The sequence below is a fragment of the Pseudophryne corroboree genome, chromosome 4 (assembly GCF_028390025.1).
Source record: "Pseudophryne corroboree isolate aPseCor3 chromosome 4, aPseCor3.hap2, whole genome shotgun sequence".
NCBI lineage: Eukaryota > Metazoa > Chordata > Amphibia > Anura > Myobatrachidae > Pseudophryne > Pseudophryne corroboree.
Window position 1 is genome coordinate 95,134,097 of NC_086447.1, and position 288,358 is coordinate 95,422,454.

The window sequence follows — 288,358 nt, forward strand, 5'->3', positions numbered from 1 at the left end:
ACCAACCTGGTATCTCTATCACTGTTGAGAACTCTGCAATCATACCTACCCCTCGCTGCCTAGGTGTCATACTTCACTCTGAACTGTCCTTTGTTCCCCACATTCAATCTGTCTCAAGATCATGTTACATACATCTAAGAAACATATCCAAAATACGACCATACCTTACACAAGACACTGCTAAAACTCTAATCCATGCTCTCATTATCTCCCACATTGATTATTGTAATAGTCTCCTGACCGGTCTTCCCACACGTAGGCTCTCACCGCTACAATCCATTTTGAATGCAGCTGCGAGGCTAATCTTCCTTGCTAGACATTTATAGTCTGCAGATCTGCTCTGTCAGTCTCTACATTGGTTACCAGTATTCTACCGTATTAAATATAAAATACTTTTACTGACATACAAGGCTATTAACCAAACTGCACCAACATACATCTCTTCACTCATCTCAATATATCTCCCTACCCGACCTCTCCGCTCTGCACAAGATCTACGTGTCTCTTCCACGCGCATTACTTGTTCACACTCAAAATTACAGGACTTTATCTGGGCTTCACCCACTCTGTTGCATGCCCTCCCACGCACAATAAGACTCACCTCTAGTCTCCAAACCTTTAAACGTTCCCTGAAAACTCACCACTTCAGACAAGCCTATCAAATTCCAGACCCACCCACATAACCTTCAGTGCTTCCCTATCTAATTACATCCTCTCTGTACAGTACACATAACAACACATATCTTGTCTTACTTTACTCTCACACCCTCCTGACACTTGGCCAACATTGCTGGGTGATCATATCATACAACCCATTAAGAAGCTAGCAATCTGGTGGACCATCATGCAATAGGTAGCATTAATCCTTGTGTATCAATGCTTATTTCCCTATAGATTGTAAGCTTGCTAGCAGGGCCTTCCTACCTCTATGTCTGTCTGTTTTCACCCGGTTTTGTTCCATTACTGTTCCCCAGTTTTGTTCTATTACTGTTGTACTAATTGTAAAGCGCAACGGAACATGCTGCACTATATAAGAAACTGTTAATAAATAATAATAAATTATATACTATAACATATATAATATATTATATAATGTAATGTGGGAAGAGGCATCATAGCTTGGGTTTTCACTGGTATCAATCTTTTCGTGCCACTTCCCCACAAGGCATGTGCCTTATGTCCCTACTGGAAAAATAAAGGGGGTGTGGAGTCAATTCTTTCTCTGGCACGGGGCACCAAAATCAGAATCCGAATACTTGCGTATACTAGGAATTTGTCTTCGGTTTGCTAAACAACAGCCAAGTAGGTAACAGATAAGCAGGTGGAGGGGGGAGGGGGGGGGGCAAGTAAAGTCAGACAGAGAGGTATACCGTAGGGACTTCAGTGAGTTATATGTACGTCTAGTCAGTCAATGTTCAGGAGTTCAGCAGGCGGACCGCTTGGGGAAAGAAACATTTGAGGCTTCTGGTGGACCCAGCGGGGATGGCCCTGTAACGCCTGCCTGAAGGAAGCAAGTTAAACATGCTGTGGCCGGGGTGTAGCTGGTCCTTTACTATCTTCGTTGCCCGCTTTTTAAATTCAATAATTTTTATAAAAAATTTCAATTATGCATATATAAAATATACAAAAAAAAAAAAACAATTACACATTAGAACTCAAACAATAAACAGATATTACAAGAGCTTTGTGTGTGGGTACAGTTTGTCGTACAACGAATGAATGAGCAAAGTGTTAGGTCAGAGCCGGTAAAGTATCACATAATAATGTATCACTGTCTCTCCCTACAATTAGTATGTGTCTTATAGAGATACAACGTATGCAGGTTAGCAAGCATCGGAAAGAAGGATAAATATATACAGGATGTTCAATCAATCAAGTAAGCACATGTGTGGTCGGCCGCAGGCTGTCAGCTATTCCCAAAAACAAACAAACAATCAAATCGATATACACACCATTTCCCTGTCAGGAGTCATAAGAGGATGTGTTAAGTCAAAGATCAGTCCCGGCGACTTGTTGAGTACGGAGACTCAAGCCACCTACCCCAAATATCATAATATTTATTTTGCGCTTTCCTAGCCAGGTATACAAACTTCGCATGTGTTGCGTGTCATTGAAAAGTGCCTTCCAAGACTGCAATACTAGGGCCTCACTGGCAAGCCAGAGTCTGGCAATACACACCTTGGCCAACCCACACATATTAATAATATAACGTCTACTAGAGGCGTCCAGAGTCTCCTCCTCCACAGCCGACAGGACACATACCGCATGAGTAAAAACAGACGATGGAAGGCCCGTTAACACCAGAGTATCAATAACACCAGTCCAGAATGCCACTACAAGAGGACATAACCAGAGTAAGTGCCACAAATCGGCATCTAAGGAGCCACGTTTAGGGCACTTCGTGGAATGGGTACCCCCAAAATGAACCATTCTCACCGGCTTAATATACTCTCGGTGAAGTACAAACAATTGATTTTGTTGGTATCTGATGCTAGTGGTAGAGGAGCAGGGGGAACCTAAGGCACACGTCCAGATCTCATCCGTGAGAGGACCTATATCTGCCTACCATTTAGTTCTAAGAGTGGAAAGCGGGTCCGAGTGATGGGACTGGCGTATAGCCATATAAATACCAGATATTAAATGCCCATTTCCACGAAATTTGCAACAAAGACATGACTAGGGAGTCAGTAATCAGCGGTGGGGAGTCAGAAAACTGAGCATTAATCACATGTCTCAATTGCAAAAAATGATAAAAATAAGAGGAGGGCATACAGTAGTCTTGCTGGAGTTGTTGAAACGTTTTTAGTATGTCCCCAGTATATAGCTGCCCCAGAGAAGTTATACCCCACCTCCCCCATACGTCTTTGGTTTGTAAAGAGGACAATTCTGTGAAACCAAAGGTATTATCCAAAGGAGTATCCTGGTCCACACCCTGACCCCATATAGAATGGAGTGCACCGATATCCAAATAAGTATAGCCTGTTTTATCAAGGGGACCTTAGACATTTTGATCTGTCCACACAGAAGCATTTGAAGGTGGGCAACTCCCGGGAACTCCTGCATTATCAGTTGTGAGTGTAGAGCAAGAGGGTCGGAAACATTAACCCAGTCCCAGATGTGCGCCAGCTGAGCTGCATAATAATGAAATCTAAAAACAGGAAGGACCAAACCACCTGACAATTTGGGCCTAGATTAAAGTATCAAGTTTCAATCGCGCCCTCTTGTTAGCCCATATCAATTTGTTTAAATATTTTTAAATTAATGTACACAGAAGATTGCTGGAGAACATAGAGGAGCTTGGGCTGAAATACCATTTTAACCAGGTTGACTCTGCCTGTGACAGTCAGGGGCAGTTTCCCCCAGACCTTAGTTTTAGAGTGAAGATAGGCTATCTGCGGTACAATATTAAGAGTCACATAAGTAGTAGAGTTGTTCGACACCCACACTCCCAAGTATTTAAAAGAAACCACCCACTTAAATGGAAGAGGGAGTAAAGGAAACTCCGGGGGTTCCCCTTGAGCGGTGTGATGCAGGATTTATCCCAATTTATTTTAAGTCCAGAGTAGCTTCCAAAAGTATTTATCATATCCAGGAGCCTGGGCATAGAGGTGGCATAGTCATCCACAAATAATAAGTCGTCCGCATATAGTGCTATTCTATCCTCCCTATCACCCACCCTGATTCCTAAGATGTCATGGCTGGCTCGTATCAGGCAGGCCAATGGCTCAATAGCAATGGCAAATAGAGTGGGAGACAAGGGGCATCCCTGTCTCACTCCCCGAAACAACGGTAAGGGCCGTGAAACATAACCATTCACCGAAACTCTAGCCATGGGCAAAGAATACAACAACTTAACGTATTTTATGAAATTTGGGCTGATGCCAAATCTGCTCATAGTTTCCCAGAGAAAAGCCCACTCCACTGAATCAAAGGCCTTAGCGGCATCTAATGGGACTATAACAGAGGAGTCAGACTCCTCCCCGGGAACCTGAAAGTGGGTGAACAGACGTCTTAGGTTAATAGAAGTGGATTTGCTCGGCATAAAGCCCGTTTGGTCAGGGTGAATAATCTGTGTTATAACCCGAATCAGTCTATTCGCTAGAATCTTGGCCAGCAATTTGATATCGGTGGGTAAAATAGAGATTGGACAGTAGGACTCAACAAATCTAGGGTCTTTGTCTGGTTTAGGGATAACAATAATTAAAGCCTCTGCCATCGAGGGAGGGAGCGTATTCTGTTCAAAAATAGAATTGAATAAGTGGAGTAGATGGGTTACAAAGAAAGCCAGGTGTTTCTTGTATAATTCCGACGGGATACCGCCCATACCCGAAGCTTTACCACCAGGAGATGCTTTAATCGCAGCCTCAGTCCCGTCTGATGCTAAAGGAGCTTCAAGAAAATCACGGGCATCAGCAGACAAACATGGCAGTTGAATATCATGCAGGGTAGTACGGACGGTGTAATGGGTAGCATTACTGCCTCACAGCACTGAGGTCATGGGTTTGATTCCCACCATGGCCCCCTGTGTGGAGTTTGTATATTCTCCCCGTAATTGCGTGGGGTTCCTCCAGGTACTCTGGTTTCCTCCCACAATCCAAAAATATACTGGTAGGTTAATTGGCTCCCAACAAAATAAACCCTAGCAGTGGCAAACGCAGGATTTCTAGATGGGGGTTTCCAAATGCAATCCATAATCTCCCCACTTTGAGGAGCAAGTGCAGGAGTCTGGGGGCGCGATAGAAGAACCTAGTAATGACCCTGAACATTGGTACTTTTTATACACCGGATACAGTATTAATATTTAACGCTATAGATTGTCTATAGTATAGGCTGTATCAAACATATTTAAACAATAAAAATAAGATAAGTGGTCAGGAAAAGGTTAAACATACCATACTAAATAAATAAACAAACAAACAAACAAACATAATACAACCAGTAGTAGACAGAAGTGCACTTTCTAAGCACACATTCTCCCACCTCATGGAAAGTCTTCTATCTCTTCTTCCTGGCGGCTACCTTCATATTATATACCATTGCTATTGTTGTTATAATTTGAGCCACTTACCAAGAGGTGGGGGGTTTCCAGGCAACCAGAAACCCCCCCTGCGTTTGCCTATGGGTCCAGTTAGGGACCAGTCATATTTTTCAGGTGGATTAAAACCAGATGCAAACGTTTTCATGACCACAGATATCAGTGCTATTGACCTGCAGTCGTTCAGGTTTGTGATAGAGGGTTTCTTGGGGACCGGGGACGATAGTGGACCTTTTGAGGCAGGAAGGGACTTTCTGTAGCTCCAGCAATTTGTTGAAGATCTTGGTGAATAATATGGGGGTGACCTGACCTGCACATGCTCTCAGGGCAGATGGTGACACTCCGTCAGGACCCAGAGTTTTCTTGGGTTTGGCCCTTTTGAACAGTGCCTCCACCTCTTCTTGGGCGACTTGCAGTGCCTAGAGTTGGCCATCGGTGTTCGGGGTATCGTAGAGGTGATTGTTTGAGTTGCAGGGGATTGTTTTTGCGAACCTGTAATAAAAGTGGTTCAGCTCATCTGCTAGGTCTTGGTGCATGGTGGTGGACTTCAATGTTTTCTTGTAGTTGGTTATGGATTGCTTTCCTTTCCATACAGATATGGGGTCACTGGTGGAGAGATCGTTTGTCAGCTTGTCAGAGAACTGCTTTTTTGCTAGCCTGATTTCTTTAGTCAGAGAGTTCCTAGTTTGGTTGTATAGTGCTGCTATAGGCCTCCTCTTTGGCCCGACGAAGTTGCCTGAGCTGGGCGTTGAACCAGGGCTTGCTGTTGTTGTAAATGCGGTAAGTCTTGGTAGGTACTTTTACAACAACAACAAGCCGTGGTTCAACGCCCAGCTCAAGCAACTGCGTTGGGCCAAAGAAGAGGCCTATAGCAACAGTTCGCAAAAAGTCTAGTTACGGCTCTGTGTGTGATGGCCAGACCACACATGCGCATATCTCACCTGGAGGAAGCCTGGTCCAGGAGATGGAACTGAAGCATTGTATTGTGGGTAATGTCCCAGATGTCGGCCAGCCTCCAGGACATTAGCACTCACCGACACCTTTTAACATTAGAAAAGAGTGATAACAGGCTCTTCACTAATTGTTAAATGGGGCCCACTGTGTCTCCAAAGTCTCTCTATACGCAATAATGTCTGCATACTGACTGTAACTTGTGTATTTTAGAACCACACTAGGAGGTTGTTTTTGCTGCTGCCGTTGCTCTCTTTTGCCATTCGCAATTGCGATTATATGGGCAGAAGCTAACCTGAGCATGGGGACGCCCACTGCTGTCACATAATTTCTATCCAACGGCGTAAACTTGCTGATACATCGGTACCATCGTTGCAAATCAGGTCATGTAGCCGAGTCTGAGTGCCTCCATGTATGTGCAGGCTGAACTACTCACTCAGGAACACAGAGGGCTCTCCGGCAGCAAGTGAGATCGCAACTGCTTATTTATGCATGCCCATAAAACGGTCATGACACGCCTGCGTTTATTTGTTCCCACCTGCAAATGCTGATTTCATGTCACTCACTTTGCGACTCATTCCCCGGTGTGACCATCATTGAAGTTCACTCACTGAGCATGCGCACTGCGGCTCAGACGCATGCGCAGTATGAAAACATCAACCAATGCGTACAATAACCACTTTGTGACAGCACCTGAATGAGCCTCAATTAGCCCTGTTATCCTGAGTAGGTGGTTTTGGTAACGTCACACACGTAGGAACCGGCACAGAGACCATGAGGAATGCAGTGTTCCTAAGAAATGTCTCAATAAAATTGCACCTCAAATGGTCTCACATTACATGAGTCCCAGAAAGAGACATTGGTTCAATATAGTCTCTGACAAAGAATGGTTACACTGTAGCAAAGCAGTAACTCATTTTTTTTTTTGTTACAGCTGAACAAGCAGGGATAAATAAGAGACAGAAATGAACGGGCTGTGATTTTAACTCCTAGAAAAATGTCTCATTTAACAAAACCTATGAGCAGGGCCTTGCTGTCCATCCAGCAGCTGTGGCAAATGCCACAAGGGCCGATGACCAGATGTGCCGGTCCGGCCAGTGCCGCTGAGGGAGGGCCCAGCGGTGTGGATTTGGTTCCGGGCCACCAGCAGATTACAGCTGGCGCACCGGCAGGCAGGCATGTGAGAGACAGTGTCGCCGTCATTTTGAATCTGGTGCTGGCTGCGAGCTAATCAGAGCTGAGGTTGCTGTTGATTGTCTGCCGATCGGCAAGCTCCGATTGGTTCACGGACAGCTCCGATTAGTTCACGGTTGGTTCTATATTGGAGTGGGAGAAGGGACCTTCTGACGTACCTAGGGGAGGAGACACGTCACCAGGGGGAGGAGCTGCGGCCGAACAAGGTACCCGAAAAGTACCCTCGCGGGCTCGCTTCGCTCGCCACGCTTCGGGCACGGTGGCTCGCTCCGCTCCGCTTCGCTCGCCACCTAATTACTAAAGGTAATAGTTGGTGGTGTGGATACTAGACCAACTGTACCGCTGGCGTAGCTCCTCCCCATTGTGTCGTGGCTCCTCCCCCTGACGGAAAAGGTCCCTTAGGCCACTTGGATCTAGCCTCTACCATTAGTTCACGGCCAGTGCCATATTTTGTTACCTGGGGGGCCACCAATGCTCTTTATGTGCACAGGACACCAAAATGTGTACTGTCCCAGCCGCAGGCCGCAGCGTTCCGCTTCCGCGGTGGTGGTGTTGGGGGAACACACACTGCTGCTCACCGCCGCTCTGCATAGCCAAGCAGTGAATAAGCAGCACAGCTTCTATTCACAGAGCAGGGAAATCCTGGTGGAGTCTAGTAGAGTAACGAGAATGGGGGTGTTGTGTAGCTCCGCTCTTATTCCCTGAGGCTCTGCCCCCTTTGCGGGCCGCCCTGGTGTGCCAAGGGTCCTGATCCACTGGCCACCAATGTTGGGAGGTACGTGACAGTAACGCATGCAGAGATGTGCGCTCTTCCCAATGATAGAGTGTCAGAATTACCAGCGAAGAACTGACCTACTCTTATATTTGCTATTTGATACTACCAAAAGTATAGCATAATTATAATGCATTTAGAAAGTGCACAAACTTATTTTAACTTTGATTACATGTTCTTTATGTCCATGCTTAAGCACAGATGACTTAATGAACCTCAGTCACACTGATGTAATAATATGTGCTTCAACATGGATTTCCTTATAACCTGGACTGTTCAGGAGCCTGGAGGACTGAGTTTAGAAAACCAAATCCTGGGATAAGCAATAAGGAGCACAAGCTTTAACAAGATAGATCTCTGGCCATTAAACCACTGAAAGGAAAATACATTTTCCAACCTCTTTTTGTTTATTTTCCCTACACAAACATGGCGCCCGCAGCCTCACTCCCGTCACGTGACGCGACCCCCGCACCATAGAGCTGGCGGCGGCAAGCGAGCGCTCCCTGGCGGCCGTTGTAAGCAGCGACGGTGCCCGCCTGGTGAGCAGCCAGCCCAGCAGCAGAGAAAGGGAAATGGCGGCCGGCGGCGGCTGTGACTGATCCGGAGGGAAGCGCGGAGGGGGAGAAGACAGGGCCGGCGGAGGTGTCAGCTGCTGGGGCCGTGCATGCCGGGCGGCCCGGGACACAGGGCGAGGACAGCAGCAGGGACAGGGGCGGCCGGCAGCCAGGGAGGGAGCGGGGCCTGCGCTGCCCACCGGCCGGCACCCAGATGGTGAAGACCCGGAGGAGCGCCCTGAAGGGCCCGGGCGTCAAATTCATCTCATCCCGCACCCGCTCCGGGCAGAGGCGGCTGGCTGGGAGAGGCCAAGTGGGCAAGGTGAGGGGGGAGGCCGGGCAGGAGGAGCAGCCTTTGTTGTCTCCCTTTCATTGTGCTGGGGTCTTCTGTACATGGACTGACCCATAACCCTGTGTATGTATTATTATTGTTATTATACGTCCGTTTATACAGTGGCCAGTCTGAGATTTTTTAATATATATATATATATATATATATATATATATATATATATATATATATATATATATATATATATAGTGATATACTTCTTATTCAGTGTATATAGAGAGATACACGTGTATGTATGTGTGTGTATGTATATATATGTGTATGTATATGTGCAGCATATTTTGTTGCGCTTTACAGTTAGAACAACAGTGATAAAGCAAAACTGGGCAAAAACAGACACAGAGGTAGGAGGGCCCTGCTCGCTAGCTTACACGCTATTTGGTATAGAGTATAAGGTAATGTTTGTGATTGTTATTGTTGTCATGCTGTGTATTGTATACAGTATGTGTAGCCCCAGCACTACCAGTTGATGTATTTGGGGGGGGGGGGGGGGTTACATAATGTGCAGCCTATGGGTTTTACTATGGAGTGTATGTGTGTATATATCAGGAGGTCTATCATGCATGTGACAGTTTTGACCTTCTTTGTTTCTAATGATGTGTATAGATATAAAACTAGTCCTCGCTATAAGTGCGTGGTCGGTGTGTGTAGTGTGGGTGCAGCAGGTGTTACTGGCCTGTGTGTGTTCTGCATTGTACAGCACAGAAGTTCTGGGCCTGAGTGTGGGAAAGCTGGCGGGTGCCCTCCACCTCTGGTGACAGACCCTGCCCGGCGCCCATCCTGGCATTAACTCTCAGCTATTCCTTGCATGTTAAACCTGACCTTACCCAATGTGAGCCGCCTCTCTCAGGCACGCCTCTGCCAGCTGGCCTAACGTGCTGTTCCTGTCCCATCCCCGCACACCGTCCCACCCTCCCTGTCATTAGTGTAATGAGTGCGTTTATTTGGTGAGCGGTTCCCGGTGTCACTAGGGACCTTCCTTGTAGTAATACTAGAATGTAATTGCCCCCCAGCCTAACATGAGTTACAGCTTGTATGGTATGTCTTCCTGATCTACCTATAACAGCAGATATGGGACAGGGCGGGGGTCACGATTGCTGCAATCCCACATTGTCTTGCTGTGTATTGAGAAACTCCCCCATGAAGCGTGTGACTCGTTGTATTATAGTTATACAATAACTGCTGGGTCAGAGCAATGAGCTGGATGTACAATCCCACTGGCTATCTATCTATCTATCTATCTATCTATCTATCTATCTATCTATCTATCTAGCCCTGGTGCCCTCCTGGGTGGGTGCTATGCCATTATATAGAACATATTATAGTGTTGTCCCCCCCCCCCCCTCTTTGTGCAGTGGCAGATGCATGCAGATAAGTTTTCCTAAGCTGTAAAACTCTGGAAAAGTCTTAATTTAATGACGGTGCTCTCCAGAAAGACATGAGATTAGAGCCTGTTTGGCACAATAAGGTGACGTATCTATGGTGTCTATGCGCCTCTGGATTGTGGTAGTGTTACATGCTGATGTCAGCGCAGGCACACAGCGAGCAAGTTCATCTGGGGGCAGCGAGCCGCTCTCTCTGCCTCCAATGTAAACACGGAGAGCCAGCTGGTGAACTGAGAACGTGCGCTCGCTTCCTGAGGGGCTGAGATTGTTTCTCTCTCTCCAGGTACGTGCAGATTAGACAGTTTATTGGTGATGGGGCCTTGAGCAAATTCAGGGGTTGCTCCATATGGAGCACTGGCTTACATAGGCTAAGTTATTTCACGTGGTGCGCTGTGAGCTGCAGCTTTGCTTATCTGCCTGTGCAGGAGAGATTGACCTAGGCTGCAGTCATGCACAAGGGTCTGGTGTGCTGAGGCTTAAGGTCCATACACATTAGACGATGTCGGCCAGTCGGCGGCCGACTGTACACACTGAGTGATATGACCGCTCGTATCGCTCAGTGACGTCACACCTCTGCCAGCCCTGCATGCAGGTCTTGGACGACAGTCCAGATCCTGCATGCATGCACTGACGACAGCAACGATTGTTGCCGACCTGCAGTGCCGCGCATCGGTCGTCGCTGGCGGCATACACACTTGCTGATAAAATGAGGGACGTCGCTCAGGGAGGGGGAAAATTACGTCGCTCATTTTATCGGCAAGTGTGTATGGGCCTTTAGCCGGTCTTCAGATGTGTCCACGTACACCTATCCTCAGGTCACGCCAAATAGCATTAGATAGTAAGCTCCTCAGTTCAGTGCCTTCCTTACCTATGTTTGTTTTAGCATGCCCTAAGCAAAACAGTGGCAGGGCATGCTGGGATGTGTAGTTCCTCAGCAGCGAGAGTGCAACAGGTTTCTTACTCCTGTGTTAGGAAAGTGTAGGAATGCTCAACCCTACTAATACTGTTACATAAGCTGTGGTGACTTGTTATATGACTAGTTTCCTCCGTCGTAGGAGAAGGGCACAATCTGTGCGGAGTCTCTTTATTGTTGGCACATGCACACCCTGTGCTGCACCCTGATGTGCTCAGTGTAATGTGGATTTTCTGGTTATGTAGATGAGCTGTGCCTCTGCTATCCTCTCCCGGCACTCTCGTCCTGCATTATTGAGCACACAGGGTCCTGAAGTCATAGTTGCAGCTGCAACATCTGGGTTCTTGAGTATGAATGTCAGGACAGTTCCCTGTTAAGTTCCTAAAGCCAGGCCTGGCCAACTTGTGGCACTCCAGCTGTTGTGAAACAGCAAGTCCAAGTAGGAAGTGCTAAAACTCTGGCAGGGCATGCTGGGATGTGTAGTTGCACCACAACTGGAGAGCCACAGGTTGGACAGGCCTGCCCTAAGCTAATATGGATGCTTATTGGTCAGTGTTGTATGATCCTCTCTCCATTTCAGTAAAATATTGTTACTTAGAGGGAAGTTCAGTTGCAGGCAGGGACATCCGCCCAGCTGTATCAGTGCAGCAACAGATGCAGCTTACGGCAGGCCAAACTTGCACACAACTGCTTGCACCCTCATAGGAGAGTGGTCACTTTTGTGCGAATCTGGGATTCACCTAGGCGTCCAAAGAGTGTGAGATGCGGTTTCTGGTGTTTAAACGCTGCGGCAATGGCCGTTTGCATCCTTCGCCATCAATTAAGGCCCCCTACCCCCTATTCTGAAACAGTCAGATGCAAACAGACTGCGTAGCAGAGTCACAGATTTTACTATAAGGCAGAGTACACCCACCCTACCAACAATGGGGTGTTTGATTGTTTATGCTCTAGCGTTATCGTCTGAAGTCCTCTGCAAATCATTAAACGTGCCTGGAAATCTCACCATTCAGGAACTGTATGTGGAGGGACTTTAGCCTACAAGTTCATTTAAGGCCGGTGGCTATTTCCTGCTGCGCTGTGTGTATACTCTGTTTATACACGTGGTATCGCAGCAATATCACCTTGGTTTAGCGATGTGATGGCATCGGATAACTGTGTTCCCAAGTGGTCTGTAGCCTGTGCCCCTGCCCTTAACTCCTCTGTATATCCAGGAATTTGTGGCGATGAACTGTTGCAGAGCTTGTCCTGACCTCATTCCAAAGACGTTTGCAGTTTAATGAGGAAAGCAAATGTTAAAGCGGCAGCACATACGCTGTTGCCGGAAAATTATAACGGATCGGCATTTTATTTGCTGAGCGTTTGGAAGAGGATTTCATGATTGGGGAAAATGCCCTTTATTCTCGGATATACGTCTTCCCGCTTCTAGGAGAGGAAATAAATTGGTTTTCTGTGTTGAACAAAGCACTTGTCTGGGAACCGGAAGATGTGCAGCAGAGTAGTGGAGTACATTAGGATTATTTGGGGCACATATAAAGCAAAACGCACTGACTGCAGGAATTGCCCCTGACAGTGACCGTCGTATGACACTGAGCTTCTATGGATCCGAGTATACCTGTTTCTCCAGGTTCCCAGTCTCTGCTCAGCTGCTGATGAGGACAGACTTATGAGGGCTGAGATCACTCTTATTTATTTTAATTCACTTTCCAAGTTTAGTAAGTGTGAAGCTTTGTGTGTGAATAATATATAATAAAAATGTTTTTGGTGTGATGAGCGGGTGTCTTTAAGGAAGAAAAGCGTTAGAAGGGAACCTAATTTTAAAGCTTGGTACACAGACAGCATGGAAACGATACAATGTTGCTCACGATTTCCCTTAAACTCCCGGACAAACGATATTGTTCGTACGCACTGAGCGATTTTACATATGACCAAACGATGTACACGAGTCATCCGGTACTACCAAACTGTTGGGTATCAGCCTAATTTAAATTTGTTGTTGGTAGCGTACACACTGGACAATTTGCACCTAGTTGTAAGCGGCATTTTGGACATTGAGTTGCATGTACAGATGACCTTTCACCTCTCTAGTGACCTGCCGGAGTGCATACAGCTAGTGATACCTGCATACACACTGGACAATAAAACAAATTTGTCATAACAATGTGTCCTTATGGGCAGATTTGTTTAAAATGTCGTCTAGTGCATAGGTCTGCAAACTCGGTCCTCGTTACCCCACAGTGTGCATGTTTCCTGGTCTCCTCACGGAATCGCAAGTGAAATAATTAGCTCCACCTGTGGACCTTTTTAAAATGTCTGAGTAATGAATACACCTGTGCACCTGCTGGGTTACCTGCAAAACATGCACTGTGTGGGGTAATTAGGACCTAGTTTGCAGACCTATGGTCTAGTGAAGTGGTTCTCAAACTCGGTCCTAATTACCCCACACAGTGCATGTTTTGCAGGTAACCCAGCAGGCGCACAGGTGTAATAATTACTCACAGACACATTTTAAAAGGTCAACAGGTGGAGCTAATTAATTCACTTTTGATTCTGTGAGGAGACCTGCAAAACATGCACTGTGTGGGGTCCTGAGGACAGAGTTTGAGAACCTGTGCTCTAGTGTGTACTCGGCTTTAGGAACAGGTGATAATGTGTTCCCATACAGGTGCCCACAGCAGTGTAATAATCCCTGAGCTGTGGGACTTCATGAAAGAGGTTGTTCCTTTGGAGAGTATGTGGTAAAGGAAGGAAGCCTAAGGTGACCATTTTTATCCGTTGTTATTGGGGACAGTGAACACAGGTTTGGTACATCCCACTGTTTTGTTCTTATTGATAAGTAAGTAATCCAGTAACAAAACGCCATCTGCCAGCGCTGTGACTGTGGGAAGGAGGTGCAGTCTCTTTTTGGGAACACATATAGCTGTCATATTTTGTGTAACCTCCCTAATGAGCAGTGCCCAAGAGCATCCCTGTAATTGACGCTGGTCGCTTTCAGACTTACTGTAAATGTATTTGAAGCGACAGTTTGTAATGAAATAGGCCCCATCTGCACATCCCTCTGAGTTTAGTTGATTGCATGATATGAAGGTTTAGGAACTGGTATGGCATTATGTTGCTCTGTTAATATGCTTATTTGTGGTTCAGTGACATGAGTGTCTGCAGTATTGCTTGCTTGGCTAAGTATCATATTAGGGGGGCATTCAATTCTGCGCACTGTGCTGCGGCAATGTCCGGCTGTGCATGTCGCCGCTTAATATGGTAGTCAAATATTGTTATGTTTTTTGGCCATCTCTATGGGAAGCGATGGATAATTAACTATTAGGGGGCTATTCAATTCACAGGAATTTAGTGACCAGGCTTAATGACTGGTAGGTATTTGGTTAATTTCCTGCAACCAGCCCTGAGGCTGCATTTATTGCTGGTTTCTGCACGCAGACTACTGAGGTGTGAGCAGGCATCCGCGTTAAGTAGTGCTTCGGGCTGGTCGCGCTTCAGTGCATTGCGTCAAGCAATTCGTACGGTATGTGCCACTTTGGGGTCTATTCACAAAGCAGTGATAAGAGTGGAGAACTTGCCCATGGCAACCAATCCGCTTTAAAGGAAGCCTTTATCAAGTACATGCTATAGCTAGAAATTAATTGAATACTGGACACTTCGCCCGGACGTTAAATACGTAGATAAATTAGTACCGCCTCAGTCGTCACTAGGTGCCTTTACCTGGCTATTCCAGAGGCACGTCACTGCCATCAGGCTGGATTTCATTGCCCCCATAGACTGTTGAATTGATGTTTTTAAGATCGAAGGAAGGACGTTCCACCTTCAGGCCGCTTTAATATGTTGTACTGTGTTTGTCTTCCTGCTACATCTACGCAATACTTAGCGGTCTGTGTGTTTCCACAAGTTGCCCTACTGTACGTATGGTCACACATGTCCAGTTTTGTTTGACAGGAAGAAGACTTGTCCTCATGGATTGTCTTGTCCGCATTTACAGACCTGCCTTATAAACGTTTTGGAGTTGGGTTCTTATTGAGCATCGCAGGCGGTTTCTGGCCACTGGCGTACTAGCAGCAGTGCGCACAGCCCGCATCACGGCTGCGCTGATATTAATAATCTTGGTAATTAATCTGCTGGCTCCATTTCATATTCTGACAAGGTGTTTTTCTTCTTGTAATGTGGATCATTACTTTATATACAGATATTAATATAAGAAAATATACAGATATATACAAAAAATATACAGATAAAATATAAAAAATATACAGGTATTAAGGCAAATACAGTTAAAGGTTTATTTGTTCTTTTTATGGATATTTGATTTTATTGAATTTTTATATATATTTTGCCCCATGTGAAATAGCTGATTTGTCCTGTTTAGTAATAAGGTTTAAACACTGCTGCGTGTTCCGTCTGCTGTAATAGAATAACGAAGCCATAAGTTAGTGCAATACAGCTCATACAGTGTCCTCACACAACCTCTCCAGCTGTTGTGTTAATGCCAGTATACCCTCACAGCACGCTGGGACCTGTAGTTTCACTAGTTGCTCCCCCTGTTCTACAAATTAAATTGTTTGGAGGTTCCTTGTAGTTGCAGCTAGAAAACTTCCCCCAAAGGCTCCTGATGGTGGACTTGCTTTATTAGAAAATGAAATGGTTTACTAGAATGCGCTGTTCGCGTGGGTCTTCCGTCCTTCCCTGTCCAGCTGTTGTTGGGAACCTAGCGCAGTCATCTGTCAAACACACTCTGCTGAGCCAAGTACAGGGAAGTAGAAGTTGTGAAAGTGCTTAGTTAGGGATCATGGCGAATGTTCTGTCTCCTTGTTTTACGTTTAGTAGGGAAATGGGAAAGACCAACTCGGCGTCTGCCCCTGAAATTGGCGTAACCAAATAAAAATGACCTTATAAATGTCTTTATTTGTTGTGTGTCTGCAGTAAATGAGACTTATGAACTGTTTCATTCTTGTTGAGATTGACGGAAATTCAGTTTTAATTCTCTACATTGCTAAGCTGGAGTTCTGCAGAATTGTGTAACACTACAGTGAAGTCATACACAAAGGTGTGCATGGAACCTTATAGCAGCAACACCGGTGCAAAAGGAATGTAGTGTCGTAATGCTTATATTATGGTTGACTGTACATTAGCTTAGCCCATCCTACTTCATACAGCCGCATCATGATAGTCACGCAGGAAAGCAGACCTAGAGCACCGTCCACTGGTGTCAGTAGCCTTAGAGCTGTTCTCCCTGGCCCCATGGCATTGGGTATTGCAGCTATAAATGGTTAATTATAGAAGAATAACCATTTTGACGCTGGTGATCAAAAAGTAACTATCGTTTGGTTGCAACAAATTGTCTGCTGGGGCAAGGTGACCATTTGGAAATAAGTTGCAGTTTTTTTTTTCATTTTGTTTAATGTAAAAGATTTTAAACGTTTTCTTTCAGCCGTCTTTTATTCTAGACTTACCTGGTCCAGCTGTCCTGAAGTGACCCACAACCGTATCTGTTAAGAAAAGATAAATAAACCAATGTTTTGTTTGCAGTCTTTCGCATCACTAAAATAGTCCAGCCGGGAGCTGCCGGAACTATTTTCCTATCTTTAACATTGCTCTATACTATAACATGGCGGTTCTCAGGGTTACTTCAGGTCAAACCCGTGGGAACCACTATGAAAAGTGTAATGTTAAAGCTGGGAAAGTAGACTCCTCCTCCACAGTATTCGTGTTCTAAGCAGTCCACTTCTTCTATTTATTTTTAATCGCTATCGTTGTGGACCACTTCAGGACAACTGGATCAGATAAGTATAGAATAAAAGAATGCCGTCTAATAAACGCCGGACTGAGTTGCAAGAGTTTTTTGTTTTGTTTTTTGTTTTTGTTAAATAAACAAAAACAATGTTTGCTTTTGTTGAAATTTCTTTCTAGGTGCTCTGCAGGTCTCAGCTGGCCCCGGTACTTGTGGTTCGCAAAGTGCCAGCTTGCCTTGGCGGACATTTTTTCATCTGGCAATGCTGGGACTTGTAGTCCTCCAAAGACCAAGTATGCGCTTAAAATAAAATAAAATAAATCTTTTCGTTTTTTTTAAAATGTATTTATTAACAGTCTCTTTTATATAGCGCAGCAAATTCCGTAGCGCTTTACAACTGATTTATTAACTTTTTATTTCCTGCAAGGTCCTGAGGATATTGAGAAGATCCTAGATGCTGTTGGCACCAGGGCAGGCTATACCTGGGGAGGGGGGGGGGGGGGTGGATGGTGCATGTGTTTTTGCATTTCCAGCTCTCCAGGGAAAGCCAGCCCTGGTGCCACCTGGCCTGACACTTGATGGTATCTTGGTAGGGGACCCCCATGCTGCTGGTCTCACCTCTATGGTTCCAGGCTAGGGATGGCCGTTAGTGGGCTGTCCATTGATGGCACATAAACCATCTATGGCGAACCATCGATGATTTGCACCACTCATTGGCCACTGCTGATAGGAGCTGGCCAGACCTAGGGCCAATCAAAAATAGGGACAGAGCTTAGTGGGCCACCCCGGGGGGAGAGGGGATTGGGTGAATTTGCTAAGCTCCATGCCCAGAGGGATGAATAACTATTCAGTTCCACTCAGCCGTCGATGGCATAGAACCATCGACATTTGGTAGTAAGCAATCAATGTTTGGCAACTATCAATGGTTTATGTCCATCCCTATTCCAGGCTGGTTATTTTGAAGCCATGTGGTACCCCGCATGGGTTTTCCCTCCTTATTTTGCTCAATAAAAAGTAAGGTGGACCCACCTATGCTTTTTTTAAATTATATTTTCTCATACGTCCTAGAGGATGCTGGGGTCCACTTCAGTACCATGGGGTATAAACGGTTCCGCAGGAGCCATGGGCACTTTAAGACTTTTTCAGAGTGAACTGGCTCCTCCCTCTATGCCCCTCCTCCAGACCTCGGTTTAGAAAATGTGCCCAGGTAGACTGGTAGCACTCTAGTGGAGCTCTACTAAAAGACTTTGTTAGGTTTGTTATTTTCAGGGGAACTGCTAGCAACAGTTTCCCTGCTTCGTGGGACTGGGGGGGGAGAGGGGGGGGGGGGGGGGGGGAAGAAGTAGGAACCAACTTCCTGAATAGTTTCATGGCTCTGCTTCTGCTGACAGGACACCATTAGCTCCCAGTGATCGCGCTGAGCCAAAAATAAAGTGGGTCCCAGGGACCCTTCACTTTTAAAAATTGGGGTCCTACCGGTCTTTTTCTGGGTCCCATTGGAATGAAGGTTCTTATTAATTTTAATCTTGTTTGGACACTACAAAAGTGTTGCAAGATGGGGGGAAGGGGGTGACAGTGCTACTGGGCTGTGTAGCATGCAGGACACCCTGCACCAGAGCTGTAACTAGACATTTTGGTGCCCTTAGGCAGAAAGTGAATTGGTGTTCCACCACTCAGACCAAAAAGCATAGGTAGTGCGCGGCGCAAAATTTTAGGGGTGTGGCTTCATAGGGAAGGGGCGTGACCACATAATAGTGTCAATTCACATTACACCACACAGTAGTGCCGCTTATACACATTGCACCAGGTAGAACCTCCTATGCACACTGCACCAGGTACAGCACGTCATACACTTTGCACCAGGTACAGCACGTCATACACTTTGCACCAGGTACAGCACGTCATACACTTTGCACCAGGTACAGCACGTCATACACTTTGCACCAGGTACAGCACGTCATACACTTTGCTCCAGGTACAGCACAACATACACTTTGCACCAGGTACAGCACGTCATACACTTTGCTCCAAGTAGAGGACTTATACAAATTGCACCAGGTAGACCACGTTATACACATTATGCTAGGTAGAGCACGTTATCATACACATTGCGCCAGGTAGAACATGTTATACACAATGCGCCAGGTAGAACACGTTATACACAATGTGCCCGATACAGCACGTTATTATACACATTGCGCCAGGTAGAACACGTTATACACAATGCGCCCAGTACAGCATGTTATTATACACATTGCGCCAGGTAGAGCACGTTATCATACACATTGCCGCTAGGTAGAGCAAGTTATCATACACATTGTGCCAGGTAGAACACGTTATTATACACATTGCGCCAGGTAGAGCACGTTATTATACACATTGCGCCAGGTAGAGCATGTTATTATACACATTGCGCCAGATAGAGCACGTTATCATACACATTGCGCCAGGTAGAACACATTATACTCAATGTGCCTGGTAGAGCACGTTATTATACACAATTGCGCCCGGTAGAGCACGTTATTATACACATTGCACCAGGTAGAGCACTGAGGCACATTGCAGTAACCACTTATGACTTCCAGTTGCACGAAGGGGCCGTTTGACACATGTGGCTCCGCCCCCAGCAGCGACTCACTGACCATTTTTTCTGACAGCACAGTGCAGTGAGTGCACTGGCACAAGTAGCCAGCCGGTGCCGGTAGTGGCCGCAGCCTGGAGGAGCTCTATGTGAAATCGCAAGCAGAGGCTGTTCTCTGGCAAGAAGGAGCTCCTCCAATCGCGTCCCCTGGCGGGCTGGCCTCTGCTAAATATACCGACAATCAGTTACAACTGTAATAGTAGTGGAGCCCCAGGTGCAATGGGAAAGTCAGTGTCACTGCACAGTTGTACTGATTACTGGTATATTTAGCAGTGGCCAGCCCGCCAGGGGAAGTGATTGGAGGAGCTCCTTCTTGCCAGCCTCTGCTTGCGATTTCACAGATAGCTCCTTCAGGATGCACTGTGCTGTCAGAAAAATGGTGTCAGTGAGTCGCTGCTGGGGGCGGTGCCACATGTGTCAAACAGCCCCTTCGTGCAGTCTGCCTCCTGGCCCTGCATACCGGTCATTTACATCTGCCGCCCGAGGTCAGACCCCCGAACCTTACATCTCCCTGCGTGCCCGGCTCCCGCCGCCCGAGGTCAGACCCTGACACTCTGGGCGGCCTCACATTGCACACACGGAGCTTGCAGCCCCCGGACATCCCGCATCTGCACCAGCTACTCCAGGTGAAGCGGGGCGACGCAGCACTGTCTACTGCTTACCTACAGCGGGAGCTGCGTAGCCCGGGCGGCTCCTGCTGCTTACACTGCCTTCTCAGGGAGCTGGAAGGTTATTGTCGGGTCTCGGTGGGGCGTTGAGCGGGTCCCGGGTAGGGGGGTGGCGGCGGGCAGATCCGGAGCGGTACTCACAGTCGCAGAGGAGGGTGCTGGCGGCAGAGCGGAGCTGGAGCCGGATGAGCGGGGCCAGTCTGTCAGCCCTGCAGCACAGATTCATGTGCTGGCGGGGAGCAGGATTTAAAGCGGGAGATGCTGCAGGCTGTGATTGGATGGAGACTACAGGAGGTGATTGGCTGAGGAAACAGCCAGTCACCTCCTGCGTTCCGCTGACTGGCTTGAGACATGCAAACACATATTCAGATGAGCGCGTCCTGTGGGACCCGCTCATCTTCTAAATGTGAGTCCCGGGCGGCTGTTTCTGGGTAAAATACGCGCCATAGCGCGTTTTTGCGATCACTGGGCCTCCTGAAGGGTACTGAACACTAGCTGCGGCTATGCGCTCACTCCCACAGCACGCCATCACCCCCCTAACGGAGTCAGGAGACTGGTGAGTATTATTACCGGAGATCTGCAAGAGGGACCTCCGGTCATCGTGACGTCTCAAGGTACCGCACAGCGGGTGGCGCTGCGCGAGCGTGCTATCCATTACACAGCGCACAGATGGGTGCAGGGCGCGGGAGGGGGAGCGCCCTGGGCAGCATGAAACCTACTCTTAAACTGGCAAAACGTAGCATATGATGCCGTGGCACAGTCCTACACCCCCGCCAGTATAAAAAAAATTGGTGATGAATTCTGAGGGGAAATGCGTCATTACAGGGGGCGGGCCTTCCTCAGTCAGCCAGCACACTGCTCAGCGCCATTTTCTCCAAGCAAGCTGCAGGGGAAGAAACGCTGGTCCTCCACTCCTGAATAAAGTATCGGGGTGCAAATAAGGGGGGGCAGAGTCTCAATTGGTGCTCAATTAGACTATTTGGCATTATAAAAGGTCTAAAGGTCTCTGTGGACATTTTAATGACACAGGGATTTTGGTCATTGGCGCTGAGTTGTGAGCTGGCAAGTCCCTTTCTGTGTCCTTCTGGCAGATTTTACTGTGGGTCTGTCCCCTATAAGCCCCGGAGTGTCTGTGGTGTGTTTTGTGCATGTGTGACATGTCTGAGGCAGGGAGCTCTTCACCTGAGGGAGCCATTTTAGGGACACAGATTTATAATGTGGTGGCGCTGCCGGCACACCACGAGCCTGCATGGGTGGAAGAATTACGTGATAGTGTGGGTCATATCAGTAAGAGATTGGATAAGTCTGAGTCTCATGCAGAAACCTGGAGAAAATCCGTGGAAGATGTGATTTTTAATAGTTCTGCTTTTTCATCCACAGGGGATCCCTCGGGGTCACATAAAAGGTCATTTGCACAAATAGTACAAACTGATACCGACACGGACTCTGATTCCTGTGTCGACACTACAGATTCCAGGGGAATAGATCCAAAGTTAGCAAAAAACATTCAATACATGATTGTTGCTATAAAGGAGGTGTTAGAAGTTACGGAGGCCCCTCCTTTACCTCAGGAGAAGGCTTATTTTTGTATGGAAAAGATAATTAATGTAACTTTTCCTCCATCTCATGAGCTGAACAGTCTCTTTGAGGGAGTCTGGACAAATTCTGAAAAGAAATTTCAGACTCCCAAAAGAATTCAGGTAGCTTACCCTTTCCCTGCAGAAGACAGGAAAAGGTGGGAGTCACCTCCTGTCTTAGACAGTGCCCTGTCACGGTTAACAAAAAAGGTGTTTCTCCCTGTGCCTGGGACGGCTTCACTTAATGAGCCGGCAGACCGCAAGTTGGAGACTACGTTGAAATCTATTTATGTGGCCAATGGGACATTACTTAGGACTACCATTGCCTGTGCGTGGGTGAGTAGTGCTATTGAAAAGTGGTCAGAAAACTTGTCGTCAGACATTGACACATAGATAGAGACGAGATACTCCTAACGTTAGGTCATATCAAAGACGCTGCTGTGTATATGCTAGAAGCCATGAAAGATATTGGTCTCTTTGGCTCAAGAGCCGCTACCATGGCAATCTCATCACGGAGGGCGTTGTGGATGCGCCAATGGAATGCTGACGCAGATTACAAAAGGAACATGAAGGCTCTCCCGTACAAAGGTGAGGCCTTGTTTGGAGATGGGCTGGATGCTTTAGTTTCTGCAGCTACCGCGGGTAAGTCGACATTTTTGCCTTATGCTCCTGCTCCGGCAAAAAAGACACATCACTCTCAGATGCAGTCCTTTCGGCCCAGTAGATACTAAAAGGGTAAAGGTTCCCCTTTCTTTGCGGGTAGAGGAAGGGGAAAAGGAAAAAAGGCCACAGTGTCTCCGGGATCACAGGAGCAGAAATCAACCCCTGTTCCTGCCAAATCTTCAGCATGACGCTGGGGCTCCCTTGCGGGAGTCCGCTCAGATGGGGGCACGTCTGAAACTCTTCAGTCACTTCTGGGTTCAATCTGGCCTGGACCCATGGGTCATGCAGTTAGTGTCCCAAGGGTACAAACTGGAGTTTCAAGACATTCCCCCTTGCCGATTTCTCAAATCTGCCTTACCAGCTTCTGTCCCGGACAGGGAAGTGGTAGCAGCAGCAATACAAAAATTGTGTCAGGATCAAGTAATTGTCCTGGTTCCCTTGTTACAACAAGAAGGGTTTTATTCAAGCCTATTTGTAGTTCCGAAGCCGGATGGCTCGGTCAGACCGATTCTAAACCTGAGAAGTCTGAATCTCTAACTGCAAAGGTTCAAGTTCAAGATGGAATCTCTGAGGGCAGTAATTTCAAGTCTGGAGGAGGGGGAATTCATGGTGTCAGTGGACATAAAAGATGCCTACTTACTTGTTCCCATTTATCCTCCGCATCAAGCTTATCTGAGATTCGCAGTGCAGGATTGTCATTACCAATTTCAGACGTTGCCGTTCGGACTCTCCATGGCACCGAGGGTGTTCACCAAGGTGATGGCGGAGATGATGGTCCTCCTTCGACGGCAAGGAGTAAATTGCACTCTCCCTGACAGTACTTCAACATCACGGTTGGATCATAAATTTTCCAAAGTCGCAGTTGGAACCGATGACAAGATTGTCCTTTCTAGGGATGATACTGGACACAGAAGTACAGAGGGTATTTCTTCCAGTAGAAAAGGCTCTGGAAATCCAGAGAATGGTTTAAACAAATTCTGAAACCAACAAGAGTGTCGATTCATCAATGCATTCGGTTGTTGGGGAAGATGGTAGCGGCCTACGAGGCCATACAGTTTGGCCGATTCCATGCCAGAGTTTTCCAGTGGGACCTATTGGACAAGTGGTCCGGATCCCATCTACACATGCATCAGAGGATAACCCTGTCATCCAAAGCCAGAATTTCGCTCCTGTGGTGGCTACACAGTTCTCACCTCCTAGAGGGACGCATGTGTTCGGGATTCAAGACTGGATCCTGGTGACCACGGATGCAAGTCTCCGAGGCTGGGGAGCAGTCACGCAAGGGGAAAGCTTCCAAGGAAGATGGTCAAGTCAAGAAACTTGTCTTCACATAAATGTTCTGGAGTTGAGAGCCATTTACAACGGCCTTCTACAAGCGGTGCATCTGCTTCAAGATCAACCCGTACAGATCCAGTCGGACAATGTAACAGCAGTCGCGTACATAAACCGTCAGGGCGGAACGAAAAGCAGAGCGGAAATGGCAGAGGTGTCAAAGATTCTCCTCTGGGCAGAAAGACATGCAAGAGTTCTGTCGGCAATTTTCATTCCGGGAGTGGACAACTGGGAAGCAAACTTCCTCAGCAGACACGATCTCCATCCAGGAGAATGGGGCCTCCACCAAGAAGTTTTCGCAGAGGTGACAGGTCTTTTGGGAGTTCCTCAAGTAGACATGATGGCATCTCGTATCAACAAGAAGCTTCAGAAATATTGTTCTAGGTCAAGACACCCTCAAGCAGTAGCAGTGGACGCACTGGTGACCCAGTGGGTGTTTTGGTCGGTGTATGTCTTCCCTCCACTTCCACGGATACCAAAAGTTCTCAAAATCATAAGAAGAACAGGAGTTCGAGCGATCCTCATTGTCCCAGACTTGCCAAGGAGGTCTTGGTATCCAGAACTTCAAGAGTTGCTCAAAGAAGATCCTCGGCCTCTTCCTCTTCGCGAGGACCTGCTGCAGCAGGGGCCGTTCGTGTATCAAGACTTACCGCGGCTACGTTTGACGGCATGGCTGTTGAGCGCCGGATCCTTGCCCGAAAGGGTATTCCCAAAGAAGTCATTCCCACTCTTATTCAGGCCAGGATAGGAGTAACATCAAAACATTACCACCGTATTTGGAGAAAAAATGTGTCTTGGTGTGAAACCAAGGAGGCTCCAACGGAAGTGTTTCCGTTTGGACGTTTTCTCCATTTTCTCCAGGCGGGTGTGGATGCGGGCCTACGGTTGGGTTCGATCAAGGTCCAGATTTCGGCCTTGTCCGTTTTCTTTCAGAAACAATTGGCCTCCCTTCCGGAAGTTCAGACGTTCGTGAAGGGGGTTCTGAACATCCAACCTCCTTTTGTGCCTCCTACGGCACCGTGGGATCTTAATGTGATGTTGCAGTTCCTTAAATCGGACTGGTTTGAACCTCTCCAAGAGGTCGAGTTAAAGTTTCTCACTTGGAAAGTGGTCATGCTGTTGGCCGTGGCATCCGCAAGGCGGGTGTCTGAGTTAGGGGCCTTGTCTCATAAGAGCCCTTATTTGATCTTTCATGAAGATAGGGCTGAGCTAAGAACTCGTCAGCAGATTCTTCCAAAGGTGGTTTCTTGTTTCCATGTGAACCAACCTATTGTGGTGCCAGTAGCTACTGACACTTCAGCTGTTTCGAAGTCTCTGGATGTGGTCAGAGCTTTGAGAATTTATGTCGAGAGAACAGCTCGGATAAGGAAAACAGAGGCTTTGTTTGTCCTGTATGTTCCCAACAGGATTGGGTGCCCTGCTTCTAAGCAGACAATTGCGCGCTGGATCAGATGTAGTATTCAGCACGCTCATTCCACGGCAGGATTGCCGGAGCCGAATATGGGTGAATGCCCATTCTACTAGAAGGGTGGGCGCCTCTTGGGCGGCTGCCCGGGCGTCTCTGCTTTGCAGCTCTACTGAGCTGCTACTTGGTCAGGGGCAAACACATTTGCAAAGTTTTACAAGTTTGACACCTTGGCCGCTGATGACCTACAGTTTGGTCAATCGGTTCTGCAGGAACATCCGCACTCTCCCGCCCGTACTGGAGCTATGGTATAACCCCATGGTCCTGAAGTGGACCCCAGCATCCTCTAGGACAGGCATGTCCAAACTGTGGCCCTCCAGCTGTTGTGAAACTACACATCCCAGCATGCGCTGACACAGTATTGCTGTCAGAGAATGCTAAAGCTGTGTCGGGGCATGCTGGGATGTGTAGTTTCTCAACAGCTGGAGGGCCGCAGTTTGGACATGCCTGCTCTAGGACGTATGAGAAAACAGGATTTTAATACCTACCGGTAAATCCTTTTCTCCTAGTCCGTAGAGGATGCTGGGCACCCAGCCCAGTGTGTACTTTACCTGCAGTTGTTATTTTGTTGAAAAAGTTTTCAGCACGTTTGCTGTAATGTTCATGCCTGTTGGCATGTGATTTGTTGAATGCCATGATTGTGCGGCATGGTTGAAGTGTGAGCTGGTATGAATCTCACCATTAACTTAAAAGTAAATTCTTTTCTCAAAATGTCTGTCTCCCTGGGCACAGTTCCTATACTGAGGTCTGAGGGAGGGGCATAGAGGGAGGAGCCAGTTCACACTCTGAAAAAGTCTTAAAGTGCCCATGGCTCCTGCGGAACAGTCTATACCCCATGGTACTGAAGTGGAACCCAGCATCCTCTACGGACTAGGAGAAAAGGATTTACCGGTAGGTATTTAAATCCTGTTTTTACTTGCAGAATTGGGCAGACTGTGCCCACCTACATCGGTGAAGAATAAGTTGGTGTGGTATGCAGATTACAAATCACGATTGTTCAGTTGGTCAGACAAGCAGGTCAATTGGTTTGATATGTGGCCAGCTGTACAGGCCCAGTACTGACTAAACAGTAGAAAGCGTTTTGTGATTGCAGAGGAGGTTATGTGGTGCGCCGGATGCTGAGTGTTCTTGCCTTATTTATCAGACCTATGGTTTATATATTAACATTTACTTCTGTATAGTGCTACCATATTGCTTTGCATTTGGATTAAATGTTTTACGATATGGTGGAACACTGCATAAAATTTTAATTTATTAGGTTTTAGTGGGTATTTCTCTAACGTCCTAGTGGATACTGGGATGACAGTACCATGGGGTATAGATTGGGTCCATTGGAGCCTGGCACTTTAAAAAATAATTAGTGTGTGCTGGCTCCTCCCCTCTGTGCCCCGCCACCAGACTCCGTTTAGTAAAATGTGCCCAAGGAGCCGGGTGCATTCTCTGGAGCTTAAGAGAGTTTTCTTAAAAATGTTTATTTAAGTTTTTTTTATTTTTATTTTTTCCCAGGCAGCACTGGTTGTCAACCAGTCTGTCTGCGTCGTGGGACTTAGGGGGGGGGACCGAACCAACTTCCTATAGAGGTAATGGTTCGTATCCCCACTGACAGGACACTAAGCTCCTGAGGCGCTGTTTCACATACCCCCCGGGGTGTGCGCATACCCCGGCAGCATGCCGCCACCCCTAACACATGCTGAAATAAGAAGGTGCTGTGGGTGATTACACCGGGGTCCCGGTTAGCGGGTCCCGGTGACAAATGGCGGCATTAGGACGCAGCGGTCACTGGGCTGCGAGCTGCGGTGCCCACTGCAGACCCCAGACTGGCGCTGACACAAAGGGGTTATCATTTTTTTACACAGATTCTGTATTTTTACAGCCAGTATAATATCTGAGGGACTGCGCGCCATTGAAGGGGCGGGGCTTCCCAGAGAGCGGGGCTAGAGGCTGAAAGGCGCTATTTCCTTCTGCTGCTGCTGACTGCCAGGCTGCATGCTGGAGCCGCTCCTCCACAGGTACCAGGGGTTTTATAGAGAGGGGGGAAGCATATAAACGGAGGTGACCGTGCTGTAAAAAAATAAATATGAGTATACCCAGCGGAGCACTGTTCTGACTGAGGTATTGTGTGCTGGTCCCAATCCTCTCTTTGTCATTCCATTCGGGCTGTCTGGGGTTGTTGTGCTATTTCACTATCTGTGTTGTCACTGCACTGTGTGTATTCACGTAACTCTGTGTTTTCTGCAATAAGAATGTCTGGGAAAAAGACAAGTGTGGAAAAAGACAAGTGTTACATGAGGGACACACAAAGTTTACAGCTTTGGGGGGTTCTCACCAGGGGGTTCTCTCCTGTGTAACCAGTGTTCTCTCCTTTCACAGGGTAGTAGTATGCACCTGAGTGATTGGATTCATTCAAAACCATGATTACTAACATTAATACAGAGTTGTCTACCGCCAGACAGGAAAGACAGACCCTTAAACCGGACTGTTCGTTACGGCCCATCTTGAACCTAAAATCCTTGAACCTGTATCTACGCGTGTTCAAATTCAAGATGGAGTCCCTGAGGGCGGTGGTCTCTGGTCTAGAGGAGGGGTAGTTCCTAGTGTCCCTGGATGTCAAGGATGCTTACCTATATATCCCCATATAGCCTCCTCATCAGGCTTACCTCTGGTTCGCTATACTGGACCACCACTTCCAGTTTCCGGCCTTACCCTTTGGTCACTCCACAGCTCCAAGGGTATTCACAAAAGTCATGGCAGAGATGATGCTGCAATTGCGCAGGATGGGAGTCAACATAGTCCCTTATTTGGACGATCTCCTCCTGATGATAAAGGCGCTGTCCAGGGAACGTCTGCTACACTGCATCGACTTGACTACTCTCCTGCTTGGGAACCATGGATGGATCCTACATTTCCAGAAGTCTCACCTGGAACCGTCGCAAAGAATCCAGTTCCTGGGAATGATGCTGGACACCTTGTCTCAGAAGGTATTCCTTCCCATGGACAAGGCCTTGACTATCCAGGCTATGGTCCGCTCGGTGCTCAGACCCCACAAGATCTCAGTTCATCTTTATATTCGCTTACTGGGCAAGATGGTAGCCTCCTATGAGGCAATCCAATACGGCAGATTTCATGCACGTCCGTTCCAGCTGGATCTGCTGGACAAGTGGTCAAGGTCACACATGCACCAGAGTATAGCTCTGTCGCCAAAAGCACGGTTCTCCCTGTTATGGTGGCTACAAGTCTCTCACCTTGTGGAGGGTCGGAGTTTCCGTACCCAGTCTTGGACTCTGACAACGGATGCCAGCCTCTGGGGTTGGGGTGCTGTGACCCAGGGGACCCAGTTCCAGGGGAAGTGGTCGAGTCAGGAATCTGCACTCCCAATAAATGTCCTGGAACTCAGGGCAATTTACAATGCTCTTCTGCAAGCCTCCTATCTCCATTGGAATCAAGCCATCCAGGTGCATTCAGACAACGCCACGGCAGTGGCATACATAAACCGTCAGGGAGGAACAAGAAGCAGGGCCGCAATGCGAGCGGTGTGAAGGATACTCCTCTGGGCGGAGGCAAACACAAGGGCCATCTCAGCCATATTCATTCCAGACGTGGACAATTGGGAAGCGGACTTCCTCGGCACTCACGACCTCCATCCCTGGGAATGGGGCCTTCACCCTCAAGTGTTTCAACAGCTGGTTCACCGATGGGGCTGTCTGCAGATAGACCTGATGGCTTCTCATCTCAACAAGAAGCTCCATCGTTGCTGTTCCAGAACTAGGGATCTGCAGGCTGCAGCAGTGGACTCTCTGACGGCGCCGTGAACTTACCAGTTTATATACCCGTTTCCTCCAATCCCTCTCATTCCCAGAGTTCTAAAAAGACTGAAAAGGGAAAGCGTTCGGGCAATTCTCATTGCCCCGGATTGGCCTCGAAGGGCATGGTATGCAGACCTCCTGACCATGTCTCTGGAGGAACCCTGGCCTCTGCCGCTTCTCAAGGACCTTCTTCAACAAGGACCATTCGTCTATCCAGACTTACTGTGGCTACGTTTGACGGCTTGGAAGTTGAGAGGGAAATTTTAGCCAGAAAAGGTCTCCCATCCAGGGATATTTCCACTATGGTCCGGGCCCGTTTTGGTGGTGGTGTTTTGACAGGACCACCTTATCTGGAAGAAATATGTTTCGTGGTGTGAGTTTCGACTGGGCCATTTTCTGCTCTTCCTGCAAGCAGGCGTGGATAAGGGCCTACGGTTGGGCTCTATAAAAGTTCATATTTCGTCTCTCTCTATCTTACAGAAATTACTAGCGGTACTGCTGGAAGTACAGACATTCCTGGAGGGTGTTCTTCACATTCAGCCTCCTTTTTTGTCCCCGTCCCCCCACAGCTCTGTGGGAATTCAATCTGGTCTTGACCTTTCTCCAGTCGGACTGGTTTGAACCCTTGCAAAGGGTGGACTTGAAATATCTAACTTGGAAGACCTTCATGTTGCTGGCTTTGTCCTCTGCATGACGTGTGTCAGAATTGGGGGCCTTATCCTGTAAGAGCCCGTATTTGATATTTCATGAGGATATGGCTGAACTCAGGACCTGCCCGCAGTTTTTGCCGAAAGTGGTATCGGCCTTTCACGGAAATCAAAAGGAAAATGGAACACTCTGCGCTCCAGACACTTTATAAACCCAATTGTGCATTCTGTCTCGACAAATTGACTCAATGAGGCTCAATATAAAATAAAATATTTTATAAAAAAAATCAGACAAACACATTTAAAACATACATTAAGTGTTTGGAGCGCAGAGTGTTCCATTTTCCTTTTTTGTTTTACTATTTCTATTGCAGCCTAGCATGCTGTATTCACTCAGCAGCCAATAATACTGTTTGATAAAATAATTTAAAGCGCTGGTACAGTCTGTGACTTAGGTCCCAGACTATTAGTTTTTGTTTCACGTAAATCAGTCAATAGTGGTTCCAGTGTTGGCTGACACATCAGTTGCTCCAAAATCCCTGGACATTGTGAGGGCTTTGAAAATTTACTTCAATAGGACCGCTCGTCACCGGAAATCGGACTCTTTTTGTCCTTTAAAGACGCTACCAAAATTGGTCGTCCTGCTTCTAAGCAGTCAATTGCTCGTTGGCTCAGGTTGACCATTCAACAAGCCTATTCTTCGGCAGCATTGCAGCTACCGAGTTCTATCCAGGCCCACTCCACAAGGTCGGTGGGTTCTTCCTGGGCGGCTCGGCCTTACAGTTGTGCCGCGCAGCTACTTGGTCTGGTTCGAACACGTTTGTTAAGTTCTATAGGTTCGACACCTTGGCCAGAGATGACCTTCAGTTTAGTCAGGCGGTTTTGCAGGGGTCTCGGCACTCTCCCACCCGTTCTGGGAACTTTGGGACTTCCCCATGGTACTAATGTCATCACAGTATCCACTAGGACGTTAGCGAAAATAGGAATTTAATTCCTACCGGTAATTCCTTTTCTCATAGTACGTAGTGGATACTGGGCGCCCGCCTCAGTGCTTCGTGTTCCTGCTTACCTGGTTGTAAGTGTTCTTGGTTGGGTCTGCTGTTGCTGTCCCTGTTCCATGTTTGGGTAGCATTGCTACCCAAATATAGCAGTGCTAACCAGAACGGTTAGCACTGCTATATTTTTTTAATACGGTTGTGTGTTTGGTTCGTTACCTCACCGCTTTCCTTGTATTTCCTTCTCTCATGGTATGTCGGTTTCCTCGGGCACAGTTTTTCTAGACTGAGTCTGGTGGAGGGGCATAGAGGGGAGGAGCCAGCACACACTGATTTCTTAAAGTGCCAGGCTCCAATAGAGCTGAGCTATACCCCATGGTACTAATGTCATCCCAGTATCCACTATGGACTACGAGAAAAGGAATTACCGGTAGGTATTAAATTCCTATATTTTTTTTGGTGTGTGACATCCGTTTGCATGGATCTTATAAACACACCGGACAAAATAATATGGAATGTGGAAAAACAAGTCGTATAAGTTCAACGACCCGGGACGTGAACATACGGGTAGATGGCGACACTAAAACTATTGGATGATCATTATGAATGTCTGAGGTATTGATACAATACAAATTTGGTGAGATATTGGTTTGTTTGTTTTTCAGGTGGAACTGTGTGTCGTACATGTGATGTGACTTAGTGGCAACAGGGACCAATTATTTTTAGTCGAGAGCATGGCCATAGCCTGGATGAGGTGGCGGTGTTTGTTGGTGTGCACTCGAAGATAGTGAGCAGTAGCAACCTACAGTGGAAGAAGCATGGACACCAAGAATCTCAGTGGCGGAATCGTGGCCGAAAGGCTTGGATTGGTTTGCAGAGCACAAGACTGACGTGCCACGTGGCCCTTCAATTCGCCAAATCTGGGACTTTGAGACTGTTTGGCTGAGTCCGGCGTTGTACTGTTGGAGCAGTTCCTGACATGTTTGTAACGAATTGGTGGTTGCTAGGCGCCCTATATGCCTGGGTCCTGATTTGTCATAATAGACTTTCGGCCACGGTTCCTCTGCTGAAATTCTTGGTGTCCATGCTTCTTCCACTCTAGATGGATAGTACTCACTGTCTTCGAGGGCACACCAACAAACGCCGCCACCTCCTCCTCCAGGTTATGGCTATGCTCTTGGCCAAAAACAATGGCTCCCTTTTGCTACTAAGTCACATCACGTGTACAACCCATAGGGGGTCATTCTGACCCGATCGTACGCTGCACTTATTCGCAGCGGTGCGATCAAGTCGGAACTGCGCATGTGCGCATTGCGCACCCGCATCGTTGCTGACGCCGGGAACGAGGAAAGCGGTTGCAGCGGCGACCGCAAGAAGATTGACAGGAGGAAGGCGTGTCGGGGCGTCAACTAACCGTTTTCCGAGGGTGGTCCAGCTAACGCAGGCGTTTTGAGGGCGTATGTCTGACGTCAAATCCGGGACCTGCATCGCTGGATCCGTCGCAAATGGTAAGTAGGTCTAGGGCTGGTTTTGTTTTACGTGAAACTTTTTTAGCATAGCAGGGCTGCACAAGCATTCGCAGCCCTGCTATGCTAAAATACACTCCCCCATAGGCGGTATCAGGTTGATCGCACGAGCAGCAAAATTGCTACGTGCGGTCAACTCGGAATGACCCCCATAGTTCCACCTGAAAAAGAAATATCGCAACAAATTCACATTCACAAAGATCATCCAATAGTTTTAATGTCACCATTTGCGCGCATGTTCATGCACCGCATTGTTGAACTTGTCTTTCCATATTATTTTGTCCAGTGTGTTTGTGGCTTTTTCTATCTCTCCCTGACAATAAAGTTTTAGCATTTGATACTCCAGTTACACAGAATCCTTCCTGGAAATAACTGTCCTCTATCTGACTTGTAATAAGCATATAATCTGTAGCAGTGGCTCCCAAACTGGGTGTCACAGGGAACATCAAATTATTTATGGTCAGTGTGAAAGGCAAATCCAGTGCTGGTGGCTGGCAATCTTAAATATATGGGTAAACTGCAGTGCCACCCTGTCCACCACCATATAACTGAACCCAAGGATGGCAGGGGAGCAAACTTAATTGAATAATTGTTGCCGAATTTCCCAATAAGAAACTTTGGCCTGGGGGTGTCATAAAAACCCCCCAATGCTTATACTCTAGGGTGCATGACTCAGGAAAGTTTTTGGAACTACTCATCTATAGTGATTACTTACAGATGTCCTTGTACATAAAGACTCCATACACCATGCACTGCGAGATGCCTGGTGTGGGTGAGCCAGCAGTTCCCGTGCAACTCTGTTAAACATCAGGGTTTTTTTTTTACGAAAATGCGTCTTAGCGTTTTCCAGGAATACACTGTAACCTAGCATTTCATATGTAGATACAGCCGCAGTTGCACTCAGAATATAGGCATGCCGCATATTCTTTTAGTCAGCAAGGTCTGCTTCTAATTTTCAGTGGAAAAAAAGACGCCTGGTGTTAGTAAACACTTTCACAACTTGGTGCAACAAGAAGGGCTTTTTTGTTTTTGTTTTTTTAATTGTGTATTTTTTATTGTAAATGTTACACGAACAAACAAACGCACAGTCTGGTATGAAGCATATAACACGGTACAAGTTAAACATGTATCACTGTTAACACGAGTATAACTGGTAATTTGGGTATACATCGCAACGTATACATGATCAAAGTTATGGCGTTGCATCAAGCCAATAACCAAGGGAAAGAGGTTGTTAAAGCAGAATACGATTATGTCCAAGAGAAAAACTGTGCATAACATAGAAAATATAGAGCATAAGTGAATAACACGGTCTGGTGAAAATACAGAGTACAAAATGTGTGACAAAACACTGGGCTCCAGTAGCAAATCGCACACAACTCACTCCCTACCCCGCCCCGAAAACCGATATATTCCATGTGTCCCATTTACCATAGTATTGAGGCATCGCACCTCTAGATCTAAACATCAATCTCTCATGCCCAGAGACGTATTTACTAAAGCTCTCCAGTGAGAGATAATAGGCGTTTCAGGTGAAAGCCACTTCCTTGCTATTAATACCTTAGCCATAGTGGTTACACACATAACATATCTGTATAAGACCAATGAGTGTGTTTCTCCGATATCTAACCCAAATATGCACAGTTTAGGGTCCAGCATGGGCAGGGATGGTTCTTTAAGAGTAATATCACCCAAGCTGTGCTCCAAAAGGATAGTACTCTTGAGCAGGACCACAAGAGATGCCAGAAATCTGCCCCCTCCTCACCACACTTTGGACAGCAGGTATCCGAACGAAGGTGTGCCCTATAAAGCATTACTGGAGTGCGATATACTCTGTGCAGTATATAGAAATAAATCTGGTATCTGATGCATGGGGTAGTGTACTTAATGGAGCTCAGCACTTGCGTCCATTGTTCATCAGAAAGTACACTTAAATTATGTCCCACTTAGATTTCAAGGGGTCAAATAAATGTGAATGGACACGCTCATTCAGTGCAGCATATACTGTAGCGATTTGGCCTTTGGAGCTCAGGTTAGTAAGCATTTTTTTGATTGGAGACCTTGAAATCGCCAGAGACGTTTTATCAAACTATGCGTGCGACGCATTGCGCAACTGGAGGTAGCGAAAAAGGCCGAATTAGACCTATCATAATCCTGTCGTATCTGTTTAAAGTACTTACAAATACCGGCATCATACAATTGATTCACCGTTATAATTCCCACCCTCAGCCATAAATTATCTTGAGACAAAGAAAGGAAGTCCTTATATGAAGCATTAAACCACATGGGTATCTCCTCATCAAGGTCATGCCAGTCAAAAAAGGTGTGTGTCGTATGCCACACCAAGAGATCCTGCCGCAGTATAGGAGGAAGACCAGAAATAGCAGAACCAGACAACAGAAATTGAACCGGGGAGAGAGGGGACCCCACCCACTCGGCATAGAACCCGGCTAACGTAGTTCCACCTGTACCCATGGTCCAACTAGAAAGATGGACCAGTTGAGAGGCCAAGTAGTATATATGCATATAGGAAAGACCTAGCACACCATCCAGTTTGGACCTGACCAAAGCTTTCATGGCCACTTTGGGCGCCTTACCACCCCATATAAAGGAGGATATAACACTGTTAATGGTAGAAAATATTTTTTTAGGTATATATACGGGTGAATGTTGCAGTAAATAGAGATACCTGGGTTGAATAGACATTTTGATGAGATTGATACAGCCTATAATGGTAAGCGGTAATTTCTTCCACAAATGAGCTTTCTTTTTAAAGTCATTAGTCACAGCCTCCACATTTAGTGCAACATAATCTTGAGGGTGGGGAGAAATCCAAACTCCAAAATATTTAAATCTCAGAGACCACTGCAACGAACAACCAGGGTCCGGCACAGTGGGGAGAATACCAGATAGAGGATAGATACTGGACTTGTTCCAGTTGATTTGTAGGCCAGAGTATGTCCCGAAAAGATTAATGATCCGTAACACAGAGATTAAGGAGTTCCCAGAGTCCCTAAGGAATAGAAGCATGTCGTCTGCGTACAGTGCAACGACATCTGTGTGGTCCCCAACCCGAATACCCTCAATGTCTGAAGACATAAGCAAGCAACTTGCTAGGGGTTCGATGGCATGGGCAAATAAAGCCGGAGAGAGTGGGCATACCTGCCTCGTACCCCTTTCCAATGGAAAGGGTGTCTACACATGACCATTGACTGAGATACGAGCAGCCGGGGAAGAATATAGCAGCTGGACCCATTGAATAAATTTAGGACTGAATGCGAACTTATGAAGTACTTTCCATAGATATTCCCATTCTACTGAGTCGAAGGCCTTGGCGGCATCCAAGGACACCACCACTGCCCCCGACTCGGATTGGTCATCCCTCTGTAAGTGACGAGAGTCTATGCAGGTTCTATACCGTAGACCTCCCTGGCATAAAACCTGTATGGTCGGTGTGGATAATAGACGTGAATACAGTATTCAAATGGAGGCTAGAACTTTGGCAAAAATATTTGCGTCCATGGAGAGTAATGAAATAGGGCGATAAGAGTCTGGGGAGGTAGGGTCTTTACCCGGCTTAAGAAGTACAATTATAATGGCCTCAGACATTGAGGAGGGCAAAGAACCGTATTCAAAGAGTATTAAATAATTCAACTAGGTATGGGGTATAAAATTCCGTAAACTGCTTGTATAGTTCAATGGGTAGGCCGTCACATGCAGGGGCCTTATTGTTGGGGAACAAAGCTATAGCAGTGTCAAGTTCCTAACCTGTAAAAGGGGAGTTCAAAAAGTCAATGGAGTCTTCAGATAATTGCAGTAACTGAATGTGGGAAAGGTAGTCACTCAGTTGATCTGCAGTATATGACACCCTTGAAGCGTACAAGGAAGAATAGTAGGCAAAAAAAACTTCATTAATGTCAGAGCTGGAGTATTTAAAATCTCCCTGAGAGTCAGATATTTATTGGACAGAGATACTGCCCTTGTCCGCCTTGGAGAGAGAGCCAAGATAGCTACCACCTACCTCAGCCAGTGAGTACAAAGTGTGTCTGGAAAATAACAACCTATGCTTGGACTTATCTAATAAAAACTGTGCCCATTCCTTTCGTGCCAAATCCCAACGTTCTTGTACAGAGGGGGATCTAAGCAGAAGATATTCAGCCTCCAGCTGACAGCAGGTTTGTTCAAGATGGCACTCCTCCCTACTGGAATGTTTAATAGCTGCCACTTTTTTGAAGAGGGAACCACGAATAGAAGCTGTAAACGCGTCATGTTTAATTGTGGTGTTGGCGTAAGAAGCATTGTGGTCTCGGAAATCTCGCCATTCAGCAAGTGTATTAGCCCCATCTCCAATTAACGACAGCCAAAACGGGTTAAGTTTCCAAAATGTAATACCCTGAGGTACCAATTTATCTAATATTAACAAAACGGGCGAGTGATCAGAGATCCCCCTGGGCAAGTAACTAACCTGAACTACCTTAGGGACCAAATCGGGGGATAAAAGAGCCAAATTTATGTGTGAAAAAGGTGTTGAAAGTAGCTGAGTAGCAAGAGTATTGGCTTTCCTGGGGGAACCTAACTCTCCAAACATCAACCAGTCCAAGTTCTGACACTGATTTAGAAATTGGGTTGGTGAAGAAGCGAGATCACCACGGGGGTTTTCTCTCCATCGTCTAAAAATAGGTCCATTACATTATTAAAATCCCCAATACAAATAGTGGGAGTAGAAGGCAACAACGCAATCAAGGACACAGCCTGCGTCAAAACTTCATTATTATAAGGAGGGGGGACATATACCGCGAGAATATTCAAGAGTAGAGTTAACAAAAGCCCTAAGAGAGACAAAGCGGCCATACTAATCTATTTGGCTATGTTCTAATTGGAAGTTTTACCGTTTTTTTTTTTTTTAAATTAACTAACACGAAAACTTCTTCCCTAGCATTTTGTGAGCAAGTAGAATGGAATAACCACCCCACCCATGGTTTTTTTCAAGGCTAACGTCTTACTACCAGTAAAATGAGTCTCTGAGAAACGAACAATATCTGCTTTATACTTTTTTTACTTGCGATAATACCAGCGCTCTCAATTTTGTTACTGAGACCCCGTATGTTCCAGCCGAGTAGGTTGAGCCCTTCAGGCATCGCCAGCATTGGTGGAGACTGAAAAGAGAAACAGGAGAAAAAGAGACAAGAGAAGGGAGCAGAGGAAGAAACACAGTAGCTGGGAGAGACGCAGCATAGTACGTGAACTGGTGTGCAGCCGCACTGCTGGAGAAAAACAATTATTCACCAAGTATTGGCACCAAACCTTCCCCAATAACATTACAAGTACACGTCAAGAACAATGTATAAACAATGCATGACCATACCGTAAGGTAAATTAAAATAAATGAAAACGCAGAACAGAAACTAAACCACCCTGTATATCCATTAAAAACCAAGATATACCTATATCCCAACTATAGCACTCCCGTCACTTAAACTAAAACACCAAAATAGTAAAAGAGGGACTATTTGGAACGAAAAACTCCTAAACGCTATATCCTAGCAAGGACTTCCAGTAAAAAAGAAAAAATTGGTGGTCCCCGGTGAGAAGGCATACTAACAAACCTCCAATTGGGATTCAGAAAAAAACCCCAAAAAACATTTCTCCGTCTCCCCATGGAATGAACCATAGAAACAGAAGAAGAAACCTGTATGAAAATGGTGAGATGTTAAAATGGAGGTCAATGATATCTGCCGGTTTCAACAAGGAGCAAGGGGCCTCGGTTGAGGCTAGATCCAAGTGGCCTAAGGGACCTTTTCCGTCAGGGGGAGGAGCCACGACACAAGGGGGAGGAGCTACGCCAGCGGTACAGTTGGTCTAGTATCCACACCACCAACTATTACCTTTAGTAATTAGGTGGCGAGCGAAGCGAGCCACCGTGCCCGAAGCGTGGCGTGCGAAGCGAGCCCGCGAGGGTACTTTTCGGGTACCTTGTTCGGCCGCAGCTCCTCCCCCTGGTGACGGGTCTCCTCCCCTAGGTACGTCAGAAGGTCCCTTCTCCCACTCCAATATAGAACCAACCAAGGGGCCTCTGCTCCAACCACGCTTCAGCTTCTCTTGGAGAATTGAAGTGCGTAAAACCCTTGTGCACTACACGCAGTCGATCTGGGAACAACATAGAGTATTGGATTTGTCTATCCCTCAGTTTCCTTTTTAATTGTAGAAATTGGGATCTGGATTTTTGTACATCCATTGCAAAGTCTGGAAAAACTGCCACGGAGTGGTTCTCGAACTTCAGCGGACCATGTACTCGTGCTAGGCGAAGAATAGCATCACGATCTTTGTAGTGAAGCATGCGAGCAATGAAAGTGCGTGCCGGAGCACCAAGGGGAGGAGCTTGAAAAGGTTGACTGTGAGCGCGTTCCACAGCAAATTGCGCACTAAAGTCTTCCTTTTTAAAGATGTTTAGGAGCTAATCATCTAGAAATTTTTTGGGGTGTGAACACTCGGCCCTTTCAGGTAGGCCAACAAGTCGTATGTTATTTCTTCGTAAACGACCTTCCATATCTGACAACTTTGTCTCAACAGCAGCCATCTGGGATGATAGATCTGCGACACTGTCTTTGAGTGGGGTGGTGACATCCTCAAGATCAGGCACACGTTTTTCCATTCCTCCCACACTTTTGCAAAGTTTCTGCATGTCATGGCGGATGAGTGAAATATCAGCTTGAACTTGACCGATCTTGTCAGTCAGTGCTGAGAAGTAGTGATAGCTTGTAGGACCTGCTGAGTAGCTTGCATAACATCAGCAACAGAGGGTTCCTCCGAAGCGGTCTGAGGAGAGGGAGGGCATGTCCCCTGGGCAGATGGGGGTGCCGGCAATTGATTATTTCTAGCAAATCTTTCCAAACGTGCTGCTGCACCAGCTGTATTGCCAGTTTACCCCATAACAATACCGTCAGGAACCACAGGACCGACAGGAAGATCAGTATAGAATAATACAGAAGGTATAAGGTGGACCCTACAGCACGCTGTATATGTAGATATAAGACCGCTCCTCCAACAGGGAAAATACCACAAGTAACTGCAGGTCCACACACTGTGGGGTATGTATATTATATCAAGCACTCCAAGTGCTAGCAGATGGCATATAACGCATTGTATTCAATGTGCACATCCAGGCAGTAATAAAGTATGCAGGACAGAGATAGTATGTATAGAAATTAGTCATGCAGTGAAAGTCAATATGAGAGAATAGAAGTCCAAGAGTTGCACATATGGGTACCTCACCTCCGTGTAGCAGCGCTAACTGCAGACAGGTAATTAGGCCGCCAGCGACAGGTCACAATATGCCCCCTTCCAAGGAGAAGCAAAGAGCCACAGTACCTCCAGGTGCCAGAGGAGCCACACAGGGCGGGAGGCACACAGACTGACCGGGCGCACGTGTCCAAAATGGTGCAGGCGGGAGCAGGAGAACAGCGCAGCAGGGCTCCACCAAGGCAGAGTGTGCGGTCAGCGATCTCTGAGACAGGCAGGGCCCCGGACACCACCGTAGCCTAGAGCCATCAGGACACACGAACGGGGAGATACTGCCGCGGACCCACGTGACTGGACGTCCGGAGCGGGAATAGGCCTCACCTGACTGCCGGGTCCAAGACTCCTTCAGCAGGATATTGTACACCAGGCCAGTGTGTCACAAAGTATGCACAGGGGGCACATACAGATCCTTTTTTGATCTGAATGACCCCCCCCCCCCCCCCCCCCCCAATCCTTAAAAGATAAGAGTGCGGAACATAGAAAATTAGCCCTAGATAGATAGATAACCCTTTTGCTCAACCTGTTTAAACTAAATGGTTATAGTGAGGTACTTAGGAGAATTTTTTGTTGGGTATACTGACAACAATACTTAGCTGCAGGACACTGGGAGTGGGGGCAAGGACCGCTTCTTTCATTTTAAAAACGGGGCTAGATAACTAACAAGCTGATTTGGTAACTTCTCCATTTTATCTCTCTCCAAGGCTTGATTCAACTCCCCTTTCAGACCGCTGCTTAGATGGCCACCAGAGGTCTGAGGTAAAACGTTTGGTGGACTGCCCGTGTAGGGATTGTGCCATGAAGCAAGGAGGAGGTTAACAGAAAAGCCCCCCCTCCTCCTGGCAACAGATTTGGATCTTTCTTGTAACTCGGCCATTGGGGCCTCTGGTGCGTGATAACAGGACTGAGGTCGAAAGATTTCCAAGTCCCTGTGGGGTTGCTGAACGGTCTATGACGACAGTGGTCTAGCACCTCCTGTGGGAGACTTGGGCTGCCGGCTCAATGTGCTCTAGTTCTAGATATGAAGTAAAATAATGTCTAATTAACCTGCAGCAGCAAACATTTAATGACTTTGCTCCTTGGGCACTTGAAAAACAACTGATTAGAGTGGCAGTTGGCGGAGTGTAGAGTTGGAGGAATGCAGGCTGACACCCTTCCTGCCACAGCCTATACCCGTCTGTCCCCCATAGGAAGAAAGAAACGAGAATAGGCAGACTTTGCAGTAAGTACAGTGGGCACCCTTTGGTGTAATGTAGGCACTTTTGAAATAATTTAGTAATCAGTCCTTAATAGTTCCATGAACAACATATGTGGTAATCCCCCTCCTCCTTCAGTTTATTTTCTTTGCACCATTGTTTGGATCAGCTATTTAACATAAAAGGTTGTCTGAAATGTGTTTGATCGTAAACAATAGTCTCTGAATTGCAATGTTGGACAAAAGTACTGGTGATTTGCTATTGAGCAGTGCTGTGATGCTCAGCTGTGCATATATGTGCCAATTACGGTATACCCCAACAGCACAAGTTTTCATATCTATGGGGGTGCGAGGCCAAACTGGCAATGTGGATATACACGATGTGCGTTTGATTGAATCATCCCCATGAAGTTGTGAAAGTCTTTAATGATGAAACTGCAAGTGATCATCGATGGTAGTAAACTATGCAATAGAGGACCCCCACCCCCCCCACAGTGCCCCACCCCCAGTTTCTGATTGGTCCATGGGCCAGTGAGAGAGTGAGCAGAAAAGGCAATTGGAGGGGGGGCATCGATGGTTCTCTATTGCATAGATTACTACCATTGATGGTCACTTGCAGTTTCACCATTTATTGTGAGCATGGCCATTCCTAATAATGGCTGCAGGGAAACTTCCTGTATAACAAACACTTCCTGTAAAACATTGATGCAACGTCAGCGATCCACTTACAGCTACAGTACATCCTCCTTTTCTTAACACAAATAACAAGAAACGGTTGTGTGGGCATAACAGTGTGACAGGTGTTGGAAGCTGGGACAGTGTGCGGCAAACATGAACTAAAATTTTGGATTAGGCCTGGAAATATTCCCATTGATGTGTCCGGCCATCCAGATACAGACATGCTTACTAGGATCTGGAGACATCGCTTTGTGCCTCATGTCTCAGTGAGGTCACTTGTTCCTTTGCTTTGTGAAGATGACCGTTCAGTGTGAGAAGAGTCTGTAACATGTTTGTGTTTTATGTTTGTACAGAAAGATACCGGCAGTGATGCTAGTTTGAGTGACAGCCACTTATCACCCCCGGCCAAGCGCGCTTGCAACCATGCTGAGCCTGCTCTTAAAGAGAGCCCGAAGCCTCGTGCCACCAAACAGCGGGAAGGATGGAGCATGGCCACTAGGAGATCCAGGTAACCTTGTGTAACAGAACGCGCTATCTGCCATGTTGCCAGCGACTGGACTTGGTGTCTTGTGTAACAGGGGGAGTCGGCCTTGTTCCTGAGATGACTGGAGGTTAAGAGAATAGTCAGTGTGGTTAGGAGTCGGATAGCAGTAAATGTACCTGTACTGTGGGGTGGGGGTCATGTACATCTTCCACTAGTTGGACACTGACAGCCCCTGGGGGTGTAGAAGAGTCTCCTATTTATTTCTCTTAAAATCCACTAGGGGACACTGGAGTCGAGTTACACCGGGGTTTAGAGGTGTGTTTTTTTTATATAGTTATGAATGTCCTATAATTGCCTGATTTAATCTTCATAATCAGAATTTAATTTTCTTCTTTGGTTTCAAAACAAATAATAAGTTCTGTCCAGATGACCTACAGGGGATCGACCTGTACATATCCAATCACTCCAGGGTTGTTTTGGGGTTGGCACACTTTCCGTTACATTGGGTCAATTTGGTTGGGTCAGATTCTAAAAACAAAACAAAAACAAAAATAGATTTAAACAGAATCCAGGTGGAATGATGGAAATTACTCTGTTTAGACCAAAAACACCTCTAGCTCTGAAGCGATTAAACAAGATTGAAAAGCAAATGTGCAATTTGAAGTTTAAGTAAATTAGTGTTCACTCTAGGAGTGAAAAGGGGCAGGGCGCCGGACTCCGGGGGCACATGTGCGTGCGCGTCCGAAACGGGGGCGTGGCCACGCCTACGTCATTTTAGGGGGCGGTGCGGCCCACAGACGCTACTATAGAGAGCGTCTGTGGCCGGCGACGTCACTGTTGGGGGCGTGCCCAGCACCTCCGTCGGTGCTGGGCTTCCCCCAGCCCTCTCCCAATGTGTGAATGGATGCCGCGCGCATGCGCACGGCATCTATACACGCCGGGAGGGCAGGAAGCGGGCGGCTGTTCTAGCAGGGCGCCGCAAAAGGGGCAGGGCGGGTTTTGCCTGCTAAAAAACGGGCAGGGCGCGGCGCCCTGCTAAAACAGCCTAGAGTGAACACTAGTAAAGCTACCGTATGTTGTGTTATCTGCTCATGAGATATGTGATGGTCATTGTTTGGTATAGGAATAATGCCCTCTAATTATAAGGACATTAGATTTATACAGATATTCACTGCAAATAACATGAATGAATGTTAAAATGTGTAATGCATGTACTTGTAACTGATAAAGGACTTAATTGTCCCTATGCGTGTGTATTATGGTCTTATAAATGAACCAGTTAATACAGATTTCTTTTTCATCCACTAGGGGTCACTGGAGTACTCTTGGGGATATGGACGTCTTCCGCAGGAACAGGGCACTGAATATTTAAATTTAGAACACTCCACCCCTCCATATCCCAGAGTACCTCAGTGTTTTTTTCTGTGCTCAAGTAGCAACAGGCGTGTGTGGCTTAGTCCACAATTATTTTGAATATTTTTATTTTTTTGTTAATATTTTTTCTTTTTTCATACCACATCCCTTTCCCCCTTCCAAAAGGCCAGGTTCAGGGATAGTGGAAGCTGCTACAAGCAGCTGTGGCGTGTCGGTCCTCACTAGAAGAGCACCCTCACAGCCAAAGCAGACATTCTGCAGAAAGGCTGGCCGGTGCTTACAGAGAAGCCCCGTCGGAGCCTCACCACAGGAGTCCAGGTATGTTGGTCGGGGCGGTCGGCTCACGCTGCCGCCCCGCTGTGTGTGGACAAGTTTCTTACAGCATACTGCCTCCTCCCGGCCGCCCGTCGCCGCTGCTCAAAGCCGCTTCGGGGGACCGCGCTCCCGCTGTCTGTTCTCCGGCGCGTCCCCCTACCCGGCTCCCGCTGGACGCCCCACACTACCGCTGCCAGCCCCGCACTATCGCTGGCCCCCCCACACTACCGCTGCCCGCCCTGGCCGCTTGGTTGCCTCTACCCGCGCCCGGCCTTTTTACATGCTCAACGGAGCATACAGGGGGGGTATCACAGCACCGTTATAAGCTGCAAGCAGCTGCACGAGGGGGGGACAAGCAGCAGCAGTATGCTAGGCTGCATGGATAAGATACAAGGTTATATATCAGTTTAAAATATTATGACCTGTACTGTGATTATTCCTGTAAGCATGGCATGGGGGCCATTTTAACCATGCTTCCTGTGTCTTCCTGTTGTGATTCCAGAACGTTCCAGTACTACATCTCTACTCCACCGGAGGCGCAGGGGTGTTAGTGGGAATTTGGGATCACATTTCATAGGACTGGCCACGTGTACTGCACTAGGCCAGATATATATATTACACACACCTTAGTACTATTTTACTGAGTCGTGCAAGTGTCTGTATTTGTATATTGTATTGTCTGTCTCCATAATGAGTAAGGCACCAGCAAGAATTAAAAAGCAGGTTCACTGCAAGGTCTGTAGCAGTGTGTTACCGGATGGATCTACCACATGTACAGTATGTTTTGTGGATTCAGTTACGAATACAATTTCTGCTCCGGTTTTAAAGCCAGGTTCCTCCCCGGACCCTCCATGGGAAAAGCTAGCCAATGTACTGGCTGGGTTGCAATCAGAATTGACCGCCGCTCGACAAGAGCGGGAAGCGGCAAGATCTGAATCTCGGGTGAGACCGCCAGAACTACCGGAGGCGTCTCAGCCTTGCAAAAGGTCCAAATCCAATTTGGGTAGACGGGATAAATTTCATATGTCTTATGATTTACCTGTTTCGGCTATGTTACATTCTGAAGATTCCATGCCAGACCTCACGGCACAAGATGAGGGTGAGGAGGGCGAAGTGGAGTCAGATAGTGATGATTTTAACAGCCCAGGCATTGATAATCTTATGAGAGCGGTGCGTCAGTCTCTGAAGTTTACAGAAACGGAGGAGCCTCTGACAAATGATGAAGTCGTATTTACTAAACTACAGATCTCCAGTGTGTTTTCCTATTTCGGAGTCTGTTAATAAGATGTTAGTAGAAACACGACAGAATCCAGATAAACGGTTTTCTATACCTCGCAGATTTAAGTCTAGTTACCCGTTTCCAGACTCGGTGACATGTACATGGGAGAATCCACCAATGGTTGATTCGTCTGTGTCGAAACTTACAAAGAAATTAACCATACCAGTGCCAACTGCTACTACGCTTAAAGATGTCTGGAACCACGCACAATCGCTTGGCCGTACAGCCTAGTGTATCTGTTTCCACCGTTTCCGCTGCTCCCTCTGTTGCTAAAACGATCAAAAGAGAGTCGGTCACAGTCATACTAGTGGCGCCTCATTGCCTCGGAGAGCTTGGTTCTCGGATCTCCGTGGACTACTCGCAGACGATCCTTGGCCGCTCCCACTACGTCCGGACTAGTTACAACAGGGTCCGTTCCTTTATCCCGATTTAGCGCGGCTGCGTTTGACGGGGTGGCTATTGAGACCGCACTCTTAAGAAGAGAGGGCATTCCAGAATCTGTTATACCAACCATGTTACGAGCTAGGAAGCCGGTTACGGCAGCTCATTATTACAGAATTTGGCGTGCCTATATAGGTTGGTGTGAAGCTCGGAAGTTTCCGTTATCATCTTTCAAGTTATCCCGTCTTTTGTTATTTCTACAGACGGGGTTAGATGGAGGACTGCGTTTATCTACACTAAAGGTGCAGGTATCTGCTTTGTCAATTTACTTTCAAAGGCGATTGGCTCTATTGCCGTCTGTACACACTTTTCTGCAAGGTGTCCTCAGAGTACAGCCTCCATTCATTCCACCTACAGCGCCATGGGACTTGAATCTGGTTTTAGAGATCTTACAGTCTTCATATTTTGAACCCTTACAACAAGTGGATATTAAGTTTCTCACTTGGAAAACATTTTTTCTCCTAGCCTTAGCTTCGGCAAGGCGTGTTTCAGATTTGGGTGCCTTGTCATGCAAGCCACCGTATTTGGTTTTTCATGATGACAGAGCGGAACTTCGGACGAATCCCGCTTTCTTACCAAAGGTAGTGTCATTTTTTCACATCAATTAACCAATAGTAGTTCCTGTGTTAACAGGACAGTCTGGAACTCTGGATGTGGTACTCGCATTACGCGTTTATGTGTCCTGAACATGTACAGTTCATAAGACGGATACGTTGTTTGTTCTCTATGATGCTGCCAAGATGGGTTGGCCAGCTTCTAAGCAGACCATATCCAGATGGATAAAACTGACTATACGTCAGGCTTACAGTGATTGCGCTGAGACGAAAACAAAGTGGGTCCCAGGGACCCCTCACTTTTAAAAATTGGGGTCCTAACTGTCCTTTTGTGGGTCCCATCGGAATGAAGGTTCTTATTAATTATTCAAATATAAAAACACAACAACAAAACAAACTTAGGCGTCTGGCTTTGTGGGGAAGGGGCTTGGCCACAATAGTGGCAATTCACATTACACCACACAGTAGTGCCGCTTATACACATTGCACCAGGTAGAACCTCCTATACACACTGCGCCAGGCAGAGCACATTATACGCATTGCACCAGGTAGAGCACATTATAGACATTGCACCAAGCAGAACCACCTATACACATTGTGCCAGGTAGAGCACGTTATACACATTGTGCCAGACAGAGCACGCTATACACTTTGCGCCAGGCAGAGCACGCTATACACTTTGCGCCAGGCAGAGCACGCTATACACTTTGCGCCAGGCAGAGCACGCTATACACTTTGCGCCAGGCAGAGCACGCTATACACATTGCGCCTGGCAGAGCACGTTATACACATTGCGCCTGGCAGAGCACGTTATACACATTGCGCCAGGCAGAGTACGTTATATACATTGCGCCAGGCAGAGTACATTATATACATTGCGACAGGCAGAGCACGTTATACACTTTGCGACAGACAGAGCACGTTATACACTTTGCGACAGACAGAGCACGTTATACACTTTGCGACAGACAGAGCACGTTATACACTTTGCGACAGACAGAGCACGTTATATACATTGTGCCAGGCAGAGCACGTTATATACATTGCGCCAGGCAGAGCACGTTATATACATTGCACCAGGTAGAACCACCTATACAACCACTGAGCCAGGCAGATCACGTTATACATTTTAAACGGGGAGAAGCTGCGGGCAGCGCGATTGAATGGGGAGAAGCTACCAGTGGTGATTTGATGGCAAGAGAGGCACTGAAACAGTATTATTAGCAGAGACACACTGGTCACTCAGAGACCTCTCTGCTTGTAGTGCGTAAAACGCGATATAGCGCATATTTTGCAATCAGTGACTATGGTGGGAAGAGAGTGAGGTGGGTGTAGGGGGAAGAGAGAGGGGGGCTGTAGGGGGAATAGAGAAACTGACTGAGGGGGGAGACAGAGAAGAAGAGAGACGGACAGAGAGAGAGGTGGGGAGACAGAGAGGGAACGAGACGGACAGAGAGAGAGAGGTGGGGAGACAGAGAGGGAACGAGACGGGCAGAGAGAGAGAGAGGGAACGAAAGAGAGAGAGGGAACGAGGAGACGGACAGAGAGAGAGGGGGAACGAGGAGACGGACGAGAGAGAGAGGGAACGAGGAGACGGACAGAGAGAGCGAGGAGACGGACGGACAGAGAGAGAGCGAGCGAGGAGACGGACAGAGAGAGAGCGAGCGAGGAGACTGACAGAGAGAGAGAGGGGGAACGAGGAGACGGACAGAGAGAGGGGGGGGGAACGAGGAGACGGACAGAGAGAGGGGGGGGAACGAGGAGACGGACAGAGAGAGGGGGGGAACGAGGAGACGGACAGAGAGAGGGGGGGAACGAGGAGACGGACAGAGAGAGGGGGGGGAACGAGGAGACGGACAGAGAGAGGGGGGGAACGAGGAGACGGACAGAGAGAGAGGGGGAACGAGGAGACGGACGAGAGAGAGAGGGAACGAGGAGACGGAGAGAGAGAGAGAGCGAGGAGACGGACAGACAGAGAGAGCGAGAGAGCGAGGAGACGGACAGAGAGAGAGCGAGAGAGGGAACGAGGAGACGGACAGAGAGAGAGAGAGAGAGGGAACGAGGAGACGGACAGAGAGAGAGAGAGAGAGGGAACGAGGAGACGGACAGAGAGAGAGAGAGAGAGAGAGGGAACGAGGAGACGGACAGAGAGAGAGAGAGAGAGGGAACGAGGAGACGGACAGAGAGAGAGAGGGAACGAGGAGACGGACAGAGAGAGAGAGGGAACGAGGAGACGGACAGAGAGAGAGAGGGAACGAGGAGACGGACAGAGAGAGAGAGGGAACGAGGAGACGGACAGAGAGAGAGAGGGAACGAGGAGACGGACAGAGAGAGAGAGGGAACGAGGAGACGGACAGAGAGAGAGAGGGAACGAGGAGACGGACAGAGAGAGAGAGAGGGAACGAGGAGACGGACAGAGAGAGAGAGGGAACGAGGAGACGGACAGAGAGAGAGAGGGAACGAGGAGACGGAGAGAGAGAGAGAGAGCGAGGAGACGGACAGAGAGAGAGCGAGGAGACGGACGGACAGAGAGAGAGAGAGCGAGGAGACGGACAGAGAGAGAGAGAGAGAGAGCGAGGAGACGGACAGAAAGAGAGAGAGAGAGCGAGGAGACGGACAGAAAGAGAGAGAGAGCGAGGAGACGGACAGAAAGAGAGAGAGAGAGCGAGGAGACGGACAGAAAGAGAGAGAGAGAGCGAGGAGACGGACAGAAAGAGAGAGAGAGCGAGGAGACGGACAGAAAGAGAGAGAGAGAGCGAGGAGACGGACAGAAAGAGAGAGAGAGAGCGAGGAGACGGACAGAAAGAGAGAGAGAGAGCGATGAGACGGACAGAAAGAGAGAGAGAGAGCGAGGAGACGGACAGAAAGAGAGAGAGAGCGAGGAGACGGACAGAGAGAGAGAGAGAGAGAGAGAGAGGAGACGGACAGAGAGAGAGAGAGCGAGGAGACGGACAGAGAGAGAGAGGAGACGGACAGAGAGAGAGAGAGAGCGAGGAGACGGACAGAGAGAGAGAGAGAGAGCGAGGAGACGGACAGAGAGAGAGAGAGCGAGGAGACGGACAGAGAGAGAGAGAGCGAGGAGACGGACAGAGAGAGAGAGAGAGAGCGAGGAGGCGGACAGAGAGAGAGAGAGCGAGGAGGCGGACAGAGAGAGAGAGCGAGGAGGCGGACAGAGAGAGAGAGAGAGAGCGGAGACGGACAGAGAGAGAGAGAGGAGACGGACAGAGAGAGCGAGGAGACGGACAGAGAGAGAGAGAGAGAGAGCGAGGAGACGGACAGAGAGAGAGAGAGAGCGAGGAGACGGACAGAAAGAGAGAGAGAGAGAGCGAGGAGACGGACAGAAAGAGAGAGAGAGCGAGGAGACGGACAGAGAGAGAGAGCGAGGAGACGGACAGAGAGAGAGCGAGGAGACGGACAGAGAGAGAGAGCGAGGAGACGGACAGAGAGAGAGAGAGAGCGAGGAGACGGACAGAGAGAGAGAGCGAGGAGACGGACAGAGAGAGAGAGAGAGAGCGAGGAGGCGGACAGAGAGAGAGAGCGAGGAGGCGGACAGAGAGAGAGAGAGCGAGGAGACGGAGAGAGAGAGAGCGAGGAGACAGAGAGAGAGAGAGACACAGAGAGAGAGGGAACGAGGAGACGGACAGAGAGAGAGGGAACGAGGAGACGGACAGAGAGAGAGAGAGGGAGGGAATGAGACACAGAGAGAGAGAGGGAACGAGATGGCCAGAGAGAGAGGGAACGAGAGAGAGAGCGGGAGGGAGAGGGAACGAGACGGACAGAGAGAGAGAGGGAACGAGAGAGAGAGGGGGAGGGAGAGGGAACGAGACGGACAGAGAGAGAGAGAGAACGAGACGGAGAGAGAGAGAGAGAACGAGACGGAGAGAGAGAGAGAGAGAACGAGACGGAGAGAGAGAGAGAACGAGACGGAGAGAGAGAGAACGAGACGGAGAGAGAGAGGGAACGAGACGGACAGAGCGAGAGAGAAAGGGTGGAGATCGAGAGAGGGGATAGATGGAGGCAGAGGAAAGGGAGTGTTTGAGAGAGGGGCTTGTAGTCAGTGGTGTAGTCATTGCTTGAAGTCAGTGGTGTATGGACACGACTGCCAGTGCCTCTGCAAATTCCTCCCACAGACTTTTGGAGCCGGGGACGGTCAGGACAGGGGCATACATCCCAACTGTCCCAATTTTTTGCGGGACAGTCCCGCTGTCCCACCCGTGGCCAGCAGTGTCCCGCGGTGGTGGGGGGGACATTTGGGAGGCTTTTGCACTCGCAGCAGAGCCGAGTGAATAGACGCTGTGCGCATGCGCACACAGCGTCTATTCATGGAGGTACTGGGGGCATGCCAGCAGCTCACTGAGCGCTGGCCATGCCCCCATAGTAACAAGAATGGGGCCGTGGCTCGCGATCGCGGAATTGCCGTGAGGCCACGCCCCTTTATGCAAAGCCACGCCCATTTTTATGTAGACACGCCCCTTTTCGGCGCGGAAGTCCCTTTTGACAATTTTGAAAGTTGGGAGGTATGCAGGGCTGTAATAGAAGTAGGCAAGGGCTGAGAGAGCGGCCCCTGTCCTCCCCTTCCAGCCCGGTGTCTGTCTCAGCAGCAATAGAGTGGAGTTTAGATTAGTAAAATAGGTACGGAGGAGAAGGAGAGCGGACCTTTTACTGGTCGGGAGACAGGACACGAGTGAGTGACTGGCTGTGCAGTGCTGGTCTTAACACACGGGCTCTGGGGCACTGGTGGTGGGCGGGCGAACAGGCGCAGCGCTGTTCGCGGCATTTAATGAGTCCAAGAGACTCGTTGTAGTGCCGTCCCTGAACCAGCCCCCACCGCGGGAACAGACAGCCCCCCTCTCCCCACGCCACTTAAACAGCTTAAAGCAAATATCTACCGTGAGATCGCGGAGCACCCGACTCCCTTCTTCCCGGCCACGGACCACTGGCAGCACTCGGAAGCCAAACCCCCTCCCCAGCCGCGGGTTACCCACTGTCACAGAAGATCGCTGCCACGGAGCTGCGCTGTCATGTCCTGACTTGCAAGGCTCCACCTCCTCTTTTTAAAGCCTGGCGCCTGGCCGCCGCGCCAATCAATCTGCCAGGCTAGGGATTGGCTGCAGCGGAGCGCGTCCCAGAGGACTCACGCATGTTGGAAATGTGAGTCCCTGAACATCAATACCGGGTAAAAAACGCGCTATAGCGCGTTTTTGCGAACACTGGCTTACCTTCATGCTGGGTTACAGCCGCCTACATCAGTAACAGCTCATTCCACACGTTCTGTGGTAACTTCATGGACAGCTGGCCGTGGAGCTTCTACGACGCAGCTTTGCCGTGCGGCTACATGCTCATCAGTGCACACGTTTTGTGCGCTTTTACAAGTTTGATACGTTTGCGGCATCAGCATCTAGCTTTGGCCGCCTAGTGTTACAGGTGCCAAACAGCTCTCCCGCCCACGGTGAAGCTTTGGTACATCCCAAGAGTACTCCAGTGACCCCTAGTGGATGAAAAAGAAAATAGGATTTTGGTGCTTACCAGGTAAATCCTTTTCTTTGAATCCATAGGGGGCACTGGACGCCCACCCAGAGCAGTTTACCTGGTTTGTGGTAATTTCAGAGATCTTATGGTAACATACTCTCACCGACTGGTTCAAATTATCAAGTTCTATCGGTTATGGTGTCAACTGTTTAGATGTCAGTAACGTTATGTGTCAACTTCATTGTTGTCCGTTATGTTATTTGTAATTCTCCATGGTCAACCTCTCTCTAGCTCCTGTTCGGCTCAGTAAAAAACACTGAGGTACTCTGGGATATGGAGGGGTGGAGTGTTCTAAATTTAAATATTCAGTGCCCTGTTCCTGCGGAAGACGTCCATATCCCCAAGAGTACTCCAGTGCCCCCTATGGATTCAAAGAAAAGGATTTACCTGGTAAGTACCAAAATCCTATTTTTAAAGTAAAGAGAACGCCTTCCCTCTACATTGCATTTTGAAGGAAATTACTTGCATGTAAAAGTTGGGAATGGTCTTGAGGGATCCCGAACAGCCGAATAGGCCCTGTTGTCTAGATAAAGTAACATTTTCCATGGTAACCTGACTTTCCACCACATATTATCAATGATTGAAGACAGCCAGAAGTAGACTGCAGTTGTTGCATGCAAAGTCCACAGTGCCCTATCTGAGAAGCATGGTAACGTTGCAGACTTGCCTTTGTTCCTTGTATCTTACATCTTTTGTAGAGGTGCATAGTGAAGACACTATTTTGTTTTAAATTGGTCGTTTTGCACTTGGGTTTATTACACCTATTTCAGTATGTTACTACTCTTTATGGGTACACCGGTTTTACACCATGTTAAAATTGATGGACTACAGTGTCGCCTGTATAGAATACATTCCCATTATAACTTAACCGGATGTGTATCTAGTTTTGAGCCTGACATCTCACAGCATCTGTTATTAAGGTGGATATTACATTCCAACATTACAGACAGCTGGTGCTCCTCCTGCATCAGTGGGGGACAGCGGCTGAGTGACAGCTAATGGTGGCCGCCTTAATATTTAGTTCGTTAATACCATCCATATGACATCTTATTGGTGTACCCTGCCACTTACCCTGGGGTTCAGCATACATGACTCTCTCCTACACCTGGCGTGTTATTGGTGCACAGTGCCGGCAGCAGCGATGAGAGCATGGTAGTGTATGGCACGGCCTGTGCGCTGTGCTCCTCACCTAGGATATACATTATACTACATTATAGACATGGGTGACTGGGCTCTGACTTTCATTCACTTTGTTCTCTGTTTTATAGGTTATTGTCTCAGTCTGGTGCTACATTACCAAACAGCCACAGCAGTTTATGTGAGTATTGTATACTGACTGCTTCTCATCTAGCAGATGCTCCGAAAAAATCTTTGGAATTTGTTTCTAAACATATAGTAGCTATTACGTAGATAAAGATATTATATGATACGTAAAAGAAGAATACACTTGTATATATGATATAATGTGTGACTCTGGAACTTATAAGTTCTACATATTTGAGATAATGTAGTGTGGGGATTCCTACTTACAGCAAACGTTCCATCGGTACATTATTGCAACCTCTGTGGGCCAATCCACTTTTTTGCAGCAGTTGCCATAAACTGCCTTCCCCTCCAGCCGCTTAGTGGACACAGGGGAGTTGCATCCCACTTTGCAGGCTTTTCCCCACACTGCCCTCATGGGCTGGTCTTCGGTTTGCCGGCTGTTGGGATCCCGGCGCACAGTATACCGGCGCCGGAATCCTGACACCCGGCATACAGACACCTTTTCTCCCTCTTGAGGGTCCACGACCCCCCCTGGAGGGAGAAACGTGCGCCACCGATGCCCGCAGCGTGGTGAACTTTTGCGCTCGCCCAGCAATTGGTATGCCGGCGGTCTGGATTCCGGCGCCGGCATACCATACTACACTCTCTTCATGATGTCTCCTCTCTTGCCTCCCTCTTCTTGTAGAGTGCCCAGCCTCCGGAGGGTGGGCTTAATGTTACTCCTTAGTCTTTGCCCCCAACCCCGCCATCACAACCTTTGGTGGTGATTACGCTTCAGTAAATTGAACATTTGCTGGGTTGTTTACTTCAGCTCTTTGTTCACTTGTAGAACATGACTATCCAACTGGTAGACTGCAGGGTGGGTGTGGCACAATATTTCTTTCTGGTGTCCTCCACTTCTCCTTACAGCCAATTTGTTATTTGACCCCTGTGGAGGTTTTTACAAGGGCTAAATCACGTTGAGTTGATGCTTTGTTTAACACACATTGCTACACATATAGGGGCAGATATATTAACCTGGACAGGGCATAAGGAAGTGATAAACCAGTGATGAGTGCAAGGTGATAAAGGCACCAGCCAATCGGCTCCAATATGTAAATTTGCATATTGGAGCTGATTGGCTGGTGCGTTTATCACCTTGCACTTATCAATGGTTTATCACTTCCTTATGCTTTCTTCAGGTTAAAACATCTGCCCCTTAATTAGAAGCAAGTTGTAAAGTAATCTTGTTTGTAGCTAGGGACTTCTGCAGCGAGAGAAGTACTGTCCTTTCCTTTTTAAGTGATACCACGTCTGATGTAGCGGTCCAGAACTAATAATGATGGCGTTTGTTTCACATTAGCTCTTAGAAGCCATCCCTGCCACACAGAGAAGGAAGGTAATGGTGACCATTCCTGCATTAATGGCGGTCGCGAGGTCAGAAGAAGCTGCAGATCAAAGAGTAGCCAATTCGAAAGTTTGAACCAGAGCTTGCTGTTTGATCAGCTCGTGAACAGGTGAGTGACCATGTGACCCTAGTCTGTTGTTCATGAACCAATAAGGACTCGGATGCTCTGGGGAAACGCGAGTACTCATGGGAGCCTTCCATTGATTGGACATACGTGAGCGCTCATGTGACCTCCATCTCTGTTACTGGGATGCAATAATGCTTGCACGATGGCCATCTACTACTTTTAGTCTGGGTGTGCACTGGCCACCTCTGTTATATGGGAAGGGCTTTTCAGGGGCTATAACACATTTTTTTTTAACAGATTGGTTTAGGTTGATGTTCATCGTTTTTAAAAATCAATGCAAAACGACCTTCAGTAAATATACCCCATAGTGTGTGTTCTTCCTTTTGTTGAGGACATTGATTATCAAATATAGCCTAAATCTTCAGGGTAAGTTCCACCTCTGCTTTGTCAGAGTCTGGAGAACATCAGAGTAAAGACTCCATTTACGTATAAAGGTTCTTTTCAGCACACACCTTCACTTATTTCCTATGTAATTACCTTTCGTGTGTGTATTTTACCTCACACTGTGGGGGTTTCTAGGGTGTGGCAGTGATTTAGCGTGGCCGTACTCATCCGGTGTATTTGTGATTAAAAAGGTAGACCATACGTGTGAGGGAGCAAATCATGTGACTCAGTGACCCTGGCGCATGAGTGAGATCATTATCTGACCTGGAAGTGCTTACTTGGTTGAATCTTGGGTTGTCATGTTTCGTCCTGCATGCATGTGACCTCATCGCTCACAGATCTGGTTCTTCTGCTTTTGTGGTGATCTGCAATGTGTGGGTACCATTACATATTGTCACAACGCATCTGCTTTAAATGCCCTCCGATGCGCACTGTTCATGTGTGACGTTACATGACTTGGCTTTTTTTAAAATCTAGATTCCTTTAGAAAAAGACCGCCCAAGTTTCGGGATGCGGTCAATATCCCGCTGAACGGGTTCCCGGCGGTCGAAATACCAACCGCCGCAATCCCGACGTATTCTCCCTCCGTGGGTGTCCACGGCACCCATAGAGGGAGAATAAAATAGTGTGCCGAGCGAAGCGAACCCGCAAGGGGCTGCGCTTCGCTCGCCACCCCTGTTGGGATTCTGTGGTCGGGATTCCGGCGTCGGTATTTCGACCGCCGGGATCACGTCCAGAGGGATTTAGTACTGATCCCCAAGTTTCAGCTAAAGGAATTGAGGAGTATAACAAAAAGTAAAAGTGGAAAAAAGCCCAGTGCGTTAACTATAAGAATACTTCTCTGGATTTAAGAATATCAAGTTACAAAAAGGGATAACATTTTGTCAAAGATAATAACGAAACACAGCAAAGACATATAGTGGTTTTGTCTTGGGCATTGGGAAATAAACTAAAAGTTCTCTCTCTTAGGGGGTACAGGCAGAGGCGTCACTTACGTTGTGGACACCCGTTACGGCGACGGCAGAAAAGGGGCCTGGTTTCCTGTGAAGTGGGCGGGGCTTCGCGTACTGACTCCCGTTTTTTGTCACTTGGTGGTTCGGGAGGTGCGGGCTGCCTCCCGCGGAGTGCTGTTTCTGCAGTGCCGGCTCCTACACAGTGACAGGAGCCGAGAGCTACACACAATGTAACAGTCCAGCACTCTGCTCCTTCATTGAGCAGGCGCCGGCATTTTGGTGTCACCCCTCGGTGGTGTCACCCCTTTGGTGTCACCTGGTTGTGGGTCGCAACTACTTTGTGACGCCACTGGGTACAGGTCAAGTTTTTTTTTTTTAATCATTTTATTTACACCAAGAAAGACTGAAAAAGCCACAATACATGATACAAAAACAGTAGCATAATACAATATGAATTGCAGTCTTCATGGCGTCAGTTTTTCAAATAATTTGTGCATAGTTAAACAGGTAAACAAAATTTCTCCCCAGATGGGGAGCATATACATGGAGAAAACAGGAACGTCAGGGGGTAATGAGAAAGGGGGAGGGGGGGAAACAAGGAGAAAGGGAGAGAAAAGGGACAACAGAGCCGTTCTATGCTACATTAGAAGCAAAACATCTGACATATCCATGGATAGTATATACGCTAAACACTATAAGCATACCTGTGGGTTACGTAACAGTGCAAATCCAAAAGAAATCTGGAAGGGCGGGGCGGCGCCCGGAGGGAGGGCTCGGGTGCAACCCGGTCGGAGGCCAGTCAAGCGGGGTCAAAGGCATGGTTTGGATCTCATAGTGGAGTAGACATCGCGGTGAACCAGGGACCCCAAACGAGCTCAAATTTGTGGGGACAGTCATGCAGGTAATAAGTGATTTTTTCCATATTAGCTACGAACCAGATATAGTTATTCAGGGCTGGTATCGTGGGAGGGGCAGTGGTTTTCCAATTTTTAGCTATTAAAGATTTAGCCGCTACTAATATATGGGAAAATAATTTATTCAGTAGGGGGTCAAGGTCTGGGTGTGGGCGGGCCAGTAGAAACATCCATGGGTCCAATGTGAGCTTAAGCCCGGCTAACGAGTTCAGTATGTCAAGTACTTTTTTCCAGTAGTTAACAATACGCGGGCAGGTCCACCAAATATGGAGGAGAGTACCACGTTGACCGCATCCCCGCCAGCAGACCGGGATTGCAGAGGGGAACATCCGAGATAGTTTGTCTGGGGTATAGTACCACCGATAATACAATTTATAGGATGTCTCCTTGAGTCGGGTAGAAATAGAGCTTTTAGCGATGCCCTCCCGTACCTCTTCCCAACAGGCTTCGTCAGGGGGGGGGAACCAGGTCCCTTTCCCACTCCCGTTCATGGCGGGTCTGCGGTCCAGAGGAGGTCCCAACCAACATGGTATATATTTGCGAGATTAGGCCTCTGCTTATGGGTTTTGCAAGACATAAAGACTCAAAGGGAGTAAGGTCCCGTTGAGCGTCGGCCTGAGGCAGGGAGAGGAGGAAATGACGAAGTTGAAAATATTCAAAGAAGGGAGGGGACAGTGAGGGGAATTTGGATTTAATATCGTCTATTGACATCCAATGGCCGTGTAGGGATAGGTCGTGGGCCACAAGGATCCGGGCATTAAACCAGGATGTGAACTTACGGGGAGGGACCCTAGCGGGAAAATCCGGGTTGTCCCAGAGGGGTGTAAGAGGGGAGTGTGAGGAGGACAAATGATATTTCGCAAGAGATTTGTGCCAGGTAGATAGGTGAAATTTAAGGGGGGGGGAGAAGTGTTTCTGAGTGCCAGCAGGTGTGATTTGCCCAGGCCCCACAGCGAAGCCAGTGAACGGATTCCCATAGAAACTGCAGTAAGATCGACCCAGGCGATACAGCCGCGGGGTGCAAATGAGGCCACCATTTGACTTAAATGGCTAGCCAGATAATAGAATTTGACATCGGGAAATCCTCGACCCCCCTCGGAGCGGGGGAGCCGAAGCACGGTGAAGGCAATCCGTGGGGGTTTGTCGTTCCATACAAACTTCACAAATGAGGCCTGTGCATCTCTGAGGACCTTCTCTGGCACCCTCACAGGTAGAGTTTGGAAGAGATATAGAAGTTGTGGCATAACTGTCATTTTGAGGGCAATAATCCTACCCAGCCAGGATATGATGTGTGTCCTCCATCTTGCCAAATCCGATTTGATCTTGGTCAGTAACCGCGGGAAATTTTCAGAGTAGAGGGAATTATAATGAGAGGTAATATAAATACCTAGGTACTTAATCTTATTGGTCTGCCAACGAAGGTCATAGGAGTACTGCAGGGAGCGTTTGAGGTCTCCAGGTACATGAAGTAACATGGCTTCAGATTTAGTATAATTTATTTTATAGCCTGACAGGGAACCATATTCCTCTATAATCCTATATAGGGCGGAGAGGGAAGACTGCGGCTGAGTGAGAGATAGTAGTACATCGTCGGCGAAGAGCGAGATCTTAGACTCCTGTGAGCCCACCTGTACTCCCCGAACACTACCGGACTTTCTTATCATAGCTGCCAATGGCTCAATGACCATGGCAAACACCAGGGGGGAAAGAGGACACCCCTGTCTAGTCCCATTGGCTAATGGGAAGGAGGGGGACAGTATCCCGTTGGTAAGGACCTTTGCTATTGGAGAGGAGTAGAGGGCAGAGACCCCGGTCAGAAATTCCGCCGATATCCCGAACGCCTGTAGAGTCTGAAATAAGAATGGCCAAGAGATACGGTCGAACGCCTTCTCAGCGTCGAGAAAGAGGATAATAGATGGGGTTTGCCTGCTATTCAACAAATGAATAATGTCAATCGCTTTTCTAGTGTTGTCCCTGGCCTGGCGTCCTGGGATAAATCCCACCTGGTCATAGTGTATCAGGTCAGAGAGCACACCATTAAGGCGGGTAGCCAAGATCTTTGCATATATTTTAATGTCTAGATTCAATAAGGATATCGGGCGATAATTAGCGCAATTTCGTGGATCTCTGCCCTCTTTATGGATGACTATAACTCTGGCCTCCAGCATAGTGCTTGGGAATGGAGTGCCGTGTAGGACTGCGTTAAACAATACCCGGAGATGGGGGACCAACAAGGGGGCAAATTTTTTATAGTAAGAGGCCGAGAAGCCATCAGGGCCTGGGGCTTTAGAAGATTTAAGGTTTCTCAAGACGGCCGTTATTTCTTCCTCTGTGATATCTCTATTCAGCTCCACAGAGTCGGTGTCAGATAGTTGAGGGAGATCGGCTCGGCGTAAGAATTCTGAGATTAACGCGTCAGGGGGGCCGGGATTTGGGGCAGTAGGGTTTAAATTATATAGCTTAGTGTAATAATCCCGGAACACCCTGTTTATACCCCCTGGATCATATGTGACTTCGCCAGATTCGGTGTGTACCGCTAGGATATTATTACGTGATCGTTGTGCTCTAAGACGGGAAGCCAGAATTCTATCGGCTTTGTCGCCTTTCTCGTAGAAGGTCTGGTTAAGCCTCTGAAGAGTCTTTGCCGTACGTTCCGACAGAGAGAGTGATATTGCATTCCTAGCTTCTAACAGGGGCTCTAGATTAGACGGGGTAGGAGAGAGTTTATGTTGGCGCTCAAGGGCTTGGAGTTTAGTAGAGAGGGAAAGGAAGCTAAGCTCCCGGGTTTTTTTAAGCCTAGCTGCCTGGCTAATCAAATGGCCACGTAGGACAGCTTTATGCGCCTCCCACAGAGTGGTTGGGGAAGTCTCCGGGAGATTATTGAGAAGGAAGTAGTCAGCAAGGCAGTCTTTAATCTGGGTGGTAGCTTCCTGGCTGTGTAATATGGAATCGTTTAGACGCCAGGAAACGGGGGGAGGGCGTGGGGCGATGGAGTGGAGGTCGGCAGTGATTGGGCAGTGGTCAGACCAAATCATAGGAAGAATACAGGCAGATTTCAATTTAGAGGATAGATCCCGGCTAAGTAGGATCATGTCAATTCTAGAGTAGGACTTGTGTACAGAGGAAAAGAAGGTGTAGTCTCTGGTCAGTGGTTCAGATAGCCTAAAAGAGTCAAATAGCAAGTGAAGTTTCAGTAGATCTAGCAAAGCAAGAGATGCCAAGGTCGGGCGGGGGCGATTAAGAGACCGAGAAAGAGGAGGGGAGGACCTATCCAGGGAGGCATCCAGCACCTCATTAAAATCTCCGGCAACTATGACCTCTCCTCTACCAAGTCTAGTCAAATGTGCACTCAGCCTCCCGAAGAATTTAGCTTGATTTTGATTTGGGGCGTAGACATTAACTAGGGTACATAGGCTATCATTTAGTTTCCCAACAAGAATAAGCCATCTACCTGATTTATCTGCATGACTGTCCAACAATTCAAACGTAAGGTGGGCAGCTATCAGAGTGGAGACCCCCCTCTTCTTGTGTGTGGCATCACATGCGTGAAACGTAAGGGGGTAAGCTTTGGATTTTAAATCAGGGTGAAGGGATTTCTTAAAGTGGGTTTCCTGTAGGAAGACCAAGTCACCCTTGGCCTGTTTAAGGGAGAGGAATAGCTTGGTGCGTTTGTTAGGGCTGTTCAAACCTTTAACGTTGTGCGAATAAACTTTAAGAGCCATGGCCGACCAGGTTTCGAAACGCTTCATCACCTCCCTCCGGACACCGCAACCCTATAAAAAACCAGAACAAAAACATTGTAAATATATACGATACACGGCAAGTAGTTTTGCATAGACGGACAAAAAAAGGATATGACCACAAAAACAGAGACAGAAACAGGGGGAACAAAACATGGGAAAGACAGGGAAGAGAGGAAGGTTGGAGACCAGAAGAAACGACATCTGGCCAAACGTGCCGGTCAGGGGAAAACCAAAGGGGGTCACTAAGTGACAACGACCGGACTAGGGTATAAGACCCAGTTATGGGGACGCGGCCTGGCCGAGCCGGGTGCATCAGGGGTAGCGGGCACTCATCATGGTGCCCCGAGTCCGGGAACTTACATTTAAGGGGTATATGAGTAAGCAACTGTTCCCAATCCCCACCATCTCCTGGGGTATCTAGTAAAATAACAGTGGCTAACCCAGGTTAAAGCGCCTAGATGGTTGTGCCCTGTGCACGGGGAGCCGGGACGGTGTCGGAACGAAAGCAGAGGGAAATGACAACTTAACAAGATAAACACACGTAGAGGCAGTATAAGATGAAAATAAAACAATATTTAAGCAGGGACGGCCTCAAGTGTTAGGGCCAGCAGAGGCGGATTTCCGTGTTGAGGGCACTCGTGACCAGTCTCGGTTCAGGGAGCGTCTCGGAGTGTCAGTCGCCTCTACAGAAGGAGCCTCGTTCATCCGCTGCAGAGACTCAGACAGGGTTGGAGACGGGGTAATGCCTAGGTTGCGTAAGAGTCCTTTAGCTTCAGCTAGGTCCCTAGCCGAGTGGAGGCGGTTATGGTGCCATACAAGTATGCGAAAGGGGAAACCCCATCTATAGCGAATGCCACTGTCTCGGAGAGCCAAAGTAATGGGTCGGAATTCCTTTCTTTTAAGTAGTGTACTAGGAGCAATGTCCTGAAATATTTGAAGGGAATGTCCCAGGAAATACAGCTTGGGAAGCTTTCTGGCCTCCCTAAGCAAGTCCTCCTTAGCTGAATAATAATGGCAGCAGAGAATAACATCCCTGGGTTGGGCTTGGTCTTGAGAGCGAGGGCGAAGAGCCCTGTGGGCCCTATCCAACAGAAACTGATCCTCCGGAGTTGAGGGCGATAGGTGCACAAACAGTTTCTTGAGGTAGACGGGGAGGGATGACATATCAACGTCCTCGGGGACCCCCCGGATGCGAAGATTATTCTGGCGCGCCCGGTTATCCTGGTCCTCCTGACGTTCCAGGAGTAGGTGCATTTCTTGCTTTAGGTTATGAACATCATCCTCTACCCCCTGTTGGAAAGCTACCACTTCGTCCATTTTAGACTCTTAAGTGGTCCGTCCTGTCACCCAGATCTGTAACGTCAGCTTTAAGAGAGGCAAGAGCCGTATGTACCTCCGCCTGTACCGATTTCCTAGTCTCCTTGATTTCGCGGAAAAGCAGATGGAGATCCTTTCGGGTCAAAGGAGAATGGTCGGAGTCCTCCGAGTCTGAGACGTCGGGTTGTGATGTAGCCCCCTGTCCTGGCGATTTAGTATCTGAGTAAGCAAATTTTTTCAGGCTCTGGGTCACAGCTGCACCCTGTTGCTTTTTATTACCTCTAGTCATGGTGAACATGTGTGCGTATAGAGCGGTAAGAGAGAATCACTGCATCAGTATGTTTGAAAAGTCCCGGTAGTGGGGATAGGACAGCTTCAATATTATGACATAGGCGATCCCAAGACTCAGGGCAGGTTCCAAGGAATCACATTATGAGAGAAAGAGGACCTGACTTGTAACCGAGATCAAATATTAGGGCTGCCAGTAGATAGAGCTCCAGCCTCATATATCATAGGTGAAACAAAGCAAAAAATATTTGTGGCGGAGACCTTTGCAATGTATAAAGAACAGGTCCAAGGGGTCCCCCCTGGACTTATTTACTGCAGTCCTTGGTGAACTGGTCTCCCCTAGTGATCAAGTGGTGGGGGGTAGTGAAAGTGTCTGGGCGAGGGAACTCCGAAAAACACTATCTCCCCGCACAGCTCCAACAGGGTGTATATGTATGTATATGTATGTATGTGTGTATATATATATATATATATATATATATGTGTGTGTGTGTGTGTATATATATATATATATATATATATATATATATATATATATATATATATATATATATGTATATGTGTGTGTGTGTGTATATATATATATATATATATATATATATATATATATATATAATATGTATATATATGTATATGTGTGTATATATATATATATATATATATATATATATGTATGTATGTATATATAATATGTATGTGTATGTATATATATATATATATATATATATATATATATATATATATATATATATATATGTATGTATTTATATTTGGGGCAATATACAGGGTCCAACAGAGAGGGCCTTCCAGCTGCGGTCCAGCCGACACACAGGGTCCCCCAGCCTCACCTCCAGCCGCCGAGGGCTACACCTGCGTCCCGAGTCCTGGAACTAAAATGGCCGCCAGCAGCCAAGTGATCCTCCGCAGGCCGCCGCGAGGGACTCCGCGGGTTCCGAAGGTATGGAGGGCAGGCGGCTCCAGTGCGACAGGGGAGAGCCGCTCCCGACGTCAGTCACTCGGTGGAGGGGCCGGCCTACGGCAGATCACGGCGGTCGTCCCGGCAACCCCAGAGCTCCGTGCAGGCAGCCGCGCCGGGTTTCTCACCTCGCTGGGTGGGCACGGAGCGCCTCCCGGCGTATATGGAGCCCGCTGACGGGATAGCAATGCGGGGAGCATGTCACGGTGAGTCGCGGGCCGTACAGCCAGGTCATGTAGCACTTGTCCGCCACGATCGGGGTCCCCACATAAATCCAGCCCCCGGCTTTCGCCCGACACCTAGGCCCCAACCCGCAAGGAGGCAGGAGGCCTCCCCCGGCTCCGGGACCCGTCACGTCGGATGCAGGGGGAATTACTAGTGCAGACAGAGGCCAAATGGGCCGGGATATAGGCCAGAGAGAGGGCTATATCGTATATTTTCAGCCCAGGTACCAGGAGCTAGTCACAGGCACGTCTTTCTAGCTTGCCTGCCAGGCCACGCCCCTCGGTACAGGTCAAGTTTTGAAGCAGAATAGATGAATTGGATAGTGTCCCATCTCATTGCCACAGAAACCACTGTCTTACTCCACTTATGGTCTATCAATACACATTTCCCCGGATGCTTACTGTCGGTGTGGAATAGAGATCACTGCTATGATTTCTGGACTTGTGAAACCTCTGCAAGAATAAAATTCCTCTGGCAGCGCTTTCCAGCACGCGTATTGTCAGTCTGGCAGTATTAGAGTCTGGTATAATATATGAATGTAGATATCATTTACCTTTGACACATTTTCCCTCCATGTTCTGACTCCTCTTTCTTTAGTATAATGGTAGCCCTTAGAGTTGTTTTGTCAGATTGCGCATGCTTGTTGCTGATCTCTGATCTGGGAATGGATTGCAATGATGTTGCAAGATTACTAGTTTTAGTGTAGTGCCACTGATAGACATTGCACCTGTTTATGTATGTTCCTCTGCTGACGCTGCTCTGCTCTGATTTCAGCACTGCTGAAGCTGTGCTCCAGGAAATGGACAACATAAACATACGGAGGAGCAGTAAGTCCAAGGAGGTGGAGCGGCTGCGTATGTGGACAGACACCGAATTTGTGAGTCTTCAAATAGAACAACTGGACGTAAAAGTGAGGTTCTGCTAGAAAACCAATGTAATGTACTTTGAAGAGGTATCAAAAATGGCAGGGCCCTCCATTTTTCACAGGAGCCGCAGTATTACATAATTAATTAATATAGGAAGGGTGTGTAATGGGTAGCAGGAGAGGTGAAAGCAGACATCTGACCACAATGAGATAAATGTCCCGCTGTTCTCTCTGAGTGCAAACAAAACTACCTTCACCTTCTGCTCCACTACTTAATAACCCCCCTCCCTGCCCTTCCCGCTTCTTCACCTTGTCCTCCACATAAAGCTGGACACACATTGCTGCACAGAGATTGGCTGGGAGATAATACATATAGTTCTTCGCTGCGGTGCGAACTGGTCTGTGCTGCGCGGTGCCTGCAATGCGCACGCGCGTCGTTTCCATCGCTGGGCAGTGACGCCGCCAGCGCAGAAAGTGATCGCAGTGGCGATCGCATGAAGACTAACAGGTGGGAGGCTTTCCGGGGCGGCAACTGACCGTTTTCCAGGAGTGGTGAGGCGAATGCAGGCAGATCCAGGCGTTTGGAGGGTGGATGTCTGACGTCAATCCCGGGACCTTCGTCGCTGGATCCGTCGCACAGAGTAAGTAACTCTTACCCTGGTCTTGTTTTGCAGGAAACTTTTTTTTTTTTTTTTAGCATAGCAGGGCCGCACAAGCGATGGCAGCCCTGCTATGCTAAAATAGACCCCCCTCTCCAACAGGCGGCGTCAAGTTGATCGCACGAGCAGCAAAAAGTTGCTACGTGCGATCAACTCGGATTGAGGGCCTAAGCTGGAGCAGATTGATGTGTAAAGTATTTCCCTCCTGAAACATGCAAGTGAACAAATAATAGTAACAGGTTTTAAATTCCACTAAGCAGACCATATATCTATGTCCCCGATTCCCTGCGCTGCCAACCTGACAGCCGATCAAAGATGGCTGCTGATTGACAAATTAAATCTGCGCCCATTGATCGACAATACGGATTGGGGGAAAAAAATCTCTTACTAAAAATTTCTGACTTGCCGATCCCAATCATTTTTTTTTGGTCTGGATCAGCAAATCGAGGATTTGCAGCATGTTGAATTTCCCCGACCAAGGCATCGACGGAACGGGAATTGCCCCGATTTATGCCTGATGTATGGGCTCCATTACCCAATATTGCCACTTGCCATACAGTATTACAGGCACTTGGGGATATTCCCGTCACCTGTTTGCATCCACTTGTAGTGAAATAGAACACGCAGCATCCAAAAGTGAGATTGTATCGCCCCAGCTGTGCTTTGTGCGGTTTGTTGTGTTTACTCTAGTAAAAGGCTAGTTAATTCAAAGGGGTAAAAATTATGCCAAGATGAGGCCAAGGAAGTTATTTGAAATCACGGCTCTATTACAAAGGGCAGTACAAAGGAACTTCAAGCGCAAACTGAATGAAGATTAACAAGTATTTTTAGTTTCTTTAAAAAATGATTGCTATAATTTGTGAGTTTTTTATGAATTTTTGTGTGGCCACACTAAAGGGACTGTATTGATACAATGGTTACAAAATTGGAGCTAAATACTAATGTATCATCACTAGTAAAGTGTGATATTATCTACAATATTTTGGAAGTACAGATAACTCATTTAGTCTGTATTTTAATGTGATGTTTCTGGTGCCTGACAGACGAGTCAAAGAATTATACGATTTTATATCAATATAATAAGAAATGTAAAAAAAAATGTGTTAATCTTCATTCACTTTGCGCTTGAAGTTCCTTTGTACTACTGTTTCTATTAGGGGTAAGCGATTGCCCCTCCATTCTCTTCTGAGCAGCATTGTGAGTGAGACATTGCACTTTTGAATTGGGGCACTTTCATTGTCCATATTCTGCTCTATTAGAGAGGGACACCAATGTAATAAACTTGAGTTACACAAGCAGATATGCTGCAGTCTAATGTTTAATTAATGCTTGAACCGTTTTCATGGTTTGCAGGAAAACATGGATATGTATTCCCGTGTAAAGAGGCGGAGGAAAAGCCTACGAAGGAATAGCTATCCAATCAAAACTCGGCATGAAGAGTCCTCGGAAGGAGAAGAGGAGGAAGAGGTTTCAGAAGGTCACTGTCATATTATACATTAATGTCAGTCGGGAAACCTTTAGGCATATAGGGGGAAATTCAGTTGTTTTGAGTGTTTAATTTTCCCAATTAAACAGGACTGATTAGGCGCCAGAACAATTGGCACAATTCAATTGTTAATTGTTTGGTCGCACATGCATATTGCGCATGTCGTGCCCAATCAGACAGGGTTTAGCCACGTAAAATGACTAAACCAATTTAAAGTCCTGCTTTTGGCGTCCAAACTACTGTTTCAATGCCCAAATGCCGAGTTTGCACACCTTTTTCCTCGCACCTCAGGAGGCTGCGAGAAAGTGTCTTCTGTGGCTAATGGGCGCCCGAACGGCAAAACAATTGAATTTCTGCAGTTGGGCACCATCTAGTGGCAGCTGTGAAAATAATAATTAAATTCCCCCCATAGTTTGTTGCTGATTTGCAGATCCACATGGAGTTCTGTGTGGGCAGGCTTGGGAACACTAAATGTTCTCTGTTACACTCTAATGGGTGGGGAGTTTTCCCTTTCCCCTTGCACTAGAATGTTAAAGTTCCTGTTCTGGGAGTTAAACCACTTAAGCCAAGGAAACTGCGTCTCGGTACTTGCCGTGGGTAAGGGAACCCTGCTCACAGTTGGGAATCTGTATCTCTACTACAGCTATACAACAGCAAGCAGTGATGCAAGCGCTCTCCTAATTCTATGTCTCTAGCAGTCCTACTAGACTTTCTGCATTGTGTCTAAACCCTCCATGTGGTTTCCACGTAGTGTTACCTGCTGTGCTGTGAAAAGCCCCCACTGACCACCTGGTGTGGGGAAGGGATTGTGTAAGCGTCCAAGGAAGTGGTAATACCATGTTACCACCTTATCTTATACAGTATTGGCCATCACTGTCGCACTACCTCTAGCACCCCGCAGTGGCACCCAATCATGTGCTACCTGTTCTTTACCATGGCCTAATCTTCCGAACGCTGCAGGTAACCTAGATCCCTAACAGGAAGTGATGTAGAATCCTTATGGACATGTGTGCCGTAACTTAAGCTTATGCCCACACTGTTGCGTGGTAAGGGCTGTATTTAAAAAAATATATTTGCTTCACTATTAAGAGTGATAAAGATGAATTGCTTGGGTAGTGATAAATATGAAACGTTCTAACAAAAGTGGCACAATGTGGCGGCTAACGTCCGTGCTGTGATTTGGTGGGTTTTTCTTGAAATCTGTTCCGTTTTAGTACAGATTTATTAGCTGCTACTGTCTGTAATTATTTTCTCCAGCATGCGATGATGATACTGTATAATCCAGCTACCACTCCGAGTAGCGGAGCCCTCTGAGGTTTTTAGGCTACTGAGCAACTCTCTAATGCTGCTTTGTGTCTGCAGAATCCCCGGAAGAAGGAGAAGATGGGGATGAAGAAGCAGAGGTAGAAGGAGAAGAAAATGATCGGCCGTATAACTTAAGGCAAAGGAAAACTGTGGAGAGGTATCAAGCGCCCCCTATTGGTAGGTAATGTATTTCGTACCTAGTGAAATGTAGAAGCTTCAGAGCACTGCCAACATGATGCTTAGGCTGCACAAGTTATAGATACAGGGAAAGCTAGGGTGAATGAATAATCAGCCTGAACTATAAATTAGAGAGTTTGACGTAACCTACAGACCACGGCGGCAGAAAGCAAATGTTCTTTTCTAAATATAAAAGCTGTGGTTTCGTCTGTTAGTGTGTTAGCAGTATCTTAGTGTCATGTGTATGGCTCTGAGCTGCACTCGTATACATGGGTATCATACATTTATTTTTATTTTGAATTGTGTTTTTAGAACCAGCACATCAAAAGAAGAGACAAAGCACTTTGTTTGATACCCACCGATCTCCTGCAAGAAGAAGCCATATCCGGTATGTACACCCTTTCCGCAAAATCACAAACCACGTGTCTGACCTCGCAGTCTTCATAAAATGACATAAGCACAGTTTATATAGGACAAAATCTATATGGCATTGCCGATTCGATCTTGGTGATGAATGGTCATCCTTATATTAAACAGGTTAGATGTCTGACCTTTGAGGCATTGGGGATCATTCCGAGTTGATTGTTCGCTAGCTATTTTTTGCAGCGCTGCGATCAGATAGTCGCCGCCTATGGAGAAGTGTATTTTCGCTTTGCAAGTGTGCGAACGCTTGTGCAGCCGAGCGGTACAAAAAAGTTTTGTGCAGTTTGAGTAGGTCTGAACTTACTCAGCCGCTGCGATCACTTCAGCCTGTCCGGTCCCAGAATTGAAGTCAGACACTCGCCCTACAAACGCTTGGACACACCTGCGTTTTTCCAACCACTCCCTGAAAACGGTCAGTTGACGCCCATAAACACCACCTTCCTGTCAATGTTCTTGCGATCGGCTGTGCGAATGGATTCTTCGTTTAAATCCATCGCCCAGCACCGATCCGCTTTGTACCCGTACGACGCGCCTGTGCATTGCGGTGCATGCGCAGTTTTGCAGAGTTTTGACCGTATCGCAGCGCTGCAATAAATAGCGTGCAATCAGGTCGGAAAGATTCCCATTGAACGTGCCCTTGCATGAAACAATCTCCCTGCACAAGTCTGTACTGAGCTGCACATGACAGTTATGCAATTGCATTAACATTTAGCGGCTCTAGGTGGCAACATATCTGCCAGTCATCATTCTGAAGATCAATTTGTCTACAAATTGCTCTAACCCTTATGAGATGTTTGGTGCTATTTTACTTCTGTGCTTGAGAACCATTACTTATTAAATGCTTGTACTGTAGATTTGCCAAATAAAGAATAGAGGGGCAGATGTATAAACCTGGAGAAGGCATAAGGAAGTGATAAACCAGTGATATGTGCAAGGTGATAAAGGAACCAGCCAATCGGCTCAAATATGTAAATGAACAGTTAGGATCTGATTGGCTGCTTCCTTTATCACCTTGCACATATCACTGGTTTATCACTTCCTTATGCCTTCTCCAGGTTAATACATCTGCCCCAGTATCCCCACAATTTCCTAATTTCACTGCAAGGCTTTGCACGAGACTAGTCTAATAAGCATTTGTGATGACTGTAATTCTGCTCTTTCCTAAAGCTTGCCATTATCTTGTTCTCAGGCTTTACTATTTGTATTGTAGTTAAGGCCACAGAAAGAGCTGGGTTAGATCCTCGGGTTCTTTTCTGGAGAAGTTATCACTGTGGTGGCAGGGGCGTATTAAGAGAGGAGGGCGCCTGTGTGCAGTTTCTATCTGTACCCACTAGGAGGAGACCCTAGCGCTGTGCCAGAATCTAGTGCGCATGCGCTGGCCTCTGTAAAAATGGTGCAGCGGCCATTTTCACTGTGATTTTTCCTACTGCACATTTGCAAAACACCAAGAAACACTGCCCTGGACAAAGAGAGAACACCAAAGTGCCTACTCCTTACCCTTATGCAGCTTCAGATAAGGTGAAAAGCAGAGATGGTGCAAACCTTAGGAGTGCATCTAACAATGTACGGGAAGAATATTTTTTATTTTTTTTTATTTTTTACTGTTTGGAGTTGACGACAAAATGATAAATATACTTTCTCTAATGTCCTAGAGGATGCTGAGACTCCGTAAGGACCATGGGGATAGACGGGCTCCGCAGGAGACATGGGCACTTTAAGAGAGACTTTGGATCTGGGTGTGCACTGGCTCCTCCCTCTATGCCCCTCCTCCAGACCTCAGTTTGATACTGTGCCCAGTGGAGACTGGGTGCATTTCAGGGAGCTCTCCTGAATTTCCTGTAAAGAAAGTATTTTAGTTAGGTTTTTTATGTTCAGGGAGCCTGCTGGCAACAGACTCCCTGCATCGAGGGACTGAGGAGAGAGAAACAGACCCACTTCTCTGAGTTTCAGGGCTCTGTTTCTTAGGCTACTGGACACCATTAGCTCCAGAGGGATCGGTACGCAGGTCTCACCCTCGCCGTCCGTCCCAGAGCCGCGCCGCCGCCCTCCTTGCAGAGCCGGAAGATAGAAGCCGGGTGAGTATGAGAGGAAAAGACTTCAGAGGCGGCAGAAGATAGCTTGATCTTCATAGAGGTAATGCACAGCAGTGAAGCTGTGCGCCCTTGCTCCCATTTACCTCGCACACCTCGGTCACTGTAAGGGTGCAGGGGGGGCGCCCTGGGCAGCAATATAAACCTCTCCTGTGGCAAATGTACATGTATATAAAGAGCCCCCGCCATGTTTTTAAGAATTTTGAGCGGGACAGAAGCCCGCCGCCGAGGGGGCGGGGCTTCTCCCTCAGCACTCACCAGCGCCATTTTTCTCCACAGCACCGCTGAGAGGAAGCTCCCCGGACTCTCCCCTGCTTGATACCACGGTGAAAGAGGGTTTTAAAGTAGAGGGGGGGCACATAATTGGCGCATATACATACTTGAAAAGCGCTACTGGGTAAAACATTCTGTTTTTTTTTCCTGGGTCATATAGCGCTGGGGTGTGTGCTGGCATACTCTCTCTCTCTGTCTCTCCAAAGGGCCTGGTGGGGAACCTGTCTTCAGAAAAGAGCTTCCCTGTGTGAGTATGGTGTCGGTACGCGTGTGTCGACATGTCTGAGGTTGAAGGCTCACCTAAGGAGGAGGGGGGAGTGTATGAATGTAAGGTCTCCGTCGGCAGCGCCGACACCTGACTGGATGGATATGTGGAATGTTTTAAGTGCTAATGTTAATTTATTGCACAAAAGATTAGACAAAGCTGAAGCTAGGGTACAGTCAGGGAGTCAACCCATGTCTGTCCCAATGTCGCCGGGACCTTCGGGGTCTCAGAAGCGCCCACTATCCCAAATAGTTGACACAGATACTGACACGGATTCAGACTCCAGTGTCTACTACGATTATGCAAAATTACAGCCAAAAGTGGCTAAATGTATTCGATATATGATTATTGCAATAAAAGATGTTTTGCATACCACAGAGGAACCCCCTGTCCCTGACACGAGGGTACACGTGTATAAGGGAAAGAAACCTGAGGTCACCTTTCCCTCCTCACATGAGCTGAACGAATTATGCGAAAAAGCGTGGGAAACTCCAGACAAAAAACTGCAGATTCCCAAAAGGATTCTTATAGCGTATCCTTTCCCGCCAAAGGACAGAATACGGTGGGAATCCTCCCCTAGGGTAGACAAGGCTTTGACACGCTTATCAAAAAAGATAGCGCTCCCATCCCAAGATACGGCTACCCTCAAGGATCCTGCTGACCGCAAGCAGGAGGTTACCTTGAAGTCCATTTACACACATTCTGGTACGTTACTCAGACCGGCAATTGCGTCGGCCTGGGTTTGTAGTGCTGTAGCAGCATGGACAGGTTCCTTATCAGTGGATATTGAGACCCTTGATAAGGATACCATTTTAATGACCCTAGGGCATATAAAAGATGCTGTTTTGTATATGAGGGATGCTCAAAGAAACATTAGTTTACTGGGTTCCAGAATAAACGCTATGTCTATTTCTGGTAGGCGAGTCTTATGGACCCGACAATGGTCAGGTGATGCCGACTGAGAGGCATATGGAGTTTTTGCCTTACAAGGGTGAGGAATTGTTTGGAGAGGGCCTCTCTGACCTCGTCTCCACAGCTACGGCAGGTAAATCGAATTTGTTGCCTTATATTCCCTCACAATCTAAGAAAGCGCCTCATTATCAAATGCAGTCTTTTCGTTCAAATAAAAGCAAAAGAGTACGTGGATCGTCCTTTCTTGCCAGAGGTAAGGGCAGAGGGAAAAAGCTGCACAACACAGCTAGTTCCTAGGAACAGAAGTCCTCCCCGGCCTCTGCAAAATCCACCGCATGACGCTGGGGCTCCCCTGAGGGAGTCCGCTCCAGTGGGGGCACGTCTTCGACTTTTCAGCCACATCTGGGTTCACTCACAGGTGGATCCCTGGGCAATAGAAATTGTTTCCCAGGGATACAAGCTGGAATTCGAAGAGGTGCCTCCTCGCCGGTTTTTCAAATCGGCGCTACAGACTTCTCCCCTGGAAAGGGAGATAGTGTTACATGCGATTCACAAATTGTGTCTTCAACAAGTGGTGGTCGAGGTTCCCCTGCTTCAAAGAGGGAAGGGGTACTACTCAACTCTGTTTGTGGTCCCTAAACCGGACTGTTCGTTCAGACCCATTTTGCATTTAAAATCCTTGAACCTTTACTTAAAACGGTTCAAATTCAAAATGGAATCGCTCAGAGCGGTCATCGCCAGCCTGGAAGGGGGGGATTTTATGGTATCTCTGGACATAAAGGATGCATGCCTGCATGTTCACACATATCCTCCTCATCAGGCGTACCTGAGATTTGCGGTACAGGATTGTCATTACCAATTTCAGACGTTGCCGTTTTGGCTTTCCACGGCCCTGAGAATTTTCACCAAGGTAATGGTCGAAATTATGGTGCTCCTGCGCAAGCAGGGTGTCACAATTATCCCGTACTTGGACGATCTCCTCATAAAAGCGAGATCACGGGAGAAGTTGCTGAACAGCGTATCACTTTCACTGAAGGTGTTACAGCGACACGGCTGGATTCTCAATATTCCAAAATCGCAGCTGAATCCTACGACTCGTCTGCCCTTCTTGGGCATGATTCTGGACACAGACCAGAAAAGGGTTTCCGATAGAAAAAGCGCAGGAACTCATGACTCTAGTCAAGAACCTGTTGAAGCCAAAACAAGTGTCAGTACATCATTGCACTCAAGTCCTGGGAAAAATGGTGGCGACGTACGAAGCCATTTTCTTCGGCAGGTTCCATGCAAGGACTTTCCAATGGGACCTATTGGACAAATGGTCCGGGTCACATCTGCAAATGCATCAGCGGATCACCCTGTCCCCCAGGGCCAAGGTATCTCTCCTGTGGTGGCTGCAGAGTGCTCACCTTCTAGAGGGCCGCAGGTTCGGCATTCCGGATTGGATCCTGGTGACCACGGACGCGAGCCTCCGAGGTTGGGGAGCAGTCACACAGGGAAGAAATTTCCAAGGCCTTTGGTCAAGTCAAGAGACTTGTCTTCACATCAACATCCTAGAACTAAGGGCCATATACAACGCCCTACGTCAAGCGGAGACCTTACTTCGCGACCAACCAGTTCTGATCCAATCAGACAACGTCACCGCAGTAGCTCATGTAAACCGCCAGGGCGGCACAAGGAGTAGAGTGGTGATGGCGGAAGCCACCAGAATTCTTCGCTGGGCGGAGAATCATGTAAGTGCACTGTCAGCAGTGTTCATTCCGGGAGTGGACAACTGGGAAGCAGACTTCCTCAGCAGACACGACCTGCATCCGGGAGAGTGGGGACTTCATCAGGAAGTCTTCGCACAGATTGCAAGTCGGTGGGGACTGCCCCAAATAGACATGATGGCGTCCCATCTCAACAAAAAGCTACAAAGGTATTGCGCCAGGTCAAGAGATCCTCGGGCGGTAGCTGTGGACGCCCTAGTGACACCGTGGGTGTTCCGGTCAGTCTATGCATTTCCTCCTCTTCCTCTCATACCCAAGGTGTTGCGAATAATAAGAAAAAGAGGAGTGAGAACAATACTCATTGTTCCGGATTGGCCACGAAGGACCTGGTATCCGGATCTGCAGGAAATGCTCACAGAAGATCCGTGGCCTCTTCCTCTAAGACAGGACCTGTTGCAACAGGGTCCCTGTCTGTTCCAAGACTTACCGCGGCTGCGTTTGACGGCTTGGCGGTTGAACGCCGGATCCTAGCGGAAAAAGGTATTCCGGATGAGGTCATTCCTACGCTAATAAAGGCTAGCAAGGACGTGACATCTAAACATTATCACCGAATATGGTGATATGTTTCTTGGTGTGAGGCCAGGAATGCTCCTACGGAAGAATTCCATCTAGGCCGTTTTCTTCACTTCCTACAAACTGGAGTGAATTTGGGCCTAAAATTAGGCTCCATTAAAGTTCAGATTTCGGCCTTATCCATTTTCTTTCAAAAGGAATTGGCCTCTCTACCTGAAGTACAGACTTCTGTGAAGGGAGTACTGCATATTCAGCCTCCTTTTGTACCTCCGGTGGCGCCTTGGGACCTTAACGTGGTGTTAAGTTTCCTTAAGTCACATTGGTTTGAATCACTTAGAACAGTGGAGTTGAAATATCTCACTTGGAAGGTGGTCATGTTGTTAGCCTTGGCTTCGGCTAGGCGAGTTTCGAAATTAGCGGCTTTATCACATAAAAGCCCCTATCTGGTTTTCCATATGGATAGAGCGGAATTGTGTACCCGTCCTCAATTCCTACCTAAGGTGGTCTCATCCTTTCATATGAACCAACCTATGGTCGTGCCTGTGGCTACACGTGACTTGGAGGATTCAGAGTCCCTTGATGTGGTCAGGGCTTTGAAAATTTCCGTGGCCAGAACGGCTAGGATCAGATAAACAGAAGCACTGTTTGTCCTGTATGCAGCCAACAAGGTCGGCGGCCCTGCTTCAAAGCAGACTATTGCTCGCTGGATCTGTAACACGATTCAGCAGGCGCATTCTACGGCAGGATTGCTGTTACCAAACTCTGTTAAGGCCGATTCCACTAGGAAGGTGGGCTCGTCTTGGGCGGCTGCCCGAGGGGTCTTCGCACTACAGCTGTGCCGAGCTGCTACTTGGTCGGGGTCAAACACCTTTGCAAAGTTCTATAAGTTTGATACCCTGGCTGAGGGAGACCTCGTGTTTGCTCAATCGGTGCTGCAGAGTCATCCGCACTCTCCCGCCCGTTTGGGAGCTTTGGTATAATCCCCATGGTCCTTACGGAGTCCCAACATCCTCTAGGACTTTAGAGAAAATAAGATTTTAAACCTACCGGTAAATCTTTTTCTCGTAGTCCGTAGAGGATGCTGGGCGCCCGTCCCAAGTGCGGACTTCTTCTGCAAGACTTGTATATAGTTTTGCTTACATAAGGGTTATGTTATAGTTTTCATCGGTATTGGACTGATACTATGTTGTTTTCATACTGTTAACTGGTTAGTATATCACAAGTTATATGGTGTGGCTGGTATGAATCTTGCCCTTGGATTCACAAAAATCCTTTCCTCGTACTGTCAGTCTCCTCTGGGCACAGTTTCTCTAACTGGGGTCTGGAGGAGGGGCATAGAGGGAGGAGCCAGTGCACACCCAGATCCAAAGTCTTTCTTAAAGTGCCCATATCTCCTGCGGAGCCCGTCTATCCCCATGGTCCTTACGGAGTCCCAGCATCCTCTACGGACTACGAGAAAAAGATTTACCGGTAGGTTTAAAATCTTATTTTTATGTTAAAAGCAAAGTCCATGCATTTTCTTGATACGTAGTCATTTATCATTATCATTGTGGGAGGATAGCATCTGACTACATTCAGAACACTCTCTGAGCAGTGCAGTCCTCACCACCTCACACTCCCGGCTGCAGGACTTCATCCGGGCTGTTCCCCATCTGGACTAGACTCTGAACCCCCCCACCACCAATTTCTCAAGCAAACAATCACGATTCAACTCCTTTGTCTACTCAAACCCATCGTTGGTAAACTTCCTCTTCACGCCCCATCCAGTCATTTCCCACCACCCCTATCATCTCTGTATGTTCCCGATCTCCTCCTTGTGGTGTTGGTTCTAGTAAGCTGGTCCTCCATCTTCCATTCAGAATGCAGTCCTCTCCTCCTTCCACCTGGACACACTGACTGCCTAACACCCTCTAAGTGTCTGCCAGAGCTGGGCGCTGGTTGTATGGCTGCTTATATCTAGGGGACAAGTCCGCTTTTCCTCTGTTTGTAGCTTTCTGGTGCAGCAGTTTACACTAACGAATGGGTCAGATGTACAATACTGTAAGAGAAAGCTCTCCCTTCTTCCCTATGGTGTAATACTTTGTTTTTATTTTGTCTTGTGCAGCCCGAAGAAGCACGCGATCCACAGCAGCGACACCACATCCTCCTCCGATGAAGAAAGATTTGAAAGAAGAAAGTCTAAGAGCATGGCTAAGGCGAGGAACAGGTACTCGTGATACGCTGCAGTGAGACTGATTGAATGGCTGTAACCTGGAAAAACTATCCCACAGTGCTTATACTTTTTTTTTTTTTTTTTAATAAAGTAATTTTTATTGAATAGAATGGAGATTAAGTTACAGAAATTGCATATCAACGGCATATCACATATATCAAACAAATCACATTTTCATCTATGAGATAAGTTTACAGCAGTGGAGTAACAGGCTGTGTCCATGATGAAATGAGCAAAGATATACAATTGTTCCAATATTTGGACTTGCAAGATCCGCAACTAATATATAAATCCCCATTAACCTTTTTGTTTATCACCCTTGAACTAACCCAAAAAAAGAGTACAAGAAAAGAAAAGGGAAAGAAAGAAAAACATAGAAAAAAGCACAGTAAGGAGGAATCACCTAACTCAGGACCTCTTCAGTCGTGCATGTATTTAGGCGAACGCGCAGAGCTCAGCAGCCAAACATCTGAACATACATCATTAAACATTAGTTCATATATATATATATATATATATATATATATATATATATATATATATATATATATATATATATATATATATATATATCTCTCTCTTTCCTTGGATATTGTATCGTTAACTAGGGTCTTGAGCGCAGAAACTAAAGGGCCACTAGGGGCCATCCAGAGCCTTGCAGTGCAAACCTTAGCCAAGGCACATACATTGCGAGCATATAGACCCACCGGATCAGACACAGAAATAGAGCATCCCATCCCCAAAATACAAAATTGTGGGGTAAGCAAGCCGCCAGTCACTCCTGTACTCTCCAGAATCGACCCGACCCCCGACCAGAACACCCGCAGCCTCGGGCAGTCCCACACTAGATGCCAAAATGTTCCCACGTCCACCCCGCACTTAGGGCAGAGGCTAGACCCGCCAGTCCCAAAAGTGGCCAGTCTAACTGGAGTCATATATGTTCTATGTAGAAAGAAGAATTGAATTTGTTGATACCTGAGAGACTTGGTAACTGTAGCAGGATATTCCAGAGCAAGGGCCCAGTCCTCCTCAGTTATTAGACCCAAATCCTCCTCCCACTTTCCACGGAGACGTGTCAAAGGGTCCGGATGGAGTTTGGTAAGAAGATATCCATACGCAAGGGAGACCATCCTAACTCGACCCAATGTAGTCACAAAGGTCTTGATCGGAAATGGGAGGATTCGTGGGGGGGACTCAGCAAATTGCGACTGGAGGGCATGACGAAGTTGAAGGTATCTGAAAAAGTAGGAGTTGGGTAAATCAAACTCATCTTTCAGTTGCTGAAAGGATTTGAGTACACTATCTAGGTAAAGTTGGGAAATAGAAACCACAGATCTAGGGGCCCATACCTCCCGTCCCTCAATCGCATGCAATTCAGGAAGCCAGTCAGAGTACCAAAGGGGGGTATCTGGGTCCAGGCCGTTGTACCCCAAGAGGACCCTCAGGGCCCGCCATATCTTTAAGGCCTGGAAAATAATAGGGGGAAGAAACCGAGCTATGCTCCCACTCAGCAGCACCTGCATAGGAGAGAGGTGAGGAAAGTAGCAGCGAATGAACTCACAATGTAAAGAGTCAACGCCAGAATCCTGCGCCCATACACTAATATGAGTCACCTGAGCAGCGTAGTAATACATCTGAAAGTTAGGCAAAGCCAGGCCGCCATCGCAGCGTTGCCTGGTGAGAGTATTTAACTGTATCCTGGGTCGTTTGTTAGCCCAAATCAGTGAGGATAAAACACTGTTCAATTTCCTAAAGAATAATGGATAGATATATACAGGGGACTGGAGAATAATATATAAAAGTTTGGGCAGTATGATCATATTAATGAGATTAACCCTGCCAGACACCGTCAGTGGAAGCTTACACCAAGTTTTGGATTTGCACACGACCTGCTGCATGGTCGGGTCCAGGTTCAGAGGGATAAAATCAGAGGGGTCGTTAGTTATTTGAATTCCGAGGTATTTAAATTGTATAGTCCAACATAATGGCAGGGAGATTTTGGGAACAGTAGGAGGGGGTATGATTTAGACCAGTTGATTTGAAGACCCGAGTGAGCACCAAAGCTCTCGATCACATGCAGCAGAATGGGCATTGACTTGGTGTAATCTTGCAAAAACAACAACATGTCGTCGGCATAGAGAGCTATCCTATCCGCACGTGGGCCAATACAGATTCCCACAATATCTGGGTGCGATCTTACCAGACAGGCCAAGGGCTCGATGGCCAAGGCAAACAGTGTGGGGGATAGGGGGCAGCCCTGCCTAGTACCATGGGATAATTGAAAGGAGGGGGATACATAGCCATTCACCAAGATCCTGGCACTCGGATGTTGATACAGTAATTTAGTCCATCTGATAAAGTTGGGCCCAAAGCCCATACAAGCCATCACCTCCCATAAATAAGCCCATTCAATACTGTCAAAGGCTTTGGCCGCGTCCAGCGAGACCACAGCCGAGTCAGAAGGGAAGTAATGTGGGAGTTGTAATATGGTATACAATCTACGTAGGTTAATAGACGTGGACTTCCCTGGCATGAAGCAGGTCTGGTCCGGGTGAATGAGGGAGGTGATCACTGTGTTAAGCCGTACTGCCAATATCTTTGCGAGGATCTTAGCATCGGTGGGAATCAGAGATATCGGCCTATTAGGAGTCTGGAAACCTAGGGTCTTTACCGGGCTTTGGAATCACTATTATAACTGCCTCTGACATAGAGGGGGGAAGTTCGTTACTGCCAAATATATCTAAGTATAAGGCATGGAGCCTGGGCCCGAAAAAATCAATATGAGTTTTGTATACTTCGGAGGGAATTCCGTCACACCCCGGAGCCTTGCCATTAGGGGACATACCAATGGCCGCAGCCACCTCCTCGAGCGTCAAAGGCGCCTCCAGTACCTCACGGGCCTCAGAGGAGAGTGCGGGCAGCGGAATACCCCCCAGGTAATATGAGAGATCTAGAGTAGAGCATGTCAACTGTGAGCTATAAACCTCAGAGTAATAAGATTGGAATAAGTGCGCAATGTCCGGCGTGGTGTCAACAAAGGAGCCATCACTGTCGGACATTTGGGTGATCAGACGGGCCAGGAGGCCACCTGTCCTATCAGCCTGCATATAAATATTAGTAGCCCTAAAGAGGAGGGATCGTGAGTTTTTATCAGACAGGTGGGCCAGCCAAGCTGACTGAGCCACCAGCCAGCGTGCTTTCGTCGTGGGGGTACCATCCAGCAAATATTGGGATTCCAGATCTCTGGCGTCACTCTCAAGGGCCTTTTCCCTCTCCCTAGAGGATATTTTATGAGCTGCTATGCGTCCAATATATGAACCCCTCAAAAACGCCTTAAATGAATCCCAAACCATCGTCCCCGGGGCAGACCCCGTATTGTCGCTAAAGTAACCCCCCTACTGAGTCTCCAGGTCACTGCAGTCACCCAACTGAGTCAGCCAAGAAGGGTGCAGCTTCCAATAAGAGTGTCCCCTCTGACTTTCCACAGCAAGAGTCATCAACAGAGGGGAGTGGTCAGAGACCCCTCGGGCCTCATAGCGGACGTCGGTGACCACGGGGACGAGGGCGGGGGCCACTAGTATCAGGTCGATTCTAGAAAAGGAGCCATATGTGCTGGAGAAACAGGAGAACTGACGGGCCGTAGGGTGGCGAAGCCTCCACACATCTACCCACTGCAAGCTATCCAAGAAATCCGCAAACTTGGTAGAACCCCTACCCACCACCGCAGTATTCGGGGAATGCCATCTATCCGAAGACGAATCTAGTATATTATCAAAATCACCCAGACATATCACCGGGGTGGCAGGAGAGGAAGCTATAAAAGAGGCAGCTTGCTGCAACACAGCATATGAAAAAGGAGGGGGGACATACATCGCTAAAATGTAATAGGGCTGGGAGCTCAGTTTGCATTCTAGAAATACAAATCTTTCATACGGGTCAGTTTTGATCGATATTAACTCAAATTGCACCGATTTTTTTAATCAGAACAGACACACCCCTGGAGAAGGAGGAATGAGAGGCATGGTAAGCCCATCCCACCCAAGCCCGTCGTAGAGATAACAACCTATTTCCCTCTAAGTAGGTCTCGCTGAGGCATGCAATATCCGGGTCATATTTCCTAATCATATTTAAAACCAAGGAGCGTTTGATTTTATTATTCAAACCTCGGACATTCCATGCCAGAAATTTCAGATTAATCATGACCCCAGGTAAACTCTATGAGCCACACGGATAGACATCTCTCAAGATATATCTGAGAATCAGCACTATTAGCAGCAGCAACATATATCATATACAAGCCCTGCGTTGTAAGCCATAACATCTGGTATATTAAACATCCTTGTTTCAGAAAATACATAGATATGAAAAATAACAAACTAAAGAAAGAAAACCGAAAACAGCAAGAGGAGCCGCAACTGGCAGCTCCCCAACCATCCTTCCCCTTCCCGTACACCACCCCGAACACCGGCATACTTGTATCCCAAACAACCAACCCCAACTACCAAATGCTAAGAAGGCCTAGATTCTCCGCTAAACCTCTTTAACCAGTACCACTTGAACGTGAAAAGTCTTGAGCCACCAAAGCAAGGGGGGGGGGCTCCCCGAACTATGGTCGTCTCCTCCGGTAGTCAAGATCCCAGCATCTTCAACGCAGGGAGTCAGTCCGGAGCCAGCTGACGAGCACCCGGTGCAAATCTGTCCAGCCATTGGGCCGCCTCTTTAGGAGAATTAAAGAACTTGGTCTCCCCATCCGCCACAACCCGGAGCCGAGAGGGAAACAGCATGGAGTATGAGAGGTTGAGGTCTCGCAGACGTCGTTTAATAGGCATAAACTGGGCTCGGTCCTTCTGGACGTCTGCGTCAAAGTCTGGGAAGGCCGACACCCTGACTCCATTACGGACCAACGGGCCCTTCGTACGACCCAGGCAGAGCACCGAGTCACGATCCTTATAATGCAGGAATTTGGCAATGAAGGTGCGAGGAGGGGCACCAGGAGGTAGCGGCCGAGATGGTATCCTATGTGCACGCTCCACCGTGAATTGGGCCGTAAAGGATTCCGCGCCATACATCTCTTTAAGCCAAGATTCGAGGAAGTCCTCCGGCTGCGAGCCCTCTTCTCTCTCAGGCAGGCCCACAAATCTTACATTGTTTCTACGCAGCCGACCCTCCATGTCTAGAAGCTTGGTTTGGAGGGAGGAAACCTGCTGGGTCACCGTGGACACGGATTGCTTGAGGGGGCCACACACATCTTCCAAGTTGGAGACGCGTGTCTCCGCCTCACCCACTCTCTCACGGATACGCTGAACATCTTGTCGGAGTAAGGATAGATCGCACTGCACCTTCTCCATCTTATCGGAGAGACGCTGTTCACTGCCCGCTATAGCCTCCAGCACCTGCTGGATAGACGGCGCCTCTGCTGCCGCTGGGGAGTTGGTAGTAGACGCAGAGGGGGGAGCATGAGTGTGTTGGAGAGGCTCCCTGAGGAGGAGCCGATGACACCCTGGGGTTGGGTTGCCTAACAAATCTCTCCAGTTTGGCTGCGGCCGCACTCTGGCCGTTTCTAACCATATTGAACAAGGAGCAGTCACACAAACCCCCGGATAGGGTCGCAATATAGAAGTGCAATCAGAAGGCGGAAGCAGCGAGGTTGTATGTATTCAGTGCCGGAAAGCAACCGTGCCCGATCTTTAGGTCAATATATCAATGGATAGGAAGCACAGGCTTTGTGTCAAAGTAAAAATAAAGGTAATATTGAGGAGAGAATATCCTGCAGCAAATTCCAGGAGGCAAAGTTAGGATGTTGGTGTGTAGTACACTGTGAGATATTAGAACAGCACAACAGTTGTCAGTTCCAAGCTATATGCAGCCCCTGCAGGGTAGAATGGGAGAGCTGTGCAGTGAGGCTATGTGTGGAGCTACACCCAAAATGGCCCCCGGGTTCACAGGCACCTCTCCACTTCTCCCCTTCCCCTGGAGTACCTGTCTGCGTCGTCCAGCCAGCAAGCCCTGGGCCTCATCCAACCAGGCGTAGGAGGGATAACTGTGTCCTCCAAGGTGCCTCCTGCAGCCAGACAGCGCCGCCCGCCCGCCACTGAGGCCCCGGGAGTCGTGCGGCCGGGGAGCGCCAAACTGGAGGCCGGGGATCCGGAGGAGTCACATGCCGCAATTCCGGAAGTCGTCCGCCGCGGTCAGCCAGCACACGGAAACCGCGGACGAGGGTGCCCGCCGCTGCCCTGAGGTGAGGGGGGACCAGCACTGGGGAATAGACACTCCGGAGGGACTCAGGATGGGTTCAGGAGTAATTTGATCGGGGAGCTCCTGGGATCTGCTGCCTACTCCTTCACCGCCGTGGCCACGCCCCCCACAGTGCTTATACTTTAAAAAAAAAAAAAAAGTTGACGATAAAGGTCTCCATAGGAGGTTGGGTTTGGAAAATAATATACACGAAGAAAGATGCTGATGTGCGGCATCCATTTACTTTATTTAATCAAAAGCACACTGAGGCTGGGGGCTAATTGATCTCCTGGGGCGATCCACTTAGCCCCGAAGCAAGGAAATATTGGAATTCTTTTTTCCATCACCCTCAGTGGGTCGAGAAAAAAATCCCCGATAACCAAAGTGTTAGGTGCCGCGACCTGGTAAACGCCCAAATCCGTTGACTTTTTTTCATGGATTCTGTGTGTGAACGTCTATTAACGAGGCTATTGTGTGAAGTCAGGAGTCCAGTTGAATAGCCCCGGAGTTAAAGGCCAAGGCTACTGCTGGTAATAGAATACTGTCCTAAACCTCTTATATAGTACACCTATATTTTCTATCCAGCTATACTGTAATAGTTGTTAATTTAAATATGTGGTGTTGTACTGAGTATTTAAAACAAAGATGTGTTCTTTCATTTAGGTGCCTATTAAGCAATATTTTCAGGGGGTACCTTGAATATTGGGGATCCCTGGTTTTGAGACTTATTTCCGATCTCTGCTGCACTCCCTCCTCAATTTGAGCTGTCCCTGTATACTAGTTCCTTTCACAACCACCCTATCCTTGAAAGTGCATAGCGTGGCATGAAAGGTTGGAGAGAGAGCGATCAGAGAGTAACAGCACAGAAGAAAGTGAGGTCATCGCTGGGCACCAGCAGTTGTTTCCTCCTTCAGCCTCCTGCAGTCATGTCAAACAGCCCTTCTAGTCGGGCCTAGACGTGAGCACGTTTACTAACGCCAGGTGTCTTTTTGTTCATTTGCTATGCGAATAAGTCGTAAAAGCAGATTCTGCTGATTAAAGTGATATACAGCATGCCTGTCTTTTGTGTGCTACTGCAGCCGTGTCTGCATACGAAATGCTACATTGCAGTGTTTTCCTGGAAATTACTGCTGATCCACACCGCCAGAAGGACAAGGATGGATAAGTAATATAGGGACAGCTCAACTTACCACCATATAATATAAATTGTAAGCTCCACTGGGGCAGGGACTGATGTGAATGGCCATATGTTATCTGTAAAGCGCTGCGGAATATGTCTGCACTATGTAATTAACTGGTAATAAATAAAATAATATCCTTCATCCTCTGAACCCTGGGTCACAGCAATCAAATCCTAAAAAAGAGCTTAAACGTTAGTCTTTTTTTTTAACTACCCAATTTCTTTCCCTCTTTTTTATTTTTTTTATTTTTAAATTTTTTTTGTACAGTGTCTATACATATCCTTTCATTTAAATAGCGCTCGTCTCTATCAAAAATACCAGCGATCAAATCTGACAGAGCAGATGTACAATACATTAATAAGCGCGTAATACACTTATTTATTTTTACTACAAATGAAAGTTTTTAGAGTTTTACTATGCAAATTTAGGTGAATATAATTTGTCACGTCCACATTAAATATACATATTGTGATCTATAGAGCCCTCTGTCTATATAACCCAAGTGAGATCAGTTTGATTTCCGCTACACTTTCAAATGAAAATAGTTGTTAGGAATTTCAGAGTTACATAATGTGACAAACACTGTGTTCATGATGACAGATGACTGCTTCCGTCATTAAAGCGTTACAGGGGGTTCTTTCATTTGAATGCCCTAGCCATTGGCTAAAAGATCATTCCTCTAAAAGGCTTTTTAAAAGTTACCGCTTCAATGTTCCAAAATTAGGAAAATTAATTTATGGTGTTTTTAAAAACCCAGTAAATACATAGCTGACAGCTCGGTAATATTCAGCCTGACCAGTGCCCGGGCAGCCTGTCCTCTAACATCTGTTACAACGGATTGGTAAGAGGAGGGTCCACTTACTTAGTCACGAAATAGGGGCAAGCAATGCAGACACGGCATTGGTGGAACTGTTTAACAACGGCAATGTAAGAATGACGTTGTATAGTGGAACGTTCAAGTCTTGTGCAGCAGTGATAGTCACTGACGGCCCGGCGCCACTTTCGTGAAAAGTCAGCTACTTCGTGAAAGACCCATTGGCTTTTTTATCTGAAACTCTCTTCCTTACATGTAGCCTAACACTGTTTCCCATCTTCTGTGGCATTGTGTATATAGACACACGCCATCTATACTCACCAGACACATTAGTGGCCCTACAAGGAATAGGTCTGTTTTCTCACCCACAGCCGCCTTGTCTATACTCCCGATGTCTGCGTAATATCTAGCCTGTTTTACTTTGGTGGGCAGATGTACTAAGCTGTGGAGAGAGATAAAGTACCAGCCAATCAGCTCCTAACTTCCATGTTACAGGCTTTGTGTGCAAAATAGGGATTTTTGTTGCTTACCGTAAAATCTTTCTCCGATTCCATCTGGGGGACGCTGCGTCTGTACTGATGGGTTAGAGTTTGTGGGAGAGAGCTTTGGCACAGAACCTATCAAAAGAAACTCCTCCCCCCTCTAACCCCTCCCATCTCCAGCCTGACAAGCCCAACACCTCCGTTAACGTTTAGCAAAGCCAGACGAGGCACACAGAATACAACCAATGAACCAGGCAAAAATATGGGAGGGATCGCAGCGTCCCCCAGATGGAATCAAAAAGAGAGATTTTACGGTAAGCAACAAAAATCCCTATTTCTCTGTTACCCATCTGGGGGACACTGCGTCTGTACTGATGGGATTTCCCAAAGCCAGCTAAGTAGAGGAGGGAGAACCAGATGGCAGAGCCGTCCGAAAAATTTGATGCCCAACAGAGGCAGTCTCCAATCCAAAAGTATGAAAACGGTAAAACCTGGTAATGGTATGCACGGAAGACCAAGTTGCCGCTCTGCACAGCTGCTCAACAGACACACCACCGCGAACAGCCCAAGAGGCTCCAACAGCTCTAGTCGAATGAGCCCTCAACGAGCCAGGAACAGGCAAATCTGAAGAAATATAGGCCTGTTGAATAGCCGACTTAAGCCAGCGTGCCACAGTGTTCTCAGAGGCCGGCCAGCCACGTTTGGGTGCGTCAATTAAAACCAACAAGGTATCCGTACGACGAATAGCCTCTGTGTGGGACAAATAAATGCGCAAGGCTCGAACAACATCCAACAATGCCAAATGACAATCTCGTCCAGAAGGTTCAGGAACAAACGCCGGGAGTACTATGTCCTAATTCATATGGAAGGCTGATACAACCTTTGGTAAAAAGGAAGGTTTTGTATGAAGGACCACTCGATCGTCGTGAAAAACCAACAAAGGCGGTCCGCACGAAAGAGCTGCTAACTCAGAAACACGCCTGGCCGAAGCAATGGCCAAAAGAAAGACCACCTTCAGAGTAAGAAAACGCAAGTCGACAACTTCTAATGGCTCAAACGGAGGCCTCTGAAGAGCCCGAAGAACCAAATTTAAATCCCTGGATGGAACCGGAGGAACAAAAGGAGGTTGAATTCTGAGTACACCCTGAAGGAACGTTTGAACCTCCGGAATAATAGCCAAACGTCTTTAAAAAAAGAACCGACAATGCCGAAACTTGACCCTTAAGGGAGGATAAATGAAGTCCTTTAGTCAATCCCTCCTGAAGGAAGGACAATAGACGCGGTAAATGAAAAAGGTGTGGTGACAGTACACGCTTATCACACCAAGCTATGTAGATACGCCATACCCTATGATAAATACGAGAAGTAACCAGTTATCTAGCTTGAATCATGGTTTTTACCACTGGCCTAGAGAACCCTTTAGCTCTTAATATCTTAGATTCAAGAACCATGCCGTCAAAGCCAGACGACTTAAATCTTGGTGGCGACAAGGACCTTGTAGAAGTAGATCGGGTCGCAGAGGTAGCCGGAACGGGTCTTTGGCCACCATACTGCGAAGAAGAGCGTGCCACGGGAGACCATGACAGTCTGGCGCCACAAGAATGACTGGAAGACCCTCTCTTCGAATGCGTTGAAGCAGTCGCGGTATCTGAGGAAATGGTGGAAATACGTATCCCAGTTGAAACTGCCACGGAGCTGTCAATGCATCGATCAGCGCCGCCTGAGTCCGGGACCCGTGCCGGGGCAGGTTGAGACGAGAAGACGCCATGAGGTCTATGTCGGGTATTCCCCAGAGAGACACGAGAATTAGAAAGACTTTTTGATGAAGTTCCCACTCTCCCGGATGTATCGTGTGACGGCTTAAGAAGTCCGCTTCCCAGTTGTCGACGCCTGGAATGTGAATGGCTGAGAGTCTGGATCCACTGTTCCGCCCACTGGAGTATATGTGCAACCTCCTTCATCGCTCTCCAGCTGCGAGTTCCTCCTTGTTTGTTTATGTAAGCCACCGCCGTGGCGTTGTCTGATTGAATTCGTACAGGGTGACCCTGAACACTGGTCTGTACCTGAATCAGAGCATAGCGAATTGCTCAACTCCAAAATATTGATTGGTAACCGTGATTCCTGACCGCTCCAGAGTCCCTGGAAGTGATGGGTTTGAAACACTGCCCCCCAACCGGTGAAGCTGGCGTCCGTGGTGATCATCATCCAAGACCAGACGGTGAACGGGGCCCTTTTGTTAAATTTGGACTGTGTAGCCACCAATGAAGAGACTGTCAAGTCTGAGTCGACAGGCGGCACAATTGTAAGTCCAGACGTGGGCCCGCCTGATTCCAAGAGCCCAATATCTGAGATTGAAGGACCCGAGCATGAAACCTGGCATACGGTACTGCTTCGAAGGTCGCCACCATCTTGCCCAGTACTTGCATACATCGGAGAATGGAGACCCGCGGTAATTGTAACAGGCAACGGACTCTCGACTGGAGGTCCTGGAGTTTGTCCTGAGGCAGAAAAACCCTCTGACTTTTTGTGTTGAAAAGGAGACCTAGAAAACTCATCTCCTGAGAGGGAGTCGAGGAAGATTTCCGGAAATTCACAATCCATCCAAAAGATTGTAGTGTGTCTGTGTTGAGTCGCAGATGTTGTTGAAGCTCCGGAGACGGAGCTTTTATCGACAAATCGTCCAGGTAAGGAGTAATGTTGACTCCCTGACATCTGAGTACCGCCACTACATGGCCCAATATTTTTGTAAACACTCGAGGGGCCGTGGAGAGACCGAAAGGAAGAGCCTGAAACTGGAAGTGCCAAGGACCGATTGCGAACCGCAACAGCTGCTGATGACCGGACCAAATTGGAACATGAAGGTACGCGTCTTTTATGTCGATAGATGCCAAATACTCCTCCTGTCCCATTGCAGCGATAATCGAACAAATCGATTCCATCTTGAATTTTTGGACAGCAAGATACGGGTTCAGGCTTTTTAAATTCAAAATGGGTCGAAACGAACCGTCCGGTTTGCTTACAAGAAAAAGACTTGAATAAAAACCCTGACCCTGTTGTAGCCTGGGAACCGAAAGAATTACTCCGTCTCGTAAAAGTGTGAAAGTAGCCTGAATTAGCGCTTGTCGTCTGGAGGGATCGTTTGGAAGGGGAGTGATGAAAAAACGGTCTGGAATAGGTTCCTCCAGATCCAAAATGTACCCTCGGGATATTACCCCTGTTACCCACCGATCCGGTTGCGACAGGAGCCACGCTTCCCGGAAGTGTAGTAACCGTGCTCCCACTACCAAGGATCCCTCCAAAGATCTCCCCGCGTCATGCGGTAGGCTTGTCGGCTGGCTTAACCGCCGGCCTGCGGGATGCCTGTGATCCCCTACCAAGGTATGCACCTCTCCGTGGGTACCTGGAAAAGTCTAGAAAGGGCCGGAAACTGCCCCTGCCCTGAGTGCGAAAGGAACGAAACTTAGTCGATTTCGTCTTCTGAGGAGCAACAGGAAGAAATGGACTCTTGCCACCTGTGGTATCGGAGATAATCTTCTTAAGTTCCGGACCAAAGAGGTATTCACCCTCAAAGGGGACAGCTGTCAGTGTCTGTTTGGAATCAGAATCAGCATTCCAAACACGAAGCCAGAGCGAACGCCGTTCCGTAACCGCCAGAGCAGAAACGCGCGACTGCAATGAAGCTGAATCCAACAAGGCTTCCCCTACATAATTGATAACCTCAGAAATCTGCTCCGCTAGTTGGATAGTCTCTGATGGGTCATCAGATTGCATCCCCGTCACCACCTGCACCAACCATTCATCTACAGCTTTAAGTACCCAGGCACCAGCGAGAACTGGAATCAGTGAAACACCTGGTAAGGTAAACATAGACTTAAGAATTGCTTCAATCTTCCTATCCGTGGAATCCTTTAATGTCGCTGACTGCACTGAAGGAATTACCGTAGGCCTTCGCCAGGTGAGAAATAGGAGCATCCACCTTTTGGAGCAGTCTCCCAGAACCTGGTATCCTGCTCCGCGAAGGGATAAAGAAACCTTAATTTCTTAGCAGCCTGAAACCTTGAATCCGGCTAAAGCCAAGGTTCTTTCAAAATATCTGCAGAATATGAATAGGAAGGAAAGACCGTTACTTGTCTCTTCTGACGTTTGAAAAAGGCAGAAGAAGTCTCCGCCTCCACCGTATCCTGAACATTAAGTGTCTGACGTATGGCCTCAATTAACAATCTGACACCTGAATTTACCGACCATTCCTCCTCTTCCCAAGCGGATGAATCTTCCCACTCAGGATCCAGTTCTCCCTCTTCCAAAGGAGTGTCTGGATCTGCCTCCTCACCAGGAAAGGTGATAGCAGGTAGCGGGTGCTGACGTTTTGAGGCTGCTGAGCCCGAAGTAGTCACAATTTTATTAATAGACTGAGCTAAATCCGACAGACATTTACCCATATTCCTAGCCCAAAATGGTTCCTCAGCAGGCTGATCTGTATGAGAACCTGACTGAGACTGACGCAAATTCGCAATAGCATCAGCTATGTTCCTAGCCCAGAGAGGTACCGACTGATCTGTCTACCCACTAGACTGTTCGACTACAGGTGTCCCAGAGCATGTAGTGCAGAGAGAATCTGGACCCGTGCTACCATTAGAAAGTTTGGATCCGCATTGGGAACAAGCAAAATAAACAGCAGAGCCTGTCTTCCCCTTAGCAGATTTGTCTGGCTTATTGGCCATCCTGCAAATCTAATGATCAAGGCTATGCTAAAAAAGAGGGGTGTTAAGAAGGACTGACAAAAGCTACTCCTAAACCCTTATCTACTTTTTTTTTTTATAAACAAAATCCCCCTTAGATAAAGAAAACACAAAAAGGGAAAACTAGTACTAGGGACATAGGACCTCCCGGTTAGCAGACAATAGTGCCTAACCCTAGGCTACTGGATCAGTTATTAATAAAAATAATCACAGCCCCTAGTGGGGATTGATGTACAAAATACTTGCGGTTGGGCGATCCCTTACGTAAGGTGAGAGCCCCGCTGTGTGTGTGTGATGTGGCGCGCAGCGTCCCCCGCATGCAGTAGTGTGGAGAAAATGGCGCCCGGTGAGAAAAATCCGCCCCCACAGACTGAGGTGGGCGGCGCTGTTAAGCGGGAGACTGACCGCTTCCGCCGTGGCTAACTGTCACCAACACGGCCGCGCCGGCCAGTGGAAGTCGGGTGCGGCGGCGCGCGCCTCTAACAGCGGTGACCGGCGGCAATAAGAAGTGCCGTAGCCTGGTCGCCCTGCCTGGCGCCGCCAAGGGCGGCTGTGAAGTGCATCACTTCTCCCTTCACCGCGCGCGCCGTAACCAGCACAACACGCACAACACACACACACACACACACACACACACACACACACACACACACACACACACACACACACACACTCACACTCACACTCACACTCACACACACTCACACTCACACTCACACACACTCACACACACTCACACACACTCACACTCAAATAACACTGTAAAAACAGCCCAACACAGGGACCTGGTTGTGGCTGCAGAACATACCCATAGAAGCCTTCTTAACAACGGATAGGAGAGAGGGGGGACCCCAGTGTCAGGAGTGGTGACTATCCCGTAGGCTGCATAGAGTGGGGAGAGCTCACAAACTAGACCCTACACTCAGATACCTGTCGCCTGTAAACAGGGACTTAGGATCTGCTTCAATAAATGAAAACAAAACAAGTAAAACCTAACTAAAATCTAACAGACAGGAACTGTGCCTGCACTCTCCAGGCACAAAACTTAAACTGAGGTGTTGGGCTGGTCAGGCTGGAGATGGGAGGAGTTCCTTTTGATAGGTTCTGTGCCAAAGCTCCCTCCCACACACTGTAACCCATCAGTACAGACGCAGCGTCCCCCAGATGGATGACCGAGAAATGACCTTTAGGAGCCGACTGGCTGGTACTTTATCTCTCTACACCAGGGGTACTCGAACTCGGTCCTCAGGACCCCACACAGTGCATGATTTGCAGGTAACCCAGCAGGTGCACAGGTGTATTAATTACTCACTGACCCATTTTAAAAGGTCCACAGGTGGAGTTAATTATTTCAATTGTGATTCTGTGAGGAGACCTGCAAAACATGCACTGTGTGGGGTCCTGAGGACCGAGTTTGAGAACCTGTGCTCTACACTTTATCACCCTCCAACGGTTAGTGCATTTCCTCCTGGGTGTCATCCAGTTGCTCTGTTACATTGACTGCATTCTTGCTTCTTTTGTGATAGGTGTCTGCCCATGAACCTCAGGGCTGAGGACCTAGCCAGTGGCATCCTCCGTGAACGGGTAAAGGTTGGAGCCAGTTTGGCAGATGTAGACCCCATGAACTTGGATCGATCGGTAAGTACTGTATTCCCACTCGATCTGTGAAGAAACCCTTTTGAAAAAAAAAATGACTCTTTAAATCTTGCTGCTCAGTGGGTGAAATCTCGGCACATGCTGGAACTTGTCCCTAATACAGTAATAACTCCAGCCAGCATTATCTGCAGTGATACCGGAAACTCCTAAGTTCCCTTTTTTATGGAAATAAATAACTTAAAACGAAAGATGTTTTTGGCATTTGGGCCATTCCCACCCGAGCTGGTGCCAGTGCTCATTGTGCATCTGATGACCTTCAATAAAGTCCTCTGCTCGGCTCTACTGTCCTGCTAATGTTTCTTCCCTCCAGCGAGTCCACCTTCTCATCTCTAATAGAGGTGCTGTGGACTTTTATCCCTTGGAACTCTGACATTTGGGAGATACTCAGCCCCTCACCAGTGACTCTGGCTGCTATATTCCACCAGCATATGAGCTGAGATTTTTTAATGTTGGGCTATGATACCATAAAATTACAGCAATGCTCTTTATACTGCGTGGCTAATGTTAACCGAAAATCAACACAGGCATTTACCCCATGGCTGGATATTTTCATCTATCCAAAGTTTTTTTTTTTTTTAAGGATTTTTTTTTTTTCTTTTAATGTTAGTGGTTCTGTGTGTTGAAGCACCAATGGAACGTAGCCAAATCCGTTACTAGTATCTATCTATGTATGACATGCACATGTGATAATACGTGCAGTCATTTCCAAGCCCTGCTGGTTTTGATGGTGTCCTTTTGCCCTTGTACAGTATTTTATTTTGAGACGTGCCACAAAACTGTGTGTACCAAATACATAACACTAGAGCAAGTGCATAAGAGGCTGAAGGTGTGCATACATGTAACATGAGGTGGGCGAGGCAGCCCGTGAGAGAATGTTCCCCGTCAGTAACTTGCTGTGTACGGGCCATTAGGCTTATTACTGTGACTAACCAGAGATCCAGGATCTGTCCGTGTGTGTGTGTGTCTGTGTGTATATAATCAGTTTGCGCTCGTTACCTACACTTCCTGTAGGTCTATCCAGCGAAACAGAAAAGTATGGGGGCACTTTCACGGTAACTGTTCACAACGCACACCCAGGTAACCTATGACACGATGGAATCCAGTGTAGACGGCACGGATGTGATACAGGATGGCAGCGGACCCTTACCCTCCAGGGGTGTTGGCTAGGGCTAAGAGTGCGGGTGGTGGCTATGGCTAAGTCACCGGAGGTGGCGGCTATATCGAAGACTCGGGGTGCCCTACAGCTTCCCCCCCCCTACAGCCCATCCCTAAACCCTGTGGGCTCTAACCGCCACTCCGATATTTCCCTTCGAGATGTCAGTGTTCCAGTACCAGGATTCAGAGTGGTGTTGGGATTCCGGCATTGGTCACATGACCACCGGGATGTGGACTGCATCCTGATGGGCCACCTTTTCATTTGTGTAGGCTCTGACTTTACTGATGGAAAGGGCACTAATGCGAATTGTCATTGCAGCAAAGCAATCGGATTATATTCTGAATGACCGCTTGGTTAGACTGTGCTGACTGCCGCTCTCCTTCTCCTCCAGGTGCGGTTTGATAGCGTCGGCGGTCTCAGCCAGCACATTTATGCATTGAAAGAAATGGTCGTGTTTCCCCTCCTGTACCCAGAGATCTTTGAGAAGTTTAAAATCCAGCCCCCCAGGTACGTGCTGAAGGGTCCCTGTGTGTGTTTCGCTAGGCATGGTCTGTTTTAGTATTGCTCCTGTGTTTTCCAAAAATGTTTCCCACTGTAACTGGAGTGTTGCTGCTAGTGTCACACGTGAAAGTCTCGCAGAATACATACTTCCCAAACCTCAAAACGCGTTTGCCCCCCCCCCCCCCCCCCCCTTCATAAAGACCTTTTCAGTAAGGTGGGCATTTTTTAAGACGTGTTCTTTGGGCTCCTACAGTAGAAAGTATGTGAAAGGAACCGAATTTGACCCTGAAAATCTGAAATTCTCCAATATAGACTATAAAAAGTTTTTTCGTGCTAAATCAAATAATCTCCTAATCCTGAATTTTAGTGTGGATGTTAATGCGCTAAGTATCCTAGTCATTGAGGAGGTGAAAATCACTGTTACAGGTTATACATAATGAAGAGCCTGATATTGCAACTTGTACATTCCTTTTAAAAATTTTCTTTTCTTTGGCCATCAGATCAGACTTAGGTTGTTGTATAGACAGTCTTAAGGCCCACATACACAGGTCCGATTTGGCCTATTTTCATCCGATTCCGATAGATCGGATGAAATCTGGCCAAATTGTCTGTGTTGACATGAGGTCGGATCCGATGTGTGCATCCGAGACGGAGATCGGACGTGCTGCACATCCGACCACCGACTCGGGGTGGGGAACGGGATCGCATGCAACATGTCACATGCAGAAGGACCGCATGCTCAAGGGGCATCGGCTGCAATTTCTACCGTAGGAGAAATCGCACCTGTGTATGGTGGCCTTAAGGGCTATATTTAGTAAAGGTTTATTTTTCTTGCAGGGTCCACAGGTTATCCACAGGGTAAACATTGGGATATGAGGTAGTGTCAGCGGATTGGTACCAACGATCAAACCTTTCGGCTTCCCAGAATGCAACAGCCCAGTCCCCTATGTACCTGCCTCCTGGCTCAGGCAGTTCAGTTTTTTTAGGTACAGCAACAGCCGGACCACGATAACCTACAAGAAGTTCGCAGTTTTTTCCAGTGAATGCTTCACATCCAACCTCTGTTTGTTCCACCTACAGTGCCTTGGGATTTAAGTTTAGTCTTAGACTCTTCAGGTTGCCCCATTTGAACCACTGAAGCTAGTGGATCTGAAATGATTGACAGCTAAAGTTTTTTTTTTTTTTTGAATCCAGATCGGTTCTTAGAACAAAATCTGGTTATCTTCCTAAGGTGGTGTCTAAATCCCACCTTAACTAAGAAATTGTAGTACAGGCTTTCCAAGGGCTGGACCTTTCTGTGACAGATGCATAATTGGATGTGGATAATGAAGATGGACACACTCTTTATTATCTATGGATTTCACAAGAGAGGATGGCCTGCTGTCGAGCAGGCACTGGCAAGGTGGCTTTGGATGACTATTCCAGAAGCATATTCTCAAGCTGATCTCCCTATTCTGGCTAATGTCTCTGCTTACGCTACTCATAAGGTAGATCCGTCATGGGCAGCACAACGTGGTGCTTCAACTGAACAGATATGTTATGCAGCCACATGGTCTTCTATTAACACATTCATTAGACATTATGTGTTTGATACCTTTGCCTCTCAGGATGCTGTATTCGGTTGAAGGATTCTCCTGTCCAATCAGGAGAGTCTCCACCACTAAATTTGCTTTGGGATATCCCAGTGTTTATCCTGTGGATAACCTGTGGACCCTGCAGGGGAAATACGGAGTTATGGTAGACTTACCGTCTAACTATTTCTCCTAAGTCCAAAGGGATCCCACCCTGACGCACCTGATTTGAGGAGCCTTTCGCCTACTAACCTCTACCACCTTGTACGGAAGGGTGTGCATGTTTGTTCTTCTTGCCTGATTAGTGCTCTCTGATGCTCCTGCCTTGAGCTTTGGAAAACAACTGAGTTGACTGAGCCAGTAGACGGGGATATAGGGAACTGGCCTGTTGCATTCTGGGAGGCTGAAAGCTTTGATCGTTGGTGCCAATCTGCTGATGCTACCTCATATCCCAAGGTTTATCCTGTGGATACTGAGATAGAAATAGTTATCGGATAATTATCCAAGTGGGGGAACAGAAAGTTTATAGCGGTATTTAAGGAAACCACACCTCAGTAATTGAATCTTAAGTGCATATGTAATGGTTAGCATTACTGCCTCACAGCACTGAGTTCTTGGGTTTAATTCCCACCATGGCCCTAACTGTGTTTGTATATACTCCATGTGCTTATGTGGGTAACTTTAATATTTTTTTAGACCTTTTCAAACAAGTCAATCCTTTTTTTATTTTTTTAAATCGTGTATTTTATTCATTTTTCAAAAAAAGAGACATGCAGACAAATAGAGAAAACATTAAAATTACAAAAGAAAAAGAACTTTGCATTTCTTGAAGGAAATCAGCAGCAGTAGATCTGTCACAGGCAAACAAAAATATACAAATATGCACTGCACAGTCTAACATACAGAGTTTGAGCAAACATATAGCAGAGAGAATTCAGAGATCGTCAAATAAAACATTACTGTATGGAGAGGGTAATTCGGCGGGTGTCAAAGGCAAGGAGAACACAAGTAACCAATTCCTTACAATGGGGTGGGGAATCAATGGAGTATCTAGACTTCATCCACAGATCCCAGATTTTGATCATATTTACCCGAACGTTTACGTTTAGTATACAAACAACGCTCATGAGAGAGCGTAGTGTTAACAAGCACCTTCCAAGCATGAAAGGTGGGAGGGTTCCGTGCCATCCAGGTACGGGCGATACAGGCGCGTGCCAAGGTAAGTAGGTTACTAAGATCCATTTTAAGAGGGCCACTGAGAGATTCCACCAAATCCAGTCCAAATATACATATGCGAGGGGTCAGAATAGGGAACTGAATACCTGTATCACGGATACAGTTTGTCACCTCCTCCCAGTAAGTAGAAACACATGGACAGAGCCAGAGCAGATGCCAGAAGCCAGCATCCATAGCCCTGCATTTGGGACAAGCATTGGACGGTAATCCACCTATGCGAAATAGCCTACTTGGAGTCCAATAAATTCTGTGCAGAATATAGAGCTGGACTTGTTGGAACCTAGCATAGGCTGTAGGAGTTCTAGGAGAGCTGAGCATACAATCCCAGTCCTCCTCTTCGAGAGCACCCAGGTCAGACACCCATTTATCTCTTAATGATGCTAAGCCACCACGTCCAGAGGAGGAGAGGAGTAGAGAGCCGAGACAGCCCTATGCCCACGCATGTTACGAACTAACGCATGAACGGGAGAGTCTGAGAATTGGAGGGGAGCATTACCCCACTGTGCGGATAAGGCATGTCTGAGCTGTAAGTAACGAATAAAGTAGTGTCTAGGAACAGCATATGCGTTTGAGAAGTATTCAAACGTATGAAGGACACTGCCCTGGTACAGCTGACTCACAGCTGAAATACCAAGAGGACCACCCCGGGCCACTGTCCAGCAACTGAATCTCTGGAAAAGCCATATTATTCCACAAAGGTGAGCAAGGGTCAACAGTACCATCCCCCAGTAGTTTCTCCACTGCAAGCCAAACCTGTCGTGCTTGTTGCAATATGGGAGGAAGAGAAGCAATCGAAGAGCGAGCTAATAGGAATTGCAGCGGAGAAAACGCGAGGCCAGCTTTATCCAGAAGGGCCACAGGGAGGTTACCATAATCCCCAAGAGAAACCCATTCCCCCAATTGAGCTACCTGTGTGGCCACATAATAAAGATATAAATCCGTCAGGGACAGGCCCCCCTCACGTCGAGGTCTATACAATGTCCTGTCTGGAGGAACAGATACACCTTTAACCACGCAGTGAGGGGGATATAGAGCTGCCACGTGTATACCGGAAATGGAATGAGCACTATGTTCCGCAAAACTATAGATATGCAAATAAGGTATATACAGTTGGCGCTGAGATCTCCCTAATGTCTCAATGAAGAGTAACACTTTGTATTTAAAAATGACAGATTTTGAATGATGAACAAAAAAAGGTACAGTACAATTCATTATCACGATGCGTTAGCAATAGAATAATGAAGTGACTCGGTGCATTTCCATAAATCACAGTACCATCAAGTGACAGTGCATGGGGATCATCAATTTGTACTTGGGTCTCTCACCCAAAAGAGGTGCAGCGGTGGGCTAGCTATATGGCAATGCTGATCCCGGGTTAAAAAGCACGGCGTCACCGCAGTAGGCTTAGTAGGACCATTTCAAGAATGGTTTATGAAACCGAAACGCGTTGTTTGGACTGCCTGCACTTTATATCCACACAACGCGTTTCGGTTTCATTCTTGAAAAAGGTTTATGAAACTGAAACGCGTTGTTTGGACTGCCTGCACTTTATATCCACACAGGAGGGGAGAACATCAGACTGCTCCTACTAAGCCTACTGCGGTGATGCCGTGCATTTTAGCCCGGGATCAGCATTTCCATTTAGCTAGCCCACCGCAGCACCTCTACTGGGTGAGAGACCTAAGTACAAATTGATGATCCCCATGCACTGTGTCACTTGATGGTACTGTGATTTATGGAAATGCACCAAGTCACTTTATTCTATTGCTAGTGCATTGTGATAATGAATTGTACTGTACCTTTTATTGTTCATCATTAAAAAAATTTGTTTTTTTTTTTATACATATTGTTACTCTTCATTGAGATATCGGCGCCAAACGTATATACCTTATTTGCCTATTTCCAGACCCAAATAAAAGAGGTAATGAGATGAAATTGGGAGAGGGGAGTATAGAGTGGGGCATTGTGTAATTTTATGTAAGAACTTCGGCTGAACAATCATTTTGACAAGGTTCACCTGGCCCGTAACGGATAATGGGAGTTTCTGCCAAACGCCTGATTTTTCTCGCAATCGTACAATTTGGGGAGTTGGGTTCAGTGCAATAAAATCAGCCAGAGAATGAGAAATCTGAATGCCTAAATACTTAAATTGGGAGCACCATTTTATGGGAAAGTCATAAGTGGGGGGGCTGCAGGGTAGACTAAAGAAATGGGAACACCACCGACTTGTCCCAGTTGATGTGGATTCCTGAATAAAAGCCACTCTTCAACCAGCTCAAAGAGCCGAGGCAAAGAATGAGCCATATCAGACAGGAAGAGAATCAGGTCATCAGTGTATAGACACATTTTTCCTCACAATCTACAACCTTGATGCCCCTAATGGCAGAGGATGCTCTAATTTTACATGCCAGCGACTTCATTGCCAGCGCAAAGGGGACAAGGGGCAGCTCTGGCGCGTTCCTCTCTCTAGGAGAAAGAAGTCTGTGGTAAAACCATTGACATTTACCCTAACAGCCGGGGAAGAGTATAGAAGTTTAACCCAAGCTATAAAATTCGGGACCAGACCAGACCAAAGCTTGCCAATACATCCCATAAATATATTCATTTCACAGAGTCAAATGCGCGGGCAGCATCCAGGGTAACAATGGCCGCATCGTCCATCCCCTCACAGGCCAACTGCATATAAGCAAAAAGACGGCGTAAATTAAGGGCAGTAGTGCCTGGCACTATTTCAAGTACCACAGTGTTAAGACATAGAGCCAGTATCTTAATATCAGTAGAAAGTACGGAGATAGGCGAATCATGCAAACAGGAATCCTTACCCGGCTTCGGAATCAAAACCACTAATGCTTCTGCCATAGAGGGGGAAAGAGAACCAACAGCCATCAAAGAGTTAAAAATTTCCAGAAGCTTAGGCGCAAAAAAACCTATATGGGTTATATACAATTCAATGGCAATGCCGTCCACCCCAGGGGCCTTATTGTTAGGAAAGGACCGAATCGCAATCTCCACTTCATCCAGAGTAAACAAACTATCCAGAAATCGTTTAGTGTCAGAACAAAGCACTGGAAGTATCGCCTCCTCAAAATACGTAGACAACTGTAAAGTAAAATAACGCACTCTAGATTGATATACTTCAGCAATAGGAGTATCAACACACATAGTACGATCCGCTCGCCTCAAACCATGCAGTAGTAGGGAAAGACTCCTCTCTCGCTAAATAAGCCAAAAACTTTCCCGTCCTATGGCACTGAACATAGAAATCATGCGCCCGAAAAAGCAAACTTCGTTTAGATTTATCCAGAAGCAGATCCGTCCATTGCTTATGGACGACCAGCCACTCCACAAGATCAGCCAGTAAACCACTACGTAGATAAACACGCTCCAGACTCCGTCTCTCCAACTCCTCCTCAGACTTTCTATTAAATACTTTAATTAGGGCGACCCTAGAGATTAAAGAGCTCCGCAGAAAGGCCTTAAAAGCGTCCCATGTCAGAAGGGCATTGTCACACACTGGGTTATTCACAAAAAATTCCTCCTATACCACCAATAAATTAGAGGCAGCCCCCATCTGGGACAACCAAAAGGGGTTAAATCTCCAGAAGGACGCTCCCCTAGGGATATGGAAGTCTAAAGAAACAAGTACGGGAGAGTGATCTGAAATCCCTCAAGCCAAATAGTCCACAAAGGAGACAGATGGAAGGAGGGAACGGGATAAAAGGGCCATGTCTATATGGGAGAACACACCAAAAGAGCTAGAAAAGCATGAATAGCGTTTAACCGCGGGAGAGCGTAAACGCCAAACATCTAAGAAACCCATTTCAGCAACCAATCAAGAAATGCAGTAAAGTAAATAATGCAAACAAACATGGGTAATAAAAATAACAAAACCCCCACCCTTACTACCCCGCATACCCAACCAAGCATAAGTACACCTATTCCCAGAACCAAAACAACCAGACTCCAATAAAGAGTCTGGGAAGATTAAATTATACTAAACACGGGGCAGCTATTCCCGGAACCTATGGGCATGAGGCCCCCAGCTATCAACAAAATAGCCCAGTGAAAAATGCGAACAGTCACTGAACCATCATAAGGGCTCCAGGGGTGCAAGCAGCACCCTTAGTAACCTAACCGAGCATATTACAGATGCAGTAAATACCCAGGAGAAAAGAAGTGGCACTGTAATAACTATACAAATAAACCTTGACAAATCTACCCAGCAGAGGAAACGGTTCACAATGGTATGTAAACATAGCAATCTAGACAGATGTCCTGTCAAGGCGGAGCAGCCTGTGGAACCGGTTGCAGATCAATCCAGGCTGAGACATACTGAGGAGAAACCAAAAAGTGAGTGTGATTACCAGCCACCACACGGAGACAGGCAGGCAATAACATTGAGTATTGGAATTGACGTTCACGCAGCTTCTGTTTCACTTGAGTGAATTGTAAATGTGACTTCTGGATATCAGCGGAGGAATCCTGGAAGGCAGAAACTCTGTTTCCCCCATGATCCAAAGGGCCCTGAAGCCTGGCAAGGCGTAGAACAATGTCTCTGTCCTTGTAGTGCAGAAACTTAGCAATAAAGGTGCGAGGAATCCTTTTACGTTCAAGCTGAGAGCCCTTAGCTTTTTCAGGGAGACCCACAAAACGTACATTGTTCCTCCTCAGACGACCCTCCATATCCGTGAGCTTAAGTTTACAGGCTGACATCTGTGATTCTAAGGAGGAAAGACGAGTTGGGAGAGGCGTAAAGGAATCCTCCAGAGTCTAAATACAGTTTTCCGTCTCACCGAAAGCTTTTGCATATCCTGACGAATAAAGGAAATATCGACATGAACCTCCCCCACACTGTCTACAAGGCGTTTCTCAGAGTCGGTGATAGCCTGCAAAAGCTGGGACATGGTAACCTCAGGAGATCCAGCCATGACGGGGGAGGGAGGACAGGAATCCGTATTAGAAGGAGACGTCTGTGGTGAGGAGGCCGTGGTCTGATTACCTCGGGCAAATCGGCCAAGCGGTCCCCAGCAGACTGATGGTGCCACCGGACCATCAGGGGGACAACAGACAGCAGTCCAGTAATATAGTTCCACAGGAGAATAGGAAAAAGGGCCGGCCCCAGGAGGAGAAACAGCCACACACAGGTCTCCAGTAATAATAATCTGCAGGCAGGGCAATATAAGACTTGTGAGCACTCCCAGGTACAGTACCTAGCAGGCAGTGCAGGCACAGATAAACAGGAGAAAAGGGAGAGCAGCCAGCTATCTCCCTTCAGCACCCACTTTACAGCCAGCAAGGATCCAGGGAGCAGCAACAACTTCCAATATGGCGGAGAGTATCTCCCTCTCTGCAGGCACCACAGCCAGGGACAGCAGAGAACTGTGGGGAGGTTCAGCAATAGACGCTAGCTGCACAGCCTGTGCAGCGTCCTCACAGTGCCAGCAGCGGTGTGCAGAGCCAGAGGGGAGCCCACAGCAGGAGTCCCGCTGGTTCCTGGCGCCGGGACCACCACGCAGGCTTTCAGCCCAGTGGAGTCCGGAGGACAGATCACAGTGCAGGGGGAGAGCCAGCGGGCAGGTCACTCCGGAGTGCAGCCGCAGCAGGAGGATCAGTGGCGCCCGGGTAGAACGCGGTCCGACCAGCGGGGAGGCAGGAGAGCCAGCACAGGAAGCCGCACCTCCAAGATGGCGCCCGATGCAGCCGAGGAGTACCAGGTCAGGAGAGACCACTGGGCTGGAGCACACTAACCGGAGGTAGAAGCACCTCGACACCCCACTCAGGCAGGAGGGCGTTCAGGAACAGGTCAGGGACTTCAAGCAAGTTCACCGGGGCACAGGAGGATCAGTCAGGAGAATATAGCCGGGGACCGCAGCAGAATACACTACCTACTCCATGCCCCGCTAGGCTACGCCCCCAAAGCAAGTCAATCTTGGCATTACTAAAGTGAGTAGTAATTAGATATTTTCTGACAAGTGCACTGGAACTAAACTATAAGACATTGGGGCAGGTGTACTAAGCAGTGAAAAGAGTGGAGAAGTTGCCCATGGCAACCAATCAGTATTGAGGTAACAATTTGCATACTATAAAATTAAACGGAGCAGCTGATTGGTTGCCATGGGCAACTTCTCCACTGGCTCACTTTTCCACTTATCACTGCTTAGTACATCTCCACCATGTCTCTTAAAGTCACATTGACAGTACGTCTGCTAATGGGGAAATCTGGCAGGCATAAAGCTTGTAATCCCTGATCTTCTATTGCCGAGTACCTATTGGAGCGTGGTCCTAGATCAGATGGAAAAGTCAGACTTTTATATTTCTGTCCTAGTTACAGTGAAGGAGATTATCCTTCTGCAAACTGAGGCATAGGGGGCGCTGTTGCCCTGCAGTAGGACTGCTGCTCACGCTGGAGTCTGTTATAAATACAGGCTTATTGTGGTGACAGTTATAATAGGAGGTTTATTCAGATATGTGTAACGTTCCCATTGGGAAGGGGGTTAAATCTCCTGGCAGCAGCTGCTGCGGTTAGATGTGATCAGCAGGCAGAGCGGACATATGACAGCTCAGCCATTTCTACATGCTGCACGGATTAACTGCTTGAATAACACATGGCTAATTATAAAGCCCTGCTCTCAGGAAAGATTGGTTTTAAACCTGCCTCCTAATATAGTACAACACCTGTAGTTCAGAATAACCATCAGCCTCAAACCTCGGTATGAAGCACAATGCAAAACGGAACACGGTGAATATTCAATTAGCTGCAAGGTTCCGCTGCGTGGCTTTCCGGTTACTACAGCAGGAGAAACCTCACTTACTGTGTGTCTGCCATCTGTAATCTCCCCCAGGAGGAGCCTGTGGTTATGCTATAATAGGTCCCTGTGTCTCCCACAGCTGCTTGCCAGTCAGATCGGTGGGCATCCCAGGTCTGCATGTTAACTGGGTTTTCTCTATCGTCCTAAGTGGATGCTGGGGTTCCTGAAAGGACCATGGGGAATAGCGGCTCCGCAGGAGACAGGGCACAAAAAAGTAAAGCTTTACTAGGTCAGGTGGTGTGCACTGGCTCCTCCCCCTATGACCCTCCTCCAGACTCCAGTTAGATTTTGTGCCCGAACGAGAAGGGTGCAATCTAGGTGGCTCTCCTAAAGAGCTGCTTAGAGAAAGTTTAGTTTAGGTTTTTTTCTTTACAGTGAGTCCTGCTGGCAACAGGATCACTGCAACGTGGGACTTAGGGGGAAAGTAGTAAACTCACCTGCATGCAGAGTGGATTTGCTGCTTGGCTACTGGACACCATTAGCTCCAGAGGGATCGAACACAGGCCCAGCCGTGGAGTCCGGTCCCGGAGCCGCGCCGCCGACCCCCTTGCAGATGCTGAAGCGTGAAGAGGTCCGGAAACCGGCGGCTGAAGACTCCTCAGTCTTCATAAGGTAGCGCACAGCACTGCAGCTGTGCGCCATTTTCCTCTCAGCACACTTCACTGGGCAGTCACTGAGGGTGCAGAGCGCTGGGGGGGGGCGCTCTGAGAGGCAAATATAAACCTTATACAAGGCTAAAAATACCTCACATATAGCCCATAGGGGCTATATGGAGATATTTAACCCCTGCCTGACTGGAAAAATAGCGGGAGAAGAACCCGCCGAAAAAGGGGCGGGGCCTATCTCCTCAGCACACGGCGCCATTTTCTGTCACAGCTCCGCTGGTCAGAACGGCTCTCAGGTCTCTCCCCTGCACTGCACTACAGAAACAGGGTAAAACAGAGAGGGGGGGCACATTAATGGCTATATATATATATATTAAAGCAGCTATAAGGGAGCACTTAATATAAGGATATCCCTTGTATATATAGCGCTTTGTGGTGTGTGCTGGCAGACTCTCCCTCTGTCTCCCCAAAAGGGCTAGTGGGTCCTGTCTTCATTAGAGCATTCCCTGTGAGTTTGCGGTGTGTGTCGGTACGTGGTGTCGACATGTATGAGGACGATATTGGTGTGGAGGCGGAGCAATTGCCAAATATGCAGATGTCACCCCCCAGGGGGTCGACACCAGAATGGATGCCTTTATTTGTGGAATTACGTGATGGTTTATCTTCCCTTAAACAGTCAGTTGAGGACATGAGGCGGCCGGACAATCAATTAATGCCTGTCCAGGCGCCTCAAACACCGTCAGGGGCTGTAAAACGCCCTTTGCCTCAGTCGGTCGACACAGACCCAGACACGGGCACTGATTCCAGTGACGACGGTAGAAATTCAAACGTATTTTCCAGTAGGGCCACACGTTATATGATTTTGGCAATGAAGGAGACGTTACATTTAGCTGATACTACAGATACCGTAAAACAGGGTATTATGTATGGTGTGAAAAAACTACAAACAGTTTTTCCTGAATCAGAAGAATTAAATGACGTGTGTGATGAAGCGTGGGTTGCTCCTGATAAAAAGTTGATAATTTCAAAAAAGTTATTGGCATTATACCCTTTCCCGCCAGAGGTTAGGGCGCGCTGGGAAACACCCCCTAAGGTGGACAAGGCGCTCACACGCTTATCCAAACAAGTGGCGTTACCCTCTCCTGAGACGGCCGCACTTAAGGATCCATCAGATAGAAAGATGGAAGTTATTCAAAAGAATATATACACACATGCAGGTGTTATACTACGACCAGCTATAGCAACTGCCTGGATGTGCAGTGCTGGAGTAGTTTGGTCAGAATCCCTGATTGAAAATATTGATACCCTAGATAGGGACAATGTTTTACTGTCGTTAGAACAAATAAAGGATGCATTTATCTATATGCGTGATGCACAGAGGGATATTTGCACACTGGCATCTCGGATGAGTGCTATGTCCATTTCAGCCAGAAGAGCCTTATGGACACGACAGTGGACAGGCGATGCGGATTCAAAACGTCACATGGAGGTTTTGCCGTATAAAGGGGAGGAGTTATTTGGAGTTGGTCTATCAGACTTGGTGGCCACGGCTACTGCCGGGAAATCCACTTTTTCTCTATCGTCCTAAGTGGATGCTGGGGTTCCTGAAAGGACCATGGGGAATAGCGGCTCCGCAGGAGACGGGGCACAAAAAAGTAAAGCTTTACTAGGTCAGGTGGTGTGCACTGGCTCCTCCCCCTATGACCCTCCTCCAGACTCCAGTTAGATTTTGTGCCCGAACGAGAAGGGTGCAATCTAGGTGGCTCTCCTAAAGAGCTGCTTAGAGAAAGTTTAGTTTAGGTTTTTTTCTTTACAGTGAGTCCTGCTGGCAACAGGATCACTGCAACGTGGGACTTAGGGGGAAAGTAGTAAACTCACCTGCATGCAGAGTGGATTTGCTGCTTGGCTACTGGACACCATTAGCTCCAGAGGGATCGAACACAGGCCCAGCCGTGGAGTCCGGTCCCGGAGCCGCGCCGCCGACCCCCTTGCAGATGCTGAAGCGTGAAGAGGTCCGGAAACCGGCGGCTGAAGACTCCTCAGTCTTCATAAGGTAGCGCACAGCACTGCAGCTGTGCGCCATTTTCCTCTCAGCACACTTCACTGGGCAGTCACTGAGGGTGCAGAGCGCTGGGGGGGGGCGCTCTGAGAGGCAAATATAAACCTTATACAAGGCTAAAAATACCTCACATATAGCCCATAGGGGCTATATGGAGATATTTAACCCCTGCCTGACTGGAAAAATAGCGGGAGAAGAACCCGCCGAAAAAGGGGCGGGGCCTATCTCCTCAGCACACGGCGCCATTTTCTGTCACAGCTCCGCTGGTCAGAACGGCTCCCAGGTCTCTCCCCTGCACTGCACTACAGAAACAGGGTAAAACAGAGAGGGGGGGCACATTAATGGCTATATATATATATATTAAAGCAGCTATAAGGGAGCACTTAATATAAGGATATCCCTTGTATATATAGCGCTTTGTGGTGTGTGCTGGCAGACTCTCCCTCTGTCTCCCCAAAAGGGCTAGTGGGTCCTGTCTTCATTAGAGCATTCCCTGTGAGTTTGCGGTGTGTGTCGGTACGTGGTGTCGACATGTATGAGGACGATATTGGTGTGGAGGCGGAGCAATTGCCAAATATGCAGATGTCACCCCCCAGGGGGTCGACACCAGAATGGATGCCTTTATTTGTGGAATTACGTGATGGTTTATCTTCCCTTAAACAGTCAGTTGAGGACATGAGGCGGCCGGACAATCAATTAATGCCTGTCCAGGCGCCTCAAACACCGTCAGGGGCTGTAAAACGCCCTTTGCCTCAGTCGGTCGACACAGACCCAGACACGGGCACTGATTCCAGTGACGACGGTAGAAATTCAAACGTATTTTCCAGTAGGGCCACACGTTATATGATTTTGGCAATGAAGGAGACGTTACATTTAGCTGATACTACAGATACCGTAAAACAGGGTATTATGTATGGTGTGAAAAAACTACAAACAGTTTTTCCTGAATCAGAAGAATTAAATGACGTGTGTGATGAAGCGTGGGTTGCTCCTGATAAAAAGTTGATAATTTCAAAAAAGTTATTGGCATTATACCCTTTCCCGCCAGAGGTTAGGGCGCGCTGGGAAACACCCCCTAAGGTGGACAAGGCGCTCACACGCTTATCCAAACAAGTGGCGTTACCCTCTCCTGAGACGGCCGCACTTAAGGATCCATCAGATAGAAAGATGGAAGTTATTCAAAAGAATATATACACACATGCAGGTGTTATACTACGACCAGCTATAGCAACTGCCTGGATGTGCAGTGCTGGAGTAGTTTGGTCAGAATCCCTGATTGAAAATATTGATACCCTAGATAGGGACAATGTTTTACTGTCGTTAGAACAAATAAAGGATGCATTTATCTATATGCGTGATGCACAGAGGGATATTTGCACACTGGCATCTCGGGTGAGTGCTATGTCCATTTCAGCCAGAAGAGCCTTATGGACACGACAGTGGACAGGCGATGCGGATTCAAAACGTCACATGGAGGTTTTGCCGTATAAAGGGGAGGAGTTATTTGGAGTTGGTCTATCAGACTTGGTGGCCACGGCTACTGCCGGGAAATCCACTTTTTTACCTCAAGTCACTCCCCAACAGAGAAAGGCACCGACCTTTCAACCGCAGCCTTTTCGCTCCTACAAAAATAAGAGAGCAAAGGGCTTGTCGTACCTGCCACGAGGAAGAGGGAAGAGACACCAACAGGCAGCTCCTTCCCAGGAACAGAAGCCCTCCCCGGCTCCTGCAAAAACCTCAGCATGACGCTGGGGCCTCTCAAGCGGACTCGGGGACAGTGGGGGGCCGTCTCAAAAATTACAGCGCGCAGTGGGCTCACTCGCAGGTAGACCCCTGGATCCTGCAGATAATATCTCAGGGGTACAGGTTGGAATTAGAGACGGATCCTCCTCATCGTTTCCTGAAGTCTGCCTTACCAACCGTCTCTTCCGAAAGGGAGAGGGTGTTGGAAGCCATTCACAAGCTGTACGCTCAGCAGGTGATAGTCAAAGTACCCCTATTACAACAAGGAAAGGGGTATTATTCCACTCTATTTGTGGTACCGAAGCCGGATGGCTCGGTAAGGCCTATTCTAAATCTGAAGTCCTTGAACCTCTACATAAAAAAGTTCAAGTTCAAGATGGAGTCACTCAGAGCAGTGATAGCGAACCTGGAAGAAGGGGACTTTATGGTATCCTTGGACATCAAGGATGCGTATCTACACGTTCCGATTTACCCCGCACACCAGGGGTACCTCAGGTTCATTGTTCAAAACTGTCACTATCAGTTTCAGACGCTGCCGTTCGGATTGTCCACGGCGCCTCGGGTCTTTACCAAGGTAATGGCCGAGATGATGATTCTTCTTCGAAGAAAAGGCGTATTAGTTATCCCATACTTGGACGATCTCCTAATAAGGGCAAGGTCCAGAGAACAGCTGGAGACAGCTTTAGCACTATCTCAAGAGGTGCTAAGACAACACGGGTGGATTCTGAATATTCCAAAATCCCATTTAATCCCGACAACTCGTCTGCTGTTCCTAGGAATGATTCTGGACACGGTTCAGAAAAAGGTTTTCCTTCCAGAGGAAAAAGCCAAGGAGTTATCCGATCTGGTCAGGAACCTCCTAAAACCAGGAAAAGTGTCAGTACATCAATGCACAAGAGTCCTGGGAAAAATGGTGGCTTCTTACGAAGCAATTCCACTCGGCAGATTCCATGCAAGAATATTCCAAAGGGATCTGTTGGACAAATGGTCAGGGTCGCATCTGCAGATGCACCTGCGAATAACCCTGTCACCAAAGACAAGGGTGTCACTTCTGTGGTGGTTGCAGAAGGCTCACCTATTAGAAGGCCGCAGATTCGGCATTCAGGATTGGATCCTGGTGACCACGGACGCCAGCCTGAGAGGCTGGGGAGCAGTCACACAAGGAAGAAACTTCCAGGGAGTATGGACGAGTCTGGAAAAGTCTCTTCACATAAACATTCTGGAACTAAGAGCAATCTACAATGCTCTAAGCCAGGCGGAACTTCTCCTGCAAGGAAAGCCGGTGTTGATTCAGTCGGACAACATCACGGCGGTCGCCCATGTAAACAGGCAGGGCGGCACAAGAAGCAGGAGTGCAATGGCAGAAGCTGCCAAGATTCTTCGCTGGGCGGAGAATCACGTGATAGCACTGTCAGCAGTGTTCATCCCGGGCGTGGACAACTGGGAAGCAGACTTCCTCAGCAGACACGATCTTCATCCGGGAGAGTGGGGTCTACATCCAGAAGTCTTCAACATGTTAATAGACCGTTGGGAAAGACCAATTGTAGACATGATGGCGTCTCGCCTCAACAAGAAACTGGACAAATATTGCGCCAGGTCAAGAGATCCACAGGCAATAGCTGTGGACGCACTGGTAACTCCTTGGGTGTACCAGTCAGTGTATGTGTTTCCTCCTCTGCCGCTCATACCAAAGGTATTGAAGATCATACGGCAAAGAAGAGTAAGAACAATACTAGTGGTTCCGGATTGGCCGAGAAGGACTTGGTATCCGGAACTTCAAGAGATGCTCACGGACGAACCGTGGCCTCTACCTCTGAGAAGGGACCTGCTACAGCAGGGTCCCTGTCTTTTTCAAGACTTACCGCGGCTGCGTTTGACGGCATGGCGGTTGAACGCCAGATCCTAAAAGGGAAAGGCATTCCAGAAGAAGTCATTCCTACCTTGATTAAGGCACGGAAGGAAGTCACCGTGAAACATTATCACCGCATTTGGCGAAAATATGTAGCGTGGTGCGAGGATCGGAGGGTTCCGACGGAGGAATTCCAACTGGGTCGTTTCCTACATTTCCTGCAATCAGGATTATCTATGGGTCTCAAATTGGGATCCATTAAGGTTCAAATTTCGGCCCTGTCAATATTCTTCCAAAAAGAATTGGCCTCTGTCCCTGAGGTCCAGACTTTTGTCAAGGGAGTACTGCATATACAGCCTCCTGTGGTGCCTCCGGTGGCACCGTGGGATCTAAATGTAGTTTTAGATTTCCTCAAATCCCATTGGTTTGAACCATTGAAAAAGGTGGATTTGAAATATCTCACATTGAAAGTGACTATGTTACTAGCCCTGGCCTCTGCCAGGAGAGTATCTGAATTGGCGGCTTTATCTTATAAAAGTCCTTATCTAATCTTCCATTCGGATAGGGCAGAACTGCGGACTCGTCCGCATTTTCTCCCTAAAGTGGTATCAGCATTTCATCTGAACCAACCTATTGTGGTGCCTGCGGCCACTAGCGACTTGGAGGACTCCAAGTTGTTGGACGTTGTCAGAGCCTTAAAAATATACATTGCAAGGACGGCTGGAGTCAGAAAATCTGACTCGCTGTTTATATTGTATGCACCCAACAAGTTGGGCGCACCTGCTTCTAAGCAGTCGATTGCTCGTTGGATTTGTAACACAATTCAACTTGCACATTCTGTGGCAGGCCTGCCACAGCCTAAAACTGTAAAAGCCCACTCCACAAGGAAGGTGGGCTCATCTTGGGCGGCTGCCCGAGGGGTCTCGGCATTACAACTCTGCCGAGCAGCTACGTGGTCGGGGGAGAACACGTTTGTAAAATTTTACAAATTTGATACCCTGGCAAAGGAGGACCTGGAGTTCTCTCATTCGGTGCTGCAGAGTCATCCGCACTCTCCCGCCCGTTTGGGAGCTTTGGTATAATCCCCATGGTCCTTTCAGGAACCCCAGCATCCACTTAGGACGATAGAGAAAATAAGAATTTACTTACCGATAATTCTATTTCTCGGAGTCCGTAGTGGATGCTGGGCGCCCATCCCAAGTGCGGATTATCTGCAATACTTGTACATAGTTATTGTTAACTAATTCGGGTTATTGTTAAGGAGCCATCTTTAAGAGGCCCTTTCTGTTGTCATACTGTTAACTGGGTTTAGATCACAAGTTGTACGGTGTGATTGGTGTGGCTGGTATGAGTCTTACCCGGGATTCAAAATGCCTCCCTTATTGTGTATGCTCGTCCGGGCACAGTACCTAACTGGAGTCTGGAGGAGGGTCATAGGGGGAGGAGCCAGTGCACACCACCTGACCTAGTAAAGCTTTACTTTTTTGTGCCCTGTCTCCTGCGGAGCCGCTATTCCCCATGGTCCTTTCAGGAACCCCAGCATCCACTACGGACTCCGAGAAATAGAATTATCGGTAAGTAAATTCTTATTTTCTGGGTCACACCTAATACAGTAGCAATTGTGGTTGCTTCCAGCGATCGGACATTACTCCGTGAGCATCCTCCTGTATCCTGCATCTATGCTTTGTCCTGTATCCTGCATCTCCAACCTCCTCTCCCTTCATACTCCCTCCCGCCCCCTATGGTCGGCCAATGACCGTCGCCTCTCCTCTGCCCTAGTCACTGCTTCCCATACTCGAGTTCAAGATTTTGTCCTTGCTGCACCCCTTCAGTGGAACGTGCTCCCCTGCTCCATTAGACTCTCCCCCCGATTTTGCAAAGCTTCCAACGGGCATTGAAAACCCACCTATTCATCAAAGCATACCCTCCTGATGCATAACCTAGTCCTGAGGCTGCTCCTCCACACCCCTGCCCCATGCCTTGAACATCTCGGCTTTCCTTGCATACTGCCATCAGGCTTCCTCCCGCTTGCTTGCACCTCATGTCATCTGTCTGTCGCCCCTTCCCACTAGATTGTTCGCTTTTCAGAGTAGGGCCTTCTTTCATCTCGTTGTCAAAACCCTCTTCTCGACACATTTCACTCGCAGCTCTCCCCTACTCAGCGACCATCTTTACCCGCTTTTATTTCTGTTGGTAAAGGCTCGTTTTTTCTACGATTATTACTCCCTCGCTACTTACATCTTAGCTGTATTATGTTTTGAGAATTGTGGTGCTCTTTGTTACCTGTACTCTCTTGTTGTTTATTTTACTGTAATGCTAAGTTTTGTCTCCCTGTACTGTCCTTTTTACGGTGCTGCAAAACACTTGTGCCTTTCAAATAAAATGTAATAATATGCAGCTGCCACCTGCCGCGAGGGCATCCACTGTCTCATTTATCTGCATTGCACCTGCCCCACCTTGGAGCAGAAGATCCAACTAAAAGTGGTGTACACACGGCATACAGATGTGTCCTCCGACATTATTTCTGCAGTCGCGCCAAACGACTCCTCTCAGTGTGCCAGATCCTTTTAGACTCTGCTAGCGTCGGGTGTTTTTTTTTTTTTATCCAAAAATTCATCTTTTTCTTTTTTTTCTCTGACGTCCTAAGTGGATGCTGGGGACTCCGTCAGGACCATGGGGGAATAGCGGCTCCGCAGGAGACAGGGCACAAAAGTAAAAGCTTTAGGATCAGGTGGTGTGCACTGGCTCCTCCCCCTATGACCCTCCTCCAAGCCTCAGTTAGATCTTTGTGCCCGGCCGAGAAGGGTGCAATCTAGGTGGCTCTCCTAAAGAGCTGCTTAGAGTAAAAGTTTTGTTAGGTTTTTTATTTTCAGTGAGACCTGCTGGCAACAGGCTCACTGCATCGAGGGACTTAGGGGAGAAGGAGTGAACTCACCTGCGTGCAGGATGGATTGGCTTCTTAGGCTACTGGAAACTAGCTCCAGAGGGACGATCACAGGTACAGCCTGGATGGGTCACCGGAGCCGCGCCGCCGACCCCCTTGCAGATGCCGAAGAGAGAAGAGGTCCAGAAACCGGCGGCTGAAGACTTCTCAGTCTTCATGAGGTAGCGCACAGCACTGCAGCTGTGCGCCATTGCTCTCAGCACACTTCACACCAACGGTCACTGAGGGTGCAGGGCGCTGGGGGGGGGCGCCCCGAGCAGCAATGAAAGTACCTATGCTGGCTAAAAATACATCACATATAGCCCCTGGGGCTATATGGATGTATTTAACCCCTGCCAGGTTGTCAGAAAAACGGGAGAAGAAGCCCGCCGAAAAGGGAGTGGGGCCTATTCTCCTCAGCACACAGCGCCATTTTCCCTCACAGAACTGCTGGTGGGAAGGCTCCCAGGCTCTCCCCTGCACTGCACTACAGAAACAGGGTTAAAACAGAGAGGGGGGGGGCATTTTTGTGGCGATATTATTACATATTAAGATGCTATAAGGGAAAACACTTATATAAGGTTGTCCCTGTAAAATTATAGCGTTTTGGTGTGTGCTGGCAAACTCTCCCTCTGTCTCCCCAAAGGGCTAGTGGGGTCCTGTCCTCTATCAGAGCATTCCCTGTGTGTGTGCTGTGTGTCGGTACGTGTGTGTCGACATGTATGAGGACGATGTTGGTGAGGAGGCGGAGCAATTGCCTGTAATGGTGATGTCACTCTCTAGGGAGTCGACACCGGAATGGATGGCTTATTTAGGGAATTACGTGATAATGTCAACAAGCTGCAAGGTCGGTTGACGACATGAGACGGCCGGCAAACCAATTAGTACCTGTCCAGGCGTCTCAAACACCGTCAGGGGCTTTAAAACGCCCATTACCTCAGTCGGTCGACACAGACACTGACTCCAGTGTCGACGGTGAAGAAACAAACGTATTTTCCATTAGGGCCACACGTTACATGTTAAGGGCAATGAAGGAGGTGTTACATATTTCTGATACTACAAGTACCACAAAAAAGGGTATTATGTGGGGTGTGAAAAAACTACCTGTAGTTTTTCCTGAATCAGATAAATTAAATGAAGTGTGTGATGATGCGTGGGTCTCCCCCGATAGAAAATTAAAGGCGCTCACACGCTTATCAAAACAAGTGGCGTTACCGTCTCCAGATACGGCCGCCCTCAAGGAGCCAGCTAATAGGAGGCTGGAAAATATCCTAAAAAGTATATACACATACTGGTGTTCTACTGCGACCAGCGATCGCCTCAGCCTGGATGTGCAGCGCTGGGGTGGCTTGGTCGGATTCCCTGACTGAAAATATTGATACCCTTGACAGGGACAGTATTTTATTGACTATAGAGCATTTAAAGGATGCATTTCTATATATGCGAGATGCACAGAGGGATATTTGCACTCTGGCATCAAGAGTAAGTGCGATGTCCATGTCTGCCAGAAGATGTTTATGGACACGACAGTGGTCAGGTGATGCAGATTCCAAACGGCAGTATTGCCGTATAAAGGGGAGGAGTTATTTGGGGTCGGTCCATCGGACCTGGTGGCCACGGCAACAGCTGGAAAATCCACCTTTTTACTCCAAGTCACATCTCAGCAGAAAAAGACACCGTCTTTTCAGCCTCAGTCCTTTCGTCCCCATAAGGGCAAGCGGGCAAAAGGCCAGTCATATCTGCCCAGGGGTAGAGCAGCCCCTTCCCAGGAACAGAAGCCCTCCACCGCTTCTGCCAAGTCCTCAGCATGACGCTGGGGCCGTACAAGCGGACTCAGGTGCGGTGGGGGGGGTCGTCTCAAGAGTTTCAGCGCGCAGTGGGCTCACTCGCAAGTGGACCCCTGGATCCTACAAGTAGTATCCCAGGGGTACAGATTGGAAATTCGAGACGTCTCCCCCTCGCAGGTTCCTGAAATCTGCTTTACCAACGTCTCCCTCCGACAGGGAGGCAGTATTGGAAACAATTCACAAGCTGTATTCCCAGCAGGTGATAATCAAAGTACCCCTCCTACAACAAGGAAAGGGGTATTATTCCACACTATTTGTGGTACTGAAGCCAGACGGCTCGGTGAGATTTATTCTAAATCTGAAATCTTTGAACACTTACATACAAAGGTTCAAATCAAGATGGAGTCACTCAGAGCAGTGATAGCGAACCAGGAAGAAGGGGACTATATGGTGTCCCTGGACATCAAGGATGCTTACCTCCATGTCCCAAATTGCCCTTCTCACCAAGGGTACCTCAGGTTCGTGGTACAGAACTGTCACTATCCGTTTCAGACGCTGCCGTTTGGATTGTCCACGGCACCCCGGGTCTTTACCAAGGTAATGGCCGAAATGATGATTCTTCTTCAAAGAAAAGGCGTCTTAATTATCCCTTACTTGGACGATCTCCTGATAAGGGCAAGGTCCAGAGAACAGTTGGAGGTCGGAGTAGCACTATCTCAAGTAGTTCTACGACAGCACGGGTGGATTCTAAATATTCCAGAATCGCAGCTGATTCCGACGACACGTCTGCTGTTACTAGGGATGATTCTGGACACAGTCCAGAAAAAGGTGTTTCTCCCGGAGGAGACAGCCTGGGAGTTATCCGAGCTAGTTAGGAACCTCCTAGAACCAGGCCAAGTGTCAGTGCATCAATGCACAAGAGTCCTGGGAAAAATGGTGGCTTCTTACGAAGCGATTCCATTCGGCAGATTTCACGAAAGAATTTTTCAGTGGGATCTGCTGGACGAATGGTCCGGATCGCATCTTCAGATGCATCAGCGGATAATCCTGTCTCCAAGGACAAGGGTGTCTCTTCTGTGGTGGCTGCAGAGTGCTCATCTACTAGAGGGCAGCAGATTCGGCATTCAGGACTGGGTCCTGGTGACCACGGATGCCAGCCTGAGAGGCTGGGGAGCAGTCACACAGGGAAGAAATTTCCAAGGAGTGTGGTCAAGTCTGGAGACTTCTCTCCACATAAATATACTGGAGCTAAGGGCAATTTACAATGCTCTGAGCCTAGGAAGACCTCTGCTTCAAAGTCAACCGGTGCTGATCCAGTCGGACAACATCACGGCAGTCGCCCACGTAAACAGACAGGGCGACACAAGAAGCAGGAGGGCAATGGCAGAAGCTGCAAGGATTCTTCGCTGGGCGGAAAATCATGTGATAGCACTGTCAGCAGTGTTCATTCCGGGAGTGGACAACTGGGAAGCAGACTTCCTCAGCAGGCACGACCTCCACCCGGGAGAGTGGGGACTTCACACGGAAGTCTTCCACATGATTGTGAACCATTGGGAAAAACCAAAGGTGGACATGATGGCGTCCCGCCTGAACAAAAAACTGGACAGGTATTGCGCCAGGTCAAGAGACCCTCAGGCAATAGCTGTGGACGTTCTGGTAACACCGTGGGTGTACCAGTCGGTGTATGTGTTCCCTCCTCTTCTTCTCATACCTAAGGTACTGAGAATTATAAGACGTAGAGGAGTAAGAACTATACTCGTGGCTCCGGATTGGCCAAGAAGGACTTGGTACCCGGAACTTCAAGAGATGCTCACAGAGGACTCATGGCCTCTGCCGCTAAGAAGGGACTTGCTTCAGCAAGTACCATGTCTGTTCCAAGACTTACCGCGGCTGCGTTTGACGGCATGGCGGTTGAACGCCGGATCCTAAGGGAAAAAGGCATTCCGGAAGAGGTCATTCCTACCCTGGTCAAAGCCAGGAAGGAGGTGACCGCACAACATTACCACCACATGTGGCGAAAATATGTTGCGTGGTGTGAGGCCAGGAAGGCCCCACGAAGAAATTTCAACTCGGTCGATTCCTGCATTTCCTGCAAACAGGAGTGTCTATGGGCCTCAAATTGGGATCCATTAAGGTTCAAATTTCGGCCCTGTCGATTTTCTTCCAGAAAGAATTGGCTTCAGTTCCTGAAGTCCAGAAGTTTGTCAAGGGAGTACTGCATATACAACCCCCTTTTGTGCCTCCAGTGGCACTGTGGGATCTCAACGTAGTTCTGGGATTCCTCAAATCACATTTGGTTTAAACCGCTCAAATCTGTGGATTTGAAATATCTCACATGGAAAGTGACCATGATGTTGGCCCTGGCCTCGGCCAGGCGAGTGTCAGAATTGGCGGCTTTGTCTCACAAAAGCCCATATCTGATTGTCCATTCGGACAGGGCAGAGCTGCGGACTCGTCCCCAGTTTCTCCCTAAGGTGGTGTCAGCGTTTCACCTGAACCAGCTTATTGTGGTACCTGCGGCTACTAGGGACTTGGAGGACTCCAAGTTGCTAGATGTTGTCAGGGCCCTGAAAATATAGGTTTCCAGGACGGCTGGAGTCAGGAAAACTGACTTGCTGTTATCCTGTATGCACCCAACAAACTGGGTGCTCTTGCTTCTAAGCAGACGATTGCTAGTTGGATGTGTAGTACAATTCAGCTTGCACATTCTGTGGCAGGCCTGCCACAGCCAAAATATGTAAATGCCCATTCCACAAGGAAGGTGGGCTCATCTTGGGCGGCTGCCCGAGGGGTCTCGGCTTTACAACTTTGCCGAGCTGCTACTTGGTCAGGGGCACACCCTGGCTGAGGAGGACCTGGAGTTCTCTCACTCGGTGCTGCAGAGTCATCCGCACTCTCCCGCCCGTTTGGGAGCTTTGGTATAATCCCCATGGTCCTGACGGAGTCCCCAGCATCCACTTAGGACGTCAGAGAAAATAAGAATTTACTTACCGATAATTCTATTTCTCGTAGTCCGTAGTGGATGCTGGGCGCCCATCCCAAGTGCGGATTGTCTGCAATACTTGTACATAGTTATTGTTACAAAAATCGGGTTATTATTGTTGTGAGCCATCTTTTCAGAGGCTCCGCTGTTATCATGCTGTTAACTGGGTTCAGATCACAGGTTGTACAGTGTGATTGGTGTGGCTGGTATGAGTCTTACCCGGGATTCAAAATCCTTCCTTATTGTGTACGCTCGTCCGGGCACAGTATCCTAACTGAGGCTTGGAGGAGGGTCATAGGGGGAGGAGCCAGTGCACACCACCTGATCCTAAAGCTTTTACTTTTGTGCCCTGTCTCCTGCGGAGCCGCTATTCCCCCATGGTCCTGACGGAGTCCCCAGCATCCACTACGGACTACGAGAAATAGAATTATCGGTAAGTAAATTCTTATTTTTTGCAATGTGATGTGACTAAGACGCACCAGGAGACTGTGCTGATTACTTTGATATGTGACACTTGGATATCTGTGTGCGTCTGAGTCTATGATTCCGCATACAAAGTGCTACGATGCAGCAGCCACAGCTTTTTCCATGCCAAATTCCTCTCTACTCCCTATACAGACTCAGTCGCACACAGATATACAAGTGTTACATATGAAATGAATCGGCAGAGTCTCCTGGTGCGTCCTAGTCCCATTGCATTTTCTGGTAAAAAGATGCAAAAGAAAGATGCCCGATGCTACCACAGTTGCAAGGGACCGAGGGACTTAGGTAAGCATGGGATCGAGGGTCTTAGGTAAGCATGGGACCGAGGGTCTTAGGTAAGCATGGGACCGAGGGTCTTAGGTAAGCACGGGACCGAGGGTCTTAGGTAAGCATGGGACCGAGGGTCTTAGGTAAGCATGGGACCGAGGGACTTAGGTAAGCATGGGACCGAGGGACTTAGGTAAGCATGGGACCGAGGGACTTGGGTAAGCATGGGACCGAGGGACTTGGGTAAGCAGTGCACCTTCTAACTGTCCCGTAATTCCGGACACTGAAAGATTTGTATAGAGCAGTTTAATATTCGAGAAGCCTTGTTGGCATTGCTGGCTAGCTAGTCATGTGGCTGTAATGAAACCTGTCTATCATCTTATATGGCCAATGCATATGCAGCAGTCCGTTTAATAGTAACAGGTAAATGCTCCTATAAGGTATGGAGTGTGTGACACAATGAGAATAAGATATTGGTAGTCACATGTCAAGTCATTGCCCTGTAGGGTTGTGTACCCGGTCTCCTGTTCCAGATAATGCTACATGTGTGACATTGCTTTGTGCCATACTGTATTGCTCTACCTGTTTCCCTATTAATGGCTGTAGGTGCAATGGAGCCGGACTAATTCATTAAACACAGCGTGTTCTAACGCTTTACACTTTCCTCTGTGGTTTCTTTAGGCGCTTTCTATGTTTTCATTATATCGGACACAAAATAATGTAAATGTTTTAAATATTACTAAGAAAAAAGGGAGAAATATAAACCTGCTTTTTGTGGCAGATATAGTTAAGAATCCGTTTAATGTAAGGCCCATTTTTGGGATCTGCTTGTGCTTAATATTACTCCATCACGCCAGTGACCTGTTCTAAAGAGGCGCTGTTCTGCGGAGCCCTGTATTATCCCCGGCCCTGTCATTAGATGTGCTGCCCACTGATCCGGTGACTAAGCTTATTTACTGTGTGTCTGTGCGCGCCGCTCCACGTTCCTTGGCGGAACAAGAGTTGCAATGTTATTGTTTTTCCTTTTCTTAGCTCTACGGACCAGTGATGCGCTTCTCAGCTTTCATCTCCGACGGCTTTTTATAATATCAAAATCGGAATTGTAGGGTTTTTTTTTGTTTGTTTTTAAATCTGCCAGAAGTTTTTCATGAAACGGGTTTACGGTTTTATGTAAAAGCATTTCCATATGAAGGGATTTATTTATTTTTTCATCTGACAGCAAATTGCAAATATTAAATTGATCCTTGTTGTTCTGTAGTAGTTACTTTTATATACTGGCCTTAAACCCCATATTGATTAACTTGGGTATACACGTTGTAATTTTACAAAGCCTTAAGGGTTAAATAGTTTTGTTTAGTTCTATAATGACTTTCCACTAGCTCTCTTGATTTTCCTTCCTCTCAGTTACTGCTGCATTCAGCTCTCTTAAGACCTTCCTAAACTGGAATAGTAGGAAACTATTGTTACAAAGAAGGCTGCCATCCTGACTACAATGGTTGCAGCTGGTGAATAGATAGACTCCAAAATCCTAAATTCCATGGGTTGTTTATCGTACTGGCGAAAGTACCAGACGAGGTAGCCATCTTGGGCACTTTGCAAAGGATGTTACTGCTAGGGAAGGGGCGTGAGTAATATGTGGAGGTATGAGTACATTTTGAGGGGCTATAAACACCTAGATAAACATAAGGTTATAAGTTCCACGGATCGTTCATCCTACCCATTAAAGTGCCAAGTGGGTCAGCCATCTTGGGACACTACAAATTTTACAATGGCCAGGATAAGTGTTATGTGGAGATATTATCCATCAAATCAACAACAAAATATCGGTTTGCCAATATCCTCATTTCAGCCATAGCTTTTTACTCCCAACCGCAAAAACACCAGGTGCTGCAGCCGTCTTAGGTGGTTACAATGGGTGGGATACCCAATATGTGGTTTGTAGTGAAGTCGTTCCCTGTTTTCCTGGATGGTCCTTCTCTTTAATAGGAAGAGCAGAGGAGAATCAAATTCAGTTGGCTTCATTCCCTTTCTGGTAGTGGGTACAAGGGCTGGCGTATTGCTGAAGGCCTCGGATGCTGGCGGAGCCTTAAAACAGGACCATGATTGAACGGGTCACTTGTGCTGGTTGTGGGGAGCTGTGGATCAGCTGGTAGGGACCAGTGAGGAAGTAGTTGTTGCAGGTAACAGGCACAGGAGGGCTCAGAGTTGGAGACGCAGGCCAGAATTGGGCCGTGACCGCACATACAGGATAGAGGCAGAGGCCCCCGATCTCCTTAAGAACAAACAGCATGTTTGTTGTCATTGTCATCTATATGAATCCAGCAATCTGTTTACTTTTCTAGTGTTTGCTAGCACACTGGGATTGTCAGATCTCTGTTCTGGCTCCTGAAATACCCCAGTGTGATAGAAGAGAAGCACTGCTCTTCCCAGCAATCTCTGATGTAGTATTATTAGTATTATTATTAGTAGTAGTAGTAGTATTATTATGTTTAAAAAAAACAAACCAATTTGATTGCTAAACAATATTTTAGTACTCTGAAGATGCTGCAACTCTTGCAAGATGTTCAGTGACACTCTTGCTATTTTCTTTAGGGGATGCCTGTTTTATGGCCCTCCTGGGACAGGGAAGACATTGGTTGCAAGAGCCCTTGCCAATGAGTGTAGTCAAGGCAACAGAAAGGTTTCGTTTTTCATGCGTAAAGGTGCCGACTGCCTCAGTAAGTGGGTCGGCGAGTCCGAGCGTCAGCTGCGACTTCTATTCGACCAAGTAAGTTATTCCTCAAATGTTTTATTGTAATCTTGCTCAAATGTTAAATCTTATAATTTATTGTACAGTTATCCCATAAAACCTTAATGTAGTTCAGGTACATTACCACCTACCCAGAAAATGTTTGCCGCTGGGAGGGCCAATTGGAAGCTTTTTAACTTTCCATGACTGCAGCTTCTGATTGGTCATCCCTGTCACACACTCCTTTTCACAGCTGCGGGGATCAGAAGGTTGCGGGTTGCAATTGGTCCCTGACTGATGACCCACACAGTCACATGCACACACCCCATACGTTTTTTGTTTTGCTGGATGGCCAGTTCTGTTTTCTGATGTGCCCAGCTAAGGCACAGTGGGCACACAATCTTTTTATGATGATCCTTACATTAAATAGAAATGTGAACACAGAAAGATTTATTCAGCGTCTCCAACACACCCGAACAAAATCAGAGTTTTAGAGTTCTACACATCTCTCTTAAAGAATTTTTTTTTATTACAATCAGTGATAGAGTTGGGGGACACAGCACTATAAAAATAAAATAAAAAAACCCTTTGCAATAAGCGACATCACATCACCTGTCTCTGTGGCTCTCTTGGCATAGTGCAGGCCTGGCCAACCTGTGGCTCTCCAGATGTTGTAAAACTACACATCCCAGCATGCCCTTTTGCAGATTTAGCATGATCTAAAAGTAATACTGTAGCAGGGCATGCGGGGATTTGTAGTTTCTCAGCAGCTGGAGAGCCATAGGTTGGCCAGGCCTGGCATAGTGGTATTGCCGATGGTTACCATGCCAGTGAGCTAAGGTTCGATTCCTGCAAAGGACGCACTTGTATATCTGTGTAAAAAGTAGCATTCACAGCTTTTTATTCTAATTTTCACAAAACAAGCTCTGTCAGGCTTCCTATATAGACTCGAATATGCACACATATACATTCGCTCATTGTCATTTTTTTAAATTTATTTTTTGTAGTGCTGTGTCCCAACTCTGTCGCTGATTGTAATGATTTTTTTCTTTTTAGAGAGCTGTGTAGAACTCTGAACTGTGCTTTATTTGTATGTGCATCGGCAATGCAGAGCAAATCTTTTTCTGTGTTAACATTCCTAGTTAATGTAGGGATCATTTTATACAGCGCACTGGGTGCCTGCCGTACCGGTGATTTTGTACTCTGTCCTGCAGTATTATTGTATTACAAAAAAACTACCGTATTTACTGTACACTGGCCCGCTTGTCAGGGGTTGCTACATTGTGCAGGATTCAGTAGTGCCATATCCAGCCGCTGCTATTCAGCACTGGACTGAAGTTTTCATTAGTGGAACAATCGCCACCCAGTGGTGAAGCTGTGTATTGCATGCTGTGGATCCTTTTGTTCCTTACTTCGCCAGCCTGCACTATTTGTATGGCACAACCAGGACGCCTGTATGGTGCAGCAAAGATGAACATGGCTACATTTTCAGCTCGTTGTTTTCCGGGGATGTTTGATGTGTTCATGTACAGAACCAGCTTTGCCTGTAAGGCAGTGAAATGTCCATTTATGTTTGTCAGAGCACCACTATGTGTAACAGGTTTTTATGATCAGAGTAAGAGAGTAGTCAGATGGGAATCCACAGGAGAGAGATTAGGAGAAGCATTGTCCCCAGCAGCACAGCGTATATCAGGAGATGAGTGATGTGTTAGTGAGGATAGGGCTGCATGTGACAGGTTCAGTGACATCAGGTGAGAAAGAGAATGGAGGCACCAGGAAGCCGCAGGCTGAGAGTTATATAGTGGAAGAAGCAGTTTCCCCAGCAGCACAGAGTGTGTTATGAGAGGAGGGGAATGGAGGCACCAGGAAGATAACATTGAGTTTTATTGTATAAATCTGAATTTATGTTTGTGCATTAATAAAGACCTGCAGTGCATCAGACCGTAAATCAACTTGTTCTCTGACCCAGAGCAGCCAATCAGATTTTTCTTTGTCTTCGGACTGATCCGTTAATATTTGATTGAATGTTAGAAGTTGCTATGGGCTACCACACATGTTCTCCACTGGTCTAGTCCTAGTTACTGTAAGTGACCTGTGCCATGGCTGCAGCAGGTGTTAATGGTTTGTGATTCCATTTTATATCTATCGTATAGTCACCCTGTGTTATCTGCTGTTACAGGCATATGTGATGAGACCGTCTATCATATTTTTTGATGAAATAGACGGGCTGGCTCCAGTCCGATCCAGCAGGCAGGATCAGATCCACAGGTAAGCGTTTATTGGGGGATATGGGAGTATTACCGGATGGTCTGATGAACAATCCAAATCCTGTGTCACTATTTACATTGAAACCAACGTCCTTTCAATAAAAGATGTGCAGTGTAATAAATATTGGTTGTGTGCAGTGTCTGGACACTGAAGTATAATTCCTGGTTAGGGCTGGAGATCTATAGGTGCATGAATAGATCATCAGTCTACATTCTCTCTGGAATGGAAAGTACAGAAGTTGTTCCGGTGTGGTCTGTTTCATATAAACATGCCGCAGCTAGAAGTTACCTGCAAAGTGTAAATGATGGCCATCTCCCCTTCTTTTAAAATCACTCTTGTGGCATCGGAAAGGGGGAGAGAGAATATAATATTTAGCTGCTGTTATATGAGCTGACGGTAACGTTACATTATACAGTAGGTGCTACATGAATGGTTGTTTTCTACTGGTATTCTAAGTGACGTTTATTAGGGTGTAATATGTTGGTTTGTTGTACATAAACGAATAAGCAGAACAGGAAAATAGTGACTTATAGTTGAAGACAATATAGGACAAATACAGGGTTTATAAACATAGCGGCATCAGTAGACGACACTGCAACCTTGGGGGACACCTACTGATAGAAGAAATGGGAGGAGGTGTAGTCATGAAACACGTATGCCTATGTGAATTAAAATTTAAGGTTGGGTCTGAGAACCTCTAACCCCTTCAGTGGCAAGCTTTCAATTTAAAAACACACCCTAGGGGGGTGTGCTTTTAAATTGAGGTGATGGGGCAGGGCGAGGTAATCGCCTGACAATCGATGTCCGCAGGGATCGCCAGCCCCAGCGCTGATTCCCGGCCGCAGCATAAGCCATTTTACAGCTAAGCCCACTCGCCGGCCAATAGGAGTCCGGGGGGCGGGCTAAACTCCATAATGGAGTATGCTGATTCCCGGGCGCCGTGTACGCTGCACGGCTGTCCCTGGGGAATCGGTCAGTAGTATGCTTGGAAATCTTCCGGGGTTTTGCAGGGAATTGAATGCCCTTAGTAGGGAGCAGCGAACTGTTGACACAGGTGATTTAGAGAGCACAGGGTTTCATGTAAATGTCAGGGTTAGCATGTGAGAAGGGAAATGGAGTCGGGAGGAAGCTGCAGAGGTGTATAGTGTAAGGAGCAGGGTACCCCAGCAGCACAGAGTATGTCACAAGATGAGTTGTGCGAGTGAGGACAGGACAACATGTGACATGATCTGAGCAGGGGAATGGAGGTAGCAGGAAAACCACAGACTGAGCGGTGTCAAGTGGAAGGGTCATGCTTCCCCGGCAGTACAGAGTATATCAGGAGATGAGTGATGTGTGGTTAGAACAGAAGCAATGGAGGCAGCAGGGATAATTCTCTATGCACGGTGAGAGTCTGATGTCACACACTTCTGTTTATGAAATGAAATTGTAAAGTTACTATATTCCACTTGCGTGTCGCTGTGTATGGGCTGTGTGCAAATGACCTGCTGTCTGTCCCTCTCTTCCAGCTCTATAGTGTCTACCCTGCTCGCCCTCATGGATGGGTTGGACAATCGAGGGGAGATCGTAGTTATTGGTGCTACAAACAGACTTGATTCAATAGATCCAGCACTCAGGAGACCTGGTCGCTTTGACAGGGAGTTTCTCTTCAGTTTACCTGATGAGAAGGTGAGCGCTCCGGCTTCCCTGCCGCCTTTCATCTGAATGTTATGTTTTTTTGAAACCACACTTTTGCAGTTCTACATTTAATGGTTGTATTTTTCTCTCCCCAGCATGCAGCTAATTGTTTCATTTCTTCACTAGGCAAGAAAGCACATTTTACAAATACACACCAGGGACTGGAATCCCAGATTGTCTGATGTGTTCCTGGAGGAATTAGCAGAAACATGCGTTGGTGGGTTGTATAATAGTTCACATTGTACATAAGATTTCTGACAAGCGTGTAGAGAACAAGGTATTATACTAGAACAGCAATCTAGTCACGCTGCAACATGCATAGCTCATTAGGAGTCCTACACTTACTTATTTAGGTGTCATTTAATGAATTTCCTAACGAATTGCTTTCTAAGGGAAAATAAACTCATTATGTACATAGAAAAGTGCACAGAAGCCTAATCTTAATGCAGACTGATCCCATTGTGTATAGATGTACAGAATCATCTTGTTGGGACTTGTGCATTATTGATTGGTTTTTATTTCCAGCAATTTGGATCATCTAGGCTTCCTTGGGTGCCGTCACACAAAATCTAATTATCAGTAGTTAATCCTGGGAGCTGTGCTGCTGACAGTGACTATAGAATGTGCTGCTTCACTGGTAACACCCCGGTATACTGTGGCAGTGACAGATCATGCCAGAGCACTGCCGACACATATACGTTATCCAGAACCCTGCGCTTCCAGCCTTTTTCCGGAACGACTGTGGTCTCGGCCCTGAATTGATGGCACAGCAGTAAATCATAAGTAGGAGAAGTTCCCGGATCCATGTGTTTGTAGTGATTGCGGCTGCTAAAACACAGCACTTCTTGTGTATTTATGTTTCTCCTGCAACTGAGGAGGTGAAACGGGTATGGGTCATTAGGACGACCACTATTGATAGACATACATTAGGTCGACATGGGCATTAGGTCGACGTGGAAAAAGGTCGACATGCGATTTTGTAACTTTTTTTGGTGTTTTCTTCGTAAAGTGACGGGGAACCACGATTAGAGTTCAGTGTCCCCTCACGTGGCTCGCTGCGCTCGGCACAGGTTACTATTCCCAATCGTAGTTCACTTGGATCGTAAAGTAGGAAAAAGTTAATTAAAAAAAATAAAAATGTGAAAAACGCATGTCGACCTAGTGACCATGTCGACCAATAGTGGTCGACCTAAAGGGCCGTACTGATGGGGAGATTTCCCCAGAGATGTGTGCTGAGCGGTCTAGCACAAACTGCTCAGTACACATCTCTCTCCCCTGCTCAGCACAGCGCGATGTGCTGAGGGGAGGGTGGGGGGCGGACACGGGGGCCGCTCATTTCACCCAATCTAGCACCGGCGATAGCGCATCGCTGTTGTCGGCACCTCTACATACGGAGCAGTGTTCTAAGCAATCTAGTTAGATTGCTTAGAAATGAGCTGAACATCGCTCCGTGTGTAACCCACTTAAGTGTGGTCGACCTAATGACTGTATCCCAGTGAAACGGAATCCCTGATAGTGCTGGCTATCATGGATTATGGCATTATCCCCGGGAATCAATTAGCCGCAGTAATTTACCGCTGCTAACGGACTTTCTCTGACGTCCTAAGTGGATGCTGGGGACTCCGTCAGGACCATGGGGAATAGCGGCTCCGCAGGAGACAGGGCACAAAATTAAAAGTTTGACCACTAGGTGGTGTGCACTGGCTCCTCCCCCTATGACCCTCCTCCAAGCCTCAGTTAGGTTTTTGTGCCCGGCCGAGAAGGGTGCAATCTAGGTGGCTCTCCTAAAGAGCTGCTTAGAATAAAAGTTTGTTAGGTTTTTTATTTTCAGTGAGTCCTGCTGGCAACAGGCTCACTGCAACGCGGGACTAAGGGGAGAAGAAGCGAACTCACCTGCGTGCAGGATGGATTGGCTTCTTAGGCTACTGGACACTAGCTCCAGAGGGACGATCACAGGTACAGCCTGGATGGGTCACCGGAGCCGCGCCGCCGGCCCCCTTACAGATGCTGAAGAGAGAAGAGGTCCAGAAATCGGCGGCTGAAGACGTCCCAGTCTTCTTAAGGTAGCGCACAGCACTGCAGCTGTGCGCCATTGCTCTCAGCACACTTCACACCGCGGTCACTGAGGGTGCAGGGCGCTGGGGGGGGGCGCCCTGGGCAGCAATGTAATTACTTTTACTGGCTAAAAATACATCACATATAGCCCCTGGGCTATATGGATGTATTTAACCCCCGCCAGGATTACAGAAAAAACCGGGAGAAGAGCCCGCCGTGAAGGGGGCGGGGCCTATCTCCTCAGCACACAGCGCCATTTTTCCCACACAGATCCGCTGGTGGGAAGGCTCCCAGGCTCTCCCCTGCACTGCACTACAGAAACAGGGTTAAAACAGAGAGGGGGGGCATATTTTGGCGATATTAATATATATTAAGCTGCTATAAGGGAAAACACTTACTATAAGGTTGTCCCTGTATAATTATAGCGCCTTGGCGTGTGCTGGCAAACTCTCCCTCTGTCTCCCCAAAGGGCTAGTGGGGTCCTGTCCTCTATCAGAGCATTCCCTGTGTGTGTGCTGTGTGTCGGTACGTGTGTGTCGACAGGTATGAGGACGATGTTAGTGGAGGCGGAGCAATTGCCTGTAATGGGATGTCACCCCCTAGGGAGTCGACACCGGAATGGATGGCTTTATTTATGGAATTACGTGATAGTGTCAACACGCTACAAGGTCGGTTGACGATATTAGACGGCCGGCAAACCAATTAGTACCTGTCCAGGCGTCTCAAACACCGTCAGGGGCTTTAAAACGCCCATTACCTCAGTCGGTCGACATAGACACAGACACGGACACTGACTCCAGTGTCGACGGTGAAGAAACAAACGTATTTTCCAGTAGGGCCACACGTTACATAATCACGGCAATGAAGGAGGCGTTACATATTTCTGATACTACAAGTACCACAAAAATGGGTATTATGTGGGGTGTGAAAAAAACTACCTGTAGTTTTTCCTGAATCAGATAAATTGATTGAAGTGTGTGATGAAGCGTGGGTTACCCCCGATAGGAAGTTGCTAATTTCAAAGAAGTTATTGGCATTATACCCTTTCCCGCCAGAGGTTAGGGCGCGCTGGGAAACACCCCCTAGGGTAGATAAGGCGCTCACACGCTTATCAAAACAAGTGGCGTTACCGTCTCCTGATACGGCCGCCCTCAAAGATCCAGCTGATAGGAGGCTGGAAAATACTCTAAAAAGTATATACACACATACTGATGTTATACTGCGACCAGCAATCGCCCCAGCATGGATGTGCAGTGCTGGGGGGGTTTGGTCGGAATCTCTGACTGGAAATATTGATACCCTGAATAGCGACAATATTTTATTGACTATAGAGCATTTAAAGGATGCATTTTCTTTATATGCGAGATGCACAGAGGGATATTGGCACTCTGGCATCAAGGGTAAGTGCGCTGTCCATTTCTGCCAGAAGAAGTTTATGGACGCGACAGTGGTCAGGTGATGCGGATTCCAAGCGGCATATGGAAGTTTGCCGTATAAAGGGGAGGAATTATTTGGGGTCGGTCTATCGGACTTGGTGGCCACGGCAACAGCCGGAAAATCCACCTTTTTTACCTCAGGTCACCTCCCAACAGAAATAGACACCGTCTTTTCAGCCTCAGTCCTTTCGTTCTCATAAGAACAAGCGGGCAAAAGGCCATTCATATCTGCCCGAGGCAAAGGAAAGGGTAAGAGACTGCAGCAAGCAGCTCCTTCCCAGGAGCAGAAGCCTTCCCCCGCTTCTGGAAAGTCCTCAGCATGTCGCTGGGGCCCTACAAGCGGACTCAGGTCCGGTGGGGGGGTCGTCTCAAGAATTTCAGCACGCAGTGGGCTCACTCGCAAGTCGACCCCTGGATCCTGCAGGTAGTATCACAGGGGTACAGATTGGAATTCGAGACGTCTCTTCCTCGCAGATTCCTGAAGTCTGCTTTACCAACATCTCCCTCCGACAGGGAGACGGTGTTGGAAGCTATTCACAAGCTGTATTCCCAGCAAGTAATAGTCAAGGTACCCCTACTACAACAAGGAAAGGGGTATTATTCCACGCTGTTTGTGGTACCGAAGCCGGATGGCTCGGTGAGACCTATTCTAAGTCTGAAATCTTTTGAACACTTACATACAAAGGTTCAAGTTCAAGATGAAATCACTCAGAGCAGTGATAGCGAATCTGGAAGAAGGGGACTTTATGGTGTCCTGGGACATCAAGGATGCTTACCTCCATGTCCCAATTTGCCCTTCACACCAAGGGTACCTCAGGTTCGTGGTACAAAACTGTCACTATCAGTTTCAGACGTTGCCGTTTGGATTGTCCATGGCACCCCGGGTCTTTACCAAGGTAAAGGCTGAAATGATGATTCTACTTCAAAGAAAAGGCGTATTAATTATCCCTTACTTGAACGTTCTCCTGATAAGGGCAAGATCCAGAGAACAGTTAGAGGTCGCAGTAGCACTATACCAAGTAGTGCTACAACAGCACGGGTGGATTCTAAATATTCCAAAATCCCAGCTGATCCCGACAACACGTCTGCTGTTCCTAGGGATGATTCTGGACACAGTTCAGAAAAAGGTTTTTCTCCCGGAGGAGAAAGCCAGGGAGTTATCCGAGCTAGTCAGGAACCTCCTAAAACCAAGAAAAGTGTCAGTGCATCAATGCACAAGAGTCCTGGGTAAATGATGGCTTCTTACGAAGCGATTCCATTCGGCAGATTCCACGCAAGAACCTTTCAGTGGGATCTGCTGGACAAATCGTCCGGATCGCATCTTCAGATGCATCAGCGGATAGCCCCGTCTCCAAGGACAAGGGGGTCTCTTCTGTGGTGGTTGCAGAGTGCTCACCTTTTTGGAGGGCCGCAGATTCGGCATTCAGGACTGGGTCCTGGTGACCACGAATGCCAGCCTGAGAGGCTGGGGAGCAGTCACACAGGGAAGAAATTTCCAGGGAGTGTGGTCAAGCCTGGAGACTTCACTTCACATAAATATACTGGAGCTAAGGGCAATTTACAATGCTCTAAGCCTGGCAAGACCTCTGCTTCAGGGTCAGCCGGTGTTGATCCAGTAGGACAACACCACGGCAGTCGCCCACGTAAACAGACAGGGCGACACAAGAAGCAGGAGGGCAATGGCAGAAGCTGCAAGGATTTTTCGCTGGGCAGAAAATCATGTGATAGCACTGTCAGCAGTGTTCATTCCGGGAGTGGACAACTGGGAAGCAGACTTCCTCAGCAGACACGATCACCACCCGGGAGAGTGGGGACTTCACCCAGAAGTCTTCCACATGATTGTGAACCGTTGGGAAAAACCAAAGGTGGACATGATGGCGTCCCGCCTCAACAAAAAACTGGACAGGTATTGCGCCGGGTCAAGAGACCCTCAGGCAATAGCTGGGGACGCATTGGTAACACCATGGGTGTACCAGTCAATGTATGTGTTCCCCCCTCTGCCTCTCATACCCAAGGTACTGAGAATTATAAGGCGAAGGGGAGTAAGAACGATACTCGTGGCTCCGGATTGGCCAAGAAGGACTTGGTACCCGGAACTTCAAGAGATGCGCACGGAGGATCCGTGCACTCTACCTCTAGACTTACCGCGGCTGCGTTTGACGGCATGGCGGTTGAACGCCGGATCCTGAAGGAGAGGGCTCCGACGGAGGAATTTCAACTGGGTCGATTCCTACATTTCCTGCAAACAGTATTGTCTATGGGCCTCAAAATGGGGTCCATTAAGGTTCAAATTTCGGCCCTGTCGATTTTCTTCCAGAAAGAATTGGCTTCAGTTCCTGAAGTCCAAGCTTTTGTCAAAGGAGTACTACATATACAGCCCGGTTGTGGCTACAGTGGCACCGTGGGATCTCAATGTAGTTTTGGGATTTCTCAAATCCCATTGGTTTCAGCCACTCAAATCGGTGGATTTGAAATATCTTACATGGAAAGTGACCATGCTACTGGCCCTGGCTTCGGCCAGGAGAGTGTAAGAATTGGCGGCTTTATCGTACAAAAGCCCATATCTGATTTTCCATTGGGACAGGGCAGAACTGCGGACGCGTCCTCAGTTTCTCCCTAAGGTGGTATCAGCGTTTCACCTGAACCAACCTATTGTGGTGCCTGCGGCTTCTAGCGACTTGGAGGACTCCAAGTTGTTCGACGTTGTCAGATCCTTAAAAATATATATATATATTTAAAGGACGGCTGGAATCAGAAAGGCTGACTCGCTGTTTATACTGTATGCACCCAACAAGCTGGGTGTTCCTGCGTCTAAGCAGACGATTGCTCGTTGGATTTGTAGCACAATTCAACTTGCGCATTCTGTGGCAGGCCTGCCACAGCCAAAATCTGTAAATGCCCACTCCACAAGGAAGGTGGGCTCACCTTGGGCGGCTGCCCGAGGGGTCTCGGCATTACAACGCTGCCGAGCAGCTAAGTGGTCAGGGGAGAACACGTTTGTAAAATTCTACAAATTTGATACCCTGGCTAAGGAGGACCTGGAGTTCTCTCATTCGGTGCTGCAGAGTCATCCGCACTCTCCCGCCAGTTTGGGAGCTTTGGTATAATCCACATGGTCCTGACGGAGTCCCCAGCATCCACTTAGGACGTCAGAGAAAATAAGAATTTACTTACCGATAATTCTATTTCTCGTAGTCCGTAGTGGATGCTGGGCGCCCATCCCAAGTGCGGATTGTCTGCAATACTTGTACATAGTTATTGTTACAAAAATCGGGTTATTATTGTTGGAAGCCATCTTTTCAGAGGCTCCTCTGTTATCATGCTGTTAACTGGGTTCAGATCTCAAGTTGTACAGTGTGATTGGTGTGGCTGGTATGAGTCTTACCCGGGATTCAAAATCCTTCCTTATTGTGTACGCTCGTCCGGGCACAGTATCCTAACTGAGGCTTGGAGGAGGGTCATAGGGGGAGGAGCCAGTGCACACCACCTAGTGGTCAAACTTTTAATTTTGTGCCCTGTCTCCTGCTGAGCCGCTATTCCCCATGGTCCTGACGGAGTCCCCAGCATCCACTACGGACTACGAGAAATAGAATTATCGGTAAGTAAATTCTTATTTTTCCCTAGATGGGCTAAGTGGTTCTGATCTGCCGTCCAATGCTATGTTTCTGTGTTACACTATTGGCAAATTAGGATGCAATGTTCAGGGAAATGTATGCAATCTGGGTAAAAAGGTGAAAGACAGAGGTCCTCTGAGTTACTAGCGCCACACATTGTTTATGTACTAATTCCTTTGCAACAATAAAATGTTAATCCTAACTATTTAGTGCAATATTAGCAAATTTAGATGCAATATTTGTGAGACGTACTCCAGCACAGGAGAAGTCTAAAGGCCCATACACACTGGGCGATTTTGAGATGAAAGCAGATCACTACTGATGTTTTGAGCTGCTTTCGGCTCAAAGCCGCCCAGTGTGTATGCACAAGCGGTGAGCGCTGATGCGCGCTCCCGCTTCATTGCTGGCGGCCGCCGTTCATCTACTGGTATTACCAGTAGATGAATGGCGGGGTGAGCGGCTTTTCATAGCGTCCTGCTATGGAAAGCCGTTCACCCCCGCTGACATCGCTAGGCAGGGGGGAAACCGCCCAGTGTGTATGCCCTGGCGATGAGCGACTGATGCTCACCCCCGCTTCATCGCCGGCGGCCGCCGTTCATCTGATGATATCCGTTCACCCCCGCTGACATCACTGGGCAGGGGGGAAATACCCCAGGGTGAATGCACTGAGTGATTTTCAGCCCAGCGATGTCTGCAATCATCGCTGTGCATACACGCTGGGCAAAAACGCCCAGTGTGTATGCACCTTAAGTTGTGCCAGGCATCCTGCGCCATATAGCGCAGAAAGGATTTGTGGATGAGGTCACATCTGTATCTCTTTCTTTCTCTTGCTTTTAAACCGGGACAAACTCACCCCTCTTACCTATAAGCAGACTTACCATTAAACCGGGAGACTAATTACACAGGTTCTGTGGCTGGCTGACTTCAAGCCTTTATTTCACCTGGATTTAATCATCCACACAACCTGTGTAATCCATGAGCGTCCCAGTTTAAAGGGACAGCATAGTAAGCCTACCTATAAATAAAGCACTACAAATGCGCATATGTTGAAAATGTGTCCAGATTAAATAAGGAGAGGGTGTTACCATAGTGGTAACCATGTTCCTATTTGAATCACACTGTACTAACCGGTTTGGTTTCTCTTTACACCAGGCTATTGTGGAGCTGACATTAAAGCACTTTGCACTGAGGCTGCCTTGATAGCCCTTCGTCGGCGCTACCCCCAGATCTATGCCAGCAGTCAGAAGCTGCAGCTGGACATCTCTTCAGTTGTCCTCAGTGCCCATGACTTCTACCATGCAATGAAAAACATTGTGCCTGCTTCTCAACGTGCTGTGATGTCTCCTGGGCATGCCCTGTCACCCATTGTAAGGCCATTGCTGCAGAGGACTTTCTTGGACATACTCCATGTGTTACACAAAGTGTTTCCTCATGCAGAGTTCAGTAAAGACCACAAAAAGAATGGTAAATATCAGTCTCCTCTGATGTTCAATTTGGTGTTCTGTTTTTGGGATGTAGGAGGAAGTGCTGTATTAGCTGATGAGTGTTAGGAATTGTTAGGTGGTGAGCCAGACCAGTGTTTAACATGGAAACTTTAGCAAGGCAAGTGACCTTTCTGCAGCGTGGTACATAGGGTTTCCACAGGGAAACATCGGGGTGTAGTGGTTTATCAGGAATCCGGGCACCAAACAGTTAAAGCTTTCAGTATATATTACACCACCCAGCACAGGCTGCAAACTGACTTCTGGGGGCACGCCTGCTCTCTGCCTAATCATTTGTGAACTAAGGCTCTTACTATGCAAGCTTTAGCCCAGGCCTGTCCAACCTGCGGCCCTCCAGCTGTTGTGAAACTACAATTCCCAGCATGCACTGCCACAGTTTTGCGGTCAGGAAATGCTAAAACTGTGGCAGGGCATGCTGGGATGTATAGTTTCACAACAGCTGGAGGGCCGCAGGTTGGACTGGCCTGCTTTAGGCGAACAACCATAAAGCATGTCCCTGGGACAGTGTTATGCAGCAAATGCAGTCCTAGCCTGTGTCTGGGTACGGTGGGTATTCTACCTGCCAAAGCCTAAAACCTTTTGTGTGGCACTACTCCATAGCTTGCAAGTATATTTATTGGCTATGGGAGGAGACACAGAAAGCATCCATATTCAGTATATATTATAACCGTTCCAAGGACTGATCCTAATATGACTTCCTTTCTACTACGCCTGTGCTGGGTTGGCTTATTGCATTGACTTTTTATGATGGTGTAATCTGAGAGTAACCAAACGCATCAGGCATATATGACTTCATAGGCGAGCTACTGTACTGTACTGTACCTCGTCATTGAGGTATATAACGGGTTCCAGTGTATAGACACAGGCGTCTAGTTAGACGATCAATAGGTGGACCACTTGTGGTCGACATGCAATAGTTTGGCCCATATAATAGTCATATTTCCTACGTATATGTGCAGAAAATTATGCCAGGTTTAGTGGTGGTGAAGCAATATCTTGAGGGCTGTTAAACAATTGATGAACAAGGTGGTAATCCGATTTGTACAGATTTAATATACAAGCACATATTTCAGTGGGCACATCAGGGGATGTGTGTGTTGAGGAAGGAGGGAAAAGCTTCATGAAATATACTTGAATAAATGTGTCCTCTTTTGGGCAGAAGTCTGCTACTGAATTGTTCAATACCATCAAGCTTTTCTCCTTCATCAATCTGGGGAACGCAGCGCACTTACTAAGGGGTTAGAGCAGAGGTTCCCAAACGCAGTCCTCAAGGCACCCCAACGGTCCAGGTTTTAAATGTATCCATGCTTGGCCACAGATGACTTAATTAGCGCCTCACTCAATTTGATTTAACTATCTGTGCTGAGCCATGGCTATACCTAAATCCTGGACTGTTGGGGTGCCTTGAGGACCGCCTTTGGGAACCTCTGGGTTAGAGTGTGTAGTATGGGGTTTGGCACAGTACCTATTAAAAAGTGACTCCTCCCCCCTCTAACCCCTCCCATGTACAGTCTCTTCACCACTCAGCCCTCAGTTTTAGTGTTGTGCCTTGGAGGACAGGCACATTTTTCCTTTGCTCTTAGTTTTATAGTTAGGTTTTAATTCCTATTGTTTTTCCTTGTATGCTTAGTCCCTGTTCATAGGCGACAAGCATGTTGTGAGTGAGGTTAGATAGATGGTAAAGGCGGCTGTGTGTCTCATTTCTTACTCACCCTGCCTCTGGAAAGTCACCATGCCAGCAGCCTCTGGGACTTTCCTTTATCAGACACAGCACTGAGGAGGCATCTAATTCAGCTAGGACAAGTTACCTGCTCTGGCAGCGTTTTCTATTGTCCCCACTATTACCCTCTCCCTCAAGCGAAGCGGCTTCCAAACGCCACTGAGTGGACGGTCAGTGCTCTCACCGCTGCTTCATTCTGCTTGCTGTCTGTGTTACACAGACGGTGGCGGGTCCGCAGCGGAGGGGAGCGGGTGAGCAGGGAGCCGTTGGCCGTGTGCGTCCCCTTACTGCAGGGATTTTTTTTGCGGACCCGATGGGTCCTTTCACGGAAGGGGATCTGACAACACTAGGCGGTCTCCGGCTTCCCGCCACTGCTATTCCCGCTCTGGCTGCCGTACTGTTCCGCCCCACAACTGAGGAGGTGGACTCTAACAGCGGGCGCCATTTTGACAGCACACACTCTCTGATTCAGCACTGACTGACAGGAGGACACTGCGCAGCATACAAAGTAGAGAGAGAGGATTTTTCACACAGCCTATCTCACCCTGATAAGTATACAGGCGGGGATTAGGCAATATACTGTATGCGTTCAGGGTTAGGTCAGTTCTCTGAATCACCCCCTTTCATACTGTCTGTCTGAATTTTCTCATAGCATATCTCACCCTAATAGGTTTACAAGCGGTGATTAGGCAATATCTATAAGGTACCACGGACCCAGGTACCATCTGTAGTTAATGCTCTGAGACGCCTATTTCGGAGCAACCAGGTGTCTCCACAGATCAGTCCATGCCTATGTGGGCAAGAACCATGGCAGATGCCATAGCTGCCATGCGTCAATCCAAGACTGGTACAGTCCCAGGGGAGTCAGAAGTACCCCCTTGGGCCAGATCTATGGGTAGGTGTCTTTCTGATTTGGCACAATCTTTAAATAAAATTGTGACTTTTTCGGGATCCAGACCTACAAAACGGTTACAGACACCGCCCGCTCTAACCTTCCCTGGGGAGGAGTTCGTTTCAACTGAAAGTCCCTTGGAGGAAGGTGAGTTGGATCCTGAGTGGGAAGACACGTCTACCTGGGAGGAGGAAGAGACGTCCACTAGTTCAGGTGTCCGTTTGTTAATCGAGGCCATCCGCCAGACTCTTAACCTTCAAGAGGTAGCTGTGGCGGACAGTTCAACCTCGTTATTTAAGTGATAAAAGGGACAGTCCGCTCTATTTCCATCGTATTCTCATTTTGGGGATATTTTGAAGGAGGCCTGGCTTAAACCAGACTCCAAATTTTTGGCTCCTAAAAAGTTAATATATGTATATTCTTTTGCTGAAGAATATATAAAATCTTGGGAAACATCCCCTAGGGTCGATGACCACATTTACACATCTGGCAAAGGCGACGGTCATTCCGTCTGTACAATCGGTATATTTAAAAGATGCTACCGATAGGAAGACTGATGCAGTCCTTAACTATTTTTTTACTTTCTCGGGTATTGCTTTACGACCTATCCTTGCAAGTGCTTGGGTCCTTAAAGCTGTGGATGACTGGCTAGCAAGGGTAGTCACCGGTATGCAGTCCGATGATCCTTCAGAGGCTGTTCAGTTAGCAGAACCGATTGCCGAAGCATGCACTTATGCTGGCAAGGCCCTTTTGGATTCTGTTTCTCTCCAATCTAGGGTGTCTGCTCTGGCTTCGTGCGTGGAAGGCAGACTCTGATTCCAAGCAGACCTTGACCATTGTTCACTTTGAAGGGGAATTTCTGTTTGGCTCAGAGCTTGCAAAAAAATTCTGGAATACCACGGGGGAGCAAAAGTCCCTTCTTCTAGTAGCCACTCAAAAACCAAAACCTATAAAGTTTCTTCCGGTTCTGCCTCACCAACAGGGTCACTGATTTTACTCCAGTCTTTTTCTCGTAAACAAACTTGGTCGGTTCATTTCGACCAATTCTCAACCTCGTGTCTAAATCCATACCTTACAGTGGAAAAATTCAAGATGAAATCCATTCGTTCAATCATCAGTGCCATGGAAGCAAACGAGTTTTTGGCTTTCATAGATATAAAGGACGCGTACTTACAGTCCCCATATGGAAGGGTCACCAACACCTTCGGTGATTTGCAGTCGACTCTTGGCATCTCCAATTTCAGGCTCTCCCATTCGGCCTGTCTACGGCACCTTGCGTGTTCACAAAGATAATGGCTCACATGGCTGCGGTATTGAGATGTCAGACGGGTAAATATTACTGCGTACCTGGATGACCTGTTACTGAAGGCTCCATCAGAGTCACTTCTCCACCAACATTTGACACTCATAGTAACCACCCTCCACTCCTTTGGGTGGATAGTTAATCTACCAAAATCATCCCTTCTTCTGTCCCAGGAGATGATTTTTCTGGGTCTTCTCTTTGATACCAGGAATCAGAGGGTGTTCCTACCCTAGGACAAAGTTCAGGATCTGCAGTCATGGATACGAATTCTCTTGCATCTACCTTTTGGTTTTTAGTGCTCAGATGCATGCACGTCTTGGGCAGAATGGTGGCGACCTTCGAGGCGGTGCCGTATGCCAGATTTCGTGCTCTTCCTCTTCAGGCTCAACTTCTCAAACGGTCACGGACAGGACAAAACCTGGATGCTCAGCTTTTTCGGATATCGGTCCAGATCAGGCAATCTCTTCTGTGGTGGCTTCAGCGTTCCAATCTGTCCAAGGGTGCTTCCTTCACCATTTGTCCCTGGATGGTGTTAACCACGGACGCCAGCCTCACCGGTTGGGGAGCAGTTTTTCAAGATCAGCATTTCCAAGGCCTCTGGACCACTCAGGAATCATCCCTTCAGATCAATATTCTGGAATTGAGGGCAGTTGTATTACGTTCTCTCTCTCTCTTAAGGTTCTGTTCCTTTTGGCTATTGCTTTGGCTCGGCGAGTTTCCGAGTTAGCAGCCCTTTCTTGCAAACCACCCTTGTTGGTCATCCATGATGTTCAGGTTGCTTTATGTACTAAACCCTCTTTTCTGCCAAAGGTGGTTTCTAAATATCATCTCAACCAGGACATTATTCTTCCTGCCTTTGGTTCCAATGTAGCTGATTTATCCTTTATTGTATGTGGTTAGGGCTTTGCACATTTATCTTTCTTCGGCAGCTATTCGTCGTAAGGACTTTGTTAGTTCTGGTTGACACTCCTAAGCGGATCTGGCCAACCTCCAAAAATACGGTGGCTTGTTGGGTCATGTCCGCTATTTGTCAGGCTTATGTTTCATCTGCTGTGACTGTTCCACTGTGGGCTCACTCGACTAGAGCTGTTGTTGCTTCCTGGGCTGTTTTGCGGGGGGCGATTCTGTTGACCAGCTCTACAGAGTGGCGACCTGGTCGTCCGTGCATACCTTCACAAACTTCTACCGTTTCCGTTTGGTATGGAGACTGCCTCTGTTGGGCGAACTATTTTTCAGACTGCTTTGCCGTCCACTTCTCCCTCCTCTTTTTATCCCCTTTGTAAGTGCGCAGCGTCTCCCAGATTGATGAAGGAGAAAAGAGGATTTTTTACTCACAGTAAAATCTTTCTCAGAGTCCATCTGGAGGACGCTGTGATCCCTCCCTTTCTTTATCCGAGTCTGGTTTATTTGTTACTGATTTATGCTGTCTCTTCCGGCTTGGCTAAAAGTTATCTGAGGGCTGAGTGGTGGAGAGACTGTACATGGGAGGGGTTAGAGGGGGGAGGAGTCACTTTTTAATAGGTTCTGTGCCAAACTCCATACTACACACTTGAACCCCTTAGTAAGTGCGCAGCGTCCCCCCGATGGACTCTGAGAGAGATTTTACGGTGAGTAAAAATCCTTTTTCTCTGACGTCCTAGTGGATGCTGGGAACTCCGTAAGGACCATGGGGAATAGTGGCTCCGCAGGAGACAGGGCACATCTAAAGAAAGCTTTAGGATCACCTGGTGTGCACTGGCTCCTCCCCCTATGACCCTCCTCCAAGCCTCAGTTAGATTTTCTGTGCCCGACGAGAAGGGTGCACACTAGGGGCTCTCCTGAGCTCTTTGTGAAAGTTTTAGTTTAGGTTTATTATTTTCAGTGAGACCTGCTGGCAACAGGCTCACTGCATCGAGGGACTAAGGGGAGAAGAAGCGAACTCACCTGCGTGCAGAGTGGATTGGGCTTCTTAGGCTACTGGACATTAGCTCCAGAGGGACGATCACAGGTTCAGCCTGGATGGGTCACCGGAGCCGCGCCGCCGGCCCCCTTACAGAGCCAGAAGAGCGAAGAGGTCCGGAAAAATCGGCGGCAGAAGACTTTCCTGTCTTCAGATAAAGGTAGGCGCACAGCACCGCAGCTGTGCGCCATTGCTCTCAGCACACTTCACACTCCGGTCACTGAGGGTGCAGGGCGCTGGGGGGGCAGCGCCCTGAGACGCAATAAATCGATAGAAAACCTTTTATGGCTAAAATAAATGCATCGCATATAACTCCTGGGCTATATGGATGCATTTAACCCCTGCCAAAACATACAAGAAAACGGATGATAGGCTCCGCCCCTTTCTCGGCGTCCTTATCTCCTCAGCACACTGGCGCCATTTTCCCTCACAGCTCAGTTGGAGGGAAGCTCCCTGGCTCTCCCCTGCAGTCACTACACTACAGAAAGGGGTTAAAAAAGAGAGGGGGGCACAAATTAGGCGCAGTATAAACAATACAGCAGCTATAAAGGGAAAAACACTTATATAAGGTTATCCCTGTATATATATAGCGCTCTGGTGTGTGCTGGCAAACTCTCCCTCTGTCTCCCCAAAGGGCTAGTGGGGTCCTGTCCTCTATCAGAGCATTCCCTGTGTGTGTGCTGTGTGTCGGTACGTTTGTGTCGACATGTATGAGGAGAAAAATGATGAGGAGACGGAGTAGAGTGTCTGTAATAGTGTTGTCACCCCCTGGGGGGTCGACACCTGAGTGGATGTACTGTTGAAATTGCGTGACAGTGTCAGCTTTGTATAAAAGACAGTGGTTGACATGAGACAGCCGGCTACTCAGCTTGTGCATGTCCAGACGTCTCATACAGGGGCTCTAAAGCGCCCGTTACCTCAGATACAGACGCCGACACGGATACTGACTCCTGTGTCGACGGTGAAGAGACAACCGTGATTTCCAATAGGGCCACACATTGCATGATTGAGGCAATGGAAAAAGTTTACACTCTTCTGATAATATAAATACCACCAAAAAAAGGGGTATTATGTTTGGTGAGGAAAAACTTCCTGTAGTTTTCCTGAATCTGAGAAATAAAATGAGGTGTGTGATGATGCGTGGGTTTCCCCCCGATAACAATTGATAATTTCTAAAAAGTTATTGGCAGTATACCTTTTCCCGCCAGAGGTTAGGGTGCGTTGGGAAACACCCCCTAGGGGGGATAAGGCGCTCACACGCTTGTAAGAACAAGGGCTCTACCCTCTCTGGAGATGGCCGCCCTTAGGGATCCTGCTGATAGAAAGCAGGAGGGTGTCCTAAAATGTATTTACACACATACTGGTGTTATACTGCGACCAGCAATCGCCTCAGCCTGGATGTGCAGTGCTGGGTTGGCGTGGTCGGATTCCCTGACTGGAAATTTGATATCCTAGATAAGGACAGTATATTATTGCCTATAGAGCAATTAAAAGATGCATTTCTATATATGCATGATGCACAGCGGAATATTTGCCGACTGGCATCAAGTATAAGTGCGTTGTCCAATTATACCAGTAAAGTGGTCAGGTGATGCGGATTCCAAACGGCATTTGGAAGTATTGCCTTAAAAAAAAAAAAAAAAAAAAAAAAGGGAATGTACCCCAGGTCGCATCTCAAAATAAGACGCCGTATTATCAGGCGCAGTCCTGGTTGGCAAGCGGACAAAAGGGTTCCTCTTTTCTGCTCGTGACAGAGGGAGAGGAAAATGGCTGCAGAGATCAGCCAGTTCCCAGGAACAGAAACCCTTTTCCGCCTCTGCCAAGCTCTCAGTATGACGCTAGGGCTTTACAAGTTCAGGCACGGTGGGGGCCCGTTCTCAATGAATTTCAGTGCGCAGTGGGCTCACTCGCAAGTAGACCCCTGGATCCTTCAGGTAATATTTCAGGGGTACAAATTGGAATTCGAGACGTATTCCCCTCGCCGTTTCCAAAAGTCTGTTTTACCGACGTCTCCCGCTGACAGGGAGGCCGTTTTGGAAGCCATTCACAAGCTGTATTCCCAGCAGGTGAAAATTAAGGTACCCCTCCTGCAACAGGGAACGGGGTATTATTCCACACTATTGTGGTACCGAAGCCAGACGGCTCGGTGAGACCGATTTTAAAATCTAAAATCTTTGAACACTTACATACAGAGGTTCAAATTCAAAATTGAGTCACTCAGAGCAGTGATTGCAAACCTGGAAGAAGGGGACTACATGATGTCTCGGGACATCAAGGATGCTTACCTTCATGTCAAAATTTACCCTTCTCACCAAGGGTATTTCAGGTTATGGTACAGAACTGTCACTATCAGTTCAGACGCTGCCGTAGGGATGGTCCACGGCACCCCGGGTCTTTACTGAAGTAATGACCGTAATGATGATATTCCTTCGAAGGAAGGGAATTTTAGTTATCCTTTACTTGGACGATTCCCTGATAAGGGTGAGATCCAGGGAACAGTTGGAGATCGGTGTAGCACTACCTCAGGTAGTGTTGCGGCAGCACGATTGGATTCTCAATATTCCAAAATCGAAGCTGGTTCCGACGACTTGTCTTCTGTTCCTAGGGATGATCCTGGACACAGTCCAGAAAGAAGGTGTTTCTCCCGGAGGAGAAAGCCAGGGAGTTATCCGAGCTAGTCAGGAACCTCCTAAAACCGAACCAAGTCTCAGTGCATCAATGCACAAGGGTTCTGGGTAAAAATGGTGGCTTCCTACGAAGCAATCCCATTCGGCAGATTCCACGCAAGACTTTCCAGTGGAACCTACTGGACAAATGGTCCGGGTCGCATCTTCAGATGCTTCAGCGGATAACCCTGTCACCAGGGACAATGGGTATCCCTCCTGTGGTGGTTGCAGAGTGCTCATCTTCTAGAGGGCCGCAGATTCGGCATGCGGGACTGGGTCCTGGTGGCCACGGATGCCAGCCTGCGAGGCTGGGGAGCAGTCACACAGGGAAGGAATATCCAGGGCTTATGGTCAAGCCTGGAGACATCACTTCACATAAATGTCCTGAAGCTAAGGGCCATTTACAATGCTCTAAGCTTAGCAAGACCTCTGCTTCAAGGTCAGCCGGTGTTGATCCAGTCGGACAACATTACGGCAGTCACCCACGTTAACAGACAGGGTGCCACAAGAAGCAGGAGGGCAATGGCAGAAGCTGCAAGGATTCTTCGCGGGGCGAAAAACCATGTGATAGCACTGTCAGCAGTTTTCATTCCGGGAGTGGACAACTGGGAAGCAGTTTTCCTCAGCACGACCTCCACCCGGGAGAGTAAGGACTTCACCCAGAAGTCTTCCACATGATTATAAACCGTTGGGAAAAACTCGACAGGTATTGCGCCACGTCAAGGGACCCTCAGGCAATAGCTGTAGATGCTCTGGTAACACCGTGGGTGTACCAATCAGTGTATGGGTTCCCTCCTCTGCCTCTCATACCCAAGGTACTGAGATTGATAAGATGGAGAGGAGTAAGCACTATATTAGTGGCTCCGGATTGGCCAAGAAGGAATTGGTAACCGGAACTTCAAGAGATGCTCACGGAGGATCCGTAGCCTCTACCTCTAAGAAGGGTCCTGCTCCAGCAAGGACCTTGTCTGTTCCAAGACTTACCGCGGCTGCGTTGACGGCATGGCGGTTGAACGCCGGATCCTGAAGGAAAAAGGCATTCCGGATGAAGTCTTCCCTATCCTGATCAAAGCCAGGAAGGATGTAACCGCAAAACATTATCACCGCATTTGGCGAAAATATGTTGCGTGGTGCGAGGCCAGTAAGGCTCGACGGAGGAAATTCAACTGGGTCGATTCCTACATTTCCTGCAAACAGGAGTATCTATGGGCCTGAAATTGGGGTCCATTAAGGTTCAAATTTCGGCTGTCAATTTTCTTCCAAAAAAGAACTAGCTTCAGTCCCTGAAGTTCAGACATTTGTTAAAGGGGTACTGCATATACAGCCTCCTTTTGTGCCTTTAGTGGCACTTTTGGGATCTCCAGGTGGTTTTTGGGTTCCAAAAGTCACATTGGTTTGACACACTTAAATCTGTGGAGTTAAAATATCTCACAGAAAAAGTGGTCATGCTGTTGGCTCTGGCCTGGGCCAGGCGCGTGTCAGAATTGGTGGCTTTATCCTGTAAAAGCCCTTATCTGATTTTCCATTCGGACAGGGCGGAATTGAGGACTCGTCCTCAGTTTCTCCCTAGGGTGGTTTCAGCGTTCACCTGAACCAAACCTATTGTGGTGCCTGCGGCTACTAGGGACTTGGAGGACTCCAAGTTGCTAGACGTTGTCAGGACCCGGAAAATATATGTTTCCAGGACGGCTGGAGTCAGGAAATCTGACTCTCTGTTTATCCTCTATGCACCCAACTAGCTGGGTGCTCCTGCTTTTAAGCAGACTATTGCTCGTTGGATTTGTAGTACAATTCAGCTTGCACATTCTGTGGCAGGCCTGCCACAGCCAAAAATCTGTAAATGCCCACTCCACAAGGAAGGTGGGCTCATCTTGGGCAGCTGCCCGAGGGGTCTCGGCTTAACAACTTTGCCGAGCAGTTACTTGGTCAGGAGCAAATACGTTTGTAAAATTCTACAAATTTGTTACCCTGGCTGAGGAGGACCGGGAGTTCTCTCATTGGGGGCTGCAGAGTCATCCGCACTCTCCCGCCCGTTTGGGAGCTTTGGTATAATCCCCATGGTCCTTACGGAGTTCCCAGCATCCACTAGGACGTCAGAGAAAATAAGAATTTACTTACCGATAATTCTATTTCTCGTAGTCCGTAGTGGATGCTGGGCGCCCATCCCAAGTGCGGATTGTCTGCAATACTGGTACATAATTATTGTTACCAAAAAATTTGGGTTATTGTTGTAGTGAGCCATCTTTTCGAGAGGCTTCTCTATTATCATGCTGTTAACTGGGTTCAGATCACAAGTTGTACGGTGTGATTGGTGTGGCTGGTATGAGTCTTACCCGGGATTCAAAATCCTTCCTTATTGTGTACGCTCGTCCGGGCACAGTATCCTAACTGAGGCTTGGAGGAGGGTCATAGGGGGAGGAGCCAGTGCACACCAGGTGATCCTAAAGCTTTCTTTAGATGTGCCCTGTCTCCTGCGGAGCCGCTATTCCCCATGGTCCTTACGGAGTTCCCAGCATCCACTACGGACTACGAGAAATAGAATTATCGGTAAGTAAATTCTTATTTTTTCCCAAGACAGCAGGTTAAGGGAAGCAGTACATGATTGCAGTTCTCATATATATAAAAAAAAAAATTTTTCTTTTTTTTTTTATTCGCCACTCCCCCACCCCAAGATATGTAGATTCACATTTATGTTTAATTTGTCAGAGTTCAATAAACATTGTCACCTTTTTGTGAACTTTAGTTTTCTGTTTGTGCTTTTCTCGATTTGTAAAGAATTAGTACGTCAGGCCTGGGGCTAAATTTACTAAGGTGGGAGATTTTTAGAACTGGTGATGTTGCCCATAGCAACCAATCAGATTGTATCTATTATCTACTAGAAGCAGCTAGACAAATGTTAAGTAGAATCTGGTTGCTATGGGCAACATCACCAGTTCTGAAAAACTCCCACCTTAGTAAATTTACCCCCTGGTGTTTATAAGATTGCATATATGCAGGGAATTATTTAGTTTATACTAATGCAGATCAATTTGGGCTGTGATTACATTTTGGGATAAGTTATGGAGTTACTGAGTTCCTATTAGTGTCAATTATAGCAAACTTGGGGTTTTTTGTTTTTTTTGTAAATTGGTTTTGATTAACCCTTTCATACCAGAGTGTCACACGTGTGCCACACACTCAAAGGGGAGGCTATCATTAGATGGCACAAAGGTCTTTGACCATAGATTATAATTTCTTCTTACAGTCCCTCTATCTAAAGTTTTGCAAGAGGCTGCATAAATTCTGAGGCCTGCAAGATGCATTTTTCTCCTGGTTCTATTATTGGATAGTGGGGAAAAGTTGGTGGTCTGAAGGAGGTTTCTTGTGATGCTCCAGATATAAGGTTTCCCTGACTTCCCTGAGTGCCTAGAACGGGATGTAGTTACTATCCTGGTGGTCAGAATACCGATGTCGGGATCTTGACCGTCGAGAATTCCAACAGCTGCGCCATGGCTATTCCCACTCTTGGGTGTCCACGACACCCGTAGAGTGGAATTAGAACCTGTGGCGAGCCACCGAGTCCGCAGTGTGCCGCTGCCGGCATTCTGGCCGCCGGGATTCCATACCCAGCGCCCTAGAACAGGTGACTATGCAGAAGGTAGTTAATGCTGTTGCAGTCATCTTTACTTGTGTTCTGAGATCTAGATCTCTTTCCATACTACTTGGAACTCAAACACCTGCTGCTTGCTGAAGCCCATGTCATACTGCGGTACCTGCTTCAGTCAAACCGTACACAATAGTTGTGTAACAATGCAATGGCACTATAGCACAGGTTCTCAAACTCGGTTTTCAGGACCCCACACGGTTCATATTTTGCAGGTCACCTGTACATTTTTAAAATGTGACAGTTGGTGATACACAGTGCACCTGCTGGGTGACATGTAAAACATGAACCATGTGGGGTCCTGAGGACAGAGTTTGAGAACCACTGCACTATAGGATAGGATTACATAAAAGGAGAGGCAGCAACTCTTCTAGAAGACCATTTTATTTTATTTATTTTTTAACATCCCATCTAAGATTAGATCAACCTGATCCCAAAGTGTTTGGGTCTGCAGCAGGCATATATGTTTAGAGTCTGGCTAGGGAAGAATGGAACCTGTTTCCCCTCATGATGGTTAAAGGATTATTTTGGTCTATTCCGCATGGCTTACAGGTTGAATGAATAAAAGGCAGATTTCAGTCCAAGGCCACCCTGATAAGACTTTGTTGTCACTTGTTTTCAATACAGTCTTCCACCTGTATGTATTTATGTATAGGTTTATCAGCGGAAAACATGAGACCAATTGTTATGTAACATGATTTGTCGTATAACATACGCAGGTCCTCTTTGTACTTCTCATTGAGTGGTCTTTCTCCTGCAGATAATGGAAGCCTCCTCTTAGAAGATAGTGAGGATGAGAACCCGTTGTCCATATTTGATGTGAGTTGTGTCTCAGGATCACCAAAGAAACAGCCAGCTGCTCCCCACAGGCCCTTCCTCCACTTTACAACGTGAGTGGCTGGGGTCTCTCCAGGGCCTTTGTGGGACCTATCCTCTAATTCGTGGACTCTTTTATAAGGGACGGGTTTAATCCGTTTTATGGTTCATCTTCGCATTCCTAGTTTCCTTTAAGATCAATGCTTTTCTTCAAATTGTGCATGTTGTGGGCAAAGCTCTTCAAAAACTAAATGAACCAGTTCCTCAAACCTAGCTCACGGTCCATGTCTGGAGATCATTTGTGTTGCATCCACAGGTCGCTTCCACTAGTCCGTCTTCAGCCTAGATCTGCGCCCACTTATTCACATTACTGAAAGAAAATAAAAATACACTTTGGACATTATAGCATTAACACTGTTGATAGTATTCCTCTGCAACACCTTAAACCTGACCACAGTAACATTAATATTGTCTGTGGTGGGTTTTTACATTTTCGGTGACCTCTGGCACTTAGTGGAATAGACTAGGATGCTTTTATTTAATATGGTATCTTAAAATAATGTTACAATGTAGGACAGCTGACTGTATGTATTGTTACTGCTCTGTTTTATTCCATTGCCAGTCCTTTTCATTACATATTAACCTCTCGTTGTCCTTGTTCACATAGATTAATGCAGTATACTTTTTCCTACAGATCAGCCTGTCACCAGCCGACCTCCTATCGGCCCAGGTTGCTCCTCTCTGGGGAGCTTGGCTCGGGCCAAACCTCGCACCTTGCTCCAGCTGTCCTGCACATTCTGGAAAGATTCTCTGTGCACAGATTGGACCTACCTGCACTTTACTCAGTCAGTGCTAAAACGCCTGAGGAATCTTGTGCACAGGTCAGTGTCCCCCTGTTGAGACCCTTCTTTGTGTTGAAGATGAGAAATGGGAGTGTTCTTACGCTGGGTAGTCAGAGCGGATAGAACCCGCAACTATTTTGACTCGAGATTTTTTTTATTTTTTATCTTTTTAATTGATATCTCTTTAACACTTTTAAAGGCCAAATTAAATATTTCTTCAGGGTCCATAAATTATCCACAGGGATGACCTAGGGGTGTAGTTGGTTGGAGAGGACCAGACACCAAACAGTTAAAGCTTTTCACATCCTAGGATGCACTGGTTCCTCCTCCCCTATACCCTGCCCCCAGCCAAGACTAGCCATAAAGAATAATCATTTACAATATTCATTTTCCTTAAGATCAGAAGTTTGCTGTGGTAAAGGGCATTTCTGTTTATCGGGAAGATAGACAGGTGGGAGCTCTACCATTATGTGTAGCAGTATATACTCTGGCATCTACCGCTAATTATAGACCAGCGCTCCTGGAATGCAGCGATACATGTCTCCTAACGCGCTGTCTCTTTCTCTGAGGTGGTACGGATGGATTACTGTTATTATGGACCCTTTTTATTTCTGGTACATTCAGTTCATGCTGCCTTCTCTTCTGACGCTCTGTGTATAATGTAGGGCTAGCTGTAGCTTGCTGTCATTTACCAACGTTAATATAAATAATCCTTACAGTACTGAATATGATGCACATTGCTTGGACGGGTTGCTGCAAGACAGCAAGGGCTCCCACAGGTTAATGCAGCTGCTGGTGGCATACACTGATTGAATGAGCCCTATGTCCTGATTTTCCTCTGTGTGCATCATTTTTATTTTTCAGTCTTCCACATTTGCTACGACGACCAAAATAATTTTGTCCAGACTCCATGGTATCCCTCACACAAGGGTACCACCTTGCTCAGCTGAGTAGGGGGGTGGGAAGGGCTGAGTAGGGGGGTGGGAAGGGTGGAGTAGGGGGCAGGAAGGGCTGAGTAGGGGGCGGGGAGACGTTGATAACACTGTAAGGTATATAGTGTGACGCCTACTTCGACTCCTTCCTGTGTCTTCAGAAGATCAAAGGCAGTTCTTTTGGTACCAACTTGCCTATTGCAGAGGGTTCAGATGGTCCATGGACAAGAGGTAATAGGTAGGTCTGCAGAAACTTTGGAATGGCCAGCCTAAGACGTGGTTGCACATCATAAGCGGTGTAATGGCAATGTGTGGAGGAGTTTGCACACATCTGGGAACAGCTGGGGATGTTAGGCTTGCTGCATGGCTGTGTACGCTTACAGTCTGCAGTATAATGCTGGAGCCCGCCCCCATTCCTGTAAGGAAGACCCGGGCAACCTGTGGCTCTCCAGCTGTTGTAAAACGGAATGGCCGGTCCAGCATGCCCTAAAACAGTCTTGTTATTAGGGAATACCAAAACTGTGGCAGGGCATGCTGGGATGTGTAGTTTCATGACAGCTGGTGAGCCACAAGTTGGACAGGCCTGCACTAAGGGATAGGGTTAGATGGTATTTCGTTAGAAGTTTTGATTTTTTTTAGTTGTGTTTTTGTCTGTAGTACTCCAACTTTGATAACAGCAGGTCAAACCTTTAAGATGAGCAGCAATCTGGCCGGCCAAGCATGTCTACCAGAGCAGTGCACCAATTCCAAACCTGTTTCCGTGACACGGCGTTATCACCGTACACCTCCACAAGTTAGCGATAAAGTACAGCTACTGATGTGCACTTCTGATGCTGAAATCTGATCACACGGCACACCTCAATGTGTGACCATGTTTCTGCCAACCTGCCATCTTACACCCGATGTTAGGACAGTATGACTGATATGAGGCGCAGTCTAATGGCCGTTCGGGGAAGCAGCGGTCTACCTGCTCTGTCCTGGTAGGAAATTAGGATAAAAGAGAGAACATTACAACACCAAGCTGTCCGCTCTCCAGTAAAATTGTGCCCATCCCTGCCCGTAGCAAGTGGCTGGCACTAACCCAGAGGAAAGCAAATAGTCTTAATCTGCCTTTAAGGGAAGAATTCCTTCCATGACCCAAACTGGCAGTCTGATAGCTCCCTGGACCAGGATACAATATTGTGTAATGCCGGAATCCCTGAATGCGCCATCTTGTTGGGAAAGTGTCCAAGTCTGTCTATAATTATCTGCAGTTCCTACCAATACCTGTTGTTGTGGGAGTGCATGTCCCTGGCTCAGTGCTCTTACTGTAAAAAAGCCTTTTCACAGCTAGAGATCACTTTTATTTTTCCCCTCCAGCCACACAAGGTGTCCTTAAAACTGAACCGGTTTGCACAGAATTGTTAGTATGGCTGTTTATATATGGAGGCACCATGTTTGTCTCCCGTAATAATCCTTAAGGTAAAAATAAAACTTAGTGTGGACTGATGGGGTTTCCCATCCCCCCCTCATTTACACCCACCTTTCCCCCCTTCCCCCCCCCCCCCCCCCCCCCCCCTTCCCCCCAATCTATACAGTTTCCAGTTCTGGGATATACTTCCTGTCAGTTTTGCTATAACGAGTATTAGGTAGAAATTGTATTGGATGCCATTCAGTCTCTGTGTGATTGTGTGACCAAATGTGTTTATGATAGAACGTCTTTTTCTACAAAAGATCAATGAGTGATAATAAAACCCGGCATCTCTATTTTCCCAGACCCGTTATGAAAGCCCAATGTGTAAAATCGCTTTCTGACAGTATATCCATTTCCTACACACACTGCACACATTAAACACGACTTGTTCGCATTGAGTGACTGCAGTCTGAGGACACGGATGGCAATCTGCCTTATTGTTCATTTGATTGACTCTCAAAGTAAATACCGTGATAAATACCCAGCTCTCTATCCCTGGTCCTGCACTCAGTATAATTCTGATTATAGAGGGCAGACTGGATAGAGGGAGCCGTGGTGGAAATTGACTTGCAGTGTATAAACCCCCAGTATAAACCGTGTCACAAGCTACATCTGCATTTGTTAGGTCAGCTGGCAGAACATCTCATCTGTTTCAGTCACCGGGTAATGAGCTCCAGATGATAAAGCCCGTTAAGGCTGTACAAGGTAAAAGAGAAATCTCTCTGCCTAAATGTCACATTCTATGGATGGAGAAGTAGGAAAATCATTGACATTTTAAATAAGTCTTACATCCCAGATAATAACGTTATTTGCTAACTTTGTACTTGTGCTACAGTCCTTGCCTCTGTACATGAGGACATATCACACGGAGCAATTGCATCAGGGGTAATCTCTCCCTTTGGGTTTGCAGTGTTTAAGGGTTTTATTTTCTTATAGAGCGCTGGAAGGCATCACTCGACTTCTGTTGTCAGGCTGAGGCCAGACGGAGATGACTGCTGCTGTTTTAGTGTCTTGCATATATGTGATCCCAAAAATGGAAACTTATTTAAAGGGTACCATCCTCCTCAAATGATAGCTCCTCCTAAACGTAATGTGGCGCGACACCCGTTGTATCGGTTTCTCTCATGGTGCCACCCAAAATGAATTTAGGGTGGAGTTATAAAGGGGGCTCACAGTTTCTTTTTATAGTGCGTACATGTCCTGATATTTTATACCCAGATAGAAGTGCCACCTAGCTCAGCAGGGTCCGGGCATATGCAATACACTGCTTACCCCCTTTTCTCTATCGTCCTAGTGGATGCTGGGGTTCCTGAAAGGACCATGGGGAATAGCGGCTCCGCAGGAGACAGGGCACAAAAAGTAAAGCTTTAGGATCAGGTGGTGTGCACTGGCTCCTCCCCCTATGACCCTCCTCCAAGCCTCAGTTAGATTTTTGTGCCCGGCCGAGAAGGGTGCAATCTAGGTGGCTCTCCTAAAGAGCTGCTTAGAAAAGTTTAGCTTAGGTTTTTTATTTTACAGTGAGTCCTGCTGGCAACAGGATCACTGCAACGAGGGACTGAGGGGAGAAGAAGTGAACTCACCTGCGTGCAGGATGGATTGGCTTCTTGGCTACTGGACATCAGCTCCAGAGGGACGATCACAGGTACAGCCTGGATGGTCACCGGAGCCTCGCCGCCGGCCCCCTTGCAGATGCTGAAACGAGAAGAGGTCCAGAATCGGCGGCAGAAGACTCCTCAGTCGTCTTAAGGTAGCGCACAGCACTGCAGCTGTGCGCCATTTCCTCTCAGCACACTTCACACGGCAGTCACTGAGGGTGCAGGGCGCTGGGAGGGGGGCGCCCTGGGAGGCAAATGAAAACCTTTTTTGGCTAAAAATACCTCACATATAGCCTCCGGGGGCTATATGGAGATATTTAACCCCTGCCAGAATCCATTAAAGAGCGGGAGACGAGCCCGCCGAAAAAGGGGCGGGGCCTATCTCAGCACACAGCGCCATTTTCCCTCACAGAAAGGCTGGAGGGAAGGCTCCCAGGCTCTCCCCTGCACTGCACTACAGAAACAGGGTTAAAACAGAGAGGGGGGGCACTAATTTGGCGTTAGAAATATATAAAAGATGCTATAAGGGAAAACACTTATATAAGGTTGTCCCTATATAATTATAGCGTTTTTGGTGTGTGCTGGCAAACTCTCCCTCTGTCTCTCCAAAGGGCTAGTGGGTCCTGTCCTCTATCAGAGCATTCCCTGTGTGTGTGCTGTGTGTCGGTACGTGTGTGTCGACATGTATGAGGACGATGTTGGTGAGGAGGCGGAGCAATTGCCTGTAATGGTGATGTCACTCTCTAGGGAGTCGACACCGGAATGGATGGCTTATTTAGGGAATTACGTGATAATGTCAACACGCTGCAAGGTCGGTTGACGACATGAGACGGCCGACAAACAATTAGTACCGGTCCAGACGTCTCAGAAACACCGTCAGGGGTTTTAAAACGCCCGTTTACTTTAGTCGGTCGACACAGACACGGACACTGAATCCAGTGTCGACGGTGAATAAACAAACGTATTCCTTATTAGGGCCACACGTTAAGGGCAATGAAGGAGGTGTTACATATTTCTGATACTACAAGTACCACAAAAGAGGGTATTATGTGGGATGTGAAAAAACTACCGTAGTTTTTCCTGAATCAGATAAATTAAATAAAGTGTGTGATGATGCGTGGGTTCCCCCCGATAGAAAATTATGGGCGGTATACCCTTTCCGGCCAGAAGTTAGGGCGCGTTGGGAAACACCCCTTAGGGTGGATAAGGCGCTCACACGCTTATCAAAACAAGTGGCGGTACCGTCTATAGATAGGGCCGTCCTCAAGGAGCCAGCTGACAGGAGGCTGGAAAATATCATAAAAAGTATATACACACATACTGGTGTTATACTGCGACCAGCGATCGCCTCAGCCTGGATGTGCAGAGCTGGGGTGGCTTGGTCGGATTCCCTGACTAAAAATATTGATACCCTTGACAGGGACAGTATTTTATTGACTATAGAGCATTTAAAGGATGCATTTTCTATATATGCGAGATGCACAGAGGGATATTTGCACTCTGGCATCAAGAGTAAGTGCGATGTCCATATCTGCCAGAAGATGTTTATGGACACGACAGTGGTCAGGTGATGCAGATTCCAAACGGCACAAAGGTGTATGGCCGTATAAAGGAAGAGGAGTTATTTGGGGTCGGTCCATCGGACCTGGTGGCCACGGCAACTGTTGGAAAATCCACCGTTTTTACCCTAAGTCACATCTCTGCAGAAAAAGACACCGTCTTTTCAGCCTCAGTCCTTTCGTCCCTATAAGAGTCATATCTGCCCAGGGATAGAGGAAAGGGAAGAAGACTGCAGCAGGCAGCCCATTCCCAGGAACAGAAGCGTTCCACCGCTTCTGCCAAGCTCTCAGCATGACGCTGGGACCGTACAGGACCCCTGGATCCTACATGTAGTATCCCAGGGGTACAGATTGGAATGTCGAGACGTTTCCCCTTCGCAGGCTCCTGAAGTCTGGTTTACCAAGGTCTCCCTCCGACAAGGAGGCAGTATGGGAAACAATTCACAAGCTGTATTCCCAGCAGGTGATAATCAAATTACCCCTCCTACAACAAGAAAAGGGGTATTATTCCACATTATATTGTGGTACTGAAGCCAGAAGGCTAGGTGAGACCTATTCTAAATCTAAAAAAATTTGAACACTTACAAAGGTTCAAATCAAGATGGAGTCACTCAGAGCAGTGATAACGAACCAGGAAGAAGGGGACTATATAGTGTCCCGAGACATCAGGGATGCTTACCTCCATGTCCAAAATTTGCCCTTCTCACTAAGGGTACCTCAGGTTCGTGGTACAGAACTGTCACTATCAGTTTCAGACGCTGCCGTTTGGATTGTCCACGGCACCCCGGGTCTTTACCAAGGTAATGGCCGAAATGATGATTCTTCTTCGAAGAAAAGGCGTCTTAATTATCCCTTACTTGGACGATCTCCTGATAAGGGCAAAGTCCAGGGAACAGTTGGAGGTCGGAGTAGCACTATCTCGGATACTGCTACAACAGCACGGATGGATTCTAAATATTCCAAAATCGCAGCTGATCCCGACGACAAGTCTGCTGTGCCTAGGGATGATTCTGGACACAGTCCAGAAAAAGGTGTTTCTCCCGGAAGAGAAAGCCAGGGAGTTATCCGAGCTAGTCAGGAACCTCCTAAAATCAGTGCATCATTGCACAAGGGTCCTGGTAAAGATGGTGACTTCCTACGAAGCAATTCCATTCGGCAGATTTCACGCAAGAATTTTTCAGTGGGATCTGCTGGACAAATGGTCCGGATCGCATCTTCAGATGCATCAGCGGATAACCCTATATCCAAGGACAAGGGTGTCTCTCCTGTGGTGGTTACAGAGTGCTCATCTTCTAGAGGGCCGCAGATTCGGCATTCAGGATTGGATGCTGGTGAGCACGGAGGCCAGCCCGAGAGGCTGGGGAGCAGTCACACAAGGAAAAAATTTCCAGGGAGTGTGATCAAGTCTGGAGACTTTTCTCCACATAAATATACTGGAGCTAAGGGTAAATTTATAATACTCTAAGCTTAGCAAGACCTCTGCTTCAAGGTCAGCCGGTATTGATCCAGTGGGAAAAACATCACGGCAGTCGCCCACGTAAATAGACAGGGCGGCACAAGAAGCAGGAGGGCAATGGCAAAAACTGCAAGGACTTTTCGCTGGGCGGAAAATCATGTGATAGCACTGTCAGCAGTGTTTCATTCCGGGAATGGAAACTGGGAAGCAGACTTCCTCAGCAGGCACGACCTCCACCCGGCAGAGTGGAAACTTCATCGGGAAGTTTTCCACATGATTGTAAACCGTTGGGAAATGCCAAAGGTGGACATGATGGCGTCCCGTCTGAACAAAAAACGGGACAGGTATTGCGCCAGGTTAAGAGACCCTCAGGCAATAGCTGTGGACGTTCTGGTAACACCATGGATGTACCAGTCGGTGTATGTGTTCCATCCTCTGCTTCTCATACCTAAGGTACTGAGACTTATAAGACGTAGAGGAGTAAGAACTATACTCATGGCTCCGGATTGGCCAAGAAGGACTTGGTACCCGGAACTTCAAGAGATGCTCACAGAGGACTTATGGCCTCTGCCGCTAAGAAGGGACTTGTTTCAGCAAGTACCATGTCTGTTCCAAGACTTACCGCAGCTGCGTTTGACGGCATGGCGGTGGAACGCCGGATCCTAAGGGAAAAAGGCATTCCGGAAGAGGTCATTCCTACCCTGGTCAAAGCCAGAAAGGAGGTGACCGCACAACATTATCACCACATGTGGCAAAAATATGTTGCGTGGTGTGAGGCCAGAAAGGCCCCACGAAGAAATTTCAACTCGGTCGATTCCTGCATTTCCTGCAAACAGGAGTGTCTATGGGCCTCAAATTGGGGTCCATTAAGGTTCAAATTTCGGCCCTGTCGATTTTCTTCCAGAAAGAAGTGGCTTCAGTTCCTGAAGTCCAGAAGTTTGTCAAGGGAGTATTGCATATACAACCCCCTTTTGTGCCTCCAGTGGCACTGTGGGATCTCAACGTAGTTCTGGGATTCCTCAAATCACATTGGTTTAAAACCAGTCAAATCTGTGGATTTGAAGCATCTCACATGAAAAGTGACCATGCTCTTGGCCCTGGCCTGGACCAGGCGAGTGTCAAATTGGTGGTTTTTTTCTCAAAAAAGCCCATATCTGGTTGTCCATTTGGACAGGGCAGAGCTGCGGACTCGTCCCCAGTTCTCTCCCTAAGGTGGTGTCAGTGTTTCACCTGAACCAGCTTATTTTGGTGCCTTGCGCCTACTAGGGACTTGGAGGACTCCAGGTTGCTAGATGTTGTCAGGGCCCTGTAAATATAGGTTCCAGGACGGCTGGAGTCAGGAAAACTGACTTGCTGTTATCCTGTATGCACCCAACAAACTGGGTGCTCTTGCTTCTAAGCAGACTATTGCTAGTTGGATGTGTAATACAATTCAGCTTGCACATTCTGTGGCAGGCCTGCCACAGCCAAAATATGTAAATGCCCATTCCACAAGGAAGGTGGGCTTATCTTGGGCGGCTGCCCGAGGGGTCTCGGCTTTACAACTTTGCCGAGCGGCTATTTAGTCAGGGGCAAACACGTTGGTAAAATCCTACAAATTTGATAACCTGGCTAAGGAGGACCTGGAGTTCTCTCATTCGGTGCTGCAGAGTCATCCGCACTCTCCCGCCCGTTTGGGAGCTTTGGTATTATCCCCATGGTCCTTTCAGGAACCCCAGCATCCACTAGGACGATAGAGAAAATAAGAATTTACTTACCGATAATTCTATTTCTCGTAGTCCGTAGTGGATGCTGGGCGCCCATCCCAAGTGCGGATTATCTGCAATACTTGTACATAGTTACAAAAATCGGGTTATTATTGTTGTGAGCCATCTTTTCAGAGGCTCCGCTGTTATCATACTGTTAACTGGGTTCAGATCACAGGTTGTACAGTGTGATTGGTGTGGCTGGTATGAGTCTTACCCGGGATTCAAAATCCTTCCTTATTGTGTACGCTCGTCCGGGCACAGTATCCTAACTGAGGCTTGGAGGAGGGTCATAGGGGGAGGAGCCAGTGCACACCACCTGATCCTAAAGCTTTACTTTTTGTGCCCTGTCTCCTGCGGAGCCGCTATTCCCCATGGTCCTTTCAGGAACCCCAGCATCCACTACGGACTCCGAGAAATAGAATTATCGGTAAGTAAATTCTTATTTTCATATCTGAATATGCAGTAACTGCAGTGTATTGGATACACTCTGTAGCAGGTAGTATCCAACTAATAGGAAAAGGATGAGTCCACAGAGGTTCTAACCTTCTTCTCCAGGATGGTGTAGCTGTTATGCCAGACCTGGTCACAGTACAATTTGTCTCGTTGGCAGGTATTCCGGGAAGCTCGGAGAACAGTACCCAGTGTTGTTTACATGCCACACATTGGCGACTGGTGGGAGGCCGTCAGCGAAACTGTCAGGGCTACCTTTCTGACGCTCCTGCAAGATATCCCCTCGTTCTCTCCTATATTATTACTGTCTACCTCTGAAACCGTGTACGGGGAACTTCCGGAGGAGGTAAGCAAGCAATTTATTTGAACGATATTCAAGAGCATTAATAGGAGAGTATGGGCCAGATGTAATCACGCCCCAGATCGCTGGAGGTACATGAGGCCGGTTGATCTCTGATGGGTTTTTTAAAAGGGGCAATCACTTACTAGGCAAAACCATGCCTTATAAGTGATTGCCCCTTTAAAAATAAAATTAAAAGTGTCCGCGATCAGCCGACCTCTCGCATCGGCCGTCATTACATCCGGCCCCATGTCTTAAAGGAAATGTAAACCAGTGTTCTTCTATTTTAATAGCTTTCAGGTCACCACTACCCCGTAGTGACTTGTAAGACTGCAGCTTAGGAAGTGAATGACCTCACTGTCTCGTGACCTGTTTTGTTGCCAGTCCCTAGTGAATATTCAGTCTCCTTGTGTATCATTGATGGTCGAAGACAACCAAATCAATTTACTAGAGACTATCTGTTCAGCAGACAGTATGTCAGTTTCCATGATACACAGATGACTGGTACATGTTCCAGTTTTTCTGTGTTGGAAGTACTCCTATATAAACCCCCCATACAATGGTACTGGTTACGCAGACGGGTCACAAGATTTGCGAGAAACTATTTTTCTCATACGTCCTAGAGAATGCTGGGGACTCCAAAAGGACCATGGGGTATAGACGGATCCGCAGGAGCCTGGGCACACTATAAAGACTTAAACTGGGTGTGAACTGGCTCCTCCCTCTATGCCCCTCCTCCAGACCTCTGTTAGACTTTGTGCCTAGGAGTGATGGGTCACACACTAGGGGAGCTCTCCTGAGTTTCTCTAAAGACTTTATTGTTAGGTTTTTTATTTTCAGGCAGACCTGCTGGTTACAGGCTCTCTGCAGCGTGGGAGTGAGGGGAGAGAAGCAGACCTACTTCTTCTTAGTTTAAAGGCTCTGCTTCTCGGCTACTGGACACCATTAGCTCCAGAGGGTTCGATCACTTGGTGCGCCTAGCTGCTTGTTCCCGGAGCCAAGCCGTCAATCCCCTCACAAAAGCCGGAAGAAAGAAGCCGGGTGAGTATTGGAAGAAAAGACTTCAGTGACGGAGGTAACAGCAGCAGTAGGGCTGCGCTCCATGCTCCCACACACCAACGTCTCTGGCAGGGCGCTGGGGGGGATCGCCCTGGAGGAATGTTGCTGACGGTCTATAAGGCTGGCGGGGGACATATTACGGTGCCTGGGCACAGCGTATGTTCACCCCGCCAGCGTGTCGCGGGGGGGAGAGACAGCGGTAGCGCTGCGCTCCCGGCTCCCGCGCTTTCCATCATCTGCAGGGTGCAGGGCGCTGGGGGGGGAGCGCCCTGGGCAGCATATAATATCTGTAACATCACTGGTGGGGGGACATACTTCGGTGCCCACCCCGCCAGTGCGCCGTGAACGGGAGGGAACAGCAGCGGTAGCGCTGCGCTCCCGGCTCCCGCACTCCACCGGGCCTGCAGGGCGCTGGGGGAAAGCGCCCTGGGCAACATTTAAAAGATGTGATCACTGACGGGGGGGGGACATGCTTCGGCGCCAGTGCGCCGCGAACGGGAGGGAGAGGCAGCGGTAGCGCTGCGCTCTCTGCTCCCGCTCCCCGTCGGCCTCCAGGGTGCAGGGCGCTGGGGGGGGGAGCGCCCTGGGCGGCATTGATAAAAGGATCCCGGGCGGGGGAACATACCCGGACACCGGGTGTCTTCGCCCCGCCGGTAGACCGCAGCGTGCACGCTGCGGTCCGTAGCTCCCTCACACCAACGGCTTCCGTGGGTGCAAGGCGCAGGAGGGGCGCCCTGGGCTGCGTTGGGACAAAAAAACTAAGTTATACAGGGGGTTACCCCCTGTATATAGGGTCCCCAGCTAGTTTTTAGGGGGTTATATATTTATATATTTATTTAATTGAGCGGGCTTAAGCGTGCCAGGAGGGGGCGGAGCTTAGCCCTCACAGAGGAGTCAGCGCCATTTTCCTCAGGTCCCCACCAGGATTTACTGTATAGTAAGAAGGAGGGGGGGGCACAGAGTGTTTAATGCTATATGGGTGTCATATAGCATTATGTTTAATAATGGACGCATAATCCTTGTTGTGATACATAAACTCACTGTTTCCCTGTTTTTTACCCACTATCGGTTAGTCGACATGTCGACAGGTGTTAGGGCTTTGTCACAAGCTGCTGTGGGGATAACTGTCGGCTTCGCCGACGCTTGGCGGTACTTGATTCAAAAAAATTAAGTATTAGCAGGTTGGTTTTGTGTGCTTGAAAACAAGTCAACGCGCTAGGGTAGACACAGTTGTTGGTGGATGCCCTGTCGGCATCAACGGTATTTCCGGGGTAGAAAAATTAACAGGCTGTTATTGCCTTGTACCTGTATTGGTATATATATATTTATAGGTATATGTATGGGGAGTGTTATTGATATTGTATATGTATACTTCCCTCAGACCCCTCGGGGTTCTAAGATTATTATTATTTTTTGCCCGCTTACTACTCCTTGCTGTCGACATTTACTCAGTTTCTGTTGACCATAACGTTCCTGGTAGATCCACATCGGGGGCACGTCTGTACATGGTCATACACATTCACAACACATTGCTGGGACCTGACGGGTCTGGACAATCCACTTGCGTATAGGTTATATCTATATGTATGTATGTATGTATGTATGTATATATATATATATATATATATATATATATATATATATATATATATATATATATATGTAGATATATAGTTATATATGCATGGTTAGGATATGTGTGTTTTATTGTGTATTACATTATGTATATCCATGAATGCTAAGATAATGGTATTCTTCTCATGTGCTGATCACTCTGTTGATTAAGCTCTAGATTGGCCGTGACGAGTTGGTTTTCGATCCTCTCAAGGAGTCCGAATATTATTCTCTTCCCGACGCGGAGAGAACATTACGGCAGTCAACTCCTGGTCGACGCAGAGCCCGGTCGCAAAGGATCATACACAGGAAGCTAAGTGATATTACTTTATCATCCACTAGGGGTCACTGGAGTACTCTTGGGATATGGACGGGCTTCCGTAGGAACAGCACTGAATATTTAAATTTAGAACACTCCACCCCTCCATATCCCCGAGTACCTCAGTGTTTTTTCTGTGCTCGAAGTAGTAACAGCTATGTGGCTGAGTCCACAATTACTTTGAATTTTTATTTTTATTTTTCTATTTTATACATCCCTTTCCCCCTTCCAAAAGGCAGGGTAAGGGATAGTGCAGCTGCTGATAGCAGCAGGGGCGTGTCGGGCCTCTCTGAAAGAGCTCCCTCACAGCCACACACAGATCCTCCTGCACAGGCTGGCCGGCGCTTGTTCAGAAGCCCCATCGGAGCCTCCACACAAGCTGCAGGATAAAAGGTATGTGAACGGGGCGGTCAGCTCCCGCCCCGAGGTGTGGGGACATTGTTAGCCGCGCTGCTCAGCCGCCCGCCGCTGCTCTCCCCACTCTGCCACCCGCCGCACATGGCGCCGGCCTGCTGTGATTCCAGAACGTTCCAGTACTACATCTCTACTCCACCGGAGGCGCAGGGGTGTTAGTGGGAATTTGGGATCACATTTCATAGTACTGGCCACGTGTACTGCACTTGGCCAGATATATATACAGAGACACCTTACTACTATTTTACTGAGTCGTGCAAGTGTCTGTTTTTGGTGTATTGTATTGTCTGTCGCCATAATGAGTAAGGCACCAGCAAAAACTAAAAAGCATAATTGCAAAGTCTGTAGCAGTGTGTTACCGGATGGATCTACCACATGTACAGTATGTTTTGTGGATTCGGTTCAGAATACCATTTCTGCTCCAGTGTTACAACCAATGTCCTCACCGGACCCTCCGTGGGGTATGTTAGTAAATGTACTAGATAGGTTACAATCAGAATTGACCGCCGCTCGTCAGGAGCGGGAAACGGCAAGATCTGAGTCTAGGGTGAGACCGCCAGAACTACCGGAGGCGTCTCAGCCTTGCGTAAGGTCCAAATCCATTTTGGGTAAACGGGATAAATTTCATATGTCTTATGATTTTCCAGTTTCTGCTATGTTGCATTCTGACGATTCCATGCCAGACCTCACGGAACAAGATGAGGGTGAGGAGGGCGAAGTGGAGTCAGATGGCGAGGATTTTAACAGTTCCGGCATTGATGATCTCATCAGAGCGGTACGTCAGTCTCTGAAGTTTACTGAAACTGAGGAGCCTCTCACAAATGATCAGGTCGTATTTACTAAACGACAAAAAACTCCGATAAGTTTTCCTGTGACGGAATCTCTTAATCAGATGTTAGTAGAAACACGACAGAATCCAGATAAACGGTTTTCTATACCTCGCAGATTTAAGTCTAGTTACCCGTTTCCAGACTCCGTAACATGTACATGGGAGAATCCACCAATAGTTGATTCTTCAGTGTCAAAACTTACCAAGAAATTAACCATACCAGTGCCAGCAGCTACTACGTTTAAAGATCCTTCAGATCGCAAGATAGAAACTATGCTAAAATCCATGTATGTAGCAGCAGGTGTGATGCTGAGACCTGGATTGGTTGGCATTTGGGTCACTAAGGAGCTCATAATATGGCTTACAGAACTCAAATCTGCTTTACATGACGAAAACCTGATACTTCTTGTAAATCAAATGATTGAGGCTGTAGAGTATCTCTTTACAGCGTCTACTGACGTCTGTCAGCTCACTTCTCGTATTTCATCGTCGCTAGTTACGGCACGAAGAGCACTCTGGCTGCGTGCTTATCATGCGGAGGCAGAGGTCAAACGAGGTATAGAGGCGTTGCCTTACGATGGCAAGAAGTTGTTTGGTCCTGAATTGGACGCATGGATTGCGGAGGCTACGGGAGGTAAGTCTGTTTTCTTACCATTGCCTCCACCGGTATCAAGAAGAAGGTACGCTGGACCTTCGTTCAAATCCTTTAGACCTCAGCCCTTTCGAGGACGTGGCAGAGGAACAGCCACGCCTGCTAGACGTGGTCGCGGACGTGGTTTCCAACAAACCAACACAACTCGCCAGGACGCTAAGGTTACCGACAAGCCAGTGGCATGACGGGCTACCAGCCCATCTCGGTTCTCCGATTGTGGGGGCACGCCTTCAGACGTTCCATTTGGCGTGGTTCCACACATCCGCGGATGGGTGGATCCGCAATTTAGTGTTAAAAGGTTACAAAATAGAGTTCGACTGTCTTCCGCCTCTGCGGTTTTTCAAGACAGGATTGCCTCTGTTGGACGACAAGAGGACGGTTCTGCAAATTGCCATTCAGTCCCTACTGGATTCAGCAGTTTTGATTCCGGTCCCTGTACACCAACAGGGTCAGGGTTATTATTCAAGTCTGTTTGTGGTACCGAAGCCGGATGGCTCAGTCAGACCAATATTGAACTTAAAGGGTCTCAATCAGTACGTAACTTACTACAGATTCAAAATGGAGTCTCTGCGTTCAGTGATTGCGGGTTTAGAGCCAAAGGAATTTATGATTGCGCTAGATCTCAAGGATGCGTACTTACACATTCCAATTTGGCCGCCTCATCAGAAATTCTTACGGTTTGCAATACGCCAGAACCATTACCAGTTTCAGGCTCTACCGTTTGGCCTGTCATCAGCGCCTCGGGTATTCACCAAAGTGATGTCTGTGATGATAGCTCATCTCAGATCCCTGGGAGTGACAATAGTTCCGTATTTAGACGATCTGCTCATCAAAGCTCCGTCTCAACAGATACTTCTCCAACATGCGCTGCTAACATACGATGTACTGGTTCAACACGGTTGGATTGTCAACTTCAAGAAATCACATCTAATTCCGTCTCAACGCCTTCAATTTCTAGGTATGATTCTCGATACGGTCAATCAAAGAATTTACCTACCACAGCAGAAAGTACAAATTCTACGCCAGCTAGTACAATTAGTGCTCAAGCCACGCACAGTGTCGGTACACTTGTGCATTCGCCTCTTAGGCACAATGGTGGCAGCTTTCGAAGCGCTTCAGTTCGGAAGATTTCACTCGCGTCCATTTCAACTGAATGTGCTCGCCCAGTGGTCGGGCTCGCATCTGCAAATTCACCACAGGGTGAGGTTGTCGCCAGGGGCAAGAGTATCTCTGCTCTGGTGGCTCAAGGAACACAATTTAACCGCAGGAAGACGGTTCGGAGGCTGGAATTGGATAATTCTAACTACGGACGCCAGTCTCAGAGGTTGGGGAGCGGTAATTCAAAATTGTCAGCTCCAGGGTCTCTGGGCGGATCACGAAAAATTGCTGTCTATAAATGTCCTGGAACTCCGCGCAATTTACAATGCGCTACGACAAGCAGTGCACATGCTTCGCTCTCAGCCTGTCCAAGTGCAGTTAGACAATGCGACGGCGGTCGCATACATCAACAAACAAGGAGGAACGAGAAGCCGCATGGCAATGCGGGAAGTAGCTCATATCCTCAATTGGGCGGAATGCCACCAGGTGATGTTGTCGGCCGTGTTCATTCCGGGAGTGGACAACTGGGAAGCAGATTATCTCAGTCGTCGGGATTTTCATCCAAGCGAATGGGCATTAAATCCAGAAGTGTTTCACATGTTGGTTCAGAGATGGGGTTATCCTCAGGTGGACCTGATGGCGTCTCGACACAATCACCAAACGTTCCAGTATGTGTCCAGAACAAGAGATCCAAAGGCAGTGGCGGTGGATGCTCTCACTGTCGCGTGGCCGTACAGTCTTGTGTATCTGTTTCCACCGTTTCCGTTGCTCCCTCTGGTGCTAAAACGGATCAAAAGAGAGTCGGTCACAGTCATACTAGTGGCGCCTCATTGGCCTCGGAGAGCTTGGTTCTCGGATCTCCGAGGACTACTCGCAGACGATCCTTGGCCGCTCCCACTACGTCCAGACCTGTTACAACAGGGTCCGTTCCTTTACCCCGATTTAGCGCGGCTGCGTTTGACGGGGTGGCTGTTGAGACCGCCCTCTTAAGAAGAGAGGGCATTCCAGATTCGGTTATACCAACCATGTTACGAGCTAGGAAGCCAGTTACGGCAGCTCATTATTACAGAATATGGCGTGCCTATATAGGTTGGTGTGAAGCTCGGAAGTTTCCGACATCATCTTTCAAGTTATCCCGCCTTTTGTTGTTTCTACAAACAGGGTTAGATGGAGGACTGCGTTTATCTACACTAAAGGTGCAGGTATCTGCTTTGTCAATTTACTTTCAAAGACGATTGGCTCTATTACCGTCTATACGCACTTTTCTCCAAGGTGTCCTCAGAGTACAGCCTCCATTCATTCCACCTACAGCGCTATGGGACTTGAATCTGGTTTTAGAGTTTTTACAGTCTTCATATTTTGAACCCTTACAGCAAGTGGATATAAAGTTTCTCACTTGGAAAACAATTTTTCTTCTAGCCTTAGCTTCGGCAAGGCGTGTTTCGGATTTGGGTGCCTTGTCATGCAAGTCACCGTATTTGGTGTTTCATGATGACAGAGCGGAACTTCGGACGAATCCCGCTTTCTTACCAAAGGTAGTGTCATCTTTTCACATCAATCAACCAATAGTAGTTCCTGTGTTGACAGCACATTCTGGAACTCTGGATGTGGTACGCGCATTACGCGTTTATGTATCCCGAACGTTCGTAAGTTCGTAAGACGGATACGTTGTTTGTTCTCTATGATGCTGCCAAGATAGGTTGGCCAGCGTCTAAACAAACCTTATCCAGATGGATAAAATTGACCATACGTCAGGCTTACCTTCATGCTAGGTTACAACCGCCTACGTCTGGAACCGCTCATTCCACACGTTCTATGGGAACTTCATGGGCAGCTGGTCGGGGAGCTTCTACGACGCAGCTTTGCCGTGCGGCTACATGGTCTTCAGTGCACACGTTTGTGCGCTTTTACAAGTTTGATACGTTTGCGGCATCAGCTTCTAGCTTTGGCCGCCTAGTGTTACAAGTGCCAAACAGCTCTCCCGCCCACGGGGGAAGCTTTGGTACGTCCCAAGAGTACTCCAGTGACCCCTAGTGGATGATAAAGAAAATAGGATTTTGGTACTTACCAGGTAAATCCTTTTCTTTGAATCCATAGGGGGCACTGGACGCCCACCCAGAGCAGTTTTACCTAGTTGTGGTGAGTTCTGAGGATCTTATGGTAACACACTTTCACCGACTGGTTCAAATTACAAGTGCTGGTTAGGGTGTCAACTGTTTAGTTGTCAGTAACGTTATGTGTCAACTTCGTTATTGTACGTTATGTTATATGTAATACTCCATTGTCAACCTCTCTATAGTTCCTGTTCGGCTCAGTAAAAAACACTGAGGTACTCGGGGATATGGAGGGGTGGAGTGTTCTAAATTTAAAGTGCTGTTCCTACGGAAGCCCGTCCATATCCCAAGAGTGCTCCAGTGCCCCCTATGGATTCAAAGAAAAGGATTTACCTGGTAAGTACCAAAATCCTATTTTTATTTCTATACTTTGGCCTTATTTGCATTGCATGCACATGAGGGAGGGTTGTATTCGGGTAGGCATCCGATAGAATTACCCTACCCAGAGTGGGTAAGCTTGCTTATGTTGATTCTACTTATAACATTGCTGCAGGCTGCCGCGTGACAGCAGGAGGTGTAGCCGGGAAAATGCTGAGGTTGTCTCCGAGAGATACTCGGGGGAGGTCTACAGCTGTTTGGTGAGCCCTCTGTTCAGTCACTCTCGGCGGATACACCTGGTAAGTCTACCTTCGTGAGTTAGCCTCCTTCACAACGGTTGGTGACACATTCTTTTGTGGGATGCAGTCGTTTTAACCGGTTCGATACCGTTCTTTTTTTCCTTTTCTGTGCAGACAGTGGAAGGTTGGAAGGTAAGAGTTCTGCAGCCTTGGTAGGTTAACAGAAGTTGATGTCGTTTTCTGTTCCAACACATCCACCACTTGTCACTGAGTCTATCTGGCTAGATAGACTCAGCGGTGAGTGCTCGTCTAATAATTTCAGTTAGTCCAGGAATAGACTAAGACTTGTGAGTTATTTATAGAATCAAAAGGGGGAGCATTCTGAGTTACGGTTGTTCCCCTTACTGTTTTTTCTAATGGATCTTGCCGTTCCCCTATGGTTTGGGAGGTAGTACGCTACGTCATACAGAGGTGCGTCAGGTTCAGGACATTGTCCGGTTGTCCCTGTATAAAGGTGCAAATCGTTGTTTCTCTCTGACTGTTCTTCGAGACAGGGATTGGCTGTTGTTCCCACCGACACAGTTGTCGGAGGTGGGTTTCAGAGTAGATACTGCCCGGTTAATGTTCGGGTTTTTTTTTCCTGTGGAAAGAGGTCTGAGGATACATAGTTGGATCAGCTTTGCTGGGACACTTCATCAATATGTTCTGTTACTAAAACAGATGGGTGTGGCCTACGAGGCCTGTTTTGGTGAGCAGGTCTACTGCCAGAATGGCTTTTAAGGGGCCAGTTGAAATTGTGGTCCGCGTTTCACCTGCACATGCACCGGAATATAATCCTAAAGGCCAGGACATCACTCCTGTGGTGTCTGCTCGGTTCTCTCCTTCTAGAGGGACGAAGGTTCGGGATCCAAGGTTAGATCTTGGTATCCGTGCATAAGGATCTCCGAGGCTGGGGAGCAGGCCTTGCAAGGGACGTATTTCCAGAGGTTAAGGTTAAGTTGGAAAGCTTGTCTGCAATAAGCTTTCTTGATTTAAGAGATATTTTCGACGAACGTATTCTTCGTGTTCGGCCCAGGTTAGTTCTGCCAGACCACTTATCAGCAATGGCGTGAGTAAGCCGCTATGACGGAACAAGGAGCAAAGCGGCAATGGCAGAAGATGCACAGTTTTGCCGTGGGGCAAAAAGTCTGGTAGTATTCGTGGTTAGCGAAGGAGCAATAGATTTCCTCTGCTGTCGCGATCTCCATCCGGGGGGAAAATTCAGTCATCGTCGAAGTTTTCACAGACGTGACAACTTTTGTAGAGGGTCGCAATTGGTCATGTTGGTGTCTCGCTTCAACGAGAGGCCTCAGGGATATTGTTTCAGGTCAAGGGACACCCTTGTGACACCGTGGGTGTTTTTTAGTCGGTCTATGTGGCCTCTCCTATTTCATTTTTTCGGAAGGTGATAAACGTAAGAAGAACATAGGTTCAGGCGATCCTCTCGGATCTGAATTAGCCAAGGAGTTTTTGCTATCCAGTTTTTCATGATTTGCTCATGGGAGTTTCCTGCCCTCTTCCTTTACGTGAGGAACTGTTACAACTAGATCAGGGCGTGTATCAAGACTTACCGCGACTGCGTCTGACGGCGTGGCGGTTGAATGCCATATTCTAAGCCGGAAGGATGTTCTCAGTGAAGCCGTTTCCTCAATGGTTCAGGCTAGGACAGAAGTAACGGCAAAGCCTTTCCGCCGTGGTTGGCGTATTTCTGTGTCTTGGTGTGAATCCAGGATGGTTCCTACGGAAGACTTTCTGCTAGGTCGTTCTTATCCATACTTACAAGCAATTGTGAATGCAGGCCTACAGTTAGGCTCCATTTCGGTGCAGTATGGCCTTATTATTTTCTTTAAAAAAATAAAATAAAAATTTCTCTCTTGGAAAGTGGTCATGCTATTGGCTTTGGCGTCCATATGGTGGGTGTCGGACGTGGTGGGTTTGTCTCACAAGAGCCTTGTTTGATCTTACAGGTAGACAGAGAGGACTTGTGAACTCGGATTGTAGTTCTACCAAAGAGTGGTTTCTGGGTTTCACAGAAAACAGTCTTTTTGATGCCGGAGGTTCCTTCGGCATTAGTTGATTCAAAGTTTTTCGGTGTTACCGGGGATTTGAATATTTAGGTTGCCAATTTGGCTCAGTTTGGAGAAATAGAGGCTCTGTTTCTCCGGTATGCTCCCAACATGCTTGGGGCGACTGCAGTATGCAGTCTGTTACACGCTGAATTTGTGATACGATTTGGCATGTTGTTCGATGGTTGGATTGCCGTGACCGAAATAGGTGGAGGTCCATTCTTCTGGGAAGATGGGCTTATCTTGGGCGGATGCCCGAGGAGTCTAGGCGGTTCAACTTTGCCGAGCGGATTATTGGTCGGGATCAAACGCGTTTGCTATGCTCTACGAGTTTGATACTATGATTGTTGGGGACCTTTTGTTTGCTCATTCGGTGCTGCAGAGTCGTCCGCACTCTCCCGCCCGTTTTGGAGCTTTGGTATAAACCTCATGGTCCTTTTGGAGTCCCCAGCATCCTCTAGGACGTATGAGAAAATAGGATTTTGGTACCTACCGGTAAATCCTTTTCTCTTAGTCCGTAGAGGATGCTGGGCGCCCGTCCCAGTGCGTACTATGTCTGCAGTTAGTGTTTTTGGTTACACCCTGGTGGTGTGTTTTCTCTGTCAGGGCGGTTGCTACCGGTTTTTTCATGCCATGGCATGCGGGGTCTTATTTTTGCTTATGTGGACACACGGTTTGTGTTGCGTATTCTCTCAGCATGTGACTGTGTTTTGTTCATGCTGTGGGCTGATAATCTACTGAATGCCACGTTCTACGGTGTGTTTGAGGTGTGATCTGGTAGAACACTCACCGTGTTTATAACAATAAATTCTGTCCATCTCTCCTGGGCACAGTTTTCTAACTGAGGTCTGGAGGAGGGGCATAGAGGGAGGAGCCAGTTTACACCCAGTTTAAGTCTTTATAGTGTGCCCAGGCTCCTGCGGATCCGTCTATACCCCATGGTCCTTTTGGAGTCCCCAGCATCCTCTACGGACTAAGAGAAAAGGATTTACCGGTAGGTACCAAAATCCTATTAAATCTATACAGAAAGCAGATTCTTTCATTCAAAGGGCTTTCTCTGTATTTCTTTTTATTGTTGATTAGTCACTTTATGTACATTAAGTGTTTTGGGAACAAACTTTAAGGAATACCCCGCAGGCAGCTCTGCAGCAAATGACACATTTGGCCTTTACTGGGAACAGTATTCCTCGTCACATTAATGTCTCTGTAGGAGGGTTTCCTCATTGTAGAACGTCAGCTTTAATACAGGCTAGGGTTACATTAAGGCATTCCCAAACCTTTATACATGCACATTGACGCCTAGTCTATAAAAGATATCAGCTGTGAATGACCTGTACGCTTTCTCTCACGCTATCTTCACTTTGCCTGCCATGTGCTAAGTCGTAGGTCACTATAAGATTTATATAGAAATGTGTTGTCGCAGTCGCGGCAGATAGCCCTTCTTGGCGCACTGGGCCCCGAGCGACTCTGCTTGCGGCGCATGTATTTTTTGCTGATTAGTTTGATATGCGACACTTGTATGTCTTTGAGCGACTGAGTCTGAGGGCCAGATGTACTAAGCCTTCGAGAGTGGTAAAGTGGAAAGAGAGAAGTACCAACCTACTCCACTGTCATTTTTCAAACTCTGCCTATAACATGGCAGATAGGAGCTGATTGGCTGGTGCTTTATCACTCTCCACTTTATCACTTTTTAAGGCTTTAGCACATCTACAAATTCAGACCCAGTCGCTCACATATCAAATGAGTGCAGTCTCGTGTAGTGGTTTTGTCGCGACTAAGATGCAATTTTGGCCAGATAAAACCCCTGACATAAGCAGAGTCTCACAGGACCCAGCGGCTCACTCGTGCCAGGCTTCTCGCGCCACATGGCAAATTGAGCTTAGACATGTGTCCCCATACACCTAACAAGTACATAGTACACAGTGCTTGCATGTTTTACACAATGTGACAGTCTCCACTCTCTGCAAGTGACAGCTACTTGAGATACTGGATATGATAGTGTGGCGTGAAGCACGTTCTGCTGTGTGACTGGTACATTCCAGGCGGTAATGCTGCCGCAGCACTACATATGTTATTTCCTGCTCCCGATGGCGCAGTGTTGGGATTTCATCACACCGTCCTCTGCATTAACACCTTTCCACATGCCGATACGGCTGCCGTCCTGTTGATTTAAGCTTTCAATAACAGAGCCGCTGATTTAGTTGTTTGTCGCAGTCAGTTAAGTCTCCCTTCAGGTAGAAAATTAAATGTACAGTGTTATATTGATTATCTTAAGCCAAGATATTTTTCTTTCACACAAGCATTAAGGTAGATCTTTCTTCTGCTCCGTTTTCTCAGTCTTTCACTGTTCTCAATGGCTTTTTCATACGCATCGGGGGTAGTGGGTTCTAACGTCTCCTTCATTTAGAACGATCAGAATTTGAGGATAGATATTAATTGCGTAACACTAAAGCGGTCCTGTTTTATCATACAGTACTAGATTTGTCATCACCAAATGTCTAAGCCATTGTTTGAGCCTGTGATGACACCCCCTCATTAATCTTTCTATACCAGGCCTGGCCAACCTGTGTCTGTCCATTTGTTGTGAAACCACACATCCCAGCATGCCCTGCCAGAGTTTTAGCATTCCCTAATAGCAAAACTGTGCAGGGCATGCTGGAACTTGTAGTTTAACAGCTGGAGAATGCAGGTTGGCCAGGCCTGTTTTTTTAACATTCAAGACGTGAAGACCAGCTCCAAATTGTCCGACTGTAAAATAAATAGGAATTCATACGCACTGCAGGTAGAGCTAAAACTACTGATAAATCCAAGCCGCAACTAAACAGTATCCAACCCTGGGTTAGTTTTCGGCAGGCTAAGCTTAACCACTTGGGGCCACATGTAATAGCCTGCCACTTGTGGGAGCCAGCGAGATACTGTAGTAGCTAGATTTAAAGCAGCAAACTAGGTTTTGCCTTTTTAAACTAATCGCCGCTTTAAACCTAGTGAATATGTCCTTGGACTCGTGCCAGCCCCTGCAAAACACTGACACGTTTGGCACTTGAGGTTGATTACTTCAACTGCCTACACTTTGATCTAGGGTACCAAATCACAGCTACAGGATCCTCTTTCCTGAAAAGTTCTTATCACAAACCTGCACACTACCCGCTGCTGAGTGGTTTGATTAGCCAGTGCTTCCCTTCAGCCAGTGACAAATGACTTCTCATTCAGGTTACTTTGTGATTGGCTGTCGGTGAAGTGATTCCTAACTGATCATTGTTTTGGTGGTCAGTGCCTGTCTAACACATGGGAACTCAACATGTGGCTGGGATAGGGAACTCCCTTTAATACAAGCAGAGCCTACTACGAGTCAAGGGTACAGGACAGAATCCCCTTTAATCAAGGTCTTGAAAACCTCCACAAACCAATAAACTAAGACAAAAGTGGCATAATGCAATGCCTCCCATTACCCAACCTATGAAGGTTTTTTTAATTTTATTTATTTTTTCTTGATTTTTTTTTTTTGCCATTGTGCCTAGATTTTGTGGGTTTTGTGTTTTTCTTTTTTTATATGGGAGAGCCTCAGATGTTTTTTTTGGATCATTTATGTATTTGGAATATATGCAGAGCTCTTGAGTTGTTGTTCTTCTGTTATGTGCCTGCAAAGCCAAACTGAATGAGATCATAATGACTTGGTGGGATTTAGTTTAGCTGCTCCTGGTGCTGTTAGACACTCGCATGAAGCAAAGTGTTCCATAGCAGTCCTTGTTTACAATTGCGTTATGTGCAACCTAAACCAAATCGTGTAGTCTGACATTGAGCCTATGCAGGAATTAACCCATAACTGGCGCTCCTGCCTTTTGTGGTCTGTATGCGTTGCAGCACTCTCATGCTGTTTTCTATTGCCTATAGAGCCTAATGGCATACCTCCCAACATGACCCTCTCCAGGAGGGGGACAATGCTCTGCTTCTGCACTTTTCTCTTAATTTATGATTGCCGGCACCTGTTTTGAACAGGGTAATGGATAAAAAAGGTGTTTCAGCACAGGTGATGGCAAACATATATTAAGAGGGAAGTCCAGGAGCAGAGCATTCTGTCCCTCCTGGAGAGGGTCATGTTGGGAGGTATGTGATGGTACAGCTGTGTAACCTTTCCATTTCCATTGCTCTTCTTGCAGGTGAAGTGTATTTTCAGGGCTCAGTATGAAGAGGTTTTCATCATTTCCCGACCTAATCAAGACGACCGTTTAAACTTTTTCCAGGATTTGATAATCAATCAGGCAGCCAAGCCACCTCCTAAAAGGAAAAAAGCTGGTGAGTATCTCCGACCAAGGTTGGTGTTGTCTTAAGCAGATTCTAAACCTGAAAGACTAGTGCATGCCTGGCCAAACTGTGGCTCACCGGCTGTTGTCATACTACATGTCCCAGCATCCCCTAAAAGCAAAACTTTGGTAGGGTATGCTGGGACTTGTAGTTTTACAACATTAGAGAGCCAGAGGTTGTCCAGGCTTGCACTAGTGTGTCTGGACCTCCGCTTGTGTACTCCAAAATGTCATGCTGCTGCTTCGCGAAATCTGCCAGGGCATACTGGTACTTGTAGTTTGTCACTAGTGGAATTAGTGCATGGTTTTTCTCAGTCCGCTTCTAGGGGACACTGGAACATGCTGACACTGGGGTATAGACAGGTGGCTATAGGGAGCCTAGCAGTTCCTGTTTGTCACATGTGTAAGCTACTGTATAACCCTTTCAGTGCTGAGGACCAGTGAGGCACCTCCTCCATATATACCTTTTTATGGATGCTAAATGAAGCCCCTAAGTACTCATGAGGTTGTTAGACACAGAGGTCCAACGCCGCCTAGTGGCCAGACTAAGGACATACTATAATACCCCTTCCCACATGGCGGGATCCGTACGAGATCCCGCCGGTCGGAATACAGACACCAGGATCCCGACCGGCACAATCCCGACAGGGGGACGAGCGCAACTCAGCCCCTTGCGGGCTCTCTGCGCTCGCCACGCGGCGGGCACGGTGCCTCGCTGTGCTCGGCACACTAATTTATTCTCCCTCTATGGGTGTCATGGACACCCACAGAGGGAGAATGTCGGGATTGTGCAAGTCAGTATCCCGGTGTCTGTATTCCAACCGCCAGGTACCATCGGCTGCATCTTGACCGCATCCCCACATGACATACACGTGTATAGCACACCAACACTGACTTCCAGAACACTCCCAAGAAAGGGATTTGAACACCAGTCCACATACCATACTCATGCATGTCACGTTAGAGCGGTTTGTGAGCGCTCTGTCCTTCAGTTACATCCTTCCTTTATTTAAAACAGACATTTCTCAGGACTTGAACCTACTGGTACTTGGAACCCACAACCTCACCCATTACAGTCAGACACATTACACATGGAATTATCTGCACCTGTTCAAGAATGAAGCTACTTGGTCAGTGTAACGACATTGCAGATCTATGTGCTGTGTGGCTGCAGGGGATCGGGCCCGCAGAGTGCGAATGTTTCTGACGGCAACCTGCCTCTTACTCACAAGGAGACCGCTCTCTGCCTGTGAATAAGAAAACGCTCGCAGGCAAGATAATCGGCGCCTAATGTTCTGCAAGTTTGACAACTTATCTGTATTGTCATAGGACGTTTGTTGCGTAGGGATGGAGAGTCTGTCTTGGGTCTGTCGCAGATTCCATTGAAAGCCGGTCAGGATATTTTTTGTTCCTTGTTTCATTACTGTACACTGGAGTGGTTCCCAATGAAAGAATGAAGGCTAGTGTTCCGTAGTGTATTCTAGGTGACCCAAGTATGTGGCCTGACACCGACATTTGACAGCCAAGTGTTGTGAAATGCAGACTGCCCAATAGAAGGCCTCTCAGGGATAAAGTTATTAGCAGCAAGAAATCGGAATTGGAGTTATTCAGTAAAGCAAAGCAGGTTTCTGTATGCTGGCTGCTGTGTCCAGCGGGCCTTATTTCCTGCGTGTTTGTCGTTGATTGAATGAATGGAACAAGCTGGTAGCGCTTTAATTAAAACAACATATGTTGGAATTTTACATCTAAAGAGCATTTTTAACTAGGCCACAGACAAGCTACATTTTCCTTTCTCAAGCATTAATCTCTTGTTAACTAATACAGCCTGTTGAAACCTCCTGCGAGAAGTGTGAATTAAACGGCCAGAGATTAATGTACTTTTGCTCCTGTAATGTAACAGTTTGGTAGAATTGTTTACTTCAAAGGGTCCTTTGTTGTTTTCCCTAGCTGGTCTTCCATCACCTATTATTCAATTCTTTCTACCCTACAGTAGCGTGCTACAGATTAGCAGCCTGTAAATAATAAATAATGGGATTTCTGCCCCCGTTCTGAGCTCTATCCAATTAAACAGCTGCTGGTATAAAGTAAGCATGAGCCCCCCCCACCCCCCCACCCCCCAGTACATATCTCCGAGGCGTGCCACATAGAACTTGCCTATTAAAATCCTGACCCTTAACAGGCTGCAGATTGAAACAAAATAAGCCTTTGTGTGCTGGGTAAATACATTTCCATCCACTCCATCGAAGGAGACATACAGTCCCCTCATCATAAAGGCAATGACATATTAAGTTGCAGGCGCATGCGATCCACCTGTACGTAGGGCATTTTATTGGTGCATGCAGCATAGCAGCACCACATTACGCGTTTCTCTCAGCTGGGTTCATTCATTACACGGGTGATTCGTTTGCAGGAACATGAGTAACAGATGAAATAAAGTTTTGTAATCCATCGTTGGGTTTAATTAAGAGTCATTTTAAGCCAGTTTATGTTCTTAATGGAATCTCTTAATAGTGTCATGAATTGAAGCATCAAAGAGAGAATGGGTTCAGCTTCTGCGTAATGTTGACAATGAGGAGAAGTGCAGTTATTTAAAATCCAGTGATATAAAAATGCAGCTAACTGATAATAACCTTGAATGTTAATGGGGGGGATAGATTCTTGCAGTCATTAACACAATAGATCGGTGCTTTGCAGTGCTGCTTAGATAATGGACTTTGAGTTTAAATATCGGGAAAATCCCAGTCCACCTGTGCTCATCCTTAGATTTTCAAGATGTACAGATGTGTCCTCTTACATCTTTGCTCTGTGCGCTACAAGTCGCGTTACACACAACGCGTGGAGCGTCTTTTTTTTTTTTTTTTTTTTGTAACGTGGCATTTTGGATGCAGAAGAGCCGCAGTTACACACAGAATATAGGCATGCTGCGTATCCACCCCCCTAGTGCCTAATCCTATCTCTCCCTGGGGCCCTAACTCTAATACCCACACCTATACTTACCTTCGGGATGTCAGCCGTCAGTGTCCCAGCGCCGAAGTCCTGAGTGGTGTCAGGACTCCGGCATCTGTCACATGACTGCCAGGATGACAAACGCATCCCCTTCACGGATCTACGGCGAAAGATACAGGCATGACTGCTGTGTATAAAGAGCAGGGAGTGAAATTGCGACTACTGATGGGATGGTTCATAACCCTGTCCAATCTGTATCGGCTCTGAAACCACTTCATTCCATAGCAGCTGCACGGGTCTTATCCAGCACCATGACAGAGCTGCTCTATGGCGCTAATGTTGGGGATTGCGGAAGTGGTCCTCCCCATTTCCTGTGTAGCATGGATAAAGTTTCTAAAGTTTCATTAAATGTTGGTCATCCTGTGGCTATTATGGAGGTGCAAGTCATTGCATGGCCTGCCTACCAGAAGCTACCATGGCCCGTAGGTTCGCAGCGCAGCGATCAGCCTAAAAACCGGCAGTTCTGCGCATGCAACGCAATGCGCACGTGCGACGTACGGGCGCAATGAACGATGTAGTTTTGCACAGCCTAGCGATGCATTTCAGTCGCACTGGCTGCCGCAGAATGATTGACATGAAGTGGGCGTTTCTGGGTGGCAACTGACCGTTTTCAGGGAGTGTGCGGGAAAAACGTAGGCGTGCCAGAAAAAACGCAGGCGTGGCTGAGCGAACGCTTGGTGGGTTTGTGACGTCAAATCCGAAACTGAACAGTCTGAAGTGATCGCAAGTGCTGAGTAGGTTTTGAGCTACTCTGAAACTACACAAAAATTCTTTGTAGCCGCTCTGCGATACAACCGTTCGCACTTCTGCTAAGCTAAAATACGCTCCCAGTGGGCGGCGGCATAGCATTTGCACGGCTGCTAAAAACTGCTAGCGAGCGATCAACTCGGAATGACCCCCCATAGTGCAAAGAACTACCCTTTGGTACACATGTAGATAAACCTCTAAATGTAATTAAACTGTTACTATTTGTTGATGTGTCCAGACAAATTGTTTAAACATAGTGCACCCAATAGCTCACTTCCTAAATCTGATTGGGTTCTGCGTGATATATGCGACTAAATATAGTGATGTCATTGGCTGATGTGTGGTCAGGTTGCAATGTGCATCTGTGCAGCTTAGTCTTCAGGCCAAACAACTGGATAGCCCCACCTGTGTGTGTAATGCTCCATTTGCTGACCAGCATGACTTTATTGTATTTCAGCTTTGCGATCTCTGGAAGTCCTACCCCCTGCATCACCACCTGCCCCCTCCCAGCTGTCTGAGGTGGAGAAGCAAAGGATGGAAGACCACGAGGAGAATACACTGAGGGAGTTGAGGCTGTTCCTGAGGGAGGTCACCAAGCGACTGGCCACCGATAAGCGTTTTAACATCTTCAGCAAACCGGTGGATATTGAAGAGGTCTTGTTTCAGTGATGCACAAACCATGAAGCGGATTGTATTAAACATAGCTCAGATTTGTCACATTGATTGCGGTCACCCTTTAAATTAATGAAAGGTGATCACAAACCAACCTTGCTTGTTGGTGTGACCCTTAATTTTACTTATAGATCCTTCCTTACCTTAGCACTGTGAGTCCTCTATCTGTACATGTGGTTCTTCCCATAATGAAAGCACAAATTACAAATCTGTACATCTTGGTGGCACTTATGTCCTGAACAGCTTTACCCATCACACACCGTTACACCCTGGTGTAATACATTTACATCCTAGTGTATTCCAGGAGGTGCCAGGGTGTCGCAGGGGAGGGAGAGCCCCCAGGTCATGTAAGACAGATAGGGGTTATTCAATTTAAGTGCCGTTTTTTCAGTTGGTGGAATAAAGTTCACTAATTCGACACAGGGTATTCAATTGCGGCCATTTTTTACCATTTCTTTTAATCCATTTTCCCGTATGCTGTTTCACTTTTTTTTTTTTTTTGTGAATCGGCATGGGCGAAAATTGCGCCATCAGTGTATCAGTGGCGAATTCGCAGATACACGTAGGTTTTTTTTTCTTGTCCGTGGCGGCTTTTTCAGTCAGTCGATAAAACAGAATGGGCATTGAATAGGTTGAATGTAAGTTCTACCTAAAACCGGGCAAAAAGTGCGTCGAAAAAATCTGCACTATTTGAATAACACCCCAGTTGTATGTGGGCTACCTATTACACTTAGTAATGAGCATAAATAACCAATAAAATTGTACATAATGTACATTTAATCCCCTGGCGAAAGCTACTTTATTTTATGAGGAAATTTAATTGTTACAAAAGTGGGTGATAAAAGCTTTTAAGTTTGGTGGTTTCTGGCTCACAATTACTTTTACCATATGTGGCAGTATTAGGTAGTATGCTGACCTTCTGTATTTGTATATACTCAGCACATTAACCGTTCCCCAGCCGACCTGTTCGTGCATCAGGATGCAATAACGCAATATGAGCCATAAACCTCAATGGGCTATACTTTCATAGGGTGGGGGGTGACCTTTATAGCGCCAACAAATTCAGTTGTGTTTCACAGTTGGGAACATCTTTACAGACATTCTTTAATGCGGAGATTTGGTTCCTGTGCATTATTTGTGTTTTTATTATGTGTAACCAGCGCCACAATGAAACCTGGCCACGTACATTGCTGACTCACGGTGGAGATAAATGAATATTGAAATTGCCATCTTGACAAGGCAGATGGGTTAAACAGAAGACAGTATGTGCCTTAAAATCCTGAAAATTTTACCAAAACAACCACATTTCTAAGAATGGTCTGAAACCTTTACGAAAGCGGTCAAATTTATTAACAAAATGTATTTACTGACCTCAAAACTCCGCTTCTGTGCCTGTCCGTGCAACCTAGGGTCACCAGCTGACTCCAAGACTCGTGCCAGTGCTGCAGTATATATTGTAAGGTGGGCACTTACTGTGGCAGTGTGTGAGGGGTATTTGGTTGGGTGGCAACTTATTAGTAAATCCTTAAAGCATGGCCTGACAGGCTCAGAGGAAGGGGGTTTGTGGAACTCTTGTGTCTTGGGATGTGTGGTGGATATTTGCCCCTCTCCTGGCTGATGGGCAAATGTACTTGGGAAAGAAGAATTGTCTCTGAGCCTACAGTTTCGCTTATGGAAAATGTTATTTTGTGGCTACCTCTACCTGTCCTTTTTCTAGCACAGCCTTGGTAATGGCAGAAGTTGGTCATCTTCTCCACTTTATTGCTCTCCAAGATTTGATAAATCTCCCCCTTTTGTAACAAACATTAATGAAAGCCAAGTCCTAAAATGTCATCCCTCTAATCTTCATGTGATAAACCATACCTAACAGATTGTTTATTTATTCAACAAACAATAAGCCAAGTAGAAGAAGCCGTGGTGAAAATCGAAGTGCACCCCCATGATTTTGAAGCTTGTTGAGCCACCTTTAGCTCTGAGGAGGGATGTAGTCAAAAGGTTGACCATAACAGTGTTGCCTGTTAAGAAGTCAGCGGTGTTAAAATGTTGAATGTTTAATGTCAACGTTGGCATTAGGCTGCAGGTGGGAGGTTAGGGATAGGCTGCAAGGGGGAGGGAGGGGGGGTTAGGGTTAGCTACTAGAGCGGGGGTGGGGGGTGTAGGGATAGCCAAGACATTGGATAGAGGATTGGTGCTTTGATCTGGAAGTAACACTAGCATAACCTACAGTACCCAAATGATGTAGCTGCAGCCACCAGGAGAGAAGGCAAGTCACCGCTGGTCATAAGCTTGACATTTTTTTCATCAGTGTGTAGGATGATTGTGAACATGAATTAATCCACTTAGTCTGCAACAGATTCAAAGCATTGCACAGCTCTATCCTTGTGGAGTTGCAGATTCTGACCCAGAGGAAATAAGGCCAAGGGCAAGCAGACTCGGGCAACTCAGGCTAGCTCCCAAGCTGTCCAACAAACAATCTGCATGATGGTGGGGGACCCCACCTGCAAAAGCTGCTGGGAGGGTGAGGGGGTTGTGTTCTGTGTTTCTGCAACAGTGGTTGCAGACAACCCCAGACCTTGCATTCGAGGCATCATAACAAGAGGCTATGTTGTGGTCTATCAGGAGCCTCCTCCTGAGCAGTTCTTCACAACAAACCTACCTCTCGTCCTGGTCAAGGACTGAGCACTTTAGGACTCCTTATGGTTCCTATTGGCATCCAGGGTTATTGCCCAAGTTTGACCTCGCAAGAGAGGAAATAGTTATTGCTGCAAGTTCTGCATCATATTAGATACCAGAAGGCTCCTTCCACCCCATACTGAAATCTTTCAATATTCATCTTGGGGTTCCAAGGTTCAAGATGGGAATCCCTCAGATCCACTGTATTTGCTTTAGATCTGGGCAGTTTCCTGGTGTCTCTGGATATCAGTGAATCTTACTTACATATCCCAATTTGGGAGAATCATCATTATTTGCTGTGCTTTGCCATCCTGAGGGGTCATTTACCAATTTCAGGCCCTGCCCTTTGCCTTCTTGATGGCACCTTGAGCCTTTGTAAAGGTGATGTTTGTGATGGTTGCCAGGCTACGGCTCCAGGGTGTATGGATTCTCCTTTACCAGGACAATCAACGCATAGCAACTCAGTGCAGGCAATCCCTGCTGTCTCATTGTCAACTTATGGTGCAGGGCCTTAAATTGCATGGTTGCATTTGGAGTTAGCTCAAATCCAGCCTTGTACCATTGCAGCAGATGCTTCCTTTGGTAGCCTTGTTGGACAATCTCCCAAAGATATACTTCTGTGCCTCCAAAATGCACTGCAAATGTTTCCAGATGGTTGCGCCTGGAACACACAGATCTGAGTTGCATGGAGATCCATGTGATTTCAATGGGCATTCCTACTAGGTGGTGGCTATCTGGCAGATGCAGGTGGTGTGTCATTGACCACTGACACTAGTAGCCATCCACCTTTGGACATTTTAAACAACCAGTGGATTCATGCCTCTGCATGTGGGAGTATCAATAGGGCACTTGTTGGCATAGTAGAACTACTACATCCACCACTGAATCATTTTCACAGTCATAACATGTCTTCCTTCCAAAGGACAAGTTTGCCTCTTTTTGGTTTGATCTCTCCTCCATCTGTGCCAGGTGACGATCCACCTATGAGTAAACTGGTCTCAACTTTCAAATTTGCGCAGTTTTACTCCAGGAATTTTCAGGTGGAGCTCACCTTTCATGCTTGTGTATACTCCCAGATGGTCATGTTATTCCAGTTTATACAGCATTCACTGCTGTGGTGGCTTCAGACTGCCCATCTGGACAGGAGTCACCACTTTCTAATTCAGAATTGGGTCTTACTTACCACAGACTCGACTCTGTGTGGTTGGGGAGCTGTGGTTTCCATGCAACCATTCAGGGCTGATGAACTGATCAGGAAACTATTATTTATGAGTGTGCATGAGCTGTAGGATATCTACTCGGCTCTGCTTCTGCTCCAGGAATGCACAGTCAAAGCCCATTCGGACAGTGCCATGGTTGTTTCTTATATAAGCCATCAAGGTGGCACAAAAAGTCAGCAGGATTCATGCGATGAGCGGAAACATTTATTGGCTCTGTTGACGATGTATATCCCTGTAGTAGACAACTGGTAGGCAGACTATCTCAGCCAGCAGGAAACTTGCACAGGGGAGTGGTCTCTCCACCGTGAAGTATTTCAGCAGTTGGTGGCTCGTTGGGGCAGTTCAAGCATAGACATGATGGCTTCTCGACTTAACCACAATCTTCCCCATATTTGCACTTAGACAAGGCAATTTGGGGCCTCTCTGGTGGACACATTGTCAGTCACATGGCGGTTTCTACTCCTGTATCACAAACGCTGCCTGGTGGGAGGCTCAGCCATTCTAGTGGCTCCAGATGGACTCACTGGGTGTGGTATGCGGACATCAAATGGGTGTCGATGGCACCTCCAGTGGTGTATCTCACTTGGATTAAGCCTCATCTCAGGCTTCGTTCCTCCATCTGAATCTTCCATATCTGGCTTTGATGGGTTGGTTGTTGAAATAGCCGTCCTAAAGGCCAAGGGTTTCTCCTATGCTGTAGCCCGTGTAATGATTTGTGCCAGGAAGCTGGTGTCTACTAGCGCTTACCACAGCCAGTGGTACAGAAATTTGATCTGGCGGTCTTTCATCTATTGCAGATTCTCTCCTTTCTGCAGTATGGTTTGGACTAGGGAGGCCAATCCCGGGCCATTTTTTTCAATCCCGGGTATCGGGATTGAAAAATGGTCAATCCCGGGATACCCGGGATTGGCTTTAGACTGTGTCCGGCCGTCTACAAACATACAAACCTGCACAGCCAGGTAGCGGGTGAGGAGGAGGCGGCGGATGATGCAGGGGAGTCGGGAGGAGGCAGTGGGTGAGTGCAGGGGGAGCCGGGAGGAGGCGGCGGGTGAAGACCGCCATACTTTCCGCCTCTGCTGACAGCGCAGCGTGACCTCACATGTCACACTGCACAGGGGGAGACGGGAGTAGGGAGCCAGGCAGCGTCTGAGCGTCCTGAGGACGCTCAACGCTGATCCCTCAATCCCTGGGATTGGAGCTTCCAATCCCGGGATTGAATCCCGGACGTTTTTGGGCCTAAATCCCGGGATCCCGCCGATCCCGGGATTGGCCTCCCTAGTTTGGACTTGGGCCTACATAGGTCTTACCTTTTTAAAGTACAGGCCTCTGCCCCTTTGGTTTATTTTCAGCGGAAAATCGCGGCCATTCCCACAGTACAGACTTTTCTCCAAGGAGTCCATCACATCAAGCCTCCTTTTATCCACCGTCGCACCTTGGGATCTGTTTCTGGTACTTCAGGCTCTTTAGTCTCACCCTTCTGGGGTCTCTATTCCACATTAACCAGGAGATTGTTGTTCTATATCTACCTGTTAACACGACATAAGATTCCCCTTCCTTCGCTTTTTTGGATATGGTCAGGATACTTCGTATATATGTTGACCGGACCAAGGATTTTCAGCACTTGAACTTTTTTTTTTTCTTGTATGATATGAACAAAGTAATTGGGCTACAACTATCCAAACAATCGCTGCCCCATTAGATTAAGGCTGGTGAGGTCTACACTTTGATGCATCTACTGGTCACTGTTTAGGTGACCATTCACTTGACTCGATCAGTGGATACTATCTGGGCATTAAGGGACCATAGCTTGGTGGAGAATCTTTGCAAGGCTGCTATATGGTCATCAGCGCACACATTCATTAAGTTCTACCGATTTGACACATTTGCCTCTAGAGAAGCTAGTTTTGAGTGAAGGATCTTATGGGCAGCTTTTGGTTGCCCCACTGTTCCAGTGTCCCCCAGGGATGCAAGATAAATGGGATTTTGGTTATCTTTTTATACATTTATTTTCTCTAAATTTTCTGAGGGACACTGGATAACTGTCCTTGGCTGTTGCTTGTAAGCTGTTGTCTCTGGTGTTGGCAGGCCAAGCCCACTGACCGCTTCGGTGTGGGTGGGCTTGGTTTTCGCCTTTTCTGTCCTTAGTGCTTTATATTAACTGGCAACACGGGGTGGTGTGTGGGGGAGAAGGAGCCTGTGCTTTTGAGTGTTAATGATTAGTCCCCAGGCTTCTCCCGCACCAGTTATACCCACTAATTCCAGTGTCCCTTAGGGAACTCAGAGAATTTTATTAATCTGGTAAGAACCATAATCTTTTTATGCTGACAAAGTCCTGTACTTTTCCTCTAGCCTTCTGTTTGGGTGCATTTGTAGGGACACCCACTCTTGGGTAGCTGAGTAACTGCCTTTAATGTTCTCCATTCATATGTCTTTATCCGTGTAGAATTGTGGATCTCACATTGTTTGAAAACACCACGAGCAGCCACAATGTCTTCTGAGATCATTGCAGATGTTTCTTCTCCCTGGTGGTGAAATCATGAAGATAACTTGATGAGCATAACTTTGCTAGCGTTACCTTCTCAATGCTGTGGAAGAAGGATGCACCTACTATTTCTCACATTGCCTCTTCATTTTGGCTTATCCGTTTATAAACAAAAAAGAAAAGAAAAATCTTGAGTTGTTGCGAACATGAGATTCAATTTATAAACTCTCAGGATCTGGTTAGGATCAGATTTTAATTGTAGAGGGTAGGCTTTTCCATTTGTTACAATGTGATATATATATATATATATATATATATATATATATATATATATATATATATATATATATATATATATATATAATATAATATAATATAATATAATATAATATATAATATAATTAATATAAATATATATATATATATATATATATATATATATATATATATATATAATTTTTTTTTTTTTTTTTTTATCTGCTTGGAGGAGAATGTCGTATTTTAAAAGTATCCTAACTATCCTTACCTGTAGTCCAGGTCCAAATACATCTAGCCTCAATATGCCACACAGCGGGAGATGCCTGGCATGATTGAGTGGACAGGTCCAGCGCAACTCTGCTAGTGTCAGGTGTCTCTCTTGCTGAAAATGCATCTTAGTCGTGATGCGACTAGGACGCACTGGAGACTCTGCAGATTAATTTGATATGCAACACTTGTATATCTGTGTGTGACTCTGTATATGAAGCACAAAGAACTTGACATAGAAAAAAAGGCTTTGGCCGCTGCATCGTAGCATTTCCTTTTACCGATTTAGAGACTCAGTCGCACAAGTGTTGCATATGAAATTACTCTGCAGAGTCTCCCTTGTGCGTACTAGTCCTAGCATCTTATTGCGACTAAGACTCGTTTTTAGCAACAACAGAAAAGGCTCCCAACACTAACAGAGTCTCACAGGACCTGGCGTGCCAAAAGGTGTAAGAGGACACATCTGTAGCTCTGTTACTTGTCGGGGATTACTGGTCCTGTCAGTGCAACAATCTGAAAACTCTGGCTTCCTGCCTATATATTCGTCTAGGAGGGATGCGCACTCCTACACACCAACGGTATCGGTCTATAGTTTGAACACTAATGGTCGACAGGTTCATAAGGTGGATATGACAATGGTCGACAAATTCTTTTTTGTTTAGTTTTTTCAAATGTTCAATACTTTACTATCCAGGGGAACTACAATTGGGAATAGTAACCTGTGCCGAGCCCAAAGCATGGTGAGCAAACACTGTACACTAATGGGTCTTTCTTTTTTTCTTTTTTTTTCTTTCTTTTTTTTTTTGTGGCAGAAAAATGACAAAACACCCTAAAAACAAAAATTAAATTGTCGACCTTTTCCATGTCTAGCATTTGGGGATCAAACTATTGACTGTAGACCTTTTCAATGTAGACCTAATGATCCGCACCCCACACCAACAACCCCCACTACTGTAAGTGTACTACAACCACAACACCTACTTATGCATACTGGTACTTTTTATGTCCTGGAGTCAGATGGGGTTCCAATGACTATTTTGTGTTGTTTGATAATGCTTGTGTTTGCACACACTGCATTGGATGGCACTAGTTCCAGGTATCGCAAGCTCCTCATACCAAGTTATGTTTTTTTGTTTTTATATAATGTGTTTGTGTATATATTTTTCTTTTTTCTCTAAGTGAAATGTGCACTCCGCTTTTTACATGAGCCATGCATGCAGTTCATCATACTGTACAGTGTCACGGTGCGGTTCCTCGTGTACACCAGAACCTGATCCGGCCTGACCATGTACCAGATAACCACGCTGCTACATAAAGCCGATAATAGATTTTTCACTCCTTATCTCGCATGAGCTGCTTACTTTGATGGCCTAACGCATTTATGCTTTATGAAATCTGTGTGTGTGCTTCATCTCTTCCTCTTCTCTCCATTTCTGCGTTTGTAAACGGCGGCCTGGTGTTTGCTTGTTTCTGTTTTTTAAAGGTTTCAGATTACCTTGAAGTCATCCGAGAACCCATGGACCTTTCCACCATAATGACCAAAATTGATAAGCATCGCTACATGACGGTGCAGGACTTCCTACTGGACATTGACCTGATCTGCAGCAACGCTTTGGAGTACAATCCCGACAAAGAGCCGGGAGGTAATGATGTTCAGACACAATTGTGCTCTTGCAATTATTATTTTTCTCCCTCCCTGGGCTATATTGATTTTAAACTCTGTCTGCCAGAGGGGGAGATGTGTTGAATAATTACTCCACTCTGCTTGTCAGGGGAAAAGACAGGTGCAGTGTTTGCCAATGGATAAAAATAAGGGTTTTTGAAGAAAAAAGTGTTTTTCTATTGACCCTGTAATACTATTTTTTTTTTCTTTCTTTTAAATTTATTATTTTTTTTATTATATTGATTTCCCTGAAAAGGAGAGTGCTAGAGATAAATGCTATCTCGAGATCTATAAAGTTACAGTATGTTTTACCCATTTGCAGTTCCCTGGATCTGAAAATATATAATGCAATTGTAAGAAGCCGCAGATAATGGGCATATAGTGTATACTTATGTCATTCAGCTGCAGTGGTTGGTCTCCGGTAATGTGTTGCACTATAAAGTGTAGAGTGTTTTAAAGTAAAAAGTAAAATAAAAATTATAATTCAAAGGAATTTAACTGTAATCAAGTAAGGGATGTTAAATGCTGCTTTAGAGAACGGCGCAAGGACTGATGCTTTGTGACGGGTACCGAGCGCCATCAGGCTAACGAAAGAGCCTCCGATTATTTTTTTTTTTAATGTGTTTTGTCGCCAAAATGAAACGTGTTTCACTTACTACTTTTTTTATAGTTATTGATGCAGTTGTAACAAAAAAAATTTAAATTGTGTTCTCAATCTTCCATGCGTTCCATTTATGCGTTATGTCCTTCCACCAGCACCCATCAGGAATGCCCGTGCACAATGGTGGGATCCTCCGCAACATATCTCGCAGATCTTAGTGTACAGTTGCTTGTGCTTTTACATTTTCAAAAAGAAAATTTGACTTTTTTTAATGTTAGTGGATGTTGCACAATATTTACAATATGTTCATATTCATGAAGAGATATGAATGGTGCTGCTTCATGTTCTCTGGCCTGGACACTTTGTAATTGGTGTATCTGCAGACTGGCTGTTCTGTTTCACATCGCTGGCGTAGTTGCAACTGGGTTAATATATTGTGGACCGCGAGAGGATTGCCTGTGCGCAGTGTCCTTCCATGAGCTCTGACTATCGGTTCACAGAAGGGAAGCACGTGAACTGCTACAGCCAATCCGCTCACTGCCGGCGGAAGACATAATGACACTGGTATGAGTATGCATGGCCACCACTGGGGGGGGCTCCCATGGATGTACGAATATGGGGTAAGGAGTGTTTCTGAACTATCCACTGTAGGAATGAATGGTGTATTGTTAGTGTCTATCAGATTTCAGCATTTAATCAGGTTACTGTCCAACTGGGGGAGATATGTGTAAATGCATTTGAACGTCCCTTGGTTTGCCCGCTGCCAAGTTCTGTGCGTGCATATAAAGCTGATATGTTTGCACATGAATCGGCCATGTCTATGTTACAATACCCTACGGTTTCTGCACATAGTGCAGAAAATGTTTAGACTGTGCAGAATAGCTAACAAGGTGTAATGTATACCCTGTGCAGATTTGTTCTTTCTGGGTCACTCCCTGTACAGAAACTGCTCACTGCCGTGTCTTGTACAGATAAAATAATCCGGCACCGTGCCTGCACCATGAAGGACACCGCGCACGCCATCATTGCTGCTGAACTGGATCCGGAGTTCAACAAACTGTGCGAGGAGATTAAGGAGTCTAGAACCAAGCGAGGTACACTGCAATCTATCCGCCTAATTTACGTTCATGCCTGTTGGTTTTCAGTGAAGATCCTCTTATCTGCATTTTCTATCATTCTCTCAGTCGCACCCAAACCATATATGGACACCTTCATCAAGTGTTCTCTTTGGACAAAAAGACATCTAGCTAGCGGTTAAAATAGTGTCAGAACAGGCATGGCTCTTCAGCTGCTTGATAGAATGAAGGTCCCAGTTCTCCTTGCAGTCTACATCCAACTGCCATTTGCTGATTACATCGTACCAACCAACCAGCTCCTAACTTTCATTTTTCAAACACAGCCTGTAACATGGAAGTTAGGAGCTGATTAGCTTGTACTTTATCTCTCTCCACTTTATCTCTCTCCAAGGCTTAGTACATCTCCCCCTTAGTGCGCTAATAGTGCTACTGCAGATGTGTCCTCCTACGCCATCGCTGCGGTCGCTTCAAACAGACAGACCCTCTGAGTACAAGGTACCAGCTAGCGTCAGGCGTCTTTTTCACCCGAGAATGCGTTTTAGTCACAATGGGACTTGTACGCACCAGGAGACTGTTCCGATTAATTTATATGCGACACTTGTATATTTGTGTGCATTGCAACCATGTCTGAATCTGGATACGATCTGCTACGATGCAGCAGACGCAACTTTTTTTTCCACGCCACGTTCCGTTGTGCTTCATATACAGACTCCGTTGCACCCAGATATAAGAGTGTCTTTTTCAAATTACTCTTCGCAGTCTCTTGTTGTGTCCTAATCTCGTCAAATTACGGCTGAGACTCCTCTTCGGGCATACAAGACGCCTGACACTAGCAGAGTCACACAGCCTGGCGCCTCCCTCTTACTGCATGGCTTGTTGAGGCTGTGTCTATAGGGACACATCTGTACCGTATTTTGCTTCCCGGTCACCGGAGGATGAAGTGGTTAAGCGGTGCTGTGGGGGCAGTTTCTCTCATGCAGTTTGTTAGTGAATTTCCATTAAATAACAGTCAGCGCTGGGTTATGAGGCTTCATTGGAGTGAAGGTGCAGATCTGGGGTATCTTTTTAATTAATTTCAACCTCAGAAATTCCTGCTGACTTGATGGAAACTCGGGTGTGAACACATCCGAATACAGCTGAAAGTATTTCCCGGCGTCATTCAGGATTAATTTAAAAATGTCTCTTATCTCGTGCATGCAGGTTTGTCCGTGACTACAGAGCAAGCAAATCCTCAAACTTCCGAGGCACAGAAGGCAGAAGCCGGAGCAGAGGAAGCTTTCCGGAATAAGCACAAGAATACGCTGGATATCGGGAACCACTCCGGAAATAAGTGTCCATGTGAGTGTGTTCTAAAGCTGAGCTTTATATGGATGGACGATCACCCTCTCCAACTGTTATTACCTTCTCCACATCTCGTTTTGTAATATTTTCATTGGAAGTCAAAGTTGACATTGGTCTTCAACTTCTGTCCATGAATTATCATGTTTGCACAAATTGCTGATATACATTGGGCGTACATTTGTAAAGAATTACAAACTAATCCTCCTAGGGGGTATAACAGGCGGAAGTGTCTGCTATCCACAAGTGTAACATGTCGGTGAATAATAAGCGTGGATAGACTTCAGGGGGGCAGGTGCACGTGAAGGTGACCACACATGCTGAATGACCGGTCATCTTGTAGCTGCATCTAGTAACTAGGGGGTTCTCAATGCCACTCCTCACGTACCAGGTCATGTTTTGTGTGGTCATGACCTCTTTTTAATCATGCACAGGAGAGTTAATCTATTTTGTTACGTGGTGTGGACCCTGTTGTGTCCCAGCTCCTGGTAGCATGGACTACTCACATGCTTCCCTGTCTATTCTATAGCACTGGTACTACCTTCCACCCATGGTCCATGTGTAGGGACTGGGCTACACACTTCTCACCTGTTGTCCATGTGTTTTCGGTGTGGGTGTCCTCGTATGTCAGAGGTATAGCTACTCTAGGAAAACAAGAAGTACAGTACCATGTTTCTCTAGCAGATCTCCTGTGTTTCACATTGGTGGATTAGCTGTGAATTGTGTAAATTAGGATTGGCAGATCACCTTATGCCTGACTGATGGGTTAAGCACAGGATTGGTTTGCTGCTTCTGTGGCCACAAGTAAAGGCAGTATAATTACAATCTGGGCCTGGAGTCCTCAACGCGTGGGAAGCTGTGACCTCTCTTCCTCGTGTTCTTAGGAGCTGTTCATGGGTTTTAAACAGCGGTCTTTAAATATTTGTTCCATTCTTGCCTGATAATGTGAGTGCCCTCATCTTAAGCCTCTCAGAACGCATTAGCTTTGTATCTTGCCCTGCCGTTCATGAAGTTACTGACTCAACGCAGGATATGTAACAACTTTGTGTGTCAATCACAGTTTTCCAAATGGAGCAGAGTTTTGCCATTAATGCCGGCATACCATTGATGATGCGTATCAGTGTTTCTCTAACGTCCTAAGTGGATGCTGGGGACTCCGTCAGGACCATGGGGAATAGCGGCTCCGCAGGAGACAGGGCACAAAAAGTAAGCTTTTAGGATCGCATGGTGTGTACTGGCTCCTCCCCCTATGACCCTCCTCCAAGCCTCAGTTAGGTTTTTGTGCCCGGCCGAGAAGGGTGCAATCTAGGTGGCTCTCCTAAAGAGCTGCTTAGAAAAAGTTTTTTAGGTTTTTTATTTTCAGTGAGTCCTGCTGGCAACAGGCTCACTGCATCGAGGGACTTAGGGGAGAGAATTTCAACTCACCTGCGTGCAGGATGGATTGGATTCTTAGGCTACTGGACACCATTAGCTCCAGAGGGAGTCGGAACACAGGTCTCACCCTGGGGTTCGTCCCGGAGCCGCGCCGCCGACCCCCCTTACAGATGCTGAAGATTGAAGGTCCGGAAACAGGCGGCAGAAGGCTCTTCAGTCTTCATGAAGGTAGCGCACAGCACTGCAGCTGTGCGCCATTGTTGTCACACACTTCACACCAGACGGTCACGGAGGGTGCAGGGCGCTGCTGGGGGCGCCCTGGGCAGCAATATATAATACCTTTTATGGCAAAAGAATACATCACATATAGCCATTAAGGCTATATGTATGTATTTAACCCATGCCAAATGTCAAACTCCGGGAGAAAAGCCCGCCGGAATAGGGGGCGGGGCTTATTCTCCTCAGCACACAGCGCCATTTTCCTGCTCAGCTCCGCTGTGAGGAAGGCTCCCAGGACTCTCCCCTGCACTGCACTACAGAAACAGGGTAAAACAGAGAGGGGGGGCATATTTTGGCGATATTTTTATATATATAAGCGGCTATAAGGAACAACACTTATATAGGGTTGTTCCCATATATATTATAGCCCTTGGGTGTGTGCTGGCAAACTCTCCCTCTGTCTCCCCAAAGGGCTAGTGGGGTCCTGTCTTCGATAAGAGCATTCCCTGTGTGTCTGCTGTGTGTCGGTACCTGTGTGTCGACATGTATGAGGACGATGTTGGCGTGGAGGCAGAGCAATTGCCGATAATGGTGATGTCACCCCCCAGGGAGTCGACACCGGAATGGATGGCTTTGTTTATGGAATTACGTGATAATGTCAGCACATTACAAAAATCAGTTGACGACATGAGACGGCCGGCAAACCAGTTAGGACCTGCCCAGGCGTCTCAGACACCGTCAGGGGCTGTAAAGCGCCCTTTACCTCAGTCGGTCGACACAGACCCAGACACAGACACTGAATCTAGTGTCGACGGTGATAAAACAAACGTATGTTCAAGTAGGGCCACACGTTATATGATCACGGCAATGAAGGAGGCTTTGCATATCTCTGATACTACAAGTACCACAAAAAGGGGTATTATGTGGGGGGTGAAAAAACTACCTATAGTTTTTCCTGAATCAGAGGAATTAAATGATGTATGTGATGAAGCGTGGGTTAACCCAGATAGAAAAATGCTAATTTCAAAAAAGTTATTAGCATTATACCCTTTCCCGCCAGAGGTTAGGGCGCGCTGGGAAACACCCCCTAGGGTGGATAAGGCGCTCACACGCTTATCGAAACAAGTGGCGTTACCGTCTCCTGATACGGCCGCCCTCAAGGATCCAGCTGATAGGAGGCTGGAAACTACCCTGAAAAGTATATACACTCATACTGGTGTTATACTGCGACCAGCCATCGCCTCAGCCTGGATGTCTGGTTGGATTCCCTGACTGAAAATATTGATACCCTGGATAGGGACAGTATTTTATTGACTATAGAGCAATTAAAGGATGCTTTCCTTTATATGCGAGATGCGCAGAGAGATATTTGCACTCTGGCATCGAGAGTAAATGCGATGTCCATATCTGCCAGAAGGAGTTTATGGACGCGACAGTGGTCAGGTGATGCGGATTCCAAACGACATATGGAAGTATTGCCGTATAAAGGGGAGGAATTATTTGGCGTCGGTCTATCGGATCTGGTGGCTACGGCAACTGCCGGAAAATCCACTTTTTTACCTCAGACCCCCTCCCAACAGAAAAAGACACCGTCTTTTCAGCCGCAGTCCTTTCGTTCCTATAAGAACAAGCGGACAAAAGGACAGTCATATCTGCCTCGGGGCAGAGGAAGGGGTAAGAGAGGGCAGCAAGCAGCCCCTGCCCAGGAACAGAAGCCCTCCCAGGGTTCTGCAAAGCCCTCAGCATGACGCTGGGGCCTTACAAGCGGACTCGGGAACGGTGGGGGGTCGACTCAAGAATTTCAGCGCACAGTGGGCTTGCTCACAGGTGGACCCCTGGATTCTACAGGTAGTATCTCAGGGTTACAGGTTGGAATTCGAGAAGTCTCCCCCTCGCCGGTTCCTAAAGTCTGCTTTGCCAACGTCTCCCTCGGACAGGGCGACGGTATTGGAAGCCATTCACAAGCTGTTTGCTCAGCAGGTGATAGTCAGGGTACCCCTCCTACAACAGGGAAAGGGGTATTACTCCACGCTATTTGTGGTACCGAAGCCGGACGGCTCGGTAAGACCTATTCTAAATCTCAAATCTTTGAACCTGTACATACAAAAATTCAAGTTCAAGATGGAGTCACTCAGAGCAGTGATAGCGAATCTGGAAGAAGGGGACTTTATGGTGTCCCTGGACATAAAGGACGCTTACCTGCATGTCCCAATTTGCCCTTCACATCAAGGGTACCTCAGGTTCGTGGTGCAAAACTGTCATTATCAGTTTCAGACGCTGCCGTTTGGATTGTCCACGGCACCTCGGGTCTTTACCAAGGTAATGGCCGAAATGATGATCCTTCTACGAAGAAGAGGCGTATTAATTATCCCTTACTTGGACGATCTCCTGATAAGGGCAAGATCCAGAGAACAGCTGGAAGACGGAGTAGCACTAACCGAAATAGTGCTGCAACAACACGGGTGGATTCTGAATTTTCCAAAATCTCAGTTGACCCCGACGACATGTCTGCTGTTCCTGGGAATGATTCTGGACACGGTTCAGAAAAGGGTGTTTCTTCCGGAGGAGAAAGCCAGGGAGTTATCCGAACTTGTCAGGAACCTCCTAAAACCAGGGACAGTGTCTGTGCATCAATGCACAAGAGTCCTGGGAAAGATGGTGGCTTCTTACGAAGCGATTCCATTCGGCAGATTCCACGCACGAACTTTTCAGTGGGATCTGCTGGACAAATGGTCCGGATCGCATCTGCAGATGCATCAGCGGATAACCTTATCGCCACGGACAAGGGTGTCTCTTCTGTGGTGGTTGCAGAGTGCTCATCTGTTAGAGGGCCGCAGATTCGGCATACAGGACTGGGTCCTGGTGACCACGGATGCCAGTCTGAGAGGCTGGGGAGCGGTCACACAAGGAAGAAACTTCCAGGGAGTATGGTCAAGCCTGGAGATGTCTCTTCACATAAATATACTGGAGCTAAGAGCGATTTACAATGCTCTAAGTCTGGCAAAACTCCTGCTTCAGGGTCAGCCGGTGTTGATCCAGTCGGACAACATCACGGCAGTCGCCCACGTAAACAGACAGGGCGGCACAAGAAGCAGGACAGCAATGGCAGAAGCTGCAAGGATTCTTCGCTGGGCGGAAGATCATGTGATAGCACTGTCAGCAGTATTCATTCCGGGAGTGGACAACTGGGAAGCAGACTTCCTCAGCAGACACGATCTACACCCGGGAGAGTGGGGACTTCATCCAGAAGTCTTCCACATGATTGTGAACCGTTGGGAAAAACCAATGGTGGATATGATGGCGTCCCGCCTCAACAAAAAACTGGACAGGTATTGCGCCAGGTCAAGAGATCCTCAGGCAATAGCTGTGGACGCTCTGGTAACACCGTGGGTGTTCCAGTCAGTGTATGTGTTCCCTCCTCTGCCTCTCATACCAAAAGTACTGAGAATTATACGGCAAAAGGGAGTAAGAACGATACTAGTGGCTCCGGATTGGCCAAGAAGAACTTGGTACCCGGAACTTCAAGAGATGCTCACGGAGGATCCGTGGCCTCTACCTCTAAGACGGGACCTGCTTCAGCAGGGACCGTGTCTATTCCAAGACTTACCGCGGCTGCGTTTGACGGCATGGCGGTTGAACGCCGAATTCTAAAGGAAAAAGGCATTCCGGAAGAGGTCATTCCTACACTGGTAAAGGCCAGGAAGGAGGTGACTGCACAACATTATCACCGCATTTGAAGGAAATATGTTGCGTGGTGTGAGGCCAGGAAGGCCCCCACGGAGGAATTTCAACTGGGTCGATTCCTACATTTCCTGCAAACAGGATTGTCTATGGGCCTCAAATTGGGGTCCATTAAGGTTCAAATTTCGGCCCTGTCGATTTTCTTCCAGAAAGAATTGGCTTCAGTTCCTGAAGTCCAGACTTTTGTAAAAGGAGTACTACATATACAGCCCCCGGTTGTGCCCCCAGTGGCTCCGTGGGATCTTAATGTAGTCTTGGATTTTCTAAAATCCCATTGGTTTGAGCCGCTCAAATCGGTGGAGATGAAGTATCTTACATGGAAAGTAACCATGCTACTGGCCCTGGCTTCAGCCAGGAGAGTATCAGAATTGGCGGCTTTATCATATAAGAGCCCATATCTGATTTTCCATACGGACAGGGCAGAACTGCGGACGCGTCCTCATTTTCTGCCTAAGGTGGTGTCAGCGTTTCACCTGAACCAGCCTATTGTGGTGCCTGCGGCTACTAACGAGTTGGAGGATTCCAAGTTGTTGGACGTGGTCCGGGCATTGAAAATATATATTTCAAGAACGGCTGGAGTCAGAAAGTTTGACTCACTGCTTATATTGTATGCACCCAACAAGATGGGTGCTCCTGCTTCTAAGCAGACGATTGCTCGTTGGATTTGTAGCACAATTCAACTTGCACATTCTGTGGCAGGCTTGCCACAACCTAAATCTGTCAAGGCCCATTCCACAAGGAAAGTGGGCTCATCCTGGGCGGCTGCCCGGGGAGTCTCGGCATTACAACTCTGCCGAGCTGCTACTTGGTCAGGGGCAAACACGTTTGCAAAATTCTACAAATTTGATACCCTGGCTGAGGAGGACCTTGAGTTCTCTCATTCGGTGCTGCAGAGTCATCCGCACTCTCCCGCCCGTTTGGGAGCTTTGGTATAATCCCCATGGTCCTGACGGAGTCCCCAGCATCCACTTAGGACGTTAGAGAAAATAAGAATTTACTTACCGATAATTCTATTTCTCGTAGTCCGTAGTGGATGCTGGGCGCCCATCCCAAGTGCGGATTGTCTGCAATACTTGTACATAGTCATTGTTACAAAAAAAAAAAAAAATCGGGTTGTTATTTGTTGTGAGCCGTCTGTTCAGAGGCTCCTACGTTTGTCATACTGTTAACTGGGTTCAGATCACAAGTTATACGGTGTGATTGGTGTGGCTGGTATGAGTCTTACCCGGGGTTCAATATCCTTCCTTATTGCGTACGCTCGTCCGGGCACAGTACCTAACTGAGGCTTGGAGGAGGGTCATAGGGGGAGGAGCCAGTACACACCATGTGATCCTAAAAGCTTACTTTTTGTGCCCTGTCTCCTGCGGAGCCGCTATTCCCCATGGTCCTGACGGAGTCCCCAGCATCCACTACGGACTACGAGAAATAGAATTATCGGTAAGTAAATTCTTATTTTTCTTGCATCCATGCTACTTTTCACAGGTTTCTGATGAATGTATTGTATGGACTTTTTCCCTAAAGACCGTTTTATCCGTTTAGGGGCTCACGTTTGGTGCCGTTCCCAGTAGCGAGTGTTGGCTGCACAAAATGTGTCCATTGAGAGGTTTGGTGAGATTGTAGGACAAATATATAATCACAGTATAGCGCATAATACTGAGTTATAGATGTTGCAGAGGAAGTGAGGTACATGCCCGCTTTCAGCCACAGTGTGGTTAAACTAAAATGAATACATAGGTTTTTGCAGATTGCCACCTTAAAGACTACGGAGGAGATGTACTAAGCAGTGATAAAAGTGGAGAAGTTGCCCATGGCAACCAATCAGCATTGACGTAACATTTATAATTTGCATACTTTAAACATATACAGAGCTACTTATTGGTTGGCATGGGCAACTCTTCCACTGGCTCACTTCACTGTTATCACTGCTTAGTACATCTCCCCCTATGTATTAATATCTGACATAAACAGATAATTAATGCTTTTTTTATATATATATATATATCTCTCTCTCTCTCTCTGAAAAGTGGGCTGAGCGTTCTTCCCGTCCGATTGCCCCCATAAGTTGTGTCCATGTCGCTGCGTTGCGGTGAAGGCGCTGGACTTGTCTGCCGGCAGCTGTTGTTAGCCCATGTTTGCGGAGTGCACAACTTGCCAGGATGTTTATTTGAACACAGCTCTGTAAAATGCTGCCAAGTGTAAAATGACACGGCACGCACCACGTGGAGCTTCACAGACCTTGCTAGAAAAGCCTGTGCATTGGCCTGATGGAAATGGATTTTGCGACGCTGTGTGCGGTTACAGAACTGCTGGGATGAATCTGGACGCGGCACACACGAGCATCCTGCAGATGAGACTGTTGTTTATAAGCCTTTTTTTTTTTTTTTTCCCTTTTTAGTTTTAAATACACAATAAAGAAGTAACAGTTATAAGGCAGTGAGCGATGCTAGGAGTCACTGCAATAAGCCGTGGGGTTGTACAGTCCCTCTTTTTTTCTCTCTCTCTCTCTCTCTCTCTCTCTCTCTCTCTCTCTCTCTCTCTCTCTCTCTCTCTCTCTCTCTCTCCCAGTATTGTAAAAAAATAAAAATGTCTTTGTAATGAGAGGCATCAGCTGCGATCTTTAATTAGAATGCTCGTTATTATTCTCTATTATTTATAAAGCGCCATCATGAACATAATAGGAGTAGAGGCTGGCAGAATTGCCAGGATAGAATATGAGGTATCTGCCACTGGGGGGGATCCTACATGCCAAAGTTACAATATGTGGGTTATAATAAAAGGATGCATACTTCCATACACCAACATCTCTGCTTCTCTGCTGCACCTAGGTGCACCAAGGTTTATTAGCATAAGCTTTTCATCTATTGTTCTCGGTTCTTACAGCAGGGGATTAAGTCTGACTGCCCAGGCTCAGTTAATCCTATTAACGGGATAGATGTGTAGGGCTCCATCTGTAGCCTCCTTTTTATTTTGTGGTCTTTCAGTGAGGATGCCCAAAGTTGGAACTATTTATCTGCTCCATAAATACATTTAGAAAGGAGCAGATCCTTCTGTAAGCACAGAGACCTTCCAGTAGGGGACAGACCTGTCTTAGGCAAACCTTAACATTTTGTCAGCGGGCACCCCTAAAATGTCACTGGCAGCTGATGGCAGAGGGAGGAGGGTCTGCAGCTTTACCCCGGGGTCTGTTCTCTCCTATAGGTAAATATTCAGGTTTCCTATAGGTCACTGAGGCGATAGAGCCAGCCCCGGGAAGCCTTGTGTCCCTTCTGCGCAATAGTAATGTCTTCATTGTAGTTTAGTGCTGCACGGTTACGTTGACTGTGGAGTGAAGTATTCTTGCCAGTCACCAATATGGCCCCAGTCTTTTTATTATCAAAAAGTTTATTTATATAGTGCACACATACTCCGCAGCACTTTATAGAGAATATTTGGCCATTTACATCAGTCCCTGCCCCAGTGGAGCTTAGTCTATGGGGCAGAAGTATTAACCTGGAGAAGGCATAAGGAAGTGATAAACCAGTGATATGTGGAAGGTGATAAAGGCAGCAGCCAATCAGATCCTCACTGTTAATTTACATATTGGAGCTGATTGGCTGGTGCCTTTATCACCTTGCACATATCACTGGTTTATTACTTCCTTATGCCTTCTCCAGGTTAATACATCTGCCCCAATATTCCCTATCACATGTGTATATACACACACACACACACACACACATTCACACTAGGGTTAATTTTGTTGGGAGACAATTAACTCTACCGGTATATATTATTGGAGGAAACCGGAGCCACACAAGCACGCAGAGAATAAAAAAATATTTAGGTTCATCAATAAGGATGCATTTAGATATATTAACTGAAAGCAGCAAAAAAAGAAATAAAAATTGTTTTAACCCATAGCAAAGCTGCTTTCCTTTTGTATATGGAGTCTGGTTGCTATGAGTTACAGTATGTTTTGCATGTGTGTTTTTTTTTTTTTCATTTCAACGCAGTGTGAGCAGTAAATGTAAATTCTGATTGAAATAATGCAGGAGTGACCGTGGTCTAAGGAAAGGCATCTGCTACGTGTAAGTGCTCAGTATGGTGTTCTGGCACTCACCAGTGGTCCTAGTACAGCAGAATGTTTCGGTATTGTAAGTCCATCACGTCATGCATCCTTCCGGATCTCCAGCAGATGGCGACCTTGCTGCATCATACGTTCCATTCATTTCTTATTCTTGCTCCGCTATTATTTATCGCCAACAGATCTGTGAATTAACTTTAATTATGTAGATTGGTTGAAAATGAGAAACAAATTATAGAATCCGTGTCATATCGCTCCATAAAATTTACCTTCAAAATTAATTGAACAGTTACTATTCCCGTCTAATAGTGCTGTTGTAAGTGGCATGGGAGCTGAGTTTTGCGTGTAAAGCGAGCACAGATGTAGCACTTACAGTATAGATGGCCATATGTTTGCCATAATCTTTCTGGTCAGTGTTTTCTTTATCCTCCTGGGTAAGGAACCTGTAGGGAGCTACCCACACGACAGCCGGCAATCTCATGGGAATTGGCGCAGAGTGGTAGATCAGAAGAATCACATTTAGAAGCTTCTCTATGTATTGCACGTTGCGCACATACACGTGCTATGGTTCATATTCCCAATGTGTTGTGCTATGTAACACAATTGTCATCAGTACGGCTGGTGTAGTGGTTGGCATTACTGCCTCATAGCACTGAGGTCATGAGTTCCATTCCCACCATGGCTCTAACTGTGTGGAGTTTGTATATTCTCCCTGTTCTTGTGTGGGTTTCCTCCAGGTACTCCGGTTTCCTCCCACAATCCAAAAATATACTGATAGATTGATTGGCTCCCAAAAAAAAAGAACCCTAGCGTGAATAAATGGAGCTTACAATCTATATTCCCTACCACATGTACACCATGTACATGTAGGGAATATAGATTGTAAGCTCCACTGGGGCAGGGACTGATGTGAATGGGCAAATATTCTCTGGAAAGCGCTGCAGAATGTGTGCGCTATATAAATAACTGGTACTAAATAAATCAATGTGTGTTTCTCTCATGGTGCGTTACTGAAAATACACAGTACACAAACTGGATTTTCATTAGGTCGGAAAGTTCTCCAAATAAATATATGGTAGAACTGTGGCGTCCGGTACCCATCTTGCGGTTGTGCTTTCAAAGTGCTGATAGGTAAGAGATGTATCTCCGTTTGTAAGAGAAGTTGAATTGCAAACATTTGCTCTTCCCTGGAATTATTAACCAAGTCCATGTGCTGTAAGATCCGGCCAATCTGCCGGCACTTTAGGTAGTGGACTGCTCCATCAGTGCAACTGTTTTGTATGTTTTAATCTTTTTTGTTTCATCAGGTGTTTTGTTTTTATACTAGTACTGTGTGATAACTATTATTTTTATTTTGAAAACAGTTCCAGTACGTAGGAAGCACCGTCGACGCTCACAGTGGGGCCGGGGGATAATCCGGAAGAAGAAACCCAATTATTTAAAGAAAGAAGAAGAGGAGGAGGAGGATGATGAGGAGGAAGAGGAAGGGAATGATGATCCCTTGGAGAACGGGGACTGCCTTGAAGAGAATGGAGAGGAGGTGGGAGATCACTCGGCAACCAATGACGAGTCCTCTTGTGACATTATGGACAGAGTTGTGGCCCACAGGAATGGGCCGACCGTGAAAGGCGGCAGCTGCTTAACCACGGAGGAGGACAGCTCTAATGGGTCAACGGTGGTCAACAGCAATAGAGCATTCAAAGACCCCACAGTAGCTGCGAAGGAGCCACCACTTGCTACAGACTACTTAAATGGGAGCACTTCATTGGATAGCTTAGAAAGCACACCACTATCAGCTCTCCATAATGGGAAAGGGGCCCCCAGCGCCCCCGTAACCACAGACAAAGACTCCGGCTCAGGAGCCCACCACAATAAAGAATTAGTTAACTGTCATAATGATGCAAGCTTGGATAGTAACACAGGGCCGCAGCAAACGCAAGTAGCGGGTGACAATGACGACCTTGAGACGGTACAAGAGATTGTACGAGAAGGTGAGTAGGTTCTTTTCTCTCCTGTTTTGTTTAGACTAGATAAGTGTAAAGTATACAGTTTAAAGGGGTGGTCTTCTGTATGCCGGCGGTCGGGCTCCCGACGCTCAGTATACCGGCGCCGGGAGCCCGACAGCCGGCATACCGACACTTATTTTCCCTCGTGGGGGTACACGACCCCCATAGAGGGAGAATAAAATAGTGTGGCGCGCGTAGCGTGGCGAGCGCAGCGAGCCCGCAAGGGGCTCATTTGCGCTCGCCACACTGTCGGTAAGCCGGCGGTCGGGCTCCCGGCGCCGGTATGCTGGTCGCCGGGAGCCCGACCGCCGGCCAGCCGTAGTGAACCCGTTTAAAGGGTACACTACACCCACAACTGAAAGTTTGCTTTCTGGCGGAGCCTAATAAGTTATAACAGTGGTACACAAACCCAGCACTCAAGACCTCAAACAGTTCATGTTTTCCAGATCGCCTGTGGATCCTTAACCTTCCATGAACCATGTGAAAAAAAGGAAATATTTTACCTTTAGTGAACCAGGTGGAAAAATAGTGCTAGCCGCACTAAACCGCCATCACTACACAAAAACTGGCAGTGTGTCAACTCCAGCTACACAAAACGGCAACTTGCTTGCAGTATTCTTTTTTTTATTTTTTTTTATTATTATTTTTGGAGTTTAAATTTTGCTGTTGCTTGTCACACCCCACCTAGTGCTTAGAAGGATAAAATGTGACAGGTAATCTGCTGGGTGACTGAGAAAACAGGACCTGTTGGGGGTCCTGAGAACTAGGTTTGAGAGCCACGGAGTTAAACATTAATAGAAAATATCTCTGTTAGCAATTTAACTGATGAGCCCTCAGTGTCCGCTATAAAAGAGGAATAATAATTACTTACTCCAGCCGATGAAGAGGTTTTTTTTTTTTTTTTCCCCCCACTTAGCAGCACCTCTGGTATTGGGCAGACATTGGGTTACCATAGTGTGTGCTGTACAGTAATAATACACTTCTCTGGGATTGTGTTAGACATTAGGTTACCATAACAGCAGTGTGTGTTGTACAGTGACCATAGACCTATCTGGGATTGGGGCAGACATTGTGTTACCATAGCGGCAGTGTGTTGTACAGTGACCATACACCTCTCTGGGATTGGGCAGACATTGGGTTACCATAGCAGCAGTGTGTGTTGTACAGTGAGTATACACCTCTCTGGGATTGGGCAGACATTGGGTTACCATAGCGGCAGTGTATTGTACAGTGACCATACACCTCTCTGGGATTGGGCAGACATTGGGTTACCATAGCGGCAGTGTATTGTACAGTGACCATACACCTCTCTGGGATTGGGCAGACATTGGGTTACCATAGCAGCAGTGTGTGTTGTACAGTGAGTATACACCTCTCTGGGATTGGGCAGACATTGGGTTACCATAGCAGCAGTGTGTGTTGTACAGTGAGTATACACCTCTGGGATTGGGCAGACATTGGGTTACCATAGCAGCAGTGTGTTGTACAGTGACCATACACCTCTCTGGGATTGGGCAGACATTGGGTTACCATAGCAGCAGTGTGTGTTGTACAGTGAGTATACACCTCTCTGGGATTGGGTTAGACATTGGGTTACCATAGCAGCAGTGTGTGTTGTACAGTGCGGATACACTTCTCTGGGATTGGAGCAGACATTGTGTTACCATAGCAGCAGTGTGCTGTACAGTGATAATACACCTCTCTGGGATTGGAGCAGACATTGTGTTACCATAGCAGCAGTGTGTTGTACAGTGCGGATACACTTCTCTGGGATTGGAGCAGACATTGTGTTACCATAGCAGCAGTGTGTTGTACAGTGATAATACACCTCTCTGGGATTGGAGCAGACATTGTGTTACCATAGCAGCAGTGTGCTGTACAGTGATAATACACCTCTCTGGGATTGGAGCAGACATTGGGTTACCATAGCAGCAGTGTGTTGTACAGTGACCATACACCTCTCTGGGATTGGGCAGACATTGGGTTACCATAGCAGCAGTGTGTGTTGTACAGTGACCATACACCTCTCTGGGATTGGGCAGACATTGGGTTACCATAGCAGCAGTGTGTGTTGTACAGTGAGTATACACCTCTCTGGGATTGGGTTAGACATTGGGTTACCATAGCAGCAGTGTGTGTTGTACAGTGCGGATACACTTCTCTGGGATTGGAGCAGACATTGTGTTACCATAGCAGCAGTGTGTGTTGTACAGTGCGGATACACTTCTCTGGGATTGGAGCAGACATTGTGTTACCATAGCAGCAGTGTGCTGTACAGTGATAATACACCTCTCTGGGATTGGAGCAGACATTGTGTTACCATAGCAGCAGTGTGTTGTACAGTGATAATACACCTCTCTGGGATTGGAGCAGACATTGTGTTACCATAGCAGCAGTGTGTGTTGTACAGTGATAATACACCTCTCTGGGATTGGAGCAGACATTGTGTTACCATAGCAGCAGTGTGCTGTACAGTGATAATACACCTCTCTGGGATTGGAGCAGACATTGTGTTACCATAGCGGCAGTGTGCTGTACAGTGATAATACACCTCTCTGGGATTGGGCAGACATTGGGTTACCATAGCAGCAGTGTGCTGTACAGTGATAATACACCTCTCTGGGATTGGGCAGACATTGGGTTACCATAGCAGCAGTGTGCTGTACAGTGATAATACACCTCTCTGGGATTGGGCAGACATTGGGTTACCATAGCGGCAGTGTGTGTTGTAGAGTGACCATACAGCTCTCTGGGATTAGGGCCAGTGGCGGATCTAGACTTTTTACTTTTGAAGGGGATGGTTTAAGAATCCTGACACCTCAGGATTTTAGATAAAAATAAATAAAACTTTGCAAACCTTTTATAACACAAACTCCACCTCAGTCCTTAAGGCACACTAACAGTTAAGGTCAATGCTTGTTCCCCCCTTGTCTGTATGTTGTTATGTTAGACAGCCCTGTCTGTATGACCTTTATAATTATTTACATATTACCAGTTATTTACATAGCGCGCACACATTCCGCAACACTTTAACAGAGAATATTTGGCCATTCACATCAGCCCCAGTGAAGCTTACAATCTGTATTCCCTATGACATATTATGTACCCAGTGGCAGATACACATATCCCCCCCCCCCCCCATGGCAGATACACATATGCCCCCTCCCCCCCAGTGGCAGATACACATATATGCGCCCCCCCCCCCGTGGCAGATACACACATATATGCTTTCCCCCCCGTGGCAGATACACATATATGCTTTCCCCCCCGTGGCAGATACACATGTATGCTTTCCCCCCCGTGGCAGATACACATGTATGCTTTCCCCCCCGTGGCAGATACACATATATGCTTTCCCCCCCGTGGCAGATACACATATGTGCTTTCCCCCCCCTTGGCAGATACACATATATGCTTTCCCCCCCGAGTGGCAGATACACACATATGCCTCCCCCCACCCACCCAGTGGCAGATACAATCTTGTCCTTGAAATAGGAAGCAAGATGTTGTGCACGGATAGTGGCTGGTGGGATTGGTGAGGGACAGATAAGAAGTGGTTTTAAATGTATTAAAAAGTTTGGGGTTAGAGGCTTAAGCAGTGATGACAGACTGGAATTCTGTTTGGCAGTGTACAGAGCATTACGATATGAGTGGCACATTTTCTTATATGTGAGGAAGTCCCTTGAACTATGAGAGAGAGAGTAGTTTGGAGGCATGGGGAGATTGTGGACTGTCAATAATGATATTGAAATCGCCCATAGTGATGGTGGAGATGGCATGGGGGAGAAGAAGTAATGGAGCCAGGCAGAAAAATCTTCCAGAAACTTTTTGGGTTGCCCAGGTGGGCTACAGATAGCAGCAACACGCAGAGAGAAAGTGTTGACAATCCTAATAGAATGTATTTCAAATAAAGTAAATGTGAGTGATGGAACCAGTGGTAGAACGGTGTATGTGAAAAATTGGAACCATAGTATTCTAACACCACCTCCTTTACTATTACCAGGCCTGGAGGTGTGTGTGAAGTGGAGCCCACCATGTGACAGTGCTGCAGGTGATGCTGTGTCTGCTTGTGTGAGCCATGTTTCTGTTATAGCTAGCATTGAGGGGTTCTTTTTTTTTTTTTTTTTACTGAAAAGGTCATGAATAGATGTTAATGTGCATTCCATAAGGCACATTTTAGTGACTTGGAAGGAGATGGGAGACACGTGATGTTTATACGTGTTTTGGATTTACATTCCGTAGTGAATCAGCTGAATACGAGTGTGGTATGTGGATGGGACCTGGATTTGGAGATATGTCACCAGCTAATAGAAGGAGAGAGAGGAGTATAGTTGTAGGAGGTGTGTAATTTTTGTGGTGACGGGTTGAGGATGTTTTAGTCGGTGTATATAGATCCGTTAAAAGCTCAAGTGTTTAATAAGAGGGGAGTGTATTAATGAGGGTACAGTGTGCACTGAGAGATGAGTTGCAGTGATATTGAAGGATGTTACCGCTTTAAAGAGGATTCCATGTAGTGATATTGGGAAACAGTTTGTGGTACATGGTGTTTTTGGAATTAAAGTATAGATAATTAGGTTAATACTTTGTAGGTCCATCACGTGCAGTGATTACTGCAGATGCCATTCTAGGCAAGCTGTCCACAAGTTCCTGGACAACAGCAGGTGGTATGTTTTGCCATTCCAACTTAAGTACAGTGACCAACTGTGATACTGAAGAAGGTCAAGTCGGTCCAGAATGTACCCGTCGCTCCAATTCATCCCAGAGGTTTTCAATGGGGTTAAGATCTGGACTTATACTCTGATTCTTCTGTATACCATCCAGCATCTCCCTGATAAAAAAAAACCTGTAGTCTTTTCCGAAGTACTGCCACAATATAGGGAGCACAGAGTTATGCACATTTTATACTTAGAGTTACTGGGGGTGATTCAGACCTGATCGCTACTGTGCCTTCTCGCACAGCGGGCAATAAGGTCCTAACTCTGTATGCACGCGCGTTGGACAACAACAAAGGGCATCGCTGGTCAGCGACAGGTCGGTGTGAAAAATCTGATCGCACAGGCGTTCGTAAGGTGATTGACAGGAAGCGTTTTAAGGGAAGGCGCCTGATGTTGGCTCCGGCCCAGATCAGCCTGTTGTGATTGCACTGTAGGAGTAAGTCCTGGGCTGCGCAGGGACTGCACACAATGGATTTTTGCAGCTCTGCTTACACATGCGAACACAGGCGACTATCTGAACACATGACACCAAAGTTAGCAGCCCAGCGACCAGGTCTGAATCAACCCCATTGTGACTATGCATTACAGCTAGTGGACCCATGCCAAACCAGATGAAACAGCCCCACAGCATAAGGCCACCACCTCCATGCTTTACTTTAGTTATTATAGACTCTAGCATCAGACGTTCTCCTGGCAATCGCCAAACATGTCCATGTGATCTGAAAAGTGTAAATTGTGATTAGTCACTCCATAACACTCGCTGCCATTGTCCCACTGTCCAGTTGTTACACTCTTTACACCATTACACTGGGCTACATTCTTATTTGTGATTAAAGGTTTGAGTAGTTGCTCGCCTATAATATCCAAAGTGCTCCTGTCGAAACCAGCACATTAGTGGCCATTTGGAACTCCTGTGCAATGGTATGCTTGGGACGACCCCTGTTCTTTTGCAGCTCCCTGTTCTTCCAGTGAGAGGTCCATTCCTGCAATGACCGGTCTTCTTCCACGCATTAATAAGATAAGAGACAGTGGATTTAGGAACCTTCTTAACATTGGCAATGCTTTTCATACACTTACCGTATATACTCGAGTATAAGTCGACCCGAATATAAGCCGAGGCACCTAATTCTACCACAAAAACCTGGGAAAACTTATTGACTCGAGTATAAGCCTAGGGTGGGAAATGCAGCTCTAGCCGTACACAGCCCTCAGTGCCAGATATGCCCTCATAGTGCCAGATATGCCCCCACAGTGCTGCCAGATATGCCCCCACAGTGCTGCCAGTTATGCCCCCACAGTGCTGCCAGATATGCCCCCACAGTGCTGCCAGATATGCCCCCACAGTGCTGCCAGATATGCCCCCACAGTGCTGCCAGATATGCCCCCACAGTGCTGCCAGATATGCCCCCACAGTGCTGCCAGATATGCCCCCACAGTGCTGCCAGATATGCCCCCACAGTGCTGCCAGATATGCCCCCACAGTGCTGCCAGATATGCCCCCACAGTGCTGCCAGATATGCCCCCACAGTGCTGCCAGATATGCCCCCACAGTGCTGCCAGTTATGCCCCCACAGTGCTGCCAGATATGCCCCCACAGTGCTGCCAGATATGCGCCCACAGTGCTGCCAGATATGCGCCCACAGTGCTGCCAGTTATGCCCCCACAGTGCTGCCAGATATGCCCCCACAGTGCTGCCAGATATGCCCCCACAGTGCTGCCAGATATGCCCCCACAGTGCTGCCAGATATGCCCCCACAGTGCTGCCAGATATGCCCCCACAGTGCTGCCAGTTATGCCCCCACAGTGCTGCCAGATATGCCCCCACAGTGCTGCCAGATATGCCCCCACAGTGCTGCCAGTTATGCCCCCACAGTGCTGCCAGATATGCCCCCACAGTGCTGCCAGATATGCCCCCACAGTGCTGCCAGATATGCCCCCACAGTGCTGCCAGATACGTTCCCTCCCCAAGTGCCAGGTATGCCCCACAGTGCTGTTACTTACCCCTCCGTCGATCCCGCGCTGTCTTCTGGAGGGACACGAAGCACACAGCGTGCGCGGCTCTCCTGTGCCCCTCCTGCATCTTCGGCGGCCGCGGCGGGTCTATTATAGGAAGTGCCGGTTCGTGATCAGAGGTCACGAACGGGTATTTCCTGTAATAGAACCGCCGCTGCTGCCGCCGGAGATGCAGGAGGGACACAGGAGCGCCGCGCGCTGTGCGCTCCATGTCCCTCCTTCACACTGCTCTGCCTCTGCCTGCACTGACTCGAGTATAAGCCGAGGTGGCTTTTTCAGCACAAAAAAAAGTGCTGAAAAAGTCGGCTTATACTCGAGTATATACGGTACCTCCAATCGAGTAGCCTACAATGGTTCCCTGTTCAAACTCTGTTATCTCCTTTTGGCAAGCCATTTCTTTAGCAAATGATCTAATTGGTGCCCCTCTACCCATTTTATACCTTCACAAATACATATAAATATATACATATATTACACATGCCGAGAAACGCTCAGGTCTACAGGTGTAGATTTAAGGACCAGCTGCTTCTCCCATGGGCAGCTTTACGTGGCTTGCTCACGAGTTAGTAGCCCTAAGCATCTTCTAGTGTTAAAGCAAATACGATCAATGTGTACAATATAAAATATACATCACAATATTGGATGGCACAGTCTCGTAAAATTAGTTCCGCTTAACAGTAACAGATCCACACGTGCAAAGCCACTATAGCTCTGTAGCAATGGCCGGCACTCCAGTTTAAAAGTTCCGTAACAGCCTTGGTGCACCACTTGGGGCTCCTAATGTTATACTGTATATTTCAAAATAGGTAGCACTCCGTTGTTTTGAATGACACCGTGAAAGCCACAATGGGTCATTTGCCAAAGTTTCAGAAGTGTAACACTACTTTTTTTCAGTATTTCTATTTTTATTTGTTCTTGAATCTATGTATGTGGACTCTGCACTCAGACACGGGGAAATGTATCAAAGCTTGGTCCAATCATCTCCTAACAGTCATTTTTCAAACACCGCCTGTGAAATGGTAGTTAGAATCTGGTTGGTTGGTAGTCTCTCCACTTTCTCTCCAAGGTTTGAGACATCTACCCCACAGGGAGAAGAGGAGACTCTACCGTTGGGTCAGTCTGTATATACGGAAAAGCACTGGGATTTAGCCAGCTGCTCTCTCGCCAGAACAAAGCGTCTGTGTAATAAACGCTCCAAGCTTTGCATTTCGGAAGCCCCAGTTTCAGGGAAGCGTTAGTAGATGGTCTCATTGGAAATAGCTGCGCAAATATCCTGGAAGATGGAGGGAGGTTGGTGCCGCGTGGAAAGGTTATGACGGGGAATCAGTCTGGTTTTTGTATGTTGAGCAGCTGGTTAATCAGAGCCACAAGCGCTTTTGGATCCTTAGTCAAACATGCTCTTAAAATATCAAGTGTCAGGAGCCTGACTTCAGGCTCTCTGTAATTATTTCTGTCCTATAAAAAGAATGTCATATTGTATACAGCACATGCTCTTGTTGGGAGAGACTTGGGATGCCGCAGGTGCGTATTTGGACCCGATCTAACAAAAAAATGGTAAAATATTTGCTAATGATAAATGTTTGTAACCGGTTTCAAGATCCAAAATAAAATATACCAGCCCCACTGGCTAGAAATTCCCATCGTTATACCTAATTACATGTCCCATACAAAATGCACATTTGGCATATCTACCTAAAATACTTTGTATTTAACTAACTTATATACAAATATTAGTGAGCACAAAAGTAAATCCTTATTTAGTAGGGACAGATCTGTGCTCCCCAATCTCTCCGCCAGGTTGTGCGCTGCGCCAATGATCATAAATACACAGGCATGGTATCGTGTAACTATTGGTGACCAGGGTTCAGTATGAATTGCTGGCACATGGGATCCCAGCAGTCATAATACAGACATTGGGATCCCGATGATTGAGAGGCCGACAGGTGAGTGTGGGCTGTTCTCCCCTACCCCCTAACCCTCTGTTCCCACAGCCTGACCTTTACCCCCCCCCCCCTTCCCCACCTTAGTGCCTGACCCTTACCACCCACCGGAGCTGCCTAAACCTAACCTCCTCCCCCCCCCCCCCCCATCCCCGCTGCTTAAACCTATCCCACCCTCCCCCGCAGCCTGACCTTAAACTACCTATCCCCCTCACCCAGTTGGGATGCAGGCTGTCGGGATTCCAACATCGGAAGTTCTGGCGTCAGTATTACTGCTGCCAGGAGCCTAACAGCCGGTATTGTGACTGCATCCCAGTGACCATGTACCTCAGTGATGTCACAGGTCATATTGGTAAATAGGGAAATGCTACCTGGTTTTATTTTTATTTTATTTTTATTTATAGCTGTTATCCATTATTTTTCAGGAACACCAAACAGAGGTAGTTTGCAGTAAATAATGCATACGATATTTGGGTATCCCACATCCTGTTTGTGACCCATGCGTCGGGTTCTGTGTCTACGTCTGACGTGTGGAGTAGCTGCCTTTTTAAGTAAAACATTCTGAACACTGGGATTTATTTCTCTTTAATTGCATGTGGGTCATGATCTGGTAAGTTGCTAGTTAGAACAATGTGATGCTTCAGTCGCTCATCCTTCCTCTTTGGCGCATTCTTCTCTGGCAGATGCATCTGGTGGCCTAATACTGGATCCATACTTGGAAGAACAGCTGGACCCGGAGCCGCCATTAATTGTTGATCACAACAGACTAGAGGTAATTTCTCTATTATTTAGACCATTTGGATTCTTCTCATCCGTTACGGGTGCAGTAGATGAGACTGCGCATTTTTACACCATAGAGATCAGTATGCCCCCAGAAGGCCGTTTTGTTCCCAGATATTTTGTATATAAACATAAAGGGGATCATAGAGCTGGACAGCAGAGAACACTGGAGCATTTGCTGCTAGCCACCAGTGGCTCCTACTGTTCACGTCTCATCTGAAACCTGTTTGATGTGTTAGACTTGCGGCAGTCTCGCTGCGAGGAGCCCATTCAGCCAGCAGACCTACTGATATCACCCACTGCGCAGGATGGAGGGTGACCTAACGGCTTGCTCCTATCAGTGTTATTTTGTAACGGTTTGCTGTGGGCGCTCAGTGTGTACCCAGCACAGAGATCAAATAAATAGTTTGTGAAGTCGGTCTTAAAAAACGAAACAAATGTTCCCCCTGCTTATGTTTTGCTGGGAATATATTCAATAAAAAAAAGAAAGAGAAAACCATAGAACATTTATTTAAAATACAATAATTTTACTAAAAATGCTTTCTTGTAGAATTTGTACACTATTATTGCGGAGTGCTAATTTGGCACCTGTTGGCCATAGTTACATGTATGGGGATCTATGGAATTCACTTTAAATTAAAAAAAAAAAAAGTGCACTTCATTGGAGCTATAGGTCTTCAATATGTTGCTAAGGGTGATTGTAGCGGATCCATTTATTCTGCGGTATATCTATAATTAGTGCAGTGACTGGCAGCCATCGTTTGGTTATTATTTTTAGAAATATGGTTTCGGCTCCTGGCATCCAGAGGAGGCAGTTAAACGATTTGCCCTGCGACACATTTATGCTAGTAACCCTCTAGAGATGGCAAGAAGAAATCTCCATGGTTTGGGCACCCCTAAGTGCTATGTTGGTTCCCTAACAAGACGTTTAGATGGGTTTAGCTAAATGAGTCCAATTGGGCATGTTACAATACTTCTGCATAGATTGTTTACATTGTACCAAGAAAAACGGCTGCGCTGAATGTCAGAAATACAGTAAAGAGAGAGCCAACGTATGAAAATGTAAAAATTTAATGCATAATAAAGATGAATATTATAATGTGGTAATACCAATAAAAACAATGAAAAATAAAATAACCCACAGAACTTGTCTCAGAATGTCTGCACGGCTGGAGGACTTATACTGTGCTGCAGCTACTGTATATTATAGAGCTAAAGTCCATGTTCCACAGCTGCCGATATACGCTGCTGAATGTGCACAAACGATGAACAATAGGTGCAATGAATAAAACTCCAAGAATGGAATGACTGCATCACCAGTGATAGTTCAGTAGTTAATACCTCTCAGGTGGGCTGGTCCGTGTGCCGGGCGTCCCCGGTCGGATGTCCTGCGTTGCCCACAGATGCTGTGCAGCGGAGAGAGGATGTAGCGCTACGTGCTGATGAGCTGGCTGAGGCGGCGTGAATGGTAACAGCCGCTGGAAACGGAAAGGCAGTCGGAAACGTACCCGTCTGGGTATAATGGAGTTGCACCAAAGTAAGACACATGAGCAAGGTGTGTGGAGAGGCGGGTCCTAACGCGTTTCGTCACGCTCCACGTGACTTTTTCAAAGGTGAGTCACTCACGCCGCCTCAGCTGGTGATGCACAGTCATTCCATTCTTGGAGTTTTATTCATTGCACCTATTGTTCATCGTTTGTGCACATTCAGCAGCGTATATCGGCAGCTGTGGAACATGGACTTTAGCTCTATAATATACAGTAGCTGCAGCACAGTATAAGTCCTCCAGCCGTGCAGACATTCTGAGACCAGTTCTGTGGGTTATTTTATTTTTCATTGTTTTTATTGGTATTACCACATTATAATATTCATCTTTATTATGCATTAAATTTTTACATTTTCATACGTTGGCTCTCTTTACTGTATTTCTGACATTCAGCGCAGCCGTTTTTCTTGGTATCTCTCGTTACATGACGACACATAGCTGTTCGGCAAGCACAGTATTTCAGAAATTTGTGTGTAGTTTACACTTTTAATCTGTGATACATCCTCTGCTGAGGCGCTTTTCCAGCAGTCAATCTATCTTTATTGTTTACATTGTGTCTGGTCTTTGGTGTGTAAGGGGTTCTCTCTGGTGTTCTCATAATAGGCACCTAATGTCTATTGTTGTCCTCAAGCATTGTTACTGATTATTATTATTTTTTCCCCTCTTTAGAAACTTCTTGATACTTTGGTGGATAAAAGTAACAATTTAACAGTTGATGAGCTAGAGAGGTGGTACTCTTTCCTCAGCCAGTGCATCTACATCCACAGAATGGACTATAACAAGACTAAGCTAGTGGAGGTGAGTGACCAGCGAAGGCTCGCCGCTTTCCCGAGCGCAGGAAATAATGGTCAGATGGGATTTGTGCCATGAATACAATATTATTGTATAATGTGTTACTGTGCTTCTATATATAAAACCTAAGAATGGCTGATTTTGGGGTTAACCGACTTCTTTTCTGTCTCCCGTTTCTCTCGCAGGATTTGGAAAGAACAGTTCATAAGATGCAAACATTCCTGTGAAAGTTGCCATAACCGCAACGTTACTGCGCGACTCCTCGTGGGAGAGCAGCCCCTCTGAGCTAGTTTATTTATTTCTGGTAGCACCAAGTCTGCTCTGAGCCTCTCTCTGTATCTCCAGTGTTCAACCTCTCATCTGCTGTTCAATGAGATTGGTGCTATTGTCTCAGGTACCTGATGCCAACCAGCCTACTAGAACCAAACAGAACTTCACATCACAGTGGACAAAACTCAACATCACAGCTTGAAGATTTGCGGTGCTAATGGCGGGCGGATTAAAAGTCCACCCATCTCTGTTTAACTTCTTTCCAACGCCAGAAAGCCATCCGCACCAACATCCCTCTTCCCGTCTTACAAGGGGGTATCAAAATTCATGCGATGGAACTGATAAACTGGATCCTTCAAAAGCCAGGAGCTTGTATTTATTACTTTCTGTTTCCGTCTCGTTTTTGTCTCACCGCTCCCTAAAACATCAACTTTTTCCGGACGTGTCTGGCATCAATTATTTTTTCTTTTCAGAAACAAGTGTGGGAACCGGTCAGTGGCAGCTTATTACTAAACCCTAGCTCAAAGCTTGCCCCTCTCTGTGCCTTGTAACACTATATTAGGGTATTCTAATGATTTGGGCGTGTTGCGGTTAGGAAAGGAACAATCCGCTTGTGTGTTTGTTTTTTTTGCTTTCGGACATTTATATCTTTCTCCGCATTCACCTTCAAATGAGCAAAATTGATGGGTATGTCAGTGGTGCCCACAGTGGTGTCCTGCAACCCAGTTAGTATTTTCTATTGGTGCTGGAAACCCTAAGTGGTTAACTCCTCACTGATATCTACCTACTTCACCTGTAGTCCTGTATACCTCTCGCCAGAGGCAAAAAAATACAAGTATCTCCGTGATTTATGAATCTGAGGTAATAACAAATGTCAAATCCATCTACGTATTCAACATTGCTCCACTCACCAAAATTTTTGTCTGACATCATTCCCATCCCCTTTTAGTGTATAGACCCCCTACCCCCAATCATCCTTAAGTAACGCCTGCTTTGGCCTATTTCCCACATTTGCCAGGCTTACAATGTGACCCCTACATAGGCACCAGTTTGACACTTGATGTTTTAGTCCATTGGCACATGTGTGGCGTGACGGCGCTAAATATTTCACTGTTATGTGGGATCGTTGACTTGATAAACATATGCTAAGGCTTTGGGGTTTTGTTTTTTTATAAGTGATTAGAAATAATGACTGAATTGTAGGAAGGAAAACACATTGCCATTTATTTTTTTTTAGGGTTTTTTTTTTTTTTTTACCTTTTAATTAAAAAAAAAAAGTTCAATTTCTGTTATACAACGAAGACTCTCTATGCATCAGAGGCAAACGTCATGAAAATCACATCCCAAATAAAACCTTTTACCGGTGGCGCTTTGTTAACATTTTACAGTCCAGTATTGAACCAGCACGAACAAGTTACTGTAGTGCATTTTTTTTATTTGTTTGTTTTCTCTTGTGCAGTTTGTGTTTTTGTGCTTTATGCTTGCAAATACCCCACAGAGGATGCCGGAATTATTATATAACTCCTTAGTTGCTCTGCCGTCATATGGGGAGCAGCCTTCCTCATCTATACAGGAAGTAACGTTGATCTGTACTGTACCGTGGCTGTCCACTGATACCAATGGCTAGCAATCAACTAAAAGCACCAGTGTACTATCTGTGTATGTAATCCATCATCATTTGATTTATCTTCAATCTGTGGTCAGAGTAGGTTATCATTACCATGTTTGGCACGTGAACTATACATTGCGTACAGACGTTGCAGACTGCGCTCTGTGAGCTATCCTGTAGAGCAGAGCAGTCTGGGAGTTTTAGGTGAAGTGCACATTTTGACTACCCTTTAGGGGCACTTTAACAGCAACTCCACTTTAAACCGATGGAGCGATTTATTCATGATCGATTTGCTTTGCTGCCAGGGCTACAAGTGGGAGAAAGTGCGTCCTAATAAAGTCTGCATTTTTATCCATTTAGAAATTACTCTAAATAAAATGCTCAATGAAAACGTAGCATATTTATTTACTTAAATGGAAGAGTTATTTGGCTGCCTTGTCTGCGCTACGTTTCTTTTTTAGCTAGATGCAGGGCTAAATTTAATTGTAATGCCCAAAGCGTTATCCGATTGGAACAGAACAGGTTTTTTGTGAAATAAGCAGTATATTGTACGCCACTGATTTTCTTAAAGCAAGTCTAGCGGATTGAAAAATTGGGTTGGCCACTTTTTTTTGGTAATCCAAAAAAAAATGTAAAAAAAAAAATCATACGCCCACTTTCTTTCTTAAAGGTTTTTTTCTGTGTTTTTTTTTTGTATAATCCATTTTGTAAATCTGCATTTTGCTACAATAACTCAGACAAGCGTTGCAAACTTTCTACGACAGTGAACTTTAAAAAAAAATAAAAATAAAATACTTAGGTCCTGTGTAATGTAAATGAGGTCAGCTTTAGTAATAAAATTAAAAGTAAGAGAAAAAAAAAAATTTTATTTTTAAAATTAAGTTGAAATGAAGTTCAGTTGCTGCTGTTTCTGTTATTCAGTAGGTTTGATAACAGGCTTTCCCAGCAGATTTAGACCTAAAATGTGAGCACAATTGGGCCAAGATGGGCAAAATGTTTAAGGTCAAACACAGAACGGAGGCAGCTAATTGTGTGGGTTATTTTTTTTGCCTGAACCAATTCTGATGAAAGCGACAGGGCTGGTATTTCCATGAGTCACCCAAGTCAGGAGGTCTCGCTTTGCATGCCAAACATTTCAGGCGCACCAAAGCCACAAAGAGTTCCAATGTTAATCGTCAGACTTTTTTTTTTTTTTTTTGGTTCCCCAACACAGAGCGCTGGCTGCCCCTGGAGCTTAAACGCACACCCTTCCTCATTAGCTGACAGTGGCGATGGAGCAGTGTGTCTTTAATAACACAATGTGATCACGCTTCACATGCTTCTCCTGCAGGAGTGCTGCTGCTTCTCAGTGTCTTGGATTGGCTGGAAGTGTGGACCTGGGCTGTTGGGTTCCTTGGGGCTGCCCACAAGAGCAGCACCACAGAAATGGACCTCTGCCTCTCCGGCTCTACACTACTAATGTGCGTTGTGTGGGGGCAGGCAGGAAGCAGAGGATATCTAGTTCCATTCCACTAACTCTGGGGAGCAGTCTATTAATTCTTTAGGGACAGATGGCGTCACACAGGTATCCCTCTAACTAGTGAATTTCCTCTGCTCTCAAAATTGCTGTAAGTAACCTGTGCTTGGCGTCTAACTTCCCTACTGCATATGTTTTGTGGTCTGATTTTTTTGGAGCCGCATAGTGTTTCGTGTCTCTTGTTTTTTGTTTTTCTTTGTTTTTTCTTCTCTTTTTTTAAATTGTATTTGTTTTTTGTTTGGAAGGGATTTCAATGTTTTTTGAGCGAGTTACCTATTGAAAGTTGGCAAATCTGTATGTGTATATAAGAGGTTTATTTTGTATTCTAATTTACTTTATATTATACCTCCCAATCTTTCTCTTTCTCATTCCCCCCCCCCCCTCCTCTTTTTTTTTATGGGAAGCATTAGAATAAAAACAAGTTTTAAATTTAAGGTGTTTTACTTGTATCAAAACGTAGCTGTGAAACGATTCCCACTGTTGGTTTTTCCGGAAGCCAGTCTGCAATCCACCTTCCTGGTTGGCAGGGATAGAGAACAGCTAGTGGTTCCGCTCGCGGCAGTAGTGCTCTGTTGAACCGTTGCCTTTTTCCAGGAGACTAAAATCTGTAGTGATAAGTCATTTTTCAACCCTCATCCCCCCCCCCCCCCCCCCCTTCCCCATCCTCCGCACAGTTTTCTCCCTGCATCCATTGAGATTATTGAAATCGGTGACCTCACATCTCTCAGATGAGCGTTGGGAATGGTGGAAGAAGCACAACCTAATTCCCGAGAAACCCAGTATATACGAGTCTGTCTGAGTACAGTGGAATCGCAATTTTATATGAAAACCTTTTTTTTGTCTGTACAGAATTAAATCCAATATTCTTTCATGCAGGAAACCTAGATAGTACCAAGAAAATGAGTATTTTAATAGTGCGAGTCATTTCTTTTGTGTCACTTTTGTTTACATAGTCACTATTATTTTTGTGGATGATTATCCAAATTATAGATTTCCTCTCCGACCTTAACCCAGTGAGCCAACCTGACAAACTATCATCTCTGCTTACCCTGCTGCCCACATGGCATTGTTCTTCAGTAGGACTTGACAAAACAGGGGTCAGATTTTGTATTTGAGCATATAAAGGAGGAATCTAGTGTGTGGTTAACTTTGGTCAGTTTGCCTTTTATTAAGTCTGTCTTGCATCTATTTATACATGGAAACTGAAGGGTAAACCATCTGTAGTGGCGTGGCTCTTCTAATTAGCTGGTTAGGTGCTGTAGTATTCTCTCTGGTAGTGTCGGCAATTTTGAAAGAGGCCGTCTATGGCATCAACATGGGTTAGGCTACGGAGGAGAAGCCACAAGCCTCATCCCTTCCAAACACAATGGTCCTGTCCATTAAGGAACAGCTTTTGCCGTTGACTATTATTTTTCCCACCTCCGGTGTAGAAATAGTTTACTGCTATGCACCATCTTTCTTTTTATGCTTCAATTCCTCCTCTTATACCCCTTTTGATATTGTTGATATTGGTACTTTATTTTCTAATATACCAGTGTGTTCAGGTTATTTCATGTGCCCTATTTGACTTGTGTCCCCTGTTTTTACGGTTCGTAAGAGTCTGTTGGAATTTTGAACGCTTGGCTCAGGAGCTTACCATCTATTGTGATCACATCATAAGCTTGAATTTGCTGGGATTTTCCCTGTACTGTTTTTTTGTTTTTTATTGTCATTATAATTTTATATTATCCTTCATGTGCATATAGTTCTCATTAACCATGGCATATTTTCTGGATTCTGTAGTTTTTATCTAAAACTGTGTTTAAACTTGATGTGTTTTTTTTTTCTTTCCTTTCCTGACTTCATTTTATATTTAGTTTTTGAAGTAAGTTATTTGAAAAATAAAATGCATTTTTGAACCTAATGAATTTTAAAATACTGTAATTTGTAATATAACTGCTGTGACATACTTGAATAAAGATAAGATGGGGAAAATGTGTCTGGATATCTCATTAATTTTATTGTGTCAGTGTGTCACTGTGCTCACAACGTAATCCAGATTAAAGAACCATTATTGGTGCACAAGGTGACCCATTGTGTAAAAATTTTTTTGTTTTTGCTAATTTTCTATAATGTTTTTTAATGTGACTTTTTAGCAAACTTTCCTCCATTGAAAGCATTTATTTATTTTTTTTTTTTTTAATTAAATAAAATATGGGGCAATAGTAGCGGCAGTGCCTCTGCGTATACACAGTGTAATTACATAGGGCACAGGTTCAAATTGATGCCAAAAGTGCAATAGAAATAACACACAAAACAAACACCCCTTTTAAACCTATACAAAATAGGGAGCCAGGTACAAGTAATACTAGGGGGCTTATATACTAGCCTGCGAGATGCAAATTGTGCGGTAATTCCTGGCGAGTATGCCCGTATTTTTAACGTGGCAATCAACCTGTATCTCGCAGGCTCTTACGTAAGCCCCTAAGGATCAAACGAAAGCCTCATTTTCACATTCGCCACTGGTGATAACAATACTTTCAGAATGGGAAAGCTGAAATCTACCACACAAACAGGCAATATCCAACTGACCGCATAATTTTGTGTGTATAATTCCATCGGACCGTGCGTATGCATGGGCAAAATATTTTTGGTACCAAAGCCCAGCCAGAAATTGAAGAAAAAAAAAAAAAAAAAAACTTTGGGAACAGCTTGTACATGTCAAAATTATTTTTACAATAAATCCTTACTGTAGTAAAGTAAAAAAGTTTGATGTTTTAAAATGCTGCAAATGACTGATTTTATGCATATATTCTTTTATTTTATTTATTTTCTAGTAAAAAAAAACCCACAAAAAAACGGAACAATGGGGGACAAGGTAAGGCGGGTTCCGCTTGTGGGACTCGCGATTGCAGCAGTCCTATGCTGCCGGGCCTGAGACAGACCGGCGGCGCTGACGTGATCCCAGGCTATTGCGTGACCTTGCAACCCACTAGACCAGTGGTTCTCAACCGCGGTCCTCAAGTACCCCTAACAGTTCATGTTTTCCAGGTCTCACAGGATTGCAAGTGAAATAATTTGCTCCACCTGTGGGTCTTTTAAAATGTGTCCGTGAGTAATGACTACACCTGTTCAACTGCTCGTGACCTGGAAAAAATTAACTGTTGGGAGTACTTGAGGACTGAGGTTGAGAACTACTGCACTAGACCACCAGGAATTAACGTTACTGGTGCTGGGGACACAAATTACAGGTCAGGGAACTGGTGGTTGATGTCAGCGCTTCCCCAGCTGTCTCTCCCTCAGCACAGGATGTCATTCTGCTGAGGTCTTCCTGCCATGGGCTGCTCCTCTCACCCTCCTTCCTCACAGTGATACTGGGCAGCCATTTTTAAAGAGATCTCCCTGTATACCTCGCCTTGGAGGCGTGTTATACATAACACTGCATCATACCAGCCCTAATCTAATAACGGAGTAGTTGATATCGGTGCCCACTGCAGTTGCATTGTATTTCTGCATTGTATGTGACTGATGCTAGTATTGCTTTCTGTAAGACTTTTTTTTTCTTTCTTTCTTTCTTTCTTTCTTTCTTTCTTTCTTTCTTTCTTTCTTTCTTTCTTTCTTTCTTTCTTTCTTTCTTTCTTTCTTTCTTTCTTTCTTTCTTTCTTTCTTTCTTTCTTTCTTTCTTTCTTTCTTTCCTTCCATTATATTGCTTTCCCTGTACCCTTCTTTTATGGTAACCCTTGAATAATGTTGTGTATAGGGTGTACTCTGCCACATACTACAGTGTATTGTATTTGTGCAGGCTCATTGTCACATACTGGGGGTAATTAATTCCAAGTTGATCGCAGCAGGAAATTTTTTAGCAGTTGGGTAAAACCATGTGCACTGCAGGGGAGGCAGATGTAACATGTGCAGAAAGAGTTAGATTTGGGTGGGTTATTTTGTTTCTATGCAGGGTAAATACTGGCTGCTTTATTTTTACACTGCAATTTAGATTGCAGATTGAACACACCCCACCCAAATCTTATCTCTCTGCACATGTTACATCTGCCTCCCCTGCAGTGCACATGGTTTTGCCCAATTGCTAACAAAGTTCCTGCTGCGATCAACGCAGAATTACCCCCACTATTCTCAGTTACACGCTGCACATTACCATATTGTGTGTGTACACTCCTTGCAGTTATGTCTAACAAAGGCAAGGCAGCTAAACAAACTGGGGCACCTACTCTGTGTAGAACCTGTAACAGATGTTTTACCTTAGGGTTTATTACAGAATGGTCTATGCACAGCTTGCTTTGTACCTCTGGGCATATCAGCTACCACAGCTCCAGAACAAGATCCTCCATGGGCATCTTTTTTACTAACCTGCTGGCTAAAATTGCTGACCATATTGCATCCCCCATGGGTCTCCCACAGCCATTACAGCCTGTTTATCAGCCTAGATCAGCACCACCCATCCCTCCTCCCTGATAGGACTTATTCTCTAACTCTATACAGAGTCTGGCTGCTCTTCAGAATATATTGCAGGGCCAGGTGACTACAACTACTGCCATTAAGCGTGCTGTGCCATCTTCACAGTCTGCGCCACTCTCTGATTCTGAGGAATCTTCTGCTGTAGCAGGTCAGGGTGAGGTGTCTGATGCAGACTTCCCCTTGGGCAAGGATGAGATGCAATCCAAATTTAATGTGGCTTCCTTAGGGTGGTTAAATTCTCGCTACAGCTAGATGATACAGAACAGGACCCAAAATCTAAGGATCCTCTGTATAAACAGCAGGTGGTACTACCGGAGTTGCCACACTCGGATCATTTCTCTGAGGCTATGAATGAGGCACGGAAAACTCCTAGCAAGAAGTTTACGGTCCCAAAAAGGCTGAGCTCCTTTTATCCATTGCCTATGGCCGATTGAACAAAATGGGAAAATCCACCTTCTCTGGATGCTCATGACATGTTTAATTAAAAGTTTCATTCTCCCTATTGCAACAGCGTGCTCATTTAAGAAACTTCTGGATAGACAATTGGACGCGTGTCTTAAATCTTTATATTCTCTTACAGGGGCCACAGCCGGACCTGCCGAGGCATGGGTTGCTAAAGCTATTGAAAACTGGGCAGATGCGCTTAAAAACAGCTTCCTCACTGATTGTCAACATCAGACGTGCTGCCTATTACATTGGGGAAGCAGCTCTAGATACTGCTATACTGTCCTCCTAAGGCTTCGGCTGCTTCTGTATCAGCATGCCGTATTGTTTAGCTTTGCTCATATAAGGTAGACTCTGATGCTAAGAACGCCCTGGAAGTACTTCCATACACAGGCGAATTTCTGTATGGGTCAGATTTAGACAACATTGTTAACAAACTGGCAACTTCTAAAACAGATTGCCTGGTCTCAGCCTCCTCTACACGGCCTCAGACTTCGTCCTTTCAGTCCTTTTGCCCTCAGGACAAGGACAGAGGTCAGGCCTTCCCTAGGCAGTCTCACTCCACAACAGCTGCTACGCCTAAACCCAAGCAAGGCTAGGTGCCCAACTACCAAACTAGTGGATAAACCCTCTGCCTGATGGGATGGGCCTTCCCCTTGGGAATCATTTCTATAGTAAATATAAATGCCACAAAACTGTTATATATTTCTATTTTTGTTTTTATTTAACAGGAAAAGTGATTTTATAAACTTTTACCATTTAATGTTGGTGCAGATGAAGAGAGGAAACAAAGAAAAAAAGAGGGGGAGGGCAGAAGGACCTTACCTAAACATCAAGTGGGGGTGTTGCCCATTTCGACCAATCAGAATCAATCTATCAATTTCCTAGAATGCAGTAGAATAGTGACAGCTAGAATCTGGTTGCAGTGAATATACCCCCTAGTGATTTATAGTAGTTTATGCTGACGGCATAATGTGGTAGAATGATCTTTTAGACGTACTATAACCAGGGAGCAGGTGAAATAAATGTGAAACAAAGCTCCCAGATAGAATCGATGATCTCTGCCTTTCCTTGTAGCTGTAATGTGATTTTATCCGTAGAAGCAATAAAACAAATTTTATTTTTAACACGCTGGAAGGTAGTCGGAGATGGATTCTTCCAATATTTAGCTGCTATGTTTATAAGATGGGACTCGGATCATCTCCTGGCAGGGAGCCATGAACCAACATTTGTATTTCAAATTATCATTCTAGTGAATGGTGCCTGGGTTATTCTCATCAGTTGTTGCTAGCACAATATATATTCTCTGCATTTTAGATGCATCTATAAACCATACTGCCCAGCATCAGTACCAAGAAAATAGGGACTCCCCTTGTGTGGTGAAGCAGCGCCTGCCTGAAAAGGGTGTGTGACCTATATAAAGGGGATGTGTCTTTGTCGGCATTCCGCAATCGCGAGCCACGCCTCCTGTTTTCGGCACTGTGGGGGCATGACCAGCGCTCTGTGAGCTGCTGGCCTGAACCAGTCCCTGTCTCCTGTAAATAGACGTTGTGCTCATGCACTAAGCAGAGCATCCAGTGAGTGACAGGTGCCCCCACCACCACCACCATGGGACGCTGCTGCCTGCGAGTGTGAAAGCGGGGCAGTCACAAAAAAACAGGACTGTCCTGTGGAAATCGGAACAGTTGGGAGGTATGTATAAACTACAGGCACTTTTATCAGGAGACAGGATGTAGCTTCCTATAGGTAAACACCTTCAGCCCTAACTACAGACCTGATAGCTGCTTGTAGCAACACAGCGCTGAGGAGATGGTATGGGGTCTGTCACATGGCTCATGGGAGCCTGGTTCGTGTTTGTAAGTAAAGCAAAAAAGCAAGCAACAGGGCAGGTGAAGCAGATGTAATGTGCACAGAAAGTGTTAGATTAGGGTGAGGTGTGTTCAAACTGAAATGTAACTTGCAGTGTACAAATAGAGCTGTCTAACATTTGTGGGCTATATGCAAAAGCAGACCGTATTTACCCTGCACAGCAACAATATAACCCACCCAAATCTAAATCTCTCTGCACATTTACATCTGCCCCCAGGGGCGTATCTACCTAATGGCCAGGATGGCACTCGCCAGGGGCGCCAGCCAGTGGTGCCTCCCGCGGCCAGTAGGTAAATTCACTTTCAAAGGTGGCAGCTATCCCCACACCCCCGAGTAGCTCCTCACTAGCAGAGATGCCCAGTAAAGGTCACAGCATGCAGAAGTGGCAGCCACTGTAATTGGTGCTGGGGTCCGGCACTGCACCACGCTACAATCAGGAAACTACATAACAGTGGCTGCCGCATGCTATGGTCATTACTGGGCACCTTTGCTAGTGAGGAACTACACAGGGGTGGGGGGGATAGCTGCTGCCTCTAAAAGTGAAATCAGTATGTGGGCATATGTGTGTCTGGCACTTTACTGGGTGGCATATGTGTGCCTGGCACTATACTGGGTGGCATATTGTGTGTCTGGCACTGTGGTGGCATGTGTGTGCCTGGCACTATGGAGGCATGTGTGTGTCTGGCACTATACTGGGTGGCATATCGTGTGTCTGGCACTGTGGTGGCATGTGTGCCTGGCACTATGGAGGCATGTGTGTGTCTGGCACTATACTGGGTGGCATGTGTGTGTCTGGCACTGTGGTGGCATGTGTGCTTGCCACTATGAAGGCATATGTGTGTCTGGCACTGTGGGGGCTGGGGGCATATGTCTAACTGATGCTATACTGGAGGATATTATGTATTTCTTTTTCATCCACTAGGGGTCACTGGAGTACTCTTGGGATATGGACTGCCTCCGCAGGAACAGGGCACTGAATATTCAAATTCAGTAACACTCCTCCCCTCCATACTCCCAGAGTACCTCAGTGTTTTTTCTGTGCTCGTCGGAGCAACAGGGCTGGTGTGGCGCTGCCACACTTAGTGAATATTTCTCTGACGTCCTAGTGGATGCTGGGAACTCCGTAAGGACCATGGGGAATAGACTGCTCCGCAGGAGACTGGGCACATCTAAAGAAAGATTTAGGACTATCTGGTGTGCACTGGCTCCTCCCCCTATGACCCTCCTCCAAGCCTCAGTTAGATTTCTGTGCCCGGCCGAGCTGGATGCACACTAGGGGCTCTCCTGAGCTCCTAGAAAGAAAGTATAGTTTAGGTTTTTTATTTTACAGTGAGACCTGCTGGCAACAGGCTCACTGCACCGAGGGACTAAGGGGAGAAGAAGCGAACCTACCTAAGTGGTGGTAGCTTGGGCTTCTTAGGCTACTGGACACCATTAGCTCCAGAGGGATCGAACACAGGACCCGACCTCGTCGTCCGTTCCCGGAGCCGCGCCGCCGTCCCCCTTACAGAGCCAGAAGCAAGAAGGTCCGGAAAATCGGCGGCTGAAGACTTCTGTCTTCTCCAAGGTAGCGCACAGCACTGCAGCTGTGCGCCATTGCTCCTCATGCACACCACACACTGCGGTCACTGATGGGTGCAGGGCGCTGGGGGGGGGGCGCCCTGAGCAGCAATAAATAGCACCTTGGCTGGCAAACTGACACCATATATAGCCCCAGGGGCTATATAGGTGTATATTAACCCCTGCCAGAATTATTAAAATAGCGGGAGAAAGCCCGCCGAAAAAGGGGCGGAGCCATCTCCCTCAGCACACTGGTGCCATTTTCCCTCACAGCTCAGCTGGAAGGATCGCTCCCTGGCTCTCCCCTGCAGTCCTGCACTACAGAAAGGGTTAAAAAGAGAGGGGGGCACAAAAATTAGGCGCAGTATATTATAATAATGCAGCTATAAGGGAAAACACTCTCTATAGGTGATATCCCTGTGATATATAGCGCTCTGGTGTGTGCTGGCATACTTTCCCTCTGTCTCCCCAAAGGGCTTTGTGGGGTCCTGTCCTCTGTCAGAGCATTCCCTGTGTGTGTGCTGTGTGTCGGTACTGCTGTGTCGACATGTATGATGAGGAAAATGACGTGGAGGCGGAGCAAATGCCTGTGAATGTGATGTCACCCCCTGCGGGGTCGACACCTGTGTGGATGGATTTATGGAAGGTGTCAACTCCTTACACAAAAGGTTTGACGACATAGGACAGCCGGCTACTCAGCTTGTGCCTGTTCCAGCGTCTCAAATGTCATCAGGGGCTTTAAAACGCCCGCTACCTCAGGTGACAGACACAGATGTCGACACGGATACCGACTCCAGTGTCGACGACGATGAGACTAGTGTACCCTCCAATAGGTCCACCCGTTACATGATTGAGGCAATGAAAAATGTATTACACATTTCTGATAATACCCCAGGTACCACAAAAAAGGGTATTATGTTTGGTGAGAAAAAACTACCTGTAGTTTTTCCTGCATCTGAGAAATTAATATGAGGTGTGTGAGGAAGCGTGGACTTACCCCGATAAGAAATTGATAATTTCTAAGCAGCGTACCCTTTTCCGCCAGAGGATAGGTCACGTTGGGAAATACCCCCTAGGGTAGATAAAGCGCTGACACGCTTATTAAAAAAGGTGGCACTATCGTCTCCGGATACGGCCGCCCTAAAGGAACCTGCTGATAGAAAGCAGGAAACTACCCTTAAAGCTATATACACACACACGGGCATTATATTGAGACCAGCTATTGCCTCGGCATGGAGGTGCAGTGCGGCAGCTGCGTGGTCAGATTCCCTGTCGGATAATACTATGGATAGGGACAATATTTTGCTGACAATAGAGCATATAAAAGACGCTGTCTTATACATGCGTGATGCACAGAGGGATATTTGCCGGCTGGCATCACAAATAAGCGCTATGTAAAAGCGATGCCGATTCAAAACGGCACATGGAAGTTTTGCCCTATAAGGGGGTGGAACTGTTTGGGGATGGTCTTTCAGACCTCGTTTCCACAGCTACTGCTGGGAAATAAAACTGGTTGCCACAAGCTACCCCACAGCAAAAGAAAGCACTGTATTATCAGGTACAGTCCTTTCGGCCCCAGAAAAGCAAGAGGGCTGGAGGCTCATCTTTTCTGCCAAGAGGAAAAGGTAGAGGGAAAAAGCTGCAGCACACAGCTAGTTCCCAAGAGCAGAAGTCCTCCCCTGCGTCCGGTAAGTCCACAGCATGACGCTGGGATTGCTCAGGCGGACCCGGGTACGGTGGGGGCCCGTCTCAAAAATTTCAGCGCACAGTGGGCTCTCTCACAGGCGGATCCCGGGGTTCTTCAAACAGTATCTCAGGGGTACAGGCTGGAATTCGAGACGTCTCCCCCCCGCCGTTTCCTAAAATCTGCCTTACCGGCAACTCCCTCTGCCAGGGAGGCAGTGTGGTGGTTATCTAAAAACTGTATTCACTGCAAGTGATTGTCAAGGTACCCCTCCTTCAACAAGGAAAGGGTTACTATTCCACAATGTTTGTGGTACCGAAACCGGAAGGTTCGGTGAGACCCATATTAAATTTAAAATCCTTGAACACATATTTCAAAAGATTCAAGTTCAAGATGGAATCGCTCAGGGCGGTTATTGCGAACCTGGACGAGGGGGATTACAGGGTCTCTCTGGACATCAAGGATGCTTACCTGCATGTCCCCATTTACCCTCCTCACCAGGAGTACCTCAGGTTTGTAGTACAGGACTGTCACTATCAGTTCCAGACGCTGCCGTTTGGGTTATCCACGGCACCGAGGGTTTTTACCAAGGTAATGGCCGACATGATGATACTCCTTCGCAAGAAGGGAGTTTTAATTATCCCGTACTTGGACAATCTCCTGATAAAGGCGAGGTCCAAGGAACAGTTGGTAGTGGGGGTAGCACTTTCTCGGGAAGTGCTGCAACAGCACGGCTGGATTCTCAATATTCCAAAGTCACAGCTGGTCCCAACGACACGTCTTCTGTTCCTGGGAATGATTCTGGACACAGACCAGAAAAAAGTGTTTCTTCCAGTGGAAAAAGCTGAGGAGTTGTCATATCTAGTCAGAGACCTCCTAAAACCGGGACAGGTGTCGGTACATCAATGCACACGAGTCCTGGGAAAAATGGTAGCTTCGTACGAAGCAATTCCATTCGGAAGGTTCCACGCAAGGACTTTCCAGTGGGACCTGTTGGACAAATGGTCCGGGGTCCCATCTCCAGATGCAACAGCGGATAACCCTGTCGGCAGGGACCAGGGTGTCGCTGCTGTGGTGGCTGCAGAGGGCTCATCTACTAGAGGGCCGCAGATTCGGAATACAGGACTGGGTCCTGGTGACCACGGATGCCAGCCTTCGGAGCTGGGGTGCAGTCACACAGGGAAGAAATTTCCAAGGACTGTGGTCAAATCAGGAGATTTCGCTTCACATAAATATTCTGGAGCTAAGGGCCATTTACAATGCCCTAAGCCAAGCACGACCTCCACCCGGGAGAATGGGGACTTCATCCAGAAGTCTTCCAAATGCTGGTAAACTGTTGGGAAAGACCACAGGTGGACATGATGGCGGCCCGCCTCAACAAAAAGCTAAAAAGATTTTGCGCCAGGTCAAGGGAACCTCAGGCGATCGCTGTGGACGCTCTAGTAACACCGTGGGTGTACCAGTCGGTTTATGTGTTTCCTCCTCTGCCTCTCATTCCCAAGGTACTGAGAATAATACGAAGGCGAGGAGTGAAAACTTTACTCGTGGTTTCGGATTGGCCAAGAAGAGCTTGGTACCCGGAACTTCAAGAGATGCTTTCAGAGGACCCTTGGCCTCTGCCGCTCAGACAGGACCTGCTGCAGCAGGGGCCCTGTCTGTTCCAAGACTTACCGCGGCTACGTTTGACGGAATGGCGGTTGAACACCGGATCCTGAAGGAAAAGGGCATTCCGGAGGAAGTCATCCCTACCCTGATCTAAGCCAGGAAGGATGTCACCGCAAAACATTATCACCGCATTTGGCGGAAATATGTTGCTTGGTGTGAGGCCAGGAAGGCCCCAACGGAGGAATTTCAACTGGGTCGATTCCTGCATTTCCTGCAAGCAGGGGTGACGTTGGGCCTCAAATTGGGGTCCATTAAGGTCCAGATTTCGGCCCTGTCGATTTTCTTCCAGAAAGAACTGGCTTCACTGCCTGAAGTTCAGACATTTGTCAAAGGAGTTCTGCATATTCAGCCTCCTTTTGTGCCCCCAGTGGCACCTTGGGATCTCAATGTGGTTTTGGAGTTCCTGAAATCACATTGGTTTGAACCACTTAAGACTGTGGATTTGAAATATCTCACGTGGAAAGTGGTCATGCTGTTGGCCCTGGCTTCGGCCAGGCGTGTGTCAGAATTGGCGGCTTTGTCCTATAAAAGCCCTTATATGATTTTCCATATGGATAGGGCAGAGTTGAGGACTCGTCCTCAGTTTCTCCCGAAGGTGGTATCAGCGTTTCACTTGAACCAGCCTATTGTGGTGCCTGCGGATACTAGGGACTTGGAGGATTCCAAGTTACTGGACGTAGTCAGGGCCCTGAAAATTTATGTTTCCAGGACGGCTGGAGTCAGGAAAACTGACTCGCTGTTTATCCTGTATGCACCCAACAAACTGGGTGCTCCTGCTTCTAAGCAGACTATCGCGCGCTGGATTTGTAGCACTATTCAGCTGGCGCATTCTGCGGTGGAACTACCGCAGCCTAAATCTGTAAAAGCCCATTCCACAAGGAAGGTGGGCTCATCTTGGGCGGCTGCCCGAGGGGTCTCGGCTTTACAACTTTGCCGAGCTGCTACTTGGTCAGGGGCAAACACGTTTGCAAAATTCTATAAATTTGATACCCTGGCTGAGGAGGACCTGGAGTTCTCTCATTCGGTGCTGCAGTGTCATCCGCACTCTCCCGTCCGTTTGGGAGCTTTGGTATAATCCCCATGGTCCTTACGGAGTTCCCAGCATCCACTAGGACGTCAGAGAAAATAAGAATTTACTCACCGGTAATTCTATTTCTCGTAGTCCGTAGTGGATGCTGGGCGCCCATCCCAAGTGCGGATTATCTGCAATACTTGTAAATAGTTATTGTTACACAAATCGGGTTGTTATTGCGAGCCATCTGTTCAGAGGCTCCTTTTGTTATCATACTGTTAACCGGGGTTCCTATCACGAGTTATACGGTGTGATTGGTGTGGCTGGTATGAGTCTTACCCGGGATTCAAAATCCTTCCTTATTGTGTCGGCTCTTCCGGGCACAGTATCCTAACTGAGGCTTGGAGGAGGGTCATAGGGGGAGGAGCCAGTGCACACCAGATAGTCCTAAATCTTTCTTTAGATGTGCCCAGTCTCCTGCGGAGCCGTCTATTCCCCATGGTCCTTACGGAGTTCCCAGCATCCACTACGGACTACGAGAAATAGAATTACCGGTGAGTAAATTCTTATTTTTTTTTTATTTTTTTTTTACAACTTAAGACACATCCCTTCCCAGTTTCTACTAAAAACATGGGTCCGGGATTGTGCCGCTGCACGGAGCAGCGCATGGCGTGTCGGTCCTCACAAAGAGCACCCTCACAGCCACACGCAGCTCACTACCTGCTGCAGGACGGAGCTTACAGATAGAAGCCCCGTCACAGCCATGAACTGCTGCAAGAGCTGGACGGAGCTTGCAGGAAGAAGCCCCGTCGCAGCCCTCCCTACAGGACAAGGTATGCTGGGGGGACGGGGCGGTCAGCGCACGCTGCCGCTCCTCTGTGTGGTGTCCGTGTTGTAACCGCCGCCCGCACCCGCCGCTACTCCCGGCCGCCCGCCCCAGCCGCGCTGTCCGGGCTCAGCGCCCGCCGCTGCACAGCCCCGCCGCCAAAAGCCGCTCCGGGCCGCCGCACTCCGTGCACACCCGCTCCGCCTAGCGCCACCAAGAGCCGCGCCGGCCCGCCGCACTCCGTGCACACCCACCGGCCACACTTCTACGGCCGCTCTCCTTATTTCGCGCTCCCCGCCTCCCTGCACTTTCTCCGGACAAGACCGGCTACCCACAGCGCTACACGGAGCACAGGGGGAGGGGGAGAGGTCTGCACACAGGCAGCGCAGCTGCAAGGAGAAAGCATAGTCTGCATGGCTGCCTGCATATTACATAATGCTATGCTGCATGGGGTATAGTGTGCTGCATGGGGTATATTATGCTGCATAGGTTATATTAATAGGCTGTTAAACCTATATTAAAGGCAATGTCAGGTACAGGTTGTAAAGTCATGTATTGTAACCTGCCCTGTGATTCTAACTGTAAGCATGGAATGTGGGCCTTTTTTTAACATGTTTCCTGTGTTTTCCTATGATTCCAGAACGTTCCTGTATTACATCTCTACTCCACCGGAGGCGCAGGGGTGTAAGGGGGAATTTCCTATCAGGTTTCATATAGTACTGGCCACGTGCACTGCACTGCGGCCATATATATATATATATATATATATATTACACACCTTAGTAACGATTTTACTGAGTCGTGGAAGTCTGTCTTTGTTTATTGTGTTGTCTGTCTGCTTAATGAGTACGGCACCAGCAAAGGCTAAAATGAAGTTTTACTGCAATGTCTGTACATGAATCTACCACATGTTCAGTATGTTTTGTAGGTTTCCACTCCGGAACCTGGTGTCATTCCTCTGTTACGTGGCCGCCGCTCGACACGAGCGGCAAGATCGGAGTCTCGGATGAGATCGCCAAATCTAACGGAGGAGTCTCAGCCGTTGCAAAGGTCCAACTTCACTTTGGGTAACAGGTATTAATTTAATTGGTCTTATAATTTAACCGTTTCTGCTATGTTGCAGTCTGACAATTCTATGCCAAACCTCACGGCGCTAAATAAGGGTGAGGAGGGCACATTAGACCAGCAGTCAGATAGTGCAGTTTTTGACACATTGATAATGACCAGTGCGTCAGTCTCTGAAGTTTACAGAGACTAAGGAGCCTCTAACATATAATAAGTCGTATTTACTAAACGACAGATCTCCAATGGGGTTCTTATTTAGGATATCTTAATAAGATGTTAGTAGAAACGCAAACTAACCGAATAACCGGTTCTCTACCTTCTACTTACCCGTTTCCACACAGTGACATCTACATTGGAGAATCCGCAATTGGTGGATTCGTCAGTGTCAAACCTTATAAAGACCCTTCAGACGTAAGATAGATTTGGGTCACTAAGGCGCTCTTTGTATGGGAACAATGACGATCACGTTATACTTATCGTTAATCAAATCTGAGAAGCTGCTGAGTATCTATGTACAGCTTCGGCTGCCGGCTGTTAGCTCGCTTCTCGCTTTTCATCGTCGCTCGTTACAGCACGACAAGTACTCTAGCTGCGTTCTTGACAAACGGAGTCAGAGGTCAAAAGACCGGTGGCACAGAAGCTGTTTGGTCCTAAATTGGACAAATGCATTTCTCAGGCCAAGGCGGGGGGGGGGGGGGGGTCTAGTTTCCTGCCATTGCCTCCACCGGTACCAAGACGGTAATACTCTGGTCCGGCGTTCAAAGCCTTTCGACTTCAGTCCTTTCAAGGCTGTGGTAGAGAAACAGCCACGCCTTGTAACGCCAGGGCGCTAAAGTCACCAACAAGCCAGTGGCTTGCGGGCTCCCAGGCCATCTCGGATTTCCAATTGTGGGAGCGCGCCTTCAGACGTTACAATTGCCGGGATTCCAGGCATCCACTGATGGAGGTATCCGCAATTTAGTGTTAACAGAAAGCTGTCTCCCGCCACTGCGCTTTTTCAAGACAGGCCTGCCTCTGTCGGACGACAAGAAGGCGTTTTGGCAGATTGACATTCAGTCTCTGCTGGATTCAGCAGTTTTTAATTCCGGCCCTGGTACACCAACAAGGTCAGAGTTATTATTCCCGTCTGTTTGGGGTACCGAAGCCGGAGGGCTTCGTCACAGTTTCAATCAGTAAGTCACTTTCTACTGATTGAAGATGGAATTTCTGCGGTCAGTAATTGCAGATTTGTAGCCACAAGATTGCATGATTGCGCTTGATCTCACGGTTGCGTACTTACGCGTTTCGATTGGTCGCCTCATCAGAGGTTCTTGCATTTTCAATACGCCTCAACCATTATCAGGCTCTACCGTTTGGCCTCTCGTCAGCGCCTCGGGTATTCACCAAAGTGATGTCTGTGCTGATAGCCCATCTCAGATCCCTGGCAGTGACAATCGTTCCGTGCTTAGACGATCTGCTCATAAAAGCTCCGTCTCCACAGATGCTCCTCCAACTTGCGCTGCTAACGTACACCACGGTTGGAGTGTCAACTTCAAGAAATCGCATCTAATTCCGTCTCAACAACTTCAATTCCTAGGTATGATTCTCGATACGGTAAATCAAGACTTTACCTACTACATCAGAAAGTACAGATTCTTCACATCTGGTACAATTAGTGCTCAAGCCACGCACAGTCTCGGTACATTTGTGCATTCGCCTATTAGGAGCAATGGTGGTGGCTTTCGAAGCGCTTCAGTTCGGAAGATTTCACTCGCGTCCATTTCAACAGCATGTGCTCGCACAGTGGTCGGCCTCGCATCTGCAGATTCACCACAGGGTGCGGTTGTCGCCAAGGGCGAGGGTGTCTCTACTCTGGGGCTCACGGTACACAATACCCGCAGGAGGCGGCTGGAATTTAATAATTCTAACGGCGAACGTGAGTCTCAGAGGTTGGGGAGCTGTGATTCAACGAGAGGGTCTCTGGGCGGATCACGACAGATTGCTGTCTATAAAGGTCCTGGAACTCTGCGCAATTTACAATGCACTACGAGTACACATGCTTCCCTCTCGGACTGTCCAAGTGCAGTCAGACAACGCAACGGCAGTCGCATACATCATCAACCAAGGAGGAACGAGAAGCTGCATGGCAATGCGGGAAGTAGCTCGAATCCTCAATTGGCCAGAATACCACCAGGTGATATTGTCGGCAGGGTTCATTCCGGGAGTGGACAACTGGGACGCGGATTATCTCACCCGTCGGGATTTTTATCCGGGAGAATGGGCATTAAATCCAGAGGTGTTTCAAATGTTGGTCCACAGGTGGGGTTACCCTCAGGTGGACCTGATGGCATCTCGCCACAATTACCAAACGCCTCAGTAAGTGTCCAGAATGAGAGATCCAAGGGCAGTGGCGGTGGATGCTCTCACAATGCGTGGCCGTACAGCCTCGTGTATCTGGTTCCACCGTTTCCGCTGCTCTCTCGGTTGCTAAAACGGATCAAAAGAGAGTCCGTCACAGTCATACTAGTGGTGCCTCATTGGTCTCGGAGAGCTTGGTTCTCGGATCTCCGTGGTCTATTCTTGACCGCTCCTACTACGTCCAGACCTGTTCCAACAGGGTCCGTTCTTTTACCCCGATTTAGCGCGGCTGCGTTTGACGGGGTGGCTGTTGAGACCGCCCTCTTAAGAAGAGAGGGCGTTACAGTATCGGTTATACCAACCATGTTACGAGCTAGGAAGCCGGTTACGGCAGCTCATTATTACAGAATTTGGCGTGCCTATATAGGTTGGTGTGAAGCTCGGAAGTTTCCGACATCATCTTTCAAGTTATCCCGTCTTTTGTTATTTCTACGGACGGGGTTAGATGGAGGACTGCGTTTATCTACACTGACGGTGCAGGTATCTGCGTTGTCAATTTATTTTCAAAGACGATTGGCTCTTTTGCCGTCGGTACACTCTTTTCTACAAGGTGTCCTCAGAGTACAGCCTCCATTCATTCCACCTGCGGCGCCATGGGACTTGAATCTGGTTTTAGATTTCTTCCAGTCTTCATGTTTTGAACCCTTACAGCAAGTGGATATAAAGTTTCTCACTTGGAAAACAATTTTTCTTCTAGCTTTAGCTTCGGCAAGGCGTGTTTCAGATTTGGGTTCCTTGTCATGCAAGCCACCGTATTTGGTGTTTCATGATGACGGAGCGGAACTTCGGACGAATCCCGCTTTCTTATCACAGGTAGTGTCATCTTTTCACATCAATCAACCAATAGTAGTTCCTGTGTTAACAGCACATTCTGGAACTCTGGATGTGGTACACGCATTACGCGTTTATGTATCCCGCACGTCTACAGTCTGATACGTTGTTTGTTCTCTGTGATACTGCCAAGATGGGTTGGCCAGCTTTTAGGCAGACCTTATCCAGATGGATAACACTGACTATACGTCAGGCGTACCTTAATGCTAGGTTACAGCCGCATACATCAGTAACAGCTCATTCCACGCGTTCTGTGGGAACTTCATGGGCAGCTGGTCGTGGAGCTTCTACGACGCAGTTTTGCCGTGCGTCTACATGGTCTTCAGTGCACACGTTTGTCCGCTTTTACAAGTTTGATACGTTTTGCGGCATCAGCATCTAGCTTTGGCCGCCTGGTGTTACAGGTGTCAAACAGCTCTCCCGCCCACGGTGGAAGCTTTGGTACGTCCCAAGAGTACTCCAGTGACCGCTAGTGGATGAAAAAGAAAATAGGATTTTGGTACTTACCAGGTAAATCCTTTTCTTTGAATCCATAGGGGGCACTGGACGCCCACCCAGAGCAGTTTTACCTGGTTTGTAGTAAGCTCAGGGGATCTTATGGTAACACATTTTCACCGACTGGTTCAAATTTTCTAGTTCTATCGGTTATGGTGTCAACTGTTTCGTTGTCCGTTACGTTATGTGTCAACTTTATGGTTGTCCGTTATGTTATAGGTAATTCTCCATTGTCAACCTCTCTATCGCTCCTGCTCGGCTCAGTAAAAAACACTGAGGTACTCTGGGAGTATGGAGGGGAGGAGTGTTACTGAATTTGAATATTCAGTGCCCTGTTCCTGTGGAGGCCGTCCATATCCCAAGAGTACTCCAGTGCCCCCTATGGATTCAAAGAAAAGGATTTACCTGGTAAGTACCAAAATCCTATTATCCGACACTATACTGGGAACATTTTGTATATCTGATGCTATACTGGGGATTTTATGTGCATCTTGCACTATACTGGGGGCATTATGTGCATCTGGCACTATACTGGGGGCATTATGTGTGTCTGGCACTATACTGGGGACATTACTGCTAATTGTGTGCGTGTGTAGTGGGGTGTGATTATATGTTTATCGTTTGATATCATAATCTAAAATTGTGAGGCCACATCCACTTTCCCAGGAGCCCACGCATCTTCCTATGTGTACGGGCACTACTGTTTGGCATAATGTGTATAAGGTGTACTACTGTGTAGCATAACGTGAATAATGGACATTACTGTGCTGTGTAATGTGAGCCACTCTATGGTGTCATTTGAATTGGGGTACTATTGAGTGGCCATGCCTCTTTTCTTGGCACACGCGCCTTCCCTATTTCAAATATGGAGGAGGGGCGGGGGGGGGGGGGGGCGCAAGTCCTTTACTTTGCCTGGGGCGCTTGGACCCCTATATGCACTCCTGTCTGCACCCCCTGCAGTGCAACAGGGTACGGCCCAGTTGCTTGCCTTTTTGCTTCACTTACAAACATTAATCAGGCCCATAGTGTGCATATATGAATGAGCAACATATTGGGAGAAATAAGTCTTTTTTAAGTGTTAGAGGGGAGACAGGCTATATGTAATGGTAAATTGCACTTAGATGGATATCTATCACGTCACTGTGCTAGGTAAATGACAAAGGTGGTTGGTTGGGTTGGGCAACTACTCCACTGTATCTCTCTCCAAGACTTGATACATCTCCCCCACAAAGATGGTGGGCATCAGATGCTCAGATGGAATATGATCATGCGTAATACAGCCATTTGTCAGTATATGCATTAGAGATGAGCGGGTTCGGTTCCTCGGAATCCGAACCCGCCCGAACTTCATGTTTTTTTTCACGGGTCCGAGCGACTCGGATCTTCCCGCCTTGCTCGGTTAACCCGAGCGCGCCCGAACGTCGTCATGACGCTGTCGGATTCTCGCGAGACTCGGATTCTATATAAGGAGCTGCGCGTCGCCGCCATTTTCACACGTGCATTGAGATTGATAGGGAGAGGACGTGGCTGGCGTCCTCTCCATTTAGATTAGAAGAGAGAGAGTGAGATTGATTTGAGACAGAGACACTTGATTTACTGGAGCTTAGGAGTACTGTAGAGAGTGCAGAGTTTAGTAGTGACTGACCACAGTGACCACCAGACAGTGCAGTTTTATTTAATATAATCCGTTCTCTGCCTGAAAAAAACGATACACAGTGACTCAGTCACATACCATATCTGTGTGCACTGCTCAGCCCAGTGTGCTGCATCATCTATGTATATATCTGACTGTGCTCACACAGCTTATAATTGTGGGGGAGACTGGGGAGCAGTGCCAGTTATAGGTTATAGCAGGAGCCAGGAGTACATATTATTAAAATTAAACAGTGCACACTTTTGCTGCAGGAGTGCCACTGCCAGTGTGACTGACCAGTGACCTGACCACACTGACCACCAGTATAGTTAGTAGTATACTATATTGTGATTGCCTGAAAAAGTTAAACACTCGTCGTGTGACTTGTGTGGTGTTTTTTTTTTTATTCTATAAAAAACTCATTCTGCTGACAGACAGTGTCCAGCAGGTCCGTCATTATATAATATATACCTGTCCGGCTGCAGTAGTGATATATATATATTTTTTATATCATTATTTATCATCCAGTCGCAGCAGACACAGTACGGTAGTTCACGGCTGTAGCTACCTCTGTGTCGGCACTCGGCAGTCCATCCATAATTGTATACCACCTACCCGTGGTTTTTTTTTCTTTCTTCTTTATACATACATACATACTACATCTCTTTATCAACCAGTCTATATTAGCAGCAGACACAGTACAGTACGGTAGTCCACGGCTGTAGCTACCTCTGTGTCGGCACTCGGCAGTCCGTCCATAATTGTATACCACCTACCCGTGGTTTTTTTTTCTTTCTTCTTTATACATACATACTACATCTCTTTATCAACCAGTCTATATTAGCAGCAGACACAGTACAGTAGTCCACGGCTGTAGCTACCTCTGTGTCGGCACTCGGCAGTCCATCCATAATTGTATACCACCTACCCGTGGTTTTTTTTTCTTTCTTCTTTATACATACATACTACATCTCTTTATCAACCAGTCTATATTAGCAGCAGACACAGTACAGTAGTCCACGGCTGTAGCTACCTCTGTGTCGGCACTCGGCAGTCCATCCATAACTGTATACCACCTACCCGTGGTTTTTTTTTCTTTCTTCTTTATACATACATACTACATCTCATTATCATCCAGTCTATATTAGCAGCAGACACAGTACAGTACAATAGTCCACGGCTGTAGCTACCTCTGTGTCGGCACTCGGCAGTCCATCCATAATTGTATACTAGTAGCCATCCATCTCCATTGTTTACCTGAGGTGCCTTTTAGTTGTGCCTATTAAAATATGGAGAACAAAAATGTTGAGGTTCCAAAATTAGGGAAAGATCAAGATCCACTTCCACCTCGTGCTGAAGCTGCTGCCACTAGTCATGGCCGAGACGATGAAATGCCAGCAACGTCGTCTGCCAAGGCCGATGCCCAATGTCATAGTACAGAGCATGTCAAATCCAAAACACCAAATATCAGTAAAAAAAGGACTCCAAAACCTAAAATAAAATTGTCGGAGGAGAAGCGTAAACTTGCCAATATGCCATTTACCACACGGAGTGGCAAGGAACGGCTGAGGCCCTGGCCTATGTTCATGGCTAGTGGTTCAGCTTCACATGAGGATGGAAGCACTCAGCCTCTCGCTAGAAAACTGAAAAGACTCAAGCTGGCAAAAGCACCGCAAAGAACTGTGCGTTCTTCGAAATCCCAAATCCACAAGGAGAGTCCAATTGTGTCGGTTGCGATGCCTGACCTTCCCAACACTGGACGTGAAGAGCATGCGCCTTCCACCATTTGCACGCCCCCTGCAAGTGCTGGAAGGAGCACCCGCAGTCCAGTTCCTGATAGTCAGATTGAAGATGTCAGTGTTGAAGTACACCAGGATGAGGAGGATATGGGTGTTGCTGGCGCTGGGGAGGAAATTGACCAGGAGGATTCTGATGGTGAGGTGGTTTGTTTAAGTCAGGCACCCGGGGAGACACCTGTTGTCCGTGGGAGGAATATGGCCGTTGACATGCCTGGTGAAAATACCAAAAAAATCAGCTCTTCGGTGTGGAAGTATTTCACCAGAAATGCGGACAACATTTGTCAAGCCGTGTGTTCCCTTTGTCAAGCTGTAATAAGTAGGGGTAAGGACGTTAACCACCTCGGAACATCCTCCCTTATACGTCACCTGCAGCGCATTCATAATAAGTCAGTGACAAGTTCAAAAACTTTGGGCGACAGCGGAAGCAGTCCACTGACCAGTAAATCCCTTCCTCTTGTAACCAAGCTCACGCAAACCACCCCACCAACTCCCTCAGTGTCAATTTCCTCCTTCCCCAGGAATGCCAATAGTCCTGCAGGCCATGTCACTGGCAATTCTGACGAGTCCTCTCCTGCCTGGGATTCCTCCAATGCATCCTTGCGTGTAACGCCTACTGCTGCTGGTGCTGCTGTTGTTGCTGCTGGGAGTCGATGGTCATCCCAGAGGGGAAGTCGTAAGCCCACTTGTACTACTTCCAGTAAGCAATTGACTGTCCAACAGTCCTTTGCGAGGAAGATGAAATATCACAGCAGTCATCCTGCTGCAAAGCGGATAACTGAGGCCTTGACAACTATGTTGGTGTTAGACGTGCGTCCGGTATCCGCCGTCAGTTCACAGGGAACTAGACAATTTATTGAGGCAGTGTGCCCCCGTTACCAAATACCATCTAGGTTCCACTTCTGTAGGCAGGCGATACCGAGAATGTACACGGACGTCAGAAAAAGACTCACCAGTGTCCTAAAAAATGCAGTTGTACCCAATGTCCACTTAACCACGGACATGTGGACAAGTGGAGCAGGGCAGGGTCAGGACTATATGACTGTGACAGCCCACTGGGTAGATGTATGGACTCCCGCCGCAAGAACAGCAGCGGCGGCACCAGTAGCAGCATCTCGCAAACGCCAACTCTTTCCTAGGCAGGCAACGCTTTGTATCACCGCTTTCCAGAATACGCACACAGCTAAAAACCTCTTACGGCAACTGAGGAAGATCATCGCAGAATGGCTTACCCCAATTGGACTCTCCTGTGGATTTGTGGCATCGGACAACGCCAGCAATATTGTGTGTGCATTAAATATGGGCAAATTCCAGCACGTCCCATGTTTTGCACATACCTTGAATTTGGTGGTGCAGAATTTTTTAAAAAACGACAGGGGCGTGCAAGAGATGCTGTCGGTGGCCAGAAGAATTGCGGGACACTTTCGGCGTACAGGCACCACGTACAGAAGACTGGAGCACCACCAAAAACTACTGAACCTGCCCTGCCATCATCTGAAGCAAGAAGTGGTAACGAGGTGGAATTCAACCCTCTATATGCTTCAGAGGTTGGAGGAGCAGCAAAAGGCCATTCAAGCCTATACAATTGAGCACGATATAGGAGGTGGAATGCACCTGTCTCAAGTGCAGTGGAGAATGATTTCAACGTTGTGCAAGGTTCTGATGCCCTTTGAACTTGCCACACGTGAAGTCAGTTCAGACACTGCCAGCCTGAGTCAGGTCATTCCCCTCATCAGGCTTTTGCAGAAGAAGCTGGAGACATTGAAGGAGGAGCTAACACGGAGTGATTCCGCTAGGCATGTGGGACTTGTGGATGGAGCCCTTAATTCGCTTAACAAGGATTCACGGGTGGTCAATCTGTTGAAATCAGAGCACTACATTTTGGCCACCGTGCTCGATCCTAGATTTAAAACCTACCTTGGATCTCTCTTTCCGGCAGACACAAGTCTGCTGGGGTTGAAAGACCTGCTGGTGAGAAAATTGTCAAGTCAAGCGGAACGCGACCTGTCAACATCTCCTCCTTCACATTCTCCCGCAACTGGGGGTGCGAGGAAAAGGCTCAGAATTCCGAGCCCACCCGCTGGCGGTGATGCAGGGCAGTCTGGAGCGACTGCTGATGCTGACATCTGGTCCGGACTGAAGGACCTGACAACGATTACGGACATGTCGTCTACTGTCACTGCATATGATTCTCTCAACATTGAAAGAATGGTGGAGGATTATATGAGTGACCGCATCCAAGTAGGCACGTCACACAGTCCGTACTTATACTGGCAGGAAAAAGAGGCAATTTGGAGGCCCTTGCACAAACTGGCTTTATTCTACCTAAGTTGCCCTCCCACAAGTGTGTACTCCGAAAGAGTGTTTAGTGCCGCCGCTCACCTTGTCAGCAATCGGCGTACGAGGTTACATCCAGAAAATGTGGAGAAGATGATGTTCATTAAAATGAATTATAATCAATTCCTCCGCGGAGACATTGACCAGCAGCAATTGCCTCCACAAAGTACACAGGGAGCTGAGATGGTGGATTCCAGTGGGGACGAATTGATAATCTGTGAGGAGGGGGATGTACACGGTGATATATCGGAGGATGATGATGAGGTGGACATCTTGCCTCTGTAGAGCCAGTTTGTGCAAGGAGAGATTAATTGCTTCTTTTTTGGGGGGGGTCCAAACCAACCCGTCATATCAGTCACAATCGTGTGGCAGACCCTGTCACTGAAATGATGGGTTGGTTAAAGTGTGCATGTCCTGTTTATACAACATAAGGGTGGGTGGGAGGGCCCAAGGACAATTCCATCTTGCACCTCTTTTTTCTTTTCTTTTTCTTTGCGTCATGTGCTGTTTGGGGAGGGTTTTTTGGAAGGGCCATCCTGCGTGACACTGCAGTGCCACTCCTAGATGGGCCCGGTGTTTGTGTCGGCCACTAGGGTCGCTTATCTTACTCACACAGTCAGCTACCTCATTGCGCCTCTTTTTTTCTTTGCGTCATGTGCTGTTTGGGGAGGTTTTTTTTGGAAGGGCCATCCTGCGTGACACTGCAGTGCCACTCCTAGATGGGCCCGGTGTTTGTGTCGGCCACTAGGGTCACTTATCTTACTCACACAGTCAGCTACCTCATTGCGCCTCTTTTTTTCTTTGCGTCATGTGCTGTTTGGGGAGGGTTTTTTGGAAGGGCCATCCTGCGTGACACTGCAGTGCCACTCCTAGATGGGCCCGGTGTTTGTGTCGGCCACTAGGGTCGCTTATCTTACTCGCACAGTCAGCTACCTCATTGCGCCTCTTTTTTTCTTTGTGTCATGTGCTGTTTGGGGAGGGTTTTTTGGAAGGGCCATCCTGCGTGACACTGCAGTGCCACTCCTAGATGGGCCCGGTGTTTGTGTCGGCCACTAGGGTCGCTTATCTTACTCACACAGCTACCTCATTGCGCCTCTTTTTTTCTTTGCGTCATGTGCTGTTTGGGGAGGTTTTTTTTGGAAGGGACATCCTGCGAGACACTGCAGTGCCACTCCTAGATGGGCCCGGTGTTTGTGTCGGCCACTAGGGTCGCTTATCTTACTCACACAGCGACCTCGGTGCAAATTTTAGGACTAAAAATAATATTGTGAGGTGTGAGGTATTCAGAATAGACTGAAAATGAGTGTAAATTATGGTTTTTGAGGTTAATAATACTTTGGGATCAAAATGACCCCCAAATTCTATGATTTAAGCTGTTTTTTAGGGTTTTTTGAAAAAAACACCCGAATCCAAAACACACCCGAATCCGACAAAAAAAATTCGGTGAGGTTTTGCCAAAACGCGGTCGAACCCAAAACACGGCCGCGGAACCGAACCCAAAACCAAAACACAAAACCCGAAAAATTTCCGGCGCTCATCTCTAATATGCATGTACATGCACACATATGATAAAGAAGAAAAAAGAGGGATAACTGCACTTGATTAAATTAGGTCCAGTGGGATGCGGTTAATTTGCCGGCGGTCAGGATACCAACGGTGGAATCCCGACAGCCGACAATGCCTACAGCCGGAATACTGGCGCAGCAGGGCTATTCCCACTCGCGGTCGCGGCTTTTGCTGAGATGGAGACACAGCTGTCTCCGTCTCTAAAATAATTAAATCGGGTCTTCAGGGTGGGTTTCCAGGTACTTGGAAACCCCTCCTGCGTGTGCCACTGACTGTGTATTTAAGTATGTGTGTGTTTATTTATATACAGTATATGTATGGGTTGAGTGCAATAAACCCCCATGCTGGCTCACTGTGCTCGCCCAGCAGCGGCGTCGGTGACTCGCTGCAATCGCCACAGGTTCTATTCACACTCTATGGGTGTCATGGACACCCACGAGTGGGAATAGTCCCTGCGTGTCGGCATTGCTAATGGTCGGGATTACGGCGCTGGCATCCTGACCACCGGGATCCCAACCACCGGTCATGTGACAGCATCTTTGCTGTAAAAGCTGGGGTGTGCCGCTCATGATGTTGACCATTGAGGAGGCTGCTTGTGCAACTCATAGAAGGCACCCAGGTATTTAATTTTTTAGATGGAGTGTTGGTCATGAACTTATATAGATATATACTGTGCAAATATACATGCGTCTTCTGGGTCTCAGTGGGGATTCAGTATAATATTCCGGGATGCCGGCATCCCGTTTGTATAAATCCCAATAGGGAGGAGGTAAGACCGTTCCCCCCTCTCCCCTAACCATCCCTTTCAGCAGGCTAACCCTATCCTCCCCCCCTTAGTGCCTTACCCTAACCTCCCTCCAGTGGTGCCTACACCTACCCCCCCCCCCCCCCCCCCCCCCGCTGGTGCCTAACCCACCCTCCCTGCAGCCTAACCCTAATCCCCGTGGGTGGCGTCTAAACCCTAACCCCCCCCCCCCCGCCCCTAATCCGAACCCGGCCGATATATTTTCGGTCGGGATGCCAGCTGTCGTGATGCCGGTGTCGGCCTCCTGAACCTGTCAGGATTCAGGCGTCGGCATTCTGAAGGCTGCCGGGATCCGGCATCTTGACCACATCCCCCCAGCGGTCATGACCTCTGCTGCTCCAGCGTTCCTGTAAGTATTCCTATCCCTATTTCTAACCCTAAAGCTGGGTACACACTGCGTAATATATTGCCAGATACAGTACCTTGCTAAAGTATTCACCCCCCTTGGCTTTTTACCTATTTTGTTACATTACAACCTGTTATTTATTTATTTTTTAATCTGAATTTAATGTGATGGATATGCACAAAATAGTCTAAGTTGGTGAAGTGAAATGAGAAAAAGGTATATAAAAAATAATTTTTATAAATAAAAATTTGAAAATTGGCAGGTGCATATGTATTCACTCCCTTTGCTATGAAGCCCCCCAAAAGTTCTGGCACAATCAATTACCTTCACAGGTCAAATACAGTAATTACTGAAATGAAGTCCACCTGTGTGCAATCTAAGTGTCACATAGTCAGTATAAACGCACCGTTTATGAAAGGCCCCAGAGGCTGCAACACCACTAAGTAAGAGGCATCACACCATGAAGACCAAGGAGCTCTCCAAACAACTCAGGGACAAAGTTGTTGGGAAGTACAAGTCAGGGTTGGGTTATAAAAAAACAAACAAAAATCTTTGATGATCTCGCAGAGCACCATCAAATCCATCATCTTCAAATGGAAAGAACATGGTACCACAACAAGCCTGCCAAGAGAGGGCCGGCCACCAAAACTCACAGACCGGGCAAGGAGGGCATTAATCAGAGAGGCAGCACAGAGACCAAAGGTAACCCTGAAGAAGCTGCAGAGTTCCACAGCAGAGACTGGTGTATCTGTGCATGTGACCACAATAAGCCATACACTCCATAGAGCTGGGCTTTATGGAAGAGTGGCCAGAGAAAAGCAATTACTTAGTGTTAAAAATTAGAAGGCACGTTTTGAGTTTGCCAAAAGGCATGTGGAGGACTCCCCAAATGTATGGAGGAAGGTGCTCTGGTCAGTTGAGACTAAGATTTAACTTTTCGGCCACCAAAGAAAACGCTATGTCTGGCGCAAACCCAACACATTCCATCACCCCAAGAAAACCATCCCCACAGTGAAACATGGTGGTGGCAGCATCATGCTGTGGGGATGTTTTTCAGCAGCAGGTACTGGTAAACGGTAGGCAAGTGTCCCCATTTTACACATTAGGCAGGCAAGTGTCCCCATTTTACACATTAGGCAGGCAAGTGTCCCCATTTTACACATTACAGCAGGCAAGAGTCCCCATTTTACACATTCCGGCAGGCAAGAGTCCCCATTTTACACAATACAACAGGCAAGTGTCCCCATTTTACACAATACGGCTGGCAAGTGTCCCCATTTTACACAATACGGCTGGCAAGAGTCCCCATTTTACACATTAGGCAGGCAAGTGTCCCCATTTTACACATTACAGCAGGCAAGTGTCCCCATTTTACACAATACAGCAGACAAGTGTCCCCATTTTACACATTACGGCAGGCAAGTGTTCCCATTTCACACATTACGGCAGGCAAGAGTCCCCATTTTACACAACACAGCCAGCAAGAGTCCCCATTTTACACAATACAGCAGGCAAGTGTCCCCATTTTACACAATACAGCAGACAAGTGTCCCCATTTTACACATTACGGCAGGCAAAAGTTCCCATTTTACACAATACGGCTGGCAAGTGTCCCCATTTTACACATTAGGCAGGCAAGTGTCCCCATTTTACACATTACGGCAGGCAAGTGTTCCCATCCATTTTACACATTACGGCAGGCAAGAGTCCCCATTTTACACAATACAGCAAGCAAGAGTCCCCATTTTACACAATACAGCAGGCAAGTGTCCTTATTTTACACATTACGGCAGGCAAAAGTCCCCATTTGATACAATATGGCTGGCAAGTGTCCCCATTTTACACATTAGGCAGGCAAGAGTCCCCATTTTACACATTATGCATGCAAGAGTCTCCATTTTACACATGACGGCAGGCAAGAGTCCCCATTTTACACATTAGGCAGGCGAGTGTCCGCATTTTACACAATACAGCAGGCAAGTGTCCCCATTTTACACATTACGGCAAGCAAGAGTCCCCATTTTACACAATACAGCAGGCAAGTGTCCCCATTTTACACATTACGGCAGGCAAAAGTTCCCATTTTACACAATATGGCTGGCAAGTGTCCCCATTTTACACATTAGGCAGGCAAGTGTCCCCATGTTACACAATACAGCAGGCAAGTGTCCCCATTTTACACATTAGGCAGGCAAGTGTTCCCATTTTACACATTACGGCAGGCAAGAGTCCCCATTTTACACAATACAGCAAGCAAGAGTCCCCATTTTACACAATACAGCAGGCAAGTGTCCCCATTTTACACATTAGGCAGGCAAGAGTCTCCATTTCTGTTTCATCCACTAGGGGTCACTGGAGTACTCTTGGGATATGGACGGCTTCCACAGGAAGAAGGCACTGAATAAATTAATTTTGAAACTACACCTCCCCTCCATATCCCTGAGTACCTCAATGTTTTTTTTGTGCTCGACACAGTTAGAAGGCTTGTGGAGTTTGTCCACATTTCATTAGAATTTTTTCTAAGTTTTTTCTTTTTTCAACGATTTACCACATCCCTTCCCCCCTTCCAATAGGCGTGGGTCCGGGATAGTGAAGGCTGCTTTAGCAGCTGTGGGTGTCGGACCTCTCTAAAAAGAGCTCCCTCACTACCACGTGCAGGACTAAAACCTGCAGTAAAGGCTGGACGGAACTTACAGAGAAGCCCCATCATAGCCCTCACCACAGGCTCCAGGTATATTGAACGGGGCGGTCAGCTCACGCTGCCGCCCCACTGTGTGGGATACTGTGTGGGATACTGTGTGTGTGTGTGGCCGCCCGCCGCTGCCTTCAGCCGCCCGCCGCCGCTTCCAGCGCCGCTGTTTAGGCTGTCTCCCCCGCCGCTCTGAGCTGCGTCGGCCACATGGTTTTATGCATAGGCCGCTCCACGGCTCTATACAGCGCGCTCCCCGGCCCTCTCCACCATAGCCGGCTCCGTGTATAGAGAACGGTACACGGAGCACGGGGGGCACACAAATGAGAGTCAAAAGGCAGGCTCCATAGCCTAGTGAGTAACTTTCCTGACACAGTTATGTTCCCTGCACACAGAAATGTCAGGGTCACTGGATAAAAGCTCATGATTCAACTCTTATTGATAAAGGGAATACAGCAGCGCTGCATATGTATTACAATAGGCTATGAAGTCTTTGTTAAAACAGGATACAAGTTATATGTGCAGGTTTGAGTGCAACATAAGATGTTTATTAAATCTGCCTACATAATTATAAGTCGGCACTTTGTGTTATACTGTGAGCATGGGGACATATTAACCATGCTTCTTGTTGTTTTTCCTGTTGTATTTCCAGAATTTCCTGTGTTACATCTCTCCTCCATTGAAGGCGCAGGGGTGTTAAGGGGAATTTGGGATCAGGCATATTGCTGGCGTGCACTCCACTTGGCCAGATATATATTTATAGAGACACCTTAGTGCTATTTACTGAGTCGCGCAAGTTGTCTGTCTTTGTATTTTTTGTATTGTCTGTCTGCATGAGTAAGACACCAGCAATTACTAATAAGCAGTTTCCCTGCCATGTCTAAAACATGGATATACACTCACTTCTCTTACTATTATTTATAATGATATTGGCCCTCATTCCGAGTTGTTCGCTCGGTATTTTTCATCGCATCGCAGTGAGAATTCTCTTAGTGCGCATGCGTAATGTTCGCACTGCGCATGCGTCAAGTAACTTTACTAAGAAGAAAGTATTTTTACTCACGGCTTTTTCATCGCTCCGGCGATCGCATTGTGATTGACAGGAAATGGGTGTTACTGGGCGGATGTACGGCGTTTTAGGGGCGTGTGGCTGGAAACGCTACCGTTTCCGGAAAAAACGCAGGCGTGTCCGGAGAAACGGTGGGAGTGCTTGGGCGAACGCTGGGTGTGTTTATGACGTCAGCCGGGACCGAAAAGCACTGAACTGATCGCACAGGCAGAGTAAGTCTGGAGCTACTCTAAAACTGCTAACTCGTTTTTGATCGCAATATTGCGCATACATCGGTCGCACATTTAAGAAGTTTAGATTCACTCCCAGTAGGCGGCGGCTTAGCGTGTGTAACTCTGCTGAAATCGCCTTGCGAACGAACAACTCGGAATGAGGGCCATTATCCTAAAGACTGCAAATCTGAATCATGGCCGTGGCAGCCAAATACTGGCTTTGTTCACTGTTGTAAGTAAGATATGTTATAACAATTGGTCAGCACATGGTGCTTATAAAACAGTATCTGTGGAGCACTGCAAGCATTGTGAGTTTAGGTCTCACCTGCAGCAGCTTTGGCTTAATTCACTTGGCCACACCACATTGGATACGCCCAATCTCATCTGATTTTGGAAGCTAAGCAGTGTTGGGCCTGATTAGCCACCTGGGAGTACAAGGTGCTGTAGGTATTTTTTAATCTACAGCCACACCACACTGAATACGCCCAAACTCATCTGATTTTGGAAGCTAAGCAGTGTTGCATATTGTTTGCCATCTGGGGGAGACTGGTGATCCAACTAGATTGCATACTAATGCATGCTAGTTTAAACTGTAAAAAAAAAAAAAAAAAAAAAGATACATTCTGGTTAGCTCAGTCGGGCTTACACTATCAATATAAACCTACCATAGGTTTTACAGTCATGATAGCTCTCCAGAGCCCGCTCCCAAGAGCGTGCTCCCGGCGCCGGCCACTAGATAGGGCCCATTAACTAAGCTGTGGTTAAGCAGCAGTCATCTCAGGTTTTAAGCCTGTGTGAGGTCACATTTAGTTTCAGACTTCTAAAAATTATTATACCTCTGTATCAGGATGTAGCTGGATATATGTATATGGGTATATAATATATATGTGTATGTATGCATATATGGAATATATATATATTTATTAAGGTCTGAGTATGTGTGAATATACATTGTTGTATGTGTAGATATATATATATATATATATATATATATATATATATAATATGCTGACATTAAAAATCTATTTTGCAGTAAGCGAGACTAATTGGTCAGCACACAGTGCTTATTAAACAGTATCTGTTGAGCACTGCAAACATGGTGAGTTCAGGCCTCACCTGCAGCAGCGTTGCTTATTGTTTTTACAGGTGGCTCTGTAGCCAAGTGGTTAGGCTTCCCGGCCACAGTGAACATTGTGATTGCATGGACACTGGTTCAGATCCTGGTTTAACAGGTGTTTAAAAAAAAAAAAAAAAAAAAACATGGTAGGACACCATTTTTTAACGTTACTTCCTGGTTCTTTACCGGAGGTTGCTGCCCTACAACACTTAGCCTCTGGAGGAGCGGGGTGTTGTTAGGAGTTTAATTTATTAATTGTTTTTGTACAGCATGACTCTACAGGAAGATTCACTATTGCTGGTAACCACATGCACGGTAATGCAGGTTTATACACACGTTACTTCCGTGGTGTACTTACTGGTTGGGGTACATGATCACTAAGTCTAATGCATAGTCAAACAAGCAGCTTCGCTGCAAAGTCGGTCACACAGTGTGTCGGACAAATACGAATCTGGGCCAGTGGCGCAATGTATAACGCATCTGACTACGGATAACAAGATTGTAGGTTCGTCTCCTACCTGGCTCGTTTAAGTTGCTGTGATCATATAGTGGTTAGTACTCTACGTAAAAACTGCACAGACAGACCCTTAGCGGTCCTCTTTGGGGAGAATGCTGGGGCATGTACTGCCTGAAAAAAAAAATATATTTTTTTTTTTTACTGTTTCAGTTAGATTGTTGCGGTCGATTTGCCGCCAGCCCTCATAGCACCAGGCCAGTACGTCAGGTTCTCAGCGAAGGCTGAACAATTTTCAATGAGAGACAATTGCAATTATTGGGCGTTTAACTACCTATCGGAGTGTACCCTACACAGCAGTAGGGCTGTTGCTTCGCCCTGCTTTGGTAAGGGTTTGAGGTAACAAGGCTGTAGTGGCAGGACACTCCAGTTCAGGTTTGCCCTAAATAAAGACCACCTTACACTTCTTGCTGCCTACAGCTTCTTTGGACGTTGGCAGTTGGTTCTTGCATTTTCAGCTTCGCTAGTGGCGCATAACGTCCACTTTGGCTACGTTCCTAACAGGCGGAGTCGGATTCCAAACGAGATAGATCGCAGACCAAGTGGGGGGGGGGAATCTGATTTCCTACCATTGTCTACGCGAATTCCTGAATGATTCCGTCTCAATGACTTCAATTCCTAGGTATGATTCTCGATACGGTAAATCAAAGAATTTACCTACCCGAACAGAAAGTACAGGTCATTCGTCATCTGGTACAATTAGTGCTCAAGCCACGCACAGTCTCGGTTCATTTGTGCATTCGCCTATTAGACACAATGGTGGCGGCTTTCGAAACGCTTCAGTTCGGAAGACTTCACTCACGTCCTTTTCAATTGGATGTGCTCGCACAGTGGTCGGGCTCGCATCTGCAGATTTACCGCAGGGTGAGGTTGTCTCCAAGGGCCAGAGTGTCTCTTCTCTGGTGGCTCAAAGTACATAATCTAACCGCAGGGAAACGGTTCGGCGCCTGGAATTGGATAATTCTCACAGCGGACGCGTGTCTCAGAGGTTGGGGAGCTGTAGTTCAAAATGATCAGCTCCAGGGTCTCTGGGCGGATCACGAAAGATTGCTGTCTATAAATGTCCTGGAACTCCGGGCAATTTACAATGCGCTACGACAAGCAGTGCACAGGCTGCAGGCTCAGGCTGTTCAGGTGCAGTCAGACAATGCGACGGCGGTCGCATATATCAACAAACAAGTAGGAACGAAAAGCCATATGGAAATGCGGGAAGTAGCTTGAATCCTCTATTGGGCCGAGTATCACCAAATGATATTGTCGGCAGTAGTCATTCCGGGAGTGGACAACTGGGAGGCGGATTATCTCAGCCGTCAGAATTTTCATCCAGGAGAATGGGCATTAAATCCAGAAGTGTTTCACATGCTGGTCCAGAAGTGGAGTTACCCGCAGGTGGACCTGATGGCATCTCGCCACAATCATCAAATGCCCCAGGTCGTGTCCAGAACGAGAGATCCAAAGGCAGTGGCAGTGGATGCTCTCACAATCACGTGGCCATACAGTCTCGTGTATCTGTTTCCACCGTTTCCGCTGCTCCCTCTGTGGCTAAAACGGATCAAAGGAGAGTCCGTCACAGTTATACTAGTGGCGCTTCTTTGGCCTCGGAGAGCTTGGTTCTCGGATCTCCGCGGTCTACTCGCAGTCGGTCTTTGGCCGCTCCCACTACGTTCGGACCTGTTACAGCAGGGTCCGTTCCTTTACCCCGATTTAGCGCGGCCGCGTTTGACGGGGTGGCTGTTGAGACAGCCCTCTTAAGAAGAGAGGGCATTCCAGAATCGGTTATACCAACCATGTTATGAGCTAGGAAGCCGGTTACGGCAGCTCATTATTACAGAATTTGGCGTGCCTATGTAGGTTGGTGTGAAGCTCGGAAGTTTCCGACATCATCTTTAAAGTTATCCCGTCTTTTGTTATTTCTACAGATGGGGTTAGATGGAGGTCTGAGTTTATCCACACTAAAAGTGCAGATATCGGCATTGCCAATTTATTTTCATAGTAGATTGGCCCTATTGCCGTCGGTTCACACCTTTATGCAGGGTGTCCTCAGAGTTCAGCCTCCATTCACTCCACCTACTGCGCCATGGGACTTGAATCTGGTTTTTAGATTTCTTACAGTCTTTTTATTTTGAACCCTTACAACAAGTGGATATTAAATTTCTCACTTGGGAAAACAATTTTTCTTTTAGCCTTAGCGTCAGCAAGGCGTGTTTCAGATTTGGGTGCTTTGTCGTGCAAGCCACCGTATTTAGTGTTTCATGATGACAGAGCGGAACTTCGGACGAATTCCGCTTTTCTACCAAAGGTAGTGTCATCTTTTCACATCAATCAACCAATAGTAGTTCCTGTGTTAACAGGAGACTCTGGTAGGTTGGATGTGGTACGCGCATTACGCATTTATGTATCCCGAACGTCGACAGTTCGTAAGACGGATACGTTGTTTGCTCTCTATGATGCTGCCAAGATGGGTTGGCCAGCTTCTAGGCACACCTTATCCAGTTGGATTAAACTGACCATACGTCAGGCTTACCTTCATGCTAGGTTACAGCCGCCTACATCAGTAACAGCTCATTCCACACGTGCTGTGGGAACGTCATGGGCAGCGAGTCGTGGAGCTTCTACGACACAGCTTTGCCGGGCGGCTACATGGTCTTCGGTGCACACGTTTGTGCGCTTCTACAAGTTTGATACGTTTGCGGCATCAGCATCTAGCTTTGGCCGCCTAGTGTTACAGGTGCCAAACAGCTCTCCCGCCCACGGGGGAAACTTTGGTACGTCCCAAGAGTACTCCAGTGACCCCTAGTGGATGAAAAAGAAAATAGGATTTTGGTACTTACCAGGTAAATCCTTTTCTTTGAATCCATAGGGGGCACTGGACGCCCACCCAGAGCAGTTTACCTGGTTTGGGGTAGGTTCAGTAGATCTTATGGTAACACATTTTCACCAACTGGTTCAGATTAACAAGTTCTAATCGGTTATGGTGTCAACTGTTTAGTTGTCAGTAATGTTGTGTCAACTTTATTGTTGTCCGTTATGTTATATGTAATTCTCCATTGTCAACCTCTCTATCGCTCCTGTTCGGCTCAGTAAAAAACACTGAGGTACTCAGGGATATGGAGGGGAGGTGTAGTTTCAAAATTAATTTATTCAGTGCCTTCTTCCTGTGGAAGCCGTCCATATCCCAAGAGTACTCCAGTGCCCCCTATGGATTCAAAGAAAAGGATTTACCTGGTAAGTACCAAAATCCTATTTTTACACATGACGGCAGGCAAGAGTCCCCATTTTACACATTAGGCAGGCGAGTGTCCCCATTTTACACATTACGGCAGGCAAGTGTCCCCATTTTACACATTACGGCAGGCAAGAATCCCCATTTTACACAATACGGCAAGCAAGAGTCCCCATTTTACACAATACGGCAGGCAAGTGTCCCCTTTTTACACATTACGGCAGGCAAGAGTCCCCATTTCACACATTACAGCAGGCAAGAGTCCCATTTCACACATTACAGCAGGCAAAAGTCCCCATTTTACACAATACGGCTGGCAAGTGTCCCCATTTTACACATTAGGCAGGCAAGTGTCCCCATTTTACACATTATGGCAGGCAGGAGTCCCCATTTTACACAATACAGCAAGCAAGAGTCCCCATTTTACACAATACAGCAGGCAAGTGTCCCCATTTTACACATTATGGCAGGCAAGAGTCCCCATTTTACACACTACAGCAAGCAAGAGTCCCCATTTTACACAATACAGCAGGCAAGTGTCCCCATTTTACACATTACGGCAGGCAAAAGTCCCCATTTTATACAATATGGCTGGCAAAAGTCCCCATTTTATACAATATGGCTGGCAAGTGTCCCCATTTTACACATTAGGCAGGCAAGAGTCTCCATTTTACACATGACGGCAGGCAAGAGTCCCCATTTTACACATTAGGCAGGCGAGTGTCCCCATTTTACACATTACGGCAGGCAAGAATCCCCATTTTACACAATACGGCAAGCAAGAGTCCCCATTTTACACAATATGGCAGGCGTGTCCCCTTTTTACACATTACGGAAGGCAAGTGTCCCCATTTCACACATTACGGCAGGCAAGAGTCCCATTTCACACATTACAGCAGGCAAAAGTCCCCATTTTACACAATACAGCTGGCAAGTGTCCCCATTTTACACATTAGGCAGGCAAGTGTCCCCATTTTACACATTACGGCAGGCAAGTGTCCCCATTTTACACATTACGGCAGGCAAGAGTCCCCATTTTACACATTAGGCAGGCAAGAGTCCCCATTTTACACATTAGGCAGGCAAGAGTCCCCATTTTACACATTAGGCAGGCAAGAGTCCCCATTTTACACATTAGTCAGGCAAGTGTCCTCATCTTACACATTACGGCAGGTGGCAGAGGAGAGGGGGGAGTAGAGAGAGAGAAACTTACATTTTCAGAGGTTCTTCCCGCTCTTCGGCCCGCCTCTCCCTTGACGCGGCGGCCGCCTGGCCCTTCCTGTTGCTTGTCTCCCACTCCTCTTGTCAGCAGTACTCCGCTCGGGGTGGAGTTTTGCGGAATGACGCAATTGCGTTGTGACGTCACGATGCAACCGAGTCATCCTGCGAAACTCCACCCCCCGAGCTCGGTACTTGGGAAGAGGGAAGACGGGGAAGCAAAGAGCAGCAAAAGTGCCGCGGCGGGCGCCCCGTGTGGTTGCACGGCTCACCCGACCCAAGAAACAGCACTGTTCCACCTTCCCCGCAGCCCAACCCTATCCTCCCACCCACAGCCTAACCCTAATTCCCCCTTCCCCGCAGCCTAACCATATCCTCACACCCACAGCCTAACCCTAATTCCCCTTCCCCACAGCCTAACCCTAATTCCCTCTTCCCCGCAGCCCAACCCTATCCTCACACCCACAGCCTAACCCTAATTCCCCCTTCCCCGCAGCCTAACCATATCCTCACACCCACAGCCTAACCCTAATTCCCCCTTCCCCGCAGCCTAACCATATCCTCACACCCACAGTCTAACCCTAATTCCCCTTTCCCCACAGCCTAACCCTAATTCACCTTTCCCCACAGCCTAACCATAATTCCCCCTTCCCCTCAGCCTAAGCCTATCCTCCTACCCACAGCCTAACCCTATTGTTGACATTCTGACAATGTCAACATTCTCATGTCAACATGATAAATGTCAACATTATGGGGGGAATTCAAATGTTTGGGGGGAAAACAGACACCCAACCGACTTTTCAAACATTTGAATTTCCCCCAATGACTGTCAGCATATACTACTTCCATCCCTGTAAGTGTGCCTCAAGCTCCTGTACACTCGCAACTGAATAGACATTGCCTGACGACATTTTAACAATGTCAGCATTATTAATGTCACCCTAATGACTAATTTCTGACTGAAGCTTGTCACAGAGGGGACCAGACCTTATAGTGATAAGGAAGGCTTCACAATCCCTCCCTGAGTAGGGTACCTCAGCACCTCCTCTGCACTGTGTCACACCCCACCACACCTGAAGGGTCAAGGGCCTAATTCAGACCTGATCGCTTCTCTGCGATTATGCGTAGGGCTCCGATCAGATAGCCGCCGCCCATAAAGAGTGAAAACCCGCCCGTGCAAGTGTGCAAATGCATGCGTACGCAGTGCGAAAACTATGCCATACAGCGGACAACTGCAAATCCGCTCGCAACTCACTATCGAATTATTTTTCCAGTCTGTGCGTAGCTCAGCACTTACTCCCACAGTACGACTGAATCAGGCTGATCGGGTGCGAAGCTGACGTCACACACCCTCCCTGAAAACGCTTGGGCACGCCTGCGTTTTTCCTGACACTCCCAGAAAACGTCCAATTACCACCCACAAACGCCCGCTTCCTGTTAATCAACTTGCGATCTAAATTTTTGCACAATTCTTTCGCTGTTTGGCCTTGCGCTTGCGCATTGCGATCCATACGCATGCACAGTCAATCAATAATCACCGTCATGCGAAATCGCACAAAAGCGATCAGGTCTGAATTAGGCCCAGTGTCAGCACACAGGGGCAGAGCAGCTCCCTGACTGACTGACTGACTGACTTGACTGACTGAAAGACCTATCACCTGAGAGAGTTGAGATTGAGGTAGGTGTTCTGAATTCTACTCAGGTTTTTATAATTATATTATGTGGGGTCTGGAGGGGATATTTATGTATTTATATGTATGTGTGTATATACATATGCATGTTCCCCCGGGTTACAGATGAGGCCTACCCACACCCACTGGGAGGGAGCTGCAGCAGCGTAATCAATAAAGGGTGATGATGATAAAGCATGATCGCCCTTCAGCGGCGCCGTGGACCGCGGTTGCGGCTGCCTCCTGCCTTGGCTCTGCTTCACTAAAGCGCAGCTGCAGACTCAAAGAGGTTACTTTACTAAGATGGGAGTTCTATTAAAGATGGGATGTTGCCCATAGCAACCAATCAGATTCTACTTCTCATTTATCTGGCACCTTCTAGAAGATAATACCTGGAATCTGGTTGCTATGGCCAACATCCCATCTTAAATAGAACTCCCAGTTTAGTCAATTTACCCCAGTGTGTCTGTGCACACAGTATAAAGAGAACCAGGAGGACAGGAGTAAAGTACGGAGTTGGGGCTGTGCTTAGTGTGCTGTGTTTACCCAGGCATTCTTCCAGTGAGGAGGTGCCTGACCAGAGCCACTGCCAATGGCCAGTACTAAAAAGTGTATTAGACAGTCAGACAGACAGACAGACAGACAGACAGACAAATAGTGTCGAAGTCGAAAAATATTGCAGTACACACGTCACGTACAAACTACACACATATGGCCTCCGTGCGTGTACTTGTTCTGCCGTGCGTGCACATATTCGCAATTTGCATATGGTCGCTCCCGCGGTCCTGCGCATTAACGCGTGGTATGAGTATTTACGGTAGAGTTTGTGAACGCATGGAAAAGCCATCAAAACACATTACATAATTAATCCAAATAGTGCACAATGTACACATAGTCTCCCTGCACCACACCAGCAAGTTACAACAGTTTAAATGGTATCAGAACAAAGGGATTCACCTTTTCAGAATAGGAGGGGACAGAACAAGGTTATAAGGTGGTGTTTGGTATCCAGCTGTAGGGCATTTTAAGGGCAATATTCCGGTGTTGGTTTGCAGAAGATCGCACGTTCCTGCGAACAGTTATGCACAGGAGCAGGATATAGATATAAACTGTATTTACTGTACATTTAGTATGCGGCAGGAACCCAGAGGAGACCACCCATAAGTGCATCTGGAACAGACATCGCCCACCTATTCAAACCAACCTATGACCTCTCCTGTACTGTAAATGACCATCCCTGTCTTCAATGAACAAAGAGATTACAGTATCCATTGTGTTAAGTTTTGGAAGATTGTATAAAGAGCCAGCTGCATGCCTGATCACACACAGACTATAAAAAGGTCATCTACCCAGATGACTGAGAACCAGACTGGGAAGCGCAGGCGAAAACCAAACAAGTATGTACCATTGACTGTAGCCATTATTCTATTGTATTGTATTGCTTTTTTATTGTAACCCCCTTTCAGTAATAATATGTTGTGGTATTGGAACCCGGCATTTTAAATACAAACTGGTGTCGTGTTTTCCTTTCCCTGCTAAGGTTTTAAGTGCATTACTATCACATGTATAGCTGTTAAGGGTTCACAGAGTATCTTTGGGTGTGTACGCACTGAGTGTACTTTATACAGCCAGCGCGGCGTTTGTACGCAAAGTACGTACACGGTACGGGGCTCTGTACGCTAATGGTGTAATAAGTACGTAGGTTGAGGATTAAGTACAGCGGCCGTAGCGGCTCCATTTAAAGTGTATGAAATGTCTTTTTAAAGTGTTGCTTTTAGTCCTGTAAGTAAATCAGCATTTACAATAGATAGATAGATAGATAGATTGATCGATCTGCCATCAGCTTGGTGCCTGGTTTATCCCATTCCAGGGGTCATGGTGTGTTGCTGTGATGTCCTTTGTATTTTATGGTGATCGTTGGAATTCTCTATAATATATGACAGTCATTGCAATGTTCCTTGCAATGTATGGAGGTCACTTGATGCATGTATTATTTGACAAGCACTGATGTTTGTTATAATATATGACCGTCACTACAAAGCTCTCTGTGTTATATGGCAGTCAGTGTAATGCTGTCTGTATTATATGACAGTCACTTAACACCATTATATACTTTTGATGTCAATATTTTTTTTTTCACTTTATCGTGATGTTATTCTCTTCCTATTTGCGTTTCTTTGACTCATGTCTGTATCTAACTTTAGTGTTTGTTTGTTCTCTGTTTCTTTTTTATTTTGTTTGAAAACGATTAAAAATACTTGATACAAAAAAAAAAATCACTTTGACAATTAGTAAGCAGCCAGCTAGAAATATAAATACCTCCTACTTCTCATACAGCAACTTAAGTTCCAAAACCATCATTAATCACTGCATATAGTGTCTCTAGTTCCTATCCCCCCCCACACTGCCAACGCATTTTGCCAGTCAGTCATTTCTTATTAAAAACTTGCAATATAGCCTGATATGGGGGGTAATTCAGACCTGATTGCTCGCTAGCTTTTTTTGCAGCGCCGCGATCAGGTCAGAACTGCGCATGCATATGCACCGCAATGCGCAGGCGTGTCGCACAGGTCCAAAGCTGTTCGTTGCTCTGCAGAGGGATTGTGCAAATAATCCATTCGCAAGGTGACTGACAGGAAGACAGCGTTTGTGGATGTCAACTGACCATTTTCAGGGAGTGGTTGGAAAAACGCAGGTGTTCCCAAGCGTTTGCAGGGCGGGTGTCTGATGTCAATTCCAGTCCCGGACAGGCTGAAGTGATCGCAACGGCTGAGTATGTCCTGGGCAACTCAGAAACTGCACAAAATCTTTTTGTACTACTCTGCTGCACATGCGATCGCACACTTGCACAGCTAAAATACACTCCCCGGTGGGCGGCGACTATACGAACGCAGGACTGCAAAAAAACAGCTAGCGAATGATCAGGTCTGATTTACCCCCCTGAAGCGGGTAGAGTTTCTGACAGACCCAGTAGTGGCAGCTGAGTTCCCTCATAAGCAGGTTTGTCACTGCCACTTGGACATTGAAGTTTGATACAATATAACCCATGTGGAATTCTCTTATCTGTAGATGTATCGCTATGGCAAAAGAGATATTTCTGTTTACTTTTGCGAATGATGTTAATAAAGTTTTTTTTTAATTAGAATTGCGATAACCTTTTTGATTGATGTATTTATGTTTTATTTTGCTTTATCGCTTTGTGGGCATGATTGGAGTTAGTACATAAACCTGATGGTGTGGGGGGGGAGAACTACTCATACGCAGAATGAGTCCCGCGTGGTCGCTTGCAGTCCCCCCCATTGATTGACAAGCTGTAGTGTTTATGAGGCAGGTGCGGTGACAGGGGCCGTTCTGCAAAACAGGAGTGTGTCCCAAGTTTGGAGGCGTTGTGGGTGCAGGATGGGTCTTGTGCCCTTTACAGACCCAACATTATCGGATTTATACGTAAACCATCGGGGTTGAGTACAAATCTGAATTAGGCCCTGAGTTAGCCAGAGCTATTGTAAAGTGTGAGTTGAGCTGCCCCTGAGTTCATGCAGTTTGGACCTAGATTGAGACTAGAAATCAAATGTTAGTTGTTTAATTTATTAATAAAGCCCAGGTTTTCTTCTGACTTGTGAAATAAAGTGCACCAACATTTCACTGGCCTGCTCAGCGGACTTTATTAATAATTTAATAATACCTGTATTTAGTGTGAACAATTTGTTTTACATTGTTATGTACTGTAAGTAGTTGAAAGCGGATAGTGAGTGTAAGAGATATTAAGTAGGCCAATAGTAACTTTGAAATAAAAAAAAGATGGTAAAGAGTACTAAAATATCTATTAATATAGTAGAGTTTGTAGTAGCCTATTATTATGGTATCATGTTTATAGCAGAGAAGGAGATGTGTACCTACTGTAATTCTGAAAATCCTGCTGGATCATAATTGCAAAGTAAGAGAGTGCCAGTAAAATAAAGTCAACTTTATTGGTCGTGTCCATTTTTTGTGTTGGGATTGGGACTACTTGCCTCTCTGCTATGTGGTTTAAAAGAATGAGACAAAGCATCCCACTCTAAAGTATCAGTGAGTAAGAGCAGAGGTTACCCAACACTTATCACCTCCAGTGATGGAAAACTGGAATAAGCGATCACATTTGCCATAGGGCTGTTACAGCTTCAGCATCCAAAGAATGCTACGGGCTAACAATGCTGCACGAAACGCCTGCGCTGTAGGCAGCGGCACCAGTCATACGCCCCTAATTACGCCCCTGTATGAGGTGCCCATAGTTCTTGTTTTTGGATTTTGCTGTTGTTATGGTGCAAACCAAGCACTGAATCGTGGTATGGTTACTGATGGTACTCGCTTGACATCTGACGCATCAAGGCGATCTCTCCGCTTTGGTTTAACGCATATCCACTTACCTTTTCCAGGAGCACAGGCAACTGAACACCTGACCATGTGATTATAAGCCCTGTGTTAAGAAATTGAACACGTAGTGACGCAAACACTCCCATCAGAACCTTTGGCATGCTCGGCAGGGAAGGACGAGGAGCTGTGGACTTTAACACTCATTTTCTACCAATCGTCCTCAGACTCAAGTGCACAATTTGCATAATAGTTTATTATGGTCTAACAACAATTTTGTTTTTAATTGTTATTCGTACATTAATTCAAGTTACCCACAGAGAGATAGGAATATGAAAGAGTAATTAGCTTATTGCGAAAGGTGCTTAATCCTATAATCACTGTTTGCAGTTTTGGCCTAACAAGCACCTCATCACATTATTGAGATTTTCCTCCCCAGGACCCCAGAACTTAAAGTCAATGCTCAATAACCACTAACAGCATGTTCGTGCTGTTCCCAAGAACCTTATTATTAGCGTCCTCGCATGATAGACTCACAGTCACAGAAAGGCCATTTTCACCTTTAGGCTTCTTTATTGAATAATGAATATGAAATTATGTCATTCTGCAGGAAGAACACAATGTCTCTGTATATTTCAACTTCTTAGTGTAATGAGCCCCAAAGTTAGTAAGATCTACTTGCTGAAGAAAAGACACTGACAGTTTTCAGGAATTGTTTGTGTATTGTGTTTTAGAAGTGGTTCCATATACTGTAAGTGGCCACGAGAAACCTTATTTTAAATGCATGTAACCATAGTGATCTTTGTGCCTCATAATCAATGCAGGAAAATGGCATCTAAATGTATGTAGCTCTAATTTCTTTTTTTTGTACCCCAAGAATGTAACAGCTGCATAATGGGGGTAAGGTGCAATCAGGGAGATTACTGGACTATGCAGGGAGTGAGGGAGATTGCTACTGTTTCAGGGAGTCTCCTGCAGAATGAGGGAGGGTAGGTGTGACCGGAGAGACTAACCAGCCACACGTGTAATGGCGGCCATGGCACTGAAGGGGTTAACCCCTAGTGCCCGGCACCGTTATGGGGACAATGGGCGCTTGGCGCCAATTTTAAATGTATAGGGCGCTAGGCGCCAGTTGTTTAAAATGTTTACAAATGTAATATATATATTGTGCTATGAGGCACTACAGTGCCTGGGTATGTGGAGCCTGTGCAGGGCACAGGCTCAGTGTATATTTAAAGGGAAACACGTGTTTAAATGAAATGTATTTAAAGGAAAAATGCACTTACTATAGATATCTGAATAATCATCTCCTGTCAGTAGGAAGTGGCATGCTAATGGCCCTGTCCTAGCAGAGAGGTGTGAATGACAATATCTTTTGATGTGTAAGTTCCTTAGAGAAAGATGTTACTCACGGGGATCTCCTTATCCCATATGTAAAGTAGTTCTGGGCTTGGAACCTGTTTCATGTAACTGATTTAATTGATATACGAACCCTGAATGGCAGATGCAGGAAGGAAGACTGATTGTTGTGTTGCAGCCTTTCCTGTTGTAATCCCAAACACTAGGTTTGCCTGGAGATGTGAATGAGACAGAAACATTTGTATTTTGAAGCTATGTGATAAATTTATCAATAGTGAATGTTAATCTGATACCAAACGTTGTCTGGGTGACAGGAAGGAGGATATTGTTTTATTGCACTTATCTCCTTTTGAAATGTAATTTATTTATTTGTATTTTCTAAGATATCTTGATTGGATAGAAAGGGCTCAGGGAGGACATGACCCCCTGCTGTACTGTGTGGAAAATTGACATAAAAAGGAGGCCTGCGTGCCTCCAGAGTGTAATTGTACCATCTTCATTCTGCTGGAACATCTTGCTGTATGCTGTTGCCCCTAGCAATAGGGAAGAGTCTTTTTTAAGACTATTATTGAGCAAATAAACATCATCTGCCTCAAGATGATTGCTTCATCTTGTGACCTACAGGGTTATGCCAAACATAGCCCCGTCCTCCGGCTGTCCAGGGAAGCACCTAACGTCTCCAAATTCCACCTTCCGCCAGCTACCGGTAGCGGCCTAGTCAGGTGACTAGTGGGGATTCGTCAATACCACACAGGTGTGGTAAGGCAGTGTGTCGGCACATACAGAGCAGAACCGTGGTTCCAAACGCCACAGCAGGTTAGGAGTTTGGTGGTGGCAGCATAAACCCGCCCACAGCGCAGTGGGTGGAGTCAGTAACAGGCGGTTACTGATGGTAAGCGTGAATCCCCTATGTGGCCAGGTCCCGTGTGACCTAACCTTCCATTCTGTGCACTGGGGACGGGAAGCGAAAGCGGTGAGTGCTTTCGTACGAAAGGCGTAGCGGTGGGATCATCCCAGGCGGCTTTTCGGTCACCCGATTGGAGAAGCCGAGTTACTCAGGAGAGGAGTAACTGCAGCGCAGGAGAACGCACAAGATGATGGACTTCAGTGGAACGTCTAAGGGCGATCTGGAGATCGTGTGCCAGGAGAAGGGTGTGGATATCCCTTTCAACGCGTCCAGAAGCATCATGAAGGCGGTGCTCATGAGCTTGGAGGAGTCCCATCGGGCGGAGGTGGAAAGCACTGATGGCGTCAGCATCGCAGAGGACGGCCCACCAGTGGACCTTCGTACGGAACCGGTGAGACCCAAAAGCCCCGCCCCTTCTAGCAGCAGCCATGTTTCCCAGCAATCCCTAGCAGGGCCAGGATTCCAACGTCCCAGGGGGGGCGGCCCGGATACCCTAGCAGATCGGCTAGCGGAATTGGGGGAAAGGGCAACGAAGCAAGAACGCATGCTTGTCATTCGGATGTGGCATGCGGAGCGGGCACCACAGGTCGTGGTACCCCGGGAGCCATTGTCAGCTGCTGTACACAGATCGGGACGCATTCAGTTTGCCAAGTTTGCAGACAGTGATGGGGACATTGATGGACATTTACAAGTTTTTGAAAGGACTTGCAGACTACATGATTTACCCAAGTCGGAGTGGGTGAGACACCTTGTGCCCACTCTGCATGGAGAGGCCTTGGAGGCCTATCGAGGAGTGGCCACGGAGGACTGTGGGGACTACGATGAAGTCTCACGGGCCCTCCTCCAGCAATTCTTCATCACTCCAGAGTCTTAAAGGAAGAAGTTTAGAGACTTGCCCAAGAATCCTAGCAGCACCCATGAGCAGTTCGCCACCCAGCTGCGGCAGTACGTGGTGAAGTGGGTGAAGGATTCTGAAGCCACTACATGGGACACACTGATCGACCTGATCTGCAGGGAGCAGTTCTACCGCAGGTGTGCCCCAGAAATGAAGGAGTGGGTGCTAGACCGGGAGCCACCCAGCTTAAAGATGGCTGCCCAGTTAGCAGACAAGTATGTGGCAATTCGGCCACAAGGGCAGAAGTGCCCCGCCAGCAGCCAGCTCCAAAAGACTGTACCATCAGGGGGACACTCCTCTTCAGCTCATCGACCCCCAAAGCAAGCATCTTCCCACCCGGGTGCTCTTGGCCAGCAACTGCACCACAGCGTCTCTGCAACTGATCAGAGATCATCGGTGCCACGACTGGAGAAGAAGTGCTACGGCTGTGGGAAAATTGGACATCTGAGGATGAACTGTCTTGCATCCCAAGCACCCCAGACTCGTGCCCCAAATCCGAGTGCTGGAGCCCGGCTTGCTTGTTTGACGAGTGGAGATGAGCCTACAGAGACTGTTCCCCCTCCAGTCAGTCCGATGGAGTGTGGCGAGAGACAGGTGCACTCTGCGGAGAGAGTCACCTGCATGGCCAAACAGCCCCTACATAATATGTGGAGGCACCTGCAGCCGGTCCACGTGGGATCCCTGCAGGGGGAAGGCCTAAGAGACTCTGGGGCCTCAATCACTGTGGTGAGCCCCCACCTTATAGATCCTGCTGCAGTATTGCAGGGTCGCACTGCCAAGGTCACCCTGGCAGATGGACTGGAGAAAGCGGTTCCCATGGCAAGAGTCTACCTTGACTGGGGAGCTGGACCAGAGTTGAGAGAAATTGCCATCATGGATGGTCTCCCAACTGATGTGGTCCTAGGAAATGACCTGGGTGGTGGGATCGTCACTACGTTTGTTGGCGCCATTCCCCGGAGTCAAGTTCCACAACCACCGTTGACAGCTGCTCCAGCACAGCCCAGCCCAGAGGAAAAGACTACAGCTGCTAGACAACTGCCAGCACAGCCAACCACAGCATCAACCAGCCCAGAGGAAAAGATTACAGCGGCTAGATCGGCACATCGACCCCGCATGACTTTTGCCTCTGGTATGCCTATGTCCCCTAGCAATGCAGAGGATGTCGGTTCCAGCTCGTTTGATCCTGTGGGGGTGCCCAATGATGCTCCTGACCCAAGTGGTTTGCCAACTCCAGCGGTGAGTATGAGAAACCACACTGACTTTTCCTTGACTGACCCCTACCAGACTGACCCTAGTAGTCCCCACCTAGATCCCCCTGTAGTGTGTCCCAATTTAGGAGAGTTTGAAGGCCGCAGGCAGGAGTTTAGGGAGGCTCAACTCTCTGACCCATCCCTGAAAGGCATGAGGCGCCACTCTGGCAGCGGCCTTGACAGGGTTGGGGCAGGAAGTTTGACCTGGCGGGAAGGGTTAAGGTACAGGGTAGACAGGAAAGTGGGAGGGGATAGACCAGATAGGGAATGTGTCCAACTGGTCCCCCCAGGGCACTTTCCTGTGCAACCGGTGTCGGTTGCCAGTGAAACCCCTTTGGACAGCCACTCAGAGATAGACTGTACCTTGAAGTACCTGACACAGAGCTTACCCGGGTCTGGAATGTCGGATGACGCCCAGACCAACTGTAAGGCTGGTGCCATGCGTTGGCAGCTGGGGCACTCCAGCGGTTGTGTTGTCTCTGGGCCTCTGCCCATAGGAGAACCCTTGCAGCAAGTTGCTGTGGACATAGCAGGTCCCTTGCCTGTGCTCAGTAGATCGAGGAAGACACGCAGCCTCCCTGTAGTGGATGCCACACAGGATCCAGAGGCTGGTGGTCTGGCCACCATCACTGTGGCACAGGTAGCGGACGAGGAGGAAGGAGTAGGCCTAGGTGACAGGGTATGTTTCCCGAGTCATAGGTCGACGGAGAAGGATTGGAGGGCAGGTCTGACAGGGCAGACAGTTGCCAGATAGGTATGACGGAGGTGCAGTGTCTGGGGCACCATGTGGGAGGAGACAGGGGTAGGCCCAAACCAGAGGGGGTGGAGGCAACCAGAGGCTGTCCCCGACCCACATCACCCAGACAGGTACTGACCTTAGAACCTGTAAGGCCCTAAGGACACGTTGTCATTGACTTTAATCCTGTAGTGAACCCCTTTACAGAGATGGCTAGGAAGGGCATTCCCAAGTCAGTGGACTTTGCACCTGCTTGCGAGTTGGCATTCCAGTCATTGAAGGAGGCTCTGGTACCCGCTCCAGTGCTGATGGCGCACATTCTTGACCAGGACTGTGTTTTACGAACTACTGCGCCACTGCAAGGACTGGGAGCAGTACTGAGCCAGGAGGAGCCATATGGGCAGGAACACCCTGTGGCCTGTTTGAGCAGAATACTGCTATTGTGGGAGGTGGGGTATGCCACAATTGGGACACCTTGGGTGGCACTTGTGTGTAACTGGCCCCCCACCGTAGTGACTTACCAACCACCTGTTAGGTGGCTGCAACCTACCTTGGGGAAATTGGACAGACTTTTGTGGTGGAGCCTTGAACTTGGACTTCAGGTGGACTATTTGAACATTGTGCACCCACGAATAGAGGCCCACTACAATATGGATGAACTGTCTAGGCCGGAGCCTACACCCCCTAGGTAGCGTCCCCTTCAACACAAGGGACTGCGAGACCAGGAGCCATATCATTGGGACATGACACGCTGGTTTCCCGCTTGAATTGGGGGGGGGGGGGAGTGTGACCGGAGAGACTAACCAGCCATACGTGTAATGGCGGCCATGGCACTGAAGGGGTTAACCCCTAGTGACCGGCGCCATTATGGGGACAATGGGCGCTTGGCGCCAATTTTAAATGTATAGGGCGCTAGGCGCCAGGTGTTTAAAATGTTTACAAATGTAATATATATATTGTGCTATGAGGCACTACAGTGCCTGGGTATGTGGAGCCTGTGCATGGCACAGGCTCAGTGTATATTTAAAGGGAAACACGTGTTTAAATGAAATGTATTTAAAGGAAAAATGCACTTACTATAGATGTCTGAATAATCATCTCCTGTCAGTAGGAAGTGGCATGCTAATGGCCCTGTCCTAGCAGAGAGGTGTGAATGACAATACCTTTTGATGTGTAAGTTCCTTAGAGAAAGATGTTACTCACGGGGATCTCCTTATCCCATATGTAAAGTAGTTCTGGGCTTGGAACCTGTTTCATGTAACTGATTTAATTGATATACGAACCCTGATTGGCAGATGCAGGAAGGAAGACTGATTGTTGTGTTGCAGCCTTTCCTGTTGTAATCCCAAACACTAGGTTTGCCTGGAGATGTGAATGAGACAGAAACATTTGTATTTTGAAGCTATGTGATAAATTTATCAATAGTGAATGTTAATCTGATACCAAACGTTGTCTGGGTGACAGGAAGGAGGATATTGTTTTATTGCACTTATCTCCTTTTGAAATTTAATTTATTTATTTGTATTTTCTTAGATATCTTGATTGGATAGAAAGGGCTCAGGGAGGACATGACCCTCTGTTGTACTGTGTGGAAAATTGACATAAAAAGGAGGCCTGCGTGCCTCCAGAGTGTAATTGTACCATCTTCATTCTGCTGGAACATCTTGCTGTATGCTGTTGCCCCTAGCAATAGGGAAGAGTCTTTTTAAAGACTATTATTGAGCAAATAAACATAATCTGCCTCAAGAAGATTGCTTCATCTTGTGACCTACAGGGTTATGCCAAACATAGCCCCGTCCTCCGGCTGTCCAGGGAAGCACCTAACGTCTCCAAATTCCGCCTTCTGCCAGCTACCGGTAGCGGCCTAGTCAGGTGACTAGTGGGGATTCGTCAATACCACACAGGTGTGGTAAGGCAGTGTGTCGGCACATACAGAGCAGAACCGTGGTTCCAAACGCCACAGCAGGTTAGGAGTTTGGTGGTGGCAGCATAAACCCGCCCACATCGCAGTGGGTGGAGTCAGTAACAGGCGGTTACTGACGGTAAGCGGGAATCCCCTATGTGGCCAGGTCCCGTGTGACCTAACCTTCCATTCTGTTCACTGGGGACGGGAAGCGAAAGCGGTGAGTGTTTTCGTACGAAAGGCGTCCGGTCACGGTAGGCTGAGGCAACTATGGTAATATGTTGTAGGAGTTTGCACTGTGTATGCACTGAAAATGAGTGGAAGCATGTCAGGGCAGTGCAGAGTCCTACGCCTCTCCATCATATCTACATTTATGACCGCAGAGGTAGAACTGGGGTGTGACGACCTCATATAGCCAAAGTTCTGCACATGGATGGGAATGATAAAATACCTAGTAGAGGCTGTATATTTTGCACCTAGTGTACTAATTACCCAAGCCCAGCATTGTCTCACCACAGCTTGCGGTGTCAGACATAGTTTTTGCTATTCATTTTACCTAATGGGGTGTGGCCATGCATTCCAGATCTGGCCACGTCCCCTTGTTTCACCCGGGGGCCCGCAGAACGTCACAGCGGCCCTGGATGTGTGCCTATCTTCACTTAGCCTGACCACTCATAAAGGGCTTTATGCACAGTTTCAGGCAATTCTCTCTGCAGACTGCGCACACAGTAGGTCACATTTGCGCTCAATTTACGTGTAACTCTAAATCAGGCCCAGGATGTGCAAAACGTGTTACTTTCACCGCAAGGCTCCTGTAACAGGACTGCGCAGGACATTGAGGATCCATCCCACAACATGACGCAGCTTCACTAGTACTTCTACAAAGGGCGTCACTAATTGCAACCAATCAGATTCAAGCTTTCAATTTTTACAATGTACTGGCTAAATGGTTGCTAGAATCTAATTGGTTGCTTGCTATGGACACTCTTCCTTTTTAGACATTTTAGTAATTTTACCCCCATATCTTTCTTGCTCTGCATATACCAGGGTGAGGAAAAAAACTGCTTTTATTTCTCTGCCAGACAGGAGTCTGTGGAAGAAATCTGCTTTTAGTGATTCATAGGATTCAAACCGCAATCTCTGCAACGTGACAGGATGAGTGATGTATACTCCCCGTGTGACATGCTACTGTGATTGTTCACTTAAAATAATTGAAGGTCACAGCATGGGGTAATGAAGCAGACAAATAACGAAGAAATCATGGCTGAGCAGATGGGAGACGGAACCTGCACTTGTCTCCAACATATGCCATGCTTCCAGCGCACAGAAACCCTTCTTCCCGGCAGTCGTGCCGGTGAGGAGAATACTGAGGTAAACCACTTTCAGACTGGATGCAGGTCCTAATCCAGGACCCCGGTGGTCTTCCCCCGTCTGACAACTAGGTAACAAGGGGGGGTTCATATGATAAAATACTGTGAGAGACTGGCACAATGATGTCACTGCATTGCGCTGCTGATACATCTTATACTGCAGAGGTTCCAGGGAACAGAAGTTTGCTTACAAATAGGGTGTCGCTTACAACAGAGGCACCGCAAGGGGAATGCGGACCGCACCCAGATGTCACCCTTCCAGGGTGTGGCACCAAAACGGCAGCTCCTACACAGTGACAGGGCCGGGTGCAGCACTGTGACATCCTCATGCAACACCCACCTCCTATCACTGAAGAGGAGCCTGCAGTGCCGCCAGAGTCTCCGGGGCAGCCCAGCATCTCCAGGAAATCTGGACACCCCCCTGAAGTGATTTAACGTTGGCTTCCTGTGAGGTCACGCTCCTCCATATGACCAGATGTACTAAGCCTTGAAAAGTGAAAAAGTGGACGGAGATAACGTACCAACCAACCAGCTCCTAACTGTCATTTTTCAAACACAACCTGTAACATGGCAGTTAGGAGCTGATTGGCTGGTACTTTATCTCTCTCCACACTATCACTTTTCAAGGCTTAGTACATCTCCCCCCTGTGAGACCACGCCCCTTCTTCAGCTCTCTCTCAGGGGACTATTTACCTCATCAGGTGTCACCGAATCTCGTGCTCTGCCTCTAGCTGATGGCAACAGAATGTCCTGTAATGGCAGCACACATTAAGCAAAAACCATTTATGTAAAAGGGTTTGTAAAGGGGTCTCGTACTGTTACCCAATATGCTGTTTTTTGTGAGGGGAGGTTACAGGCTGATTTCCATTTTGCAACTACTTATTACCGGGACCATTTTTTTTTTCAATTGGACAGCACGGGAATCAGGAACGCTAATACCCGCATTAATGGAAAAATGTTTTTACGACAAAACTCTCACACTTAGGGGTCTATTTTCTAAGCGCTGGATGGAGGTAAAGTGGACGGAGATAAAGTACCAGCCAATCGGCTCCTAACTGTCATTTTTCAAACCCAGAATGTGACAAGGCAGTTATTAGCTGATTGGCTGGTACTTTATCTCCATCCAAGGCTTAGTAAATAGACCCCTTAAGGCCTTATTCAGGTTTGTTAGCAAACCAAAAAGTTAGCAATTGGGCAAAACCATATTGCACTGCAGGTGGGGCAGATGTAACATGTGCAGAGACAGCAATACAAATCCCGGATTTACTAAGCATCGCGTTGATAAAACCAGATAAAACCCGTAGAAGTATTGCATCACAATGGGTGACGTAAATAGACGACCAAATGAGTAGTGGGTTTGGATGTGAAAAGGCCTCAAAATTCATCCATCCTTAATCATGATGCAAATAAATGCAATGTTGCTGAACCAAATATGGCAGATCCAGGCTTTTTGGGTTTGATGAACACTTATCTATGATACTTAAGGCTAGATTTACTAAATCTCCCAAAAATGAAAAGTGGAGGCGTTGCCTATAGCAACCAATCAGATTTGAACTATCATTTCTCTATTGCATTGTAAAAAAAATGACAGAATCTGATTGCAACCGCACCCCTTTCCTGGTTTTGAAGCATTAGTAAATCTATATTATTAATTATAAGGGCTCGTGACCATGCCTCCCACAATTAGGCCATGCCCCAAAAAGTACAGGAGCCCGGCACTGCTCTCTACAACCCTGTCACCACCTGACTGAAAGGACCCAATAGAAAAGCAGTAGGAGGTGTTTCCATGTTTCTTTCGATGTTTAAAGGTTTTCATCGGCTTAATTTCAGTCTATTTGACTCTGGAGTCATAAACTAACAATCCAAAAGTTTTAGACAGGAAAACACCTCGGGGGAACACCATCGAATTTCAATAGACAATCAAAAAATGATGGTTAGTAATTACAGCATTTAGACCTTCCAACCTGACGGTGATGTTCAGTGTTGTGGTCTAGAAGTGAAACACGATGCTTAGTAAATTTACTCCAACGGGTTTAAACGGGTTGCCGGCGGCCGGGCTCCCAGCGACCACCATGCCGGCGCCGGAATTCCGAACACTGGCATACCGACATCTTTTCTCCCTCTTGGGGGTCCACGCTCCCCCTGGAGGGAGAATAGATAGAGTGGCGCGTGCAGCGAGTCCGCAAGGGGCTCATTTGTGCTCACCCAGCTGTTGGTATGCCGGCGGTCGGGATTCCGGCACCGGTATGCTGATCGCCGGGACCCCGACCGCCAGCAAACCATACTACACCTGTTTAAAGAGCTATCATGTGGATTTGTAGGCATAAAATTCCAATAAAGTATACTCTATAAAGCAAGGGTGGGGAACCTTTGGCTGTCCAGCTGTTGTTGAACTACACATACCAGCATGTTCTGCTACAGTTTTGCTATTTAGCTATGCTAAAACTGTTGCAGAGCATGCTGGGATGTGTAGTTCAACAACAGCTGGAGGGCCACTAGTACCCCACCTTTAATTTTCCATGTTTTATCTCGGCTTCATTTCAGCTCTTGTTTAATCATTATCATCAGTTAATTTACGTATCACACAATTGTCTCCTGTCATTGACGCATAGCATTGATGGATGAATCAATGCCATTTCCCTTGCTAGAGACAGAGAATCATACAGGATACTACTTCAGTTCTACTTTTAAAATAACCATTTCTGTAATAGCCGCTCAATCTGAACTGCGGTGACTCTTAATCATCGGCTCAGGCTGGCGTGCATTTGTATGTATCTTGCACGTCTCTGCCTTGACATTCTTTCATTCCACCCTGATCTCTCCTTTCATTTCCAAATGCTCTGGGTGAGGCTGGAGAAATATTAGCGAGGAAACATGTTTGCCTAGGTGCTGCAGTACATTCCAGCCATGACTTCTTATCCCCCCGTAATGCTGACATATCGTCATGTAACCTTGATGAGCAATGTTTTACTAAGTGCTCTCACAAAATCTACGCCCTACAAGTGAGCACTCTACAGCAGCAATCACTGAGCTCAGGGTGTATTGGCGTGCGGTAACAAATACCCTACTCGCTCCGCAGCAGAGAGTGCTCTGCCCATACTGTACAGGGCAGATGTATTAAGCCTGGAGAAGGGATAAAGTAGTGATACGTGGAAGGTGATAACGCACCAGCCAATCAGCACCTAACTGTCATTTTTCAAACCCGCCATGATTGGCTGGTGCGTTATCACCTTCCACTTATCACTGTTTTATCACTTCTTCAGGCTTAATACATCTGCTAATAGATATATCTATTGTGAATATTTGTAACCGAAAGAGTAAGAATATTAGTTATGAGTGACTTATGGTCACCACTTTAAAGGCATCTGAAAATTCCATCTTTGGGGTATATTCAATTGAAGTCGAATTACGGCATGGTTTCGTCAGTTTTTGGATTCGACACTATTCGACAACCGAAACCCTCTACCGTCACACTGAATTCGACATATTCAATTAAAAACAGATTCGACACGGCCTCTGTCGAAAAACGGACAAATCGTCGAATAGTGGGCGGCCTGGATTCGACTTCCCGCCATTTGGAAACATATATACGATATAAAAAAAAAATGATATATATGTTGGAAAACGCAGGGATTGTCCTAAAAAACAATTCCAGAAGAGAGTTGACTGTAATGGCTGCTCGTCTCCCTGAAGTCTCAAAAACGAGAGTGAGGAGAGAGGAGTGGCTTTGGAGAAGTGTATCCTGGGTAACTGTGGAATCATGGGTACATTTCCCTCAGTCGAGTACAGGAAAAAATATTCTTTCAAAAAATCGATTATACACTGCTCAAAAAAATAAAGGGAACACTAAAATAACACATCCTAGATCTGAATGAATGAAATATTCTTATTAAATACTTTGTTCTTTACATAGTTGAATGTGCTGACAACAAAATCACACAAAAATTATCAATGGAAATCAAATTTATTAACCCATGGAGGTCTGGATTTGGAGTCACACTCAAAATTAAAGTGGAAAAACACACTACAGGCTGATCCAACTTTGATGTAATGTCCTTAAAACAAGTCAAAATGAGGCTCAGTAGTGTGTGTGGCCTTCACGTGCCTGTATGACTTCCCTACAACGCCTGGGCATGCTCCTGATGAGGTGGCGGATGGTCTCCTGAGGGATCTCCTCCCAGACCTGGACTAAAGCATCCGCCAACTGCTGGACAGTCTGTGGTGCAACGTGGCGTTGGTGGATGGAGCGAGACATGATGTCCCAGATGTGCTCAATTGGATTCAGGTCTGGGGAACGGGCGGGCCAGTCCATAGCATCAATGCCTTCGTCTTGCAGGAACTGCTGACACACTCCAGCCACATGAGTTCTAGCATTGTCTTGCATTAGGAGGAACTCAGGGCCAACCGCACCAGCATATGGTCTCAGTAGGGGTCTGAGGATCTCATCTCGGTACCTAATGGCAGTCAGGCTACCTCTGGCGAGCACATGGAGGGCTGTGCGGCCCCCCAAAGAAATGCCACCCCACACCATTACTGACCCACTGCCAAACAGGTCATGCTGGAGGAGGTTGCAGGCAGCAGAACGTTCTCCTTGGCGTCTCCAGAGTGCACGGTGTTGGGCTGTAGGCACAACCCCCACCTGTGGACGTCGGGCCCTCATACCACCCTCATGGAGTCTGTTTCTGATCGTTTGAGTAGACACATGCACATTTGTGGCTTGCTGGAGGTCATTATGCAGGGCTCTGGCAGTGCTCCTCCTGTTCCTCCTTGCACAAAGGCGGAGGTAGCGGTCCTGCTGCTGGGTTGTTGCCCTCCTACGGCCTCCTCCACGTCTCCTGATGTACTGGCCTGTCTCCTGGTAGTGCCTCCATGCTCTGGACACTACGCTGACAGACACAGCAAACCTTCTTGCCACAGCTCGCATTGATGTGCCATCCTGGATGAGCTGCACTACCTGAGCCACTTGTGTGGGTTGTAGACTCCGTCTCATGCTACCACTAGAGTGAAAGCACCGCCAGCTTTCAAAAGTGACCAAAACATCAGCCAGAAAGCATAGGAGCTGAGAAGTGGTCTGTGGTCACCACCTGCAGAAAAACTCCTTTATTGGGGGTGTCTTGCTAATTGCCTATAATTCCCACCTGTTGTCTATTCCATTTGCACAACAGCATGTGAAATTGATTGTCAATCAGTGTTGCTTCCTAAGTGGACAGTTTGATTTCACAGAAATGTGATTGTCTTGGAGTTACATTGTGTTGTTTAAGTGTTCCCTTTATTTTTTGAGCAGTGTATAATGCTTGTGGGTCATAAATAGGAAAACCAAGTAGATAATCCCTTCAAATATAAATGGATATGCTATTAGAAATCAAAAAAGCACCAAAAAATAAAAGTATTTAAGATTTCTTATCAGCTCACGCCAGAAAAAGGAGGCGCAATGAAATTGACGAAATGACTGTCAAAAAGCACTGATGTCGACTCGACATTCTTCAATTGAATATACTTTTGTCGAAATGCCGCATTTTTAACATTACAGACATGAAAGTGTTGAATAGTAAAAAGTTGAAACTGAAACTACAGGTTTTTTGTCGATAAGTGCCGTATTGAATTGTCGAATCCGATTCGACATGGTTTTTTGGTTTCAGTAATTCGAAATCAATTGAATATACCCCTTTGAGTATCTCTGGAGGGTTCACGGCCATTTCTCTCTGTACGTGAAAGAGACATCTCAGAAGAAGAAAGCTGTCTCGTGGAAGAGACATGCCAGTGTTGTGGGCATGTAGGCTATTCTGAGTTCTGCATATACAGATGGACCTCTTGCAACCAGCGTAGGGTAGGTGTACTGTAAGTCCCGTCCTGGCAGATAGGGCGGCACCATGCGTACACAGTAAGACTGGCATATAGCTGCATTAGCATTGCAGGTCAGCCCGCCTTGAGTCAGTGGCGGATTTAGCGGGGGGCGATTAGGGCGAACGCCCCCCCCTACATATACCGGCACCGGGATGGAGGCCGGTTCCCGGCGCGGTATTGGGAACGGGGTGGACAGCGGTGCAGCGCGGCGGGGGACGAGGAGAGAGAGGAGCGTCCTGACTCGCGTACAGCGACCTCTGTTCTGACCACGCCCCCTCCTTCCTGTACGCGCGTCAGGACGCTCTCTCTCTGTCTTCGTCCTCCGCAGCGCTGCACCGCTCTGCACCCCGTTCCCAATATCCTGGCGGGCCCGGCCTCCATCTATGAGGTGGGAGTGTGTGTGTGTGAGTGAGTGAGTGTGTGTGTGTGTGTGTGTGTGTGTGTGTGTGTGTGTGTGTGTGTCTCCCATTTCTCCCCCCCCCCCCCCTCTTCTCCCTGCATTATTTGGCTGAATTTTGCCTAGATTCTGTGTGCTATGTAATTTTTGCCTCATACAGTGTGCTATAATGTGATTTTTCCCTCATTCTGCGTGCTATCATGTGAATTTTGCCTCATTCTGCGTGCTATCATGGAATTTTTGCCTCATACAGTGTGCTATAATGTGATTTTTCCCTCATTCTGCGTGCTATCATGTGAATTTTGCCTCATTCTGCGTGCTATAATGTCAATTTCGGCTCATTCTGCGTGCTATAACGTCATTTTTGCCTCATACAGTGTGCTATAATGTGATTTTTCCCTCATTCTGCGTGCTATCATGTGAATTTTGCCTCATTCTGCGTGCTATAATGTCAATTTCGTCTCATTCTGTGTGCTATAACGTAATTTTTGCCTCATACAGTGTGCTATAATGTGATTTTTCCCTCATTCTGCGTGCTATCATGTGAATTTTGCCTCATTCTGCATGCTATAATGTCAATTTCGTCTCATTCTGCGTGCTATAACGTCATTTTTGCCTCATACAGTGTGCTATAATGTGATTTTTCCCTCATTCTGCGTGCTATCATGTGAATTTTGCCTCATTCTGCGTGCTATAATGTCAATTTCGTCTCATTCTGTGTGCTATAACGTCATTTTTGCCTCATTCAGTGTGCTATAATGTGATTTTTCCCTCATTCTGCGTGCTATCGTGTGATTTTTCCCTCATTCTGCGTGCTATCATGAATTTTCCCTCATTCTGCGTGCTATCATGTGAATTTCGGCTCATTCAGTGTGCTACAATGTGAATTTCGGCTCATTTAGTGTGCTATAATGTGAATTTTGGATCATACAGTGTGCTACAATGTGAATTTCGGCTCATACAGTGTGCTACAATGTGAATTTCGGCTCATTCAGTGTGCTATAATGTGAATTTCGGCTCATTCAGTGTGCTATGATGTGAATTTCGGCTCATTCAGTGTGCTATAATGTGAATTTCGGCTCATTCAGTGTGCTATGATGTGAATTTCGGCTCATTCAGTGTGCTATAATGTGAATTTCGGCTCATTCAGTGTGCTATAATGTGAATTTCGGCTCATTCTGTGTGCTGTAGAAACAGAATTTGTCGGCAGATAAGAACCACTTGGCCCATCTAGTCTGCCCCTTTTTTTTTTTTACCATTATTTTTATCTCTAACCTTATCTGATCCTTATTTCTTTGTAAGAATATCCTTATGTCTATCCCATGCATGTTTAAATTGCCCTACTGTCTTATCCTCTACCACCCCTGATGGAAGGAATGGCGATTCGCCAGTCTGTATCACCAGTGCGCAGGGTTCTCTCCACTAACTGGCAACATTTTATTAGTAATGGCAACAATAGGAAATTTTAGAAGCGAACGGGAAGGGCATTACTAAGTGGGAGGGGCTATGATTAGGGGGAGGAGTCATCATTCTTAAACCGCCCCCCCTAAAAGTTAAGTCTAGATCCGCCACTGCCTTGAGTTTACAGCAATGCCACTGCAAGCAACTTGTATAAAGAAATCATTGTGATAAAATTACTTAGTGACTATCGGTGACTTTTACGTGAATCGCATCCTAATAGTTATGACGTGGAAGTTCTAGATCAGACTGTGCTGTACACAATGAACGGGTGTGCCATTCTTTGGGCCTGATTCAGTGGTGTCAATGTCGGTCAGTGGAGCCATTTTTGCCCAACCTCACACCCAGTCGCGCCTACCCTCTCGTCGCACGCCCCGTCGCTCACCCTCCACTGTCTGCCCGCCCGCAGCGGCTCATGCTGTCTAGGATACGGAATGGACCATGACTGAGAAGATTTTGGTGATAGAAATTACAAATACTGGATAATATTATTATACCCTTTAAATGACATAAACAGTATATGCAGTTAGGATGGAGACAACAGGGGCAGCTGGCAGCAGTGAATGTCTGGTCATTGGTTACATGGCACCCCTCCTGTTTGTCGCGTTACGTGCATGCATAACCAGAGTATCTGTTGGGCCGGTTCTGTCTGGAGGGCATTTAAAGGATACATAGAGATGTTTGGGGGTTATTTCACTAACCTTATTACAGGGCTGTTTCCAGACAATTTGGCACCCAATACGAACAGTAAACAATATGCCCCCTCCTCCCCCCCGACATAAAAAATACTATTTTGCACATGCGGCCGTGGCCTCTCCAAAATGGGTACGGTCATGCTAAAATGGGTGTGGGCTTGCAGGAAAAGACTACCTTACACCCTAGTTTTGACTTTTTTGCACCAACAGACTTCGGCCACCACAGGAAAAAAAAAATGCCACCATATTAAGCTCCACACAGTAATGCCCCTTGCACCATATTATGCCATACACTGCAATGCCCGTGATACATTATGCCCTACAATAAGGTTTTTAAATACTTTTAAATTACCTGTTCGTAGTCAGGGGTTTCATGCTCTGGGTGTAATGCTCGTTGCCAGGGGTTTCATGCTCTGGGCATCATGCTTGCTGTCAGGGGTGTTTAATGGTCGTTGCCAGGGGTTTCATGCTCCTGGTGACATGTTTGTTGCCAGGGGTGTTTAATGCTCTTTGGCAGGGGTGTTTAATGCTTGTTGCCAGTGATTTTATGCTCTGGCTCATGCTCATTGCCACGGGTGTTTAATGCTCATTGCCAGGGGTGTTTAGTGCTCGTTGCCAAAGGCCAGTGCCAGAGGCTCCCTGCTATTACCAGCTCCCCCTCCTCCCAGCCATAGTACTCCACTTGCTGGGCGGAGTTTCACGAAATGACACAGTTGCATTGTGACGTCACGATGCAACAGCGTAATTTCTTGAAACTCCGCCCAGTGAGCAGAGTACTATGGTTGGGAGTATGAAGAGCAAGCAGCATCAAGTGCGGTGGCGGGCACCCCGTGCGATCGCATGGCTCGCCAGCCGCTAGAAACGGCACTGCCCAATTATATTTATACAAAATAACAAAAGGTTGTAAGTACAAAATAAATACAAATAATAATACCAAGAGCTAATTATACAGATACATCCACTATTATTGACATGTTGATATTCAAATTTTTGAAAAATCTGGGACTGGGTCGCTTATTGTTACATGTTCACTTCCCCTGATCTCATAGGCTGGCTACACTGCACCTACGGGGGTGGGTTAGGGTTAGGCACCAAGAGGGGAGGTTAGGGTTAAGCTGCAGGGAGGGAGGGTTAGGGTTGGGGAAAGAAAGGAACACTCTTTACTCACCCATCGGCTTATTAACCATCGGGATCCCGGTGTCGGTATTATGAGCGTCGGGATCCCAAGTGCCGGCAAATCACACTGCTCCGTTACTTGCCGATAGATGGCCAAACCATGGATTTTTAGGCCTTTACATAAAGAATTCAGCTCCTGCAGCTGTCATACTTCAAATGCTATATATCTCTATGCTCATTCTTACTTGTACTGGGAAACGTAGAACTATGGACCACTTCTATTGGGGTTACCTCTGGATCTCAGAGACTGCTGCTGATCAGAGAGGTGTCACCTTAATGACCACGGAATTCTTCCTTTGGCTCAGTGGGGGGCATTGATCAGTGCAGCCTATGATGTTGGTGTTCCTTCGTCATTTCCTTTGCCTACCTTCTTTTCTTCGTTCCTTATCCAAGATTTCCCTTCCTTATTAATGTTTTTCTTCTCTCCTTTCCCTTTCTCTTTCAGTTTCTCTTTTAAATAAAACTAAATGATAACAATACTGAATGTATGGATTTTATAAGCCCTTTGGGGCAGATGTATTAACCTGGAGAAGGCATAAGGAAGTGATAAACCAGTGATATGTGGAAGGTGATAAAGGCACCAGCCAATCAGATCCTAACTGTCAATTTACATATTGGAACTGATTGGCTGGTGCCTTTATCACCTTGCACATATCACTGGTTTATCACTTCCTTATGCCTTCTCCAGGTTAATACATCTGCCCATTTGTTCTGCAAGATTAGTGCTATTTGTCAGGGATGCGGTTTACCGTCCAGGCGTTCGGAATGGTGACGGTCATGTGACCGCTGGCATCCCGACAGCTGGGATGGTGTATCACACCCATTTATCAGCTCTTAACTGTCAATTTACATATTGGAGCTGATTGGCTAGTGCGTTATCACCTTGCACTTATCACTGCTTTATCACTGCTTTATCACTTCTCCAGGCTTAATATAGGGATTTTTGTTACTTACCGTAAAATCTCTTTCTCTGATTCCATCTGGGGGACGCTGCGCACTTACTGATGGGTTAGAGTGTGTGTGGGAAGGGAGTTTGGCACAGAACCTATAGAAAGCAACCACTCCCCCCTCTAACCCCTCCCATCTACATCCTGTTCAGGAATTACCTCAGTTAACGTTTAGAAAAGCCGAAAGAGACAGAACAGACCATAACCAATAAAGTAGATAAAAAGACGGGAGGGATCGCAGCGTCCCCCAGATGGAATCAGAGAAAGAGATTTTACGGTAAGTAACAAAAATCCCTATTTCTCTTTCATCCATCTGGGGGACGCTGCGCACTTACTGATGGGATTTCCCAAAGCAAGCTAATTAGAGGAGGGAGAACCAGACGGCATATAGAGGCAGTCTCCAATCCAAAAGTATGAAAATGGTAAAACCTTGTGAAAGTATGCACGGACGACCAGGTCGCCGCTCTGCACAACTGCTCAACAGATACACCTCCGCGAACAGTCCAGGAGGTTCCAACAGCCCTAGTTGAATGAGCTCTCAGAGATTCAGGAATGGGAACAGTATAGCGTACATAGGCCTGTCAAATCGCAGACGTCAGCAAACAAGCCACCGCGTTCTTAGAGGCCGGTCAGCCACGTCTGGGTGCATCAATCAAAAACAACAAAATATCTGTACGGCAAATAGACTCCGTACGAGACAATAAATGTGTAAGGTCTTAACAACCTCCAGTAATGCCAAATGACTATCCTTTGCGGAAGAATTCGAAACAAATGCCGGAAGTACAATGTCCTGATTCAGGTGGAAAACCTACACAATCTTTGGCAAGAAGGAAGGTTTCGTACGCAAGACCACTTGATCCTCATGAAAAAGCTAACAAAGGTAGCCCATAAGAAAGCGACGCTAACTCTGAAACATTTCTCTCCGAAGTAGTGGCTTCTGAAAAGCCTTAAGAACTAATTTTAAATCCAGGGGGGAACCGGAAGAACAAACGGAGGTTGAATCCTGAGCACCTCGTGAAGGAACGTCTAGATGAGAGAGCCAAAGATGTTGCCCTTTAAGGGAAGAAAGATGAAGTCCCTTAGTCAGACCATCCTGAAGGAAAAAGACAACAGACGAGGTAAGCGAAAGAAGTTTGGCGACAACCCAAGGTCTTCACTCCAAGCAATATAGAAATGCCACACGCCGTGAGAAATTCAAGAGATGACTGGCTGCCTAGCTTGGAGCATAGAGCTCACCACCAGTCAGAGCCGGATTAAGGGGGGGTTTCTGGGGGTAAGTACCCCGGGCTCCCCTGTCAGAAAAGGGCCCCCCGCCACGCGTCGGAGCTCAGATCTCTAATTCGATCTGCTCCGCGGCACTGCACTTCCGCGCAGTTGCGCTCCCCTCCCCATTGACAGGTGACAGTGAGCCCAGCCGCTGGCGCTGCAGAGCTAACTGAGCAATGGCTCAGCCGCCCAATGGGAGGAAGTAAAGCTGCAGCCTGCGGCTCAGTGACTGGCTGAGCACACAGGCTGGGAAGAGGAAGATCCCACCTCGGCAGCGTGTGGGGATTTGTACAGAGAAGGAGAGGAACATTCAAGCTTCCACTCTCCTGTTTGTAAGTCAGGCTTTTTTTTTCTTTTTAAGGTATGCATCTGAAGTTAGGCTCTGAGTTATGTGTTTATAATATATATATATATGTATATATATATATATAGTACTGTATATGCAAATATATATATATATATATATATACACACACAGTATATGGGTGTGTGTATATATATATATATATATATATATAATGTATGTGTATGTGTATATATATATATATATATATATTAAAATGGATTGTCGTACTCAGTAGCGACTCTTGCTCTTTTTGCCCGGAGCGCCGGTGTCCCGAGGGCGCCGCCGTCGTGGCAAGAGCCGCATCCTGATCTCCGCTCCCCGGCTGCACCTCTAGTGTCTGTGTGGCGCTGCCATAGAGAGGAGCCGGCGGCCAGAGACGGAGGGCAGCGCAGCAGCGAACGGGAAGCAGGAGCAGGGCTGGTAAGTATTGTGTTGTTTTTTTTGTGTGTGTTTGTAAGCGGCGCTACTGGGGGCACAGCTACTGGGGACAAATCTACTGGGGACAAATCTGCTGGGGGCACAGCTGCTGGGGCAAATCTACTGGGGGCACAATGACTGGGGGCACAGCTACAGGGGGGCACAACTACTGGGTTCACAGCTACAGGGGTCAGAACTACTGGAGGCACAAGTACAGGGGGATAACTGTGGCCATGCCCCTTCCCTCTATTTTACCTGGAGAGCGCCACAGGAAACTTTCGGCCTGGGCGCCGGAAGGTCTGGATCTGACCCTGGTCGTACTGATGAAAATGTTGATATATATATATATATATATATATATATTTGTGTGCGTGCGTATGTATATATATATATATATATATATATATGTGTGTGTATATATATATATATATATATATATGTGTGTATTGGATCAGGTCAGGATCCCGGCAGCCGGGATTCCAGCAGTCGCAATACTGACGCTGGAATCCCGACACTGCTCGGAACCCGCCGGCATATCAGACCCAACCCATATGTATGTATATAGGTGTGTATATGTGTATAAATATATATATATATATGTATGTGTGTGTGGTATGTATGTGTATATATATATATATATATATATAATAGATAATTTATCCAAACTACCCGATACTCCCCTACTTCAAATGATACAGCGTGAATTAAATTTACACCTTAGGGCCCCCCTGTCTTAAGTACCCCGGGCCCCCCGATGCCTTAATCCTGCTCTGCCACCATTAGAGATAAACCCTTTAGTTCTTAGAATGCTGGATTCAAGAACCATGCCGTCAAAACCAGACGATTTAAATCGTGGTAGCGACAAGGTGCTTGTAGAATAAAATCTGGTCGTAGAGGTAGACGGAACGGTTCTTTTTTTTTTTTTTTTTTTGTCACCCTGCTGCGCAGAGGAGTGTACCACTGGCGACGAGGCCAAGCCGGAGTCACGAGAATGACCTGTAGACCTTTTCTCCAGATGTGCTGAAGTAGGCGTGGGAGTAGAGGAATTGGCGGGAACAGATCCCAGCTGAAACCACCGTGGAGATGTCAAGGCATCGATCAGCGCCGGCTTAGTATCCTGATGTTGTGAGCCGTACCGAGGTAATTTTCTGTTGAGATGAGATGTCTGGAGGTCAATGTCGGGAGTAACCCACAAGAACATCAGGGTAAGAAACACCTCTTGAGGAAGCTCCCATTCGTCTGTATGGATCGTCTGACGGCTTAAGAAATCTGCTTCCCAGTTTTCCACTCCTGGGATGCGAACTGCTGAGATGGTCGGAACCCAATGTTCCACCCACTGGTGGATATGGTAGACTTCCGTCATGGCTTTTCAGCTTCAACTTCCGCCTTGTCTGATGACTTAAACCATCGCCTTGACGTTGTCTGATTGAAATCGTACTGGATGACCCCGGACGTTGATTCATATCTGAAGCAGAACATACCAGAGTGCTCTCAATTCCAAAATGTTGATTGGCCCCGTCAATTCCTGGCTGTTCCAGAGGCCCTGGAAGTGCTGAAATTGAAACACTGCCCCCCAACCCATGAGGCTGGCGTCCATGGTGACCGTCATCCAAGACCAAATTGTGAATGGCACCCCCTTGGTCAGATTGGGGCTGTAAAGCCACCAATGTAGAGACTGACGAGTCTGAACCGACCAACGGAACAATTACAAGCCTAGATGTAGTCCCATTCGAGTCCAACAGATGAGAATCTGAGCCTGAAGTAGTCAAACATGGAATCAGGCATATGGCACTGCCTCAAAGGTTGCCACCATCTTTCCCAACAGCAGCATACATCTGAGAAATTGAGTCCATCGGCAATTGTAACAGGGATCTGATTGTGGATTATAGATCCTGAACATTGTTATTGTTTGGCTCCTCGTGTCAAATAAGACACCTAGAAATACCATCTTCTGAGAAGGAAGCAGCAAAGATTTTTGGGAAATTCACTATCCACTCGAATGACTGTAGGGTGTTTGTTGTGAGCTGCATTTGTTGGTGAAGAAGTGTCCAAGTAAGGAGTAATGTTGACTCCCTGGCACCTGAGTACCACAACTTTGTGGGCCATGAGTTTCATAAACCCCCAAGGGCCCGTGGATAGACCGAACGGAAGATCTCAGAAGATCTGATGACCTGTTCAAATGGGAATATGTAGGTATGCGTCCTTTATGTCTATGGAAGCCAAAAATTCAGCCGGTTCCATGGAGGTGATGATTGAACGAATGGATTCCATTCTGAATCTCTGTACAGAGAGATACAAATTTAGGCATTTTAGATTTAAATTGGCCCGAAACGAACCGTCCGGTTTGTTTACGAGAAAGACTCAAGTAAAAGCCCTGACTCTGTTGTTGTTTGGGAACCGGAGGAATTACTGTATTTATTATTTATTTATTTTTTAACTAATTGTATAGCTTCGGATGGGTCATCAGATTGCATTCCAGACACCCTTGTGCAAGCCAATCATCTACGGCTGTAAGGACCCAAGCTCCGGCAAGAATTGGACATAGAGAAATATCAGATAAGGTGAATATAGATTTAAGAATTGCCCACGTCTCCCTATCTGTAGGATAGGATAGGAAGGTAAGTCCCTGTAGGAGGAGGAGAGGCGCGGCCAGCCGCTCGGAGAGCTCCGGCCGTGTCCACTTCGCCTCTGTGACAGGCGCACACCCCAGGTCAGCGGCCCCACAGAGCGGTCCTGATTCGGGCGCTCTACTGCGGGACGTGCTGCAGGAGAAATAGCGCCAGTCCAGGGTCCTTATTCTCCACTCTAACCAAAGCATACACTACTGCTGTCAACTGTTCATCACTTCACAAGAGAATCCTTCACTTCAGAGCACAGATTAGCGGGACGCCGCAGTCTGTATAGACTTGTAAACCGTTTGGACTTTAGTACATATCATTATTATTTTTTTTGTGGCATTTTTCTTTTTCTTTTTCTTTTTTTCGACTTTACAAAGATTACAGCATTTGTTCTTTCAATTGAACCTTGCACTTCAGAATTTAAGCTCAAACCAGGAGCGTGCCCCAATCACTGATTGACTTTTAAACCGAATTTATACCTGTTGGGAAAGAAAGTATCTCAGCATCTTAGAATAAACAACCCTAAGTATATTACCTGCTTTTTCATTATTGATTTTAGTTTCACTTTATAACCGTATCATTCACCACTACAAATAGGGTTTGAGCGCCGGTTCCCTGTGGATTTATCCACATCTGTATACTTACCATTTAAGGGGGGGCGGGACACCCCTCATTACCAGCAGCACACCCCGCCTCAGACTAACACCTCAGTGCGCAGAGAACCCATTGCCGTATATTTTTAACATTTAGAAATAAATAAATAAATAATTAAATAAATAAATAAATGAAATAAAATAAAGGCAGTCGAAGATTCCGACACAGTCGTATCTTGAAGATTAAGAGTTCGAAGTATGAAACCTATCAACAACTTGACTCCTGAGGTTGTAGAGGATTCTTGAGCCGAGTAATAGAGACACCTGCCCATCTTTCTTGCCCACGGAGGTTCCTGAGAAGACTGTCCTGAAGCAGTCCCTGATTGGGACTGCTGCAAACCAGCTCTAACATCGGCCATGTTCCTGGCCCACAGAGGTATCAACTGGTCTACAGAACTACCCCTCTGCTCTGCCACAGGTGTTACGGTGCTTGTAGTACAGAGGGGACCAGTATCTGTGTTAGCCCTTGCAAGTTTGGAGCCGCACTGTGAAAACAACTGAGCCTGCTTTTTGTCTGGCCTATTGCCATAAATAATTTTTACAAGTGGCTAAAAGTAACACAATTAGTGGTGAAAATTGCAATAGACAGAATTAAGTCTAAAGTAGAAATCCCCTCTAATAAATGCCTTGTAAACATATGAACCCCCCTGTAGAAATAACAGGGTGAGTAAATGAATAACAGTGATTCCCCAAAAATAAATTAAGTGACTGTCACTGCGCTACAGGCTATATAATTAAGAAAGTAACTAAAAACAAGCACAGGTAAATTATAATACTTGCTGTGAGCCAATCCCGGCTGGGATCCCCAGTGTGCTGTGTTACCGTATTATGCTGTATGTCCCGCTGTGTAACTGTACCGCAAGCGTGGAGAAGATGGCGCCGGCAAATCAAGCCCGCCTACATAGAAAATTAAGGCGGACCGCTACTAACTAACCGAGCGGGAAGAACAAGGCAGGAAGCGCTGGCTTCCCCTTCTGTAACACCGCTACGGCTAGCCGTCCAATCCCCTTCAACAAAGGGACCTTCCTCCTCCCTCTGTATTGGGAGCGCGGCTCCTATTGATGTACAGGCGGGAGCGAAAACAGTTCACATCCCGGTCAGAACCGCTCCGTCTGTACAAGATCCCGCTGCCTCACCTCTGTGTACAGCAGTGGTAAATCACTGTGGCAGCGTATCTTATGTAAGCGGTCTCTGTCAGACCGCATCTCCCATGCCTAACATACAGTCGCCAGCGGAGGGGAGGGGGGAAACTACACAGACAGCATTTGTACAGCATATAAATAATATTAATGTAAGTAAGTAACAGCCCAACTCTGCCCAGGCAGGTTGTGGCTGTCCTACCTGAACAGTGCCTCCTCGGATCTCTGCCCGGAACAAAACAGAAAGCCCCAGTGACCTCAGTATGGTGGCTTCTAAGAGGCTATTTAGAGTGGGAAATCTGGCTTAAACAGCCTCCTCTAGCTAACCCCACTCTACCTATACTTGTCACCTGTAAACAGGGACTAAGTATCCAACAAAACTCAAATAAAAAGAAAACCTAACTAAAAACTATAGGCAAAGAAACTGTGCCTGTAATCCTCAGGCACAAAACTAAAACTGAGGTAATTCCTGAACAGGATGTAGATGGGAGGGGTTAGAGGGGGGAGTAGTTGCTTTCTATAGGTTCTGTGCCAAACTCCCTTCCCACACACACTCTAACCCAGAGGTTCTCAAACTCGGTCCTCGGGAGCCCACACAGTGCATGTTTTGCAGGTAACCCAGCAGGTGCACAGGTGTATTAATTACTCACTGACACATTTTAAAAGGTCCACAGGTGGAGCTAATTATTTCACTTGCGATTCTGTGAGGAGACCTGCAAAACATGCACTGTGTGGGCCCCCGAGGACCGAGTTTGAGAACCTCTGCTCTAACCCATCAGTAAGTGCGCAGCGTCCCCCAGATGGATGAAAGAGAAAAGTCTGCCCTCATGAGTTTGAATGGAATCAGGAGGGGTAGGGGGGCTGCTGTAGTGCCTGGAAGAGGGGGTAGAGGCAAAGTGGTTGGAAAAAAGGTGAGCTGATACGTAGCATTAAGGATAGAGTGAAGGAAGGCCGGGAGTACAGATAAGAGGAGGTTGTACGACTTCCGGTACCAGCACTACTCATGTGAGGCGGCTCTCTCCTCAGCTCCAGTGCCGGCCGCCCGTTTATACCCTGCTAGGGATTTATTAGCCCATTCGATCTCTACGGTGACCCCCACAGTGCCACAGCTACACCCGCGCACCTTCCTGCGCTCTCCCCTAGGCGACCTGGAGCTCCAGTAACGGGACCCCTGCACGGCGCCGCTGTGGGACGTGCAGAGAGCTCTTTGCAGCTCTCACACTGCCGCCCTGCTGCACGTTCGCCCGCTGGCTGTGGCGGGATCTGTAGTGCCTCTCCTCACATTTATGCCTCCTGCAACGGAGCAGACAGCACTTGTGGGCTCTCCCGCTGGGCACATCCGGAGCGTTGGAATTGCCTCGTCACCGCCCCACTGTACACTGACCCACTGACTGTAACGGGATCTCTGGCTCCTCTGTCCCCTAATTAACCCTGCACATCTGAACAGACAGCAGCAACCGGCCGCACGCTTGTAGCTTTTACCAGCCCCATTACAAGCACAGGGGTCACTCTACTTTACTGGGCTTGGCGTCCTCCTGCCTCACGCTATCCTATGGACAAGTATTTGTCCGGACAAATGCCTGGCAAATATCCACGGCCAGACCGCACCACGTCCTCCAAAATGGCCGCTGGGATGGCTATCGACATGGGCATGGGCACCTCCAACATTAGCCTCCCTCAGGTATCACTGCCTACTGTTACTCCTTTTAAGAACTAACAGCCTCTTACAGCCCCTGCTAAGGCACATCACCCCTCAGATGCTTTCCCCCCCTCTCCTCTTATATATGCTGATGTGGTGCAAGCTGTGCGGGAGACAGTGCAGCATATGCTAAAGGAACAAGCTGCAGTTAATGCAGCTGCTCTCCAGCAAGCAGTTACTGACATTAAGAGCCAATGCAAACAGCTCGCTAAATGAGTCTTGGCAGTAGAACACACTGCCGGGGAAAATTTCCAAGCCATTTCCTCTCTACAAGACCTAACTGCGCAGTTGAAACAATCTGACATGCAGGTGTGGGCTAAGTTGGATGACTTGGAAAATAGATTGCGCAGAAACAACTTACGGGTAGTGGGGCTACCAGAGTCACTTCAAGGGCCAGCTCTATACCATTTCTTAAAGCAGACCCTACCTGAATTACTTGACATCCAATATGCTTGTTCAGATCTGGTGATTGAAAGGGCCCATCGGACGGGCCAAATGCGTGACTCCTCCTTCAGGCCCCGAGTCGTTTTGTTCAAATGCCTGAACTATATTCACAAGGAAACCATCTGGTCCGCCTCTAGACGGAAAAGAGATCTCATGTGGAATGGCACAAAAATTATTGTTTTTCAGGACTATTCCCCTGAATTGACACGGCTTTGTAAAGCCTTTACCCCAGTATGCTCACGATTGGTTCAAGAAGGGAAGAAATTCACCCTCCTTTATCCGTCTCGTCTGAGAATCTTCAATGGAATGGCCTTCAAAGATTTTACTTCAGCCGACGATGCAGTGGCACATTTACGAGAACAATCATGCCCGCTGGCAGAGGACGACGCCTGAGGAGTTTGCATCTCCCTATTATATCATCTTATTTGACATTCCCTACTGTCAATGCCGTGTTCTCGGGAACTCTCTACTGCTTGTACACTTTTCCTTTGGAGAAGTTTTCCGCGGATTTGCTTGTTTCCTGGTTCTTTAACGCCATGTTGCTGCTGCAAAAAAAAAATTGGGACATTCTTCGTTGTGATGTATCGATAACACATTTGTATTTTATATTTATCTCCTTCTTTGTTATTGCCACATTCACTGCTATTATTTTCTCTGCTAATTTTTGTACTACATGCCATGTTCTCTCCTTTCCTTGTTTTTATAGCATTGCTCTGCCATATTTCTTGTTCCTTTTCAGATATTGCTGTGGCAAAATTGCCTTTATCTGTTACCTATAAAATGTTAATTGGTTTGATTTTAGAAGAGACTATTCCTCCCTCACTCATGTTTTGAACAGGGCGGTTTCGGCTGGGAGCTCCGCCTTCCTGACAAAATCGCATCCTGTTTTATTTCAAATATGTGAATTGTGAAGTTGTTTCTCTTTCAATAGTTATTGGAGTACTCTTTGTACTCCTTCTTCTTTGTCTTTCTCTTTCCCCTTCCCCCTTCTCCCCTCCCCTGTGTTTTTCTATATTGTTTTTTTGCGGAATCTGTGTTATTTGTTTATTACATGTATTTTGTGATATATGGCATCGGTTAAGGTGGGCTCTTGGAATGCAGGAGGTATCCATTCGCCGATTAAGCCTAAAAAATTACTCTTTTATTTAAATAAACAACATCTGGATTTGATACTACAGCAGGAGACACACTTATCACTCTCAGAAACATTGAAGTTATCCACCCTAGGGTGGACAGTTCTTGCAGCTGCCCCTTATTCTTCCAAAGCTAGGGGAGTTGCTCTCTTGGCAAAGAAGCGACTCCCTATAGAAATACTCCACACTGATATTGACCCTGATGGTAGATATGTGCTGGTTAATCTTTCCCTCTTTAACTCTCAGTATACTTTTTGCAATATTTATGCCCCTAATTCCCACTCTGCTCCATTTTTTCGTATGATATTACACAAACTGACCCCCTTTATGTCTAGTAGTTTACTTTTAGGGGGTGACTTTAATCTGGTCTCCTCCCCGTTAATGGACTCTAATTCTTCTGCTCGCAGAAGGCCGCCCCCTAAGGTCGGTATCCCTTTTATTTTGCAACAGTTAATGCTAACCGATGCCTGGAGAGCCCTACACCCTATTGATAGGGACGTTACATGTCTATCCGCGGCTCATGGGTCGCTATCACGAATTGATTATATGCTTTTGTCCGACCCCTTATTTTCTAGTATAATTGATGCACACATTGAGCCGATGTTTCTTTCTGATCATTCTCTTGTCTGGGTATCCTTTTCTTCTTCTTTAGATGTAGGCTCCTATACACTCTGGCGCTTTCCATATTATTTCACTTCTTCCTTGGGCTTTCGTAATAAGCTTGATTTATTTTGGGAGGAGTTCAGACTTGATAACCTTTCCGTTTTGGAATCAGACCCTATCCTTTTCTGAAATAAATGACGGGGGGAGGCTGCGCTCCAAGAGGAAAGAACAGTATAATTACAATAAATGTGTTAATTTAAAACAAATTATTAAAAATCAGTTCATTAAAAAACAGTATTCTGTGCAGTAATTATTATGCCACATGAATTCATGAAAAAAGAAAAAGTTTACCCTAGATAATGGGTCAGGACATATAACATGGTAAGATCCGTGGGATCCGTTCCAAAAAATGCCCTTGGGTGATATAAAAGTCCAGTGAAAGTCCAATTTAGAGAGTCTCTTTCATGTAAGATTAGAGAGTCCAATATTATTTCCGTACACCACTAGAGGATTGGATAGCGTGTCACATAAATAGGACAATAGGACAATTATCCTGGACAATTTCTACTTGGATCCGAACCAGCCCTCACCATTTTCCAGTTATCCAGAGGAGTCATAGAGAGGCACCATCTAATCACCGCATTGACAGGAAGTGGGTGTTTCTGGGTGGTAACTGATCGTTTTCGGGGAGTGTGTGTAAAAACGCAGGCGTGTCAAAAAAACGCGGGCGTGCCTGGGGAAACGTAGGCATGGCTGGCCGAACGCAGGGCGTGTTTGTGATGTCAAAACAGGAACTAAACAGACTGAAGTGATCGCTAGCTAGGAGTAAGTCTCGAGCTACTCTGAAACTGCACAGTCTTTTTTTGTAGCAGCGCTGCGAACCTTTCGTTTGCACTTCTGCTAAGCTAAGATACACTCCCAGAGGGCGGCGGCCTAGCGTTTGCACGGCTGCTAAAAGCAGCTAGTGAGCGAACAACTCGGAATGAGGGCCTTTGTCCCTCCCCTCCCTCCCTTTCCAGTACGTCCTTCTTGTTCTTTCTGTATTTATTTTCTCTATTTTACTAATTTTCTTCTATATGCTATTTTTTGCAGATACACTTTCTTACTTGACTGAACGTTGAATTGTACTTTTCTTAGTAAGAGATATCATGTTATGCCAGTATTATCTTTTGCCAAGTCTGGATGTCTTCTTTGTTCCTTTTCTGGGACTGCACAAATGTATGTATCTTTCTTTGCTTCATTGTGAAAACGCAATAAATTTATTTAAAAAAAAAAAAGAGGAGGTTGCACTAGTCCAGTTGAGAGATGACCAATGAGTGTAGGTTAAGAAAGAGTGTAATGCTGAAGATATTACAAAGCTATAACATTGTCATATCTTTAATAAAAGGGTATCTGGATGCATTGGCAAACGCGAGGGGGGGGGGGTCCAGTTGCCTGGATAGCCCAATCAGTGCACTGGACCAGAGAGTAGCTACCAGGAAGAAGAGACAGGAGCCTTACCATGAGGTGGGAGAATGTGTGCTTAGAAAGTGCAGTACTGGTTCTATTATGTTTGTGTATTTATGTATTATTTAAATATGTTTGCTACAGCCTATACTAGTGTGTTAGAGATTAATACTGTGTTCCATACAGTATCCAGTGTATAAAAAGACCAATGTTTACATTAATATCCATGGGCGTTACTAGGAACTTCTACCGCTCTCTGAGACTCCCGCACTTGCTCCAGTGATCCGCAGAGTGGGAGATTGTAGATTGCATTTGGAAACCCCCCTCTATAAATCTTGCATTTGCCACTGGGATGGTAGGTCAACAGTACTTAGATCAACCACTATTGGTCAACATGAGTTTGTTTTTTGTTTTTTTACTTTTTCATACTTTGCCATTCACGTGGACTACAATTGTGAATAGTGACCTGTGCCAAGCAGTAGCAGAGCGAGGCACCTTGTCCACAGCACGAGCCATACAAGGGGATGCGGTGCACTAATTAGGGTTCCTGGTCATGTGACGAAGAAAACGGCACCAAAAAAGTTTAAAAAGCCCATGTCGACCTTTTTATGTGTTGACCTTTTTCCCCATGTCGACTATGTCCATGTCGACCAATAGTGTTCAAGTTATTGACTGTCAACCCTATGCAGGACAACCCATTGATCCATAACCAATAAAAGGTGTACCTGTAATCAGGATAAGTGATTATACGTTTAGGTATGTCTATCCGGTAGCACTAGTTATATTTATACTGGCTTTTTAATTGTGAAATCAATACATTTCATTCTTTTGAAAAAGCAAACAACCATATTTATTAATATATACTGTACAATGTGTGGCTATTATATAATGAGACTGATGCTATAATTTACATTTTAACTTCATTCCCCTTCTATGTACTCCCACATGCATCCACACACCACTGCATTCTTATTTTACATTGGTCAAAGCCGCGCTGTAACTCATTGTGTCAGCTGTCTCATCAGCTCAATCATTTTCTTCTTTATCTCAGTATCTGATGCAAAGGTTCCCCTGAGTACAGATTTGACTTTAGGGAAAAGTCACACGGTGCTAGATCTTGTGGGTATTGAGGATGTTCTAGCACTGCAATCTGTTTCTCGGCCAAAAAAATGCTTCACAGAGAGAGCTGTGTGGGCTCCTGCGTTGTCCTGATTAAACTATTTTTCCACAACTCTGGACACTTTCTTTTGTACTACTTCTTTTGTAGTAATGTTGAAACAATTAACATGGCTTTGAACATACCTCTCAACATTTAGAATCTTCTAAGCGGGACCTTTCCGCGCCCGCCAAAAAAGGAAAAGAGGCGTGACTTCGCAGCAATGCCGTGATCGTCTGCCACACCTCCCATTTTCGTCACAGTGGAGGCATTGCCAGCGCTCTGTGAGTACAAGAGCCTCTCAATTGCCCCCCCCCCCCCGATTGCGGGACATTGCAGCCCGTGGGTGGGACAGCAGGACTGTCCCGCAAAAATCAAGACAGTTGGGAGGTATGCTTTGAATTTGCTTTAATGTGCTTT

At 47.0% G+C, this 288,358-nt stretch overlaps 1 protein-coding gene across 4 annotated transcripts; it reads left to right on the forward strand.

The window, feature by feature from the left end:
- The first annotated feature begins 8,405 nt into the window (after window positions 1-8,405).
- On the forward strand, window positions 8,406-212,928 carry ATAD2B (ATPase family AAA domain containing 2B). 4 transcript variants are annotated; one of them, XM_063915299.1, is made up of 28 exons: window positions 8,406-8,828; window positions 41,730-41,884; window positions 52,621-52,670; window positions 53,961-54,114; window positions 63,707-63,842; window positions 65,810-65,933; window positions 67,305-67,424; window positions 67,737-67,812; window positions 75,771-75,872; window positions 90,855-90,966; window positions 92,532-92,647; window positions 119,549-119,723; window positions 121,864-121,952; window positions 123,461-123,620; window positions 123,756-123,846; window positions 131,887-132,198; window positions 145,160-145,289; window positions 145,910-146,096; window positions 155,411-155,596; window positions 170,509-170,644; window positions 174,863-175,059; window positions 183,461-183,620; window positions 185,213-185,335; window positions 186,518-186,655; window positions 197,417-198,043; window positions 207,410-207,498; window positions 209,722-209,850; window positions 210,030-212,928. In XM_063915299.1, the coding sequence occupies exons 1-28, from the start codon at window positions 8,721-8,723 to the stop codon at window positions 210,069-210,071; spliced, it is 4,224 nt and encodes a 1,407-aa protein (XP_063771369.1). In that variant the 5' UTR covers window positions 8,406-8,720; the 3' UTR covers window positions 210,072-212,928. The 4 variants fall into 4 exon arrangements, with proteins under 4 accessions (XP_063771369.1, XP_063771370.1, XP_063771371.1 ...); XM_063915300.1 differs by having other exon boundaries at window positions 174,863-175,044; XM_063915301.1 differs by having other exon boundaries at window positions 63,707-63,809.
- Window positions 212,929-288,358: the final 75,430 nt, after the last annotated feature.

Bases quoted from the DNA above. Each gene is read 5' to 3' on its own strand.
- ATAD2B (XM_063915299.1), top strand. From the start codon at position 8,721: ATGGTGAAGACCCGGAGGAGCGCCCTGAAGGGCCCGGGCGTCAAATTC. The intron at 52,671-53,960 runs GTGAGTATTGTA...GTTTCACATTAG, and splicing joins AAACAGCCACAGCAGTTTAT to CTCTTAGAAGCCATCCCTGC. The intron at 170,645-174,862 runs GTGAGTATCTCC...ATTGTATTTCAG, and splicing joins TCCTAAAAGGAAAAAAGCTG to CTTTGCGATCTCTGGAAGTC.